At 42.7% G+C, this 207,421-nt stretch overlaps 2 protein-coding genes, 1 long non-coding RNA gene, 1 other non-coding gene and 2 pseudogenes across 10 annotated transcripts, besides 21 other annotated features; 2 read left to right on the top strand and 4 right to left on the bottom strand.

Moving 5' to 3' along the window:
• Positions 41,116–41,281: a silencer, noted in NCBI's record as "fragment chr3:5306534-5306699 (GRCh37/hg19 assembly coordinates)". NCBI's record gives its function as "represses an EF-1alpha promoter that drives an FKBP-Casp9 reporter gene in an ReSE screen in K562 erythroleukemia cells {active_cell/tissue: K562}" and the evidence as "EXISTENCE:reporter gene assay evidence [ECO:0000049][PMID:32094911]".
• On the top strand, positions 52,907–53,204 carry RN7SL553P (RNA, 7SL, cytoplasmic 553, pseudogene; annotated as a pseudogene).
• On the top strand, positions 55,875–55,953 carry MIR4790 (microRNA 4790). Its single transcript, NR_039953.1, has one exon. It is a non-coding gene; the product is annotated as a microRNA 4790 (primary transcript).
• Positions 73,147–73,656: an enhancer, noted in NCBI's record as "NANOG hESC enhancer chr3:5274159-5274668 (GRCh37/hg19 assembly coordinates)". NCBI's record gives its function as "activates a minimal SCP1, AML or CMV promoter by ChIP-STARR-seq in naive H9 embryonic stem cells {active_cell/tissue: H9 hESC(naive)}" and the evidence as "EXISTENCE:reporter gene assay evidence [ECO:0000049][PMID:30033119]".
• Positions 82,700–83,255: an enhancer, noted in NCBI's record as "H3K4me1 hESC enhancer chr3:5264560-5265115 (GRCh37/hg19 assembly coordinates)". NCBI's record gives its function as "activates a minimal SCP1, AML or CMV promoter by ChIP-STARR-seq in naive H9 embryonic stem cells {active_cell/tissue: H9 hESC(naive)}" and the evidence as "EXISTENCE:reporter gene assay evidence [ECO:0000049][PMID:30033119]".
• Positions 83,256–83,812: an enhancer, noted in NCBI's record as "H3K4me1 hESC enhancer chr3:5264003-5264559 (GRCh37/hg19 assembly coordinates)". NCBI's record gives its function as "activates a minimal SCP1, AML or CMV promoter by ChIP-STARR-seq in naive H9 embryonic stem cells {active_cell/tissue: H9 hESC(naive)}" and the evidence as "EXISTENCE:reporter gene assay evidence [ECO:0000049][PMID:30033119]".
• Positions 86,172–118,423, bottom strand: EDEM1 (ER degradation enhancing alpha-mannosidase like protein 1). Of its 7 annotated transcripts, XM_011534272.3 has the most exons (13): positions 117,816–118,423; positions 113,798–113,860; positions 110,849–110,921; positions 106,435–106,538; positions 104,206–104,377; positions 102,981–103,164; positions 100,889–101,063; positions 98,857–98,977; positions 97,867–98,037; positions 95,882–95,955; positions 94,914–95,010; positions 92,608–92,811; positions 86,172–90,301 (listed from the first exon to the last, which is right to left on the bottom strand). In XM_011534272.3, the coding sequence occupies exons 2-13, from the start codon at positions 113,824–113,826 to the stop codon at positions 90,212–90,214; spliced, it is 1,494 nt and encodes a 497-aa protein (XP_011532574.1). In that variant the 5' UTR covers positions 113,827–113,860; positions 117,816–118,423; the 3' UTR covers positions 86,172–90,211. The 7 variants fall into 7 exon arrangements, 6 of the variants coding, with proteins under 6 accessions (XP_011532574.1, NP_055489.1, XP_047305222.1 ...); NM_014674.3 differs by lacking the exon at positions 113,798–113,860; XM_047449266.1 differs by lacking the exon at positions 117,816–118,423 and having other exon boundaries at positions 113,773–117,809.
• Positions 92,245–92,746: an enhancer, noted in NCBI's record as "NANOG-H3K4me1 hESC enhancer chr3:5255069-5255570 (GRCh37/hg19 assembly coordinates)". NCBI's record gives its function as "activates a minimal SCP1, AML or CMV promoter by ChIP-STARR-seq in naive H9 embryonic stem cells {active_cell/tissue: H9 hESC(naive)}" and the evidence as "EXISTENCE:reporter gene assay evidence [ECO:0000049][PMID:30033119]".
• Positions 100,376–100,615: an enhancer, noted in NCBI's record as "active region_19384". NCBI's record gives its function as "activates an Ori minimal core promoter by ATAC-STARR-seq in GM12878 lymphoblastoid cells {active_cell/tissue: GM12878}" and the evidence as "EXISTENCE:reporter gene assay evidence [ECO:0000049][PMID:35858748]".
• Positions 108,299–108,478: an enhancer, noted in NCBI's record as "active region_19383". NCBI's record gives its function as "activates an Ori minimal core promoter by ATAC-STARR-seq in GM12878 lymphoblastoid cells {active_cell/tissue: GM12878}" and the evidence as "EXISTENCE:reporter gene assay evidence [ECO:0000049][PMID:35858748]".
• Positions 111,041–111,110: an enhancer, noted in NCBI's record as "active region_19382". NCBI's record gives its function as "activates an Ori minimal core promoter by ATAC-STARR-seq in GM12878 lymphoblastoid cells {active_cell/tissue: GM12878}" and the evidence as "EXISTENCE:reporter gene assay evidence [ECO:0000049][PMID:35858748]".
• Positions 111,511–111,580: an enhancer, noted in NCBI's record as "active region_19381". NCBI's record gives its function as "activates an Ori minimal core promoter by ATAC-STARR-seq in GM12878 lymphoblastoid cells {active_cell/tissue: GM12878}" and the evidence as "EXISTENCE:reporter gene assay evidence [ECO:0000049][PMID:35858748]".
• Positions 116,318–116,437: a silencer, noted in NCBI's record as "silent region_14027". NCBI's record gives its function as "represses an Ori minimal core promoter by ATAC-STARR-seq in GM12878 lymphoblastoid cells {active_cell/tissue: GM12878}" and the evidence as "EXISTENCE:reporter gene assay evidence [ECO:0000049][PMID:35858748]".
• Positions 117,435–117,484: an enhancer, noted in NCBI's record as "active region_19380". NCBI's record gives its function as "activates an Ori minimal core promoter by ATAC-STARR-seq in GM12878 lymphoblastoid cells {active_cell/tissue: GM12878}" and the evidence as "EXISTENCE:reporter gene assay evidence [ECO:0000049][PMID:35858748]".
• Positions 117,635–117,924: a silencer, noted in NCBI's record as "silent region_14026". NCBI's record gives its function as "represses an Ori minimal core promoter by ATAC-STARR-seq in GM12878 lymphoblastoid cells {active_cell/tissue: GM12878}" and the evidence as "EXISTENCE:reporter gene assay evidence [ECO:0000049][PMID:35858748]".
• Positions 117,975–118,144: a silencer, noted in NCBI's record as "silent region_14025". NCBI's record gives its function as "represses an Ori minimal core promoter by ATAC-STARR-seq in GM12878 lymphoblastoid cells {active_cell/tissue: GM12878}" and the evidence as "EXISTENCE:reporter gene assay evidence [ECO:0000049][PMID:35858748]".
• Positions 118,385–118,794: a silencer, noted in NCBI's record as "silent region_14024". NCBI's record gives its function as "represses an Ori minimal core promoter by ATAC-STARR-seq in GM12878 lymphoblastoid cells {active_cell/tissue: GM12878}" and the evidence as "EXISTENCE:reporter gene assay evidence [ECO:0000049][PMID:35858748]".
• Positions 119,906–119,965: an enhancer, noted in NCBI's record as "active region_19379". NCBI's record gives its function as "activates an Ori minimal core promoter by ATAC-STARR-seq in GM12878 lymphoblastoid cells {active_cell/tissue: GM12878}" and the evidence as "EXISTENCE:reporter gene assay evidence [ECO:0000049][PMID:35858748]".
• Positions 123,988–124,037: an enhancer, noted in NCBI's record as "active region_19378". NCBI's record gives its function as "activates an Ori minimal core promoter by ATAC-STARR-seq in GM12878 lymphoblastoid cells {active_cell/tissue: GM12878}" and the evidence as "EXISTENCE:reporter gene assay evidence [ECO:0000049][PMID:35858748]".
• Positions 125,219–183,838, bottom strand: ARL8B (ARF like GTPase 8B). The gene is made up of 7 exons (NM_018184.3): positions 183,542–183,838; positions 135,547–135,627; positions 133,907–133,980; positions 133,390–133,483; positions 132,046–132,113; positions 131,716–131,786; positions 125,219–127,466 (listed from the first exon to the last, which is right to left on the bottom strand). Exons 1-7 carry the CDS (start codon positions 183,662–183,664, stop codon positions 127,417–127,419), a joined length of 561 nt encoding a protein of 186 aa, NP_060654.1. The 5' UTR covers positions 183,665–183,838; the 3' UTR covers positions 125,219–127,416.
• Positions 165,138–165,277: an enhancer, noted in NCBI's record as "active region_19377". NCBI's record gives its function as "activates an Ori minimal core promoter by ATAC-STARR-seq in GM12878 lymphoblastoid cells {active_cell/tissue: GM12878}" and the evidence as "EXISTENCE:reporter gene assay evidence [ECO:0000049][PMID:35858748]".
• Positions 165,898–165,987: an enhancer, noted in NCBI's record as "active region_19376". NCBI's record gives its function as "activates an Ori minimal core promoter by ATAC-STARR-seq in GM12878 lymphoblastoid cells {active_cell/tissue: GM12878}" and the evidence as "EXISTENCE:reporter gene assay evidence [ECO:0000049][PMID:35858748]".
• Positions 169,212–169,506: a silencer, noted in NCBI's record as "tiled region #5493; K562 Repressive DNase matched - State 12:CtcfO". NCBI's record gives its function as "represses a minimal TATA promoter and a strong SV40 promoter by Sharpr-MPRA in K562 cells {active_cell/tissue: K562}" and the evidence as "EXISTENCE:reporter gene assay evidence [ECO:0000049][PMID:27701403]".
• Positions 177,315–183,071, bottom strand: LOC124906212 (uncharacterized). Its single transcript, XR_007095800.1, has 2 exons — positions 182,414–183,071; positions 177,315–177,670 (listed from the first exon to the last, which is right to left on the bottom strand). It is a non-coding gene; the product is annotated as an uncharacterized LOC124906212 (long non-coding RNA).
• Positions 180,092–180,386: a silencer, noted in NCBI's record as "tiled region #5688; HepG2 Repressive non-DNase unmatched - State 23:Low". NCBI's record gives its function as "represses a minimal TATA promoter and a strong SV40 promoter by Sharpr-MPRA in HepG2 cells {active_cell/tissue: HepG2}" and the evidence as "EXISTENCE:reporter gene assay evidence [ECO:0000049][PMID:27701403]".
• Positions 183,773–184,032: a silencer, noted in NCBI's record as "silent region_14023". NCBI's record gives its function as "represses an Ori minimal core promoter by ATAC-STARR-seq in GM12878 lymphoblastoid cells {active_cell/tissue: GM12878}" and the evidence as "EXISTENCE:reporter gene assay evidence [ECO:0000049][PMID:35858748]".
• CD24P5 (CD24 pseudogene 5) lies at positions 206,269–206,503 on the bottom strand (annotated as a pseudogene).

Raw genomic sequence — 207,421 nt, 5'->3', positions numbered from 1 at the left:
CATATGCCAGATTGTGACTCAACCCTGGCCAAACCTTCGCTCTAAACCATTAGGATAATTGTGGATATTGATTATATTGTAACATACAACAGTTTATTACTGATTTAAATAAAATGTCAACCTTCCCTTTTCATGAAAATTCGAATCAAATTCTAATGCCCAGGAACATTAGTGTATGCATCACTCTTAAGGAAGTTTGCTCCAGCTCAGAATAAATATGAATATCTTTCCCAATAACTGAAGCCCTAAACCAGAAGCAGAATCACAGTAGCAGGGAAGACACAATAGCCACAAGCACTGCCCCAGGCGAGTGACTGACTTCAGGCCCTATCCTCTTTGAGACGATGGCTGAGTCCTTCCTGTGGGACTCCCAACTTTCCTTGGTGTTTGCCTTTTATGCTCCAGTTGACATTTTGACTATTTCCTAAGACATTTGGTAAATACAGAAATAAACTGAAAGAGTACAGCACTTCCTCAGAGTAGCATCTGGATAGGTTTAAGCACCCAGAAAAATCCTGGGAGACCAAGCGTCTTTTCGTGTGACCATGTTGCCCTCTAGGGGCCGTTCTTTTCCAGACACTGTTGCTTCTCTGCCCAGTAAACTCTTCTGAAGTTCGAAGATGGGCAACCGCATACTCATGGGGCAGTGAGATTTGGGGGAGATCTGTCTGTTGAGAACAGGGAAAGAGAGACCAGAAGTGACCTGTATGACCCTCCACCACTTCCAAACCCCTTTTCCTACAGGAAGCCAAGAGTCCTAGAGTGTCTATCCTTGTCTAGTCTAATCATTGGGCCACACCTAGAAATCATGCTCAAGGACATGGCAGACAAAGGCAAATAGAGATGCATGAGACATGTGAAAAAGAATGATCAAGATGGTAAAAAAGACTCAAGACCAGGGAGCACATAGTTATAGGAATGGATAATATTTAGCCAGGAGAAGAGAAGACTTGGAACATTGCAAAGCCTCCAAATATCTCAGTGGTTGGCGGCATTTCCAAAATCCTGTTCTGCAAGAAGTGAACCAGTATTTTACGAAGAAGGTTCTGAGGACAAATACATTTAAGGAACACGGATTTCGTCAATGCACGACCTTTTAATACACTCTAAGCCTTGTCAGTCTCTAAGGGGACAAAGAGTACAGTGTGTTTGCCAAAGTTATTTGGCCAGAAATTCTTTTCCCCTAGGAATGCCTTGCAACTTGTCACGGGGCACTGGTTTTCATAGAAAACACTTGGGGGTCATTAACATCCACATTTGTCCAGGACAAAAGGAGGACGTTCGTTTTCCTAGATCCAAATTCAGACAGACTTGAAAATAACTGTGCTAAGGCTTGTTCTGCACAGCCCCAAGGTCTATAGTAATACTGTAAATTGGCATAACACTTTACAGGTTACAATGCACCCCTTTTACGTTCTCTCATTTCATCCTCACAGCAATTAGGAGAGCATGCCACCCTGCCACCCTGCATCCCTGGGTTTAATTGAACAAACTGAGGCTCAGATAAACTAAGTGACTTGTCAAAGGACATGTGACTAGTAAATAACAGACCTGAGCCTAGAATTAAAGTCATCTCACTCCCACTTGACTGGTTGTTTTTTTTTTGTTTGTTTTTTTTGTTTTTGTTTTTTTTGTTTTTGTTTTTTTTTGTTTTTGTCTCCTGAGCCAAAGGAAAGTTGAATCTAGCAAATTCCACATCCTGGAAATATTTAAGAACTGACCGAAGTCTACTTCATAGCCATAAAACCACTCCCTTTTTTAAGTTCTTAACTTCCTGTACTAAGTTCATCTCATTTATTTCTCCCAAAACAATTCTCTGAGGTATAAGTTATATTACACATGTTTTGGGATGGGGAAATTGAGGCTCAGGAAAGTCAAGTGACCTGCCCTAGGTCATATAGTCAGATCTCCTTGACTCTGAAGCTCTAAGTATCACAAGGAGATTCGTGATGTCTGAAGTGTAAGTGCTCTTGGAGAGTCTATATCTTACGATAGATTTTTCACTGCTGGTACCCCTGCCCCCATCCCCTCCTTCAGCCTTAACAGTAGGTTCATTTGTTCAAGCAAAATGCCGGCCAGAAACAAACAGTACCAATATCCCTAATTATTTCCCCAAGGTGGTTTGACAAGAGTGTGGTTTCCCATATAACTCTGTTTTTGTAATTTATGAACACATTAAGGATACTTTTTATTTTGGGGCTTGGATACAGAAGGAAGGACCTGCTTCTTCTAGGAAAATACTGACAGCAGCGAAACCCTTAATATTCATAGGTTTTGTTAAAAAGAGACATTCTGTCAACCCCTTCTCATTATAATCTGAGGTGTTAATTAGTTTTATAGTTTTGTTATTACCTATGCTTCTCACTTCTTCATCTGCTTTGTAAAAATTAAAATAAGGAGACCAAAAAACTTCCAAACATTTTAACAACAAAAGTTTGGGGAACAGGCAGAAAGACGTGATTAAAGATTACAGCCCGTTTGGATTTCGTCCTACAAAACAGAAGAAATTCTCATGACTTAAAGGTAACCTTGAAACAGTAACCACTGAAAATCATTTGAATGAGTAAGTCTTTATCCCTCATCTTTCCTTGTACAGGAATATCAAATGTGTCATTTCAAACAGCGGGTAGAGCTCCAAACTCAGAAACAGCACACCTAGCTAGGGATGCTTTGCTTAATCCCTGTGTTAGTTTTCCTAGGGCTACGATAACAAAATACCACAGACTGCGTGGCTTAAACAGAAGTGTATTTATTTCCTCACAATTCTGGAGGATAGATTGTCCAAGACCAAGGCGTCAGCAGGGTTAGTTTCTCCTGAGGTCTCTCTCCTTTGCTTGCAGATGGCCCTCTTCTCTTTGTCTTTCCAAGGTCTTACCTCTGTGGCTGTGTGCGAATCTTTTCTTATAAGGATACCAGTCATATTGCATTAGGGACCACCCATATTACTTCATTTCACCTTAATTATCTCTTCAAAGGCCCTAACTCCAAACACAGAAACATTCTGAGGCACCGGGGGTTAATACTTCAACATATGAATTTGGGGGAATATAATACAGCCCAAAAGAATCCCCAATATTTATTCAGCACCAACTATGTATGCGAGCCTGGAGATACAATGAAGAGCAAAATTGGCAAAGACCCTGCTCTCTTGGATCCTACATTTTGGTGGGTAATGTAACAAGAATCTCTGATAGGTACTTGGTGGGGGTAATAGTCCTAATCTTAGTCATAGACAAAGTTGTAGTCACAGTCAAAGCCATAGTTCAAGTCATGCGGGTAGTCTTTTATCAGTGTTATCTTTATTGGAAAGCCACGGCCCTGGGAGTGGGAGAGTTTCTCAGCTTTTCATTCACTACCAATGCCTAAAGGACAGGCTGATGATGACCTGGTTGTGCACCCAAGCTGGCACCTCTGAAAGCACACCTGGACCATGAAGATGTTTTCTATTTTGTTTCTTCTCTGAAGCAAGATGGACATTCCACCCTGACGCATGATTTCTGCTCTAAGGCTGTTTTTGCACGGGTGGGCTAGCGAGACCCTAGATATCAAGAAGTGTCTAAAATAGCAATGAATTGGGAGTCACTAATCCTACATCCAAATCCCACCTCTGATACTAATTTATTGACGTTGTGCAAGTTGCTTCACTTCAGGCCTGAATTTCCTTACTCATAAATAAGAAGATTAAATTATATCAATTGTTTCAAGCTGTGCTCTGAGACAAATGTATACACTGTCCATGTGCAGAAACTGCACAACGCCACACAGCAGTCCTGCTCTTCAGGAACCCAGGGGTTCCACAGATATAAGGTAGGGAAGGTGGAGGGATGGGAAGCCAATCTGCTGCCTCCACTTCAATCACAGCAGTTCTACTTTTTATCCTTCTATCTTGCCCTTCTGCATAACATTTTGTGAAGTCTTTGAAGCTCAAAGATTCTGAAAACCATTAATGACTCAAAGGCTGATTCCATTGCTAATATCCTGTGATGATGACTCTATGTCCTGTAAAAAGAACTCCCGGGGATGGGGCATTCCCAGCAGCCACTCTGGGTTTAGGGCCAGAGACTGTGCTTCCTTCTCACTAGACCCCACTCTCTCTGGGATGGGTGACCTGATTGTATTCAGGAGGTTAGAAAGTGTGTCACATTGCCCAGAGACGTCAGGGGTGGGGGCAGGGAATATCGCACTCCTGTCTAGGAAAATTTCATTCCATTTGGTGGCTTAGGCTTTTCAAGCAGTTATAGAATCCCCCCTCATTAAGCCTTCTAAATTTATTCCTCTTGTTCATCACTCAGAGCCGCATGACACTTGGTGCTGTCACAGCCTGTCGGAATTGAGGAATCCCACGTTGCTGTTTATTTTTAGCTTCACTTGCTTACATTTTAATTTCAGACTCTGCAGGGAGTTTTCTCTCCTTCACAGTCTTAAATTGGTAAGAAGATCCGGGTCTTTAGGCACAAGGTTTTAAGTCTACCAGTGTCTCTGAGTGAGACCCTGTGGTTGATACATGACAACACCTCTGTGTGATTCAGTAAATGTTTATTAAGCACATACTGTTTACTATGTGCAAGTCCTGTTCTAGAACTCTTAGAGATTTTGAGAATGAATCTGACATGGGTCCTGCCTTTAAGAGCTCAAAAGCAAAGATGGTCGGGTACAATGGCCCATGCCTGTAATCCCAACACTTTGGGAGGCTGAGGCAGGTGGATCACTTGAACTCAGGAGTTCAAGACCGGCCTGGGCAACATGGCAAAACCTGTCTCTACAAAAAATACAAAAATTAGCCAGATATGATGGTGCACGCCTGTAGTCCCAGCTACTTGGGAGGCTGAGGTGGGAAGATCGCATGAGCCTGAGAGGTTGAGGCTGCAGTGAGCCAAGATCACACTACTGCACTCCAGCCTGGGCGACAGAGCCGGACCTTGTCTCAAAAGAAAAAAAAAAAGAGCAAAGGTAGGAGTGTGCGGAGCAGGGAGTGATGGGGGAACTCAATGGTCCTCACCCCAGTGAAGTTGGAAAACTCTCCTCTATAGCCTGTAAGAATGTGGTCCATGGTAGACAATCTTCCTGGAGGATAATCAGTGACACCGAACAGAACAGCATGGCCTAGTACTCCAGGAAGACATGTAATCTGGGGCCACTACATTCAGAATCCCTGGGGTTCTCATTTATCAGGGAGCCTGAGGCAGAAATTATCTCCATGCCTTTTTCGCAAACACCCAAATTAAGATTCCCTCACCTCTGCCAGACTCTCGCTGTACACAAGAGGCAGCCATCCCAGGCTTTGACAGAATTATCACTTAGGTGACTGCGCAGAAGAGTTTAATATAGCAGCTCTGAGACTGCTCTCCTTAGGAAGACCCGCTTATAAAGTCAGCCCTTACCTAGTGTCTGTGTAGGAACTTGGATTTCAGGAAGGTTCCCACCATCCCCTACCTGATCAGAGTGGCTCATTGTGCCTAAATATAAATGGTGTGTACAAACAATGTGGTATATGCTGAACACCTCCTTTCCTTCTGGGAGCCTGGAATTTTGGTATGTTCTCAGCTACCCATGACCAGTCCCCTATAAAAAGCTCACCGAGTCTCTGGTGAGCTTCCCTGATAGACAATGTTTTACGTGCATTGTCACAATTCAGTACTGGAGAAATTAAGTATGGCCTGTAAGACTCCACTGGGAGAGGACTCTCGGCAGCTGATGCCTGGCCCCCTACAGCCCTCACTCCATGCATCTTTTCCTCACACTGATGCTGCTTCCTATCCTTTCACCAAAATAAATCTTAGCTGTGAGTACAATTGTATGCCAAGTCCTATGAGTCTTCCTAGCAAATCAACAAAACTGAGAGTGGTCTTGGGGACCTCCTGACACAGTAACCTTTCCCAAAAATCTCAAAATGCAATGATTGCTCTGAACCTGAAATGTTGCCTAGAAATAGTCTCATCCCCCACATTCTCTTTTGTGGCACAATCAGGATCTGCCTGGCTCCTGCCCTGGTATCCCAGACCTTCCCATGAATGGGGTCACTTATTCATCATGAGAAGCCTCAGTTTTCCTAGGGCTATGACAACAAAATACCACAGACTGCGTGGCTTAAACAACAGAAATGTATTTATTTCCTCACTATTCTGGAGGATAGATTGTCCAAGATCAAGGCATCAGCAGGGTTAGTTTCTCCTGGGGTCTCTCTCCTTGGCTTGCTTAGGCTTGGCTTAGGCTACTCCTAAAATCTGAAGCCCATTCTTTCTGAGACAGCCAAGTCTAAAGGGGTCCCCAGAGAAACTCCGACCAGCCTACACACCAGGAGAACAGGGTGGAGCCACAGAAGTTCACACCCTTTGCAGCGGGAAGGAGCCTGGCCTCTCTTGTTGGGGATGGAAACTGGGATTCAATCTGTCAGATGGAAACCAGCTAGCAGGACTCTTGCTTTGCTGAAAGTCCCTGTTTCCCTTTTTTTTTCCTTTTCACCAATAAATTCCATTTTTCTCACCCTTCAAATTGTCTGAGAGCCTAATCTCTCATGGCCATGTGACAAGAACCCGACTTTTAGCTGAACTAAGGAGAAAGTCCTACAACATTTCCTTGACCAGGGGAATTTTTTAATTCCTAGTTCAAGCCATCACAAGATTCAGCATGAAGCTCTTCTTTCTGCTAATCCCCCTCAGACCTTATAGGCCAGCCTTATTCCAAAAACCAAGGTTCTACCCTGTCAGGTTGATTTTATCACTGAACCTCTGCCGTGATAATATCCCTAATCCCTCTACAGACCTGCTTGCTTTGATCTTTCCGCTGATCAGCACCACCAGCTCACTCATCAGGCCTTTGATGTCTCTATATTGCAAACGCATTTCACTAGACTTGGAAGCAGAAAAGCAAAATCAGTAGAAACACAGAGTAACAAAGTTGTCAGGAACACATGTAACTTCACACATCTGCACTGGCCTTAAATTATTGATTTGGTTAGGTTATTATTCACACATTTTAGCTTGAGTACTTATGCTGTTCTTGCTGGGTTTTATGGCTCAGGGAATATATTTAGAATTAAAACATCCTGTCCCAGAACACTAAAATTCCTAAAACTAAAAATGTAGAAGTTAGCATATGATAAGAATCGTTGGGAATTGAGATGCAGTGAAGACCATAGACTTTGGTCTTCAGAGCTCCCTTTATTCTGTATTACATCAGAATTGTCAATCATCCATGGGGGGAAAAAGCCCAGCTGATTTATCTAGGACCTAACCAAAAAGTTGTGAAAATTCTATTTTCTTTATGCTCTATGATAAATGTGATAGAGAATAAAGGGAGAATAGGAATCATAAGAAAAGATAGAAAGGTAGGTACAGAGGTTGCAGTGTTGGCAGAATCGTGACCAGCCCTAAGCATATGATATGTATGAACTGATGGAGCTTGAGAGCTCTTTGAATGACAAAAGTGGCTTCTAAATAGCAAGAGAACAGAGATCGTTTCTTTTCACTTATGAATCATCACTACCTAGACTTCTACTTCCTCATTTTGAGTGTTCAGTTATAGCACTTGAGCGAGATTTTCTTTGTCTTTGCAACTAATCCTATAACTTAAATAGTCTATTACCAGGTAGTGGTAATCTACCACAGACATGACATCAAAGCTCACCTCTTATTTAGGACATGAGATTACATGTTAGCTCTTTGTTAAGTCCATCTGCTTTGACATGCAATTAAATGGATATAGATATATGTATATATATTCAAATGCATATTCAAATATACATTTCATACATGCATCAAATTTTGATGAAGCATCTATTCAACTACTATTTATAAAGCAACTCCAAAGTTAATATACTCTAACGTATATGTTGGTAAGTTTTCTTTATGCTCTTGCTCTTTCATTAAAACATTCCTTTTAACTCACCCTGATCCACAGCCCAGAGTGGGAACCTCAGACCCCTACACATCACTGGAGGCTTGAAGATAGCTTCAAGAACACGAGAGCTCCTTCTCTTTGCTCCTGGTTTGCACTACCAAGTCTCATTTACAAGTGAACTTTTCACCTTTCTAAGCAGTTTGAGTTCATCAAAGGAAAATCCCTACTTTGTAGTTCCAGCACACATCTGAGCAGCAGCCAGAAGGTTCTTCCCACTCCCTCCAGCTCTCTCCTATAATACACACTAGGGTTTTCCCTCTGGAGCTGAAATAAAACAGCTCTCTCTTTACTCCAGCTCTTCTTTATCCAAATCAGGAAGTAGTGTTGCTGCATCTTATTATTTTCATTGCAGCTAGCCCTTATTCCAGTCCCAGTATCTTCTCCATTTCCCTTCCTCAAAAGGTGGTTAAACTGGAACATAATACTGAAGTGAGTTATCAGCTCAGGGCCTTTGGTTTAATTTAAATCCTATTTTAAATACAAAATACTTCAATTAATGGTAACGAATCCCTTTAAAAAGAATCAAGGCTGGGCAGCATGGTGGCTGACACCTGTAATCCCAGCACTTTGGGAAGCCGAGGTGGGCACACATGTAATTCCAGCTACCCGGGAGGCTGAGACATGAGAATCCCTTGAACCTGGGGGATGGAGGTTGCAGTGAGCCAAGTTTACACCACTGCACTCCAGCCTGGGCGACAGAGCAAGACTATCTCAAAAAACAAAAAACAAAAATTGTTTTAATATAAATATTTCTAATGAATAAACTTGTAGTTGAACTTGAACTTTGGATTACACAGAGCTGGGCTTGAATGAGAGATATTCTTTCTGAGCTCTGTGGCTTTGGCAAGTCACTTCACATCTCTCAGCCTTGGTTTCCATGTCTATAAAATAGGGAGAGAATATTGACCTTGAACTGTGAGACTGAAATTAAAATAGCATGAAAAAAATGAGTAGCACATGACTGTGCCCATGATGAGCACATAAAACTGGTAGTTGCCAGTATTATTATCATCCCACACTGTGTCTAATGCATCAGAATTTTGGATAAAAGGAAATGGTTTCCAACGGGAACATCTGGGTTCCAGTTCTGCTTTATCCAAGCATCAATCACAGGGCCTCAAATAAATCTAGGATGATCAAACATCCCCATTTGCCATGGATAGTCCCATTGGGTACCTGTTGTCTGGGAGTAATTCTTTATAGCATCTTCTTTCACTCTCAAAAAGATCCTGTTTTGGCCATTACACTAGTAAAACACGGTTAATTTTTTAATTAGGTAATTAGTTATAGCTTTGTGCTCCAATATCCTGTAAAACGAGGAAAATACCCATCCAATCTATCTCACTGATTTATGAGGAAGAGCCTAAAAGTGTTATTTTTATCACAAGGTCTATCAAGGAAAGTTCACGTTTTATGATAACGAATGAGAATTTGCACTGTCACATAAAAGGATATAAGCTCCTTTTATCCAATTCATTTCTTACATTTTTTTCTTGTAGCTACAAAGTCTTCACACATTTTGTGATGAACACAACTGTAACTCAAAATCACAAAACTCTGTAGCCTTTCTTTTAAAAACCAACTATAAAGGACAGAATTTTCACACCCTAAGGCCTCTTAGCTCATAGCACACTCCCCACCACTTCCTGGTCTGTTCTCAGGTTAGACATTGCTAATCAATCACAAAGAATTTACTGCAGACTCTTTCTCTGGGTACTTTGAGCAACCATTATGAGTGAACTAGAGTTGGCATATGAAACAAATGTTTCCCTTTCTGATTTGCCTAACATGATCATTTTACAGTCAGGGTCACTGGGGACACTGAAAGAGAAATGAGCCACGACCCCGACAGGAGTGACTCTGAGAGTAATACCCAGGCTGGCTTTTTCCCTTGTATCATTTTATCATACCGACAAGTGACTGCCCTTAGAGGTCCTTGCAGATCAAATCAAAGCAGACAAATTTACATTTTGAGGCCAATAGCTAGTCTTCTAAGAGACTGCTAAATACTATCTCCTAAAAAATATGATAGTAAAATAATGAGTCCCCTTTACCTATTTATTCACTCACAGTCAAAATTGAGGTATTTACCATGGCCTTCAAGGAGCTATATAATGTGACCTCCATTCCTTCTCCAATATCATCTCCTCCTACTCTTTACTCTGGCCACACTGAGTTCCTTGGGAGCTTCTTCATACATGCTTGGCATGCTTCTATCTTAGGGCCTTTGCACTGGCTGTTCCCTCTGCCTGGAATGCTCCTCCCCAATTACCTGCATGATCCTCTCCCTTTCCTCCTTCAATAATAATTTCAAGATGACTCAAATGTCACCTCACTGGGGTCCATCCTGACCACCTTGTGTAAAATGGCAACCAACGCCCACCCCATTGGCACATCCAATCACCTTGGTCTGCCCCATGCTTCCCCAAATCCCTTATCACCTTCTAACCTCCTATATCGTTTACATACCATGTTTATATTATTGATTGCCTGTTTCCTGCAAATAGAATGTTAACTCTAGGAAGGTACATGCATGCATATGTACATGCACACTCACATGTGTGTGTGTTCTCACTACTGTACTCTCAGCATCTAGACTAGTAGTTGACATATTCTACCATTCAATACATTTTGAATGTCATAGTTACAAAGATGTAAGATGTACCTACAGAGATATGGAAGAGAATCTGTTTGTGATGGTTTAGTCATGCAAACCATCAAGTAATTTTCTAATGTATTTGCCTGGGGAGTTTCAGGAATTCCACAATACTGACTGTCAGTCAGGAACCCATCAGCAGAAAAGAAATCTCCGTGCATTTACCTTAAAAACAAAGCCTCAGGTAATTAGAAATAAATGGAAAGATATGTATGCATCTTTGTGGTCACATAAAGTCAAGGGTGAGAGTACCCAACAGACAGAGGCCATAAATAACCCACAATTTGTGAATTTAAGATAGGCAAGAAGCTGACTGGCCAGCTGTTTTGAGAGTATTTGTTTCTAGAATGTGATTGTGTCTATACTGGGTTTTTAAAGGTACATTAGAGTCACTTTAGAAAATAAGATGTCATCCTTAACTGTCTTTGATTCCTCTAAATGGCAAAACAGCTAAACTGCTTGTATCCACACAGCCTAATACTTGATTTTAATCTGTTTTTTTATAGATCTAAACTTACAACTCTAGCAAAGCTGAAAGAAGCTTAAGGGTAGGAACTTAAAGGGTTCTTACCTTTCCACAAACAGTAGAAGCTCAAGGGTAGTAAATCATCCAGCCCCACTCCTCGCTTGTCCTGTCCCCTCCAATACAGCCCCTTAGTCCTAGGCACACGTTAGATTATACCAAACATCAACACTGCTTACTGAAGACTTGTTTCCTCCCTGTTCATGTATCAAAGAGTCACAAATATTTCTAAAGGACTTTCTTTATTAGCAAACATAGATAAAAGAACTGTGCTAAGAGGGACACAAAATGAAAAGGCTAAGATCCCATTTGGGGGAAGCTCTTGATGAAGCTAGGAATTTAGACATGGGAGCAAGTAAGTATTCAACAATGCAATGCATGCCATGGCTATGAGATGCTCTAGCAACACCTGGAGTAGAGTAGCCCGGAGTTCCTGGGAAGGTTTCGGAAGGGAAAGGACAGAGGAGAAGGTGGGTAACAGAAATAAGGCTAAATTGGGTAACATCCTTGCAATTCCTAGACTGTTGCTCACTTCTAACCCAGAATGTCTCGTCATTTCTAACTGAATCATGGAGAGAAAATGTAGAGATCTAATAGCACTGCAAAGAGAACCTCCCTGCACTGGCTGACTCTCTCCCTCAGAAAAATGAGAATTTTCTGGGCTACCGAAGCATTTCCAAGATTTCCTTTTTTTTTTTTTTTTTTTTTTTTTTTCTCACTCAGTCGCCCAGTGCAGTGGTGCCATCTCAGCTCACTGCAACTTCCGCCTCCCGGGTTCAAGTGATCTCCTGCCTCAGAATCCCGAGTCGCTGGAATTACAGGCACCTGCCACCACGCCCAGGTAGTTTTTGTATTTTTAGTGGAGACGGTTTTCACCATTTTGGCCAGGCTGCTCTCGAACTCCTGACCTCAGGTGGTCCACCCACCTTCACCTCCCAAAGTGCTGGGATTACAGGCGTGAGCCACCGTGCCCGGCCAGTCCCAGGATTTCTTAACAGCCGTAACAGAGAGAAATTAATGGACTAAAATGAAAAGGAAAATAGGGAGACACCCAAGCCCTCCTTCTTCTTCCATAAGTCTATTGTACTGAATCATTTAGCCTTTTATTAAATTAACAAGTAGCAATGAAGCACCAACCAAGTGCCAGGTAGAAGAAACAGTGATAATCAAGACCCATGGGATCCTTAACATCAGAGAGCTTTCATTCAATTCCCAAAATAATCAAGAATTTGATAATTTGCCTTCACAGCCTATAAAGAGGCTTGAGTTTTTAAGAAGTGGTAATGTGTTACCTGGAAAATTCCCTCCAGCTGGGTGAATCTATTTAGATCTCAGCTCATGACTCCCCAAGATCCCCAATTGCTACTGTACATGGTACTGGAAAGTTCCATGCTCCCATGATCGAATGATATTCCACCTCATACCTATGCAAACCTAGCTTGGTAAAGCCAAACACCAGTCCCTGCCTTCACCTCCTCAATCTAAACACGATTCAAATAAAATGAGGACTGTCTTAGATAACTACTGAACAGAACACCTGACTATATATGGCCTTAGGAAGAAATAGCTTCAAATAAATTTAGAAATCATCCAGCCCCACTCCTTCATTTTACAGATGAGAAAACAGGGAGCCACAGTGGGAACATAAATGACTCAAGCTAAGGAAGCTGTTAAGAAAGCTCAGATTTCTTTTTTTTTTTTTTTTTTTTAACATTGGCAAGGTAGCTCGTTTTCACTTCTACCCCATCCTCCCTCAGGCTCCAATCCAACCTAACTACCTTTAAAAAGTTGTTTAACAAGTCAGAGCTACATCTGATATTCCTATTAAAGCCTCAAATAGAATAATTATTTCTAGCTTTGGTTGGCGCTTTGCTATACTTTCTGCAACAGAAATAATTGCATTTTGTCAAGCAAACCTCTACACCATCCCAAAAAGCAAAGACCAGCGACCTGCAGCGAGCCAGCACACTCACAGGAAGTCCCTCATCAAAGCCTAAGGCACACACAATGCATTTGAAGAATCCCAAATTGCAAATTAAACTGGCAAACTGAGTCCAACTTCCAACATCAATGAAACGTCCATACATTTTATCACCATGTAATTGCTTTTCAGGTGACTTTTCCTTAGTGCCTCTGGTTTCTGAGTAAAAATTTTAATTTCAAGGAAGTGCTATAATTTATTGTACCTGTTCTTTTTGTATTATAAAAGCCAGTGAAATCTCTCTCCAGGTAAACGAGCTCGTGTTTCAGTGATCTATTGTGCCCTCTGTATCGCGTTTACGCACTCGACCTTAATCAGTTCATAATTAGAAGGTAAAGAGAATGGTGGTGTTTATAAATAGAATTTGAAATGGAAGATGAAGTGGACACAAATAGATCTGTCTGGAACTTTCAGCCCTGGCCACTTTCATCTATCAGAAAAATAATGAAGGCACCAAAATAATCCATGCCTGTGGCAGAGAAGGAAAGCTTCTATTTAGATCGTGACAAGAAGAGGCACTATGTAATGTAGGACACAAAGAGATAGTTAATCCTAGGCTTGAAGGCAGGGAGTGGTCTACTAATAAAATCATCACATTCAGGGGAGAAAGATCACAGAAAGGTGATGATGGATGAATGCCTAAATTTTTTTAAGAGACAGAGTCTTGCCCAGACTGGAGTATATTGGTACAATCATAGCTCACTACAGCCTCAAACTCCTGGGCTTAAACAATCCTCCCGCCTTAGCCTCCCAAGTAGCTGGGACTGCAGGTGCACACCACAATGCCCAGCTACAAGTCTGTTTATTTTTTGTAGAGATGGGGACTCACTATGTTGTTCAGGCTTGTCTTGAACTCCTGGCCTCAAATGATCTGCCCACCTTGGTCTCCCAAAACATGAGGATTACAGGTGTGACCCACTGAGCCCAGCCTGAATGCCTAAATTCTAAAGTTCTGTTCTAGTCTGTGCTCCCTATCGCATGAACTTCTAGGTAAGCCAGAAGTTCACTGCTGTGTACAACACACAGACAAAATTAGTCATAGGGTATCTTCCATGCGTTTGGAACCATGCTGGGCATTGTGATATTAGAGGTGAAGAAAATAGACAAGGTCCCTGCCCTCATGAAGTTGACATTCTAGTGAGAGAGGCATCCAATGAATAAGTAGATAAGTAAGTAAATAAAGGGAATTACAGATTATGGTAAGTGTTATAAGAGGAAGAGTTAGAATGATGGGAGATAGAATAAGTGGGCAGGAAGTGAAGGGAAGCCGCCAATAAACAGGGACAACCTCTTGGAGGAGGTGGTATTTGAGCTAAGACCTGAAGGATGAGATAAGCTTGTGAGATAGGCCACAAGCACCATTCCTGTTAAATGTTAAAGGGGGTCCACTGTGCTTATTAAGTTCCTAGGACCATACTCAGTCTCAACTTCTAAAACTTTCCACCAGAGATCCTCTATGTTCACAGTTTCTCACATTGAGATGCACTGGTACAGATTTAGCTAAATGGCACTTATCATAAGCCAGGCACAGTTCCCAAACACTTAAGGTATATTCATACTTTGAATCCTCACCATAACACTTAGAGGTGGGTATGTCAATATCCCCACTTTATAGAAAAAAAAACTGAGGCACCCAGATCTAGACGACTTGCCCATGAACAGACATCTAATAAATAAGATACATTGCTGGAGTCTATCCTTTTAACACTGTACCATGCCACCTCTCAAGGCAATGTGTCAGCACAATTTAAAAGGCACAAGAGTAGGAGTTAGACAGACACCTCTTACAAGTTTACAATGTGATCTGGAGCAGGTCAGCCCATCTTGTGCTTAGATTTCTCATTCGTAAAGTAACCGTAATAGAAACTAGCTTCAAATACCTCAAACATGATCACCAGCTTGCAAGCTCCTTGACAAGCTGAAATCCCTTTTTGATTATAAGGTAGTACCAACACTGTTATTTTCAAGCTGGATACTAGCACAAGCCCTAAAGAGCCTCAAGGGGGCTTAATGGAGGATCACTGCAATGCCTGGTAAGAATAGCTGTTTCTTTTGACATCTCTATTCTCTGACCCTCAGAAAGCACAGAGAAACAGATGAAATACCTACTGACTCAATCGATCTTTCAAAATTTTGGACACAGGGAAACATCAAGGCCTAAAGCCTTTTCCACCCCCATGTAACCAGAAGTCCCAAATCTGTTCATTTTTATCTCACCCAGGCCTCTATATCCACATGGCCTCTTGCAAATAGCTGAGCTGTGGCCAGCTTTATGCAAAATAGTGACAAGAGGTAAATGTTTAGCATCTTTCCATCCTCCTGTCAAGAACCCTGATGTTCTCTCTTTTGCTTATTATCTGCTTCTACTCCTGTAACTTTCTGTACACTGCCTGCCTCCTTAGCAAAGACTTCAAGCATTTGCATTCTCTGTTATGAAAACTCATCTTCCTGTGTCCCATGCCTTCAAGCAAGGTCCACTGAGGTAATTAACAACTTTGTCTAATGAGAAGACACCATCATCTTATTATATCCATATAGACCTTTATAGTGTGCAAAGTCTGTACAGGCATGATCTAATTTAACCATCACGATGGTCATCTGCACTGAATATTGCCATTCCCATTTCACAACTGCAGAAATTGAAACTCATTGAGATGAAGCCATTTGCTTAAAATCACTCAGCTTGTTTGTAGCAAAGCTAGAGGTTGAACCAGGTCTTCATATTCCATATACAGAGTGCCTTCCATTCCATTACAACAACCACCAGCCACATTTGTATTAATAAGTGTTACTTCCCAAAGCAGGAGTTTCTAAGATAATATCTATGAACATCTGAAAGCATGACAAAACATTAAATGCTTTTTAATCAGACATTTTGGGAAGGAAAGGGCCAAGGCTTTAATACTCATCAGATTGTTAAAGCCACTCATACCCAAATAGTTAAGAAGCACTGCTAATATAAGTGATGAGTTGTTCACTCCTGTTTTTCCAGCCTAGGAAGGTAATTACTCTTATTAACATTCCAAAGAGGTCAATTTCCTCTAGTCATCTTTACCCATGTTCTATTGTACAATTCCATGCTTAAAATGGAAAAATAGGAGTACAATTACTTTTAATCCTATTTGAAAAATACTTTCCATTTATTAATCATCTTTTTTTTTTTACTGTATTCTAAGGTTAGGAGAAGGCAGGGATCAAATAGAACAAATCTAAGAGGGGTACCAGAGCTTCACTTATATTCCCAGTGGATGTTTCTTCCCTCTTATCACCAACCTCCTCTTGAGGCCTTAAGCTAGTGGTTTGTAATCTTGGCTATAAGGAATGTAGGGATGGTGCTCCCCATTGGAGTTAAATGGGGTAGAGGAGGCATAAAAAGTTTGTTAGAGTTCTCTAGACAAACAGAACCAATAAGATGTATATAAAGATAGAGGAAGAGAGAGAGAGAGAGGGAGAGAGAGAGACAGAGAGAGAGATTTAAGGAATTGGCCCACATGAATATAGAGGCTGGCAAGTCCAAAAACTGCAGGGAGGGACAGCAGGTTGGAAACCCAGAGAAGAGCCAGATTTGCAGTTTAAGTCAGAAGGCCGTCTACTACAAAATTCCTTCTTGCTCAGGGAATGTCAGTCAGTCTCTGTTCTGTTCAGGCCTCCAGCTAACTGGATGAAGCCTACCCACATTAAGGAGGCCAATCTGCTTTACTCAGTCTACCTACTTAAATGTTAATCTTACTCAAAAACAGAATAATGTTTGACCAAATATCTGGACATTGTGGCCCAGTCAAGTTGAGGAACAAAATTAATCATTGCAGATGAATTCTGTCCACTAACTCCCATCCCCACCTAAGCCAGGGCAGTACAATATTTATCATTTTTTATGAAGCTGAAGATTTTGTTTGCAATATAGGTTCTGCTACAGAATGGTAATAAAAGTTTTGATCTACTACCTTAATCCAAAGTAGCAATGAAAGTAGAAATTCTAGCTCTGCACACATGGGTGATATTTGGTGTCCTGATGCTTTTAGGTGCAAAGTAGCCTGCTTAAATAGTTGACCCACATCCTCTCTTAACTCCCTCCCATTAGATCTCTAGAGTTCAGATGGGGAAATATTTTCTACGCACAAATTTGATAATGTCTATCCCCCCTCTGGCCATGGCTTTTTCTTTGATCTAAAGATAGCAATAGTGTTTAATATTCTTTCATAAATAGATGAAAGGCACGGATGGCTTAACTTCTACCTCTTCCCAAAACCTCATCTCATGTACTAGCCAGAGCAATCAGATAAGAGAAAGAAAAAAAGGGTACCCAAATCAATGAAGAGTAAGTCAAACTGTAACTATTCACTGATGATATGATCATATACCTAGAAAACCCTAAAGACTCATCCAAAAAGCTCCTAGATTTGATACATGAATTCAGTAAAGTTTCAGGATACAAAATCAATGTACACAAATCAGTAGCGCTGCTATACACCAATAACAACCAAGCTGAAAAACAAATGAAGAACTCAATCCCTTTTAAAACAGCTGCAAAAAATACAATAAAATATACCTAACCAAGGAGGTGAAAGATTTCCACAAGGAAAACTACAAAATACTGCTGAAAGAAATCATGGATTACACAAACAAATGAAAACACAGTCCATGCTCATGGATGAGTAGAATCAACATTGTGAAAATGACCATACTGACAAAAGCAATCTATAGATTCAGTACAGTTCCCAACAAAATACCATCATCATTCTTCACAGAACTAGAAAAAAAACCCTAAAATTCATACGGCACCAAAAAACAGCCTTCATAGCCAAAGCAAGACTAAGCAAAACAACAAATCTGGAGGCATCACATTACTCAACTTTAAACTATATTACAAGGCTATAGTTACCAAAACAGCATGGCACTGGTATAAAATGGGCATGTAAAGCAATGGAACGGAATAGAAAACCTAGTACTAAAGCCAAATAGTTATACAGCCAACTGATCTTCAACAAAGTAAATAATAACATAAAGTGGGGAAAGGACATCCTATTCATCAAATGGTGCTGGGATAATTGGCAAGCCACATGTAGAAGAATGAAAACTGGATCCTCATCTCTCACCTTAAACAAAAATCAACTCAAGATGGATCAAAGACTTAAATCTAAGATCTGAAACCATACTAGAAGATAACATTGGAAAAAAACTCTTCTAGACACTGGCTCAGGCAAAGAGTTCATGAGCAGGAACCCAAAAGCAAATGCAACAAAAACAAAAATAAATAGATGGGACCTAATTAAACTAAAAAGCTTCTGCACAGGAAAAGAAATAACCAGCAGAGTAAACAGAAAACCCACAGAGTGGGAGAAAATATTTGCAAACTATGCATCTGTCAAAGGACTCATATCCAGAATCTACAAGGAACTCAAACAAATCAGCAAGAAAAAAAAATAATCCCATCAAAAAGTAAGCAAATGACATGAATGGATAATTCTCAAAATAAGATATACAAATGGCCAACAAACATAAAAAATGCTCAACATCATCAATTATCAGGGAAACGAAAAATTAAAGCCACAGTGAGATACCACCTTACTCCTGCAAGAATGGCTATAATTTAAAAATCAACAAATAACAGATGTTGACATGGATGTGGTGAAAAGAGAGCACTTTTACACTGCTGGGGGGAATGGAAACTGGTACGACCACTATGGAAAACAGTATGGAGATTCCTTAAAGAACTAAAAGCAGGCCGAGCACTGTGGCTCAAGCCTGTAATTCCAGCACTTTGGGAGGCCAAGGAGGGCAGATCACGAGGTCAAGAGATCGAGACCATCCTGGCTAACACGGTGAAACCCTGTCTCTACTAAAAATACAAAAAAATTAGCCAGGTGTGGTGGCAGACACCTGTAGTCCCAGCTACTTGGGAGGCTGAGGCAGGAGAATGGCGTGAACCCGGGAGGCAGAGCTTGCAGTGAGCTGAGATCGTGCCACTGCACTCCAGCCTGGGTGACAGAGCGAGACTCTGTCTCAAAGAAAAAAAAAAGAACTAAAAGCAGAACTACCATTCTAGCCAGCAATCCCATTACTGGGTATCTACCCAGGAAAATAAGTCATTATATGAAAAAGACACCTGCACATGCATGTTTATAGCAGCATATATTGCAAAATATGTGAAACCAGCCTAAATGCCCATTAACCAACGAGTGGATATCCCTCCCCAAGTTGATAATTTTAAATCCAAATTGTCATTAAAAAGGGCTTTTTCAGAAACTCCTCTTCTAAATTTAATCTCTGTTTCTCTGTTTAATCTACCACTTAAATATCTCAGTAAGCACTGCCCCATTTTCAAACAATCTTCAAATGTCATGCCCCATTTTCCCAGAGTTGCTTTTCTTTACTAATAATGGAGCAGATTCCACAATGACACAGAAGCAAAATGAATCTTTTGTCCTCACTTTGGAAAATAATCTCATTAATGAAATCTATAGTATTGAATTATGCACAAGCATATGATTTCAAGGCATCTACCATACTCACTCTCAGATTTAAAATATCTCCTCTTGAGAAGTAATGTTTCTCTATTTCCAAAATAAGAAGACAGTGTCTGGTAATAGCAGCAGTGACATCAGCAAGATGGTAGAGTAGGAGATCCCAGCCTTCATTCCCCACCCCACACACACACACACACACACAAAGCAAAACAAAATTAGATAGCTATCAATGAACAAAAATAGTTGAGAGAGCTCAAGTCTAGGTAAGAAGCTTCAGCAACACAGTGAAGCAAAATTCAAGAATAACTACACAGAAAGGATAGAAAGGACAGTTTTATTTTGCCTGCATCATCCTATCACCCAGGGTGGCACAGCTTAGTGCTGAGAGGGATATCCCCAGCCCCTGAGTTCCCCTTGTGGAAGAAAAGAAGAACAGAATGAGATTCCAGCTTCTCCAGCCTTTCACAGTGCTGCAAAAAGAACTCACTTTAGTTTCATCCACCCAGATCAGCAGGGAGACTGACACAGCTGAGACAGCTGGAAATGGCTAGGAGCAAAAAAGAAGGGTGGGGACTATGAGTATTAAATGCCCCCAGTGGCCTACTCTGCAGAGAACCCAGTAGCCTTCACCACTGAGGTTCTCAACATCTTCTGCCATCACCATGCAACCTCCACAGCTTTCATCATTAAGGACCCTGAAGTGATCACCATCATAGAACCCAGAAGACCCCTCCAAAGAGGACCCCAGCAGCTTTGCTACTGAGGAAACCAACAACTAGTACAGCTACTGCAGACCCTGTTGCAACTTTTGCCACTGAGGGCCCCATAGTTTTTTGCCTTCATGGAATACACCTGCCTGACCCACCACTTCCCCCACCCATTTCTCCTGTGAGACCTGTCCCAGCCAGTGCACCAAGGGCACTCTGACCCCAGAACCCAATGGAGCCACTAAACACCCATAAGCTGGCCTCAGCCCCCACCACCACATGCACACTGCCAGCCCTGACCCCTGGAGCCATGCACATGCACACAGTCAACCCCAACCCCTACCATCAGCCCCAACTGCCATGTGGACACAGACCACTGGCTCTTGCCCCCACCTACCCAAGCACACTTTCCACTGGACCCAGAGGTGCCTCTGAGGACCCCAACAGCCTTCACAACCACTGCAGACCACCCTTCATAGATGTTTGCTGCCAAGAGCCATCCAGTTGCCAATATCACAGACCCCAGGGGTCTGCAAACACTATTCCCACCTGAACTCGGAGCTGCCACACACCCCTGCACTTAGAGCCCCATTGATCTGATGCCACAGATTGGTGCTTCAAATTACAGGACCACAAGGTACTACACCCCCATTAGCACCATCTCACCTCTAGAGCTGAAGGCCTTTCCTTAGTGAAGCCAGTCCATAAAGTCTGGAAGAGGTGACCACTTCTTGAAGTCTGCAGTAATCAACATAAGGATGTAAAGAACACACCAAAATAATCAGAGAAACATGACACCACCAAAAGATTATAATAAACCTTCAGTAACCAGCCCCAAATAAATTGAGATCCACAAATTGCCTGACAGAGAACTCAAAATACTTGTTCTAAAGAAGCTCAGTGAGCTACAAGAGAATACTGATAAGCAATTTAATGAAATGAGGAAAATAATACAATAATAAAATAAGAAGTTGAACAAAGAGATTTAAAAACATAAAAAGAACCAAACAGAAATTTTGGAGTTGAAGAATACAATAAGTACACACACAAAAATAATAATAATAATATAATAAGTAAACTAATAAATGCAGTAGAGAGTTTCAATAGCAGACTTAAGTAGATGAAAGAATCAGCTCTCCCTCTCCCTCTCCCTCTCCCCACGGTCTCCCTCTCCCTCTCTTTCCACAGTCTCCCTCTGATACCGAGCCGAAGCTGGACTGTGCTGCTGCCATCTCGGCTCACTGCAGCCTCCCTGCCTGATTCTCCTGCCTCATCCTGCTGAGTGCCTGCCATTGGAGGCACGCACCGCCACGCCTGACTGGTTTTCCTATTTTTTTGGTGGAGACGGGGTTTCGCTGTGTTGGCTGGGCTGGTCTCCAGCTCCTAACCGCGAGTGATCCGCCAGCCTCAGCCTCCCGAGGTGCCGGGATTGCAGACGGAGTCTGGTTCACTCAGTGCTCGATGGTGCCCAGGCTGGAGTGCAGTGGCGTGATCTCGGCTCGCTACAACCTCCACCTCCCAGCCGCCTGCCTTGGCCTCCCAAAGTGCCGAGATTGCAGCCTCTGCCCGGCCGCCACCCCGTCTGGGAAGTGAGGAGCGTCTCCGCCTGGCCGCCCATCGTCTGGGATGTGAGGAGCCCTTCTACCTGGCTGCCCAGTCTGGAAAGTGAGGAGCGTCTCTGCCCGGCCGCCATCCCATCTAGGAAGTGAGGAGCGCCTCTTCCCGGCCGCCATCCCATCTAGGAAGTGAGGAGCATCTCTGCCCAGCCGCCCATCGTCTGAGATGTGGGAAGCGCCTCTGCCCCGCCACCCCGTCTGGGATGTGAGGAGCACCTCTACCCGGCCGCGACCCCGTCTGGGAGGTGAGGAGCGTCTCTGCCCGGCTGCCCCGTCTGAGAAGTGAGGAGACCATCTGCCTGGCAACCACCACGTCTGAGAAGTGAGGAGCGTCTCCGCCCGGCAGCCACCCCGTCTGGGAGGGAGGTGGGGGTCAACCCCCGCCAGGCCAGCCGCCCCGTCCAGGAGGGAGGCGGGGGGGGAGGTCAGCCCCCCGCCGGGCCAGCCGCCCTGTCCGGGAGGTGAGGGGCGCCTCTGCCCGGCCGCCCCTACTGGGAAGTGAGGAGCCCCTCTGCCCGGCCACCACCCCGTCTGGGAGGTGTACCCAACAGCTCATTGAGAACGGGCCATGATGACAATGGTGGTTTTGTGGAATAGAAAGGGGGGAAAGGTGGGGAAAAGATTGAGAAATCGGATGGTTGCCGTGTCTGTGTAGAAAGAAGTAGACATGGGAGACTTTTCATTTTGTTCTGTACTAAGAAAAATTCTTCTGCCTTGGGATCCTGTTGATCTGTGACCTTACCCCCAACCCTGTGCTCTCTGAAACATGTGCTGTGTCCACTCAGGGTTAAATGGATTAAGGGCGGTGCAAGATGTGCTTTGTTAAACAGATGCTTGAAGGCAGCATGCTCATTAAGAGTCATCACCACTCCCTAATCTCAAGTACCCAGGGACACAAACACTGTGGAAGGCCGCAGGGTCCTCTGCCTAGGAAAACCAGAGACCTTTGTTCACTTGTTTATCTGCTGACCTTCCCTCCACTATTGTCCTATGACCCTGCCAAATCCCCCTCTGCGAGAAACACCCAAGAATGATCAATAAAAAAATAAATAAATAAATGAAAATAAAATAAAAAATAAAATTAAATTAAAAAAAAAAAAGAAATAACCAAAAATTTTCCAAATCTGGGGGTGAAAATAGACAGCCAGATTCAGCAAGCCCATAGGACCCCAAGTAGATTGAACATAAAGAGGTCTACATGAAGACACATTATGATTAAACTCTCAAAAGTCAAAAACAGAATTTTGAAAGCAGCAAGATAAAAGTGAATTGTCACATTCTAGAGAACCATAAGACTATAAGTAGATTTTTCAACAGAAAACTTCCAGGCCAGGAGAGAGTGGGATGATATATTCAAAGTACTGAAAGAAAAAAATGCTGACTAAGAATACTACATCCTGCAAGGCTATACTTTAAAGATGAAGGGGAGATAAAGTCTTTCCCACACAAACAAAAACTGAGGAATTTGTCACCACTAGATATGCCTTATAGGAAATGCTTAAGGGAGCTCTTCGAAAGGAATTTAAGACACATTAAATATCAATTTTATATGTGAAAAGTATAAAAAAATACATCTCACAGATAAAAGTAAATATATAGCCAGGTACAGAATACTATAACCTTGCAATGATGGTACACAAATTACTTGTAACTCTAATATAAAAGTTAAAAGAAAAAAGCATTAAAAATAATGACCATAGAAATTTTGTAATGGATTCAAAAATATAAAAAGAAGTAAACTTTGACTTCAAGAACACAAAATAGGAAGGCAAAAATGTAGAATTTTTGTGTGCAATTGAACTAAATCATTATCAAATTAAAATACACAGTTATAACTACAAGAAGATTTATACATATCTCATGGTAACCATAAAGGAAAAACATAGTAAATACATAAAAGATAAAGAGAAAGGAATTGATCCAAACCACTACCAAAAAACTATCAAATAATCAAAGACAGCAAAGAGGAAGAGAAAAACAAAAATACTACACAGCAGACAGAAAAACAATTAACAAAATGGTAATGCAAGTCCTTACCTATCAATAATCACTTTATATGTAAATTAGTTAAACTGCATAACAAAAGGAATGAAATGGCTGAATGGATTAAAAAGGACGATCTTGAGATATGCTGTCTACAACAGACTCACATTTTATATAAAGATACATAGACTGAAAGTGAAGGGATGAACAAACATATTTAATGCAAATGGAGACAAAAGATTAGGGGGTAGCTATACTTATATCAGACAAAACATACTCTAAATCAAAAACTGTCATTGGAGACAAAGACTATTACATAAAAATGAAAGTATCAATTCAACAGGAAAATACATTAATTGTAAATATATATGCACTCAACACCAGAGCACCTAAACATATAAAACAAATGTTGACAGCTCTTAAGGGAGAAAAATTAATACCAATGCAATAATAGTAAGGGACTTCAATACCCCACTTTCAATAATGGATACAATATTCAGTCCAAAAATCAATAAGGAAACAGCTGACTTAAACAACACTACAGATCAAATGAATCGAACATGTACATAAAGAACTGTCCACCCAACAGGAGCAGAATACACATTCCTCCCAAGAGCACATGGAATATTCTTCAGGATAGATCACATGCTAGGTAACAAAACAAGTCTTAACAAATTTAAGAGATTAAAATCATTCCAAGAATCATCTCAGACCATGATGAATGAATCTAGAAATGAATAACAGAAAGAAAACAGAAAAAGTCACAAACATATGGAATCTAAATAACACACATTTGAACAATAATTGGGTATAAGAAGAAATCAAACGGGAATTTTTTTAATATCTTGAGACAATCAAAAATAAAAGTACAACTTACCTTGGGCATGGTGGCTCATGCCCGTAATCCCAGCACTTTGAGAAGGCAAGGTGACTGAATTGCTTGAGCCCAGGAGTTCAAGACCAGCCTGGGCAACACAGTGAAACCCTGTCTCTACAAAAAATACAAAAATTAGCTGGGCGTGGCGGCACACACCTGTAATCTCAGCTACTCGGGAGGCTGAAGTGGGAGGGTCACCTGAACCTAGGAGGTTGAGGCAGAAGTGAGTGAAGCCATACTCATGCCACTGCACTCCAGCCTGGTGGCAGAGTGAGATCCTGTCTCAAAAAAAAGTACAACTTACTAAAACTTATGGGATGCAGCAAAAGCAGTACTAACAAGGAAGTTTCTAATGTTAAATGCCTACATTTAAAAAGACAAAATATGTCAACTACATAATCTAACTTTACAACTCAAGGAACTATAAAAAGAAGAAACTAAACCTAAAGTTAGGGCTGGACATGGTGGCTCATCTGTAATCCCAGCACTTTTAGAGGCCAAGACAGAAGGATCACTTGATGCCAAAAGTTTGAGACCAGCATGGGTAACATAGCAAGACCCTGGCTCTATACACACACAAAAAATTATCTGGGTATGGTGGCTACTGAGGAGGCTGAGGTGGGAGGATCACTTTGGCCTGGGAGTTTGAGGTTGGAGTGAGCTATGATTACACCACAGCACTCCAGACTGGGTACACAAATTATTTATACCTCTAATATATAGAGTAGATATAGTACTAATATAGAGAGCAGGATATAGTATTCTTGGTCAGCATTTTTTTCTTTCAGTACTTTGAATATATCATCCCACTCTCTCTGCTCACTTCTGCCTCAGCAAGACCCTGTCTCTAAAGAAAAATGATTGTAGGGCCAAAGTTAGCAGAAGGAAGGAAATAATAAAGATTAGACTAGAAATAAAATAGGAAAATAATTTTAAAAATCAATGAAACCAAGAGTTTGTTTTTGGAAAAGGTAAACAAAATTGAAAAATCTTCAGCTAAACTAATCAAGACAAAAAGAAGATTCAAATAAAATTATAAATGAAAGAGGAGACATTACTGATACAACAGAAATACAAAGGACCATAAGAGGATACCATGAACAATTATATGCAAACAAATTGGATAATCTAGAGGAAACTGGTAAAGTGTTAGCGACATATAACCTTCAAGACTGTATCACAAAGAAATAGAAAAGCTGAACAGACCAATAATGAGTGAGGAGATTAAATCAGTAATCAAAAACCTCCCAACAAAGAAAAGCTTGGCACCAGATGGCTTCACAGGTAAATTCTACCAAGAATTTAAAGAAAAATTAATGCCAATTCTTCTCAACCTATTCCAAAAAATGTGGAGAGGAGAGAACACTTTCAAACTCATTTTATGAGGCCAGCATCATCCTGATTTCATTGCCAGACAAATACAGCACAAGAAAAGAAAACTACAGGCCAATATCTGAGATGAACATCGTTGCAAATATTCTCAGTAAAATACTGGCAAACCAAATTCAACAACACATTAACAGAATCATACACCATGATCAAGTGGGATCTATCCCTGGGATGCAAAGATGATTCAACATATGTAAATCAATAAACATGATACACCATATTAACAGAATGAAAGGCCAAAAAACCCGCATGATCATCTCAATAGATGCAGAAAAAGCATTTGACAAAATATAACACCATTTCATGTTAAATGATAACTCTCAGCAAAATAAGATAGAGTTTACCTCAATGCAGTAAAGCCATATATAAAAAACCCACACCTAACATTATATTGAATATGGAAAAACTGAAAGCGTTTTCTCTGAGATCCAGAACAAGGCATGGATGCCCTCTCTCACCACTGCTATTTAACATAGTACTGAAAGTCTTAGCCAGAGCAATCAGGCAAGAAAAATAAATTAAAGGCATACCAATCAAAATGAACAAAGTAAAATTATCTCTGCAGATGACATGATCAAATATGTAGAAAATCCTAATGACTCCATTAAAAAATTGCTAGAACTAATAAATTAACTCAACAAAGTAACAGGATAAAAAGTCAACATACAAAAATAAGTAGTGTTTCCATACTAACACTATACTATACTACATGTAAGGGGCTGGTACCTTGTATAAAGCTGCTTTATGGTTCACAGCTGAGACCAAGATCTGCAGGTCTGATTCTGGGGGCACAGATGGGTGTGCTGCTGGGTTTGCGGGTGGTCAAGACTGTCTCAGACTGCAGCTGAGAGGGGCTGGAGCCAAATTACAGGGCCACATAAGGGTCTACAGCTAAGACTGAGGGTGGTGAGTGTGTCACCTGAGGCATAGGTAGGCTTGATTCCTCCTCTGTCCCTCGATGAATGAATCTAGCAGCAGGACCAAAGCCAAAGGGGGTTGTAACTGACTCCCCAAGGGGTTGAGGCCATTTCTGGGTCTGCAGCCAGAACTATGGTCAGCAAGCCTACACCTGGGCACAGGTCTGCCCTCTCCAAACATCCTCAGTCTTCAATTCCAGCAGGGTTTTGAAAACCTCCCACCTAGATTCCAAAGCTTCCAGAAGGCACTCTCATCCATGGATGGCTGCCAAATTATTGTTGCTTTGAGGGGATGTGAGCAGGAACATCCTATTCCACCAATTTGCTGATACCACTTCTCTTTTTTCTTTCTTCTAATTAATTCTATAAATAAGTAACCATAATGGATGTGTATAAAATTCATATTTATGCTTTTGTTGGGTCTTTTATCAGAGTTATGTTAACTTGTCACAGTGAATACTGAATTCATTTTTTCTTTCTTATTTAGTTACACAGATACTTAAGTTTATGAATTTTCCACTCAGTTAAACTGTGGCCACATCCTAATACTTCTTATATGTGACTTTTTCTATATCTATATTTTCTAAATATTCAGCAAATGTTATTTTGATTTTTCTCTCTGACCCAGGAATTATCCAATAAAGATATTTATAATTTCCAATTAATAAAGCTTCTGCTTTGCTATTTGTGTTTTCATTTATCAATTATTTCTAAGTTTATCAGAAAGTGTGCCTCATTCTAGTTCTACTCTGGGGACTTTACTGAGAGTTTCTGTGTGGCTGGATATTTTGGATAATATTTATACATCTTTCTTAGGGTACTTGATTATTTCAGAGAGAATCTCAGTTGCAACTTTATATTTCTGGAGAGCATTCCATGGTGACGCAGAAGTCTATAAATGGCCTTGCTATTTAACCAGCACTTTTAAAATTTCTTTATAAGAAAACTTATGTGGATCCTAAAGTAAACTGGTAAGTGAAATTCACTCTAAGTGCTAAGAGCGACTTAGGCAATGCACCAAATGATATGAGATCTGGATCAAAACTCTCAACTCTACCACAAGCCAGCTGTGCGACCTTGGGCAAGCTCCTTGCCCTTTCAGAACCCCAGCTTCCTTACCTCCCTGTAAAAAAGGCTGAAGCATTTGTCTTTGCAAGCTCAGATCTGTCTAACTAAGCCTAGAGTTTTCAAGCCTAGAGTGAGAAGCAATATCTCCAGCTCCCATTGTGTAGATGAAGTAATACAATTCAGTGACCCTTAAGGTCCTGACCATCTTTTAAATTCCACAGTTGTAACAAATCATTTACCCATGGTCCTTGTTCTCAACTGCCTGAGCAACTGTGCTTGGATTTAAAGAACTCATGTTGTATAAAAGAAAGGAGGAGCTATTAGGTTCAAGTCCCCACTCTAGCATTAACTAGCTAGCTATGTCACCACAGATATTGTTATCTATTAGCTATTTAAGTACTCTGACCCTACACTTATCTCATTTTTAAAATGGATATAATACCACCCATCTCACAAAACTTAAATAGAATAATAAATAGAAAGTGCTTTGTAAACTGTGTAGTTCCATAAAGCATTATTTCCCATTATTAAACTCATGCAGCATTGATGCTGCCAATGACTTCCATGTTTTATAGGGTGTGAAATTTAATGGAATTGTTAAACTCACTGCCTTTCATTAAACAGGTAATCACCAGCCGGTCTAAACAGTGAACACAAGAGAATAGGTCTTTCGCCTGAATTACCTGGGTAATCAAAGTTAAATCACTTCAATGAGTTAAGAAGAGTAAGAGTTAAGCATATCTCAAGGCTGGGGAAGGGCTTAATAACCTCGCTACATCTTTTTCTTCACCACTATTTCATAAAATTGAGACTAAGAGAGAATTTCATTACACTACACACTGAAAAGAAAATGAAACCATAGATTCACACCAGATTCACATTAGCATGGGACAAACGCACGCCTGGTGACTAACGTGTCGAATGAGTTGTCACATGAGGTGCTAATTATTTCTTATTTCAGGAGGAAGGTATAAGCCAACTCTCTGGCGCTTTCATAACTCTAAAGCTAAATGAGGAGCTGTTTTGTGATTCCAAGCCCTCTGCCATTAACAGATTCACAAAATCTAAAATCTGAATTCCCCAGATGCAGGCGAGAGAAAATGGATTTGAACGATTGTTTCCTCCAGCAAAGAATGATCCGGTGTTTGTCTGAACAAGCCTGTATACTCATTGTCTTTTTTAGCTCCTGGGGAAAACATTCATGATCGGCAATGATAACAATTATAAACCATCAGCAGGGTGTGGTGGCGCTTGCCTGTAATCCCAGCTACTCTGGAGGCTGAGACAGGAGGATAGCTTGAACCCAGGAGGCAGAGATTGCAGTGAGCTAAGATCACACCACAGCACTCCAACCTGGGCGACAGAGCAAGATCTGTCTAAAAAAAAAAAAAAAACAAAACTATAAACCGACCACCTGACCAATGATTGAGAAGTTCAAAGTCATGCTTCCAGGAGCTGGGTTCTTAAAGCAAAATCAAACCAACTTTCACAGAGAGACCAACAGGAACACAACTCAATCGCTCACATATTAAGCCCGGATGAATTGCTGTCATGGTACATTCTAAGGGGAAACTTACCACCACACATTTGTCTTTAACAAAAGTCCTCATTATGGTGTCCAACTTTCTCTCCTTTTTTTTTATGGTAAAAATGGCCTTTATTGGCTGCAGGAGGAAGTAGCAAAGGGGATATGGCACCTGCAGACTAGATCCCCATCCTCCAAAAGCTGATTTTTCTCTTAAGAGCAAAGGACAAGGCTAAACAGCCTGACGTCACTGATTCAATCTGTGTCCAAGCCATTTAGCTTTTTTCTGGTCGTAAGGTCTTAATTAGCTGCCCATATTCCTATATCCTTGGCTGCCAAGAGTGTGAATCTATGCAATAGGAGCAATAATATGCTCACCACCTACCTGGCATAGGTTGAATGGTAGCCCCTAGAAAGATATGTCTATATCCTAACCCCTGGAAGCTGTTACATTATTTGGAAAAAAAAATATGTAATCTTTGTAGATATAATTAAGGATCTCAAAATAAGATTATCCTGGATTAGCTGGGTGTGCCCTGAATCCAATGACAAATGTCCTTACAACAGTCCTGTTGAAAAGGAGCCCTGTAAATCTAGAGGCAAAGATTGGAGTTATGCAGCCACAAGCCATGGAATGCCTAGAGCAAACAGAAGCTGGAAGAGTCGAGAAAGAATTCTCCCCTACGTACTTGGAGAGAGTCTGGTCCTGCCAACAACTTGATTTGGGGCTTCTGGTCACCAAAAGTATGTGAGAATAAATTTTTGTTGTTTTGAACTACCAAATCTGTGGTCATCTGTGACAGCATCCACAGGAAACTAACACCTCCCCTCCAAAGGATTGTTACTAATTGCAAGAAAACAGTTTACATCAGCCTGGGCTGACCCAGGCCTGCCTGGAAAAAATGAAAATCAGAGTCCTATTTCCTTGGAAACCATTACAGAGTTGAGATAAATGTGGAATGTTATGTTGTCCTTCTTTGCTGTGAAACCCTGATCTTGGAGCTGTGATTGGCATGCAGACTGTGGGCCTACATGGATAGAACTGATGGCAAACCAAGGCCTCAGATGCTGTCAAAGTGACCCACATGTATGAAGTTCTTGTTCTACATAAGCCCACACGATCTTGTGGTTGGGAGGGAAAGGGAAGTCGTGTCCTTGGGTAGCTGCTAGGCCCCTGATGAGATAAAGGTGCTATACAGAATGTATTTCCCATCCTGTATCTTTCTATAAAGCTGAGTAGAGATAGTGTTTGATTAATGAAAGCCTGTTTCATCCTATAAATCTGACAGCCAATTCTAAACTGCACCCACCCCTGTACCAGTAAAATAAAAATAATAGCTAACACATACTGATATACAAGGTATTATGTGCATTTTCATAATTAATCTTCGCATAGTTATGAAATTGGAATGATTATTCCCATTTTAGAGAAGACATTTAAATACTTAAATAACCATTCAGTAGTGATTCAGAACTTGCCTTGTGGTTTTTTAGTTATGAACTTCACATTACGCTTTCCCTATTGGCAGGGTCAAATAAGTTTAGGATATCTTGTCAAAAAGCCACAAACTGATATCCTTCAGGTTACATCTATTTCCCAACCATATTTTGTTTGTATTTATAAATTGCATTAGTTATAAATTGTCTAAAATAAAGAAATGTTTTAAATGCATTAAAACATTTGAATTAAATGCATTAAAATTTGAATTTCTAGCTTATCTTGAAGATCACATCTTGCAACACAGAGCTTACCTTACTATAATATGCTGGATCTTAGTAGGGATGATTTTCCTTAGATAAACTATGCACCCTCCAGTTCTCCACAGCCCCCACCATTCCCTCTTGCCTCCCCAAAGACTGAGGAAAAGGATCATCTACTGTTTATCATTTTACACCCAGCCTGAGCAATACACATGTATTCATTTATATTTCTTCTTGGCTAATGTAGGCTTATGAATATTTAACCCTGATGTTTTAGTTTCTTAATGCTGCCATCTAACAAATTACCACAATTTTAATGGCTTAAAACAACACTCATTAATTATCTCACAGTCTGTAATTCAGAAGTCTAGACACTGCATGGCTCAACTGGTTCTCTGCTCCAGGTTCCACAAGGTCAAAATCAAGGTGTTGGCAGGGTTGTATTCCTTTCCAGAGGCCCTAGGGATGGATTCACTTCCAAGCTCACTTAGTTGTTGGCAGAATTCAGTTCCATGTGGTTGTAAGACTGAGATCCTTATTTCCTGGCTGGTTGTCAGCCAGGAGCTGTTCTCAGCAACTAGGGGTGCTTGCATTTCCTGGTTGGCGGCCCTTTTCCTCCATCTGTAAAATCAGCAATGGCAGGTGAAGTCCTTCTCATTCCTAGAATCTCTCTGACCTCCCCTTCTGCCTCATCTCTCCTCTCCCTTCCTCTTCCACCACATCTTCTACCTTCCTCTTCTCTTGCTAAGGGCTTGTGGGATTACATTTGTATTAGTCAGGGTTCTCTAAAGGGACCTAATAGGATAGATGTGTATATAAAGGGGAGTTTATTAAGGAGCATTAACTTACACCATTACAAAGTGAGGTCCCACAATAGGCCATCTGCAAGCTGAGGAGAAAAGAAGCCAGCTCGAGTCCCAAAGCTGAAGAACTTGGAGTCCAATGTTCAAGGGCAGGAAGCATCCAGCGTGGGAGAAAGATGTAGGCTTAGAGATTAAACCAGTCTAGTTCTTCCTTGTTCTTCCACCAGCTTTTATTCTGGCCATGCTGGCAGCTGATTAGATGGTGCCCACCCAGATCGGGGGTGGGTCTGCCTTTCCCAGTCCACTGACTCAAAAATTTTAATCTCCTTCGGTAACACCCTCACAGACACACCCAAGAACCAATACTTTGCATCCTTCAATCCAATCAAGTTGACACTCAATATTAACCACCACGCTGTTACAAGGACAGGGATGAAAATGTCACACACATGCTGAATGAAGTAAGTCAGACGAAAAAGAACACATTCTGTAAGGTTTCATGTATATGAAGTTCAAGAATAGGAAAAACTAATTTCTGATGATAAAAATAAAAAAATGGTTGTTTCTGGGCAGGGGGATTGTTTGGAAGGGGACATAAGCAATTATGCTGCACTGTTAGAAATATTATCTGTCTTGATTAGGGCCATCATTACCTGGGCATGTCATTTATCAAAACTAATTAAACTGTGTACTTAAGATCTGTGAATTTACTGTATGTAAATTAAACCCTAGTAAAGATAAACATTTACTTACCCATTTATTTACTTATTTATTTATTTTTTAAAGGATGGAGAGGAAAAAAATAGATGTCATTTAAACCCTGTGATTTCTGACCGTGCGTGGTGGCTCACACCTGTAATCCCAGCACTTTAGGAGGCTGAGGCAGGAGGGTCACTTGAACCCAGGAGTTTAAGACCAGCCTGGGCAATGTAGGGAGACTCTGTCTCTACAAAAAAAATAAGAAGAAGAAAAACTTAGCTGAGCATAGTAGCATGTCTGTAATCCTAACTGCTTGGGAGGTTAACATAGGAGTGTCCTTTGAGCCCAGGAGTTCAAGGTTACAGTGAGCTATAATTATGCCATTGCACTCCAGGCTGGCTGACAGAGCAAGACCCCATCTCTTAAAAAAAAAAAAAACAAAAAAAAAAACCAGAAAAAAAACTCTGTAATTTCTATCTCTATGCTACTTTTATAGCAAACATGTTAAACTTAAAGCTTTGTTGGCTCTTTTTGTAAAGACTATTTTTACCTTAACATTACTCCCATACTTTCTTAACGCCGATTTGATTATTTTGTTTGTTTGTTTAGTGCTTAACAGTCTAGCTAGGCAGCTTCTTCTATGACATGCATTATGCAGGCACTGTACTGAATTAGAGAGTGAATATTCCTAACTCCCACGACATGGTGTAAAAATAAAGGCCTAGTTATTGACTCTGAGAACCATGTGAACAAATTAAACATGGCCATAATAGTGAAGGGGAAAGGTGGCAACAGTGAGATCTTAACACAGTGATCCATGGGGCTCATTAGCACGGAGTGGAGCTTATCAGAAGAGGTTTTCAGAACCTAATTAATTAGGCCCCCATCAAATAGATGTATTCAATTAATATGACTCCATTCTGAGTTTGAACATCAACATTAATTAACCCTATAATTGATACATTTCCCATCCATGTAAGAAACATTCATCACATTAATCAAAAAGGATCACAATATTAATGAAAATAAATTGAGTAGCAAATGTAGATGAGATGGCATGACGCTTTGGCCTATCCCGTTTTAAATTTATTTTTTTTAATGAAACTTAGAAAAAATGTTGGATGACAGTGTATTGCAGAGAAAAAAATTTTTTAATTGGGAAATATTCTCAAGTTTTGCCACTCACATAATGTATTACTTAAGCCAGTTACTTTGGCTATCTTGGCCCCTGTTTCCACATCTCTAAAGAGTAATACTTAAAAAATTATCTCCAATTTCTCTTACACCTCTGAAATTTTAATTAAGTGATATCCATTTTTCTTATACTGCTAAATTTTTAATTAAGTGATATGTATACATATATGTGGCATTTTCTCTATTTGTGCAGGAGTTTCCATATTTTTCTGCAAAGAACAAGATAATAAATGTTTCAGGCTTTTCAAGGCATGCAATCTCTGTTGCAACTACTCAACAATCATTGCAGCCATTGTAGTTGAAGAAAACAGCATAGAAAATATATAAATGAATGAGCATGGCTATGTTCAAATAAAACTTCATGGATACAGAAATTTGAATTTTATCTAATTTTCATGTGTCATGACATAGTGCTCTTCTGATTGCTTTTCAACCATTTAAAAATGTAAAAACCAGTCTCAACTTGAAACCTCTGCAAAAGCAAATAAGGGGTTGGGGAGAGGGGCTAGATCTGATCTATCACTTGCCAGTCCCTGTATTAGTATATGCCGGCGTGGTGAGCGACATGCCAGTACCCACCCCCACTACCCAACCACAACATGGACATACATCCGTTTATTCAAATAAGTAGCTCTGTTTCAAATAACTCATGGATTCAAAACAAGAAGTTCACTTGCAATGTGTGGATTGAGTCACAAGGCCACTCTCACCAAAACAATACTGTCTCTTCATGTTTTTGCACTGTTGTAAATTGAACTGTTGGGCCCAATTCTTCACCTTCCATGCATACACATGTTTTGCATACCTTCCACTAAAGAACAGCGTGCATTTCTCTACCCCTTAACTTTGGGCATAGCCATGTGACTTGTTTGGACAATGGGATATTAGTGAATGTGATGCAAGTAGATATCAGAAACACACGCATGTAGTTCAGCTTGCTGTCTTGTGCCTCTGCCAATACTGTGAGAAGCACATTCCCCACTAACCTGCGTACTCTGAGCAGGATGACAAATACACGGCACAGATCAAATCCTGCAGACTTTAAGGTAAAGCACAGCCTCTCAACCCCATCCACCCACAGCTATGTGAGACCAAATTATTACTGGTGGACAAACTCTAAAATGGCCCCCAATTACTCTCCCTCCTAGTGTTCTCACCCCTGTCTTATCCCCTACCCTGAGCATGGGCAGGCCTGTGACTTACTTCTAACCAATGGAATGCAGCAAAGATTACGTGATGTCACTTCCATAGTTGTGTTGCATAAACTGTCAATACCCATCTTGCTAACAGACTCTCTATTGCCTTCACAACTTGCACGTTTTGGTGACGCAGGCTGCCGTGTTAGGGCAGGAAATGAGGGCAGCCGCTGGTCAATACCCAGGAAGTAAATGAGGTCTCTAGTCCAACAGGCCACAAGAAACTGAATCCTGCCAATAATCAAATGAGCCTGAGAGTGAGTCTTTTCTGGTCAATCATTCATATGAGACTCCAGCCCCAGCCGACACCTTGATTCCACCTTCATGAAAGCCCTAAAGCAGAGGACCCATCCATGCAGTGCCCAAATTCCTGCCTTATAGAAGGGTATACAGTGAGCTGAAAGTAGGCTGCATTCCTAAGAATGGAGAAAAACCACTATGCTAGCTTGCACTGCCTAACTCTCGACTTTTATGGGAGAGAAATAAACTTATATCTTACATAAGTCACTTTAGTTTTGTATTTTGTCGTTTTGTTGCTGCTTACAACTAAATTTAATCCTAATTCATACAAAGAGTATCACATTTGTAGTTTTGTGTTTGTCCCTTTTCTGTTTCTTAAAATTAAAATAGCAATTAAAGCCTCACGCCTTGAGAAAGAATACCAGATATGTGTAATAAGGAACTCTTGTCTTCACCTGAGTTCCCTAGAAAACAAAGGCAAGGATTAGTGCTGATGATTATTTATAGGTCCAATTACAGGAAAGCGAGAGTGAGGTACATGGATGTGAGACAGAATGAGAACAATTCAAAATTATGATTACCACATTTCTGACTCTTTCACAATAAGCCATAAAGAGATACAGTAGGTTACTTATAATTCAGCCACGTGGGACATCTTCAGATAAGCTCTATAGGTCCGAAATGCTGGCTCTCGCCTGTAATCCCAGCACTTTGGGAGGCCAAGGTGGGTAGATCCCTTGAGGCCAGGAGCTTGAGACCAGCCTGGCCAACATGGTGAAACCCCTGTCTCTACAAAAAAAAAATACAAAATTAGCCAAGCTTGGTGGTGCACATGGGTAATCCCAGCTACTTGGGAAGCTGAGGCATGAGAACTGCTTGAACCTGAGAGGTGGAGGCTTCAGTGAGCCAGGATTCTGCCACTGTGCTCCAGCCTGGGCAGCACAGCAAGATTCTTGTCTCAAAAAAAAAAAAAAAAAAGATAAGCTCTATGGATAAACCATGCTTCAAGCAGTCCATGGGTAGAAGGAAGGAGAGAAAAATTATCTATGTTTCCCCCTCCTCAGATTGCCAACATTCTCCCCTTATAGAATTAACTCCCCCACAGAGCTAATACACTGTGGTGTCATGCTTCTTTCAATCTCAGAAGTGGAGAAAGGAGTTGGAAAGTCAAAGGTATGTGGCTACTGGGCCTGGCTTGTGGTAGCAGCCATGGAGGAGGACCCAGAAATTCCAAGCAAGGAATTATCTGACCTAAGCAAGAAGATGCCTCAAAATCAGACTTGGACCAATAAAGCCACCACACTTGCCACTCTATCAGTGCCTTCCAACTCAGACCTCATACGTGCTCAAACTCTTACTCTCTAACATCTCAAAGCTGACATTTGCAGTACCAACATGGACAGGTCCCTACATACGCGTACAATCCTACCTATGAATTTGGGCCTATTGGCTTTGCTTTCTGGGTATCCAACCCTATTGGTCCATATCCATTGCCCTTGCATGTCATGAATAGTACCCTCACTCTCTATAGAAGATGAGAACAGAAAAAAAGACGGGCAATCACTGATAACCTTAAGCCAATCAACACCTCAACGTTTGTGCAAAGAGGACATATTGAGTCATTTTTTTTTAACTTGTTGCGTGCAGAGACACTCATCTCTGATTCTCCTCTCTAAAGGGATATAAGTAAATTTTGCCAGTAGAGATGCAGTGTGCCTGCCTCTTGGAGCACAGCAATTTTGCTGTAAATTTAAATTCCAGGCTTGTTGGTGGCCAGAGTGGTACAATGAAGAGAAGACTAGACTAGTACTTTTTAAATTTATAAACAATTAGATAGGAAAAAAATTTTACTGCATATAATAAAGCCAGATATTTAAAAGAAAGGGACTCAGAATACAGAAAACAAGTGATACCTATTGTTTAACTTTCTACATGACATTTACAATTTGGATTAGATAATATGTGGATCAATTTTGACAGATACCAGGAGATTCTACCTTGTATAACAAAATACAAGCATCCCTGATTTTCACGGCTTGTTTCTGGAAACTGTTTAGAAGCTGCTGCCATTCCACGAGTCCAGTTGTTTATGGATGCCTCCATCATTCACGGCTACTATTGGAAAGTTCCTGATTCATTGTCTATCTTGAGATGCAAGACCTTTTAAAAATGCAAACCTTTCTCTACTAGAAATATAAAACTTTTCTTTTGGAAATGTTTCATTTTCCCAGGATGAGAAAAATTAATTGTTCCAGACAGTTCGGAGCTAGACTAAGGGCAAAATGGCAGATTGCTTTTTCTTCTTCTTCATGAGGAATCTGAAAACACGTTCTAGTTCCAGTTCAGCCATGTACTTGTCTAACTTGGGAAAATCCCGTAACCACTTGTAAACTCAGTTTTCTAATCTCTTGAGAGGGGAAAATACTACTGTTGCAGTATAATTTTCAAACAGTTATACTATGACACTGATAAATGTATGTTAAAAATTTTATTCAACTCATTAATTAATGAGATAGCTAGTAAGATGTATCACTGGTTCGAAGAGGAATATGAAGAACAGAAATATAGTCAGTTAAAGAAATGACAAAGCAAATTTGCTGACAGATGCAAAACTAGTTAATATCCTACAGGTCAACAAACTGTAATATTTGGCATTATCCATTTTTACCACATAGAAATCAATTGCATCTTGACTGGACAAAATTTACTTACATTCCTATAGAGAGGAGTTATTTACATTCCTCTCAGACAAGAATCATGTGCAATGTATTAGTTTTCACAAGTTAATGTCTATCCCTACAGAGTTATCAAATAGCCTAGTCCAAGAGATGGCAAGAAAAACTACTGCCCATGGGTCAAATCTAACCCACAGCCTGTTTTTGTACTGGTGGCAAAGTAAAAATGAGTTTTACATTTTTAAAGAAATGTTAAAATGAAAAAAGGACAAGAATGTTCAACAGATATTGTATATGTCCTGCAAAGCCTAAAATATTTACTATCTAGTAAAATATTGACTATCTAGCGTTTTACTGGAGATGTTTTCTGACCCCTGACCTAGTCAACAGTCTACCCCCCTGTAGACTTAGTGAATCCCTAGGGGATCGGCTGCACAACATTTGTACTGTAGTGAGGGGATAAAGCATCGTCTTGTTTGCCACTTCAAATCTGGGATATTTTTTCCTGACATCTTCCATGCTGCCCTAGAGGAACTGTTACAAGAATCAATTTTGCTGACAAAGCAGTTAGTAAACTCTAGTGTGCCATACATGAATAAAGGGGCACATTTGCCATAAGCAAAGAGTTGACAGTTTTCAGAGGTAAATCCTTCAGGGTCTGGCAAGATCATAATGCCATCTGCCCAAGGCTGATACTCCAAAGATATTTGGAATCCTGGAATAAGAAGCATTCACCTCCATAAATTCTGCTATTCTGTGTCATCTTCAATTCCACTAGGATTTATGAAAAAATTTACACTTTGTCCTTCAAAACTGGCTTACAAATCATTGAGAATTTTACTGAGTTTTGATTTTTTGTTATTGTTGTTTTTTGACTACTGAACTTCTTTCATAATGTCTTTCCTCACCCACAGCTCAGTGACAATGCCATCATAACCACCTTGGAATATTAAACTTTTTTCCATGCAGATGAAGATTTCCCAGAGCTATTAATGTGTTTTCTAAAAAATGAGGGTGATTAATAAAATTAAGCAACTTTTTCTGCTTTCCGGCTCTAAAATAAAAATCCTACTGATAATATATGAAAATCCATTCCGGCTTTATGAAATGTACCATTTATCTCCATTAGCTAGTTTACTAGTATCTATTGACCTCCCACTGGGTATGAAACATTCTGCCACATATTCTAGCAGATAGAAAAATAAGATCCCACCCATGTCCCTAAGAAGCTTAAAATCTATTTAGAGAAATGCAAAACATACAACATCAAGAGCAAACCCATGAAATATGAGGTCCAAAGTAGGATGAAATCAGCAGGGGTGATATCCTAACATTTGGAGTCAGAATAGTTCGTGTTTATAATTCCATGAAGTAGAGAGGTTTCCCATTTTATAAGTATTTCTGCAAACATTAGTTACTACCATTAAAAATCAAGGTAATTTATGTAAAACTGAGACTTACAAGTTTTCTTTAAAAATATGGTGAGCTGGTAAAACTGAATCCACATTTCTGCATGGCAACATCAACTAGATTCTTCCCTCAAAGTGTGGATCACAGAATTGGCATCACAACATCACCTAAGAGCTGGTTAAAAATGCAGAGTCAGCTGAGTGCAGTGGCTCATGCCTGTAATCCCAGCACTTTGAGAGGCTGAGGTGGGCAGCTCGTTTCAGGTCAGGAGTTCGAGGCAAGCCTGGCCAATATGGCAGAAACCCTGTCTCTACTAAAAATACAAAAATTAGCCGGGCGTGGTGTGCATGCCTGGAATCCCAGCTACTCAGGAGGCTGAGGCAGGAGAATCACTTGAACCCAGGAGGCAGAGGTTGCAGTGAGCTGAGATCATGCCACTGCACTCCAGTCTGGGTGACAGAGTAAGACTCTGTCTAAAAATAAAACAATTAAAAAATAAACCAGAATCTCGGGCTCTGCCAGAGACTAAAATCCCAGAGCCAAGATGCCCAAGTCACTCACTTACACACATTGAAGTCTAAGGAGCACTGAGCTAAACATGGACAAGCCCCTTAGAAGATGGGCATGTGCTGTCTAGACAGGTACAGTCCCTACCAGTCCATCTTTCTTCACGCCTGGTCCATGTACATATTCCAGTTTTCAACCCTAATCCAAAGCCCTTAGCCCGTAGGCTAAGGGCCTATCAGCTAAAGCTGCACAGAACTCTATTTCAAAACTTTCTCCCACTACACCTCAATGCAATCCTTCCATTCAACTTTCACCCAAAGCACGAGCACCTCTAACACACTTTTCCTGCCATTACTGCCCCAATCATTCCTCTCACCTCAAGCGCCTTTTCTTTAGGGCACCAGGCCTGACACACAGCAAGGATTTAGTAAGTGATTATTTCATTCATGCATTCCTTCATTCACGTGTAAAAGCATGTGTGTGGACACAATTTGCATTCCTTACAGGAATTATGGGACTTTCCAATGTCAGTCTTGCTCACATTGGTACTCCTAGCACCCAGCAGAGTGCACAGTGCATAGAAGGCATTCCAGAAGGAAAATATGAACGTAAGAAAAAAACCAACAAGTGAATAGAGGAATGTCCTATTAAATTAATGCCAGAACTTCAGTGGCAAATATTTATTACCTACCTAGTACTATGCTGGGCCCTGAGGTACAAGGTAAATAAGATACCATCTCCACGCTCAAGAATTTCCCAATATGTGTGGAGAATCTCATAGATAAGCCACCATAATTGCTATACAAGAGAATTAGAGCTATAATAGAAGTTTAACCACTACTGATCATTTTAATAAGCCTGCATAACAAACAACCATAAAACCTCAGTGGCATGCAACATTTATTTTTTATTGTTCACGTGTCTGGGGTGGTCAGCCAAGTGGCTTTGCTGTTCTTTGGTTGGACTTACATATCTGGAAGTCAACTGGAGGTCAGATATTCTAAAATTCTTGTGGCTGGAAAGACCAGCTCCCCTCCATGTGTCTCTCATCCTCCAGCTGACTATCCTGGGCATTTTCATGGTGATGGCAGGTACATAATATTTTTCTCTTGATAAGATGAAATCGGCCAGACGCAGTGGCTCATGCCTGTAATCCCAACACTTTGGGAGGCTGAGGCAGGCAGATCTCTTGAGGTCAGGAGCTCGAGACCAGCCTGGCCAACATGGTGAAACCCCGTCTCTACCAAAAAATATAAAAATTAGCTGGGCGTGGTGACGAGCACCTGTAATCCCAGCTACTCAGGAGGCTGAGACATGAGAATCATTTGAACCCAGAAGGTGGAGGTTACAGTGAGATCATGCCACTGCACTCCAGCTTGGGCGACAGAGTGAGACTCCGTCTCAAAAAAAGAAAAAAACAAACAAACAAAAAGATGAAATCATACCATTTGCACATTATTTTAAGGTCAGCAAAACTACATCTGTCTTGTGCTTTGGGTTTGTTTTACAATAGGTGGACTACTATCCCCACATCTTTACCTAGCAATACTTCTGGTTGAGGCCTTCGGTTTTGAATCGCAGAGCAGGCTTCAGACATGGCATAAGACTATTTCAAATAAGTGACTTACTGCTGTGCTGGGTTCCATGAGACTCACACCAACTGGAACTGTGCTTCAAAGAAATCCTACCAGGAATCTGGAGAATGCTTGGGATACTATTGTGCATGACTCAGAAGCAGTGAAAACTCTAACTTTTCAAGCCTTTCTTTACATTATGTCTGCTAACATCCATCAACCAAAGAAAGTCACATGATCAATTCAGAAACAAGAAGCAAGGAAATAGATCTCCTTCCTAATGGGAGGAACTTCAAAATCACATGGGCTAAGGGTGCGGATAGGGGAAATGAGGAAGAAGTGGGCCATTTTTGCAACCTGTCATAAGAGGTGTGAAAAAGCTGCTGTAGGCGGAAGCTTAAAATCAACAATCTAAACACAGGAAAGCTATTGAGGAAGCTTTCCCATTCCACAATTCCAAGATTACGTTTTCTCAATACTATCTAAACTAGAAAGACCACTGCCATTCAAAGCCATGATATAACATACAAAATAACAAAACTTACTGAGCCCTTTCAATGTATCCGGCCCTGTGCTAGGCACCCCATATGCACTAACTGATCTCCCCTTCTCCTAACAAACCTAAGACATGCATATTATTACTCCAGTTACAGGTGAAAAAACTAAGGATCAAAGAAGTTTGACAACTTGCTCAGGTCTGCAAAGCCAGGATCAGGTACTCCCTTGCTCTCTTCAGCCACACCACAGAAACTAAACTTATGCCCATTACCTTGTCTTCCTTTTCCTTACTGAGAGAGGGTATGTAATGGTTTTCACATACAGGTCATTTTTGGCCAAATGTAGAATTAAAATTTCAGTAAGTGAACCACCACAAGTCAATTACAGCACAGGTCAGCCATGAAATTGCAGTTGTGTATTTTTAGGGCCATTGTATACTAACAGACAAGGCCTATTTGTTTTCCTTTTCCTACAATATTGAATTTTGAAATTGAATCCTTGGTTCAAAAAGTTCTGATGCCATTTGTGTGATGTCAGTTGCAAACCAAATTCAAGGAATCCTGAAGAATCTAATAATCATGTGTCAACCAAAGATGAGGGTTGCATTTTTCATTCTGTGAATAATGCATTTTAATGAAACCAATTCACTCCTCAAGTTTGAAAGCCACAGCCTAAACCTTCCCTTCTATCACACCATTTTGTTCTGTGTGGTCATTTGCTGGCCTTTGCTGGCAACTTCAAGAGGCAAGGACAAGAAAAGTCAAACAAACAGACATGAACCTTCAGGGTCACTTGGCATTCACTTGCCATCAGAGAAAACTTTCCATCCCAAAAGATCAGATTCTCACATGGTGCAACCCATTTTCCTTCCCTGCTGAAATACACAATTTTCCATTTGTTCCAGGTGTTGGCTCCCATCGATGTCTGGCATAGGGTAAAAGGATCAAAAAATAAAATGAAGTCTTGCCTCAGCAATCCTGTCAGAATTCCCCAGTGGAACTTCTAAAGTGGCCCACTTTTCAAAGTGACATAACAAGCAATGAGCCATTTAGTGATTCAGCTGGAAATACAAAGCCCAGGCTGTTTATCCTTAAAAATTTCCATAAGGTTAAAAACAATAAAAAAAAAAGAAGAAGAAAACAAAACAGCAAGAAAAGAAGAGAAAGACAACGTTTTCTTATGATTTACGTTAGGGATGGCAAAAGATTTTGTCTTATGTAATAACTCCAGTCTAGGGTCTCCAAATAGTGTCTTCCTGGTATGCTAGATGGAGAAGAATGTTGAGGTCATATCTGCACATGATGGGAAAAGTGCAGCAATCAATTAGCAATGTCTGCTTCATTACACAACGGGAAGTGGTAGTCTGTGCGCTATCCTGGCTTCATTCTTCCAAAGTTGCAGTTGTTTGAAAGTTCATCTAGAGTTCTATCCAATATGTTTTATTGTATAGATGGAGAATTTTTTAAAGTATCTTTTAATGCCCAACATAACTGATGGCATTAAAGAATTACAATAGACTGGGCATGGTGGCTCAGACTTATAATCCCAGCACTTTGGAAGTCAAAGGTGAAAGAATCACTTGAGGCCAGGAGTTCAAGACCAGCCTGGGCAACATAGTAAGAACCCATCTCTACAAAAAATAATAAAATTAGTTGGGCATCTGTAGTCTTGCTACCCAGGAGGTTGAGGTAGGAGGATCCAGGTGTTCAAGGCAGAGCCCAGGCGTTCAAGGCTGCAGTGAGCTATCACACCACTGCACTCCAGCATGGGCAAAAAAGTAAGACTCTGCCTCTAAAAAAAAAAAAAAAAAAAAATTGCCACAATGGGCTATGCTGGGTGACTCATGCCTATAATCCCAACATTTTGGGAGGCCAAGGTAGGAGGATTGCTGAGGCCAGGAGTACAAAACAAGCCTGGGCAACATAATGAGACACCATCTCTACAAAAAATTTAAAAATTAGCTTGATATGGCAGTACGTGCCTATATTCCTAGCTACTTGGGAGCCTGAGGTGGGAGAATCACTTGAGCCCGGGAGTGTGAGGTTATGGTGAGCCATGATCTCACTAGCCTGGGTGACAGAACAAGACCCTGTCTTTAAAAAACAAAACAAAACAAAAAAATCCACCAGAAAAGTGATCTAAGGTGGTTATCAGACAACCATATAAAATGCCTACAACACACTTACATATTTATTGTTCGTACCCAAGCTGCATAAAATTGGCTTCACCCAACTGGATTTCTCTTTAAAAATAAATAGCTGTTCTTTCCCATTCTCACCTTATAGTATAGAAATTGAGTGCTATGAAATAACTATGTAACCATGTCTTTCCACAGCTCCAGAATCAAATCAGTGGCTTTTGGCTAAGCAAGAGGTGAGATAACACTGAGAGCCTTGTTCAATAAAAGCAATGCAGCCCCATAGCATGGCTTCATGGACTACATCAGATCATTAGGCAGAGATTAACTGCCTTTTGTGCCTGCTACCTCATTAAAGCTCACAAATAATAGTTGTTCCTACTAGTTAGTGCTTATTCTACCATCCCTCCTTACCACCTTGTAGTGCCCATCCCCTCATAGTGCCTTGGTAAGAGAAACAGCCTTATTGATTAATGTCAGAAGAGACCTGGGAGTAAATGGTGTTTTGTTCTTTATACAAAGGTAGGAGTGCACAATGAGATGCCTGCCGTTTGAATCCAACAGTTCTTTTTTTAACTCAAGTCTATAAACAGGAAGAAACTCAAAGCCTCCAATTCCTCTTTTCTCTCTCTTCCTTTTCTTGTCGTGTTTTCTTTCCTTTCCACTTTTCTTAACTTTCCCTGTTCTTTGCTCCTTCCAATCTTCTTTCCTTCCTTCCTTCCTTCCTTCCTTTCTCTTTCTCCTCTTTTCTTCACTTCTTTTTCTTTTTTTTTTTTTTTTTTTTGAGACAGGCTCTTGCTCTGTCTTCCAGGCTGGAGTACAGTGGTGCAATCATGGCTCACAGAACCCTCTACCTCCCAGCCTTAAGCATCCTCCCACCTCAGCCTCCCAAGTAGATGGAACTACAGGCATGCCCCACAGCTAATTTTTTACTTTTATAGAGATGGGGTTTCACTGTATTGCCCAGGTTGGTCTCAAACTCCTGAGCTCAAGGGATCTTCCCGACTCAGTCTCCCAAAGTGCTGGGATTATAGGTGTGATCCACCATACCCGGCCATTTCTTTACTTCTTTGCTTGGATTCTTTCCTTCCTCTTCTACTTCTCTTTTCGTTTTATCTTTCTTTCTCTTTCTATGACAAAACTACATCTTTCTAGCCATTTGAGACTCTGAGTTCAATACATATCAAGAGTCCTTTTTCACGCAGTCATACCTCATGCACAATACCGATATCAGATCCTTTTTTTGTTGCTAGTTACAGGAGAGATAAGGACAAGAGGAGAGAGTGGACTACCCAGCCTCACCCCTAAGCATGTGGTAACACCACCATTGAAGAAACTGAGTAAAACAAATGTCTGCTTTCGATGATCCTAAACATTTATCCAAAATGATATCACAGATTGGGCCTGGTTCTCAGGGGGTTTGAAGAGTACTTTGGTGGGCAGGGGCCTGGGGAACTGAAACAGTTGATTGGCTAAGGATGAAATCACAGGGGTCCCTAAACTGTCTTCATGCATCTGAGTCAGTTCCTGGGAGAGAGTTTCAGGACGGGGTGGTATCTCTTGATCTGCTGAAACGCTAAATCTGAAAAATATCTCAAAGACCAGTTATTTAGGTTTCACAATAATAAAGTTATCTTTAGGAGCAGTTGGGGAAGTTACAAATCTTGTAACCTCCAATTATGTGACTCTGGGCAATAAGCAACTTACAGAAACGCCAGCTAAACAAGTAATGGATGGTTATGGTTTAACCGTGCCTACTCTTCAGCAAAGTTCAGGCCCCTAGCATAATTCTAACCTTGTTACCTTCTGTTGGTCTTTACAAATATGGTTTTAACTTCTGAACAAGGAGGGGATCAGTTCAAGGAAAGAACTATTATGGCCTTCACACAAGAATGAGCAAAAGCAATCTAGCCTGGTAGAAGCAAGATGGGGTTAGGTGTGTTAAATTTCCCTTACTACTATAATTTTTGCAAAGGCGATTTCATCTGCAGGCAGAACTTGTATCGGCAAGTTCAATGAAACAAGCCATTGTTGGTACCCAATAAATAGCTACTAATAATACAAAAATCTTATTAAAATGTCTACATTTTGAAAGTTTGCGGCCGGATGCGATGGCTCACGCCCGTAATCCCAGCATGGGAGGCCGAGGCAGGTGGATCATGAGGTCAGGAGTTCAAGACCAGCCTGGCCAAGATGGTGACATCCCGTCTCTACTAAAAATACAAAAATTAGCCAGGCGTGGTGCTACATGCCTGTAACCCCAGCTACTCAGGAGGCTGAGGCAGGAGAATTGCTTGAACCCAGGAGGGGTAGGTTGCAGTGAGCCGAGATCGTGCCTCTGTACTCTAAGCGGGGCAACAGAGCGAGACTCCATCTCAAAAAAAAAAAAGAAAGAAAGAAAGAAAGAAAGAAAGAAAGAAAGAAAGAAAGAAAGAAAGAAAGAAAGAAAGAAAGAAAGATTGCCAATATATAATAAAGTCATACTAAACTCAAGAGTTAAATGAAGTTAAATTTGTTTTGACAGGTTGGGTGAAGTGGCTTATGCCTGTAATCACAGCACTTTGGGAAGCCAAGACAGGCAGATCACTTGAGGTCAGGAATTTGAGACCAGCCTGGCCAACATGGTAAAACCCTGTCTCTACAAAAAATACAAAAATTAGCCAGGCATGGTGGCATGTGCCTGTAATCCCAGCTACTCAGGAGGCTGAGGCGGGAGAATCACTTGAACCCAGGAGGCGGAGGTTGCAGTGACCGAAATCATGCCACTGCACTCCAGCCTGGGTGACAGAGCAAGACCCTGTCTCAAAAAAAAAAGAAAAAATGTTTTAACAAATACACTGAAGGTCAGAATCATTACTTTCAACACAGGCAGCTAGCACTTACTGCACATATTTTTCTCTCATAGTACACTCCTTCGTTCCTGTTGAAACTGGCTTGCCCATTGCACCAGGTTATCTCCTATAAGCCCAAGGAGCAGTAATCTCTACATTTCTGCTCAACTCCGAGGTGGCATTGCCTTTATAAAATGATCTGGTAGCTCATTCTCGAAATTTCTTTTGAGCTCTGCATTGTTTGAAAAGAAATTACCTCTGCTGCCTGGAACTCACTGGTGGGTGTAATTTGTGGCATTATGCCTCAGCCACCAGGAGGGTGAATGAAGGCAGGAACATTAATCAAATTTGGAAACAATGAAGAAATAGTGGGGTTGGCATGGATCCACACATGTTTAGCAGTCTACAAGATCAGATTTTAGAAGGTGAAAATGAGAGCCTTGTGGCAGAGCTACTACATACTTAATAGGTTAAGGTATCAACCCGCAAGCCATCCCTGAGCACTTTGAGAGCAAATACTTCCCTCCAATGCATCATGTCAATGTCATAACTTATCAGTTGTTTGCAATTTTTCTCTTTCTATTATGAACTGCAATTTTTCAGAAAATTATAAATTTATCAGTTTGGTATAGTCCCTAACATGGCACTAGGGGCATGAGGATGTAACAAGTGCTTCTGGCTGGGCATGGTGGCTCACACCTGTAATCCCAGCACTTTGGGAGGCCGAAGCAGGAGGATCACTTGAGCCCAGGAGTTCACGAACAAATGGGGCAACATAGTGAGATGCCAGCTCCACAGAAATATTTAAAAATTAGCTGGATTCAGTGGTGCACAACTGTAGTCTCAGCTACTCGGGAGGCTGAGGCAGGCGATCACTTGAGCCCAGGAGTTCAAGGTTGTAGTGAACCACTACACTCCAGCTTGGGCAACAACAGAGCAAGACTCTGTCACAAAAAAAAAAAAAAAAGCAAGCGCTTCTAGCCAGCAAAATGTCTGTTGAGCACCTACAACATGCAAAAGGCACCCCTGGAGAAGCATAGTTGGATGTTTCATCAAAATAAGTAATCGTTGGCCAGGCACGGTGGTTCACGCCTGTAATCCCAGCACTTTGGGAGGCCGAGGTGGGCAGATCACGAGGTCAGGAGATTGAGACCATCCTGGCTAACACGGTGAAACCCCGTCTCTACTGAAAATACAAAAAAATTAGCTGGGCGTAGTGGCGGGCGCCTGTAGTCCCAGCTACTCAGGAGGCTGAGGCAAGAGAATGGCATGAACCCGGGAGGCAGAGCTTGCAGTGAGACGAGATCACGCCACTGCATTCCAGCCTGGGCGACAGAGTGAGTCTCCGTCTCAAAATAAATAAATAAATAAATAAGTAATGTTGGCTGGGCTTGGTGGCTCATGCCTATAATCCCATCATTTTGGGAGTCCAAGGTGGGCAGATTGCTTAAGCCCAGGATCTTGAGACCAGCCTGGGCAATCCAGAGAAACCCTGTCTCTACAAAAAGTACCAAAAAAAAATTAGCTGGGCATGGTGGTATGTGCCTGTGGTCCCAGTTACTTGGAAGGCTGAGATGGGAGGATGACTTGAGCCTGGGAGGTCAAGACTGCAGTGAGCCATGATCGTGTCACTGCACTACAGCCTGGGGGACAGAGCAAGGCCCTGTGTCAAAAATAAAAATCAGTAATTGTTCTAAATGGTATTTTTTCCATTTCTGCTCTTCTTATACATGTCTCCCTGACAAAAATATTTTTCCCAATCTTTCAAAATTCAACTCCTCTTTAAAGGTACAGCTAAATCCCACCTCTTCCACACCATCCCTGACCTTCTAATATCTTTCTCCTTTGAAATTCCACAGTGCTTTGTAAACTTTGAGCATGCTCTTCATGAATATCTTTTTTTTTTTTTTGAGAGTCTTGCTCTGTCACCCAGGCTGGAGTGCAGTGGTGCAATCTTGGCTCAATGCAACCTCTGCCTCCTAGGTTCAAGCGATTCTCCTGCCTCAACCTCCCTAGTAGCTGATATTATAGGCGAACACCACCACATTTGTCCTCTCACAGTTCTAGAGGCTGGAGGTCCAAGATCAAGATGCCAGCAAGGCCAATGTCTGGTGAGGGCTCTCTACTTGGGTTGCAGATGGCCCCTTCTCTGTGTGCTCACGTGAGCTTTCTTCAGTGAATGTGCACCAAAGGGATTGCTCTCATAACAATCCTAAGCCTATGAGATCAGAATCCACCCTTATGAACTCATTTAACCTAAATTACTTCCTAAAGACCCTATCTCCAAATACAGTCATATTGGGAGTTGGAGCTGCAACATCTGAATGAGGGCGTACAGAATTCAATCTACAGCTACCTTCCTATGAACTGTACCCATCAAAGAATGCTACAGAAACTGTGGGATCTGAACGGCACCTTGAAGAGAAAGGATTATTCTTGGAAAGAAGAGGGAGGATGTCCCAGTTTAAAAGAGGCACTCATCAAATGGGAAGCTACAATCAAACATCTTCAAGGCATTTTCACCCATAAATATATAGGGGAATAGAGCTGGGAGTGCTTAAGGTATGGGCAGGGTGAAGGAGAGACAAATGTGTATGAGGTAAGAAAGACCAATGAACAGAAAAGAAACTTATGTTTTTAAACTCTGTTTCTTTAGATCAAGTAGGAAAGTAGAGATTTCTGGTTGTTTCCATTGCTCATGCATGTATTCAGTGAGGAATAAAGCATTTATAATAATCATTTTATGGAAATTCTAGTCTTGGTGGGAGAGAGAAAAAAGAGAAGGAGAAGGGTTGCAAAAGCTAAAGATTCATTTAGTCATTCATTTCTTTATATGTGTAGAGCATCTGCTATGTGCCAGGAGTTATTTTAGCTGCTGAGAACACAGCTATGAATAAAGCAGGCAAAGCCCTCATCTTCAGGGGGCCTCTATTCCAGTGAGGAAAGAGAGATAACAAACAAATAAACATGCAAATGCATGATGTCAGTTGTGCTGGGTGCTGTTAAGAAGAAACGCAGAATAAGGAGGATAGAGAATACAAAGGCTCTTCTTGATAAATGGTGAGCTTAGAAAGCAAAGACTTGAAGGAATCAGAGAGCAAGCCATATGGTCATGAGGAAAGGAGTTTCAGGCAGAGGGAACAGCAAATGCAAAGATCCTGGGGCAATACTTCTGGCAGCATGTTAGAGGAATATTGCTGGAGGCAGAATTCTTATTTTTCTCTCTCTCTCTGTCTTTTAGACAGGGTCTCCCTTCCGTTGCCAAGGCTGGGGCGTGGTGGTGCAATCTCCACTCACTGCAGCACTAACTTCCTGAGTTCAAGTGATCCTCCCACCTCAGGGGAGGTAGAATTCTCAGAGGGGCCCCATGATCTCCACTCCCAGATGTCACTCCCATGATTATGTAGGTTAAAGGAATTTTGCAGCTGTGAGTAAAATTACTAATCAAGTAACCTTTAGTTAGGAAGATTGCCCAGGTGGGTGTAACCTAATCACCTGAGTCCTTTAAAACAGGGAATTTTTTTCTGGCTAGCAGCAGAAGAGCAAGTGTAATAGATTCCAAGCATGAAAAGAAACCAATGAACCTTTTCTGGCTTGAAGATGGAGGGGATCACATGGTAAAGAATGTGAGTGGCCTTCAGGATCTGAGAGCGGGCCTCAGCTGACAGCCAGCAAGGGCCCCAGCTGACAGCCAGCAAGGGTTCCACAGTCCTACAGCGTCGGGAACTGAATTCTACCAATAACCTGAATGAATTTGGAAGTAGACTTTTCCCCACCAAGCCTCCAGATGAGACCATAGCCCAGTTAACACCTTGATTTCAGCCTTATCAAACCCTAAGCAGAGAACATTGCTGAGCCTGCCCATGCTTCCAACCTACAAAACTTTGAGGTAGTAATTCACAGATGTTGTTTTGAGATGCTGTGTTTGTAGCAATTTATCATGATGCAGCAACAGAAAACTAATAGAAATAACAGGGAGGCCAATATGGCAGGCATGAGGGAAGCCAATATGGCAGGCGTGCAGTAAGCAAGAGGGGTTGTTGAGGTGAAATCAGAGAGGGCTGGAGGCCAGATCATACAAGGCTCTACGTGCCATGGTAAGGCCATTGCATTTCCAGCTGAATAAGTGGGAAGCCGCTGGAGGGTTTGAGCAAAGAAAACAAGGATTTTACCTGCTCCTGAGAGCTCAGCACTGCTAGATGAGCTGATAGCCAGAGAAAACAACTCCACTGATGGAGTTCCTGATGACCTGCAGAGGCACTGGTAAATACTTGATTATAAAATATTCAGAAGGCACTGGCTAAACGAATGGAGAACAGCCAGAGAGGTTGAGAGACAGAGCATATAAAATACAGCACTAAAGCAACGCCAGCAGCTTAGAAAGAACAGTAAATGCATCGAGAGGTCGCATTAAGGCAGCCTGAAATGCCACCATGCTTCCCACTTTCTGCAGCTCCCGCATTCAATACAAAAAATGCTTTCCTTCGACATGTTTCTCTAACAAGTGTATCTGGGCTTTACAGAGTCAGCCTCGGGAATATGTGAAGCTTGCCCCAACACCATCTTGGCAAATGATTAACCTATGATTAAACCTGATGATTAGCCATGGCCAGGAATCAGATTGCTAATAGCCAGAGACTCAGTGGGCACCTTTCGTTGGCGGTTGAGTGCTTTGCCAGAAACTGCATCTCAGTGGGAGTTGGGAGATTGGAAAGTTGACTAAGGAGCCCCATGGTGGGAAGAATTAAGCTGTAGACCCATGAGATGATAACAGCAATAGAAGGAGAGGCAGAGCCTCCCACCCACACACCAATTCAGAAATACCTCAGGTATAATTAAATCCGACTCCAGAATTTAGCACCTTTTTGTAATAAGAATCTTTCCTTCCAGTCCTTAGCATTCTGTTGCCTTGGCAAAAACCCGGTCTCTTGACATTTGAAAGGTTTCTGTCCCATTTTCAAAGAACAGCCCTGGTGAAGATGCCTTTAAAAATGTGTTTTGTTTCTGCAGATGCCTTTACCGCGGAGTCCTACTCTGGCCGAGTAACATACTCTCTGACAGATTCTGTTCATATCCTCCACCTGCCTTCTCCATAATGGGTGCGCCCAGCTCTATTTTCACCACCAAACTTTAGGTGGAGCATGCCATGGCACACCATGCCGCACAGTGCTGACCCAATTGTAGGAGAGTGCCCCAGCAGGAAACAACCGAGATGGCCACATCAAATGGTGCTTTGGGAGGATGTCTTTGAGTGCCCACTGCTTGTCTTTGACCCTGGTGCCTGCACATGGCTGGGCTCCTGACTCAGGTTGACCCTCTTGGGCTTGAGATTGGTGACTTCTGCCTTTTTGACTGGTTTGTAATTGGTTTTGTCCCAACTACCAGTTTATGGGGACTCCCATACTCGATTCCTATCTTCCATTTTCCATGCTTGACAATATTTGCTTTCTCCTGGCTTCCCACTCTCTCTCCTTCTCTTCGGAATCCATGGTCATAGCCTAATTCCATTATCTATAAAACGAAAATTCTCATGATTCAATCTCAAAGAGTGAATCTCAAGACAATGTACATAAAGCACTGGGGAGGGTGCCTGGCAAATGGTAAGTGCTGGAAAAACGCTGGCCAGTTTTAATAGGAAAGCTGGTAGAAGGGTGGGTAAAGGATGAAGATTAAACTCAGAGAGAGCACGCTGGTAGGAGAGGAAACTTGGATATGGGAATAGAATTTCAGAATCCTATTTACAAGCAACAGGTACTGTACTGGGCCTTGGACGTCCATTTCATGAACCTGGATTCAACACTGTAGTCATGGAACCATAGAATCTGGCACTTCAGCCAGGCCTGGTGGCACGTGCCTGTAGTCCCAGCTGCTCAGGAAGCTGAGATAGGAGGATTGTTTAAGCCCAGGAGTTCTGGGCTGTAGTGTGCTGTGCCAATTGGGTGTACACACTAGGTTCAGCATCAACCCGGTGACCTCCTGGGAGTGGGGGACCACAAGTTTCCTAAGGAGGGGTAAGCCAGCCTGGGTGGAAAACAGAGCAGGTCAAATTTCCCGTGCTGATGAGTAATCAAATCATGCCTATGAATAGCTACTGCACTCCAGCCTGGGCAACACAGCAAGACCCTGTCTCTTAAAACAAAAAGAATCTGGTACTAGGGAGTTCGCTTAAAGCCACATACAGATAGTTATGCCATGTTTGAAAATTCTAGTGGTGGAAAATTCATTTTAGTCTGCCTTTAGCCTTCTCTATCAGAGTAAAGACAGTTATGATTTATTCAGTAAATATATATTGCAGGTGTGCTATGTGTTAGGCCCTAGGTATACCGCAGAAAGCAGCACCAAGTCCCCGCGATCATGCATCTTAAGAGTCTGATGGGAAAGACAGAATAAACATGTACATAACACAAATAAGTAATTACGCTCAAAATGGTCGTAAGAGTAATAGTAAGTAACAGATGGAGGGGTCAAAGAAGTCCTCCTTAAGAAGGCAACGTTTGAACTGAGATCTGAGGAATGAGAATAAACAAAGGAAGCAAAGAATGGGAGGGACCTAGAGGGGAAGATGATAGTCTTTCTGGCCATGTATTGAGCTGCTCCATGCCAGCTCCTTTACAGGCTGTCTTAATCCCACTACTTTGCAAGGAAGGCATAATTTTCCCAGGAGGCAGCCGGGGAACAGAGAACTGAAGGAAATCACCCAAGCAAGTGGCAATGCTAACTGACACTGAGTCACATCAGCACTTGCCTTGTTTTGATAACACAAGGTCAGAGCAAGGGAATAAACCAGAACCACTAAGAACCAAAAAGACAAGCCCTCCAGGCCAGGGAATAGGCAGGCAGCCTCAAGGACTGACTTCAAATGACGCTCTTAAAGGGAATTCTAATATTAGCCACCATGTTCTGAATGATGGTCTCGTGCCAGGCACTGGGCCAAGGCCTTCCCAAGCATTGTTCATGTCCTCCTCATGATACCCCAGAAGGTAGATACTACATTCCCTGCTTTGTAGATGAAGAAAGGGCTGTAGAGCCATCCTTCCGCACACCGCCGTATCCTCTCCTCCATGTCACACACAGACTCAAGCAGAAGTCAAAATTTCAATCTGGAGCATGGATTCCAAAGGAAAGTTATGAGGGTGATTGCAAGACTTTAAACCATGACAAGGGAGCTTTGGTTAAACCAAATTTGAGACTGAGTGCAGTGGCTCAAGCCCATAATCCCAGCACTTTGGGAGGCCGAGGTGGGCAGATTGCTTGAGGCTGGGAGGTGGAGACCAGCCTGGCCAACATAGAAAAACCCCGTCTCTACTAAAAATACAAAAATTAGCCGGGCACGGTGGTAGGCACCTGTAGTCCCAGCTACTGGGGAGGCTGAGGCACGAGAATTGCTTGAACTCAGGAGGCGGAGGTTGCAGTGAGCTGAGATCGCACCACTGCACTCCAGCCTGAGCAACAGAGCGAGATTCTGTCTCAAAAAAAATAATTTTTTTTTAACCTAAAGAAGAGATGAGTGCAGCCAAGAATGAGGATAAGACGCTGTCTTCAAGTATTTGGACACTGGGCTAGCTTTGTTTTGTGTGAACTCAGAAAACAGAACTGGAGTCAGTGGGTGTTAGAGGGAGTCGGGGCAGTCAGTGCCCTACCCAGATCTTGCCTTACCAGGTATTTTCAATCCCAAGTTGCTGTAAGGACTGGCTGCAAACTTCTCACAGCTGCACCCTTTTCTCGAGGATCTACAATTAGGGATGTACCATTGGGAAAGCAATGAAATGTTCGCCGTCTCCCAGCCACTTTATTCAGCCTGAATCTTGGCACATACAATGACTGTCTGAAAATACCAGCCCCTCCATATACAGCTCGCTTCAATAATAACCAAAGAACCAAAGAATACAGTTTGAAGAAAAAATGAATTCCATGGTATTCTGCTTGTCCCCAGGCAGGCAGGCAGGCAGGCAGGCACAAAACAAACCGAAAGAGGACACACCTCCTCCAGCACCAGGAAACAGTTGTGGAGCTTCTCCCTGCCAATATTCATACATTTCCTGGGGCTTTCTCTTTACTTGGATAAATTCCAGGTCACTTATTTCTATTCTCTTTGCGCACCTCATATTTGCCTCCTCTATTTAATCAAGGAAAGTTGGAGGCAAAGTCCGGCTGTAGCAAAAAGCAGTCGTCAAAAACGTTACTCCAAGATCAAATATTTATGCCGCAGCAAGCAAGCTAACTGATTGTGATATCAAAGGATAATAAATCATTTGAAAAAAGAAAGAAAAAGCGATCAATGTGAATAGTATAATTTGCCTTTCATCAGGTGCTGTTGAGATCCTGATTTTTTTTGTTCATCTAACAATGATCATTTCTGATTTTCTTTTCTTTCATTTAAAAATACATTTTTTTCCCTCCCCAAGCCACTCAGATGTGCAGTGCTATTTGATGAGTTTTTGTGGAGGAGGCATCAAATTCCATATTCTGCACCCTGTGAAAGAGAACATGTGTAGTTTTCTGTAGCCTGTGTCTGGTTTTCAAAGGCTCACGCTGTTGTTACATGATTAAGAAATTGATTGAATGGCGGAGTGGGTTAAAGAAAAAAAAGAAAGAAATTGATTGAACTCAGAAAGACTGGAACATTTCAAAGAACAGCCGTGTTCAAATTACAGATTTCGATAAATGAGACTTATGAAAAATTAACTGCAGCCAACTGGCCGATATTTCTCATCCCCAGACACCCCTGCCTCTTCTCCCAAGCTCAAATGGGCAGCAGGTAAAACATTAAATGTAGATTACAAAAGAAAAATGATAATGAACAATGTGACATCGCTTTACCATTCATGTTCACTGAAAGGTAGATTTTAAAAACATGAATGGTAAAGCGATGTCACATTGTTCATTGTCATTTTTAAAGAGTACTGTCCATCTTGTCGCATTTTTAAAATGTTTTATGTGCTTCTATTATGAAATATTCCTGGAAAAATGTGCAAACAAGATCATACTGCGAAGACAAATCGCCCAGGATTTATCATCAGTCTATTCATTTCCAGTGAAAATCACCTGATTTTTTTTTTTTTTTTTTTTTTTGTTGATTCGGAGTCTCGCTGTCGCCCAGGCTGGAGTGCAGTGGCACGACCTCGGCTCACTGCAAGCTCCGCCTCCCGGGTTCCCGCCATTCTCCTGCCTCAGCCTCCCGAGTAGCTGGGACTACAGGCGCCCGCCACCGCGCCCGGCTAATTTTTTGTATTTTTAGTAGAGACGGGGTTTCGCCGTGTTAGCCAGGATGGTCTCGATCTCCTGACCTCGTGATCCGCCCGCCTCGGCCTCCCAAAGTGCTGGGATTACAGGCGTGAGCCTCCGCGCTCGGCCAGAAATAACCTGATTTTTACGGAATGCTCAGCACATATGGAATTTGGTATTCTCATTTTAAAAATGTACTTAATACAGTTATTGGGATATAATTCACATTCCATAGAATCCACCTATTTATTTTTCTGCCTTTTTTTTTTTTTTTTTTTTTCCTGAGACACAGTCTTGCTCTGTTGTCCACACTGGAGTACAGTGGCATGATCTCAGCTCACTACAACCTCTGCCTCCCAAGTTTAAGCGATTCTCGTGCCACAGCCTCCTGAGTAGCTGGAATTACAGGCATGCATCACTACACCTAGCTAATTGTTGTATTTTTAGTAGAAACGGGGTTTCATCATGTTGACCAGACTGGTCTTGAACAAGTGCTGGGATTACAGGAGTGAGCCACTGTTCCTGGCCTTTTTTTTTATTTATTTAATAATTTCAACTTTTATTTTAGATTCAGTGGGTATATGTGCAGGTCTGTCACATGGGAACACTGCATGATGCTGAGGTTTAGGGTACAGATGATTCTGTCACCCAGGCAGTGAGCACAGCACCCAATAGGCAATCCCTCAGCCCCTTCCCTCCCTCCTGCCTCCAGCACTGCCCAGTGGCTATTGCTCCCATGTTTATGTCTATGTGTACTCAATGTTTAACTTCCACTTATAAGTGAGAACATGTGATATTTGGTGTTCTGTTCTTGTGGTAATTTGCTTAACATAATGGCCTCCGGGTACATCCATGTTGCTGCAAAGGACATGATTTCTTTTTATGGCTACAAAGTATTCCATGAATCCACCCATTTAAACTGTATAATTCAATGGTTTGTAGCGTATTCAGAATTGATTCTTTTGTAACCAGTTCTGTTACTTTAAATTGGTCTTCTTCGGAGGAAAGTCTTGGAGAAAAATAAAAAAGAACTTTTAACTTCATGAACACTGAACTCAGGAAATCAATTCTAGTTTTGTTCCACCCCGTGGCTTCTTTCTTTGTAAAATTTTCTCTTTGCTTTTGGAAGAATCCATTCCACCAACTGAAGTTTTCTATGCCTAATGTCAGCACGTAAGTAATTGCATTAGGTTAAAGCTACACTGTCACTCCAGGAAGCATAGTTGGAGCTTTGCTGCTAGAATATAAAAGCTTTATTTCCCTTGTTTATTCCTCACAGACATTTTGGGGCCACAGCTCATTGCAGACTGATCTTTATGACTTCACATTTGCTCAAAGCAAGTGATTTATTAGGAGCAGCACCGACATAAATTCAGAGGAAAATTCTTTATAAAATATCAGTGAATGAAGGTTCACTTTTCACACCTCATGCTGCCTGTGTGTGTTTGTGTATGTACACATGCAATGCCATGCATGCACAACACACGCACACACACACACACACACGTTCAGTCATTCATAGCATGGCTTATAGGTCGGACTCTGTTAAATTTTTTACCTTTAGGAGAGCAGATCATTAAAAGTGAACACTTTTGTCCATTCAACTCCTGTACATCATTCCCTCTCACCCCAGGAGTCTTGAACCTCTTGGAGGGTTGAGGCCCAGGAACCTGCATTTTAAACCAGATCTCCAGGTGTCTCTGATGTCCTGACATTGAAGAACCAAGGTTACTGTGTCGCATACTGAAGACTGGGTATTCAGTGAAGCAGGGATGGCTCCTCTGCTGAGAGTCAGGGAGTCGGACGCACTGGAATGAAATCCCTGCCACTCCAGATGTGTGGCAGCACTCAGATCCACATGTGAGTTGCAAGTCTACTGCGTGCCACATGCGGGGAATACAACACAGACAAAACTCAGCTCTTGACTTTCTCTGACTAGTGGGAATCTGGAAATGTAAACCAATAAATGACAATAAAGTGTTATAAGTACAAAAACAAGAAACTGTATGTTAATAGGCCAATTTGAAGAAAGTGTTTAAAACAATTCAAGTTTCCTATATCTCCTTTTTCCTTCTTCTGACAAACTCTCTTATCTACCCACCCAAACATATGCCTCACACAAGTACACACACCCCACACACCGTACACACACACACACACACACACAATGTCCATCCTACATATACCCCATAAGCACTCAATACCTGGGGCCCACATATCACCCCACATGTTCCCCACATACAGATCACCCAGACAAAGTTGCCAGATAAAGAAATAAAATACAGGACACTAAGTTAAATTAGAATTTCAAATAAACATATTTTGGACAGACACTAAAAATAAATGCATTATTTATGTAAAATTCTAATTTAACTAGGGGGGCTATATTGTATTTGACAAATGTAAAATATCTCACACACATCTTTCTATCACACACACACACGCACGCACACCCATTTCTCTACCTGACTTTCACAATGGCTGGAAATCTGACAAAGAGAGTTCTGAGTTTCTTTTTACCTTTTTATATTGTTTTGTTTAAATTTTATAACACATAGGCATTACATCTAAAATTAGAAATAAAAAATTGTTCCGAATTTTTTTTTTTTTTTTTTTTTTTTTTTTTTTTTTTTTTTTTGAGGCAGAGTCTCGCTCTGCTGCCCAGGCTGGAGTGCAATGGTTCAGTCTTGGCTCACTGCAACCTCTGCCTCCCGAGTTCAAACAATTCTCTTCCCTCAGCCCCCTGAGTAACTGGGATTACAGGAGCACATCCTCATGCCCAGCTAATTTTTGTATTTTTAGTAGAGACAGGGTTTTACCATATTGCCCACCTCAGCCTCCCAAAGTGCTGGGATTACAGGCATGAGCCACTGCGCCTGGCCATTGGGAAATATTTAAATAAATAAATTAAACCACTAGCACTCCTGGGAGAGTGCCCCCTCCTTGCCAGTTTGTGAACTGCCATGGAGAGTACCATGTATCTGGTGAAATGTGGTAGATGGAAGGAAAACAGGCAAGGACCAAGGCCCTGTGGAAAGAACAGCTGGAAATGGACACAGGAGAAGGCCACCAGGAGGTCCCTGGGCGTGGGGACTGCTAAATGCCTTGACTGTTTATTTTTAATGGTGAAACCAATTACAACAATAATAGTTGTCAGGACTGCCATGTTTGGTTATACTGTGTGTGCACTTCATAAGGGTCTCATGAAAGGGTGGCTGATGTACTCTGCCTCCCCCTTCCCCAATGTCCACAGAGCAACTTTTTCTAATTTCTGTACACTCCCCATAGAGGCTAACAACTGCCTCAATTAGCATTTAGGAATAGTTGTACGTGCTAGCTAGCATGCTAAGTGACTTATGATCCAACACTCCCTGTGGGGGTCTCCCTGTTATAGAAGCGACACCACTTCAGCAAATCAGGAGCACTATCAGGTAGCTTGTCTACCACACACAATGCAAGCTGTCCCAACTTGTTCAACCTGGACTCCCTCACGAGAGAGAGAGGTGGAGGATTGTATTTTCCATACATGACTGCAATCTACTCTTCTACCATGTGACACCTCATTAATAGGAAGAGTCTAACTTCTCAACCTTGAATCCAGGAAGGGTTGCAACTGCTTCAGCCAGTGGGGTAGAAGAGAGTTGTTGCAGATGGCTTAGGAGGCTGGGTCATAACAGGTGGAACAGCTTCTGCCTTGTTTCCTGGACTTCAAAGTTATTGTGCTGAGCCACCACACAGGAAGTCCAGCTACCCTGAAATTGCCATGCTGTGAGGAAGTCAAGCCACATGGAGAGGCCAGGTGAAAACTCTCTGAGTCACCCAGGTCCAGGCACACAATATGTGCAGGAATTAACCCTCAGGGGATTCCAGCCCCCTGAGGTTGTGTTACCACCAACTTTTGAGTCTTCCCAAATGAGGATCCCCAACCACCCAGAGCACAGACAAGCTGTCCCCAAATGGGTATACCCTATCTGATCTCCTGACCCACAGAATCCATGAGCACAAGTCACTAAGTGCTGGAGTAACTTAGTGCCCCGCCATTATACCTGGAACAAGAGGACAGAAAACCACCTGACCTAGGAACACGGTGAAGGCCAATAAATTCTATCAAATTCTATCAAAGCCCAGAGAACTCAGTGATATAAGCAAGGCCCACTGTCTTATCCTAAAATCTACCAGATTTGGACTCTCTCTCTGTCTGGCCTACACAGTACGTTGAGCCCATTTGATCTTATCAAACAGAAATTACAGAACAGAAAGAATCAGCAACCAGCAAAGATGGCCTTACTCTTATTATTGCCTATCAGAGATGATGCTAAGCTATACCAGACACTACTCCTACCCTCAGGGAAAGGTTGAGATTCTTCAATAGTCTGAACATTCCTGGGCCTCAGGGCTTGCATAGTGCACTTAGCAATGGGGACAGGAGAGAACTTCTTGCAGTACATCCCCCAAAGAGATGGGTAATCTGATAACTCTTAATGCTTTTCCCTGGGCAGAAATGCTGAGGCCATGGTGCTATCCCAGCACAATTTTCTTTTTTTTTTTTTTAATTTATTATACTTTAAGTTCTGGAATACATGTGCAGAATGTGCAGGTTTGTTACATAGGTATACACGTGCCATGGTGGTTTGCTGCACCCATCAACCTGTCATCTACATTAGGTGTTTCTCCTAATGCTATCCTTCCCCTGTCCCCTAACATCCCAACAGGCCCTGGTGTGTGATATTCCCCTCCCTGTGTCCATGTGTTCTCATTGTTCAACTCTCACTTATGAGTGAGAACATACAGTGTTTGGTTTTCTGTTCCTGTGTTAGTTTGCTGAGAATGATGGTTTCCAGCTTCATCCATGTCCCTGCAAAGGACATGAACTCATCCTTTTGTATGGCTGCATAGTATTCCATGGTGTATATGTGCCACATTTTCTTAATCCAGTCTATCATTGATGGATATTTGGGTTGGTTCCAAGTCTTTGCTATTGTGAATAGTGCCACAATAAACATATATGTGCATGTGTCTTTATAGTAGAACTATTTATAATCCTTTGGGTATATACCCAGTAATGGGATTGCTGGGTCAAATGGCATTTCTGGTTCTAGATCCTTGAGGAACTGCCACACTGTCTTCCACATGGTTAAACTAGTTTACACTCCCACCAACAGTGTAAAAGCATTCCTATTTCCCCACATCTTCTCCAGCATCTGTTGTTTCCTGACGTTCTAATGATTGCCATTCTAACTGTCATGAGATGGTATCTCATTGCTATTTTGATTTGCATTTCTCTAATGACCAGTGATGATGAGCTTTTTTTCATGTTTGTTGGCCACATAAATGCCTTCTTTTGAGAAGCGTCTGTTCATATCTTTTGCCCACTTTTTAATGGGGTTGTTTTTTTTTTTCTTGTGAATTTGTTTAAGTTCCTTGTAGATTCTGGATATTAGCCCTTTGTCAGATGGATAGATTGCAAAAATTTTCTCCCATTCTGCAGGTTGTCTGTTCACTCTAATGATAGTTTCTTTTGCTGTGCAGAAGTTCTTTAGTTTAATTAGATCCGATTTCTCAATTTTGGCTTTTGTTGCCATTGCTTTTGGTGTTTTAGTCATAAAGTCTTTGCCCATGCCTCTGTCCTGAATGGTATTGCCTAGGTTTTCTTCTAGGGTTTTTATGGTTTTAGGTGTTATGTTTAAGTCTTTCATCCATTTTGAGTTAATTTTTGTATAAGGTGTAAGGAAGTGGTCCAGTGTCAGTTTTCTACACATGGCTAACCAGTTTTCCCAACACCATTGATTAAATTGGGAATCCTTTCCCCACTGCTTATTTTTGTCAGGTTTGTCAAAGATCAGATGGTTGTAGATGTGTGGTGTTATTTCTGAGGCCTCTGTTCTGTTCCATTGGTCCATATATTTGTTTTGGTACCAGTACCATGCTGTTTTGGTTACTGTAGCTTTATAGTGTAGTTTGAAGGCAGGTAACGTGATGCCTTCAGCTTTGTTCTTTTTGCTTAGGATTGTCTTGGCTATATGTAGGCTAACACAACTTTCTTAAGCCTTATTTGGAATAGAAAAGATAAGCTCTCCCTACTATGTAGGAGAACATGTATCAGAAGCAAGTGTGATTTTTAAATCAAGAAGTGTTCAGTAGAGGGTTTGCAAACATTATGTATACTCTTCCTTTATACAGATAGATATGCAGCCCATCTCTGGGAAAGGACACAGAAACCTTTGGGAGACTCCATGAAAGGACTGTTAGAAAATGACCATAGTCGCTGTCGCTCTCGCTCTCGTTCTCGCTCTCGCTTTCCCTCTCCCTCTCCCCACGGTCTCCCTCTCCCTCTTCCCACGGTCTCCCTCTCCCTCTCTCTCCACAGTCTCCCTCTGATGCCGAGCCAAAGCTGGACTGTACTGCTGCCATCTCGGCTCACTGCAACCTCCCCGCCTGATTCTCCTGCCTCAGCCTGCCGAGTGCCTGCGATTGCAGGCACGCGCCGCCACGCCTGACTGGTTTTCGTATTTTTTTGGTGGAGACGGGGTTTCGCCGTGTTGGCCGGGCTGGTCTCCAGCTCCTAACCGCGAGTGATCCGCCAGCCTCGGCCTCCCGAGGTGCCGGGATTGCAGACGGAGTCTCCTTCACTCAGTGCTCAATGGTGCCCAGGCTGGAGTGCAGTGGCGTGATCTCGGCTCGCTGCAACCTCCACCTCCCAGCCGCCTGCCTTGGCCTCCCAAAGTGCCGAGATTGCAGCCTCTGCCCGGCCGCCACCCCGTCTAGGAAGTGCCACCTAGACGTCTAGCACCACCTCTGCCTGGCCGCCCATCGTCTGAGATGTGGGGAGCATCTCTGCCCTGCCGCGACCCCGTCTGGGAACTGAGGAGTGACTGTGCCCGACCACCGCCCCATCTGGGATGTGAGGAGCGTCTCTGCCCGACCGCCGCCCTGTCTGGGAGGTGTACCCAGCAGCTCATTGAGAACGGGCCATGATGACGATGGTGGTTTTGTCGAGTGGAAGGGGGGGAAGTGTGGGGAAAGGAAAGAGAATCAGATTGTTGCTGTGTCTGTGTAGAAAGAAGTAGACATAGGAGACTCCATTTTGTTCTGTACTAAGAAAAATTCTTCTGCCTTGGGATGCTGTTAATCTATAACCTTACCCCCAACCCCGTGCTCTCTGAAACATGTGTTGTGTCCACTCAGGGTTAAATGGATTAAGGGCGGTGCAAGATGTTCTTTGTTAAACAGATGCTTGAAGGCAGCATACTCGTTAAGAGTCATCACCACTCCCTAATCTCAAGTACCCAGGGACACAAACGCTGCGGAAGGCGGCAGGGCCCTCTGCCTAGGAAAACCAGAGACCCTTGTTCACATGTTTATCTGCTGACCTTCCCTCCACTATTGTCCTATGGCCCTGCCAAATCCCCCTCTCCAAGAAACACCCAAGAATGATCAATAAATACTAAAAAAAAAAAAAAAAAAAAAAAAAAAAATTGGTAAAAGTGAATTAAAAAAAAGAAGATGATTGCATTCACATCTACTTTCATTACTATTGTTAATCAAAAAAGAGCTTGCTCATTGAATTTGGTCCTGAAGTTTTCATGTCGTATTCTCTTATGACTTGTTTTGGTATTAGATTCCTGTTATCATTTTAAAGCAACTTTACAGTCTCCCGAAACAGACTGGTAAGAACTGGGACTAATCACAGTATATTTTGTTGTTTCTATCTGGGTTACTATTATGAACACTTTATCAAGTAGTTGTCTTTTAAAAATCATATAGTTAAAGGGTGAAAAGTTGCTTGTAGTTGTCTAGCCTCTCTGATCTAAGCCCTTTTTGTTAGGCAAAGGCATTGAATGTGGCACAGGAATATATAAAAATAAAATTAGCAATTGTTAAAAAAAAAAAAAAGAAAGAAAATGACCATAGTCCATTAATTCCATCAACTGCCCATGAAATGAAAAAGTAATTACATAGTCAGCCAGGTATGTTGGCTCATACCTGTAGTCCTAATTACTTGGAGGCTGAGAGGGGAGGATTGCTTGAGTCCAGTAGTTCAAATTCAGCATGGGCAACACAGCAAGACCCCATCTCTAAAAGTAATTTTTTTAATTGTAAATAATTCCATAATGTTGTCAGGGGTCTCAAGGTCTAGGTAAGGGGTTTTTCTGAGGGGAATCCCATGAAATTTGCAGAGTTTATATAAGCCCCTGATAGGATCCAAGAGGATGCCCAAAATCACCTCTATACCTTCATGGGACTCATAATTCAAGATGCCCATTGTAGTCAAAACTAGAATAGCCAGAATCAGTGAAAACATTCTAGATCAATGGAAGAGGCTGTGCACTACTATTCAGAAACAATGATAATGGCACCACTCACTTTTCATAGTGACATCAGTAAGGACAACAAAGACTTTTTACCTAGAGCCCTTGCTGGCAACAAAACATGAACTGGAAGGATCTGCTACAATGGTCCTGAGACTTCACATCAGCCAGTCCACTTATATTATCTGCCTGGAAGGGATGGTATTAACGCAAGGTCTCTTGTAAAAAGGAATGACATCCAAGGTACTTCCAAATTTCCAACCAATAATAAATGATACAATCTGCTGGCTCAAGCACTTGCTTCAGACAGCTTTGAATCCCAGCGTAACACTATCCTACAAGACCCTAAGAAAGTCATGTTGACCTCTTTGAAACTCATTTTTAATAATCTGTAAAACGAGGAGTTTGGACAAGCATAAAATGTATTTCTTAGAATACTAGAATCCCCTGAGAGTTAATTCCAGCACATACCTAATTTCTTATAAGACACTTCATAGGTCAGACCAGAAAAAGGGAAAAATCCTGTGATCAAATAAATTTGCAACATGCTACATATTGAATCACCCTTTAGAAGAAACACAAGATGTATTGACATATAAAGGTTCTGATAAGTCCTGCATTAAAGAAGCTTGTTTCATTTTGTTTAACTCAGCATTTCCAAAACAAGTTGATGAGAAAATTCATTAGTACTCCAGGAATGGTTCCATAAAACCCATCTTTGGAAATGCTGGGTTTTGTTCATTTATTCATTCACTAACACCTATTCTCTTAGTCTTACCAAATTCCAGAATTCTTTCATTCAACCTTAGTTAGTTTGCTTGTTTGAATGGAACATCTGCCAAGGGATTTAGAAGGGAACAAATGGAGTCAGAACCAGATCAGAGACACAACGTGCTTTCTGCTAAATTTCACTGTGGGACAGCCCCAGGTCTTATCAATAGGACTGTGGTTGCAAAAATATTAGCCAATGAGTTCTCCAGGAAAAAAAAAAAAAAGCCTGGGCCAGGCACGGTGGTTCACACTTGTAATCCCAGCACTTTGGGAGACTGAGGTGGGCAAATTACCTGAGGTCAGGAGTTTGAGACCAGCCTAGCCAACATGGTGAAACCCCGTCTCTACTGAAAATACAAAAATTAGCCGGGCATGGTCACGCCCACTTGTAATCCCAGCTACTCGGGAGGCTGAGGCAGGAGAATCACCTGAACCCGGGAAGCAGAGGTTGCAGTGAGCCAAGATCACACCATTGCACTCCAGCCTGGGCGACAGAGCAAGACTCTGTCTCAAAAAAAGAAAAAGAAAGGCTAACAGAAGCACTGAGAAATAGTTTTATCATCATGCTGATCATTCCTATCTTTCCTGTTATGATGTACTACCATGATTCAGTCACTGCCTGGTTCACCAAGGTAAACCATTCTTCCTTAATAGCCCCCCAAAATAGCAATAATGTTCTTCTCTTTCCCAGAAGTAGACAACTCTGAATAATTTTCTATTGCTTTCCTGTGAACTGAATATTTACCTTGCTGCACTCCAGATAAAATGACTAATCCAAAGACAGCAACTGGCTGTCAGACCTATTCTCTCAGTTTCTTGGACTTCAGGGGAGAGAAGGATGCGAGGCTACATCCAGAGTCATCAGCCAAGAGCACCGTGATTGATTAATGATGTCTGCCAAGGATCAGGAGGCAAAGACAAAAGCCTCTGATTTGTGGCCCTGGCTCTGAACTAAGATAAGGTGAAAGCCACCATCTGGAAACAAAAACAACAGTACGATTACAAAAATCACCACAAAACTTAGTCATATATTAGCAGGGGAAATTTAAACAGATGCTCTTTGTGTGTGTGCGTGTGTGTGTGTATGGTGTGTGTGTGTGTATGGTGTGTGTGTGTGTGTGTATGGTGTGTGTGTGTGTGTATGGTGTGTGTGTGTGTATGGTGTGTGTGTGTGTGTATGGTGTGTGTGTATGGTGTGTGTATGGTGTGTGTGTGTGTATGGTGTGTGTGTGTGTGGTGTGTGTGTGTATGTATGGTGTGTGTATGGTGTGTGTGTGTATGGTGTGTGTGTATGTATGGTGTGTGTGTATGGTGTGTGTGTGTGTGTGTGTATGGTGTGTGTGTGTGTGTATGGTGTGTGTGTGTGTGTATGGTGTGTGTGTGTATGGTGTGTGTGTGTGTATGGTGTGTGTGTATGGTGTGTGTGTGTGTATGGTGTGTGTGTGTGGTGTGTGTGTGTATGTATGGTGTGTGTGTATGGTGTGTGTGTGTATGGTGTGTGTGTGTATGTATGGTGTGTGTGTATGGTGTGTGTGTGTATGGTGTGTGTGTGTGTGTATGGTGTGTGTGTGTGTTTACTATTGCTCTCTTTACACCACTAGCACTCAAGAAAAAAATGTGTGAAAAACGAGTTCGTTTTATTACACTCCCAGATTCTGCTACTGATTCTAGTGGGACTGGAGTTAATAAACCTCTGAGATGGAAGATTGAATTGTAGTTGCTTCAATCCCCATTTTATTTCGTTACAGAAAATATGTACTCGCCAAAAGTAACTTTATTATTCTTCTGACATCTTTTATCTAATTCAGAAATGGGCAATTTCAGCCATGAAATGAGCATGCCACACGCCAACATTTTCAGAAGTTGGGCAAAGCCCTGAGAGCTGGTGTGTGTGGAAGAGCCATACTTGGCCCCACTGGATGGAAATATACTCCCAGTGGCTGTGAGATCAAGTTCACAGGAGTGTGTTAGTGACAGCTGCTTCCAGTGTTCAGTCACTACCTCGTGGTGTAGAGGGCAGGATTAATTGAGCTGCTCTGGTCCCTGCTTGATTTTATAGTGTTTGCGGAGCACCTTGAGATCAAGCAGTGTAGAGTTACTGACTTCTGCCCCTCAGTGCTCAGGATCTCCAAACTGAGTTATAGCATCAGGGAATCTGGCCATACGTAAGACAAGGAATTTCAGGAGACCTAGGTTCTAGACCAGCGCTGTCCAAGAGCTGTTTCTGCCACAGTGGAAATTATTCCCTAAACTGCAGTGTCCAGTATGGTAACCAAATGTGTCTACTAAACACTCCTAATGTGGCTGATGCCACTCAGAAGAGGGAATTTCTAATTTTATGTAGTCTTAATTAACATAAATTTAGATAGCCACTATGTGACTTTGGTCAATTTACTTAATTTCTCCAGCGTTCAGTTTTACTTGCTACAGACCTCCCAAATCCATCCACTTCTTTCCATGCTTCTGCTGGCACCCTCATTCTCCAATTCCAGCAACACAGGCTTTCTGTACCCAAGATAGCCAGAACGATCTCCTAATTAATTCTTTTTCCTGACTGTGAATGGTGAGCACTTCATAAAATTAAAATTGGATTTTAAAAGTCTGTCATTGGCTTCCCAGTGCTCTCCAGAGAAAGGCCACAATCGTTTACATGGCCCATTGATGAGGCTCCGTGTGAGTGGTCTGGTCCCTCCTCTCTCCCCAGCCTGAACTCTCACTGCGATGCCCCCACTGTCTGGGCTCCAACCTCTCTGGCGTTTCCCTGTTCCATGAAGCCCATGTTTCTTTCTTCCCCAGGATCTTTGTACGTTCTTCCTTTCCCGTTCTGTCCCCTCCCTTATCGTATTCTCTCCCTTTGCACATATTAACTCTTTTACAACCTTTAGAACTCAACTTGGCCGCAGCAGGTCACGGTGGCTCACGCCTGTAATCCCAGTACTTTGGGAGGCTGAGGCGGGCAGATCACAAGGTCAGGAGATCAAGACCGTCCTGGCTAACACGGTGAAACCCTGTCTCTACTAAAAAATACAAAAAATTAGCCGGGCGTGGTGGCGGGCGCCTGTAGTCCCAGCTACTCAGGAGGCTGAGGCAGGAGAATGGCGTGAACCCGGGAAGCGGAGCTTGCAGTGAGCCGAGATCGCACCACTGCACCCCAGCCTGGGAGACAGTGCGAGACTCCATCTCAAAAAAAAAAAAAAAAAAAGAACTCAACTTCGCCGGGCGCGGTGGCTCATGCCTGTAATCTCAGCACTTTGGGAGGCCGAGGCAGGTAGATCACCTGAGTTCAGGAGTTCAAGACCAGCCTGGCCAACATGGTGAAACCCCATCTGTACTAAAAATACAAAAATCAGCCAGGTGTGGTGGCACACGCCTGTAATCCCAGCTACTTGGGAGGCTGAGGCAGGAGAATTGCATGAACCCGGAGGCAGATGTTGCAGTAAGCTGAGATCATGCCACTGCACTCCAGCCTGGGTGATGGAGTGAGACTCCATCTCTAAATACATACATACATACATACATACATACATACATACATACATACATACATAGAACTCAGCTCAAGCATTCTTCCTCTCCAAGGAAACTTCCAGTTTTGGTCTCCACTGTCTGTCATACAATTTCTTAGAATTGAAGTCCACTCCTTCACAGATCATCATCTGCCAACTTTAAGTTCATTGCTCCAGTGATAAGAAAAAGCACAACCTTGTCAGAATCTTAGTAGCATCTCAGAGTGGAAGGGCAAAGTTGGAATATTTAGGAGATTCAGGGGACTGGTTTAAGGCACTTCCATCAACACAAGGTCTGATCGGGTTTGGGCAAAGTTCATAACATAATTGTTTCAAATTTGTGGACACAGCAAGGCAAGGCTCTTGAAGCTGTCTTGAAAAGTCATTTGATAAGCCTAGTTAAGGGAGCTGTTGCCTTGAGAAAGGGTTATTTACCCTAATGAGAGCTAGTTGAGAAGTCTCTAATATGGATACGTGGATTTTCTATATACCTATTTGCAACTTCAGCTTCCAGGACAAGAGTTTCTTGGAATGACAAGTCATGTTAATATGGACAGTCAACAGGAAAGTTTTGTTAAAGAAGAGATGGGTGTTTGTAGATGGCACTAGTTCTGAGTACCTATGAGAATTTGTAATTTTACAGTTTGGTGATTATTGTATTTGCAGTACATCTCTCTCTCTCTCTCTCTCTCTCTATCTCTCTCTCTCTCTCTGCTACAAAGTCCATGAGAGCAGGGACTCTCTGCTTTTTGAGTCACCATTGTATCCCAACACTTAATCCTAGCATGATGTCTGGCAATAAATATTTAACAACTAAGTAAATAAACAAACATAAGGAAGGAGCGGACCAGTGAGATTTTCCATAGGATAAGAAAGTTAATTAGAAAAAAAATGCTGGGAGGAGGAAGAGGTGATTATTTAAGGGGTAGAGGGAAGCGGCACAAAACAGAGACCATGCTGCTTGACTATCAAGTGTGTTTCTGGCTACAGAGACTCTCAAAACCCAGAGTTGCTTGGCCTTCTGTCTTCAGCATCCACAGCTGCCTATCTCTGTCCCTCGCTCTCTCTTCCTGGGTATCTACGCCCCCACAGTATCCCCCTCCCACCTCGCCCCTTCCTGTATCAAAACCTTAGATTGATTACATCCCATCCATCCCCATAAACCAATGTCACGATAGCCTTTCTCCCAGAGGCTTCTTCCTCTGCGGCTTCATTTCCTTTTGGAGAAGCAAAGGATTTTCCCCTAATAAAGGGACCTCAGGCTGCCTCTTTCCCCAGCCTCAAGTAAGCAGAGGATCATTCCATAGACCTGCACTAAACCTCTTCTGTGTGTACAAGTACTCCTTGAGCAAGCCTGAGGCAGAGAACTGGGCTGATGACACTTCTGGCCATCTGCAGAGACCTCTGCTGACAGGCATCCAAGTGGTGAAAGGCCTTGCAAGCAGTCTTGCAGTCCTTCCCGTGCTAGAGGGTTCGCTTGTTGGTCTCATCACCTGTGCTAGCAGATTATAGTTAGAATCCCCACGAGTTTATACAGAGACATCTATGAGTGCGTCGATGCTAATGTACATATTCGCATCCTCCAGGTCACAGGAATCCTGAATTAGGCCTATTCCCTTTGTAAAAGACAGAAACTCAACTCAAACGAGCTTAAGCAAAAGACGAGAGTCTTGGTGCCCATTTCTAGGAAGTCCATGGATGACTAGATCTGGGGCTGAAACTCGTCCAGAGGAGACTGTTTCTCCATTTCCCTGGCTTTGTTAACTTCGTTCTCAGCCAGTCTCTGGGCCTATTTGATCCTGTCTATTCTCAAGCTCCAAAGGGAAATTTTGTTTATCATTCTGTATCTACCTTAATCCCTCCAAATACACTCTGAATGTCCCTACCCAAGTTGTATGCTGACCTGTGCACCACTCACCGGTTTTCTGACCCACCTGAGATCTATTTCCACCGCTGTGCAGCAGTGTTTGGGCACCCTTGGTTGGCAGCCCCACCCAGACTACAGAGGGTGAGGAGGAGGCAGTGCTCCAAGAGAATGAAGAAGAAAAGACCAAAGAGTGGCAGATGTCCACTGCTCTGGTGCTTCCACAGTGTGGCCTAAAGACCAGCAGCAATGGCATCCTTAGGGTGCTCATTAGAAATGAAGACTCCCAGGCTCCACCCCAGATCTGCTGATTCTGAATCCCTGGGAATGGAGTCCAGAATCTGCATTTGAACAAGGCTCCCAGGTGATTCAGATGCATGCCGAGGTATGAGTCCACATTTCTACTCACTGTTCAGAAGTCACAGGCTGAAAAGGAGTAGTTGTCCAATGGGCAGTCGCTCCTGGAAGCACACATAAGAAGTCTTGAAACAAGGCCCATCCAGCATTTCCACAGGCTTTTCCATCATCTAGTAATCACTAAATGGGCACAACTACATGTCAGGCCCTGAGTTAGAGTCTGCAGATCCAGAGACAGATATGAACCCATCTTAGTGATCTAGAACCAAAGGTTTTCAGTCTAGAACGAGCTGTCTTTTGTTTTTTCTTTTTGAGATGGAGTCTCCCTCTGTCACCCAGGCTGGAGTGCAGTGGTATAATCTCAGCTCACTGCAACATCTGCCTCCTAGGCTCAAGTGAGTCTCCTGCCTCAGCCTCTTGAGTAGCTGGGATTACAGGCATGTGCCACCATGCCCGGCTAATTTTTATATTTTTAGTAGAGACACAGTTTCACCATATTAGCCAGGCTGATCTCAAATGCCTGACCTCAAGCCATCCACCTGCCTCAGCCACCCAAAGTGCTGGAATCACAGGCATGAGCCACCATGCCTGGCCTAGCATGAGCTTCCTTTATTAATTAATTTTTTTTTTTTTTTTTGAGACGGAGTCTCCCTCTGTCACCCAGGCTGGAGTGCAGTGGCATGATCACTGCTCACTGCAGCCTCCGCCTCCTGGGTTCACGCCATTCTCCTGCCTCAGCCTCCCAAGTAGCTGGGACTATAGGTGCTCACCACAACACCTGGCTAATTTTTTTTTTTTTTGAGACGGAGTCTCGCTCTGTCGCCCAGGCCGGACTGCGGACTGCAGTGGCGCAATCTCGGCTCACTGCAAGCTCCACCTCTCGGGTTCACGCCATTCTCCTGCCTCAGCCTCCCGAGTAGCTGGGACTACAGGCGCCTGCCACCGCGCCCGGCTAATTTTTTGTATTTTTAGTAGAGACGGGGTTTCACCTTGTTAGCCAGGATGGTCTCAATCTCCTGACCTCGTGATCTGCCCGCCTCGGCCTCCTAAAGTGCTGGGATTACAGGCGTGAGCCACCGTACCCGGCCTGGATCAGTTTATATACAAATCTTGGTAGCATTATTCATCACAGAAAATAAAGACGGCAATCAGGATAGCCAATCATAGGAGAATAGCTAAATAAATTATGATTCATTCATGAAAAATCATATTTATGACTAGTTTTTAATGGCCTGGGAAAATGATTTCCTTATAATAGTAAGTTTTATAGAAGCACAATACAGGCTTTGTCTGTTTCCACCTCCCAGAACTCTTCGTGCTAGTTATCCACTGCAGGGCAGCAAATTACCCACGAACTTCGCAGCTTAGAACAGCACCACTGATTATGTCACAGTTGCCGTGTGTTAGGAACTCAGGAGCAACTTGTTTGGATCCCCTGGCTGCGATTCTCTGACAAGCTTGCAATCATCTTAAGAATCAACTAGGCTGAGGTGGATGAATCACTTCAGGTCAGGAGTTTGAGAACAGCCTGGCCAACATGGTGAAATCCCGTCTTTACTAAAAATACAAAAATTAGCCAGCCATGGTGGCGTGTGCCTGTAGTCCCAGCTATTCAGGACACTGAGGCAGGAGAATCACTTGAGCCCAGAAAGCAGAGGCTGCAGTGAGCTGAGATCACACCACTGCACTCCAGCTCTGTCTCAAAAAAAAAAAAAAAAATCAACTAGGGCAGGATCAGCTTCCAGGCTCATGCTGGTGGTTGATGGCAGGATGCAGGTACTCACCAGAGGCCTCCTTCCATTCCTCACCACGTGGACCTCTCCACAGGACAGTTCACATCATGACAGCTTGCATCATCACAGCAAGCAAGCAAAAGGGCAAGCAAGAGTGTCAGCAAGACAGAAGTCACAGTCTTGGATCCTAAACTTGGAAGGGACGTGCCATCACTCCTGCCAAATTCTGTTCATCAGAAGCACCTGCTCATAAGGGTTCATCCTGTAAAAGTCCTTGCAGGCAGCGTCGTAGTTCCTTCCTGTGCTTCTGGGTTACCCATTGACCTCAGGAGTCACGCTACCAGTTTTGTACTTAGGGTCCACATGAGCTTACAGAGAGCCCCTGAAATCCAGCCCACACGCCAGAAGAGGGGATTCTACAAGGTCGTGAATACCAGTAAAAGGAATCGCTGGAGCTATTGCAGAAACAGCCTGCTTCACCTTCAACTGTCAGCCAGAGGCCGCCACCAGCAGGAAGCTCTCCTGGTCTTTCCCATGATCTTTGGTAATGCTTAGAGAACAAAGCAAGTTTTAAGCACCTGATGGTCTTCACTGAGCCAGAGGCCTGAGCACACGGAAGCAGCAGATGCAAACAGTGAGAAAAGAATTAAACATTTAGAAAGCTTGCCTCATGTAAACACAGACTGAAGCTCACCAATATTAGAGAAGCACTGGTTAAGCAGCTAGAGGAAATTCTGGTCCCTAACTTGAGATAAAACGTCCCCAGAACCAGGGGCTCAGCCAGGATCGAAAGTGACTTTTTCACAGATCGCCAAAAAGAAACAAAACAGATACTCAGAAAGGTGATGCTGGGAGGCTCTGAGCCTCACCCAGATCTCCTTTCCTGGTAGGGCACCCACGCTTCCCCATCCCCACACTGCCCACCAGGAGTGTTGGTCACTAATGGTGTACAGTGGCCCCTTGTCCTCAAATGTCAGAAGCCCACTCTCCCAGAAAGTTGCATGCACACCCCCACCTGCGGTGACACCCTGCCTGGCAAGGGGATGGTGCAGTGGTGCACACAAGTAGTTCCAGCTACTTGAGAGGCTGAGACGAGAGGATCACTTGAGCCTGGGAGTCCAAGGCCAACCTGAGCAGTACAGTGAGACTCAGTCTCTAAGAAAATTATCTTTTAATTTGGTGGGAGATTAGAAGGGATTAGGGGGAAAAAAAAACTATAAAAAAGGCTCCCAGAGGGCAGTCAATAAAAAAAAAAGATTAAAAAGCACGGTGCAAGATGGATGCTAACAGGGAAGATGGTCATGACAGATAGAGACCAACTGCTCCAAGTGGCTAAAATGCAGAAATGGGCTATTTCTGTTACTTGGGCAGATTCCCAGTCTAAGGACTGGTCAGTCCTGATTGCTTCTCCAGAGCCCTCACCCCACGGCACCCCCATCTCAGGCTGCCGGGGTTGCAATCTGGGTTGGGCTGTTCTCAGCTGGAGGAAATGCTGCCTGCCTCCTCCATCTGAAGCTCATTTATGCACAGCCAAGCCTGGCAGCTCTGCTCCCTCATCTCCACCCCTGTTTTGCATATTATTAAAAGCAAATCATTTGGATGTCTGCACTGAGAGAATTTTACTTCTGTCATCATATAAATCTGTTCTGAAATTGATGGATGTGGGGAAAAAAACCCACAAGCAATGTAAATTGGCCCCAGAATGACTGACTTTTCTGTAATTCTGAGATGAGAGAAAGTGCTGCCCTAAGAAGGTGTCATCTATCTGCACACAATTTAGTTTAGAAAGAGAAAATCCTTATCAGTACCTTATTATACATCTCTCAAGCCAGCCGCAGAAAACACAGTGATTTGAGACAATGAATATCATCAATGCTGTGAATTCGATGTAATTGTATTTCATTGAGAAAAAGAAAAATGTCTCTACTCGGCACACTTGTGCACTGTACCATCTGGAGTATCAGAATAGAGAGAAAAAATAGACCAGCCACTCATCCTGTCATTGGGAACTCAGTCACGTGTTTCCTAAACACAAAACATGAACACCATGAGGCTAAGGTAACAGAAATCAGCTTGACAGCTTATTATTTTCTGGAATCCAGCCACTGGTTACCGAACACCCACTGCTGGCCACGGGCTGAGAGCCTCACAGGTTCTCTCCCTTTCCTGCATCCTCTTAATCAGCCCTTCTTGCAGAGGAGGCAATTGACACCCTGAAAGAGGCAGACGCAGGTGTTGAATTGCGTGTTCCCTGGGTTTAGTATTATGACCCTTTGCGTTTCAAAGGACTGAAACACGTTCTGCCGAAAATGTAATGTATGGGCTCGTGAAACTAAAAAGTCCAGTGCTTCAGGTATGCCTGGATCTAGTGCAGCAGTCCCCAGCCTTTTTGGCACCAGGGCCAGTTCCGTGGAAGACAATTTTTCCACAGACCCAGGGGTTGGGGGTAGGCGGGTGTGGTTTTGAGATGATTCGAGCACATAACATCTATAGTGCACTTTATTTCTATTATTATTACATTGTAATATATAATGAAATAACTATACAACTTGCCATAATGTAGAATCAGTGGGAGCCCGGAACTTGTCTTCCTGCACTAGACAGTCCCATCTGGGGGTGGTGGGAGACAGTGACAGATCATCAGGCATTAGATTCTTATAAGGAGTGCACAATGTAGATCCCTCACGTGCATAATTCACAATAGGGTTTGTGCTCGGATGAGAATCTAATGCTGCCACTGATCTGAGAGGAGGCAGAGCTCAGGTGGGAATGCGAGCAAAGGGGAGGGGCTGTAAATATAGATGAAGCTTCACTTGCTCACCTGCTGCTCACCTCCTGCTGTGCAGCCCAGTTCCTAACAGACTAGGGACCATGACTTACCAGTCTGTGGCCCAGGAGTTGGGGACCCCTGATCTAGTGGGGTCTGTAATGAGGACTCTCTCTTCCTCTCAGCCTCACTTTCTCTAGGTAGGCATTGTTTTTCAGGGAGCTTCTTCCCTCTCCGTAGTCCCCAGAAACCCCAAGCCCCAAGCCTTGCAGCCCAGTGACATCAGCAGTTATGAAGAGAGGTTTTTCTTTTCTCTCTTTTCAGTAGTGTCTAGGAAAAGCCCCGGGATTGAATCTCCTTTAGGCAACTCGTGCCCAGTGCAGAAGCATTCACTGCTAGAGGCAGAGAGATGAATGCTTTGATTGGCCAGAAATGGGCCATGTGCCTATCCCTAAAACTGTAGGGGTAAGGAGGGTGGAAACTTTTGAATTGACGGGGTGGGAAGAAAATCAAGGTGCTTTTCTCAGAGCAAGCACTAAAGGGCAAACAGAGATTCATCCTTTATATCATCCAAGAAAAAGCAAGTGGCCCCCTCTTCTCTTTGCGCATTCCCCTCTCCCACACCGAACATTCTATCCTCTGGTTCTGCTTTGCCCTCAAAGCTATTGCCACTCTAGCATTATAGCAGGTATTTATTTTTTCATTCATTTCTTCATGTATTTTCATTCATTTATGCATGTACTCATTCATTCATTTCTGCATGCATTTATTCATTTATTTATTTCTGCATGTATTTATTTCTGTGAAGGCATAACTCATCACTATATCCCCAGTACCCAGAATACCTGGCACATAATACTGTTTAGTATTAGTTGAATAAAAGAATGAATGAATCAGAAACACTGCATTAGGTCATTCTGGGACTGCTATAAATAAATACCTGAGGCTGAGTAATTTATAAAGAAAAGAAGTTTAATTGGCTCACCGTTCCACAGGCTGCACAGGAAGCAAGGTGGCCTCTGCTCAGCTTCTAGGGAGGCCTCAGGAAACTTACAATCATGGCGGAAGGTGAAGGGGAAGCCAGCACTTCACATGACCTGAGCAGGAGGAAGGGAAAGAGAGGGGAGGTGCCACACACTTTCAAACAACCAGATCTCATTAGAACTCACTCATTATCACAATGATAGCACCAAGAGGGACGGTGTTAACCCATGAGAAACCACCCCATTATCCTTTCACCTCCCACGGCCCCTCCTCCAACACTAGGAATTACAATTCTACATGAGATGTGGGCGGGAACACAGATCCAAACCATATCAAACACCAATCTACCTCTCAACTATAAATATATGGTTTAGTTGACAGGGCAAGATAGATGCGACAATGAGTGATCAGCGGTCAGCACACCTAGTAGGTGCTTAATAAATGTTCACCGCCTGCACACTCAGAAGAGTGGAGCAGAACCCCCACACCCACCCTTACCCCTACCAGCCTAAGGTTGGAAGAGACTAGATTCCAAGATCTGTCAGGGTTAGGAGGGTGTCTGCCACTGGCCCGAGGAATCACCTGGAGTGCTTGTTACAGCGCAGGTTGCTGGGTCCCATCTCAGAGTTTCCCATTCAATGTTGGGTGGGGCCCAAGAGTTGCCACCACTGCTGCTGTAGCTCCAGGAACCATAGTTTGAGAACTGAGCCTTTCTGCTGTCAAAGACAGCATCTCCTAGTAGTTATTCCCAAGGTGATACAGCAGCTACTGAATGGCAGAGGGTCCTTAGGAAGGTGCAGCAGGGAGCCACCTAGAGGGGCCAGATTTGCAAATGAAATTAAATTGTGATTAAATCTATCCCCGAAGGTAAGCCTTTGGTGCAGGTTCCCCTAGCAAACTCCCAAGGCTGTGGTTCTCAAACTGTGATCCTTTGACCACTCACTTCAGAACCCCCATCCCTCACCCCCGGGAGACAGTTCAATGTAGATTCTGTCCAAGCCATCCAGCAATTGTTTAGCAATCATGCCAGCCACTGCCCCCAAGGACCATAGGGTTGTGCCAGAACCCGATAGGTCAGAAACAAGTGTTCTGTGAAGTGCTGTCAGAACTAGGAATAATGACCACAGAGGCAGCTGATCAGAGGGCGAAGGAGGAAGAAAGGGAAAAAGGATTTGCTCAGTAGACCCATCCACCACACGCGAGGCCCTTGATACACTTGGTTGCTTGAATCTCCCACAAAACCCTGTGAAATAGCTAGAATTAGCCCCATTTACAGATGAGGAAACTGAGACTCAGAGAGGTTTACTAATTCACCCAGCTAATGAGCACAGTCCAGATTTAAATCTAAAACATTGACTCCAAATCCTGCCTTCTCTCTGCCAAATGGGTTAATGGAAACTGCAGGCAGGGTGGGAACTAGTAGGAGGCTCTAGGAGATGAGGCTCCACCGGACCGGAAGCTGCCAACATCCAGGGTAGAAGCTAGTGATGAGAGGCTGCAGGGAGGAGAGGCTGCAGGAGCTTTCGTCTCGGGAAACTCCCAATTGTGCAACATTCTGTGAGTGCTGAGAGACGCTGGGCATCTTCCCAAGCTTTATCTTCAACCTGATTTCATATCAGGCTGAAAGCAGCTTCATGGGATGAAAATTAAACCACTCAATGCCGAGGAAGGTGCTCTTCCCAAATAATAGGTCTCCATTTCTCCCTCTCCTTACTCATCCTTGGTGCTGAAATATCACGACTCAACTATGCAATTGGTGGCATTTCCCTGAAGCTCAGTTTTATTCTCTGGAAAATGAGAATACTGAGACATCACAGAATTGTGAGTCTTTTTTTGTTTGCTTGTTGTTTTGTTTTAGAGACAGGGGCTGCCTCTATCTCCCAGGCTGGGGTGCAGTGGTATGATCGCAGCTCACTGCAGCCTCAAGCTCCTGGGCTCAATCCTCCTGCCTCAGCCTCCCAAAATGCTGGGATTACAGGTGTGAGCCACCATGCCTGGCCAATTGTGTTAACTGTGTAATACATATGAAAGAGCTATGATCTTGGGACTAAGCCCCTATAGAGATACACAATGTCATCATTGTGGTCATCACTATTACTCATGTTTCAATTAGCTGCACAAGCCAAGATTTAGAAACAAGATCCTGAGGACCATGAAATTACATTTCTACGCACTGTCTTTAAAACATACAACACGGCTGGGCATGGTGGCTCAAGCCTATAATCCCAGCACTTTGGGAGGTCAAGGTGGGCAGATTACCTGAAGTCAGGAGTTCAAGACCAGCCTGGCCAACATGGTGAAACCCCATCTCTACTAAAAATACAAAAATTAGCTGGGCATGGTGGCGGGTGCCTGTTATCTCAGCTATTCAGGAGGCTGAGGCAGGAGAATCACTTGAACCCAGGAGGCGGAAGTGGCAAGTGAGCTGAGATCACCGTTGCACTCCAGCCTGGACGACAAGAGTGAAACTCCATCTCAAAACAAAACATACAACACTATTTTCTTTTTCTGTACCACTGGGTTTTTCAAACTGCTTTTTTAAAAGGCATCTTTGGAAAAAGTGAAGCAATAGTGGTCTCTTGTGGAAGTGAGCAGTATTTGCAACCATTTTTTATAAACTAAATGGCAAAGGACTTTTTAAATTGACAATAATTGTACATATTCATGGGGTATATAATGACGTTTTGACGCACATAATGTATAGTAATCAGATCAGGGTAATCGGCATATCCATCATCTCAAACATTTACCATTTCTTTGTGTTGGGAAAGCTCAATAGCTTCCATCCAGCTATGTGATGCTATATATTATTGTTAACTGCAATCATCCCACGGGAATTTGATGCCCATTGGTGGAAAACGGCCCATTTTCAGAGTGGATGGCTTATGGAAATGCACGCATAAAATCTTAGCCTATATTTAGGAGCCTTTCCTTGGGAGCAGGAAAAGTTTTATTTTTCCTGTTGGCCGGCAGCTTCCTACTCTGTGCTCTCCAAGCCACCCAGGCGAGCCCGAGCAGGTGTTCAGGACGTAGTCTTTGAGATTCGGGGGTCCAGCAAGTCCCGCTGGCATTGTGTGGCGCACATCATTGTGTTTTCATTAAACACTACTGTTGGGGCTCTGAAAACAATACCCCAAAAATGAAGGCCTCAGAAGCAAAAGTTTTTCTCTGACCTTCTCTTGCCCTCCCTTCTCTCAGTTCCACTGCCCTTGCCAAGGCTAGCCGTAGAAACTAGAATCCCTCTTTTCCAAGGCAGGCCATAGAAACCAGAACCCTCTTTCCCCAAAGCCAGCCATAAAACTTAAAAATATTACTCTAACTTTCTCTCCGCCTTTCTATGTAAAAACTGGCCATAAAGAAATTATCTGGGCCAGGCGCAGTGGCTCATGCCTGTAATCCCAGCACTTTGGGAGGCTGAGGCAGCAGGATTGCTTGAGCCTAGGAGTTCAAGACCACCCTGGGCAACATAGTGAGATCCCATCTCTAAATAAACTTTTAAAATATAAATACTTTTAAAAAGAAATAAAAAAATTATCTGGCTGGCTGCAGTGGCTAACCCTGTAATCCCAGAGTTTTGGGAGGCCAAGATGGGAGGATTGCCTGAGGCCAAGAGTTTGAGATTAGCCTGGATGACATAGTGAGATCCTGTCTCTACAAAAAAAAAAAAAAAAAAAATAATAATAATAATAATAATAATAAATACATTTTAAAAAATTACCTGACCTACCTTCTTTGACTGCAGGTCCTAAGACCCCCATTCCAGAGAGGGTCCTGTCCCACACCCAGAAGGAAAGCAATGATGCATAGAGAAGTCAAGAAGAATCAAGACAGACAGGCCTTGCTGGGCTCCTCCGCTCAGTCTATTAGCATTAGATCAGACTTTTTTTATCTTTATTTCAACAAATAAGGCTGATAGGGTTGATTGGCTGGAAAACAAGGACTGGCTTAGCCAATTAAGTTATACGATGGATACACTCTCTAAATTGAATGAGCTAGAGCTACAGCTCTGAGCTTTTGTTGCAAATATAGTTAAAGGAGGTGACAAGATAAAGGCACTTTAAAAAACTACTCTCAGAGATGTGTTGAAGTTAATAGTACAGTAGACCCTTGTACAGCATGGGTTTGAACTGCGTGGGCCCACTTAATACACAGATCTTTTCAATAACTACACTGGAAAATTTGGGGGGGGATTTTTGACAAATTGAAAAAGACAAATCACGTAGGCTAGAAATATTGAAAACATTTAAGAAGAAGATATGTCATAAATGCATCAAATATATGTAGCTACTAGTCTATTTTATCATTTATTACCATAAAACACATGTGAATTTATTATAGTTAAAAGGTATTAAAACTTACATGAACACACTGTACATTTATGTAATTAAATGTAAAGATGCAGTATTAAACCATAACTGCATAAATTAACTGTAGTACATGCTGAACTACTGTAATAATTTTATAGCCACCTCCTATTGCTAATGTGGTGGGTTCAAGTGTTGCATATATCTGCTTAAAATACTGGTAGGCCGGGCGTGGTGGCTCACACCTGTAATTCCAGCAATTTTGGAGGCCAAGGCAGGAGGCTCACTTAAGCCCGGGAGGCAGAGGTTACCATGAGCCAAGATGGCACCATTGTACTCCAGCCTTGGGGACAGTGGGAGACCCTGGCTAAACACATCCATGCACACACACACACACACACACACACACACACAGACACACTGTGTGATCCCTTCCACCTCTGCCACTCCTGAGACAGCAAGGCCAACCCCTCCACTTCCTCCCCCTCCTCAGCCTACTCAACGTGAAGATGAGGATGAAGACCTCTATGATGATCCATTTCCACTTATGAATAGTACATATTCTTTCTCTTCCTTATGATTTTTAAAGTAACACTTTCTTTTCTCTAGCTTACTATATCATATAAATACAATATATAATATATATGACCTACAAAATATGTACTAGCTGACTGTTTTATTATTGGTAAGGCTTCCAGTCAACAGTAGGCTATTAGTGATTAAGTTGAGTCAAAAGTTAACACGAATTTTCCACTGAGCAGGGGTTGGCATCCCTAAGTGTTGCTCAAGGGTCAACTGTATTTTTAAATTTCCCAGCACTTTCTGAGTGTTTCAGGTTACCTGAGCCTCTCTAAATAAAACAACAGGTACAATGAATAATCATTTGGTATGTTTTGGAGGGGCTTTCTGGAATATGTTCCAGAAACTGCAAAAATGAATGACTCTAATAGCTGAATACCTACCTTTTTGCAAGTCAGTGTTTTCCAAGTCTGCTTACAACAAAATTGAAAGAGAGCCTAATTTATCAGCACAGAATTCTCAAAAACGAGTTCTTATGATAAAGTATTATGTAAATTTTGACATTATTCAGACATACAATTAAGACATTTATATCTATGTATAGATATCCATATGTAATATCTACAATAAAAACTCTATTTCCGTGCACTTATTTGTGTGAATACATTACATCCATAAAATAAAAAATAAGGGCCAGGCACAGTGGCTTATGCCTGTAATCCCAGTACTTTGGAGGGCTGAGGCAGGAGGATTGCTTGAGCCCAGGAGTTTGAGACCAGCCTGGGCAACATGGCAAGCCCCTATCCCTACAAAAAAATACAAAAATTAGCCGGGCATGGTGGTGCGCACCTGTAGTCCCAGCTACTTGGGAGGCTGAGGCAGAAGGACTGCTTGAGCCCAGGAGTTCAAGGCTGCAGTGAGCTATGGTTTCTCCACTGCACTCTAGCCTGGGCAACAAAGGAAGACCCTGTCTCAAAAAAAAAAAAAAAAAAAAAAAAAAAGGAATATAATTCATGCTGAAACCCATCTCATTCCAACAGTAAGCAGTATTCATCCACAGCCATACAATTCAATTAAAGAGGTGGAAAAACAAAACTGTCATTTAACAAAGGGAAACTTTTCTAATAAATTTTTGTTAATAACTATCAAAATATATATGTTGTTTATACAACTAATTGTAATGTCAGCTCAATTCCAAAGACTTTTTTAATACTTAGAAACTTATGAACACAGAAAATTGTTAAGGATTTTATAGAATTGAAATATATTAAATCGGTATAAAATTCTGTGGGGAGGAAGAAATGTAAATACTAATTCAAGCAGAAAAAGAGACAATCTAAAATTCCCAATAAATAAATTGGAATATATTCTTTAATAGATGATGGCGGGTAACAAATTATGACGGTTTACAGATTTCAATGGATATATTTAAAAGGGTTAAAGTTTTATTTTAAAATGTCAGTATTTACCCCCCAAAATCAGTTTAGGGTGGTCCAGATAGGTTTTCTAACGATGGCAACTGGCTCTTGTTCCTTTTTGGTGCCTTATTAAGCAGGCGTTAAGCTTTTCAAATGATCAGGTCATTTTCTTCGAGAATTTGACGAGCCCATCATTGAAGGGCACCCAGCCGTGCAGCAGAGCGTCTTCAAAGCTCCCCACGATGAGAGACTTTACCTTGAAAAGGTGGATGTTTGAGAAGCAAGCTCTTTAAAGAGGAGCTCTCTGTGGTGTGGGGCAGTGTAGGTCCCCAAAAGTAGCCTTCTTCCTACCCGCCGACACAGGCAGAGAGAATATTCTGAATTGTGGAGAAAGGGCATTCACAGTGTGCCTTCTGGGGTCTTCATCCCTGGCAGCTGCAGAGGACCTGGTGCTGGGCTCCTGGCAAGCCAGAAGCAGGCGCGCAGCCCAGTCCCAGCCTCGCCCCTCCAGCCCTGGGGAGGGTCTACTTGCGTCTCTGACCAAAGGTCGAGCTACTCCCTCTGGGGAGAGACAGCGACATCCCTTCTCTTCATACGGGGGCTAGAACCAAACCATTCACAATGGCACCGTGAAAATAAGTAATTCAAATTTAAGCTGTTGGAACTTTTAAATATTTCAAGCCTTAAGGAAATGTGATTATGGGACCTGAGTTCAGGCATCTGTAACCTTTATTTTTCTGACTATAGATTAGCCTTCTTCCTTACCTACATTGCTTTGTAAGAAGTGACTAAAGGGCACCAGGGAAGACTCCTTCCTTCTTCACTGTTGATCTTCACTATAGATTAACTTCCCTCTTCCCTTTCTCACACAAAGACCTCATGACTATCACACTGTCTCAAGAAGGAATGTTAAATGGACTCTTAAATTGGAAAGGACATGAAAACAAGCTGTACAGAAAATAAACAAAACTGTAACAAAACTGTTGTTAACTCGTAAACCATCCTCGTACGGAATATGTTTTAATCCTACTAGATATCTTTGTCTTCTACCTATGTAAGCAAGACCTTAACTTCTAACTTGGGAGCATTGACCCCATTTTTCTGGAGTCTGTGTTCCCTGGGTAACCGGTTATTCCCGGCTTTGGGATCTAATAAACTCTTAATCATATATCTAATATACTTCATCATATTTTCTGAATTTCATCATTTAAGGTTGACGGCATCTAAAAGAGAGCGTCAGGCTGTTGCTTCCAGTGGGTTCCGCTGTGACAGGAAGCAAGATTGTTTACTTTCCAGGGTTCTCTGCTGGAGAAATGGAATCATAGAATTTACCGCTCAGGACTTGGGTGAGGTTTGAATGTAACAGGCTTTTAAACCATACACACATGCACGTGAGTGCACACAAGCACATAGACAGACACACACACACACACACACACACACACACACACAGAGCCAGAGTGGGGAGGGACTGTTCATTCTTTAGGCCACTGACTAGCAGACTGGGCCAGACGCTTAAGCACAAAGACCAGGTGTGCTGGGGCACAGGTACCACCACACCCAACCACTCTGCACCTCCTGGTCTGGGTTTCTGAGTTAGGAAGACATTAGCATACTTCCTTGATTAAAGAAGGAAAAAAAAACTTTAAGGGACAAAGAGACATAACCTGTAAACATTTTAGCAGCTGCCGCCTCACACGCTGACAAATGTAGCTTCTAATTCATTTTGCCATCACGGGAACCCTAGGAGTTGATGTGCTATCATCTCTGATTTTAAAAGTGAGGACACCGTGTGAAGGTGAGTGCCTTGACCCAAGCCACACATCCAGGACAAAGCCAGGAGGCCAGCCCAGCCTCCCCATGGCCAGCCATGTTCTTACTCTTCCTCCAGCATCCCTGTTTAAGCCCTAGGTCTGATCCTGGATGTCAAATCCAGCTGGACCATAATTATAGGAAACACGTTAAGTGCCTTACACATATGAATCCACCCAGTCCTCACAACTATCCTGAGTATGGGCTATTATTATCAACCCATTTACTAGACAGGAAAACTGAGGCCATCAAGTCTGTAACTTGCCCAAGGCACACAGCTAAGTTAGGGGTAGAGTTGGAATTGTACCCAGCACCGTGTGGCCCAGAGTCCCCATACTCCACCCGACACTGACTACAGCGTTCATACAGGACTGCTGGGCTCCACTTGCTCCACAGATGGCAAAGGGCCTGGTGCTCCCACTACTGAGGCAGCCTGGAGTGGGAAAGGCAGGAAGGCAAGAACCCTGTGGCTCTTGATTTGGTCCCTTGGCCCACTGGACTTGCTTGGTTTTGTCAAGATCACAAACCCACAAGACTTGACAAACACAACCCCACCACCCCTCACAATAGTAGAGCTCAATGTGGGCAAGGTGTTTCCAGCCTTGAGAGTCTCTCCTTCGCCCTGTCATGCTTCGTGGCCTTTAAAAAGGCCCATCAGGCGTGGTGGCTCATGCCTGTAACCCCAGCACTTTGGGAGGCCAAGATGGGCAGATCACCTGAGGTGAGGTGTTTGACACCAGCCTGGCCAACATGGTGAAACCCCGTCGCTACTAAAAATACAAAAATGAGCCTGGTGTCGTGACACGTGCCTGTAGTCCCAGCTACTCAGGGAGGCTGAGACAGGAGAATCAGTTGAACCCAGGAGGCAGAGGTTGCAGTGAGCCGAGATCGTGCCACTGCACTCCAGCCTGGGTGACTGAGTGAGACTCTGTCTCAAATAAAAAAAAAAAAAAACCCGTATCAAAATTGTCTGTGACCAAAGCTGGGACACAGATGTCACAAAGCAGGAGCAGGTCCCTTCCTCAGGATCCCACCATGGTCCCCAGTGGCAACACACAGGGAGGGAGGCCAGCCCTCCAGAACCCTCTACCCACACGCTTCCCATGGGCCTCTGCACCCACACAGACCGTGAAGTGCCACTGCTCTCAGAGGTGAGGAGAAATGAAGCGCCTTGCTTAGATAACGCAGAGAACTGGTTTTAGATCCCAGATACACTCAGCTAATTGGCAATAAGAATAGACAATGAACTCAGTGGCCAAGAGAAAGGAGGCTGATGCAGAGGGGAAGGCCAGGGCTGGGACAAAAGTCATGAAAAGCAGTTCTGACCTGCATGTGAGGGGCATTTAATGGAAGAGTGTGACATACAAAAATGTAGTGGAATTCCATGGGGGAGGTATTACTTAGGGCTTAGCTATAAAAAGCAAGGTTTTATTCATCTAGATGGGCACTTCCTTTAGAGACTTTTCTCCCATTTGTCTTGCATGTAATGTAATGTACATGAGAATGTAAAAAAGAAACAAGATGACAACTCAAAAAAAGAAATCTTTTAATAAAAATTACTCATAAAAATCCTAATAAATTTTAAAGAGCAAGATATTCCTTATTACATTTATAAAAGAACATTTGGTCCTTTTACAAAAAGATCCCTTTTAATTTAAATACATTTCTTATTTACAGATTAAACATAAAATATCATCTACAGTTGCAAAGCATATTGCACATTACAGAGAAGCATTTGTGTATTTCCGTAAGTTTTCCCAGAGTTTCCAACTCTATACTTTTTTTTGTAAAAAGATTTACCTTTCTTATGCAAAATAAATAAAAATGCAGCTTGTGTTTTGCTATTTAAAACTAAAACAAAATAACCTTTAAAAATATTATTCCTCTGCCTTGCAGAAAGAAGGAAGAGGGTATAGAATCAGGGAGTTCCACAGGTACTTGATATTTTTACCAGATTCACGTCCAGATTCAAGCGGGAGCATAACCCTGAGCCCTGTGAAACCTGGGACACAGGGCCCAGCCCGTCCCACCTCCTCGATTTCCCAAGGGGTCCCTGCCCTGCAGGGAAGAGGCACTAGAATAGGAGCTGGATGCTGGGAATGGACAGGAAAGCTCAGGATTTTCTTCTAAAGTTCCTGCTCAGCCACCCTGTGGCTAAGGTAATCACTCAGCCCTACCTTTTCACCAGCACTACATTTGAAAAAAGATTTTTGTTTTTGTCAACAGACAAAAAAAATTTATCAAAGAGAAAGGCCCCTGGTGCCCTCCAGAAAGCAGAAAGGAATGTCTCATGTTGAGTCTACACAATCCAAAGAGGAATTACAGGTGGTAATCATTCAGTAAACTGAACTACGAAATCATTAAGAGGGATATTTTCCTTTGGTGGGGAGAAGGGGAAAGGGGAGGAGGAAACAAGGCCCTCAGATTGCACAACTGCACTGACCAAACCAGGTACTTCTACAGACGCTCCTCTAATAGTCACGTGCACAGACACCATCCTGGTGCATTTTTCTTTAAATACATAGAAAATTATTTAAGTGTCACGTGCACAGTCCATGATCTAAAACAAGAAAAGCCCTGAGGATTCAGTTACAATGAGTAAGTTCCAGCACAAGCGCTGCCAAAAAAAAAATTTAAAAAAATGAAGGAAAGATTTGAATACAGAAGCTGGTTTTTCACAATGGCCAGTGCAAATGGAGAGCTAGCAAACCCTCCCTTGCCACCTATGATTCTAGAAGGGATTCCTCGGTCACATCAACTAAAGTAGCTAAGCTACTGTAATGATTTGAAAGTTTGTTATGAGAGAATTATGCTTTGTCAAGCCAACTATAAGGCAGCTTTCTACAACAGTTCTGCAAAATGTTTCCACCACACTGAGCAAAGCTGACACTAGACACTAGCTACACGTGGGAATAGGAAGATGGGCCAGGCTCAGAGCCGCCGCAAAGGATGAAGTCCACTCAGATTTGAGGCAATCCTGGGGCAAAGCACTGAGCAAAGCAACTTCTCTGGTAATCTCCTCCTCAGCCATTCTCTACCCAGTATTTCAGAACACAGAACAGAAGAAACTGCAAAAGCCCTGCAGGATATATCACAGCTGTTAACATTCTGACTTTAAAAAAAAAAAAAAAAAACAAGTAACCTTTGAAACTGGCTCAAAGAACCTTCTGGCATCCAGCCCCACAAACCACTGACTACATAGCATCAAACTTTGGACGGGGTAGTCTGGAAGCTCAACAACCAGGATTAATATGTACTAACTCACTCACCCTCAGTCTCACCCACTGGTATTAATTCCAGTACCCAGAAGTCAAGTGGGTTTGTGACTTAACATAAAACACGTTTCCTGACAGCCTGTGGCCCCTGGGAAGCACCTGCAGCATTGTGTAGTTTGCAAGCATGAGATCCCTATTCCCTATTCCAGGAGCATGAGGAGGAAGGAACACCCAGGCTTGCTCGAGTGACAGGCAAAGTGCCTCATTAAGAGAACACTGGAGTGCTTACCCACCACTGCCGCCACAGAAGCCAGAGCGGGAGAGGAGGGGAGCGCCAAGAGAAATCACAGGCAGGAAGAACTCACCTCCTTCTCTGAGATGCTCTATTTTCCCAAATGGGTCACTAACAGTCCCACCTGTTTGCCCAGAGACAAAGGTACAAGTATGCTCGTGTGTGCATGCATGCATGTGTGTGTAATTAACATTTTCAATGAGTCAGTGAAAACATTTAAAATATATATATATATTATTCTCAAAGTTTTCTATTCAGTAGATGGGACACTGTTAATAAACAGAATAATGCTTCTGAAATGAAAAAAGGTAAAATAGAAGCATTTTATTTTTTCTATTTTAAAACAATTGTTGTAATAAATGTTTAAGAGATAGAGATGGCACGTTTATTACTGAAAATACTCTTTTCAAAAATCTCAAAGAACTGAACTATATAAAACCATAACACTTAAAATTTTCAAGAAGGAATAAGATTTCTCCCTTTTGACTAAAAATGCAACATAAACTTAGACAGTGCTTATTTCTAGCTTTGAAAAGATGTACATGAAATCCTTAGAGGTGGGAAAACAGTGACAGGTGAGAACCGTGCTATGTGAGGCTGGAAGTTTTAGGGATTTCCTACCTTTTTTACTAGAATGCGTTTCCACCCATGACGCTTCATGGAAGCCAGACTAAGAGTCAACCCTGCTGCACTGTGTAAGAGTAGCAGGTGTGTATCAGTGTGAGTTCAAAGAGAGATGTTCTGGCTAAGAAAATAATAACAAAAAAACAAAGGCATTTTAGCACAACTTCCTCCTTCTACATGCTTACTTTTACAGGATGAAAGGCAAAGACTGGCCAAGCAATTTCCATCCCCCTTTCACCACGGTCTCACCATGTGGCTAAACAGGCCTCCTGAAACCATAGCAGTAGCTGCGACATCCAGTGCCCCAAACCAAAACCAATATAAGGCACTAATCTAAAGCCTGTATTACACAGAGAAATGGCTCAAGGATGCTAAAAGTCATGTGATCATTTCTTTCTCCCTGATTTAGCTAATTGGCACTAGACACAGAAAACAGAAACAAAACAGAACTCTAACCCAAATATGGTCAGAAGTGAGAATCCTTGCTTAGGAAATATGAGAAAGATGGAAGCTCAGACAATCTTAGGTATTGTTCTCTCCCTAAAAGGCACCTGATTCTGGAACTATGGGAGTTCCTCAGGTAAGTTCATATTCAAAATGCAAAATACCACCCAAAAGATGTCAGTTAACCTCTTAGACCATAACATAATAACCTAAGAGACTATCTGTTAAGAATTCTGGTTAAGACCATTCTTCTTAAGCAAATAATTTGTAACACTGTAAAGATTACTTGAGGCAAACATGAAAAACTGGATGACTTTTTCTCCCATGTGATCCAAAATCACGGTTGGATATCAGGGGAAGACCCCAATTATCTAACAACAGAAAGGATGACATTTTCAATGCAATTAAATAGGGATACCAAATGAACCATGGGCCCTTTTGCAGAAATTTCATTCTCAATCCTCTAACAAAGAAGTAGCTAGCCAGGTACAGTGGTGCTCACCTGTAATCCCAGCTACTCGGGAGGCTGAGGCAGAAGGATCACTTGAGCCCAGGTAACCCTGTCCCAAAAAAATATCAAGACCCTGTCTCAAAAAAATAAAATATAATAAAAAAAATTTTTTAAAGACATAGCAATACTCCAGTATAGCAGGTGCCAGCAAAGTGAAGAGACTTAGGTTCTGAAGTATAAAGCTGTGAACATCAATCCAAAGATGCCCCATCTATTGTGCTTATAACATCAACATGTCATAAGAGGGCAATTTCCATGTATCTTCTCACTTCAAATTATATCCTTAACAGGGCATTTTATTGAACAGGAGAGAAACACTGAAGTGTGCAAGGATTAACCAGACGTGGTGAGGTGTTGCACAGAAATTCCTACACCACCATGGACAGCAAGACTTCTGTCCCCTTTCATTTCAGACTGGACTTTGGCATGGTCTGGGTTTGGTCGTTAAGGTCTGGTTCAAGATGAGGCCTCACAGAGAGCAGATCAAATCAAACCAACCATCTGGTCAATCTGTCGCATGTAGATGCTCTTTAAGGGCAGGGAGTACCTCCTCTCATCAGGTACACGATTGCACTAGAAAGACAAAAACGAGGGAAAATTAAAAACTCATATGTTGCTCTCTCAGGAAATGTGACTGGATGACTTAATCCAGGGTTTCTCAGCCTGTGAACTACTGACGTTTGGAAGTAACTGTTGTGGAAGCTGCCTGTACACTGCAGGACGGTCAGCAGCACCCCTTGCCTCTCCCACTAGGTGCCAGTGGCAACTCCTACGCCTCAGCTGTGAAAATCAAAAACGTCTCCAGACGCTGTTCCAATGTTCCCTGAGGAGCAAAATCACCCTCAGGTGAAGACCAGTGACATAATTTAACATCCTCACTCACTTTATAAAGAAATGGCAGATCCAGGGAAGCTAAAAGGCATCGCAGCAACTGCTTCGTGGCCAGGACTGAAAGCCACATCCCTGGGGTCCTTAGTCCGCCCAGAATTTCAGAAAACATTTCTGCTACTTGAAAATACTGTGTTTTTCTGAGCTATGTTTTTCTCATTCACAACTCACTAAACTCTAAATGCTTAAGACTATTTCTTTAATTAAAACCCCCCCACCCCCACCACTTTTTTTCCTCAAAGCAGATGCACATCTTGAGAACTAACCAACTGTGACATCCCTGGAAGCAGTTGTCTAAATACATTCATTATCTGCTTCATCTCCAAAGAAACATTTTCCCCACGCTTTGTAGTAAGTTGAACTTACTACACCCTGCTCCTCATCCCTGGCAAGATCAAGACTGGCCGGTCCTTCCATTGGTCCCGACTGCCCCCACCAGCCCACATCTCTGTGCTTTTGCAGGTGCTACTGCTTCTGCCTGAACACCCTTTCTGGGATACCCCTTTTCATCCTTCAAGGATCTCCAGCAAGTGACCTCCTCAGGGAATCCTGCCTTGATTTTCTCTGGAGATTACTCCCTACCCTCTGTGTTTCAACAGCACTACAGACAAACGCCTAGGATGGAAGTGGATTCCCCACTAGGCCATGCTCCTATCCAGAACCGGGAGCCCTTCTGAGGGCCTGAATCCCTGGTGCCTGGAATCATGGGATCAGATCTATTAGTGAGTATGGCAGGTCAGAGATGTCTCCTTCCTAAAAGAGAAGACACTGCCTGGGTCCAAATCCTGGCTCCACTGTGGGACCTGAACCTCTCTGTGCCTCCCTTTCTTCAGCTGTAAAATGGAGATGTTAAAAGTAACCACCCCTCACAGGGCTGTTGTTAGAAGTAAACAGATTAATGTACGTAAGCGTTTAGAATGGTGCAAAGGCTAACCCTGGTATGTGTTTGCAAATGCTGGCTGTTATTAACTCTTCCCCCTCTCACCCTCCTTCCCCTTCCTCCCGATTATGCTTTGTCCACTCAATCAGCGCTCCATGACTGATGGAAATGGGGGCGGGGGTGGTTATCTACACTCTGGCCTATCGATTTACTTCATAGACTGATGGTGAAGACCTTCACTGGGGCATTAACGGAAAAGCACTGAAGCACAGTCGGCGATGAGAGGGCACCCCTAATGCCAAGGCAACCCATCTGTGGGGAGGCTGCCGAACTCCTGACCACCAAGGCCCTGGGGGATAACAAGATTTGAAATTTTGACTGACCTACATTTCCCTATCCTCACTTCCAAATCATCCTATTTGATTCAAATCAACACAACTACCTGATACTTTCACTAGGGATGCAAGGACTTCCATTTCCAAATTTTTCCTGCTGCTTCTCAGGACAATCTAGGCATGTGGAGTAAAGCCCCACTTTAAATGAATGTGGGTGTTTGCTGCACTTCGAAGAGCATCTTCATTGGGACCATCGTGACCATCACTGCTTTTTTTCCCTTCTGCTGCTGGTAAATGATTTTGCTGAATGTCTTCCATTTGCCCCTCCAGGTCCACTGATGGATCATATCAACAGGCTCCCTCGGCCTCCAGCTTCTGCCCCAGGCAGCCAAGAAGATGCTCCAGCAGGCAACTGGGGGAGCGGGGAGGGGTCACATGTTGACTCTGCCGGCTCCCTCCAGGCAAGGCCTTGAAAGTCAGATCTGAGCCGTGGCTCCTGCTGAGTGCTCGCTCCTCCCACAAGGCTCCCCCCTTCCAGGATCCTGTAGCCACTCTCCCCACCAGCACCTGCAGCCAGCAGTGATGATGCCACCGCTGCTCCTGCGGTTTCCCTATACCCTGACAACAGCTATGTAAATGGTGTCTTTAGGAGGTGTTTTCAAATCTCCCAATCTGCATACACCATCAATTTTCTGTCAGGAAGTCTGAACAACTAAGCAATTCATAGTATCTTCTCTTCCTCTATATGCAAATCACCCCTGGAAAAAGCAACTCACGTTGGAGCTGGAGTTGATGACTTTTAACTCATGAGGTTTCGGCCTGTGCACAGACTTTCCCCCTTGGTCCTGCCCTCCCTCTTCAGAGAAGAATTCCTTCCATGGCAATTCCCGAAGATGCTCATCCACAGATACAATGTGTCCCTCTGTTGTGAACATGTATCTGGTTCCAGACTTGTGTACTGGATTGTCTTCATCAAACAGCTAGAGGGAACGGAGAAAAAGATACAACCAATAATTGTAGCACACTGGGAACTGAATCATGGGGGCGTGTCCCAGCTACTCAGGGAGTAGAATTTGCTTGGGCCTCATGCTTCTCAGTGACAACTGGGTGAAAAGGAATTGACTGACAACTGTGGTGCCCAACCCAGGCTGCAAGGCAGAATCACCTGCTTCATCTAAACTCAGATGCCCAGACCTGCCTCTCCCCTACACATACCCTGCCCAGACGCAGAGACTCAGAAATTCTGAAACTAAGGCCCAAGCACAGGTAGTCTATAAAAGTTCACTGGATGATTTCCATGTGCTACCTAAGAGTTCTCCTGCTGGAATTCTAGAACTACACCCAACCTCACACACACCTAGACCCTGAACTGTAAATGCTGACAGGGAGGGACCAAGTTTTATCCACCACCATTTCCCCAGGGCCTAGCACAGAGCCCAACACATCTGCCAACATTCACTTCACTTCTTGCACAACAAGGGTTGGGCTCTGAAGACGCAATGGACACAAGGCACAGTCCTTTCCCTCAATGGTGCATGTGACACGGAACGAAAGAGCATCTAGAAAGAACATCTAACCCAATATGGGATGCAACAGTGCAGGAGAAGGCAAGTGTTCTGTGAATGTTGAATGAATGAATACCTAGAAACTCTTTGAAACTTTATTGGTCACCTAAACTATTTCAAGATGAGGAAAAATGAGATTCAGTGCAGCTTGTCAATGTTTACACAGTAACAAGAGAAGAACAGGGTAGACCACAGGTTTTCCTCTCCCCAGACTCTAGGTTCTTTCAGCTAGCACACCCTCCAGGGTCACCTTCCTTTTACTCTAAAACTCGCCCTGTTAACGTCCTTCTGACACCAGTGGCTGCTGGATGGAAATATGTAGCTAGGCTCTGACCAGCCTGATTTAGCAGAACTGAGCCACCTGCAAGGAGAGCAAGAACCACTGCACACACAGGAATCGACAGCAGGACAGCTGTCTTCCCACTGGACAGATCACATGGGCTGCTGGTGGACATACCTCTGCAGTCATCTGTGAAAAGACCCCAGACAGAGAAGAGTATCGTCTTAATGGATTAGACCAGCAGCTCCAAAACCTGGCTCATGTGAAACCACTGGAGGCACTTGTCAAAATGACAGATTTCTGAGCCCGCTTATTCTGAAGATTCTGACTTAATATGGCTGTCATCTTAGCAAGGGCCCCAGGGTGATTTGGACCCAGCTAGCCCCAGGCCTAGGAACCACGGAACTAGATAAACACAATTTATCACAGCTGCTTCTATCTCTGACCCTCTGCCCAAGTTCTCAGTTGCCATGCTATCTTCTAACCTGGAAATCCTGCCCTCTGTTTCTATGTGGCCATACTGAGGAAAGTGGCAGGGGGCACGAGAGTGGCTGTATGCACGAGGCAGAGCGGTGAGATGGAAAGAGCACCAGACAGGGAGTCAGGACCACAGTTCACACCTCAGCTCTGCCACAGCCATCGCCATACTTTGAGCAAGTCGCCTGACCTCTGTGTAGGCTGTAGTTCTTGTGAGGGAAATGATGAACATATGAACATTAGGTAATACCAAAGGGTTCGTCCAGGTCCAGAAATTCTCTCTCTCTACACACACACACACACACACACACACACACACACACTCACTCACTCATGTGCCTGAGGATGTGTGTATGGACAGAGACAAGGCTGAGCTGCAGGTCTTGGCTAAGATCACATACATCAAGAGAAGTGAGAAGCCATTATGAACACAGCTCTCTTCCTCAGAGGCGTCTTCCCCGACCACCTGTAGTTAGATACAGAACTAACACTGGTTCTGTATCAATCGTTACCAGGATTTCCCACAGTTTGTAATCATAAGTTCAGTTCTTGGTTTACTTGACAAATGACTTTTCAACAAGGTTGGAAACCATGAAAGAAGATAGTAATATCCTTTGGTTCTGACAGCGTTTGCATCCTGGGAATGCACAATGTCCAGCACATAGCTTTAGCCAGTAAGTACCTGTCAGATGGAAGACTATGCGAATGCTTGCTCTAAGCAATACTAAATATTCCTGGGTTCATCTTGCAACACACATACCAGATACAAATATTTACAGGTCTCACTGAGAAAGAAGCTCTCCATCCGGTCTTCTGTGGACTTGTCAATGACGTGATGCAGCGTGGCGTACCCACACCTACAAAACAATCATCTGGTCAGTCCTGCCTCTCTTCCTTCCCACCTGCTGATTCACTTAAGAAGCAGAAACATTCTCTTATCAGAATAATCAACCAGTCATCCAACACCATATGAAACTATGTTTACATTGAGGGGCTCTCCTTTTTTATAGCCTGGGTTGTTTGCAAATTTACTTAGCAAGTGCTTTTGGCTGCTAAATTATCAGGTGAGTTAGAGGGTGTGGGCGTGGTGGCGGGGTGCTGGCCAGAAGCATAACGTGGCACCAGGAAAATGACCGGCAACAAATGTAAAAGGACTAATTTAAATTTCTAGTCCTAATACTTGTAGAATTGACTTATTATTGAGAATTGACTTATTATTTGAGTATTGACTTATTATTTAAGATAGTACTTAAAAAAAAAAACTTACAGCAGGTAAAAAAAAGCATGTCACAAAATTGAAATATAGAGTATGTTTCTTATATATACATATATACACACATCATATATAAAAATATTTAAAAGATTATAAGTACATACATTTCAATACTGACTACAGTTTTCTCTGTATGTGGAGATTACAGTGATAATATTCTACTGCTTTATATTTTCTGTACTCCCTAAACATTTTAGCGTATATGTTATTATATAACTAGGGGAAAGAAGTTAGAATGAACACCCATAATCTGCTAGAACCTCACGGAAAAGAAAGGGCAGTTCTCAGTACAATGGAAAGGTTCTACTACACCAAAAGGTAAGCAATTTCCCTGTAAATGTAACATTAATGACCTGGTTCTATAAATTAAAATGCAAACTAGGATATTTCCCCAAAACAATTTGAAATAAATTAAAAGTGGCTGACAGAAAAAGGTAGGAACTTAGAAAACTGACTTGACTTTTGTGTACTTTTCCAGACTCTGCAGAATATCCATTCCTACATGGAGGTAGAAGGGATTCTTGGTTGCCTAGAGAGAACACGAGAGAATGTGATCCAGCATGGGCTTGGAAGACATGCCATCGACAAACATCATGGTGACTGCGGGGCTTCCCCATGGAGACGAGTCGCCAGCCAAAGGAAGAAACAGGGCCCAGGTCATTTATCTTGCAGGGTCACAATGGTTAGAGGACTAAGGTACTCCGTCAGTTCACATCAAAGAGTACCTGTGATTTGGTTAACTTTAGCCAGGGGTAAGACCATCTGTTCCAGGGTAGAACAATAGTCTACTTTGGTTGCCATCATGATTAGAAACAAAACAATGCCCACGCTGACAGCACCATATCTGAGAACAAATCCAATTTCTATCTTGCCTCAGAACTCTCCAGAAACTTAAGACACAGGCACAGGAAAGAGGACCTTGCCGCCATTCCAGTTATGGCACCATGAGGAAAGGCTGATGGGAACAAGACTTTCCGAAGTATGAAAGGAGGCCGCCACCCTTTCCTTTCTAATCACCCTGAGAAATCAGTCCTCAGTTGCCTACTCTTCTCACACATACTCTTAGATGGTTTTACTAGAGAAAAACTTCTCTGGGAAGATAAGCCTTTATCCAACAAACAGTTTAAAAGTTGGGGATCTTTAATTCATGCCTAGTGCCAGATTGCAGCAACAAACAACAAGGTTAGCAGTCTCCAGATTAAAAGTGCACAGGGTGTGGCTTCGGAGGGTAAAGCTGAAGAGTGCAAGACATCTCTGTCAACGTGAAGGAGAAACGGAAAACATGAAAGAAGCAGTGACAGAAACAAAGAGGAGTAAGCTCACAGGCCACAGGACTAAGCTTAAGAGAAGAAATCAGCCAGTAACCGGCACGCCATCCTCCGTGTACAGTCTTTCTACTGGGCTCAGAAAGGCCAAACAGGTGGCTATTATCTTTTCCCTTTTTTGAGAGGTTACCTAAAACTCATGAAGTCCCTTTTTAGGCATGAGGACTACTACCAGTTTCACAGGATTTCTTTCCCCTTTTTTCATCTGAAGCAAACGGCAAGGATTTGGTATAAAAAAATTGTTGAATAAATAAATTCAAATCTTAGTGTTAGCTCCACTACCAGAGTTTCTAAAACTCCCCACTACCAGAGTTTCTAAAACTCAGGCCCTGCTTGCTAGGGCTGGCCCACGGTGGGCATCTGTTACCGGCCTACTGAATTTCACCAAGGCCAGTTTCTTGGTGAGTTAACCACTCGTGCTGCTGTGCATGTGGATGGAGGAGGACTCTCAGTGTGTATATATGTATGGCATACACAGAAGTATAAATACCTGGCTTCAACCGTCAGGAAGAAGACATTTCACAGTTAAAGTCACATTCCCTCTACCACTGAAGTAATTTCACAAAGGATGAACACTATTACATATATATGTGTGTGTGTGTGTGTGTATATATATATACACACACACACACACAAACACAAACATTAAACAAAAACAGGCATCCAGATGAATCCAAGATGATTTCCTTTACAACCAAGAAAATGAATTTTCTTTTTGTCTGAATAGTTGTTACACAGACCGGGGCTCCACAGTACACTGATGCAGAATTGCATCCTAAAAACGGGTCTTCTGGTCACATACATTTGGAAAACACCTTAGTACCAAATCTTCCTCATGAATACTTAAAGATGTGAGTTATAAGTCCTACGGTAAAAACATGATTCAGCTTTGTAGAATATTAGGTTAAAAACATATTTGACTGCAGATGCCTTCTCTGTCCTGTGAAGTTACGAATGACACTGAACACTAACAAGACTACGGATAGGGGGTAACTCAATCAGAGTCACTATGAAACAACATAACCCTAAATCACTCAGCAAATGTTCATTAAGAATGAACTGCTGGGGTCAGGGGAGGCAGTGAAAGGAAAAAAAAAAAAACACAACTCTAGTACCTGGTAGAGGAGATATGTGGATTCCACTAACTCTGGTCTCAGTGGGTAGAAGAGAACGTCAGGGGCCTGCAGCTGCCAGTTATATCTCTCAGGGAGGGCACCATATCGTTTCCATATGGCATAGTAGAAGGCATGAAGGCAGATGGCATCTTCCACATCTCCTATCAGCACCTAAGGAGAGGACACAGGTCATCAGGCTGAGATACCATTCCTAGAGTGACAAGACATGGCACAAAGGGCCTGCCTGGGCTCTCCTCTGCCCCCGAGTTCTTAGTTGACCTACACATACGGTTAAAGACAAAACCAACCCAAAAGTGACAACCCAGACAAATAAATGCCCTCCCTATCTGGCCACTAATGCCAAATTGATGTGAGCTGCACACAGAAAAAGAGATTACGTGTACTCATGAACAAGGAATAAACAACTGAGCGATGGATTATCCAAAAATCTCACACAGCCCAGCACAGTGCCTCATGCCAGTAATCCCAGCACTTTGAGAGGCTGAGGCGGGCAGATCACCTAAGGCCTGGAGTTCGAGACCAGCCTGGACAACACAGTGAAACCCCGTCTCTACTAAAAGTACAAAAAATTAGCCGGATGTGGTGGCAGGCGCCTGTAATCCCAGCTACCCTGGAGGCTGAGGCAGGAGAATCTCTTGAACCCAGGAGGCGGAGGTTGCAGTGAGCCAAGATTGCGCCACTGCACTCCAGCCTGAGCAACAGAGGAAGACTTCATCTCAAAACAAAAACAAACAAAAACAAAAATCACACACAGTCACTTCTCAAGCACGGTTTTGCACTTGTGTGGAATGGCTCTGTTCAATATTCTGGAGACTAATTTCTCAAACAGAGAGATGAAGACGTATAGTGTCAGTGACCTCCCAAATCCAAAGGAGACAGAGAATGCTCAGGGTATTAAAAAAGAAAGAAAAGGAGGGAGAAGCCCTTTCTGGTGATTGGTTATTCTTAGGAAATCTGATGGCAAAATACCTGCAGTCCAGGGAAAAAGGCCTGCAGAGAGTCAATCCAGGTGTTCATCAGCTGCCCACTGAACATGTTCACGTTGACATAGAGTGGAGGGTCTCCTTCTCCTTCATTGCAGGCTTCCCGCCTGCAAACCCAAGCAGCACATTCAGTGGTGAAAAGAAAGCTCACTGACAGATCTCTACCTCTCCAGCAGCTGCTGGTAGTTTCATTTAAACGGAATTAACATTAATTTTTTCTCCTAACTCATTCCTTAAACCTCTGCAGACAGACTGCCTTTAATTATCTACATTAGACTCTAGCAGAAGATAATATTTTCCACAGGATCAAAGTTCCTAACGCAGCCATTGTAATATGTCAGGATTTCACAGTATTCTGCAGAAAGCACTTTGAGCTTTGGGTTTAAGAGCCCTGCCACATAAGAGAATTCAGTATATAGTATGGGCCTATGCTGGATTTCACCTGAGCAGAAAAGCTTGGTTCTTTTGGTACAAAGAGTCTCTTCTCTAGTAATGTCCTACAGCATGGGCCTGGAGAAATGCATCAGAGCAAGACCCTTGGGGATTACTGCTCAATTTAGTTTGTGGCTTTGAAAAGCAAAAATAAATAAATTCCACTCAAAAGGCCCCTTACTTAAACATAGCACATACAAGTGGTTCCTACAACAGCAATGTAGAAATGGACCCAAGAAAATCCAAGCAGGAAGCTCAGTAGCTATAACTTGCACTGAAACTGGACACTTAACATAGAAATACATACAAAGAAAGATCTGGGGGCCAGGTGTGGTGGCTCACACCTGTAATCCCAGCACTTTGGGAGGCCGAGGCGGGTGGATCACGAGGTCAGGAGTTTGAGACCAGCCTGACCAACATGGTGAAACCCCATCTCTACTAAAAATACAAAAATCAGCCAGGCAAGGTGGTGCACGGCTGTGATCCCAGCTACTCAGGAGGCTGAGGCAGGAGAATCGCTTGAACGCAGGAGGCAGAGGTTGCAGTGAGCCAAGATCGTACCACTGTACTCCAGCCTGGGTGACAGAGCAAGACTCTGACTCAAAAAAAAAAAAAAAGAAAGATCTGGGAAAGAGAGTGACACTACGTAGAAGCCACTGTAGCTTCAAATGGCTCTCTCTCTCCTGTCATCCTGGAGGAACAACAGAAAATGGTGAATAATGTTTTAAACAAACTCAGAGAGAAAAAAAAATGTGGTAACTGTCCTTTCTATCACCAAGTATAAAAACCAATCCTAACAGTTCTTTGTAAAGTATTAGAACCAAAACATTGTCCTGCATTGCAGATCTATCTGCAATTAAAGCCACAGTTAAACACTGGGATGTGTCAGCCCCTGTAGTAGCAGCAAGTCTCTAAGACGGCCCCCGAGAACCTCCATCCGTGCGAGCCACACGCTTGCACAGCCCCCTCCCACACTGAATGTATCATTTTGATCTGGGTGACTAATGGTCTGGCAGAAGTATTGGTATATCATTCCCAGACTAGTCATGAAAGCACTGTGGTTGCCATTTTGGCCTCTTTCTTTTTCTCTCAGATCACTCACTCTGGGGGAAGCCAGTGGCCATAAGCTACCTACAAAGAGGCCCCTTGGCAAAGAACTGAGCCCTCCAGCCAACAGCCAAAGAGGAACTGAAGACTGCCAGCAACCAAAGTGAGCCTGGAAGGGGATCTCCCAGCACCATTGGGCCTTAGCATGGCTGTGGCCCTGGCCACCAGCTTGACAACAACCTCAGGAGAGATCCTGGGCCAGAATGACTGGCTCAGCTGCTCCTGGATTACTGTCCCTAAGAAACTTCATGAGATAATGCTTGTTGTTTTAAGCCACTAGGTTCTGGGGTACTATGCTATGCAGCGACAGAAAGATAACACAGCTCTTTGCCCCCAGATGACTGACAAACTAGGAGAGGTGGTAAGGTGAGGGCAGAGATAAACAGACCCTGTGATTGTGTGTTAAAAAAAATACAAACGCTTCAGAATGCATTCTATTTGCTTTACAAGGCAACAGAGGAGATGTTAGGGAGACATACCCTCTTCTTAAGTAGTTCTGAATACTCTGATATGCAGCATTAAACATTTCTAGGTCTTCTTTTTCTCCAAAGAGAATGTAAGATTTCAAGAGGTATTCATAGAAGGAGTCCAGCCCGGCACCCAGGCCACTCTGCTTTCCAACCCAGTGGCCCGTCTGAATGTTCACGACATTGCCTGCAAAAATAAACAAGGCACTTGAGGTCCCAGCTGTCTCATCGGGGAGGACATGAATGGAGACAGGCCTCCTACTCCAACCACACTGCTCCTCAGCACCTTTATCCTTGGCATACAGGAGAAGGAGGTGGTTGCTTGGACCTAACATTTTTATCAGTCTTATCACTAACTTAGCCTAGACATCTTCTAAATATATAGCATTTACTGACACAAACATGGGGATAAACATTTAATGCAAAATAAAAATAGGTTTCTCATTTTGCTTTTCCAGATTGACGATGCATTTCAAAACCCAAGAGTTTTTCACAGACTTTAACCCAGTACTGCCATTCCTGGGAATTTATCCAAAAAAAGATGATTTTAAAAAGAAAAAGTGGCCAGGCATGATGGCTCACACTTACAATCCCAGCACTTTGGGAAGCCGAGGCAGGTGGATCGCTTGAGCTCAGGAGTTCGAGACCAGCCTGGGCAACATGGTGAAACTCTGTCTCTACCAAAAATACAAAAAATTTGCTGGGTGCGATGGCAGGTGCCTGTAGTGCCAGCTACTCAGGAGGCTGAGATGGGGGGTTCACTTGATCCCAGGGATCACTTGAGCCTGGGAGGAAGAGGTTGCAGTGAGCAGAGACTGTGCCACTGCCGTCCAGCCTGGGTGATGGAGGGAGACCCTGTCTCAAAAGACAAAAAAAAAAAGAAAAGGGAAAAGATAATTTTTTTTAATAATAAAAACAACAACAAAAGTGGTCATTATGAATGCAAGGCAACAACCTGGAAACAAATGATCTGCCAAATGTCAGGCAGAATCAAAATATATGTTTATATTATAATGAAAAATATATAGAAGTTACACAGGCCAGGCTGAAAGGGTCTATGGAAACCTAAAAAGTTGACAATCGGGAGTGACACTGGTCAACTATTTGGTGATAGGCTGACAATTTGAGTGACTTCTTTATTTCTATTGCTGTTGTTAAATACAACAAATGTATACATAAATTTCAGAACTTAAGACAGTTACATGAGTTAAAATAACACCTAGGCTGGGCACAGTGGCTTACACCTGTAATTCCAGTACTTTGTGAGGCCAAGGTGGGAGAATTGCTTGCGCTCAGGAGTTTGAGACTAGTCAGGCAACATAGTGAGACCCTGTCTCTACATAAAATAAACAAAATTAGCTGGACATGGTGGCACAAGCCGGTCGTCTCAGCTACTTGGGAGGCTGAGGTGGGAGGATCACTGAACCCGGCAAGTGGAGGCCGCAGTGAGCCAAGATCACACCACTGAACTCCAGCCTAGGTGACACAGTGAGACCCTAACTCAAAATAAATAAATAAATAAAATAACACCTTGAGTTAGCAAAATACTGATAATTAGTGAAGACAAATGATGAGTACATAGGGGTCATTATTCATCATACTTTCTCTCTACTATATTATGAAATTTTCCATAATAATTTTTAAGTAACATCTTCACCAAACATTCTAAAGGGAAAAAACCCCACCTCACACAGGTTTAATCTGGACTTTCAATCTACTACCACAGGCCCAGATTTTTTAAAAGGAAAAAGCTGCTCCATCAGTAACTCTAAATTCCTATATTTAGAACCTTACATTGAAGCAATAAAATCTGCCTCAGAGGCAGTTCTTTTTACGGCATTTCCATTAACAATAATTTTCAAGTGGAATATGCCAGGGGATCCGAATCAGAAGGGAGCCCTCAAACACAAAAGCTTAATGCTTTTCCATCAGACCATGCAGCCTCTCTGCAAAGGGTCACATAAAGAAATTAGATAGAGCTGACACAATTCTTGCTGAGTTGTCAATTGAGTTGAAGAGTAAAAAGGGGGCAGAGCCCAGAGAAGATGAAAGGAAAAGGGGACCAAGCAGTGTGCAGTCCCAATGGCGAGGAAAGGTGCCACACCTAGTAATCCTGTATCATTGCTCCGGAGGTTCCAAAGGGCTTTCACTGCTCGTCTGGCCACCCACTCAAATGTGGAGTCCCCCAGGAGTCGACTCAGAATCCCAAATTCCACCAGGAGGGAACCGGCTCCCGCTGTGCATGTCTCATTATTGGTGTCAGGAGGAACTCCTGTCTTTAGATTCACCTGGGGATGGGAACAGACAAAGACTGTGACAAAACTCAAGGAATCCACAGAGCTGAAAAGCCGGGTCTCAGAGACTACACTCAGCTAATAAACCAAGCTTACCACGGTGAGAGTCTGCCCTCTGCCTTCCAAGATACATCTGAGGTGAATACGGGAATTAAATTTAAAAGACACAAACAAGACAATAAGAACAGCAGAGCCTTGCTTTATTAATAAGAGCAAGTCTTCAGGGAATGGCTATAACACTTCACTAAACCTTCTCTTTCCAGCAGGTTTTCTTCATGGTAACACAGGCACCAGGCTTTAGGGTTAGAGACAAAGGCAAACTATAGAATTTCTTCTAAATTTTAAATGAACCACTATGAACTCACTCCTGCTCAGCACCTAAACAAACCTCAAACTGGGCAAGAAAGGAGGCACTACCAGAATATGACAGCCAGTTTCATCATGAAGGCTCTGTGCTCTGGCAGTTCTCAGTCAGTTACCTAAAAGGCTGACTCAATTCCCAGAGGAGTTCTGGGCTTGGCAAATCAGATGTCACAAATATATAATCTAATTCCAGATCCTGGCATTTAAATCAGCAGCTAACTTGCTGGTCTGTGCAGCCTTTATTTGAAAGATCCACGTGAAGCATTGAAAAGAACACTCACTGAGCTCCCGCAATACCCATGTGAGGATCTCTGGGAAAACAGACCCAAGTCAGAGATGAAGACAAACTCCCCACACTGCTTTGTAGCAGAGAATATAAATCACACATGTAAATGGACTTAAGAATACTGAACTTCACAGAACATCTACTCTTTAAGGGGAAGGAATAAGTCAGATATATCACTGTTTGCCTTTCATACAGTGGATGTTCAGTAAATGCTGAATGAATTTTAAAATATTTACATCATATTTAAGGCCAAATTCTTCTAAGGACACTGCTTTTCTCATCTACCTCCATCCCATTCCTTCTCCCAAATAAATTAGTAAGCAAAGAATTTTAATTCAGGAAGATAGTGAATTGTCAAACACAAAGGGTCAAACCAGTCTACCCACCCGAGGATATGGAATCCCTGTCTTGGTGTTTTCAAAAGCAGGGAGGAGCCGCACCGCCAGGTCATGGGCCATGTATAACAACTCATTATCATAGTCCTTAATTGTCATGTCACCAAAGGGCTGCTTGGAGTCAGTTATTATTCTGTGAGCAGAAAGGAGGCTTCCCAGGACCCTAATGACAGGAAGAACAAAAAGATAATACAATCGTGTTGCTTGTAAATGCACATAATCCAATTCAGAAAGATAGAAGTATGTTCATATCCACATAGACTCAGAACTGCCTGACGTCAGAGAGACCTGACTTAATGGACTCTTGAATTCCTTTCTAGCTCTAAGAATACACGATTGATTTTTGTTAACCATATTACTAAAAGAGAGAAAGGGAATCATTTATTCGAGACTACCAAAAACAATGCTATTTAAAATAGTAACAATTTTGGTAATCTAAATCTTAGGGCATTAAGAAAAGGGAGTTGGCTGGGTGCGGTGGCTCACGCCTGTAGTCCCAGCACTTTGCCAAGAGAGATGCATCTCTTGAGGCCAGGAGTTCAAGACTAGCCTGGGCAACAAGGCAAGACCCTGTCTCTATTAAAAATAAAAAAAATTAGCCGCATGTAGTGGCACACACCAGTAGTCCTAGTAGCTACTTGGGAGGCTGAGGCAGGACGATCTCTTGAACCTAGAAATTGAAGACTGCTACAATCATGCCACTACACTTTAGCCTGTGTAACAGAGCAGGACCCTGTCTCTTAAAAAAAAAAATAAGAGTGTACTAACTGTTCTCAGAATAAATATTACCTATTAGTATTATTAAATTACTCCTGATTTATTTCACTTGGGGAAAACACTCATAAAAAAACAGAAGCTGGGCATGGTGACATTTGCCTGTAGTCCCAGCTATTTGGGAGGCTGAGGTGGGAGGATCGCTTGAGCCCAGGAGTTCAAGGCTGCAGTGAGCCGTGATAGCACCACTGCACTTCAGCCTGGGCAACAGAGCAAGACCCTGCTCTAAAATGAAAAAAAAAATTTAATTTAATTCAAATTAAAAAAAAAAAAACAGAGAAAGGTAAGACAACAAATACTAAGTAATTTTTGTTGTTTTGGCTGCCAAGCAACTTCCCTAACACCGTAACATCTGGTAAAGAGGCAAGGTGAAGAGGAGGAGGAAAAAATGACCTACTAAGAGGCAGCAGGCTACCAGCTTATACCTAAGTCCTTGTAGACCCATAAAGTCCCATTCTAAAGATCTGAAGTAGGCTGTGATATATGTCAGAACAAAGGTTTTCACCAATTTAATTTTAAATAAGTATTACATCTGTGAACTGGAATGTTATGCAGTTGATACAATTTTCAAAAGATGTAAACAGGAAAATAACCACAATGTATCAAAAAAAGCAATATACAATATACTAGGTATACAGCATGATCCCAATCCACTAAACAAATAGAGAAAAAGAGAGAGACAGAGAGAGAAATAGAAGTGAGAGATATACCTAACAAAGAAATATACTAAAATGGTAAGCAGTGATTTTCTGTGGGTGGTAAGATGGGAAACTCTCATTTCCTTCAGAAATATGTAGGGGTTGTCCTAGGACACGGTGAAAGAAGAAAATGAAATCAGACTATAAAGGGAAACCATGAAATTCTGTACTAGACAGACACCTATTTTACACCCCCGTTAAAACATAAATGTACCCAGGCATGGTGGCTCATGCCTGTTATCCCAGCACTTTGGGAGGCCAAGGCAGGCGGATCACTTGAGGTCAGGAGTTCGAGACCAGCCTGGCCAACATGGTGAAATCTCATCTCTACTGAAAATACAAAACTTAGGTGTGGTGGTGAGTGCCTGTAATCCCAGCTACTCTGGAGGCTGAGATATGAGAATGCCTTGAACCTGGGAGGTGGAGATTGCAGTGAGCCAAGATTGCACCACTGCCCTCCAGCCTAGGTGGCAGAGACTCCATTTCAAAAAAAAAAAAAAAAAGAGTTTAATCTATAAAAACAAAACAAAATACAAACGTGTCTTTCCCTTCAGTCCGGAATGTGATTACTTTGAAATAATTGTTCCAGTTTTGACAGATATGAACATGAAAAATGCACACTGCACCCATAAAGCCCATATGGACTCCCTGCCTGGATCATGTGGCAAAAAGACCCTCAAAGGTATTTTTTTCTTTAAACACATAAAAAGAAGTCTCCAATTCATTTTATGAATATTCATTATTTTACCTTATCGTGGCCTCAAAGACTTGGACGGTGGAATCTTTGTCAAATGAAACTGTGTTGATCACTAACTTGACGGCTTTCTGGAACTCGGATGAATTTCCCATTATCTTTAAAAAGAGGAACACAGGTCATTACAGCAACTTGAAATGAAACTGAGGCTGTATCATCACAGCAGCCCAGTCACGTCACCTAAATGTCTGTATGTGGTTTTGCTACCATAGGAGTAGAAACACAAGAGACAGAAAAGCAGTTATTTCTTAGCATATATTCCCAGCACATGGCTGGCCCATTTCCTCCAACTCAAGAGTCCTGTCTCCAAAGGACAAAACTGTGAAAATAATTCCTTGTAAAATCATTGGCACTCCTCATCTTCCCAACTCCACTCTCCAGCAAACTTCACTATGATCTTATTTAACATGCCAGGCATTGTGGTTTCTAAAACTTCTGGCAGGTATACAAATAAATCAGAAAACTGAAGAAACAAAAATATGTCTTTCTCTCTGCTCCTCAAATAAATCAGCAGCTTGGGTGCTTGGCTCCCAGGAGACCAAAACATGTGGAAAACTGAATGAACTTGTTGATTGTTATCCAGATGCCTAAACACTTTGAGAAATAGTGGTAATATCTTTTGGAGCACAGGATAAAACCAGTGACTGATTTAAAAGAAACAAAACATATGAATAATCAGCTCTATGTCCTTTTTAAAAAGTGATCTAGAATTATGATTCCTATTTTGGGTATGTAGATACGACGTCACACTAAGCCACTCTCTCCTATGTGAAGCACAGTTGGGCATCAAACTTTATAGATTAACCTGAATCAAAATTATTTCATTCCACTCTAAATTTTATGACAACCCTGAGACTATAATGACATCATAAGGACATACTGTGATAGAAAAATAAATTTCTGGGACCCCAAAATCACTAAGCCAAAGGGAAAAGTCAAGCTAGGAACTGCATCAGGCAAACCTGCCTCCCATTTTATTCCTAAATAAGATAGCTACAAAGATTCAAAAAAAAAAAAAAAAAAAAAAGCTATATACGTCCCTTACAATTTACCTACAAGGAAATTCCTTGTGGGCCTCAAGATCTTCCCCTCAAAACAATTCTGCTGAATTTCACCCAGGCAATGTAAATTGACAGTTTATCTTCACAGGTACAAACAAAGGACAGAACTCAGTCATCCCTCTGCTCACCTAAGAAAAATGCATATCTGATTGCTTCCTCTGCCCTACTGTTTATGTAAAACTGCAGATTCACTAAGCCAGACAAAGGCATAAGTGACTATTCCTCTACCTTTGTCACAGGTAAACTGTATATTCCGTGAAAGGCTAATCAGAGAGTCAACCGGCTGGACACGGTGGCTCAGGTCTGTAAGCCCATACTTAGGGAGGCCAAAGCGAGCGGATCACTTCAGGCCAAGAGTTCAAAACCAGCCTGGCCAACATGGCAAAACCTTGTCTCTACTAAAAATACAAAAAATTAGCCAGGCGTGGTGGCGCATGCCTGTAATCCCAGCTACTCGGGAGGCTGAGGCACAAGAACTGCTTGAACCCCTGGGAAGGTGGAGGGTGCAGTGAGCCGAGATCTCACCACTGCACTCCAGCCTGGGCAACACAGCAAGACTCTGTCTCAAAAAAAAAAGACAAAAAAAATGTAACCATTTGTCTTTTATCTGCCTGTGACTTGGAAGTGCCCCCTCACCCCACCCCCAGCACTTCAAGTTGTCTCACTTTTCTGGACTGAACCAATGTACATCTTACACATACTGATTGATGTCTCATGTCTCCCTACAATGTATAAAACCAAGCTGTGCCTAACTACATTTTTTCCACCTCATCGTTATTTTGCTGTAACCTACAGAGTAAGTACAGACATTTCTAGCTTTCAGTTCTTTCTTTTTAGAAGATGATGCAATAATGCTGCAAGTTGCATCCAATGGTCAGGGGACTGCTATCTTCACAGTGTTTCCCTAGCACATCTGTTAAAGCCTGTTTAAATGTTAGCAAAAGAAAAGGAAAACTTCAACAGAAGTAACACCTGAAAAATAAGCCTGAAGCACTAAAGGCCGGATATTCTACAATGAAAACCACAGAGATGAGTCTGTTTCCTTACAGATGTTTACCAGCAACAATATCTGGTGAAGCTGCAGGTGCTGACAGGAGCTCAAATCAAGTGAGGAAGGTGAAGGAAGTCAACAGCTCTTACTTATTGTAGTTTATCATTATGGTCAGATAGCTATAGAATCCTGAGTGACTATGTTCTGAAATCACACTAATGTTTGAAAATGGCTGAATGGGACAGAGGAGCTAAATGGGTTTGTTTGTTTGACTGTAGGACTTCTCAGAGTCTTTAAAATGCTGATGGGCACTGTGGCTCTCTAATAGTGGGACCAGACATACGGAATTTCTCAAGTTCATTTAGAAACAGAACTCTTCTTTCAGGGAGTAAGTATCTTTGGAATCTGTGTTGGGAAATGCTTCATTAGTCAGAATTCATTTTTTGAACAAACATTTGCACTGCTACTGTGCACCAGACACCATTAAGTGTGGGGGAGAGTATGGTGAACAACAGAATAGCAGGCAAGATGGAGGGATAAAAAAACAAAATGGGGAAAAAAAAAAAAAAAAAAGCCAGCTACTCGGGAGGCTGAGGCAGGCGAATCACTCGAACCCAGGAGCTGAAGGTTGAAGTGAGCCAAGATCACGCCACAGCACTCCAGCCTGGCGGCAGAGCGAGACTCTCTCAAAAAAAAAAAAAAGAAAAGAAAAGAAAAGAAAAGACGACGACGATGACAAAGCTCTCAGGGACAAGGAGTAGGCTTTCATGAGCTATACATTGAGTCTTAGGACGTTTCCTTTAAGCAACACTTGTAGGCTGAGTCAGCCTCTGGTATCATCAACAAATTAGCTCTAAGGTCGAACATACTTGTCTGGGCACATTTTGATCAGTGATGGTAAATGACTGAAACAGAGCAGCAATAACTTCAGAAGGAGATATTGGGAAACTAAGTTGCTTTGTAATTTAAATTATACTAAATCAGTACCCCAGATTTCCTATTAGACCAAGGGCCTAGTCCTATTTCTACTACTTATTTATAAAATGAGGACGTAGAATGATCTCTCAAGCTCTTTCCAAGTTCTGGTAATTCTACTACTAGCAAGATACTAGACAATCATAATGCAAACTTGGCTAGCACATTACCCAATTCTTGTGTGTGTGTGTGTGTGTGTGTCTCCAGAGATGGAGTCTCACTCTGTTGCCCAGGCTACAGTGCAGTGGCGCAATCTCAGCTGACTGCAACCTCTGACTCCTGGGTTCAAGCATTTCTCCTGCCTCAGCCTCTTGAAGAGCTGGGACCACAGGCGCCCGCCACCATGCCCAGCTAATTTTTGTACTTTTAGTAGAGAAGGGGTTTCACCATGTTGGTCAGGCTGGTCTCAAACTCCTGACCTCAGCTGATCCTCCCACCTCAACCGCCCTAAGTGCTGGGATTACAGGCGTGAGCCACTGCGCCCGGCCCCAATTCTATCTCCTAACAGACAGCTTTAAACTCTTCTATGGCATGTTAAAAGAAACAAGAATAAATAAAAGTACAACATTTGGGCTAGACTGCAATAAGATATTTCTCATGGTAAAGACTTGCTGGACAATGAAGGAAAGCAAAGAGGTTGTAAAAATCACCTTAACTAAGAAGATTTTAAAACAACACTATGCTGGAATACAGTCCCCTGGAAACTGCTTTAATGGCAAAAGGTGAAGCAGATGAAGCACACAGACATGGCACCATGTACTGAGTGCCACACTGCCTTCAAGGTGCTTCTGCATATCTGCTCAAAGGCCTCTAGTTCTCCAGAGTCAATGAGCAAAACCACAGGATGAGGCAGTAATGCCAGCACCCACGTTGGCAGCTCAGGCATGGAGTGTCCACAAAACAGGAAGTGGCAAATAAAAGAGAAGGGTTTCTAGGGAGCCCCACATAAGGATGGGCGCTAGGGCTCCAACTTGCTCCTGGGGGAGCCAGTGGCTAGATGACATTTCAGGGTACCTGCCAACCCTTAGATCTTCTCTCTTTTACTCCTGGAATAGCAACGACTATAATTATCAATATTAATGAGCTTCATTATGGGTTCTTTTAGGGAATAAGATAGAAACTGGTTAAAAAAAAATAGGTTCCCTAAAATCAATCGTACATTCCTTCTCCTTTTTTTAATGGAATCACATTTCCCCTCATTTAACCTTCAACACTTTTCTTGTTCTCCCCATTAAGGTCATTAAAATAAATAACAGTTATCAAAGCTAATGATACATTTTGACTTATCAGGCTCCCTGGAATTCCCACTGCTGGAGGGAACTAGGGATAATCAACTCTAAAACATCTTAATTCATTTTTTTAAAAAAAGGTGAACACTTACTGCAAGTGTATCCAATGCATCAACAAGAGTCAATGAGTAGTTCCCTAGTACATCATTGATGTTCAGATTTGAACTGAAAAAGAAAATTAAAATTCAACAAAAAGACTTTATTTCAAAAGAGAAGACAATAAAAGTAAACACCCATCAGAAACTATAATTGCCAGCAACTCTTATTTATTCAGGAACTAATTATGGGTGAATTAATACAGCAAAGGTCTTTCTACCCCCAAAGTAACACTTTCTATGGTGTCCATAAGTAGAATCAAGTCACAGAACTGTGGAGACACACTTGTACCAGAGTGGAAAGAATGCTCACAGGAAGTCAGGAGGCAGTGAGTCATCTCCTCTCTGAGATTCAGGTTTATCACCATAGACAATCTCCTTGGTCCTGTCCAACTTTAAAAAGCTCTGATTTCACAATCATTAGGAACTAAAGAAGAGCCCTTGTCATACGACCCACCTGTAATACTTTAATACAGAAATTAGACACCACAGCCTATATTACACACAAAAAGAAGTAAATACATTAATTGACAGTGTCAATATTACTCATCTGCCCTATGGTTGGGGGTATAAATTAACTTCTTTACACCATTTCTTCATTAATAACTCATCCAAAGGGTCTTGATTATTTCCGTTAATTCTGAGATATCATTTAACATGAACCTAGGCAGGAATTGAGGCCTTTCTCACTTCTTGACTGGAGCTACATAAACGTTTCTGCCACACACCTCTCACCCCATAATCTACACCAATTTTCCATTCTGAAACAACCTTAAGAAACCAACTTCAGGATGACAAGGGTGAAGCTCCTCAGGCACTGTGGTATGTCTTTGTAACACTTTACAAAAAAGTCAACAACAAAAAAACTAATACATCTGGGAGAATAGGGATGAAGAACTAGTAAAATAAAGGACAGTTTGAGAAATTCTGGGGACTTCATTTATTTATTTGTCCCATTCCCAAAAATCCAGAAAATAAGTGCAGAAGCTTGGAAAAAATGATAGTAAGAGAAGACATAAGACAACTGTTTAAAGATTTTATTAGCAACCAAAGCAAAAAAGCTCCAGTTTTATTTCCAGCAAGATGCATTGATATCTGCAGTCTTCCATCATATCCCAAAGCACTTCATCTGCTCCTCGGATCACCCTAATGGGTCCTTATCTCACCTTCCAGTCAGAGAAGCTTCTGGTGCACAGCACCTCTCGTGTTGTGATGGCTTGCTGTGGTCTCTGAAAGGCCTGTGCCTCAGCTGGGGAAAATGGGGCTTATGTGAAAGAGGCATAACAGCTCCAATGTCTCATTTTATTTGAACCCTCCAGTTGCCTTGTTTTATGCTGTTACACCATCTAATCTAAAGCAAAGAATTTATAGTAAAATTTTAGGCTGGGTGCGGTGGCTCACGCCTGTAATCCCAGCACTTTGGGAGGCCGAGGTGGGTGGATCATCCAAGGTCAGGAGTTCAAGACCAGCCTGGCCAACATGGCAAGACCCTGTCTCTACTAAAAATACAAAAATTAGCTGGGCGTGGTGGCAGGCGCCTGTAATCCCAGCTACTAGGGAGGCTGAGGCAGAAGAATTACTTGAACTCAGGAGGCGGAGGTTGCGGTGAGCCGAGATCATGCCATTGCACTCCAGCCTGGGCAACAAGAGCGAAACTCTGTCTCAAAAAAAAAAAAAATTTTAGATACTGTTTTTTTGAAACGAGATATATATGGGGGCTATAGTCTAGGAACTAGGGCTAGCTCATTTCCTATAAGCTGGGAAGTCAGAAAACTGCTTGGCTGGAAAATTGTACCTGTTTTTTCTATTTGTTGATTTTCTGGAAATAAACTTATACAATAGCAAAAGGTCCCCTCAAAGCAAGAGCTATGGATTCAAATATGCCTCTCAAGCGCAAGTGACAGCCAAAAAAGGTACAAAAAGTGCAAGGGTTGCAGGAGGGGCTCAAAGGAGACAGGGAGATCCTTACGCCCAATTCTGCCAACTCAAGAATGTTCTGCTCTGTGTAAATATTTCACTCTGTTGCTCTGCCGCTTAGAAACAGAGTGGGCTTCAACAGCCCACCTCATCAGAAAACAGCTCCCTCATCATGTAGCATCCAAGCTAGATGGTAATCAGGAGAACCACATGTAACTCCCCTCTCCTGAGTCACACCCAGATCTGCGGCATGTGTCATTCTATCCACCTGCACAGGCCCATGGAAGGAAGGTACTCACTGTGAGCACTGAACTCCTTTCTATGTTTTATTGTGCTTTGCCTTGTAATCTATAACTAAAATAGACCCAGTTTTAAAATATTTTTTACAATGCCCAGTCACTAAAAATTAATGAGCTGCCACAGTAAAAAAAAAAAAAAAAATTACTTGCAGTAACTGTGGGGTTTCTTCTCTCCACTCTAGTCAGACAAATCCTCTCTAAGATCTGGGGTATTTACTCATTAGAACACTTTTAATTCTTTCTTACCAAATAATTGCTACATCCTCTTTCAAAAGGTGCCAAAATAAGGGGGAAGTGGGAGTGAGGATGAAGGAAGAAAAAAAAACACCATAAAACTCTACTGGCCTAACAGCATGAAATTATTATGACTCCATTTATGCCAGCCCACTATGCAGCTCAGACTCTGGATTTGTTCTTTGTAGATATTCTTGTCAATCTCCAGCCTAACCTGATACCTTTAAGTTCATCCAGCAAGAACTCAATACCTTTCCCTGTAACCAGCTGGCTGAACCGCACAACTAAACGCTCCACTTACTTCACCAGGTACAAATGTTCATGGCATTCACCCCACTGTAAATTTTTAAAGTTCACCTCAAAACAGAAAAGATGGAGAAAACCATGGCCTTTGATAGAAAATTTTTGATTATGTAGCTAACAAAATCAAACATATGTGTTTTTAAATTTAAATTCCCATGTATACTTAACCTGTAACAGCTGTTCAGAAATCTACCTGGTGTGGTGTAGGCACAGAGATAACATAAGAAACAGTCCCTGCGTTCAAGGGATTGATAATCTGGAGAGACAAGACAAAGGGAAATGCAGGTGAATACACAACAGTACTCAATCCTCAAATAAGGTTAAAATGTAGAATCGCAGCTCAAAGGAAAGGAATCAAAAGAAGAACTGAGCAAATAAAGGAAAATCATCTTCAAACAGTTAGATGGTGTCACGGAAACAAGAGGAGCCTGACTCTGAAAGAGGGCAGGACTTTCCAAAGAAAGAGGAATGCAGAGGAGGCCATCTTGAGCTAGTAGTACCTAAGCATTTGAGGGGCCAATATTTGTTTGGCTTAATTTGAGATTTGTTTTGTTGTTTTAATAGCAATACAGTTGAGAAGAAATTGAGAATGGTCACATGCCCAAAAGCCAGAACTACAGTTAACCATTCACAGGATTACAAAAATATAATATCCACATTTACTCAAAGAAACTTTAAATTTGGATCCTCCAACCCAAATTAAGGATGTGAGAACTGACTTTGCATAGTTATCTTAGACAGATCTGCTCTTTTTAGAGTGTTCAGGTTTTATTCACTTCATGTTAACTCCTTACCTGATACCTCCCCAAGAACAAGTCACATGTACTTGAGGCAAGATAAGTTTGGAGCATATATGACTACAGAGAAACGGTAAGAGTGTTTAGCACCGAAATTTTCTATGTGTACTTTTTATATAATACTCTAATGGCAAATTCACTCTTGTTAAATGAGTCATTAGAATACATTTGATTTTTTAAAATCTGAAAGATTTTTGGCTGGGCTTGGTGGCTCACACCTATAATCTCAGCACTTTGGGAGGCCAAGGCGGGAAGACTGCTTGAGGCCAGGGGTTTGAGACCATCCTGGGCAACAAAGTAAGACCCCACTTCTACAGAAAAATTAAAAAAAAAAAAAATTAGCCGAGCATGGTGGGGCACACCTCTAGTCCCAGCTATTCGGGAGGCTGAGGCAGGAGGACTGCTTGAGCCCAGGAGTTCAAGGCTGCAGTGAGCAATGATTATGCCACTGCACTCCAGCCTGGGTGACAGAACAATACCCTGTCAATTAAACAAACAAACAAAAAATATGAAAAATTTTTATTACAGATTATTTAGTTTGGGGATGTGAAGTACCCTCCTGTTTCAAAGCCAGCATGACAATACTCTGGTTTTAAACTTTCCTCAAGGCCTAGTATTCGATAGCATAACAGGAGGACTACAGTCAATAATAATTTAACTGTACATTTTAAAATAACTAAAAGTATAATTGGATTGTTTGTAACACAAAAGAAAAATGCTTGAGGGGTTGGATACCCAATTTTCCATGATGTGATTATTACAAATTGCATGCCTGTGCCAAAATATCTCATGTACCCTATAAATATATACACCTACTGTGTATCCTCAAAAATTAAAAATAAATTTTTTTAAAAAATATTTAAAAAAAAGCAAAGCCTGAGAGGAGTTAAAGGAAGGAGAGTACAAAAAATTAAGTTTTCCACTGTTTGTAAGTGGCAAGTGTGAGGCGTCCATGCAAGGCTTCTTTGGCCTCCTCAAAGACAACAAAGGTTTACCAACCAACGGGCCTACCCAGCTCAGGGCACAACCCTTCCCTAATGCCATCCCCACCTCCTCAATACTTCTAAAACCCTCTTTCCAATAACACATCTGTCTCAAAGCAACCTGACCTTAACTTACGCATAACCAAACCAATGCATAACCAAACCAAAACACTCATCGGCAGCCTTCATCCTGAAATAAAGGCCAACAGCACACATGATACCACAAAGACCAGCAAGTTAAATCAACCACCACCTCACTTTGCTGGGAAGGGATTCTTAAGGTTCTCCAGAAGCGCTTTTAAGGTTCATTAAGAAAAACATTAAAATGTCATCAACTCACTCTCCAAACCGTCATATTCTCAAATGAAAGTGTTATCACAATTCCCCGTTAAACTGTTTTCAACTTCAGTCCACCTGATAAAAGGTAATCTGAGAAACAGTCTGTGAGCAGGAATAAAGGCACTTATTGGAAGTGCTCTCTCCCTTCTTGTAATACCAAGAGCACTAGTGGAAAAGCACAAATTAAGATCCAAAATATGTACACATACTATGATTGCAACTATGTAAAACATGCATAGACATATGGGTAGGAACTAGTGGCAAAAATAAATTTAAAATAGCTGGTGGGATTTTATGATATTTTTCAAACTTTAATGATGTTGATTTAAAAAGAAAAAACATCAAAGCATGATGTAGGCTGACAACAAAAAAAAGACCACAATTAAATGAAGTTTATCCCCCCCCCCAAAAAAAAAACTAAGAAAGAAAATACATTTATAGGTATAAAGTCCCCTCTAGTTAAGTGAGCCAAATAATTCATTCATTTCTTAAAATCTGGAAAGACCATGGCCGGGAGCGGTGGCTCACGCCTGTAATCCCAGCACTTTGGGAGGCCCAGGCGGGTGGATCACGAGGTCAGGAGATGAGACCATCCTGGCTAATACGGTGAAACCCCGTCTCTACTAAAAATACAAAAAATTAGCCGGGCGTGGTGGCACGAGTCTGTAGTCCCAGCTACTCGGGAGGCTGAGGCAGGAGAATCACTTTAACCACAGAGGCGGAGGTTGCAGTGAGCGGAGATCGCGCCACTGCACTCCAGCCTGGGCGACAAAGCGAGACTCCGTCTCAAAAAACAAACAAAAAATCTGGAAAGGCCAAATACTTTTTTTTCAAAATTTAATATTTTTTCTCAAAAAAATTGAGATAGAAAATACACTTATACGTATAAACGCTATGGTTAAGCAAGAAAAACTCATCGGTTTCCTAGAATTTTGAAAAGGCTCAGTCCTTTGAATTTAGCTTGGGATGTCCCCTTGCTTCGGTAGAAATCATGCTCTCAAACTGCAATTTAAAACATAAATGTGTAAATAACCACACCATTTTAAAAACCCAACTCCGTTTAGTCTATAGGCTTCCTTATCAGAACCTAAGGACTGGACTCCACTGCTTTCCTCCAGGTGAAGGAAAATGCTTGCCCCAGACGGTGCCAAGACACTGAGCAAACCAACTCCTCCACTCCCATCCAGGGGAGGGGAGTCAACTATTTGGACTAACAGGGTCTATGGCAATGCACATTCCTTCCCTACAGGTAAGAGGTCCTTAGCTGGGTGTACTGCCCTCTTGGACTTTGATGTCAACAGTGGTGACCCTTGGAGCTCAGCCTTTGCAAACAAGGCTGGTGAACAGGGAAGACTGCCTGACCTTCCCGGACAACCACGCCACCAGAGGCGGGGGATTTATAGACAGATCGTACAGGGCGATGACGTTGACAGTCAATCTGGCATCCAGTGAATTTCACCTCAAGTATCTGGACCCCAAAAGTGGGCCACATAGCTTCCCTCCCCACCACCTAACTATCCTCAGCCTAAGAAGCAGCCCCTGTGAAGGAGAGGCTGTAACCCCGTTCTGCCTCAAACTCAATGGACGGCTTTGGAGAAGTCAACTATAGGCTTTTTACATAGAAAAGACGTGGGTGTGGCAATGTGATAGAGGTGGGGGTGCGAGGTAAAGGCTTGTTCTGAGGCTGCGTTTACACGGGGGGCATGATGGAGATTTCATTTAGAGTTTATGCTCATCCGGAGGAAGGGGTCGGATGGAAGTGGAAAGCCCTCCAAGCCAGCCCTTGGCACTGCCACTGTCCCTTCTGGTCCTGGACCTCAGTATCCTCACGCGTAAGACACTGAGCTGGACAGCAGTTCTGAAGTTTGGAGATTCCGGGAGAATCAGGAGAGGAAGGCCACCGGCCCACCCCGCACCCTCAAGCTCGGGGGTCTTCACAGGGACTCACACGGGACAGGGCGCGGGAGCGCTGCCCGGGACCCTAACGGCCCTGGCGCCCTCGGGGGCCCCGGAGGACAGAGGGCTGCACCCCGGCGCGGAGGGCGGAAGGAAGCGCGTGGGCGCGCGGCCCCGGGCGGCGGGGGCTACTCACGGGTCCCCGCGGTCGGGCCCACGGCCGCGGCAGTGGATGGGGTTGAGCTCGTCCTGGGGGAAGGCGTGAGCCATGTAGTTGTCGTAGCCAAAGACGAACATGCCCCGTGCCAGGTCGCGCATCTGGGCACGCAGCTGCGGAGGGAAGGCGCCGCTGTAGCGCTTCTCGTACTCGTCCGGGCCGCGGCCCCGGCCGCCCAGCACGTAGCCCCAGTTGGCTGGGCCGCACATCCCCGGCCCAGGACGCCGCGGAGCCTTGCGCGGGCTCTGCGCTGCCCCGGTCCCCGGCGGCTGCAGCCACGACGGCCCGGATACCCCCCCAGGCCGGCCCACGGGCCCCGAGGTGGGCGACGCGGGGCCGTCGGGGCTCCTCAGACGCTGGAAGCCGAAGCTGAGCGGAAAGCGCTGGTAGAAGCCCATGCTGGGCCCCAGCCCGAAGACGAGCCACAATACTCCATGGAGGCCAAGCCGGAGGAGCACCAGCCCCAGGACGAGCGCTCGCCATTGCATGGTCGCGCGGGCGCCGCGGGCATTATTTTAAAGCGCGGGGGCCTCCCCGCCGACCACCGCACCCCGCGCTCGCCCCGTAGCCCGGCTCGCTTCCCCTTTAAGGAACTCCCCCGTGACGCACCAGGAACTAGCCCATCGTCCCCAACCCCCAGGCTCTCCGGCGGGCCGGCCAGGCCCCACGGTCGCCCGCCCAGTGGCCCGGGATTGGCCCGGCCTGGGCCCGGCCTCGCGGGGCGCGGCCCAGGACTCCCTCCCACGCAGTAGGCCGCCAGGACGTCCGCGACGCCCCGAGGCCCCGCCCCTCACCCGGGCCCCGCCCCAACTCCCAAGCCCCGCCCCCCTGGGCGGTCCGTAGCCCGATGGGCTGGCGTGGCGAGCAGGAGCCGCGCCGGCCCGCGAGGGAACTTCCAGCCAATGGGAGAGCGGCACGGCAGCGCCCGCCGGACGCTGGACACAGACGTGACCCCAGACCGCCTGGCCTTGGGTGGATCGGGTCTCTGGGCAGAGCGTGTGTCCGGCAGAGCTAGGACCGGAAAAAGCCACTCTAGGTCTAGGTTAGGAGTGATGACAGTTAAAAGATATATAAGGAAAAGAAGGAAAGGATCGTTTCTGTATAAAACGAGCTATTTTTGCATATCGAGCGCATAAGTTTTATAACTTAGGTGTCTGTTTATGGAGAGGGTGGGATACTACCTTTTAGCTCAAGGAGTGCACAAAACGGTATCATGAATTCTGCTCTTTTGATTCAAACACCCAACTTTGAAGAATCGCTCATGGTGCTTGTAAAACACGTATCCCCAGATCCCTCCCTAGACCTATCGAACAACTCCAACGGTCTCGGGAATGTGCGTGTAAGTACTCTTGGACAGTTCTTAGAAACTGGAAGTTTCAGGAAATACAAAGTTATGTTATATTGCTTTTGTCTCGGAAATAGGATTTTTTTAAAAGGGGGGGGCGGGTTGGGGGTGGGAATGAAGGCTCCCACCACCACCAAATTATTTACCAGATATATCTAAACATGTCTTCTCCTGTCCCTCCCATCCTACCATCTCTCCTGTGCACCCGCAATTAGTGACCTAACCTTTGAGGTGTGGGGTAGATTCCCAGTTAAATAACTTTACCCCTCTGTATCTACTTCCTATAATTAAGAAGATTGCAAATGTTAGCTCTAAAGGGCTATGGCTTTCACATAAAGATTCAATGGTTTAGGCGCTTATTTATTTTGCTTGCTGCATTTGGAGTTGGCTGTAAGTTTTGCCCTCCCTAAGTTTAGACCCTATGCCTGTTTCATCAGGGTTTCTGAAAAGCTTGGGAAGCAAGACCTGACTAGACCCCCAAATCTGATATTGGCTGAATGGCCGACCAATGGAGTGCATAAGAAGGTAAGTTGTCATGTGGCACTCTCATCACATTTTCAGGGTAGAGGACTTTCTGAAATACAGAGGAGGTGTAAGGGGAACTAAGAAAACACTTGATTACAGCACATGGTAGCTGGCACATAGGAAGGTCCTTACTGTTGGCTGAGCCTTGTTCTTTCCCAACATTGAGACATCGAGAGCAGCCCAAGCAGCAAAAAGATTACGAAGACAGCTTGAGCCAGGGTCTTTAGACTACACAGCTTCTGCTTTTTCCCCTCTGTGAAGGATGCCTAGGGACTGTGCTGGCAGCCCAGCTCCAGCCCTTGATCCTGAACTTCTGCCTTCCTGGAACTTGCAAACTGAATGTGAATATTCAGTTGCATGTTGCATGTTTCCTTCCGGGGCTACTTTATTGCAAATTTTAACTTAAATTTGACCTGGTTAACTGCAGGCCACATTGAGGACAGCTTCTGTCTTGATGTTAGAGAAAAACTCTTATAAAAATAAATCTTTTAATAACCAGAGAAAACCATCCAACTCCTGAAAGATGCTTTTCATAGTAAAACTGATGGTTTTCAAAACACTTTGACATGTGTGCTTATTTAATCTTCATAGAAAACTGTAAAGCTTATTCCACAAGCCATAATGGAAGAAATCAGGTTGGGGGCTCAATTCTCAGAGCCTGTTGGCTCTAGGCAGAAAGGGAGTTACTACACTTTAGGGCAATTTGCACTTCAAATAGCTGGCCCTTGAGCAGACAGGTCCCTCTGCTCTTTCCAAGCCACCCAAAAGCAATAGTTTTGACATTAGTGCCCTGCAAGGCATAGCCTAGGCATTAGGGTCTAGGTTCAGAAAGTGTTTCCTTCTGGAATGAAACTGAAATGAAAGAAATGGGTTATTTTGTGCTAGTCCTTTCGATTAGGACTCTCCTTAAGCTAAATGTACTGATAAGATTGGGACAACACCCATACCCAATCAGAAAACTCCAGTCTTGAAAATCAACTCTTTAAGATAAACAGTTTGATTTGTGACAGGTTTTCCGGTAATCTCACAAGCGCATCAGGGACTGATAAAAAAGGAAAGGAGGCACTTTTTCAGTGTAAAAATGGCTTTACTCTGGGGAATGCAAAGAGATGACAACTAAGAACTCACATTCAGAAGTCAGGTGTTCAAATCGTAGCTCTGCCCTAAGAGTGACCTTGGGAAGTTACTTTTCTAGGACTTGTTTCCTCATCCATAAAATGGGTGAGTGATGAGGACAATGTTTATCACAGTTGTGATTACATCATATATATATATAAAGTACTTACAACCGTGCTACATAGTGAGACCTATTAATACTTTTCAACTCTGAAACTTTTAAAACTAGCACCCGGCTGGGCGTGGTGGCTCACACCTGTAATCCCAGAACTTTGGGAGGCCAAGGCAGGCAGATCACTTAAGGTCCGGAGTTCAAGACCAACCTGGCCAAAATGATGAAACCCCATCTCTACTAAAAATACAACTACCCGGGCGTGGTGGTGGGCGTCTGTAATCCCAGATACTCAGGAGGCTGAGGCACGAGAATCACTTGAATCCAGGAGGCAGAGGTTGCAGTGAGCTGAGATAGCGCCACCACACTCCATTCTGGGCAAGAGAGTGAGACTGCGTCTCAAAAAAAAAAAAGTATTTCAAAAGCAGAGGTTTTGCAAAGCTGAAGGCCTAAAAAAAAGTATATAATTACAGTTCAAACTTATTTGATGGGCACAAATCCAAGTTTGTCAACATGCTCTGTTAGCAAGATACAGGATACTCGAGAGGCTGAGGCAGGAAGATCCCCTGAGCCAGTAGTTTGAAGCTGCGTTTCCTATGATCGTGGCTGTAAATAGCCAATGCAATTACCTGGGTAACAGTGAGACTTCATCTCTTTTTTAAAAAGGCATAGGGGACTGGGACTGGTAAAAACAAAAACTAGTACTTCCCGTGTGAAGGGTCATTTGGCAATTCCTAGTGTCAGAAAAAAATTACAACAAATTTACTTACAGATCTAACTGGCGTTTATTCATAACTTATGAATGGGGCAGCCTCCATTCTACAAAACAGAATGAAAGCTCCCAATGAGAAACAGCAGAATAGTGGGTTTTGTAAGATGAGAGCAAGGAAACAAAACAATGAAAAATAACTGATTGGTTAACATCGGGTTACTTTTTTTTTAAGGGTTAAAGAAGAAGGGACTTCCTTATTATTCTGATTCAGACAGACTGGGATTTTCTGTTTTCAGGAAAAACTGGTCTGTAAAGTTTCCATGTAACTGTGTGGCACTTAATATATGTAACTACTTTGGTCTGCTAGGACCTAGTGCAGAAACTCAGTCCACAAACAATGACCCCCCATAATTTTGGTTTAACGTTAGCACAAGTCGCCAGGCGCGGTGGCTCACGCCGGTAATCCCAGCACTTTGGGAGGCTGAGGCGGGTGGATCACTTGAGGTCAGAGTTCAAGACTAGCCTGGCCAACATGGTGAAACCCCATCTGCACTAAAACTACAAAAATCAGCTTGGCATAGTGGCACATGCCCGTAGTCCCAGCTACTTGGGAGGCTGAGGTAGGAGAATTGCTTGAACCCAGGAGGCGGACGTTGCAGTGAGTCGAGATTGCGCCACTGAACTCCAGCCTGATGACAGAGCAAGACTATCTCAAAAAGGAAGAAAAGATAGTGAGATTCCCTTCTAGCAGTTCTAACACCAAACCACTGAAACAAATATATGAACTATACATCAAAAATATTCATCATGCACATGCCCATACCATGCTCTAGCCTTTAGGTTACTGATGCTTCCAGAGAATATAGGAATTCTATAAATCCTTAACCCTTCTTTGAATGAGGGCTAGCGCTTATAAATTAGCTAATAGTATGACAAATAAGAGCAATTTGAATTTTTCTTACAGAATAAAATATACAAATGGAAGAGTTATCTAATTCACCTATTGGGTAGTAGATAGAAATGGTGAATTCTCTTAAGCCACAGAAACAAGCTAGCACATTGTGTGATACACATTGTACAACACTGAGGGTAAGTCACAATTGTAGATAAGAATTGGTTAAGGGAGATGCTATAATTAGCAAGTGGTTAATGTTCTACTTCCCAAGTCCAAAAGGGGATACAATGGTTTTGTTGGTCCTCCAGCCCCTTTACTTTTAAGAGTAGTATTTTCTAACCATTCCAGGTTTCTCCAAAGCTCTGGATAAATTCTAGCAGAACCTAGCTGGCCGGGCATGGTGGCTCATACCTGTAATCCCAGCACTCTGGGAAGCTGAGGTGGGCGGATCACAAGGTCAGGAGATCGAGACCATGGTGAAACCCCGTCCCTACTAAAAATATTAAAAAATTAGCCAGGCGTGGCGGCGGGCGCCTACAGTCCCAGCTACTCGGGAGGCTGAGGCAGGAGAATGGCGGGAACCCGAGAGGCGGAGCTTGCAGTGAGCTGAGATGGCGCCACTGCACTCCAGCCTGGGCAACAGAGTGAGACTCCATCTCAAAACAAACAAACAAAAAAACCCCCAAAAACCCAGCAACACAGCAGTTATAAAGGATTAAACCTTAGCTCTAAACCACCTACCCTCAAATTGGTAGTAGGTATATACACTTTTCTGGAGTGCATACCAAACATTTTCTGCAGTCTGGGGAAAATGTTCTAAAATTTGTAAATGCCTTTCAAAATATAAGCCGGTATATTTACAGAATTTCCTTCAAACAAAATAAATTTACTGTATCATTCTGTAAAATGTCTGCAATCTCCAGCTTTTGTGCTAAAATTTAAAGTTGTAACATGTAAATATTTCTGTATTTTTGAATTACCTTCTATTGAAGGAACATGTAATATTAACATATTCACTAGGCCAAATCGGTGTTTTTGTATCTCTTTTTAACCACCAAGCAAATTTCTAGGCTGCTAGAATCAGCCTGTCAGTGGCAGAAGTTATGGTTAGAAATCCTCTCCTGTTCATTTTATAGATGGGAAAACTTAAGGAGCCATGAGGGGGTTCTGCAACTCACCAGTCACACAGTCAGTTAATGGCCAAGGAAAGAACCCATTCTCCCAAATGCCAACCCAGTACTCTCCACAGAATTAAGCTATATTAGCATCGTAAGCTAACAACTCTTTTCCTACATCCCTACTGTAAGCCCCAGTAAAATGAAGCTAAAGTATCTTTTCCCCCTCCTGATTATTGGGAAATCTGCATTACCTAAATGCCAGATGCCTTGGGATTTCAAAATAGAATTATCTTACTGAAGAGAGGGCTGGTTAATAGAATGGAATAATAAATGACTACTGCTGTGGCTTAGATTTTTAAGAGAGTCCTATTGCAGTCTGTCTACCATGACAATGACCTGCTTTGGTTTCCCTAAGAACACCCAAGAGGAGCAATGACAAAAGTACACATTTTTATTAATAGCTGAATTTTAAACAGCCAATGTGTGGAGGTTATTTACTAACCAACAGGAAACACCTGCAGCAGGCTGCATACTTATAGAGCAGCAAACTTAAGGGAAGTCTGTAAGGCTTTACTGTCTTCCTTTTCAAGTCTCTTCACTGCTATGCACAGTTGAGGGCATAACCTTAAAAGTCTGTAACATAACAAAAACATTTTAAACATCAAACATCGTGCTTTCCCCACTGTGGCACATTTTTAGAGTAAAGCATTTGGCCAACTGGATGTTACAGCATGATGCCCACTACATTATGTTTAAGCTTCCATTCCAGTTCTGAACCCACCAGACCCTTGGAGCAGCTGGAATTACCAAATCAACAGGGTATCAGTGTAACTCAATCCTACATGGAGCAAACAGACAAAGCAGTTAGTTCCTCAAACACCCAATTTACTTGACAGAATCAAAGACCAACTTTATAAGTTTAGAAGTTTTTAAAAGCAGATACACATTTAGAATTAAGCTAAATGTATATCCTCCGTGTTCCCCCATCCTCACCCTCAACTCTCACACACTCACCCCCTTGGTAGGAGAATGGTGAGAAGTGGATGAAACTTGATGCTTGACTACATGGCTCCAGTAATGCAGTGAAAAGACAAAAACACATCAACGTGACGTTCCAGGGAAATAAACGCGAAATCATGCATCCAACTGGCCACTAAGGGTTGGCTGTACAGAATTGTAGTATGCGTATGGAGAAAATGCTAACTGAACCTTTCTAAACAAATAAAAATATACACAATTATTTTTCCAATAGCTCAAGTATTGACTTATTTTATGGGCAGATGATACCAAACTAGCAAAAAGCTTTATGCTAAAAATGTGCCTTTGTGGGAAAACCAGCATGTTCGGTACTTAAAATATTTCCATTCTGAACTGAAGTCAGTGAATAGGCATGTCTTGCAACTTCATTTGCTTAGCAGGGTCTTGGTTTGATTTGTAAAAACTGGGACATAAAATGTTTTACTAGCACTTGCCACTTAAAGTCCTAAATTTGGTGTATTGTGACCGTTGACAAGTAGTAGCATTTCCCCCGCCCCCAAAAAATCACAATATCAATTCTGTGGATATTTTAAAAGTTTATTTCTATTTTAACTAGCCCACAGACCCCATTCTTTGAGGGCTGATCTGATTTCTGACAAATGGTCTATAGACCCTCCTCTCGGAAACTTCCAAAAAAGTCTGCACCTTCCATCATGATGCACATTTTAAGTTAAAATTGCCAATACAACCCTTAAAATGCAAGTTTATTGAATAAAGCTGAGAAGAGCAGTAAACAGACAAAAAATGCATCCACCTAAATAAAAAAATTCACATATTTACATAGTTCAGTAACTGTTAAAAGTTTTCACATGCAGAGGTTAATGCACAGGAAAATGTTGGTAATAGCGTCTGGATGTCTTGAAATGCGGAAAGCAATGTATAGACACACAAACACATTAAGGTTTAGCTATAGGTCAATTAACAAACCTATGCAGTCCCCACAGAGTCACACATTCTAGTTCCAATTCCTCCTTTTAGGCACAAGCAAGTTGCCACATTCTTTGTAATGGTTCACACTGACCATTAATGGTGTTGAACAACAGTAGCAAGTTTAAATATCCCTTCATTTACAGAACCATCCATCCCACCAGGGTAGTATGCAACATGCTTCAAAGAATAAGAAGAGAAATTTAAAAGCCCAGATTCTACTCATAAAAATATGAATGGAGAAAAGCAAGTAGTGTCTGTGCAACACAGTGCAGTATATTGTACAGAATATTTTTAAGGCCATGGCAGTCTATAAATTAAAACTGATATTCATTAAAAGAACTTACTGTTGACTACACTCTGAGTGCTCAACACATTTGGAAATGCAGTCTACATAAGTGCTGCTTAACAAAAGAAACAAAATCACACACAGTGTGAGGCAACACATAAGCAGGTGTACCATAGAGTTTTATCTACTACAGTGGTCTATATGAATAATAATTTACAAATGAACCAGTATTAATATGTCCCTTTATGTATACGGAAGTCGCTAAACTACAAAACATGTCCATTTGAAGTTTTTAGACATCTCTGTATCATAGAAGCAAACAAACAGCATCAGTTCCTCAGTTCTCTGTGTGACTGATTATTAAACAACCTGTAGACATTGAGCATGATTACATTAGATAAAGCAGGCAGGTCTAGAGTTGTCACAATAATCAAGATGTCTAATGGCACCAGTCAAAAGAGTGCCAAAGCTTACATCAGTAAGAGAGAAAAATAAAAATTTTTTATTTGTTTATAAGTATCTTTTGTGCTGAAAGTCAACTTTATGACTGGATATAAAAAGTCAGGAGTTAAGAGTGTCATGCAGCAGCACTGATTTAATGACTGGAGATAGAACAAACAGATGTTTGAACAAAGACTGACATTCTTAACAGGTTTTATTATATTGGGTGGAATGCTCTAAATTCATGAACGCTTTTGGAAAATCTTCAATTCTCAACCCCTTAAAAAAGTATCCTGAACCAGGAAGAAAAAACAAGAGACAGAAATAATGATCTGGACAGATACAAAACAGGATGCTTTAGTTCCTCCCATATCCCAACTGCCATCTGGTGATAGAGTTCTCAGAAAGCAGGATATCTTTAATATTCATCAGGCAGAATCTCACCAGTGCAAAGAACCAACATTGATCTGGTGCCTCCGCTCACTCTCTGCAGACCATTTTGGATTCCTAAGATGTAATTATACATTTCACATGCATTTGTGAGATAAAATAAACATTATGTTTACATATATCCCACATGAGTCATTCACGCCTAAAGGTTTTCTAAATACTGTGTGTGGCACTAGAAACTTCATGCTGTATCAAGTCAGTGTCAGTATTAAGCTACTGGACTCTATAATGAAATATTATAGATAGACATTTACTGAAAACCAATATAAAAATCTGGCCCAGAAAGACCAGAATGGAAATATGCAATTTTCTTGATTTAAGATGGTCATAAGTATATGGGGTTTTTTTTCTGTTTTTAAAGCTCTACACATGGTTTAAGACAGGTATGTGTAAGAAGCCTTTTTGTGTGTGCTGACTTTATCATGACAACTCTAGCTGATTCTTTATGAAGGATTAGGGATATTCATCTTCAGCAGTGCACATGAGAAATAAACTCTGAAAAAGGCAATTTCTGGGGTTTAGGAAGGACCGTATTCTGGGAATTACTTCAGAGGAACGGACAATAATTCTAGGATTATAGCCAAGAAGGACTGGAAGACTTCAGGAGATGCTTCAGCTTCTTCTAGATTTTGAATGCTGAATAAGCCACTGAAGTGTGATATCTAAAGATAGAGGGGAAAAGTGAAGACATTAAAGTTAAAAAACTAAACATCAAACAGAGACAATATTTAAAAGGCAGCTAATTCAAGGCACACACTATGCCTGACCTCTGCTGCTTTTCTGCATCTGCATTACCATACTCCATTACCCGAACTTCAAGAGAATATGAGGAATTATCAGAGACTGAAGCGTTTTCTGATTTAAAAATTAAGTTGTGTATAGGACGGCTGGTGCCACCTTTTATGTGTTGCCCACACAATCAATCAGGTGTTGCATGCAAATTGCCAGGAAGGCAAAAAAAAAAAAAAAAAAAAAGGAATAACCCCTGTTTGCCCTCAAGGCGCTTTTAAGTATAATACACAGAAAAGATGCAGTAATTCCCGGGGCTTGGGGGCCACCCCACAGAACTCCAGGTTAAAAAAAAAAAACAGCAAAAGAATGTTAAAAGGCATGAAACATTGTGGAGCTCTGGATGGATTGTGAGTGATACAATGTGACTAAAGCACAGGGATGGGAGAGGAGGCTGTCACTGCCAAGGCTGGTGCAGGGTTCACACCATGCCCTTTTGACATCTGGGGCTGGGTAATTCTTGTCCTCACTTCTTCAGAAGGGTACATGAGAGTCTATCAGAAGCACCACTCTATTCTCCAAGCCTGAAAGATGAGGGTAAATTCACTACCAGTTTCCCAGCTAACATGCATTAACGAAACACCACAGGGCTGAGCTATAACAAACATGAACTGTTCACCATTGTGGAAGCAATGATTTAACCCAACTACTGAAGAAGCACCTCTGCACCTTAAAATGGGGACAACAGTGCACAATACGAGCAAAGCCACACTCATTGGAACTGAATGGGAGAAAGGTAAATCTGAAGTGAAATAACCAAATTTAAATATTTAAGAAATTCATGGCCGGGCACGGTGGCTCACACCTGTAATCCCACACTTTGGGAGGCCGAGGCAGGTGATCACCTGAGGTCAGCAGTTTGAGACCAGCCTGGCCAACATGGTGAAACCCCATCTCTACTAAAAATACAAAAATTAGCCGAGCACGGCAGCGGGCGCCTGTAATCCCAGCTACTCGGGAGGCTGAGGCAGGAGATCACTTGAACCCAGGAGGCGGAGGTTGCAGTGAGCCAAAATTGCGCCACTGCACTCCAGCTGGGCCACAAGAGTGAAACTCCATCTCAAAAAAAAAAAAAAAGAAATTCACTAAAAAATTACACAAAGCCTCTGTGGATACTGATAGAAGTTCATATCCTAAAGACAAATGGATCTTTATGAATAGGCAAAAAGACAACAGAAATAAGATACTCAGATGAACTGATCTACAAAATACTTATTTCGAATTTTATTAGAGTGGATCTTATTAGACTGGATCAGATTCCTTGGGCTTGACAACCTTTTAAGTGAGCCAGGAGTTCTAAAATTACTACTGAGCTATTTAGCCAACTATAAAGATCAGCCTCAAATAGCGAAAGAAGTCCTCACAGCTCTACTGCACTTCCATATATGAGCCCAAGAGATTTTGTTTTTTTTTCAGGAAGTATCCAACTAGTTTGTAACAATGGAAAAACAGAAAACATGTAGGGAGTAATGGATTTACAAAATAGCACAATGGACTAAAAATTACGGTTAGTGTAGAACAGGATTTCTCAACCTTGCCACAACTGACATTTTATGCTGGATAATTCTTTGCTGTGGAGGTTATAGTATGTTTAGCTACATTTCTGGTATCTACCCACTAAATGCCAGCATCACCCTCCTAGTTATGACAACCAAAAATGTCTCCAGACATTGTCAAGTCTCCTGGGGGAAAAGCTCCCCATTGAGAACCACTGATGTAGAAATAAATGCTCTCATGGGGCATATCTTAAATTTTAAAAAGAGTTTTCCCCGCCACATAGAGAAAAAACTTTTAAATAAAGTCTAAGTAACCACAAGTGCTTGAGGAGTCTGTTCTCAAATAAATGCTCCCAATGTAACAAGTGAATTATTCTATCCATTTATAAAGGAAAATTTGTGTCTATCCGCTGTTACTAAGGCTGAGACTGCCCTGGATGGTCTTTAAAGGAAGCCCAAAATTAGCCAGAACGACTATCCACACTTTAAACTGAATAAAGCATATTTGTGGCTGGGCGTGGTGGCTCATGCCTGTCAATCTAAGCACTTTGGGAGGCTGAGGCAGGTGCATCACCTGAGGTCAGGAGTTCAAGACCAGCATGGCCAACATGATGAAACCCTGTCTCTACTAAAAATACAAAAATTAGCCAGGCGTGGTAGTGGGCAACTGTAATCCCAGCTACTCAGGAGGCTGAGGCACAAGAATCACTTGAACCCGGGAAGTGGAGGTTGCTGTGAGCTAAGATCTTGCCACTGCACTCCAGCCACGGCGACAGAGTGAGACTCCATCTTAAAAAAATAAAAATAAATAAAGCCATGTTTGCAGGCGGGGTGGAAGGTGAGTTAGGGAAGGATAGACTGGAATACAAAAGCTAAAGAAAAAATATCAGCATAAACTTTATAGATATACTATTCTGGTACTATTTATTACATTTTGTTCCAATACATTCATTTATCAAATCATCTCAAACCAAATTAGTTAAGAAACTAAAGTTGAGCCATACATACTTATTCTGTAACCATACTATGCTAGAATGTTTAATGTCCCCCTAAAAAGTCATGTCCATCCAGAACCTCAGAATGTGACTTTTACTGGAAATAGGGTCTCTGCAAGTTATTAGTTAAGATAAGGTCATACTGGATTAGGTGGGCCCTACCTAATCCAGTGACTTGCGTCCTTAGGAAAACATAATACACTGACACAGAGACAACTACAGGGGAGAAGCATGAATGTGAGGCAGAGACTGGAGTGGTATATCTACAAGTGAAGGAATGCCAAGGATTGCTGGCAACCACCACAAGCTAGAGAGAGGCAAGGAGGGATCTTCTACAGCCTTCAGAGAGAACACGACCCTGCTGACAACTTGATTTTGGACTTCCAGCCTCTAGAATTTTGAATGACTTAAGTTTCTGCTGTTCTAAGCCACCTTGTTTGTGGTACTTTGTTATGGCAGTTCTAAGAAGTTAATATGGGCATTGAGTAAATGAAGGGTATTTTGGGCATATAATTCCAATAGAGTGCTAACATATTGCAGTAATATACTGGTTCAATAACTGAAAAATTGTTGTAGTGCCTGTAGACTAATTTTTGTAAAGTCTTATTTCAAAAATGCCATTTTGTTATAAAGCACAGCGGGATACTAGCTCTGCAAAAATTAACACAATAAATTGGTATCACATAATCTTAACCTCACGACTTTATTGCATTTTCTTCTTTAAATAGCACAAAGAAGATTCAGGATGTTATACATTCAGTCCTCACTTAACATCACTGATAGGTTCTTGGAAACTGCCACTTTAAGTGAAATGGTGTATAACAAAACTATTTTTTTCTCATTAACATTGTAACGCTGAACGAAATGAGGGCCTACTGTATGTCATTTCGCTTAAAAGTGCAATTTCCTCTTTTTAAAAAATTTTTTGCTGTTCAAGAGTTTGATAACATATAGGCCGGGCTCACACCTGTAATCCCAACACTTTGGGGGGCCGAGGCAGTTGGATCATTTGAGGTCAGGAGTTCAAGACCAGCTTGGGCAACATGGAAACCCTGTCGCTACTGAAAATACAAAAATTAGCCGGGCGTGGTGGTGCACGTCTGTAGTCCCAGCTACTCAGGAGGCTGAGGCACAAGAATCGCTTTAACCCAGGAGGCAGAGGTTGCAGTAAGTCGAGATCACGCCACTGCACTCAAGCCTGGGTGAAGGAGTGACACTGTCTCAAAAAATACATATACATATAATATTATTTATATATATATATTTATGTTATATATAATATATATTTATATATATTATATATTACATATATATTACATATAATATATAATACATATTACATATATATTACATATAATATATAATACATATTACATATATTATATTATATATATATTTGTATGAGAGAGAGAGAGATAACATTGCAATTTCAAAGAAGCCATCAATGATGTTAAGTGAAGGTTCACTATATTTGTTGTCAAAAGGTATGTCTATTCTTTTTTCTCAGGCAAAAGCAACAGTATTCTGAAAAGGAAGTCACTTAATGAGAAATCGAGACAATAAGCTGTAAGAAGCATAGACATTCCTTCCAATGATACCCATTTCTTCCAAAATTACCAGTCATTTCTTACCTATATTATCCTTTTCTTTGCAAGAAATTGAATAGCAGCAAATTTCTCTATCCTGAATAGCAGACAGATTCCTATGAGAAGAATTAAAAGGATAAGTCTGTGCTTAGAACAGCTGTCATACTTATCACTTTGTTCAATTTTACTCATTAGTTTTATTACTATACTGAAGAAATCATCGTAGCAATCCTAAAATGTTAGGATTCACTTCTCTGATAGGCCAACTTTTATCTACCTAAAAAAAATGGCTATGATCATTAGGAATAACATAACAAGTGGGCAAAATATGGTAATTTAGAAGCAAATTATTAAAATAGCATATTCAAGACATACATTTTTTCAATTAGCTGTTTCTCATCCAAGGCATTAGGAAGATCTCTCTTGTTTCCAAGCACTAGCACCTTTAAAAAGAAAAGATATTAAGAGCACACGTTTATGCAAGAAAAAGTCACAGAAGTTTATCATCTTGATATGTGAAGACACAAAGTTAAGATGTTAACACATTCCACAATGTTAAGGCCTATTTGTGTAACTGGTGGCTTGTCTCATTCATTTCATTGCTCACACTTGTATTCACTCAACTCCCACCATGCAGGTGCTCTTAATTCAGTATGTGGCTGCCAACTGCTATGTAAAATAGTCTGAGTCTATGATACACATTCTGCTATTCTTTTTGTTTGTTTGTTTGTTTGTTTGTTTGTTTGAGACAGAGTCTCGCTCTGTCACCCAGGCTGGAGTGCAGCAGCCACTGGGCTCACTGCAAGCTCTGCCTCCCGGGTTCACGCCATTCTCCTGCCGTAGCTGGGACTACAGGCGCCCACCACCACGCCCAGCTGATTTTTTGTAGTAGAGACGGGGTTTCACCGCGTTAGCCAGGATGGTCTCGATCTCCTGACCTGGTGATCCGCCCATCTCGGCCTCCCAAAGTGCTGGGATTACAGGCATGAGCCACCGCGCCCGGCGGCATTCTGCTATTCTTAGTACAGGTTTACTATCCCTTATCCAAAATACCTGGGACCAGAAGTGTTTCGAATTTTGGAAATTTTTTGGATTTGCATTATATACTTACTGGTTGAGCATTCCTAATCCAAATGCAAATTCCTAAATGTATTCTAGAGACTGGCCTCTTCTCAGTTTCCCACTTCCTCCCACCCAAAGGCCTTTGCCTGGAACTCTCTTCCCCTCCAACTGTCATATACCTCACATTTGTATGTATCCCTTGGATCTCAGCTCAACCATTACTTCCTCGTGAATCCCTCCTTCTTCCCTCAAACTAGATCACATCTCCCCTCTAAATTACAACTCTCATATCCCCTTGCACCTTTCTTCCTAGCACTTAAAGCTGCATTATTCAAGTGTTTTCAGAGTATCTACCTTTCCCACTAAACCATAAGGTCCATGATGGCAAGGAGTATGTTTCTACTGATTTCCATTCATCACTATATCCCTGGGCCTACGCACTGCTCCTGCTGCATAGTAGTTTAGTAGATACGTGGTTATGAGATTCATATTTAGCACAATGCCCAGTATATGGCAGATACATGGTAAGCAAGTTTTCCAGATTTTAAAAATGAAGACATGTTACTGATTTCAAACATAATTAATATCACTGCATAATTACCATAATTAATATCATTATATAATTACAATGTAAAATAACAAGTATTCCATACTTACTGGAATTCCTTGTAACTGTGGTTTATCTAGAAGATTATGTAGCTCATTTCGGGAAGCTTCTATCTTTTCACGATCTGCAGCATCTATCATGTAACTTAAAAAAATGAAGTGATCTCAACATACCTTCTCTGTATGCCTTGATGATGACAACTAGTATTATTGATTTTTAATTTTTGTAAGATTTACATTATTGAAATTATTAACCAAAATAAACTATGTCATAAGAAAAGGCTCAGCACCCTTTAATACTTTTTAACTAGACTGTTTTTAGAGACTAATACATGATAGTAAAACATGTACACCCCTTAGCTCTTAGCTCCATAAACAAAAAACATAAAGATCTTATTCTATGATTAATTTTTTTTAAATCCCATGTTGGGAATTACACTAGGATATTAGCTAAGAAAGATTTTCACTGCCTGAGATAAAAATTGAGCCTCTGGAAATACTAAAATAAACTTTCTTCTTTGATGCCTACATTGATTTAAAAGCAAACAAACAAAAAAAAACCACTTACACAATAGCATTGACTCCTCTGCAATACCGCTCCCACATGCTTCGAAATCGGGGTTGTCCTCCTATGTCCCAGATCTTTAAATCAAAACAAGGCAATTCTTAATAAAGATATTTTAATTAAATGATTGCAAGAGGAAGTAACAGAAAAAAAGAAAGATCGGGAAGATATATTTATTTCTACAATGTTAGAGGCAAAGTGCTCCTGAAAGACTTGACCTCAAACAAGCTCTTAATATGGGAATTCTTGGGGCCACTTCTAAACTTGAAGTCCGTATTTAATACATTTACAATACATCTAAAATTTTGCTTAAGCAAAGATTTGGTTTATGTGCAATAGTTTGCCTGTTAACTAATATACTTCTATTATTGAAAACATATGTCTTTATGATAACAATTTAAAAGCTACAGGACCATGCACCATCCAGATTTGAATGCCAAGACAGAAAACAACAATTCAGAATCTATTAAGTCTTAATCGTCTGATTTGTTCTACATTAATGCCTAACCTTTTGAAATTATCCTGTAAATAAGTAGCCAACATTTCCACATAGGTGTTTTTCTTGTATAAAATTATTTTGGTCAGGCATGGTGGCTCACACCTATAATCCCAGCACTTTGGGAGGCCGAGGCGGGTGGATCACTTGGGGTCAGGAGTTCGAGACCAGCCTGGCCAACACAGTGAAACCTCATCTCTACTAAAAATACAAAAAATTAGCCAGGTGTGGTGGCAGGTGCCTGTAATATACTCGGGAGGCTGAGGCAGGAGAACCACTTGAACCTGGGAGTCGGAGGTTGCAGTGAGCCGAGATCACACCATTGCACTCCAAGCCTGGGCAACAAGAGTGAAACTCCATCTCAAAAAAATAAAATAAAATAAAATTATTTTATGCACATGAAAGCCACATCCATAATCATTTTATTATTGTGTCTACTCCGTAGGGCATCACACTAGACACTGGGCTACATTAAAGTCTCAAGTCACAGTATTAATCTTCAAGAGGCTTCCGGTTTAACTAAAGCACTGGTAACAAGCATAAAGAAACCTGCACTTGACTAAATCTGGAACTTCATTAGATGAGCCACAGAGAAAGTGAACAGCTTCTGTAAACCACAATAATTGGGCAAAATGGACATTAAGGCTCAGGCCATAGATTTGATTTTTGAAAAACAAAATAGATTAAAAATCTATTCTTGGCCAGGCGTGGTGGCTCACGCCTGGAATCCCAGCACTTTGGGGAGGCCGTAGCAGGCAGATCATTTGAGGTTAGGAGTTGAGACGAGCCTAACCAACATGGTGAAACCCTGTCTCTACTAAAAGTACAAAAAATTAGCTGGGTGTGGTGGCACAAGCCTGTCATCTTAGCTATTTTGGAGGCTGAGGCAGGAGAATCACTTGAACCGGGAGGTAGAGGTTGCAGTGAGTGGAGATCGCGACACTGCACTCCAGCCTGGGTGAAAGAGCAAAACTCTGTTTCCAAAAAAAAAACAAAAAAACAACAACAAAAAAACCTATTCTTTTGAAACATGCACATTCATTACTGAAAAACTGCAAATTTTCAGTAAAAACACAGAAATTTAACAGAAAAATTTCTAGGGGTCTGTGCTAACAATTTAAATTGCGTACGGCAAGAAATAACTTACCTTTATTGTGACGTTACCTTTAGTTACCTTCCTCATGTTGAAGCCCACTGTGGGTATCATATCTTCACTGAATTGACCTGACTGAACAAAATAAAACATTTGAAGTTAGGCTACTCACTTATAATGACACTGCATAAACTTCTAATATCAACATTGCATTTGTAACCATTTTAGTAAATATTTTTTTACCATTGGTAACAATCTACTTTAAGAACATGTTCCTTATGGCCATAATTCTTGAAGAGATGCATTATTTTGTCCCAACAAAGATATATTCTTCCATCTAAAAAAGATATTTTTGAAACTAATGTAATTTTTTACATATTTCCTTATGCTAAAAGAATTTTATATGACAAATACATACGAAAATTTTTAAATGTGTTCACCTAGATGTACATTTCCACAAAGTAGATGAGATCAGAAATAAAACTTTCAGCATTTAAATTATTCTGACAGTAACTATTAAAATTCACTGCTAAACAGCATTTCCAAGTCTGTCTTTTAATAAGGCTTATAAAATATTTTGTCATACAGAAGTTTTTCCTTTTATGTAATCAATTTTGTTCTCTTTTTGGTTACTTATCTCAATGTCATGAGTATTGTCTGCTATGGCCTTATGCTAGCCACATACACATGTATTCCAAAATTGTCTTAAATCTTGAGCACAACGAATTCCAACTGTACAAATAACTTCCTATACAGAACTCGAATTGTGCCTCTTTTAACTGTTCAGTGGAGTTTTATTAACTTCAGAAAAAATGTTAACACAGCCATAGTCACTACTTTCACTTATATAAGACATTATAATTCTCAGGACTTTCACATATGTGATTATATGTGAAAATCTAGTCATTCTATCTAAACTAGTTATATCAAAAGTAAGCCATGATAAAAGATAAATGGCCAATGAACTCATGAAAAGACGTTCGACTCACTAATCATTAGGGAAATGCAAATCAAACCCACAAAGAGATACCACCTAACATCCAGTAGGATGGCTACTATTAAGAGGAAAAGAAAAAAAACAGAAAGCACTGGAAAGAATGCAGAGAAATAGGAACTCTTGTATACTGCTGGCAGGAAGGCAAAATGGTATAGCTGCTATGAAAAATGGTATAGCAGTTCCTGAAAAACCTAAAAATAGAATTATCATATGATCCAGCAATTCAACTTCTGAATATACACTCAAAAGAAATGAAGACATTTTGCTAAATGAAATGAGCCAGAAGTCTCACACACTCACACACACACACACACACACACACACACACACACACAAACACTGTATTTCACTTTATGAGGTACCTAAAATAGTCAAATTCATAAAGACAGAAGATATTAATTTGCTTAATGGGTATGGAGTTTCAGTTTGAAAAGATAACAAATTTCTAGAAGTGGACAGTGGTGATGGTTACACAATGTGAATGTACTTAACACTACTGAATTGCACACTTAAAAATGACTAAGATGATACTTTGTGTTTTATGTATTTTACCAAAATTTTTAAAAAACTAGTCATCATACAGGGAGGGACAATTATCATTATCATTTCATAGAACAGGTAGTAGAGTCCCAAGGTCACATGGCTAAATCGTGATTATATTTTTCTTAAATATTTTCATTGTAATTATATTTATTGTGATAGGCTTTAATCTCTGAGGAGAGATCTACGTGAGATAATGCTCATTTATTTCATATCATTAAGTGTTTTACATAATGAAGAGGCAGGAAAAATAGTAGCTAAAATTTTTAGGTACCAAACTTTACAACTAGCTTGCATGGAAAGCTTTCTAAAAGGCAATATACACTTGGCTAACTTCCCACAAACAACCTATAGAACATGATTTAATGTGTTCTCAATGTTTCTGGGTCAGTTTATCTATTGCAAAACAAGAAAACTAAATTAGATAACACTCAAGGGCCCTCCCTATTGGAGGTAAAGTTTTATGATTATGAACATCAACTACAGCACTTCATAATAAAATAATGTAGGGGGCTGCAGTATACTGGGGTACCCCCGAGCTTTCTCAGGGGTTCATTTATCTCTTTTCTTTACCTTGGCCAACCCTAACAACTTTCCTGTAACTCAGCTGCTACTGCTAACATGCAAAAACCGAAAATTAGCTAATCAAGTCCTTGAGTTTTTACTCCAAAATTCTTGAGTAGAGCAAGATATTCAATAAATATTTGTTGAACAAACTAAGAGTTATTAGGGCCAGGCATAGTGGCTCAAGCTTGTAATTCCAGCACTTTGGGAGGCTGAGACAGGCAGGTTGCTGCGGCCCAGGAGTTCAAGACTAGCCTGGGTGACACGGCAAAACCTTCTCTCTACAAATACAAAAATTAGCCAGGCATGGTTATATGCACCTGTAGTCCCAGCTACTAGGGAGGCTGAGGTGGGAGGATTGCTTGAGCCTGGGAGGTGGAGGTTGAGATCTTAAGAACGATATGACTTTAAGACAAGATTGTGCCACTGTACTCCAGCCTAGACAATAGAGTGAGAGCATGTCTCAAAAAAAACATAGGCCATGAAGGAGGAAAATGCTGGAACTCTTCTGCCAATAAAGTGCTTAACTTTGATGCATGAATTTTGTGCAATAATTACTTTATGGACCTGGAAGTATTTTCTACTTCTTTCCTAGTGTCCAATCTTAATCATCACTTTTCAAAGCTTGTGTTGAACAACTATAACCACTCAGTTGGCAACTGGGCACTAGATACCTGAGAATTTATGTCTGAGCTGTCAAGAAGCTGCTTAATTAAGACTACAGGTTTGGGAAACAGATGTTTAGAAAATACTACTTAGTAGTATATCATTCTACTTATTTTAACAAATTTAACAAACACGTAATACTAAGCACTTAACATTCATCAGCATAGTTTAATCCTTATAACAACCCAATGAAATGAGTAGCATTATCTTCATTTCTCAGATGAGAAAAACAAGGCAAAGTCAGCTTAAGTCACTTGCCTAAAGTCACATTGTTCTTAAGATCTGGATAATTATGAGTTAATCTGACTTGGGGGGGAAAGAGTAGAAAAATAAAAGTAAGTAGTCCCTCCTTATCCTTGGGGGATACGTTCCAAGAACCCCAGTGGATGCCTGACATCACAGATAGAACCTAACCCTATGTACACTATGTTTTTCCCAATACATACATACCTATGATAAAGCTTAATTTATAAATTAGGCACAGTACTCTTCTGCTTTAGAGTCATTATTATTTCAGAGGTTGATCATAGGTAACTGAAACTGGAAAGCAAAACCATGGATAAGAGGGACTACTGTATGCTTTCATGCCTGCCTTCTTAAATGCCATGATCACACGTGGCACTCGCTGTGATTCTGTGATGGCAGATGGAGCTGTCACTGTCATAATGCTTACCCTCCTATAAGCCAAAGTTGCAAGGCAGTGTACCTGGAACTTGGTTGAACAAAATAAATCTGAAGCAAAATAAGATGGTGAAAAGAAGATTATTCTCAAAGTCAGGGAATCTTATTAACAATTATGCTACTTACTAACTAGATGCAAGTCATGTGACCTTGGGATTCAGCTTCCTTATCTAGAAAAAGGAAATTGGAAGAGTATCTCCAGTCACTTCCAGCCCTAACGTTTATGGTTTTATGTTCTATTCATAGGCCGTTCATTTAAAATACAGGTAAGCAAGGAGATGAATGCTACAACAGCAGAAAAATGTGGCTTTTCCCAAATTCATTAGCATACCAAAGGCTAAAGCAGACCTTGTCCTAGAAAGTTCTATCAGTGCCAACACTCCACTTTGCAGCACTTACCTACATTTTCTACTAGAGATCTCAGAAATGAGACAAATGGAAAATGGTGAAGAACGTACAGACAGCAACCAAAGTTAACAGCAGGAAGACTGAAGACATGAGGCGGTGAACCTCCAGTAATGAAAGGACACTTTACTAAAGATATCTTAAGACAGCTGGGCGCGGTGGCTCACACCTGTAATCCCAGCACTTTGGGAGGCCAAGGCAGGTGGATTGCCTGAGCTCAGGAGTTCAAGACCAGTCTGGGCAACATGGTGAAACCCTGCCTCTACTAAAATATAAAAAATTAGCCAGGCATGGTGGGGCTTGCCTGTAGTCCCAGCTACTCCGGAAGCTGATGCAATCGCTTGAACCCAGGAGGCGGAGGTTGCAGTGAGCTGAGATGGCACCACTGCACTCCAGCCTGGGCCACAGAGCATTACCAAAAAAAAAAAAAAAAAAACGAAAGATACCAGCCAGGCGCAGCAGCTCACACCTGTACTCCCAGCACTTTGGGAGGCCGAGGTGGGTGGATCACGAGGTCAAGAAATCAAGACCACCTGGGCCAACATAGTGAAACCCCGTCTGTACTAAAAATACAAAAATTAGCTGGGGGTGGTGGCGCGTGCCTGTAATCCCAACTACTTGGGAGGCTGAGGCAGGAGAATTGCTTGAACCCGGGAAGCGGAGGTTGCAGCGAGCCAAGATCACGCCACTGCACTCCAGTCTGGTGATAAAGCAAGACTCCGTCTCAAAAAAAAAAAAAAAAGATATCTTAAGACAATAGAAACGGGTGAGGGGGCGGGTGCAACTATTCTTTGTAAACAGGTTAATATACCAGAGATGTACTGTGCACTGACTACTTGTAAACAGTGATATCTGACACTGGAAAGAACACAGTGAAATCCTCTTCATATGTTCTAGTGCTTTCAAAGTAGAGTAGTACTAAATGGATTAGGTTAGATTTCACAATTGTTCTTTTAAATGAAGACATGCAGAAAGCAAGCTATTAACAACAGCATGGGAAATGAAGTTTCTCTTTGCTTGACCTGTCCATCTATAGCAGCGGTCCAATACAATACAATAAACTTGAAAAGACAAATAGAAAAATACCTACTTTAACAAATGTCTCATGGTTTTTTTCCTCTAAGAATCATTTTTTAAGGGTGTAGTTATCAAGCCACTTTGTGAAGACAGAATGAAATATGGAGCATGACAAAGCCTCATACTAGATTTTTTCCTTTGGTACAGTACAGAAGAAGCTACTTTTCACATGCTAAACAGAGTGGTCTTTTCTTTCTTTTTAAAACAAAACACACTAGGACTCAATTGTTTAATTCCAAAATTCACACACTGGGCAAACGAGAGGATATGACCAACTAAATACCCAAATTAGTCATTTTTCCTTCTAAGAACTTTTAATTCCTATATGAAGTCACTATAATTACCAATACTCATTTTTCAAATTAGTATTATGCTTTCTGTATTTCTGTAGTAAGTAGAATTTTTTATTTCAATTTACATTAGTAAGAAAAAGAATTACAAACAATTTTTTTTTTGCTAGCAAAGTACTTAAAAGGAAGGTAATAAGATACTCGTCTAGGGGGAAATTTTGATGAAGAGCAAGAAGTTTCACAGTCTGAAAGTGTATCCCCACAAACTGATCATTAGCTGCAAGATGGGGAAAACTAGTATTATACAATGGAGAAATCAGGCAACACTTTGTGTGATTAAAATTAGTATCTCAATGATGCTCAGATTAACATCATGTGCCTACAGACACCATACCATTAGAAGGACACAATATCCCCTATGTAGTATTCCAGCTGAGAATATATAACAGAATCTAATCATCAGACAAACCCAAAACGAGGAACACTCTATTTAAAAGAAGGGTTATGTGTGAATTTTTCAAAAATGTCAATGCCAGAAAAAGAAAAGCTGTAGAAATGTTTCAGACTAACAGAGGCTAAAGAGACATGACAATTAAAAGCAGTACATGATCCTAGACTGCATCCAAAAGGTACCTGATCCTAGTTGGATCCAGTACTGAAGGACAAAAATGGCAACAAATGATATTATTGGGTCAACTGACAAAAATGGAATAGGTAAAATCTATGATGTATCAACTTTTAAATGTACTAAAGTTGGTAACTTAACTATACTCATGTAAAAGAACATCCCTAATCTTAGAAACTACATACTTAGAAAACAAGGGCCTCACCCTCCGATGTTTCAGAAAATTGAATGCTGTAAGGTGATACAAATACACATCAGAAAGCAAATGAGGTAAAATGTTAACCACAGTTTGATCCTAGAAAGGGGTATGAGTGCTGTTTGCAATGCATTTATTTCTGCAACTTTTCTATAAATTTTAAATAATTTCCAAATAAAACAAATTTTAAATAGAAATAATCAAATACTACCTCATTCTTTATTATATCAAGTGCATCTCAAAACAGAAGACAAATCAGTCATGCCACTACCACCTATTACCTACTACAGTAATAATAATAGTAAAATTCATGAACAGAATCAATCATAAAGAATTCTGACAATTAGTTCAGGAAAAAGTAGAAGAGTTATAACTAAAGTTAACCCTTGAACTACACAGGTTTGAAGTGCATATGGGTCCACTTACACATGGATTTTTTCCAAACAAATGCAGATCAAAAATACAGTATTCATGGAATTCAAACACCTAATATATAGGGGGTGGGGAACAACTTTTCATATGTGCAGGGCCGACTGCGGGACTTGAATACGTACAGATTTTGATATACAGAGGGGGTCCTGGAACCAATCCCCCGCATCTACCGAGGGACAAAGTATAATAATATTCTATTCTTTATCTTCCTCTTCTTTACAATATTTATTGCAAACACATACATGATATTCAAATATGATATTCCCTTTACAGCACTCTCTCTTTTTTTCTCCCAAGACGGAGTTTTGCTCCTGTCGCCCAGGATGAAGTGCAATGGCACGATCTCGGCTCACTGCAACCTCTGCCTCCCGGGTTCAAGCAATTCTCCTGCCTCAGCCTCCCGAGTAGCTGGGATTACACGCGCGTGCCACCATGCAGAGCTAATTTTTGTATTTTTAGTAGAGACGGGGTTTCGCCATGTTGGCCAGGCTGGTCTTGAACTCCTGACCTCAGGTGATCCACCCACCTCGGCCTCCCCAAAGTGCTGGGGTTACAGGCATGAGCCATGGCACCCAGCAGCAGTCTTTTTAAAGTGCTAGAAAATATGTTCATAATCATTCACTACAGTAACATTTCAAGAATCATATATACAATGTTCATTTTCTCCCAATTTCAGAACACTATGGACAATCCTTAAATAATTTTGCAAAGATCAATAATTTGATCTGTTTTATATGCAAATTTGGATTTACTTCCAACCACAGACATAATTCCTTCCCAAAGGATTTTAGTTAAAAAGTACATGTTAAAAGATTCAGCGATATTAATACAGAAGCAGAAAACCAAAAACTGCATATTCTTACTTATAAGTGGGAGCTGGTCAGGCGTGGTGGCTCACACCTGTAATCACAGCACTTTTCGAGGCTGAGGCGGGCGGATCACCTGAGGTCAAGAGTTCGAGACCAGCCTGGCCAACATAGCGAAACCTTGTCTTTACTAAAAATAAAAAATTAGCTGGGTGTGGTGGCACACACCTGTAGTCACAGCTACTTCAGAGGTGGAGGTAGGAGAATCACTTCAACCAGGGAAGCGGAGGTTGCAGTGAGCTGAAATCACGCCACTGCACTCCAGCCTGGGTGACACAGCAAGACTCCGTCTCAAAAAAAAAAAAAAAAAAGTGGGAGCTAAACACTGAGTACACACAGACATAAAGATAGGCCCAACAAACATGGGAGACTCCAAAAAGTGGGGAGAGAGTAAGGACTGAAAAACTATCTATTGGGTACTGTGCTCACTATTTGGGTGACAAGATCAGTAGAAGCCCAAACCTCAGCATCACAAAATATACCCATGGAACAGACCCGCCCATGTTCCACTGAATCCATAGTAAAAATAAAAGATTCATTTGGGCAGTTAAGTCTTATTACTAAAGAATAAAGTTTCTCAAAACTTCAATGGATTTATTTTTGTTTCTAAAGAAAGTGCTCTTCTGTAATTATCACAGTGAATTAAGTAGCGTGCAAAAATTTTAAACTAATACTTCAAAATTCCTTAGTGATATAATTAATTAAGGCTTCTTTTACCTGATGGCCCAAATTCTCCCCATGGGCCAACATCCCAGATAAACAAAAAACTCAGAAATTATTTTTCTGAAGCAAATCAAATAAAACCTTCTACAAAGTCATAACATTCCAAGATTATCATTTCAAAACTGACACAATGTACAACAATACAGACTCAAACAAATCTAACTCTTCCAAAAACACTAGCCAGAAAGATAAAGGCAACCCTAGATTCTTCTAAGAACAGGCACCCTGCGTAGACTGTGGCCTGCATGCCAACATTTCATCTAGCTTACTAATCCAAATGGACTGACTGTGGCTCCAACCTGAGGTCAATGAGTGACATTCTCTTTCATCTGTGGCATCTGCATAGATGAAGAAGTGGCTATAGCTCTCATACTATGCATTTATGAACTCTGGCTCTAGTTATTCTAAGGCAGACAGGCCAATTGTAAAAGACTGCTACACAAATGATCCAGTCCAGTGATGAGCAGCTGATTTACACAGATGCATTTTGTGTGCCTTGACAGCATACACAGATAACGAATCTATAGCAAACTGATTTACAAACACCTATTGCTGTTCACTTTTTCCTGCGGTCTTATAAACCCTTAAAGCTACTTGTCTCTGCCTCTATGTACTCACTTAGCCATCAGTCAGTAATTCAACAATAAAAAGAAGAGAAACTAGGAAACAAACATACAAATATCACCCAATAAATATATGCTATGCAAAACAGAGGAGACTGTATGAGGTGATTGAGTATCCAAGAAGGCCTTTCTTGAAGTAGTGACATTTAAGCCCCTAAGGACTAACTTAAATCAACACATAACAATAGGAATGTTTCTGCAGAGTGCCTACCCACTGTGCTACTTGAAAATGAGTCAAGAAATCTAAATTTCAGTCCTAGCTATGTCACTTTTGATTATATTAGATACAGAGAACTCTAAACCCTCTTACTCAATCAGAATGCAGAGGTGTTGTCTCCTTTCTCCTTACTGCCACTTCTCCTAAGTGCCTATACTAGCTCAAACCTCAAGTGTTTACTGCTGGCTTTGCTTCTTTTCTTCTTTCCTGCTCCCGAACAGCTAGCCTTTAGATGAGGCAAACAAACAGACCCACTCAAACCCTTAAGATGAAATATTTAACTCTTAACTGCTGTGCTGTTTTTTGCAAACCACTCAAACATTGCCTCTCTGATGTCAGTGGGGCTCTTGATACACTTCAGACTGAGGACCACACCTTAAGGCAAGACTGCAAGTTTCAGTGTTAATATTGCTGGGTTTTTGTTTTGTCTTTTTTTGATGTTGCTGAGTTTATGGTAATCTGGCAAACAATCAGATTTGCCTTATGGGACAGGGGCTGAATCATTTATTTTTTCAAGATAACTAGTGGTAAAGGCTGGTACAGTGCCTCACCCCTGTAATCCCCGGCCGTGGGAGGCCAAAGTGGGTGGATTGCTTGAAACCAGCCTGGATAACAAAGCAAGACCCCATCTCTACAAAAAATACAAACATTTGCCAGGTGTGATGGGGCATGCCTGCGGTCCCAAGCTACTTGGAAGGCTGAGGTGGGAAGATGGCTTGAGCCTGGAAGGCAGAGGTTAGAGTGAGCTGAGATGGTGCCACTGCACTCTACCCTGGAGGACAGACACCTGGGGGACAAAGCCAGACTCTGTCTCAAAAAAACACTAGTGGCAAGTTTTATTTATCCTGTCAGGATCTATAACATCCCAAATAGTAGCAACATGGATTTTTAAATAGTTCTTTTTGAATGGGAACAACGAAACTCAGTGAAAAACTCATTACATTTTCTTCAGCATTATGCTATGAAAATTGAATACAGCAGATAAAAATTCTCTAGAAAATTAATTGTTTTTATTACAGGGGATCAACTGGTCATATCACATCTAGATAACTTTTTATAAAGCGTAATGGCATAGGAACTCTCCAACTAATTACATGCTGTCGTTCCAATTCTAAAATTCTAACTCACTTGAAACAACTAACTCTACTGCCTGTTAATACAAAGGGAGCTACTCTGCAGCAACTTCCTTTACAAAGACAACCCTAGAGGATTAAAATGTTCTCCAAACCACAATTTCAATTAGGAGCCTGAAAACTCATTCTTGCTTACCTCTACTCCTGAAAAATAGTCATTTTAAAAGGTCTCTAAAGATTATTTCATATGATCACTCTACCTTTCATTAACAGCATTCTAATAACGGTGCTACTAAATCCATATCCAAAAAACTGCTGAATAAAAATTCAACTTGCTTGTCTGTGATTAGTTTGCTAGTGAGTATCCCTTGTCAACCAACCAGCAGTTTCACTCAAATATTCAGAAACATTGATGAGCCAACAGCAACATAAAAAGGGACACTAAAAGAAATCTTAGTGCTAGAGAGCTCAAGCAAATAACACTTTTTGTCAACTTGTGAAGTCACTAAAGTTATCTGGATATATTTCCCATGAAAATCAAAGGTCGGCCATAATCCTTAATAAACACCTGCATTTTTATATAAAAAGATGATTACCGTTCACATGCAGGCTGTGTGGGGTTCTTAAGTAGGGAGCATGAGTGTTGAGGTTATTAGTATACCAGTCACATTTTCAGGCCTTGATACTATTGTCCTGGTTGGTCTCTAAACATCTGTACTACTTTTTGAATGTTTGCGTTTCTAACATAAAAACTTTTTAAAATTAAGAAAATAACTTTATTTAGAAGTTTATTTTCTTCTTTCTTGGGAAAACTGGGTATTTTGGGAACTAAAATGAGAAAAAGACTTGTCATTGTGTGCCCTTCTATGAGTACAAATGCTGCTTGTTCATAAAAAAAAACTGTAAAAAAGTTTCTTTCTAAATCTATTTCTAGGTTTCTATTACTGAACTTAAAAAGGGGGATTTCTAGAGCTACCCAAATGATCTTAGTAAGATATGTATGTAACAAAAATCCTTCAGTCTTTTTTCTTTTTCTCTTTTTTTTTTTTTTTTTTTTTTTGAGACGGAGTTTCATTCTTGTTGCCCAGGCTAGAGTGCAATGGCGCGATCTCAGCTCACCCCAAACTCCACCTCCCAGGTTCAAGGGATTCTCCTGCCTCAGCCTCCCAAGTAGCTGGAATTACAGGCATGCACCACCACACCCAGCTAATTTTGTATTTTCAGTAGAGACAGGGTTTCTCCATATTGGTCAGGCTGGTCTTGAACTCCCAACCTCAGGTGATCCACCCACCTCGGCCTCCCAAAGTGCTGGGATTACAGGCATGAGCCACCGCACCTGGCATTTTTTTTTTTTTTTTTTTTTTTGAGACAGAGTCACTCTGTCACCCAAGCTGGAGTACACTGATGCGATCGTGGCTCACCGCAGCCTCAACCTCCCGGGCTCGGGGGATCCTCCCTCCTCAGCCTCCCAAGTAACTGGGACTACAGGCACACACTACCACGTCTGGCTCACTTTTGTATTTTGTACCAAAAATACAAAATTTGAGCCAGGCGTGGTGGTGCATGCCCGCATGTAGGGTTTTGCCATGTTGCCCAGGCTGGTCTCGAACTCCTGCGCTCAAGTGATCCTCCAACCTTGGCCTCCCAAAGTGCTGGGGTTACAGGCATGAGCCACCATGCATTGCTGTCCTTCAGTTTTAGAAAAACAAATAAATCCCTTACGGAGGAAGACTTCAGCATATACTACAAATTTGTAAGCCATAAACAACAGAATGAATTTCATATTCATTAAAATTTAAAAAGCCTAATCTTTATCAAGACCTATTAAAGTAAGACAGAATCAAGGGACTAATAAAATGAAATTTTAAATGTCATTTATAAAGCCTACTAAAACAGTAGTCACATAACTGATAAACAACCATTTCGGTATAACATAAAGAGTTTCAGTGGCTCTCGAATTACTCTAAGAGACCCTGTTCATTTTTTCAGGTAATAAATGTTAAAACAATGATATACAGGCAGTGTTATTCTGGTGGTTATAACGGACCCTGGAGACAGTCACACTAGGTAACAACTCTGACGTTACCTCTTGCCTATCAGTGTGCCCTTCTTACACATTCCTTAACTTTGTAATGCCTTACTTTGCCCAAATATAAAATGGAGATAACCACAGTCTCTACCTCACAGAGCTGTTTAAAAGTAAAATGAATTAAAACACATACAGCATTTTGAACAGTGCTTGGTACAGGGAAAGCATTCAATGTTTGCTACCATCACCCACGGTCCATGAAACGTGACATTACCTGTTCCTTCCACTGAATACCATTACCTGTTCCTTCCACTGAATACAACTAAAACCCTGGACAGAATGCATGCCCCAGGCTGGGCGCGTGGCTCACACGTGTAATCCCAGTACTTTGGGAGGCCAAGGTGGGAAGATTACTTGAGGTCATAATTTCAAGACCAGCCTGGCCAACATAGTGAAACCCTACCTCTACTAAAAATACAGAAATGAGCCGGGAGTGGTGGCAAAGTGGTGAGCACCTGTGATCCTAGCTACTTTGGAGGCTGAGGCAGGACAATCATTTGAACCCAGGAGGCGGAGGCTGCAGTGAGCTGAGATCGCTCCATTGCACTCCAGCCTGGGCAACAGAGCAAGATTCCATCTCAAAATACATTAAAAAAAAAAACCTATCTGAGGACTCTGAAAAGTAAATGGTAGCAGATAGATTTGAGAAGGGAACTAGAACTTGAAGCACAATCTATCTGGTGCTCTTTCTTACTTTTGCTTGTTTTCTCCCAATCTTCCAGTCTGGATACAAAGGCAGCCCAATTTCTAGAAATGTATACCAGCCATGAAGAGATAAAGCTCCAAGAGGAGATTTCTCTTTCTGGTATAAGGTATGTGTGTGTATATGGGGGGCGATAAGGTTGGGAGTGTGAGGAATACAGAGTGGGAGAAATCCATTATTTCCACCCTCTCTCTTGCCATTGCAACCAGACAAAACCAAGCCTGGAAGCTGTGCACACTTAAGGCAGCTATGGACCAGCTGTACTTACGGAGAAGAAAATCCTCTCTGACCAGAAAACTGTGGTCTAACTTAAGTGCTTTGGGGAGGGGAGGGAGTAGAGTGGTATGGAGAAAGAACCTGTGTTGCTTTGGGGGTTTTTTTGTTTTGTTTGTTTTTTTGCGATTCCTTCTCCTACCTTGTGGCCCCTGAGACAGATTCAACTGAGGGAAAGGCAGGAGCCTCAAGCTTTCCAGGCTCAGGACCAGGAAGTGGGAGATGGGAGACTAAGACAGTATCAAGGAAACTCAGAAGGGAACGAACTGGAGTAATACATCTGATAAAGTTGTGTATGAACTCCTGGGCTCACCCCCAAGCTGTGACATATGGATCTGATCCCAACAGCACAAAGGCTTTGAGAACTAAACTATAAGGTAGACCACCACCCAAGTGCCTGGTTGACCCCTGTGTGGCACATAGCCAGAAATGACCCAAATAGCACCAGCAAGGCTTTGAAAACTAACATCATATTAGAACCAAAGCCCATAGAAGGTGGGTTGGATCTTGTGGCCTAAACTGAGTTAACTGTCTGCTATAACAAAACAAAATAACAAATCAATATTCTCCACAGGATTTAAACAAAACCTAGAATGTCGCAGTACTCGAAGTATCCAAAACAACTGAAAAATGAAGAAGAATAAAAGAAGAATCCAAAAGTATCCAAAATAACTGAACATATGAAGAATCATGGCTGGGCACAGTGACTGGCTCATGTCCGTAATCCTAGCATTTTGGGAGGCTGGGGGCGGGGAGGCAGGGACAGGGATCACTTGAGGTCAGGATTTCAAGACCAGCCTGGCCAACATGGTGAAATCCCATCTCTACTAAAAACACAAAAATTAGCTGGGTGTGGTGGCGCATGCCTGAAATCCCATTTGAGGCCGGGCATGGTGGCTCAGGCCTATAATACCAGCACTTTGGGAGGCCAAGGCGGGTGGATCACTTGAGGTCAGGAGTTGGAGACCAGCATGGCCAACATGGCAAAACCCCATCTCTACTGAAAATACAAAAATTCACTGGGCATGGTGGTGTGTGCCTGTAATCCCAGCTACTTGGAGGCTGAGGCAAGAGTATCGCTTGAACTTGGGAGGCAGAGGTTGCAGTGAGACAGGATCGTGCCACTGCACTCCAACCTGGGTGACAATGTGAGACTCCGTCTCAAAAAACAAAACCAAACAAACGAACAACTGAAAAAAAAAAAAAGGCAGTAAACTCTGGGGAAGGGGGAGAGTCTGATTTCCAGGGTTACAACATTATTAGATTCAAATTTCCAGTTTTCAACAAAAAAAAATCACAAAGCATAAAAGAGACAGGGAAGTATGGTCCATTCAAAGGAAAAAAAATTAACCAACAGAAACTGACCCTGAGGAAGACCAGTAAACAATTATCTTAGGCCAAGTGCGGGGGCTGACGCCTATAATCCCAGCACTTTGGGAGGCTGAGGCAGGCAGATCACTTGAGGTCAGCAGTTTGAGACCAGCCTGGCTAACATAGTGTAACGCCATCTCTAACAAAAATACAAAAATTAGATGGGCATGGTGGTGCGCACCTGTAGTCTTGGCTACTAGGGGTGCTGAGGCTCAAGAATCACTTGAACCTAGGAGGCGGAGGTTGCCGTGAGCTGAGATCGCGCCACTGCACTCCAGCCTAGGTGACAGAGCAAGACCCTGTCTCAAAAACAAAAACAACACACACACACACACAAAAATTATCTTAAAGGTACTCAAAGAACAACAACAACAAAAAAAAAACACTGAGAAAAATGCAAGAAAACTATGTACGAACAAAATAGAAATACCAATAAAGAGGTAGAAAACCGAAAAAGATGCCAAAAAGAAAGTGTTCAGAGTTGAAAAGTACAATAAAGCAAATGCAAAATTTACTAGAGGAACACGAAGGCTGATTTGACCAGGCGGGGGTGGGGGGGCACGGGGAATCAACAAACCTGAGGATAGGACAAATGGAATTAATTATTCAGTCTGAGTCAGAGAAAGAAAAAAAAAATGAAGAAAAGTGAACAGAGCCCAGGGGACCTATGGGACACCATCAAGAAAGCCAACATGCACACTGTGGAAGTCCTAAAAGAAGACAGATAATAGGAGGCAGAGACATAATTTGAAGAAATAATGACCCAAAACTCCCCAAATTTGGTGAAAGACATGAACATAAACATCCAAGAAGCTCATCAAACTCCAAGTAGGATGAACTTAAAGAGATCTATACCAAGACAAATTATAAACATGCTATTAAAAGACAAAGACAGATATAATCTTGAAAGCAGCAAGAGGCAACTCATCAAATATAAATAATCAATAGTAGCAGCAGATTTATCAGAAACTTCAGAATTCAGAAGGCAATGGGCTAATATATTCAAAGTGCTAAATGAAAAAACAAAAACTGTTAACCGAGAATCCTATTTTCAGCTAAAACGTCCTTCAGAAGTTGGAGAAAAATTAAAACATTCCCAGATAAACAAAAGCTGAGGAAATTACTACTAGACCTGACCTGTAAGATAAAATAAAGGGAATTCTGCAGGTTGAAATGAAAGGATAGTAACTTGGGCCAAGCCCAGGAGCTCAGGCCTGTAATCCCAGCACTTTGGGAGGCTGAAGTGGGAGGATCACTTGAGGTCAGGAGTTCGAGACCAGCCTGGCCAACATAGTGAAAACACAAGTCTACTTTAAAAACAAACAAACAAACAAAAACAACCACAAAAATCCACCGGGCATGGTGGCATGCCCCTGTAATCCCAGCTACTCAGAAGGCTGAGACAGGAGAATCACATGAACCCCGGAGGCAGAGGTTGCAGTGAGCCAAGATCGTGCCACTGCACTCCAGCCCGGGCAACAGAGCAAGACTAATCATAGACAGAATGTAGAATAGTGGTTGCTAGGGTGGTGCTGGGGTGAATGAGGAGTTACTGTTTAATGGGTACAGAGTTTCAGTTCTACAAGATAAAAAGAGTTCCTGGAGATGGATAGCAGTAATGGTTGCATTCAATATGAAGGTACTTAACATCACTGAACACTTAAAAATCTTGAAGACACAACCTGGCCAACATAGTGAAGCCCCATCTCTACAAAAAAACAAAAATTAGCTGGGCATGGTAGTGGATGCCTATAGTCCCAGCTACTCGGGAGGCTGAGGCATGAGAATCACTTGAACCTGGAAGGCAGAGGTTGCACTGAGCCAAGATCGTACCAGTGCACTCCACCCTCGGGCAACACAGCGAGACCCTGTCTCAAAAAAAAAAAAAAGTTATTTTACCACAATAAAATTTTTTTTTAAAAAATGAACAAAACTGTGAAATGAACAGGATCTGTGGGACAATATAAAAAGGACTAACAGTCATGTCAAAGTCCTGGAATAAGAGAGAGAGTAATTCAGGAAAAAATACTTGAAAAAAATGACTGAAAATTTCCAAAATTTCCAAAGACAAAATTACAGTCAAGAAGTACAACAAACACTAAGCAGGGTAAGCAGAAAGAAATCCACATCCAGATATATCACAATTAAACTGCTATAACCAAAGACAAGAAAATATCTTAAAAGCAGCCAAAGAGAAATGATGCATGACATTAGAGAATAACAATTGAAATTACTACAAATTTCCCATCAGAAACAATCAAAGCATCTTCCGAAGTGCTGGAGGGGGAAAAAAAAAAAGACTATCAGTCTGAAATTCTATATTCAGCAAAAATATCTTTTAGGAATTAAGGTCATAAAGACATTCTCAGATGCAGGAAAACTAAACTAAACTAAAATCTGTAGCCAGCAGACGTGCTCTAAAAGAAATGTTAAAGGAAGTTCTCCAGGCATAAGAGAAACTACCAGAGGGAAAGGTGGGACTTCAAAAATGAAGAGAAATCAAAAGAAATGATAAATACCTGGGTAAATATAATAAACTCTTCTCCCCTTAAATACTTTAAAATGTTTGATGGCTGAAAGGAAAAAATTTTTTTTTCAAAGAATAGGTAAAATTCGACATTGGTGTCGTTTTCCATTTAGGTAGGTGTACGTATTAGTCCATTTTCACGCTACTGATAAACACATATCCAAGAGTGGGCAATTTACAAAAGAAAGAGGTTTAATGGATTTAACAGTTCCATGTGGCTGGGGAAGCCTCACAATCACGGTGGAAGGCAAGCAGGAGCAAGTCACTCTTACATGGATGGCAGCAGGCAAAGAGAGAGCTTGTGTAGAGAAACTCCCTTGTTTAAAACCATCAGATCTCATAAGATTAATTCACTATCAGGAAAACAGCGTGGGAAAGATCTGCCCCATAATTTAATCACCTCCCACCAGGTTCCTCCCATGACACATGGGAATTGTGGGACTTCAAAGAGGAGATTTGGGTGGGGACACTGCCAAGTCCTATCAGTATATTACCGATAATGACTACAATATAAAGGGGGGAAGGTAAAGGGGCCTCTACGTTGCTAAGGTTTCTACATTCTACATTAAGTGATATACATTAATTCTAAGTGGACTGGGAAATGCATACTTGTAAACTCTAGAAGAACCACTGCAAGGAACAGTCAAAACCCCAATAGAGAAATTAAAATTAATATAAAAACACTCCGCTGAAATCAGCAAAGGTAAAATAAGAACAAAACCAAAGGCACTGAACAGAAAACAAATAATTAAATGATTATTTGAACTAAATACTATGTTTAAACTAAGTCTTAAATATCAATAATTACATTAAAAGGCAATGGTCTAAACACATCAATGAAAAGACAGAAACTGTCAAAATGTATTTTTTTAAAAAGACCCAACCATATGTTGTCTTCAATAAACCCAGATTTTGTCTAGGCACAGTGGCTCATGCCTGTAATTCCAGCACTTTCAGAGGCCTAGGAAGGAGGATCACTTGAGGCTAGCAGTTCGAGACCAGCCTGAGCAACCTAGCAAGACTCTATCTCTACAAAAAATTTAAAAATTAGCTAGGTGTGGCGGCACGCGCCCTTAGTCCCAAGCTACTCAAATGGCTGAGGTGGGAGGATTGTTTAAGTCCAGGAGTTGGAGGTGGCAGTGAGCCTTGATCACATCACTGAATTCCAGCCTGGCAACAGAGCAAGAAGAAAGAAAAGAGGAAAGAAGAGAAACCCACTTTAATATAATTTAGGGAGAGGTAAGTTAGAAGTAAAAAGATAGAAAGACAAACACCATGCAACCACTTATCACAGAAAGCTGAAATAATTATTTTAATATCAGAAGAAAAAGCCGACTTCAAAGCAAGAAAATATACCAAGGATAAAGAGGGACATTACATAATAAAAGGATGAATTCACCAAGAAGAAGGTATAACATCCTAAATGAGTATGCACCTAACAAAACTTCAAAACACATAAAGCAAAAATTGATAGAATTGAAATAAACCCACAATTATAATTAGAGATTTCAACATTCCTCTCATGTTAATTGATAGGGAGAAAACCAGCAAGGATGTAGAACTTACCACAACAACCAACTGGATCTACCTCACAGTTACAGAACATTTCATTAAAAAAGAATACACATTCTTTTCAAATGCACATGGGAACATTCACTCAACCATATTCTGAGCCACAAATCAAAGCTTTGCCTGGGCACAATGGCTCATGCCTACAGTCTCGATACTTTGGGAGGCCAAGGTGGGAGGATTCAAGACTGGCCTAAGTTACATGGCAAGACTCGGTCTCTACAAAAAAATTATAAAAATTAGCCAGACGTGGTCGTGTGAGCCTGTGGTCCCAGGTACTCAAGAGGCTGAGGCTGACGTGGGTGGACTGCTTGAGCCTGGGAGGTTGAGGGTGCAGCCAGCCGTGATCACACACCACTGCAGCCCAGCCTGGAGGAAGACAGCAAGATCCTATCTCCAAGGGGGGGGGTGGGGGGAGAAAAGCTTCACAAATGTAAAAGGATTCAAGTCATACAAAAATCATACAAAGTATGTTCTTTCACCATAATGGAATTAAACTAGAAATAATTAATATAAAGCTATCTGGAAACAACCAAATACTTGGCTATATAATCTATTGGTCACAGAAGGAAGCCTCAAGGGAAAATAAAAACATGTTGAACTAAATGAGAAACATGTCAGAATTTGTATAATGCAGCTAATCAGTGCTCAGAAGAAAATTTATAGACTCAAATGCTTATATATTTTAGAGACAGGGTCTTGCTCTGTCGCCCAGGCTGGAGGGCAGTGACATAATCATAGCTCACTGCAGCCTCAGACTCCTGAGTTCAAGCAATTCTTCTACCTCATCCTCCCAAGTAGCTGGGACTACAGGCACACTTCACTATGCCCAGCTTCAAATGCTTATATTAGAAAAGAAGAAATGTCTCAAATTAACAATCTAAGCCCCCCATTTAAGAAATTAGAAAAAGAGCAAAATAAATCCAAAACAAGCAGAGGGCAATGGTAAGAGCAGTAAATAATACTGAACACAGAAAAACTTTGAAGCAAATCAATGAAACCAAAAGATCCTGATTCTCTAAAAAGATAATTAAAATTGATAAACAAAGGAAAATAAATAAAAATCACCAATATCAGTAAGGACATCACTACAGACTCCACCGACATTAAAAAAGATAAATAAGAGAATACTATAAACACGCTATGCTCATAAATTCAACAACTTTGATGAAATGAACCTATTTCTTGAAAATCACAAACTACCAAACACACTGGAAGAAAAAACGGCCCTCTCTCTACTGAAGAAATTGAATCACTAACTTCAAAGCTTCTTAAAAAGAAATCCCGGGACTAGAATTATTTTCCTGCTGAATTCTACCAACTATTTTATTTTATTTTATTTTATTTTGAGACAGAGTCTCACTCTATCACCCATGGTGGAGTGCAGTGGAGCAATCCTGGCTCACTGCAAGCTTCCCCTCCCGGGTTCAAGTGATTCTCCTGCCTCAGCCTCCTGAGTAGCTGGGATTACAGGCATGTGCCACCACGCCCAGCTAAGTTTTGTATTTTTAGTAGAGACAGGGTTTCACCATGTTGGCCAGGCTGGTCTTGAACTCCTGACCTCAAGTGATCTGCCCACCTTGGCCTACCAAAGTGCTGGGATTACAGATGTGAGCCACCATGCCTGGCTCCAAACTTTATTTATTTATTTATTTATTTATTTATTTTGACATGGATTCTCGCTCTGTCACCAAGGCTGGAGTGCAGTGGCAAGATCTCGGCTCACTGCAACCTCTGCCTCCTGGGTTCAAGCAATTCTCCTACCTCAGCCTCCTGAGTAGCTGGGATTACAGGCGTGTGCCACCACGCCTGGCTAATTTTTGTATTTTTAGTAGAGATGGGGTTTCACCATGTTAGTCAGGCTGGTCTTGAACTCTCAACCTCAGGTGATCCCCCTGCCTCAGCCTCCCGAAGTGCTGGGATTACAAGCGTAAGCCACCGTGCCCAGCCCTAATTCTACCAAACATTAAAGAATAACACGAATTCTACATAATCTCCAAAAACAGAAGAGGCACGAACACTTCCAAACTCATTTTATGAGCCCTGCATTACCCTCATAACAAAAAGTAGCTCACAATATTCAAAAGGACTGACACACTGTCCTAAAACAAGTACAATGATATAAGATACTTAACAGCAAGCAAGAGGGATATATCACTGCAGCTAGAATATTCATGCCAATCCACAGCAAAGTTCTACAAACTAAAGGATTTGTGCAATTGGGGTCAAGACCTTGACTAAAACATCTATCATGTGCTGAATGGTCTAAATTGTCAAGTTTGTCCAACCAAATGTGGTAGGGATTAGGGGTGTGAGAAAACATTTTAAATGGTCCATTTTCAAGTCATAATAAACCTAAGGACTGGCAGCCAGCCTGCGGATGTAACAAACTGCACAGCTCATGCACCTAGAAGGTCATGATAAGTGAACAGACTGTAGAAGAGGGGTCAGCCCATAAAAGGAAAGAAAGTTTCGTTATTGGGAAATCGAAACTTAAGTGGGGAAGGGGACGAGGATATAACCTTCTAAGGGTGATAATAAAACTTACACATCTGGGAAGATTGTAACTCCACAGTACTCAACCAATGAAGAACTGGGGGAGGGACTTGTGTGCTAGGAGATAAATTGCCTGTCGTAACTGCCCCAGGTGTGCCTGCCTACCACACACGGGATGGTGTCTCCAAGTCCATTTTTTGGGTTTGCATGGGTGAATGTGTGTTTCTCACAAACCTGGGGGCCCAACCAGGATCTCTGTGCCTGCATGGAGTGGAACTCCGGTCAAGGGGGAGACACATCCCATCAATTTAGGTGGCCTGCTCTGTCTGGGTATTCCAGCACCCGGCAGAGGCCATAGACAAACCCAAGACTGTTATTCCAGAGGCAGCAGAGACAACACAGGGAGAAAAGCACACACTGCAGCAACCAGGCAACCTTGTGCAGGAGCCCAGGTAGGAAAATTAGACTGTAAGTACTGCCTTAGTGGTTGGGCATTTTCAGAGGTCAAGTGTGTGCAACTGAGATGTATCTTAGATATGAAGCAAGTGCGGAGTCCCAATCCACGGTTCCGTTCTCCTGCGACGCAAACAGCCAGAGACGGACAAACCGATGCTCAGGGTGTGCAAGAAACCTCTAGTAGCGCGGGTCGAGTACACAGGGAAGAAAGCTCAGACATAGAGGCTGATCAAAAATGGGAAACAGAAATCCTAAACCTAGGGTACAAAGCAAAGAGGGAGCCAAAGAGACTCCCTCTGACATTCCCCCAGATAGTCCTTTGGGGAGAATGCTGAAGGTTTGAAGGGACAACCCTTGAACCAGGCAAAAGGAAAAGCAAAAGATAAGGCATCGCTGTTTTATCTGGCCCAAAGACCCTATTCATAAGCCTTCGATCTTTTTTGGCCTAAGTTTGGCTCAGATGAGGATTGGGTGTGCCAAGCTTTAATTCTCTATGTAAATGATAAAACTCCATCCTCACAAGAAGAGGTAGGTTACACTCTGCTGGATCAAAAAATTAGCTCCCATGTTCCCCCTCAAAGAAGAAGAAAAAGAACCTAATAAAAAGCCCTCACCCAGTGAAAGGCCCTGGAACCACCTATCACGCATGCCCCCTCCATACATCTCACAAAATAGTGGACAGGAAAATCAAGGGGCAGCAGGAGGGTTAGAGGAAGATAGACCTGGAGACCACAGGAGAGCCAAACCAACTGCTCCTTTAAATCCTTATCCAAATTTAAGAAAAGAATTAGAACAGTGTAAGAGGGATACTGAGAACTTCCCTATCCCTTCCACACAGCAGGCATCTAGCAATGTTCCCTCTTAGGGAAGCTCCCATGGGACACAGAGATATTGGCTTTGTAAATGCTCCTCTTACAAGTACTGAAGTTAAGAATTTCAAGAAGGAAATGAAATCACTCCTAGAGGATGCCCTCAGTTTAGCAGTCCAGCTGGACCAATTCGTAGGACCCAGCTTTTACACCTGGGCTGAAATGATATCTATCATGAATAGCCTATTCACAGGAGAAGAAAGGGGAATGATTAAGAGAGCAGCCATGACCATCTGGGAGAGGCAACACCCTCCTGGGCAAGAAGTCTTGCCAGCTGAACAAAAATCTCCAAACGTTGACCCCAAATGGGATAATAATAATCCCAGGGACCAAGCCCAAATGCAGGACCTCAGAGAATAATTAAAGGGATCAAAGAGTCCACTCCTAGGACACAAAATGTCTTAAAGGCATTCGAGATTCAACAAGAAAAAGAGAAAATTCCCTCCGCATTCCTGTAGAGGCTCAAAAATCACATGAGAAAATTAGATCCGGAGGACCCAGTAGGGCAAGGCCTTTTGAAGGCTAACTTTGTAACATAGAGCTGGCCTGACATTACAAAAAAATTAGACAAGATTGATGGATAGAATAAAAAACTGATTAAGGAATTATTCAGGGAAGCTCAGAAGGTCTTTGTAAGGACAGAGGAAGAGAAGCAAAAACAAAAAGCAAAAATCATGGTTTCCACTGTGGAAGAGGTAGTCAGAAAAACGTTAAATCAAAATCCCCCTCAAAGGAGAGAAGGGAATGATAGATTCTGACATAGAGAAAGAAGGGAAACGCAGGAAAAAGCTCCTAAGAGTGGATGTTACGAGTGTGGAAAGCCAGGGCATTTTAAGAGAATGTCCTGAATAGAAAAAAGAAGACCCCAATAGCAAAGACTTGGAACCAACCCAAATGTCCAACAATGATAGAATGGATTAAGAACACCATGGAATACTATGCAGCCATAAAAAAGGATGAGTTCATGTCCTTTGCAGGGACATGGATGAAGCTGGAAACCATCATTCTGAGCAAACTATCGCCAAGGACAGAAAACTAAACACTGCATGTTCTCACTCATAGGTGGGAACTGAACAATGAGAACACCTGGACACAGGGTGGGGAACATCACATACCAGGGCCTGTCGTGGGGTAGGAGGAGGCGGGGGATAGCATTAGGAGATATCCTAATGTAAATGACCGGTTAGTGGGTGCAGCACACCAACATGGCACATGTATACATATGTAACAAACCTGCATGTTGTGCACATGTACCCTAGAACTTAAAGTATAAATCAAAAAAAAAAAGAGGAAGAAAAGGTAATCCCCCTCATGACCATTAATGAAGACTATTGGGGTCAGAGGTTCCTTCTGAGTAGGTCCCACTAGGAACCCTTGATAAATTTGAAGGTGGGACCTGAGGAAAAAGAAGGGACATTTTTGGTTGATACTGGGGCGGCTTGCTCCTCCCTAATTCACCAAGGGGTACTGAACCAAGGAAAAATTGACAGTATCAGGGATTAAAAGGGAGAGATTTCAGGTTCCAATATTCAAGAAAATGTTAATTAGATTGGGACCAGAACGAACTGAGAGGTCACTCTTATATGTTCCCAAAGCAGAAACTAACCTCCTGGGTGGAGACCTGATTGTGAGATTGGGTTTAGAATTAGGAATACAGGCAGAACAATTAAAAGTCATAATGGGCCTCCTAATAAAGGAGGAAGAAAGACAAAATAATCCCTATGTGTCGATTAGAAAAAGGCAACAGCAGAGGGTTAAAAATCACACCCTTACAGACTGAACTAAAACAACCAGGAGAACTAGTTTGCAGAAAACAATATCCCATTTCTACTGAAGGGAGAAAAAGGCTCCAACCAGTAATAGAGGAATTAATTAAAGATGGACTATTAGAACCCTGCATGTCACCATACAATACTCCAATTCTCCCAGTCAAAAAGCCTGATGGGTCGTATAGATTGGTGCAAAATCTAAGGACTATAAATCAAATTGTCCAGACCTGCCACCCTGTGGTGCCCAACCCCTACACCCTCCTTAGTAAGATACCCTATGAACATAAGTGGTTCAGTGTGGTAGATCTAAAAGATGCATTCTGGGCATGTCCCCTAGACCTTAGGAGCAGGGACCTCTTTGCCTTTGAATGGGAAAATCCTACAACTGGGAGAAAACAACAATACCACTGTACTGTGCTGCAAGAAGGCTTCACGGAAGCCCCAAACTTATTTGGTCAAGTCTTAGAAAAAGTCCTGGAGGAATTCCAACCTTCCAGGGAAACCCAGTTGTTACAATATGTAAATGATCTTTTAATTTCTGGGGAGAGGAGAGCCAAGGTATCAGAAACCACTATAATAATTTCCTAGGAGAGAGGGGATTGCAAGTCTCTAAAAACAAACTGCAGTCTGTAGAAAAAGAAGTTAAATATTTAGGACACCTGATTAGTGAAGGAAAGAGAATAAACCCAGAGAGAATATCAGGAATAGAGGGGTCTACCTTTTCCTAAGACCAAGAGAGAACTCTGAAAATTTTTAGGTTTAACTGGCTGTTGTAGGTTATAGATTAAGTCATATGCTCAAAAGACAAAGATTGTGTATCTGAAACTACTAGAGGAGGAACCTGATTCCTTGCAATGGTCCCCAGAAGAAATTCAGGCAGTGAAAGAACTAAAACAGGCCCTCATTACAGCCCCGGCCCTAGTCCTCCCATCTTTAGAGAAACCATTCCATCTGTTTGTAACAGTAGACCAGGGCATGCCCCTTGCGGTGCTCACTCAAACCTGGGGAGGGAAGAGGCAACATATTGCTTTTGTCTCCAAGCTTCTTGATCCTGTCTCTCTCGGGTGGCCCGAATGTGTACAAGCAGTAGCTGCCACAGCCCTGCTGGTAGAGGAGAGTCGAAAGCTATCCTTTGGTGGGGCCCTAATAGTAAGCACCCCACACCAGGTCAGGAATATATTAAATCAAAAAGCCGGGAGATGGTTACTGGATTCTCAGATTCTAAAATATGAAGCCATATTACTAGAAAAAAAAGATTTGGTCGTAACAACAAATACTTGCCTGAATCCAGCCAGTTTCCTATACAAAGGAGAGAACAAAGAGCCATCAGACCATAACTGCTTAGATATCACTGAATACAAAATCAAAGCTAAACCTGACCTTAGGGAAGCTCCACAACATGATGGGATAAGGCTGTTTGTGGATGGGTTGTCCCAAGTGGATAGATGGCAAAGAGAGATAATGGTTATGCTATCACTGATGGAAATAAACACTCCTTATGTGAGAAAGGTAGATTACCTAATGGTTGGTTGGCCCAAACCTGTGAATTATATGCTTTTAACCAGGCGCTAAAGCTCCTTGAAGGCCAAGAAGGCACTATATTCACTAATTCTAAATATGCCTATGGGGTGGTACACACTTTTGGAAAAATCTGGACAGTGCAGGGCCTAATAAATAGCAGGGGAAAAGAATTGGTACATGGGGAACTGGTCAAACAGGTTTTAGAAAGCCTCCAGCTTCCAGCAGAGGTTGCCATAGTTCGCATAAATGGTCATCAGAAAGGTAACACTATAGAAGCTGTAGGAAACAAGCTTGCAGATAAAGCTGCTATGCAAGCCTCCCTGGAGGAAGAAATTAGACTATTTAGCCTGATCCCAGACATCCCTAAGGTAGTATTAAGGCCCCAGTTTACCAGAAAGGAGAAGGAAGAATTAGGATAGGGGTCACACAAACTGAAAACGGGAAGTGGGTACTTCCTGATGGGAGAGAAATAAGTAAACCCCTGATGAGAGAACTAACGTCTGTATTACACAAAGGGAGTCAATGGGGACCCCAGGCTCTGTGTAATACAATACATAGGAATGATGAGTGTATAGGGAGTTACACTTTTGCTAAACAAGTACGTGGAAGCTGTGTAACTTGTCAAAGGATAAACAAAAAGGTGATTAGAAAACAGGCCACAGGAGGAAGACCTCCCAGACTAAGACCATTTCAAAGCATTCAAATAAATTTCACAGAAATGCCCAAAGTAGGAAAACTAAAGTATTTACTGGTGATCAGAGATCACCTTTCTGGCTAGGTGGAAGTCTTTCCACTCCCAACAGCCACTGCTGGGAATGTGGTCAAAATAAAATTAGAACAGAATGTACCTAGATTTGGCCTGGTGGAAAATATTAATTCAGACAATGGGAGCCACTTTACCTCAAGGGTATTAAGGGGAATTATGGAAGGTTTACAAATTAGATGGGATTATCACACTCCTTGGTATCCCCCTTCCTCTAGAAAAGTAGAAAGAATGAATCAAACTCTCAAAAAGCATATCACCAAACTAATCTTAGAAACTAAAATGCCTTGAATGAAATGTCTCCCAATAGCACTCCTCAGAATTAGGACAGCCCCAAGAAAAGACTTGGGATTGTCCCCCTACGAGTTATTATATGGGCTCCCATATTTGGGCAGAGCTACAGATCTTCCTACTTTGGAAACCAAGGATCAATTCTTAAGAAATTATATACTGGCCATATCCTCTACCCTGTCATCCCTTAGGTTAAAAGGACTTCTGACTCAAACTCTTCCTCTTGAGTTCACAGTTCACCATTTCCACCCTGGTGACTTGGTGCTGATTAAGACTTGTTAAGAAGACAAGCTCCACCCAACCTGAGAAGGTCCCTATGAAGTGCTCCTGACCACTAAGATGGCCGTGCAAACGGCTGAACAGGGGTGGACTCACTGTACTCAAGTCAAGGGACTGGTAAAAGAGACCTCGGAAGGGAAGGAACAAGACCAGTGGAAAGTGCATGGATCACCTGTGCTACGGGAGGACCTCAGGCACAGGTGGTTCCATTTCCCCTAGGATGGGATACTGATCCTGAAGAAGTGGATTGCACGTTGGCTCTATACCAGGACAAGGATGCATGGGGAAACAAGACTTATAAGAGTCTGTCACTGCTCTTTCCCACATTGCAGAGGTTAACTTTAAGTAACCCTTAAAGTTAACTCTGAGAAAAATCTAAAAAGAAAACATGGGCTGGCCCCATTTCTGGAAGTTAATATGGCTGAGATGGCCTACTACGCAAAGAGCAGAAGGTCAAAATGGAAACTTGCAGGCAACTCCTCCCTACCCAATCAGGTTTGTAATCTATGTAACCAAGATGGTAGCACCCCAGACTATAAGATTCGATGCCTGCCAGGTCTCACCTTGTGGGAATTTTGAAACTCAGAGATAGTTCTCACAAGTGAATAAACATCTTTGCCCTGAACCAGATACAGATTACAGTATGGCATTACCATGCCCCAGCTGGGATGATGTATGGTGAACCACCCAATTCAGGGTTGGACAGTAAACACGGGGTGGGTAACTCCGAGCTGAAGACACTTAAAGAATAAACTACATCTGTCCAAGGGCTCCTTGCCAAATAACTGCCAAAATTTAGAACGCAACCCTATACTCATTGCCATTAGCAATCCAGCCACTCTAGGCCAAGAACCAAAAGTAGTGTCTCAGGTATATACGTGAGGGGCAGACATCACAGGGAAAGACCCCATAGGGTGATTTGTTCTCAAACTAATAAAAAACTCAACCTCTCATTTGCCTGGAACTACTCCAACTCCAGACCCTAATAAACACTTTAGTCTGCCAAATAATAACCCTAAAAGGTAAAAATAATTGAGGTAAAGGATTTAAGGCAAACCTTAGAAATTGAGACAGGGTGCAGGGATGTAAACGCCTGGGTCAAATGGATCAAATTTTCGGTACAAGCCTTCAACAAGAGTGACTGCTATGCGTGTGCTACGGGAGGACCTCAGGCACAGGTGGTTCCATTTCCCCTAGGATGGGATACTGATCCTGAAGAAATGGATTGCATGTTGGCTCTATACCAGGACAAGGACGCATGGGGAAACAAGACTTGTAAAGAGTCTGTCACTGCTCTTTCCCACATTGCAGAGGTCAGATCCCAAAGCAATCCCCTCATTCTCTCTAGGGAATATGAACCACTCCTCTTGCCTCTCTAGATAGGGGGCAGAGTTCAATAAGCCCGTGGGAAAACTCTCAACTTGTACGCACATCCTAAACATCACTGGTAAGTCAGGCGATGGCAATCACTCGGCTCTCCATATACCCCAGGCTAACGTCTGGTGGTACTATGGGAAAAGGAACCTCCCCAACTTGTTACCATCCAACTGGACCGGGACTTGTGCTTTAGTCTAATTGGCCATTCCCTTCACCCTGGCATTCCATAAGATACCTGAAAACACACACGGCCACTGAAAGCAGAGAGATTTGACAAACTCTTTTAATGTCAATATATATGTTGACTCAATAGGAGTCCCTAGGGGAGTGCCGAATAAATTTAAGGCCCAAAACCAAATAGCTGCTGGGTTTGAGTCAGCACTCTTCTGTGGTCAACTATTAATAAGAATGTGAACTAGATTAACTACATCTATTATAATCAACAAAGATTCATCAATTATACTCAGGACACCCTCAAAGGGATGGCTAGCCAGTTAGATGCCACCAGCCCAATGGCCTGGAAAAACAGGCTTGCACTAGACGTAATACCAGAAAAAGGGGGTGTAAGTGTTATGCTGGGTGGGAAACGTTATACTTTCATTCCCAACAATACTGCCCCAGATGGGACCATCACAAAAGCTTTACAAGGACTGACAACTCTAGCCAACGAACAGGCAGAAAATGCTGGAATTAACAACCCATTTACGGGTTGGCTAAATGGTTGGTTTGGAAAATGGAAAGGCATGGTGGCTTCAATCCTTACATCTCTCATAATTGTAGCAGGAGTCTTAGCAGTGGGATGTAGTATTACTTGTGTGTGAGGGGACTAGCACAGAGATTAATTAAAACAGCTATTAATAAACAATGCCAATAAGTTACCAGCAAAATAACCTGCTACTATTAGAAACCAAAATAAACTCACTCTCCTATAAGGAAGAAAGTAAATGACTTCTAAAGCAATTTGAGGACCAAAAGGGTTTAGATGAAAATGAGACCAAAGGAAGTAAATAGAAAAGGAAGGAAATTTGTGAGAAAACATTTTAAGTGGTCCATTTTCGAGGCATAATAAATCTAAGTACTGGAAGCCAGCCTGTGGATGTAATAAACCACACAGCTCATGCACCCAGAAGGTCATGATAAGTGAACAGAATGTAGAGGAGGGGTCAGCCCCTAAAAGGGGAGAAAGTTTCATTATTGGGAAATCGAAACTGAAGTGGGGAAAGGGACCACGGTATAACCTTATAAGGGGGATAATAAAACTTAGGCAATGTCCAGGAAGATTGTAACCCCATAGTACTCAACCAATGAGGAGCTGGGGGAGGGACTTGCGTGCTAGGAGATAAATTACCTGTTGTAACTGTCCCCGGTGTGACTGCCTACCAGACACCAGATCTTGCAAGACCGCCAATAAAAGTCTTGCTTCCGCTGTTCTTCATGTCTCCAAGTCCATTCTTTGGGTTTGGATGAGTAAATGAGTGTTTCTCACAGGCGTGAACCAACATCCCACCAGAATGTTATTGGTAGTAACCCGTCATGGTTTCTTTGAGCCCCAGGAACAATTATTATAGCCTAGAATTTCAGATGACAACAAATCACAGCTCCATACATACGGCTGCACACATACAGCCCCTCAGGGCATATTTTCCTTATGGACTGTACCCCTAGTTCAGTTTTAAGCAATCTGGAGACTGCTCCAACATTCACTAGAGAGTTAAAGACTAACGTGTTGAAATTTTGCCAAAAAAAAAAAACCAAGAAGGTGTATGAGTCTGTTCTCATGCTGCTAATAAAGACATACCCAAGACTGGTAATTTACAAAGGAAAGAGGTTTAATTGACTCACAGTTCCACATGGCTGGGGAGGCCTCACAATCACGGCACAAGATGAAGAAAGAGTAAAGGGGCTTCTTACATGGTGGTGGGCTAGAGAGAAGTGAGAGCCATGCAAAAGGGGTTTCCCCTTACCACAAAACCAACAGATCTTGTGAGACTTATTCACTACCTCAAAAAACAGTATGGGGAAAATCGTCCCCATGATTCAGTTATCTCCCACCGGGTCCCTCCCACAACATGTGGGAATTATGGGAGCTACAATTCAAGATGAGATTTGGGTGAGGACCCAGCAAAACCATACCAGAAGACTTTGTTCCCTAAGAACCAACAGGAGAGCATTATTTTTAAACACTGCCACACACGCTCCCCAAAGTGAGGAACAAAAACTAATCACATCTTGGAGGCAGAGCTTACAGTGAGCAGAGATGGTGCCACTGCACTCCAGCCTGGGCGACACAGCAAGACTCCGTCTCAAAAAAAAAAAAAAAAACAAAACTAATCACATCTTGTGTAGTGAGAAGCTATCCTGACCATTGCTACCCCTGAAAGAACATAACAGAAAGACCTATGAGCCCTGCAAGCCTTGCACTGCATACTGCCCTAATTTCTTTCAGACAGGATACCCTGCAGGAATTGAACTGACTCATTCAGAATTCCCAGGTCCAACATCATCCAGTAACTACTTCTGCTTCCCGTTCAGTTTCATTTCTCTAAGGGAAGTTACATAGGAGTTTTTCTGGGCCATGAAGAAATACAGCTGATGACAAGCACTCTACAATATTCTGGGTCTGCCTCATTCTACTTCCAGGGAAATAAACTCCACTGCTTACTGAAACTGCAGTATCCATCAGTGGCCATTTAGGTCTGCAACTAAACAAATGTCAAAGATGTTACTGAGAAGTTACCCAGAAACACTTGTCTGCAAGGCTCCTAATGACACTCAGATCCATTGTATTAGAATAAAAAAACTTATAAATGTGACCAAGGATTATAGCATATAATGCCAGGTGACAACATCTCCATAACCCCTTATCAGCTCTTTTCTACCTGGAAGATAAATGAAGCCCCTAAAATTCTGTTCCACAGGTACATCATAAGATAAATAGGCAATCCTCCCATTAAAGACTATCTTTAAAGACTGCTAGCCTAGGCATAGTAGAGGCAAGAAAATGTTTACAAATACTATTTTGCCTGTTAGACTCTGGAGGAAGCAAACCATGGCACCTGTCATTGGATACATTAAAGCCAAGATTGTAACTTCTTAGTCCTTTAGTGCCTACTTTTAACATTTTTCTGCCTCACAATTTTGCAACTTCATCTCCCAAACTAATAGTATCATATGGATTGTCTCATGTTCCCTTCTACTGTAAAAAAATTCAGTAACAATTTTTTAAAATATTATTAATAATTCCCTAAAATCATTTTAAACTACAGTGTATGGAATCTTTTAGCTGTCTGCTTATATATCAGTAGAGACATCTGTTTCTCAAGTGATCCTGGCAGTACAGTGGTGTGGCTGCAGAGAATGCCATGGGCTGAATACATTCTTTCACCGGCTCCTCCACACTGCAGCTCTCTCTGGGTATTACTGAAGAAACAGTAAGCACTGTAAAGCCACTCCATTAGTCCAGTCAGTGCTTTCGACATTGTTTCACAGTGAAACTCAACTCTTAAAATGATGGACAGTCATAAAATACTAAGTCACTGTACATTTCTCAGGTTCCAAACTGCAGTGCCTTCTAGATAGTAAAATCATTATTTATTCAGTAGCTGCCTAAAATTCCACTTACTATCATCAGGGTGGGGAGTGTGGCAGGTGCAGTAAGCGCAGTAAGAAGTTGGAGTGACAGGAATGCTTTTCAATCACATGTGATGACTGCATCAACAACACATCCTTATTAGCTAAGCCATATGTAATTGGCTTATACTATTTAAAAATAATAATGATAATAGCTCAGCATTACTCATTTTACTCTGGCCTCGTATTACAGAAAAGAAAACTTGAGGTCAAGGTCACAAGGTCACATACACACAGCTAAATAGTGGCAAAACTGGAATTTGAACCTAAGTTTAAACTTAAAAGCCCTAAAAGTGATTTTCCACTTTAGTGTAATGCCTCAGGCATTTGGCAGTTATTTGTTGGCAAATGAACGAGAGTCATTATTTGTACAAAAGCTTGAAGTCAATGTTAGACTGCTGAACAACAAAATACAAACTCCATGATAAATTGAGAGGTTGTAAATAGATGCTCTGCTAGTCTTCTACTCTGGTGAAAAAAAAAAAAAAACTTAGAGCAATCACCATCTCTTCCACCAAGCCAAAACTATTAACTACAACCAAATTTATCAGCAGAAGAAAAACCCAAATAAACCAGTAAATTTTTCACCAAGTTGCCCCTAACATCCTAGCACATCTAGGATGGGTTATGGCACCGAAAAAAAAAAAAATCCCCAACAACAACAACAAAAACCTCTCATTTTAGTTTCTCTCTCAAAATGACAGAAAACCTTCAAGAATCAGAAACCATTAAAATATAATAATAGTGAGCAAAGAAAGAAGATTTAAAAAGAAGAATCAGAATCAGAAACCAGGCTAGGCACAGTGGCTCGTGCCTGTAATCCTAGCACTTTGGGAGGCTGAGGTGGGAGATTACTTGAGGCCGGGAGTTTGAACCAGCCTGGGCAACACAGTGAGATCCTGTCGCCACAAAAAATAAAAAGTTTTTAAAAATTAAAAAAAGGGCTGGGCATGGTGGCTCACGCCTGTAATCCCAACACTTTGGGAGGCCAAGGCGGGTGGATCATTTGAGATCAGGAGTTGAGACCAGCCTGATCAACATGGTGAAACCCTGTCTCTACTAAAAATACAAAAATTACCCAGGCATGGTGGTGCATGCCTGTAGTCCCAGCTACTTGGGAGGCTGAGGCAGGAGAATTGCTTGAACCCAGGAAGCAGAGGTTTGCAGTGAGCCAAGATCAAACTACTGAACTCCAGCCTGGGTGATAGAGTGAGACTCCATCTCAAAAAAAAAAAAAAAAAAGAGAAAATTAAAAACTGGTCCCTTGTGCCCAGTACACTTCTACTCTGAAACTCAGGAACTTTCATTACCTTCTGAAATTGAATTCCCACTCAGTGCTCACGTGAAAGGTGAGGGGGTTCCACTTCATCTAGCATCTAGTAGAGCACATGATCCTGCCCTAACCCCCGAATATCACATCAACCTACCACCTAAGGAGTACTCATTCTATGCCAGTCACTGTGCCAACTGTCTTACCTCACCATGAGCTCATGGGGCAAGTATTCTCATGCCCAAATCCCCAATGAGGAAACTGAAGCTTTGAGGAGGTCACAGAATTCTGGCATATCCAGAATTTAAATTTAGGCCTGCCTGATCCCACATACTTAAACATTACCCTATACTGTTTTACTCTATTTAAGTCAACAATTACAGAGCAGTAGGCACACTGCTTCATTTAAAGGCCATAAATATTGAAAGGTTGTTGTCTGAAGGTAGAGACCAATGAACAGATAATTTGCACAGATAAATATAATTTTGATCAAGTGCTGTGAGGAGACGAGTTAGGGCAAAGTTTTACAGACCTGGGACCTGAACGATGAGTAAGACAGTGCCATCTAGGGGGAAAGGAGTACCAGCGGACAAAAACAAGCATCACAGGCAAAGAAAATCAATTGGTATCTTGGGCGTCTCAGTCTCTCCATCATTACCACAATCTAACATTTACTTCAAAGGCCTACTTCCTCTATCCTTCTGCCCACAGCCATTCTGCTGTAATTTCACTAGCTAATTTAAATCCCCTTTCCAAATCCTGCCAGAATAAATACTAAAATTTGTAAGTGTTCCTAGGAAAGATAACATAGGGTAGTACTAACAGCTAGTAGAGTAGACTTAAAACACTTGGCACAAAGAGCCAAAGAAAGCAAAAAATGCACATGGAACACTATAAAGTCATGCCCAGCTTCCAAACTAATTTCAGTGACAGGAGGCGGAAGAATTAGATTTATCAGGAGTCAAAGCAAGACCCTAAAGGATGTGTAAAAATGGAACCCAGATTCCTCATAACTCATCTATTTTATGGAACAGTACACTTCAGACTGAATTGGAATTGAATTTCAGACCCAAATGACAATTAACTGTGTCACTTAATCTTTGTTTATCTTACATAAATCAGTAAATGTCTACTTAAAGCAAGAGGGCCAAAAGAATAATATAATGCCTTACGTGAAAACATTTTATAAAATAATCAAGTTCACTTGAACCCAGGAGGCAGAGGCTGCGGTGAGCCAAGATCACGCCACTACACTCCAGCCTGCAACAGAACAAGACCCCATCTCAAAAATATACATAATAATAAAAATAATAATAATAATAGGCCAGGCGTGATGGCTCACGCCTATAATCCCAGCACTTTGGGAGGCCGAGGCGGGTGGACTGCCTGAGCTCAGGAGTTCGACATCAGCCTGGGCAACATGGTGAAACCCCGTCTCTACTAAAATACAAAAAAATTAGCCACGCGGGGCAGCATGTGCCTGTAATCCCAGCTACTCGAGAGGCTGAGACAGGAGAATCGCGTGAACCTGGGAGGTGGAGGTTGCAGTGAGCCAACATCGCGCCACTGCACTCCAGCCTGGGCGACAGAGTGAGACCCTGTCTCAAAATAATAATAATAATAATAATAATAATAATAATAATAATAATAATAGGCCAGGTGCGGTGGCTCACGCCTGTAATCCTAGCACTTTAGGAGGCCGAGGCAGGCAGATCACAACGTCAGGAGTTTGAGACCAGCCTGGACAATATGGTGAAACTCCGTCTCTACCAAAAATACAAAAAGTAGCTGAGCATGGTGGCGTGCACCTGTAATCTCAGCTACTTGGGAGGCTGAGGCAGGAGAATCGTTTGAACCTGGGAGGTGGAGGTTGCAGTAAGCCGAGATGGCACCACTGCACTCCAGCCTGGGCGACAGAGCGAGAATCCATCTCAAAAAAATAATAATAATAGTAATAATTAAGTGAGCCAGGAACAATGGCTCACACCTGCAATCTCAGCACTTAGGGAGGCTGAGGCAGAGAATTATTTGAACCCAGAAGGCAGAGGTTGCAGTGAGCCAAGACTGCACTCCAGTCTGGGCAACAGAATGAGACTGTCTCAAAAAAAAATAAATAAATAAAAAGATCAGATGTGTTTCATTAATTAAATGAAATAATTTTTACTGAACGTTCTTTGTATTGGAAATGGGAGGAAAGGATGATTACATAAAATAGGATGTCTAGGAACTATATGTTAACTAGCCTAAAGAATAACATAGTAGGCCAGGCGCAGTGGCTCATGGCTGTAATCCCAACACTTTGGGAGGCTGAGGTGGGCAGATCAGCTGAGGTCAAGAGTTTGAAACCAGCCTGGCCAACATGGCGAAACCCTGTGTCTACCAAAAACACAAAGATTAGCCAAGCGTGGTGGTGTGTGCCGGCAGTCCCAGCTACTCTGGGAGGTGAAGGCACAAGAATCGCATGAACCTGGGAGGCGGAGGTTGCAGTGAGCTGAGATCATGCCACTGTACTCCAGCCTGGGAGACAGAGCGAGACTCCATCTCAACAAAAAGAATGACATAGTGAAGGTGGAACAGCCATTTCCTAACTTGTTTTATGGTAATGTCCGCATGTTCCAAAATGAACTGCTATCTGTGAGCACTATAAATCCATTATTAGACTGCTCTAAATGAGTCTCTAAGCAGATATCAAAGAACCTAACTGGGCTATGAGGACCAAGGATCACACTTTGTCTTTTCAACCACACAGTAAAATGATCAGTAATGTAATCTGAGTAGAAGAAAAATGATACTCTAACACTATCTACGTGTTTACCTGGCACCAAAGAAAAATCCCAACTTAAATGTCAAGAAATCAAATATCCTTTAGATTTAAAGCACACAAATCACACCTAGAAAATTTTCTCTTCAGTAGAAAGTCACTATACAAACCTAAGCCAGGCACTTTCCAGAAACAGAAAAATTACTCTTCGAATTCGACAGCAAAGGCTTCCCAGCCTGCAAACGAATCTGACCCACTCTGAATATACAGCCTTCATCCCAGCTATTAAAGACCTCTTCTGGGCAGACTGCATTCTGGCCACAGATTCATGTACATAAATACACAAATAAATCAAGATAGCCCAACAGCAATCCTGAGGAGTGGAGAACATTCTGCCTAGTCCTTGTGTCCGAAACATTGGCAAAACGAGTCATCAGCAGGGTACGGTAAGTGACAGCAATCAGTAGAAATAAAAGATCCTACAACCCACTCTTTTGAAGAGAAACTAGGAATGGATCTCAACTACTTCCTGTATCTCTTATACTCCTGAAGACAAAATTAGGAATTGGATGAAATGTTAATTCTCAGTTTTTGTGCCACTGAACTTAAATATAGCATTCATAGCCTGTCATTTCCAACCAGCCATCCCTTTATATCATTAATTATGTAACACTTTTTTTTCCAGGGGTGTGGGGTGTGCTGTGCAGTGCAGGGGAGACCTGGTCTCACTCTGTCGCCCAGGCTGGAATGCAGTGGCACCATCATGGCTCACTGCAGCCTCCTGGACTCAAGCCATCCCCTTACCACCTATGCCTCCCCGGCAGCTAGGACCACAGACACGCAGCAGCACATCCAGCTAATTTTTTTTATTTTTTTATTTTTTGTAGAGACCAGAGTTTCACTATGTTGCCTAAGCTGGCCTTGAACTCCTGAGCTCAAAGGATCCACACCCTTCTCAGCCTCCCAAAGTGCTGGGGTTACTGGCATGAGCCACCACGCCCCAGCCTGTAATACAATTTATACTCAAATCATCCCTTTTTCTTCTAAACCCATTCTTTCTTCCCCACCCTGTAACTGCTGTTTGCTGATGGTACAACCATATTCCCCACCATTCAATCAAATCTTTAAAAGGGTCTTTGCAAATTCCCCTTTGTCCTGTACCTCTGACTTAATTGCTAAATTGTACTCATCCTATTTCCATAATAATGCGTACCTTTCCCCTCCTCCCCAACTGTCTCCCTCAATGTCTCTCAACCAGACCTCTGTAATAACCTTGTAACCAATTTCCTTGCGGATGGTCTCTATATTGCTGCTAAATTAATCCTTCGGAAACACAGGTCTTATCTTATTCCTCTGAATTAAAACCTTCAGTGGCCCTCCATGCCTAATGTCACACTCAGTCAAGGCCCTGTGGGAGCTGACTGATCTACTTTTCCAGCCTTTGTTTCTTTTTCCTTCACTAAGGTTATGCCTAAACCAACAAAAAAATTTCTTTCCCTCAGCTGTGCCTTTGCTTTTCCCACTGTTCCTGCTTGAATATCTTTTTTCCCCACATGATATCGGCAGTTCCACAAGGGCAAGAACATTGTCTGCTTTGCTCCCCATTATATTTATGCTGCCCAAAACACTGCTTGACATATTTGTTGAATAAATGAAATTCCTCTACTCTTATAACCCAGCTCAAAAGCCATTCCTGCCACTGTCCAACCAAAACTCAGCAAACAGCCTTACTAAATAAAACTCCTCCAATGTCTTAATGGGGTGGGTCAGGGGAGAATTCCAATAGCATTTTGTATCTTAAGGCACTTAATATTCCTCTCCTATACATGGCACATACCCGACCATAAATGACCTTGTCTGGTACATTTATAAGTTATCTATCACAATGCCTTGCACCTAGTTTAAACATGCATGGAGTAGGTATACTTTGCTGTTATTATTCATTCATTCATTCATTCAGTATTTAAAGAGCTTGTCATGTGGCAGGGACTGTTCTTAGCAATGGGGTACAGCATTGTAAAATATGATAAAGTCTTGGCTCTGTGAAAAGGGACAGACTATTAGAAACAAGAGAACAAGATAATTTCTGATGGTTAAAAATAATGAGAGGAGCCGGGCGCAGTGGCTCACGCCTGTAATCCCAGCACTTTGGGAGGCCGAAGCAGGTGGATCACCTAAGGTGAGGAGTTCAAGGCCAGCCTGGCCAACATAGTGAAACCCTATCTCTACTAAAAATACAAAAAAATTAGCAGGGCATGGTGGGGAGAGCCTGAGGCTGAGGCAGGAGAATCACTTGAACCAGGGAGGCGGAGGTTGTAGTGAGCCGAGATCGCGCCACTGCACTCCAGCCTGGGAGACAGAGTGAGACTCTGCCTCAAAAAAAAAAATAATAATGATGATCATAGGGAATATGATCAATCCTAACTTAGGGCAATACCTACTACAGAAAGGATGGGAGGACTTAGGCACAGTACAGGCTCATGCCTGTACTCCCAACACTGGGAGGCCAAGGAAGGAGGACAGCTTGAGCCCAGTAGTTCAAGATCAGCCTGAGCAATACAGCAAGATTCCACCTCTACAAAAAAACAAATTTTTTTAATTAGCTGGGCATGACGGCACATGCCTGTAGCCCCAGCTACTCAGGAAGCTGAGGCAGAGGACTGCTTGAACCCAAGAGGTTGAGGCAGCAGTGAGCCATGATTATGCCACTTTACTCCAGTTTGGGTGACAGGGTGAGACCCTGTCTCAAAAAAAGGAAAGAATGACAGAAAAATTCAAAGGATAAAACTAGTCAAATCATTTCATTTCTGAAATTACCGGAACTCTGAAAAAAAGACAAAAACCAAAGTTAAACATTTCAGTCACTTAAGAGTAGAAAATAATGGCAGTAACCAAAATATTCATATAAGGGTTAATGAAAACCTGTAACGTCAATTTAATATTTTTAAGAAACGGGTAGGCTGGGTGCAGTGGCTCACACCTGTAATCCCAGCACTTTGGGAGGCCGAGGTGGGTGGATCACTTGAGGTCAGGAGTTCAAGACCAGTGTGGCCAACATCGTGAAACCCTGTCTCTACTAAAAATACAAAAATTATCTGGCCATGGTGGCGTGCGCCTGTAACCCTAGCTACTCAGGAGGCTGAGGCAGGAGAATCGCTTGAACTCGGGAGGCGGAGGTTGCAGTGAGCCGAGATCGCGCCACTGCACTCCAGCCTGGGTGACAGAGTGAGACTCTGTCTCAAAAAAAAAAAAAATTTTTTAATTTTTTTATTGAAATAAGATTGCCAAAAGCTAGAAACGAAATAGCTAAATTATGAAGGAGAGAAATGTAGGTTTCCTTTCTTTTCCTAGATTTTCCTCTGATAAGAACTATTTACAAATGATGAAGTCCATGTATTGGCATTAAAACATTCTCCGGACAAAATGAGCTTTCAAGAAAATGGTGGCCGGGCACGGTGGCTCACACCTGTAATCCCAGTACTTTGGGAGGCTAAGGCGGACAGATCACAGGAGTTTGACACCAGCCTGGCCCACATGGTGAAACCTCGTCTCTACTAAAAATACAAAAATTAGCTGGGCGTGGTGGCGGGTGCCTGTAGTCCTAGCTATTCGGGAGGCTGAGGCAGGAGAATCACTTGAATCCCCGTGCCACTGCACTCCCAGCATGGATGACAGAGTGAGACTCCATCTCAAAAACAAAAAAAGAAAAAGAAAAAAAAGAAAAGAGCGAAGAAAAGGCAGGCCTAACTATGTGTGTAGCCTAGATTTTAAGCAACCTCATTCTTAACATTATGCTACATTTTGCATACTGAAGTAAGAATATAGGTTCATAGGCTGGGCGTGGTGGCTCATGCCTGGGCCGAGGCGGGCGGATCACTTGACGTCAGAAGTTCAAGACTCGCCTGGCCAACGTAGCGAAACCCCATCTCTACTAAAAATACAAAAAATAGCCAGGCGTAGTGGCGCAAGCCTGTAATCCCAGCTACTGGGGAGAGGCTGAGGCAGGAGAATCATCTGAACCCAGGAGGCAGAGGTTACAGTCAACCGAGATCATGCCACTGCCCTTCAGCCTGGACAACAAAGCAAGATTCCATCCCCCCGCCAAAAAAAAAAACACACACACACACAAGCAAGCAAGCAGCATCCCACTATAATAGGTCCAAGATTAGGTAAGGATTATACTGAAATATATCAGGGTTATGGAATATGCAATCTACCAATACTTCTAAAACAAAATAGCAGCATGATAAGTAAAGGGGATGAGCTGTATTTATATTTACATGGCTTGCCTGGGAAGCTCAACAAAAAAGAACTATGTTCTCAGGGGCAGGCGTGGTGGCTCCTGCCTGTAATCTCAGCACTTTGGGAGGCTGAGGCAGGAGAATCTCTTGAGCCCAGGAGTTCCGGGACCAGGCTGAGCAACACAGTGAGATGAAGTCTCTACAAAAAAAAAATATATATTTTTTTTTAAGAGAATATGACCTTGGTCAGGTGCAGTGGCTCACGCCTGTAATCCCAGTACTTTGGGAGGCCAAGGCAGGCAGATCACCTGAGGTCAGGAGTTCGAGGTCAGCCTTGCCAACATGGTGAAACCCTGTCTCTACTAAAAATACAAAAACTAGCTGTGTGTGGTGGCACGTGCCTGTAGTCCCACCTACTTGGGAGGCTGAGGCAGGAGAATCACTTGAACCCAGGAGGCAGAGGTTGCAGTGAGCCAAGATCATGCCACTATACTACAGCCTGGGTGATAGAGCAAGACTCTGTCTGAAAAACAAAAAAGAGAGAGAGAGAATGTGGAGAATGTGGCCTCACTATGTTGCCCAGGCTGGTCTTCAACTCCTGGCTTCAAGTAATCCTCCTGTCTCTGCCTCCCTAAATGCTGAGATTACAAGCGTGAGCCACCACACCCAGCAGCAAAAATCTTGTTTAAAAAAATTAGCCAGGCGTAGTGACATACGCCTGTGGTCCCTACTACTTGGGAGGCTATGGTGGGGGGATCTCTTGAGCCAGGGCCCAGGAGGTGGAGGCTGCAATAAGCCATGATCATGCCACTACACTCCAGCATGGGCAACAGAGCAAGAACTTGTCTCAGAAAGAATTATGTTCTCTATAGTTATCAGTCTTGGCAGTTGCTGAAATATAAAAAGGAACTTCTTAAAATATATTAAACACAAACAGAGCAGTATCTAATAGGATAATTTTAAAATACCGTTCTACTTCATCAACAAAACTATGTTTGTCCTAAAAAATACCAGAGGACAAAGTGCTTAACCAAAGTCCAACTTTATATATGAAATCTGCTCAGTATTAGCTGGGCGAGGTGGCAAACACCTGTAATCCCAGCTACTTGGGAAGCTGAGGCAGGAGAATTGCTTGAACCCGAGAGGTGGAGGTTGCAGTGTGCCAAGATCACACCACTGCACTCCAGCCTGGGCAACAAGAGCGAGACTCTATCTGGAAAAACAAAAAACAAAAAACAAAAACTGTTCAGACCTTCTCAGTGGGAGTGTACACTTTCTGGAAAGCAATTTGGCCATATGACATAAAATGCGTTTTTGACCCAGAAATACCAACTCTGGAACACATCCTCAGGAAGTGCAGATCAAATTGAGTACAATAGGAAAACATAGGAAAAATCCCTCAAATGTCCAATAAGGGAATTACCAAATATGTTATGGCATATCCACAAGACATACCACAATGGAATAAACTATGAAGACATGAAAAATGTTTTAGATAGAAAAATGCATACACTGTAACAATTAAACCAGAATATAAAGCATTATAAGTAATATTATCTCAGAACTTTTTAAAAGACATCTGGATATACACATTAAGAAGACAAAAACGAAATGCTTTTAATGTTGACAGTAGTTAATCTTGGATGGTAGAAATAAGTGGCTTCTTCTACCTTATACTATTCTTTTCACATCTCCGCTAATGAGCCTGTATTGTTTTGATAACACAAAAAAAATTTCAGAAAAAAAATTTTTTAATAATATTTGAGTAACTTTTTTATAGGTTCAATGTATTTTGTATCCATGTTCAGTAACCATCCACTTACTATATCTTTGAAAAACTTAAAAAATCCATTAACTTGTGAAATATCTTCTAAGACAGGCATTTAGAATGCATTATTGCACTCTAACAGCTTCTTAATGAGAACATTTGGCTTTCAAGATTCTTGGTCTGCAAGGAAAAACAAATAATTGGAGCGGGGATGAAGGGTAGAAAACTTTATGGAAGGTAGAGATGTTCCTTTGTAAGATGCCTCATTTTCCACAACTCAGAATCTATACTTGAAGACCACCTTATTGGAAGACTAGCTTCTCCAGTCAAGTTTCAGATGTGTAAAACATCTAGACTTGAACCACAGCCCATTTTCTTTAAAAATGGTTTTTGCCATTCTTACCTCCAAAGAAATTAAATAATAAGCAATACAATCAAATACAAAATTATTTCTGCTTTTTTTTTTTTTTTTTTTTTGAGACGGATTTTCACTCTGTTGCCCAGGCTGGAGTGCAGTCGCTCAATTTCGGCTCAACGCAACCTCCGCCTCCCAGGTTCAAGCAATTCTCCTGCCTCAGCCTCCTGAGTAACGCCAGGCTAATTTTTGTATTTTTAGTACAGATGGGGTTTCATCATGTTGGTCAGGCTGGTCTCAAACTCCTGACCTCATGATCCGGCCGCCTTGGCCTCCCAAAGTGCTGGGATTACAGGCGTAAGCCATTGCGCCTGGCCCTCCGCTTTTTTTTTTTTTTTTTTTTTTTTTTTTTGAGACGGAGTCTCGCTCTGTTGCCCAGGCTGGAGTGCAGTGGCGCAATCTTGGCTCACTGCAAGCTCTGCCTCCAAGGTTCACGCCATTCTCCTACCTCAGCCTCCCGAGTAGCTGGGACTACAGGTGCCCACCACCACACCCAGCTAATTATTTGTATTTTTAGTAGAGACGGGGTTTCACCGCATTAGCCAGGATGGTCTTGATCTCCCTCTGCTTTTTAAAGATACTAAAAGTAGTTCAACAACTCAGTAATGCCTGTTAGCCAGTTATTTAAATATCCAAACATAATATTCCACTCTTACTTTCCACAGATTATCATTCCTTCTCCTAATTCATGTTCATAGATAAATATATAGTCCTCAAATGTTAGTCAGTATGCTTAAGATGCCTGGATTTAAAATGCTCTCTCTAGAGAGACACACAGTACTCATTACGTCTGTATTTCTTATTCTATAAAGCAAACATTTCATATACGATACAAAAACTGCAGCTGATTTTTTAAATTAAATTAAATACAAAAAAGATGTTTAATGGATTAAGATCTCCCAATCCACAGTTCTATGGTTCTAACCTCAGCTGGATCTAAAGAGGTGGGAAAAGTAGAAAGTACACTGGCCCCAGATTCTAATTCTATCTCTGCTACGAATTAGCTTTGTTGCCTTGGAATTCCACTTAACCTCACTGGATCTGCTAGCCACATCTAAAAAATGAGGGGAAAATTAGACTACTTAATCAAGGTTTCTACAAACTCTTTAAAAAATGATTCTAGGTTCATATTTCTACAGTCTTCCCAAATATCTTCTTTTCCTAATTCTCAGCAGTAATAAACTTTCCCTTGGATTAACCTTTCAGGTATCAACAATGTGCAAAAGTGTAGACAAATTTTTATACTTCCATTTAAAAAATACATAATGTCCATAAGATTTATCCTATATTATTTTGGCAAATCCTATTAGATATTTTTTAATAACTATAACATATCTAAAAGCCCCAGTTAAAAATAAAGATTACTCAATATACATTACACATATAGGCACATGACTTATTGTGCAATAACTGCCAGAACAGTTAGCAATGGAAAAAATACTTCATTCCTTGACACTAATCAGAAAAGACAAGACTAGGGTGTTTCTTTTTTATAATGTTCAAAACAAAAGAGAACACTACATATATCAAGTGTCTCTACATAAAACTGGATTAAATTAGGTATCATTTCAGTTTTAAAATCCTAAGGAAAGGCATTCTAAGTCTGAGCATTCTGTAACTAAGCTGCATTATCTTTTAGACTCAAACCAAACCCTACATATAATAGTAATTCAGTCTCATGAACCTTTTGAGTAAGTTAAATGACATCTATTAAATCTTCCTTAATGTTTAAGGCACATGTAGTGACATTTTAATGTTTACAAAATGTTGATTTTTACAAAAAGAAAATTGGCTTCAGCTGAAGCTTTTCATACCTGAGAAGTCGCTTCTTAAATGTGAATAAGTAAATGGTCACCTTTCTAGAGTGACACATAGTACTCAATACATCTGTATTTCTGATTCTATAAAGCAACTATTTTATATACAATACAAAAAGTGCAGCTGATTTTTTAAAAGGCTAAACTTACTATTTTGGACACATTGTTTCTACCTAAAAATCTCTAAAATCATCTTTAATCACTAACTTGGATTTTAATCACTACATCCTCAACATATTCTATAAGAATCAGGGGTTAGGTTAGAGCCTTGAGGTTAAAAAAAAAAAAAAGTATGAAATTCACTGAGGGGGTCCCTTTCAGCATCTTAAAAGCCACAGCCAATTACAGCCCAGATGTCTTTTTTCTTTTTTAAATTAATATTACTTTTAATTGACAAATCATAATTGTATACATTTATGGAGTACAATGAGATGTTCTGATACATGTTTACAGTGTGGAATGACTAATTCAAGCCAATTACACATCCATCACCTTATCTTTGTGACTTTTTTTTTCTTAACTGAAGCTACCCACACCATTACAATTTTAAAAAGAATAGTCTAATGATAACAGTGGGCTGGGCACAGTGGCTCACGCCTGTAATCCCAGCATTTTGGGAGACCAAGGCAGGCATATTACTTGAGACCAGGAGTTCGAGAACAGCCTGCCCAACATGGTGAAACCCCGTCTCTACTAAAAATACAAAAATTAGCTGGGCATGGTGGCAGTCGCCTGTAGTCCCAGCTACTCGGGAGGCTGAGGCACGAGAATAGCTTGAACCCAGGAGGCAGAGGTTGCAGTGAGCCAAGATCATGCCACTGCACTCCAGCCTGGGCAACACAGCGGGACTCCGTCTCAAAAAAAAAAAAAAGATAATGGTGGAGCCACTGGTTCACTTTGACTTCAACAGCTTTGCAGAAGTTTTGTTGTTGTTAAATATAATAATCTAATGGTGGGGGCGGGGCAGGGGGGAACACATGATGCGATTACTTTCCCCAATCCATAAATCCACTACTGCAGCCCACATCTGGATAGATACAGTGATTCAAAGTAGAAAATGATACCAGTTGAGTCCCTTCTCAGTATTTTTCAAGCCATCGTTCCTGCATTAAACAGGTACGCCCAATTACAAATAACAACAGTTACCATCTACCTATCCCCTTCTGTGGGCCAGTATGAGTGCTAGCCACTTAACATCTTTCATGTCATTTAATCCCTAGAGCAACTCTGTAAGAAACATATCATTACCTCCATTTAATAGATGGGAAAGTAAGGACTCAAAGAGGATGTAAGGCTGCTAAGCGGCAGAGCCAGATTTCAAATCCAGGGCTGTCTGACTTCAAAGGTCATGCTCATTAAGCTACACTGTCTACTGAAAACAGAAGCATAAAAATCACCAAGAAGTTTCTCAAAGATTTGCTCAACTTTTTAGAGTTCCCAAGCATAACAACTCAACTGCAACAAATACAACTGGCTGTATTAATACACCTATCCACATGAAACATTAATTCCATGTTGTCAAAGAGCAAGTTTTACAAGATGACTCCAATTCTCATCTCAAGGGGATATGAGAAAATTTACAGTTAACTGAGCTCAACTTCACTCAAGCTTATGCCTCATCTTTTCCATATTATATAAAAGCTCTAGCAGGCTTATAATCCCAGTATGCTGGGAGGCCAAGGCAGGAAGACTGCTTGAGGCCAGGAGCTCAAGACCAGCCCTGGCAACATAGCAAGAGCCCGTCTTTATAAAAAATAAAAATTAAAAATAAATAGCGAGCCATGGTGGTAGCACATGCCTGTAGTCCCAGCTACTTGGGAGGCTGAGACAGGGAAGATCACATAAGCCCAGGAGTTGGAGGCTGCAGTGAGCTACGACTGCACCACTGCACTCCAGTCTGGGTGAAAGCTCAAGACCCTGTCTCCAAAAAAGAAAAGAAAAAAATTCTAATATAAATATGTAACCCGAAGTTCATGTTTCCTCATTAATTTTAGTGGTATTAGGCCAGGAACGGTGGCTCATGCCTGTAATGCCAGCACTTTGGGAGGCCGAGGCAGGAGGCTCGCTTGAGCCCAGGAGTTCAAGGCTGGCCTGGCAACATAGGAAGATCTTGTCTCTACCAGAAAAAAAAAAAAAAAAAAAAAAAAAAAATTAGTGGTATTAGATACACATTCCACTCTTCTATTCCTGCGGAAAGATAGTCATTCCAAGCGCAAAAAATCATAATATTACAATAGGAGGCCAGGCGCGGTGGCTCACACCTGCAATCCCAGCATTTTAAGAGGCCGAGTCGGGCGGATCACATGAGGTCAGGAGTTTTGAGACTAGCCTGAGCAACAAAGCAAAACCCATCTCTACTAAAAGTAATTAGCCGGGCGTGGTGGAGGACGTCTGTAATCCCAGCTACGCAGGAGGTGGAGGCAGGAAAATCGCTTGAACCTGGGAGGTGGAGGTTGCAGTGAGCTGAGATCTCGCCACTGCACTCCAGCCTGGGGGACAAAGCGAGACTCCGTCTCAAGAAAAAAAATTAATAATAATACTACTAGAAAAGGAGCCGAACAACAAGCAGGTAAATCTTCCTTATATACATCATTCTTCAAAGGACTTTGGGGTTTCTGCTAATCTCTTTTTCTCCAAGACTTACTCATTCCTGTTGCTTTATTAGTGCAAGGACTAAGAATCACAAGTTACCTATTTTCTCAAACATGAAAGCTGTGTTTGAATCATCTTGTGTAACCTAACCAGTCGGACAGCTAATCTTCAGGATTTCAACAGTCATCGAAAAGGTGGAAGAACTGCTGCCATCTCTCTTCAGAACAGTTCTAAAACTCCCCTGGCGTGTACAAGCCACTACCAGCTAAAACTGAGTCACAACAACTCTTGGGCTCTAAATAAAGATCGAGGCGAAATCTTTCACTCCTATTTATTTCCCAACCAACCAAACAAGCAAAACGAAACAATCACCTTTCTACTCAATCATTGCTGAACAAACACCACATTCTATGTAAGTCCTCAGTGCAATTTTCCTTCCACCCATTCCCTAGGCCTGCTAAGCTATGTTCCTGCCCAGTACCTTCTTTTCTCTTCAAGTGAAAAACACCATTTAAAGACCAACTCCTCTTTCGCAGGGTAGTTAACTTTATGCTAACTGCAGATCCATCTTATCTAGTCGCTTAAGACAATTAACTCTTAGCTTAATAAATACTATGTATTGTGGGCTAGCTGGAGCTCAGCAATGAGCTTGGTCTCCGCGCCTGGGGGACGGGTGAAAACAAGTAACTGAATTAGATGGGACCAGCGGCCCACAGAATTCAGGAAGGCGCTCACACTGGTCTCCCGCTTTCACAATGGGTCTATTGGTCCAAAGTGGCAACTTAAGAGAGGCTCTTAATGCTTACGCTTTCTCGTACGGCTGACGGATTTGCCAAATCCCACCCTTTGGGAAAGTGACAGACTGGACTTAACTCTTTGGCTGCCCCTACTGGGCAAACCCAAGGGAAACCCCAATCCCCAAGCGCTTTAAAAATGTGACGAGTTCAATTTAACTCTTTCCGAGCCCCCGCGGCGTTGAGGACACAGCCCTTGGAAAATGTCTACACTGACTTAACCCTTCCGCTGCCGATCTCAGTGCTACTCCCCGCGCCGCCAACACGCGGGAAATTCCAAATGCTGGCCCTCGGGAGATGACAGGCCCAGCTTCGCACGCCCCCCGCCATCAGTCCCATCGCGCCGAGGGGGGCCCCAACTCAGGCCTTGGAGAAGCGCCGGGCCGGACTCCTGGCTGCGGAGCCCCGGGCGAGTGAGTGGGCGGGCGCTCACCGCGATGACATTGACGAAGGTGGTCTTGCCCGAGTACTGCAGCCCCACGAGCGTCAGCTCCATCTCTTCCTTCCAGAAGAGCGAACGGAACCAGTCCAGCAGGCGGGAGATGAGCGCCAGCATGATGGCGGCCGGGAGCGAGAACGGACGGGAGGACGGACGAGCGGCGGCGTCGACGACTTCCACACGAGCGGGCCTCCGCCCGGACCCTCCAACGGCTCCTTGGTGCCCCGGCGCGACACGGGCGGACACCGGCGGGCGGCAGCAGCCAGACCCAGGAAGCCGAGCGGATCATATGACTCGCCCTACCCCCCACGCCCGTCCCGGCGCCGCCGTCGGCACCCACGGCAAGAGCGGCGCGGCCAATCCGGCCAGGCCCGCCCGCCGCTGGCATCGCCACCTGGTGGGCATGCTCCGCAGCACAGCGTACCCTCGGGCCCCCTTGAGGCTTTCTCTACATTCATTCATTGTTGGTTCATTCGTCATTCATCCACTTATACATTCGTTAATTCATTCATTCATTTTTTGCTATAATTGTTCATTAACAATCTGCAGGAAGACTTCAAGACTCTGGAAGAGTTGGCGTGGAATAAAAATTCCTGTCCTACATTTTTGGTAGTAGCAAAAGATAGTGTTAACTTAAAAATGACACCGTTTATAAATTTAGAAAGGAGAGCATTATTTCTTAAGAAGGGGATTATAAGCTGTAGGCAGGACGTGCAGCCTCGGGCCAAAAAAAACAAAAGTAAGCACTTTGAGAGAGGGAAGGGTGCAACAAGAATTTATATTGAGGAGTTGGCCAAGTAAACATATTTAACTTATGGAAGGAGCTATTAATATGTATGAAGGTGGTCTTACACACATAGTGAACAAATCTGTATGTTGCATATGACCTATGTTCATTTGGGGTGGCGACTTAACATTTAAATGTATTATAATCAGGCAGGGCGCGGTGGCTCATGCCTGTAATCCCAGCACTTTGGGAGGCAAAGGTGGGCAGATCACCTGAGGTCAGGAGTTTGAGACCAGCCTGACCAACATGGTGAAGCCCCATCTCTACTAAAAATACAAAATTAGCCGAACGTGGTGGCATGCACCTGTAGCCTCAGCTGCTTGGGAAGCCGAGGTGGGAGAATTGTGTGAACCCAGGAGGCGAAGGTTGCAGTGAGCTGAGATCATGCCACTGCACTTCAGCCTGGGTGATAGAGTGAGACCCTCGTCTCAAAAAACAACAATTAAAAAATAAATAAAGTAAAAGTATTATAATCAGGCCCTCCACATCAGAAAGTGAATCAGGGACGGGAAAGGTATTGAAGTGCTTGGCCTCTGTAAAACCAGCCAGAACTGGGCTGGGCGCGGTGGCTCACAGCCTGTAATCCAAACACTTTGAGAGGCTGAGGCAGGTGGATCAGGAGGTCAGGAGTTTGAGACCAGCCTGGCCAACAAGGTGAAACCCCGTCTCTACTAAAGATACAAAAAATTAGCCCAGGCCGGGTGCAGTGGCTCATGCCTGTAATCCCAGCACTTTGGGAGGTCAAGGCGGGCAGATCACCTCAGGTTGGGAGTTCAAGACCAGCCCGACCAACATGGTGAAACCCCGTCTCTACTAAAAATACAAAAATTAGCGGGACATGGTGGCACGCGCCTGTAATCCCAGCTATGCTGGAGGCTGAGGCAGGAGAATCGCTTGACTCCGGGAGGCAGAGGTTGCAGTGACCGAGGTCATGCCACTGCACGCCAGCCTGGGTGACAGAGCGAGACTTCATCTCAAAAAAAAAAAAAAGAAAGAAAGAAAAGAAAAAGCCAGCCAGAACCAATGCATGGATGCATGGTTAGTTGTCTCTTAACAGGAGAAAGTTACAGAAATCAGTCTCTTGTCTAATCAAAGCCATAGTTAGGCTTGTGGAACAGGTCAGTTAGCCTGCATCTGGCAGAGAGTTGTAACTGTTTTAATTGTGTTTATCTCCAGGCCAGTGCTGGTTTAGCTGGTAGAGAAAAAGAGAAACCTTGCACTTAGTCATTTAACTCTTGCCTAGTATGGCCTTAGGTCCTGTTTATAATTTGGTATCTAATTGTCACAAAGAGTCTGTTCTGTCAGTCTTGTGATCTCTATTTTAACGTTAATGTTGGTCGTTTGTTGTTTCTTTCTTTTTTTTTTTTTTTTTTTTGAGACGGAGTCTCGCTCTGTCGCCCAGGCTGGAGTGCAGTGATGCGATCTCGGCTCACTGCAAGCTCCGCCTCCCGGGTTCACACCATTCTCCTGCCTCAGCCTCCCGAGTAGTTGGGACTACAGGCGTCCGCCACCACGCCCGGCTAATTTTTTGTATTTTTAGTAGAGACGGGGTTTCACCCTGCTAGCCAGGATGGTCTCGATCTCCTGACCTCGTGATCCGCTCGCCTACGGCCTCCCAAAGTGCTGGGATTACAGGCTTGAGCCACCGCGCCCGGCCGGTCGTTTGTTGTTTCTAAACGACATAAGGGAGGAGGTATAACCAGGTGTGACTGACTTCCCATCTTGTGGAGGGAAGGAACTCAGTTTTTAAGACTTTCCTAGGATAGGCCGGGCGCGGTGGCTCACGCCTGTAATCCCAGCACTTTGGGAGGCCGAGGTGGGCGGATCACAAGGTCAGGAGATCGAGACCATCCTGGCTAACACGGTGAAACCCCATCTGTACTAAAAATACATAAAATTAGCCGGGCACGGTGGCGGGCGCCTGTAGTCCCAGCTACTCGGGAGGCTGAGGCAGGAGAATGGCGGGAACCCGGGAGGCAGAGCTTGCAGTGAGCCGAGATGGCGCCACCGCACTCCAGCCTGGGCGACAGCGAGACTCCGTCTCAAGAAAAAAAAAAAAGATTTTCCTAGGATCTCTTTGTCCAGGAAGGATCTGTTTAGTCAGTTGAGGGGACTTAGTTTGTTTGTTTATTTGATTTTGAGACAGAGTCGAGCACAGTTGCCCAGGCTGGAGTGCAATGGCAGATCATAGCTCATTGCAGCCTTGAATTCTTGGGCTGAAGTGATCCTCCTGCTTCAGTCTCTCAAAGTATTGGGATTACAGGCGTGAGCCACCATGCCCACACCCAGCCCAGGAATTTTTTTTTTTTTTTTGAGACAAGTCTCGCTCTGTTGCCAGGCTGGAGTGCAGTGGTGCAATCTCGGCTCACCGCAACCTCTGCCTCCCGGGTTCAAGCAACTCTCCTCCCTCAGCCTCCCGAGTAGTTGGGACTACAGGCGAGCCACCAAGCCCAGCTAATTTTTGTATTTTTAGTAGAGATGGGGTTTCACCATGTTGGCCAGGATGGTCTCGATCTCTTGACCTCATTATCCACCCACCTTAGCCTCCCAAAGTACTGGGATTACAGGCGTGACCCACCGGGTCCAGCCCAGGATTTTATTTTTAGTTTACAATGGGAAGCAATTAGTGTCTATCAATAGGGAACTGATTAACCAGGATGTGTCCCCAAAAAGGAATACTATGCAGCTGTAAAAAAAAATACAAGAAGAAGAAAGTTATCTGTCAACTGATAAGGAATGATGATCAGGAAATATTTTCAAGAAACAAAAAAAAATCAAGGTTCATGGCTGTGTACGGTGGCTCATACCTGTAGTCCCAGGACTTTGGGGGGGGGGGGGGCAGATCACTTGAGGCCGGGAGTTCGAGACCAGCCTAACCAACATGGCAAAACCCCATCTCTACTAAAATTACAAAAATTAGCCAAGCGTGATGGTGCATGCCTGTAATCCCACCTACTCATGAGGCTGAGGCAGGAGAATCCCTTGAACCCAAGAAGCAGAGGTTGCAATGAGCTGAGATTGCACCACTGCATTCCAGCCTGGGTGACAGATTAAGACTGTCTCAAGGCTGGGCGAGGTGGCTCATGCCTGTAATCCCAGCACTTTGGGAGGCTGAGGCGGGTGGATCACGAGGACAGGAGATCGAGACCATCCTGGCTAACATGGTGAAAACCCATCTCTACTAAAAATACAAAAAATTAGCCGGGAGTGGTGGCGGACGCCTGTAGTCCCAGCTACTTGGGAGGCTGAGGCAGGAGAATGGCATGAACCCGAGAGGCAGAGCTTGCAGTGAGCTGGGATCATGCCACTGCACCCCAGCCTGGGCAACAGAGCAAGACTCCCTCTCCCAGAAAAAAAAGACTGTCTCAAAAAAACAAAAAAACCAGGGTTCAGACTGTGTACGTAATGATATTTGGAATGTAAGGTGAGAAAATAATAACACATATGCTTATACATATATATACATATATAAGCATATGCTTATACATATATATACATATATAAGCATATGCTTATACATATATATACATATATAAGCATATGCTTATACATATATATACATATATAAGCATATGTGTATGGTATCTGCATAAAGAAATACTGGGAAACTAATAAAAATGGTTTCCTATGGGGGTAGGAAAAACTGGATGTCCGGTGGCAGAAATGGAAATGAGACTTGTCTAGATAACTTTTAGACCACTTTGACTTTTCTCTTTTTCTTTTATTTATTTATTTATCCTATTTTATTTTACTGTTTTTTTTTTTTTTTTGGAGACAGAGTCTCATTCTGTTGCCCAGACTGGAGTGCAGTGGTACAATCTCAGCTCACTGCAACATCCACCTCCCAGGTTCAAGTGATTCTCTTGCCTCAGCCTCCCAGGTAGCTGGGATTACAGGCGTGTGCCACCACATCTGGCTAATTTTTTTGTATTTTTATTAGAGATGGGGTTTCACCATGTTGGCCAGTCTGGTCTCCAACTCCTGACCTCAAGTGATCCACCCACCTGGGCCTCCCAAAGTGCTGGGAATACAGGCGTGAGCCACTGTGCCCAGCCTATCTTAGTTATTCTACAACATACCCCTAGAGGCAAACTTTGACTTTTCAAACATGTAAATGGGTTGTCTGTTCAAAATACAATTTACTTTTTGTTTTTTTGAGATAGAATCTTGCTCTGTCGCCCAGGCTGGAGTGCAGTGGTGCGATCTCAGCTCACTGCAACCTCTGCCTCCCAGGTTCAAGTGATTCTCCTGCCTGAGCCCACTGAGTAGCTGGAAGTATAGGCACATGCCACCACACCCAGCTAATTTTTGTATTTTTAGTAGAGATGGGGTTTCACCATGTTGGCCAGGCTGGTCTCGAACTCCTGGCCTCAAGTGATCTGCCTGCCTCGGCCTCCCAAAGTGCTGGGATTACAGGCATGAGCCACCATGCCTGGCCACAATATAATTTACTTTAACAGTAATTAAAAATATCTTCAAGGCTTTAAAATTTAAAAAAAATTCCTTCCCTCATGGAGCCTACAATCCAGTGGGGGAGACATATGCTATAATAAACAAATTAAGAAATGAGGCCTGGTGGCTCACTCCTATAATCCCAGCCCTTTGGGAGGCTGAGGCAGGGAGATCACCTGAGCCCAGGAGTTCAAGACCAGCCTGGACAAGATAATGAGACCCTGTCTCTACAAAAAAATTTAAAAACTTAGCCAGGCGTGCTGCGCATGCCTGTAGTCCCAGCTTCTTGGGAAGCTGAGGCAGGAGGATCACCTGAGCCAAGGGATCAGAGGCTTCAGTGAGCCATGATTGTGCTCCAGCCTGGGTAACAAAGTGAGGCCCTGTCTCAAAAAAATAAAATAAACAAATAAATCTGAGACATAATAGCATGTAGTACTGAACATTATAAAGAAAGCTGAACAAGAGAAGGAACAGGAGAGGACTCTGTTCTACTTCAGGTCAGGTGGCCCTGGGTGAGAAGACTTAGAGGAAGTGAGAAAGAGATCCAGGCAGACATCTGGTGGAAGCACATTCCAGGCAGAAGGAACAGCAAACACCCAGTTTGGGAGAAGGAGTTCAGAATGCTCTGGGCAGAGAAAGACAGTCGGCGTGGCTGGCACAGATTAGTAAAGCAGGGAGTTGGAACAGATGTGGATGGAGAAGGAGGAAGGGAGCAGATTGAAAGTTGGCATGGTGGGCCTACCTTGGATTTTACTCTCAGTGTGATGGGAAGCCAGGAGAGTGATCCAAATGATATTTTTAGTTCGTTTTTCTGTGTCTATTGATTATTTAAAAAGAAAAAAGAAGCAGCAGCAGCTCACTATGGCACAACTGTGGCAAATTGACTGTAAGGGGGTTTTAGGGGTTGAATTGTGCCCCCTCCCTCCTTAAAAAAAAGACATATTGAAGGCCGGATGTGGTAGCTCATGCCTGTAATCCTTGCAGGATTTGGGAGACCGAGGTGGGAGATTGCTTGCACTCAAGAGTTCAAGACCAGTCAGGGCAACAAAGTGAGACCCTGTCTCTAATTAAAAAATACAAAGGGAAGGGAAGGGGAAGGGGAAGGGGAAGAGGAAGGCGAGGGAGAGGAGGAGGGGGAGGGGGAGGGAGAGGGGAAAGACGGGTGTGTGGTGGCTCATGTCTATAATCCCAGCACTTTGGGAGGCCAAGGCAAGTGGATCACCAGAGGTCAGGAGAGAGAGGGAGAGGGAGAGGGAAAGGGAGAGAAAGAGAGAGGGAAGGAGGGAGGGAGGGAGGAAGGAAGGAAGGAAGGAAGGAAGGAAGGAAGGAAGGAAGGAAGGAAGGAAAAGAAAGAGAGAAAGGCAGAAGGGGAGGGGAGGGAAGGGGAGATATTAAAGTCGTAACTCCCAGTACTTCAGCATGTGACCTTGTTTGAAACAGGGTCACTACAGATGTAATTGGTTAAGATGAGATCATACTGGAATAGGGTGTGTCCTCCATCCACTATGATTGGCATCCTTTTAAGAAGAGGAGAAGAAATACCGACACATGACACACGAGAGAGAATACCATGGATGACCGAGGCAGAGATTGAGTTGTTACAGCTGCAAGTCAGAGAACAACGAGGATTGCCAGCAAACCACCAGAAGCCAGAAGAGGAGAGGAAGGATTTTCCCCAAGAGCTTCAGAAAGAGCATGGCTCTGGGGCACTGTGATTTTAGACTTCTAACCCTCAGAACTGAGAGACAATAAGTTTCTGTGGTTTTAAAGCACCCAATTAGTGGTACTTCATTACAGCAGCCCTCGCAAACAGATACAAAGGGGTAAAGAGTTTTTTGGTTCTTTTTGTTTTGTTTTGTTTTTGTTTTTGTGACAGGGTCTTGCTCTGTCACCCCATGCTGGAGTGCAGTGGTATCATCACAGCTCACTGCAGCCTTGACCTCCTGGGCCCATGTCATCCTCCCCTCTCAGCCTCCTGAGTAGCCGGGACCACAGGTGTGCACCACCACACCCAGCTAATTTCTTAATTTTGTGTAGGGAGAGCTTCTTGGTATGTTGCCCAGGCTTCTAATTCTTTATGATTTTTTTTTTTTTTTGAGACAAAGTCTCACTCTGTCACCCAGGCTGGAGTGCAGTGGTAGGATCTCAGCTCACTGCAACTCCTGCCTCCAGGGTTCAGGCAATTCTTGTGCCTCAGCCTCCTGAGTACCTGGGATTACAGGCACCCGCCACCACGCCCAGCTAATTTTTGTATTTTTAGTAGAGACGGGGTTTCACCACGTTGGCCAGGCTGGTCTTGAACTCCTGACCTCATGATCTGCCTGCATTGGCCTCCCAAAGTACTGGGATTATAGACGTGAGCCACCGCGCCTGGGCCTTGTTTCTTTATGATTTTGTTTAAAGACTGGGTCTATATTAGGCTATATTGCCTAAACTGCACTAAAACTCCTGGACTTAAGGGATTCTCCTACCTAAGTCTCCCAGGTTACTGGGACCTACCACCATGCCCAGGGAGAGTCTCTTATTTACAAAAATGAGAACATGTAAGCATTACTCAATAGCTCCCTTTATTCACTTAACGTACAGTTAAATACATTTTATTAAAAATAAAGGCAGGCCCTCTCCCCTCTCCCCTCTCCCCTCTCCCCTCTCCGCTCTCCACTCTCCCCTCTCCCCTCTCTCCTCTCTCCTCCCCTTTCCACGGTCTCCCTCTCATGCCGAGCCAAAGCTGGACTGTGCTGCTGCCATCTCGGCTCACTGCAACCTCCCTGCCTGATTCTCCTGCCTCAGCCTGCCGAGTGCCTGCGATTGCAGGCGCGCGCCGCCACGCCTGACTGGTTTTCGTATTTTTTTGGTGGAGACGGGGGTTTCGCTGTGTTGGCCGGGCTGGTCTCCAGCTCCTAACCGCGAGTGATCCGCCAGCCTCGGCCTCCCGAGGTGCCGGGATTGCAGACGGAGTCTGGTTCACTCAGTGCTCAATGGTGCCCAGGCTGGAGTGCAGTGGCGTGATCTCCACTCGCTACAACCTCCATCTCCCAGCCGCCTGCCTTGGCCTCCCAAAGTGCGGAGATTGCAGCCTCTGCCCGGCCGCCACCCCGTCTGGGAAGTGAGGAGCGTCTCTGCCTGGCCGCCCATCGTCTGGGATGTGAGGAGCCCCTCTGCCTGGCTGCCCAGTCTGGAAAGTGAGGAGCGTCTCTGCCCGGCCGCCATCCCGTCTAGGAATTGAGGAGCGCCTCTTCCCAGCCCCATCACATCTAGGAAGTTAGGAGCGTCTCTGCCCGGCCGCCGTCCCACCTGGGAAGTGAGGAGCGCCTCTTCCCGGCCACCATCCTATCTAGGAATTGAGGAGCGTCTCTGCCCGGCCGCCCATCGTCTGAGATGTGGGGAGCGCCTCTGCCCCGCCGCCCCGTCTGGGAGGTGAGGAACACCTCGGCCCGGCCGCAGCCCCGTCTGGGAGGTGAGGAGCGTCTCTGCCCGGCCGCCCCGTCTGAGAAGTGAGGAGACCCTCCGCCCGGCAGCCGCCCTGTCCGGGAGGTGAGGGGCGCCTCTGCCCGGCCGCCCCTACTGGGAAGTGAGGAGCCCCTCTGCCTGGACACCACCCAGTCTGGGAGGAGGTACCCAACAGCTCATTGAGAACGGGCCATGATGACAATGGCGGTTTTGTGGAATAGAAAAGGGGGCAAGGTGGGGAAAAGATTGAGAAATCGGATGGTTGCTGTGTCTGTGTAGAAAGTAGTAGACATGGGAGACTTTTCATTTTGTTCTGTACTAAGAAAAATTCTTCTGCCTTGGGATCCTGTTGATCTATGACCTTACCCCCAACCCTGTGCTCTCTAAAACATGTGCTGTGTCCACTCAGGGTTAAATGGATTAAGGGCGGTGCAAGATGTGCTTTGTTAAACAGATGCTTGAAGGCAGCATGCTCCTTAAGAGTCATCACCACTCCCCAATCTCAAGTACCCAGGGACACAAACACTCTGCCTAGGAAAACCAGAGACCTTTGTTCACTTGTTTGTCTGCTGACCTTCCCTCCACTATTGTCCTATGACCCTGCCAAATCCCCCTCTGCGAGAAACACCCAAGAATGATCAATAAAAAAAAATAAATAAATAAAATAAAAAAAATTTAAAAAAAAATAAAAATAAAGGCAGGTCAGGCACAGTGGCTCACACCTGTATTCCCAGCACTTTGGAAGGTGGAGGCAGGCGGATCACCCGAGGTCAGGAGTTCGAGATTAGCCTGGACAACATGGCGAAATCCCATCTCTACTAAAAGTACAAAAATTAGCTGGGCATAGGGGCCGGCGCATGTAATTCCAGCTACTCAGGAGGCTGAGGCAGGAGAATCGCTTGAACCCAGGAGGCAGAGGTTGCAGTGAGCCAAGACCACTGCCATTGCACTCCAGTTTGGGTGACGAGAGCAAAGCTCTGTCTCAAAAAATAATAATAATAATAAATAAAAATAGGCTGGGCGCGGTGGCTCACGCTTGTAATCCCAGCACTTTGGGAGGCCGAGGTGAGCAGATCACCTAAGGTCAGGAGTTGGAGACCAGCCTGGCCAATATGGTAAAACCCCATCTCTACTAAAAATACAAAAATTAGCGGGGTGTGGCGGTGGGTGCCTGCAAACCCAGCTACTCAGGAGGCTGAGGCAGGAGAATTGCTTGACCCCAGGAGGCGGAGGTTGCAGTGAGCCGAGATCATGCCACTGCATTCCAACCTGAGTGACAGAGCAAGACTCTGTCTCAAAAAATAAATAGATAAATAAAAATAAAATAAAAAATAAAAATAAAGGCAGCCAGGAGCAGTGGCTCACGCCTGTAATCCCAGCACTTTGGGAGGCCAAGTCGGGAGGATTGCTTGAGCCAGGAGTTCAAGACCAGCCTGGGCAACATAGGGAGACCAGTCTCTAAAATAAATAAGTATATACAGGCAATAAATACTAAAAACTCATCATTTCCTAGTTATTTTGCTGTAGCTTGCTATTATCTATGTTCCTGTAGCTATTTATGGGTAGTGCATCTGTATAATGGAAATGTCATGTAATGGAGAGCTACTGAACATCTCAACTCTGTGTTCACTGATGTCACATTGGTAGCTTGAAATTGGCCACAGTGGAAATATTTACACCACAGAAATTGGCAAACACTACAAATCAGTATTTCCTGTCCCCTAGAGAGTTGATTGTTAGATATTTACCACCCCACTACTGATAATACCTAACGTACTGTTAGAATGAGGAGTAAATAAAATAAAATTATAATTCCAGCCATGCCAGCGGTTTTTTAAAAATTACATTAAATAAAGCAATAAAAAGCAGGATGATAAAGTTATCCTGAATATGGTCTACATAGTTAAAATGACTGATTTTCATACCAGCTTTTCCTTTCTTTCTTCTTCTTCTTTTTTTTTTCTTTTTTGAGACAGAGTCTTGCTCCTCTTTCCTGGCTGGAGTTCAGTGGCATGATCTCAGCTCACTACAACCTCTGCCTCCCTGGTTCAAGCAATTCTCGTGCCTCAGTGTCCAAAGTAGCTGGGACTACAGAGGCACGTGCCACCATGTCTGGCTAATTTTTTGTATTTTTAGTAGAGACCGGGTTTTGCTATTTTGGCCAGGCTGGTCTTGAACTCCTGGCCTCGAGTAATCCCCCTGCCTCAGCATCCCAAAGTGCTGGGATTACAGTCATGAGCCACTGCACCCGGCCTTCTACCAGCTTTTCTACCTAGCAGCTGTATGAACTGTGCAAGTTGCTTAACCTCTCTGTGCCTCCATTTACTATAAAGGGAGAAAACGTTGTTATCTGCCTCATAGGATTATTGTGAAGAGTAAATGAATGAGTTCATATCAAGCTCTTAGAACATAGCCTAGCACAGTCCGGGCTTGGTGGCTCATGCCTGTAATCTCAGCACTTTCGGAGGCCCAGGTGGGTGGATCACTTGAGGTCAGTAGTTCAAGACCCCCCTGGCCAACATGGTGAAACCTCATCTCTACTAAAAATACAAAAATTAATAGCTGGGCATGGTGGCACATACCTGTAGTCCTAGCTACCTTGGGAGACTAAGGCAGAAGAATCGCTTGAACCTGGGAGGTTGAGGTTGCAGTGGGCCAACAGTGCACCACTGCACTCCAGACTGGGCTACAGTGAGACTCCATCTTTTTTTTTTTTTTTTTTTTCAGGGTGAGTCTCACTCTATTGTCCAGGCTGGAGTGCAGTGGTGCAATGTTGGCTCACTGCAACCTCAACCTCCCAGGTTCAAGCGATTCTCCTGCCTCAGCCTCCCGAGTAGCTGGGATTACTGGTGCCCACCCCCATGTCTGGCTAATTTTTGTATTTTTGGTAGAGACAGGGTTTCGTCATGTTGGCCAGGCTGGTCTCGAACTCCTGACCTCAAGTAATCCACCCGCCTCAGCCTCCCAAAGTGCTGGGATTACAGGTGTGAGCCACTGTTCTCGGCCAAGACTCTATCTAAACAAACAAACAACAACAACAAAAAAAAAACAGCCTAGCACAGCGTTAATATTCTCTAAATCCTAGTCATTATTTCTGGAACATAGTGACTTAGGACATATGATCAACAATTCAGGGGCTTAGTTTCTCATCTGTAAAATATGGGTAAGGTTACCACCCTTATCTGATGTTTTAGCTGAGGAAGTATTTTCTGCTGAAGTCGCTGGAATAGTGTACAAAGTCATGTGGGTGGCTATTCCCTTTGAACTTTGCCTAGATTTAAGTTACAGGAATGGGAACTGAGGATCATGTGCTGAGACACACGGACCCATTGATGCATCCTTTATAGGGTCAGGAATCCCAGAGCCCTGGGAATGTAGATGGGGAAGGACAAGGGTGAGAGATAAGATTGACTCATGTATTTGCTTTGTGTCTGTTATGTAAGAAAGGTAGAATTCTGTGGCATCACAGCTGAATGACTCCAAGACCATTCTAGTTTTACTTAGTGAAAAGCTGAGGCACAGAGAAGGGATATGTTACAGTTAGAGATGCGAGTTTAAGTCATAATCTTTATTTATTTATTTATTTAGCGACAGAGTCTCGCTCTGTCACCCAGGCTGGAGTGCAGTGGCACGATCTTGGCTCGCTGCAACCTCCACCTCCCAGATTCAAGCGATTCTCCTGCCTCAGCCTCCCAAGTAGCTGGGATTACAGGCGCGTGCCACCACACCCAGCTAATTTTTTGTGTTTTTAGTAGAGACAGGGTTTCACCGTGTCAGCCAGGATGGTCTCAATCTCCTGACCTCGTGATCCACCCACCTCGGCCTCCCAAAGTGCTGGGATTACAGGTGTGAGCCACCACACCCAGCTAAGTCATAATCTTCTTAAGGACAGTAACCATTTCTACTTAAATTACTAAAATCATTTTAAATGAGTGAGCCAGCCTGGGGTACCTGAAATCTCATCTCTCAGGCATTTGTTTTATTATTACCTTTGCATTTGTCTAAGGTGATCATTGTTTTGGCTCCAAAGAATGAAATAAATGTGACACATTGCATAGGTTCTCACTGGCCTGATTACCAACCTAGTAGCATCTGAAACTGACAGCACCTGAGCCTTATCTACAGGACATTTCTGCTTTGGGCCAAGTCGATTAGAGAGCCAGAGTTTTTCATTAGCTGTGGATGTCACTACAGGTGCTCCCCAAAATCTGCAAGGAGCAGAATGTCAGTTCCATCTTTTAAAGGAAGAGTTTTGGCCTTCAGGAAAAGGGAAGCAAGACTCAATTAGGACATTCTCTTTAGAAGGAACATTCATCATTCTTTCTTTCTTTTTTATTTTGAGACAGAGTCTCACTCACCCAGACTGGAGTGCAGTGGTGCGATCTCAGCTCACTGCAACCTCCACCTCCCGGGTTCAAGTGATTCACATGCCTCAGCCTCCCAAGTAGCTAGGATTATGAGACACACACCACCAGTCCCAGATAATTTTTGTATTTTTAGTAGAGACATGTTAGTCAGGCTGGTCTTGAACTCCTGGCCTCAAGTGATCTGCCCACCTTGGCCTCCCAAAGTGCTGGGATTACAGGCATGAGAAACTGTGCCCGGCCCATTATTTTATTTTTATTTATTTTATTTTGCTTTTCAGAAACAGGATCTTGCTCTGTTGCCCAGGCTTGAGTGCAGTGGTATAATCACAGCTTACTGCAACCTCAAACCCCTGGGCTCAAGTGATCCCAGGCATGAGTCACGAGGCCCCGCCTCTTCTTCATTATTTAAAAATTGAGCTAGTCACCCCCATTTTAAGAACAACCAATCATATGAGAATTCCATAGGTGGAAAACAGATACTCAGTGCAAAGTAGAGTGGTGTGAAGAGTCCTGTGCAGGAAATAAAAAGACCACACTGCTGGAAGAAAAGCCGTGTCTTGAATTAAAGAGTTCTCAGGTTGGGTGCAATGATTCACGCCTGTAATCCCAGCACTTTTGGAGGCTGAGGTGGGTGGATCACCTGAGGTCAGGGGGTCAGGAGTTTGAGACCAGCCTGGCCAACATGGTGAAACCCCGTCTCTCCAAAAAAACAAAACTTAACCAGGCATGGTGGCATGCGCCTGTAATCCCAGCTACTCAAGAGGCTGAGGCAGGAGAATCGCTTGTGCTCAGGACGCAGAGTTTGCAGTGAGCCAGGATCGCACCACTGCACTCCAGCCTGGGTGACAGGGCAAGACTTTGTCTCAAAAAAAATTCTTGGCTTTGAAAACTAAATGGCTGTGTGACTTTCAGCAAGTCACTTCCTTTCTCTGGGCTTCAGTTTATTTATGAACTGAAGAGTTTGGATAAGATAAAATTAAAGAACCTTTTATCTCTAAAACCTTCCCATTTCATAGCAACCTGACTGAAATGAGATAAGAGGAAGGGATTCCTGCATGGTAGAGATAAGAATTCTCTCTTTATAATAGCCATTATAGGCTGGGCATGGTGGCTCATGCCTGTAATTCTAGTACTTTGGGGGCTGAGGCGGATGGATTACCTGAGGTCAGGAGTTCAAGATCAGCCTGGCCAACATGTCAAAACTCCATTTCTACCAAAAATACAAAAATTAGCTTGGTGTTGTGGCATGTGCATATAATCCCAGCTATTCAAGAGGCTAAAAAAAAAAAAAAAAAAAAACAGGAGAATCTCTTGAACCCAGAAGGAGGCTGCAGTGAGCCGAGATTGTGCCACTGCACTTCAGCCTGGGTGACAGAGAAAGACCCTGTCTCAAAAAATAAAAATAAAAAATAAATACCCTGTGTAAGTCGGGCATGGTGGTTCACGCCTGTAATACCAGCACTTTGGGAGGCTGAGGTGTGCAGATCACCTGAGGTCAGGAGTTCAAGATCAGCTTGGGCAACATGGTGAAACCCCGTCTCTACTAAAAATATAAAAATTAGCCAGGCATGGTGGCACATGCCTATAATCCCAGCTACTCGGGAGGCTGAGGCAGGAGAATTGCTTGAACCTGGGAGGCAGAAGTTGCAGCGAGCCAAGATCGTGCCACCGCACTCCAGCCTGGGTGAGAGAGTGAGACTCAATCTCAAAAAAAAAAAAAAAAAAAAAAAAATTAGCTGGGCATGTGTTGATGAATGCCTGTAATCCCAGCTACTCAGGAGGCTGAGGCAGGAGAATCGCTTGAAGCCAGGAGGCAGAGGTTACTAGGAGCCAAGATTGTGTCACTGCACTCCAGCCTGGGCAACAGAGTGAGACTCCATCTCAAAAATAAAATAAAATAAAATAAAATAGGCTTTATATTTTTTAGAGAAGTTTCAGGTTTACAGAAAATTGAGCAGATAGTACTGATGGTTCCAATGTACTCTTCCTCTAGCCCCATAGCTTCCCAAATTACCTTTGTTTTAACTGAGGAACCAATATTGCTACCTTATTATTAACTAAAGTCTATAGTTTACAATGGGGTTCAGCCTCAGCATTGTATATTCGATGGGTTTGGACGAATGTAGAATGTTATGTATCAACAATTACAGTGTCATAAAGAATTGTTTCATCTAAAAATTCCCTGTATTCCACCTACTCATCTCTGTTATTTTTAATTTAATTTAATTGTTTTAGTGATGACGTGGGTGGATCACTTGAGGACAGAAGTTCAAAATCAGACAGGGTCTTGCTGTGTCACCCAGGCTGCAGTGCAGTGACATGACCACAGCTCACTGCAGCCTTGACTTCCCAGGCTCAAGCAATCCTCCCACCTCAGCTTCCTAAGTAGCTGGGACTGCAGGTGCGTGCCATGACACCCAGCTCCTTTTTTGACTTTTTTGTAGAGATAAGGTCTCATTATGTTGCCCAGGCTGGTCTTAAACTCCTGGGCTCAAATGATCCTCCCACCTCAGTTTCTCAAAGTGCTGGGATTATAGGGTGAACCACTGTGCCTGGCTGCACCCACACATCTCTGACATAATTCTCTTTCCATTTTGACAGTCTATGGTTTTGAATATTTATAGGAAACAAAGGAACATCAAGTGGCATAAACACTAAGACAAGGGTCATCATTGTAACTAGAAACACCTACGCGACCATTTAGCAGAGGAGAAAGTTTTCTGGTGTTATTTTGGTGGAGCACCCTGACTGATCTGGACCTGAAGCTGTTCTGAATTTTTCATTTAAATGACTCCACTGGCTGGGCGCAGTGGCTCACGCCTATAATCCCAGCACTTTGGGAGGCCGAGGTGGGTGATCGCTTGAGGACAGGAGTTCAAAATCAGCCTGGCCAACACGGTGAAACCCCGTCTCCATGCAAAATACAAAAATCAGTCGGGCATGTTGGCGCATGCCTGTAATCCCAGCTACTCAGGAGGCAGGAGAATCGCTTGAACCCTGCAGGGGGTGGAGGTTGCAGTGAGCCAAGATTGTGCCACTGCACTCCAGTCTGGATGACAGAGGGATACTCCATCTCAAAAAAAAAAAAAAAAAAGATACCATCAATCTCTCTCTCTAGTTAGTTGGATCTGGGTTCCTGTCAAGTGCACTGGTAAGGATCTTATCTAAAATAGATCTAAGTAATCAAAACACAAACAAGTCTATCTATGAAAGAAACAAAGTTAGGAAAGTGAAAGAAAATGCAACAAAGTACAGAGAACAATAGAAAAAAGGAACATAGAAGTACAGGATAGAAACTTTTTTTTCAAGTGGGCAGGTTGGTCAAGGTCATAGTTGCTTCTTGCTGGATCTGATTACTGGTCAGTTGTGTAGGGTTTTTTTGTTTATTTGTTTTGTTTTTGTTTGTTTGTTTTTTTGTTTGAGACAGGGTCTCACTCTGTCACCCAAGCTGGAGTGCAGTGGTGTGATCTTGGCTCTCTGCAGCCTCCACCTCCCAGGCTCAAGAGATGTCCCACCTCAGCCTCCCAAGTAGCTGGGACTACAGGTGAGAGCCACCATACCTACTAATACATACATACTAAAATTAGTACATACAAAATTAGTACACACATACTAATATGTTTATTTTTTGTAGAGTCGGGGGATCTCACTATGTTGCCCAGGCTAGTCTTGAACTCCTGGGCTCAAGCAATCCTCCCACCTCACCCTCGCAGACTACTGGGATTACAGGTAGGAGCGGCTGCACCCAGCCATCAGTGGTGTAGTTTGATGGGTAAAAGCAAGCAAGCGTGCATTTTTGACATCAAGCAGGTGAGCGTTTGCATCTCAATTCTCCCACTTCTGACCTTTGATATATTGCTTCACCTCCCTGAGCCTAAAATGGGAATACCAATAGGTACCTCTCAGGGTTATCAGGAGAGTCGAATGCAGCAACAAACAAAATCTCCCAGCACAGTGCTCTGCCCACAGAAGGGGCTGTGTAAATGATACTGTTCTTTCCCCTCGCAGCTGAGATTCCAATGCCTAGTGCATAAGCTTCCTTTCTGTGTTCCCTTGACAGGCGTGCTACCCAGAAAATGACCTACATAATCCCCTCCTTCTGAGAGTTTACAGTCTACAACAACAGGCCCTGGGAATCCACCCTAGGCCTTTGTCACCCAAAGTTAAAGAGTGCTTCCTGCGCATCCTGTGATTAAAATGTCAAGATCAGGTTTTCTGGACCTGGCACTATTGGCGTTTGGGGCCGGACAATTATGCATGGCTGGGAGCCATCCTATGCGCTGCAGGATGCTGAGCAACATCCCTGGCTTGTATCCACTAGGTGCTGGTAGCACCTCGTCCCGCTTCTAGTTGGGACAAATAAAAATATATCCAGACATTGCTAGATACCCCCAGGAGGGGGAGGGGGATGGTAGGTTGGGCAAAATAACCACCAGTTGAAAACCGCTAGATCAGACAATAGTTTTTTTATCTTTTTCTATTTTCCACTGCCATGTACTTTAAACCCTCTCTGGGGCAATGGTATACCAAAGAGGTAGGGAGTGGTGGGAGCAGCACCCCAGGCAAAGAGGAATGTGTTATCACTGACAGTGTTCAATATTGCCAGCATAGTGGTGATAAAAAGTAGACCTGGAGGCTGGGCACAGTGGCTCACGCCAGTAATACCAGAACATTGGGAGGCGGAGGCGGGAGGATAGCTTGAGGTCAGGAGTTTAAGACCAGCCTGGCCAACATGGTGAAACCCCATCTCTACTAAAAATACAAAAATTAGGGCTGTGGGGCTCACACCTGTAATCCTAGCACTTTGGGAGGCTGAGGTGGGTGGATCACGAGGTCAGGAGTTCGAGACCAGCCTGGCCAACATAGTGAAACCCCGTCTCTACTAAAAATACAAAAATTAGCTGGGCATCGTGGCGCGTGCCTGAAATCCCAGCTACTCGAGAGGCTGAGGCAGGAGAATCGCTTGAACCCGGGAGGTGGAGGTTGGAGTGAGCCGACATTGCATTCCAGCCTGGACAACAGGGCGAGACTCTGTCTCAAAAAAAAAATAAAAAAGAAAAAAATACAAAATTTAACATCGCATGGTGGCTCGTGCCTGTAATATCAGCTACTAGGGAGGTTGAAGCAGGAGAATTGTTTGAACCCAGGAGGCAGAGGTTGCAGTGAGTCGAGATCGCACCACTGCACTCCAGACTGGGCCATAGGGCTAGACTCTGTCTCAAAAAAAAAGTAGACCTGGCTGGGTGCAGCAGCTCATGCCTGTAATCCTAGCACTTTAGGAGGCTGAGGTGGGAGGATCCTTGAGGCCAGGAGTTCAAAACCAGCCTGGTCAACATAGTGAGACCCCCATCGAAGGAGGAAGAGGACTGGGGGAGGAGGGGGGAGGAGGAGGTTAGGGGGAAGAGGAGGGGAGGAAGTCAGGGGGGAGGAAGAAGGAAGAGGAGGCAGAAGGAGGGGGAAGGAGGGGGGAGGAGGGGGAGGAGGGAGGAGGAGGAGGAGAAGGAGAAAGAGAAGAGAACCCAAGGTTAGAGGATGGAGGAAAAAATGCAGACTAACTTGTATTGGTTTATTGCTGTGTTTAGCTTCTCTACGGACAATACACTTACTTATTGCTGCACCCAGATTCCACTGCTCTCTGCGCACTGGTTCTTTCCTTCCTGCTGTCACTTTTTTTTTCTTTTTTTTTTCTCTTTCAGTCATTTATTTGTTTTTATTTACAATTTGTGTTTAATGCAAATCAATTCGATAATATGCAAAGTTACTTTGAATCAAAGCATAAACATACAAACTGGCTGGGTAAGGTGGTTCATGCCCATAATCCCAGCATTTTGGGAGGCTGAGGCAGATGTATCATTGAGGCCAGGAATTCAAGACCAGCCTGGGCAACATGGCAAGACCCCATCTCTAAAAAATAGAAAAAGAAAAACCACGATATACAACCCAAAATAGATGGACGACATTGTGAAAGTGGTCAGAATCAAAATGGTGTCAGCCAGGTGCAGTGGCTCATGCCTGTAATTACAGCACTTTGGGAGGCCAAGGTGGGCAGATCATCTGAGGTCAGGAGTTTGAGACTAGCCTGGCCAACATGGTGAAACCCCATCCCTACTAAAAATACAAAAATTAGCCAGGTTTGGTGGCAGGTGCCTGTAGTCTCAGCTACTCAGGAGGCTGAAGCAGGAGAATCAGCTGAACCAGGGAGGTGGAGGTTGCAGTGAGCCGAGATCGCACCACTTCACTCCAGCCTGGGTGATAGAGCAATGTTAAGAAAACACTGACAAATAGAGCCAGTAAAGACCATGAAGAGAGGGTTCTTATTCTTTTATGCCTGATAATAAAAGAGACTCTACAAAAACTACAATCTCACACAAAGGCCATGTCAACCTGACACAAAAAATACTCCTGCAAGGACATCTGCCCAGTAACTGCCTGTCCAACCTCAGACTGGCATCACCCTTGCTATTGATCTTTGTAGCCAAGGATGGTTCTTTCAAAACAATTATGTAATCCTCTTCATTTCTTTCCTTTAAAAACCTTTTTCTTCCTTTACTTCTCTAAATACACACACAGTTTACTATGGTATGTATATTTCCATCCCAGTGCTCTATTCCCAAATATCTTTTTTCCTTTAGAGAGCCTCTCTCTGTTAGTTAGGTTGACAGCATTCAGGTATGAAGCAAAAGGAGTATTCATTCACATACGCAGTAGCTTCAGATCTGTTTGATCTCGTCTCCATGTAGGTTCTGGAGATGGGAAAAAATGACATTGGTTATCAATACTACTGTGGCCATATTTGTTACTGCAACGTCTAAGCTTCTATGCATGACCCTGCACTCAAGACTTCAGAAATGTCTGTTTTTTAAGAGATTTCTGTGTGTAGAGGCAATTGTAAAATATTTACTGCAGAAACAAGCTCACTTTTAGGCTTGGGACCAGGTTCTTTGTAAAAATATTGCCTGATAACCAAACAATATGTTTTCAGTGTGGCTGTTCTGATCCATTTTTAAAAGATATTTACAGAGTGAATATTAATTTCTTTCTGAATTTAATGCAAGACAGCTTCCAGTTTTCACCTCCCAAATACTTGATTTACAGTTTTGTCTCCTTCACATTTTTCATTTTTGCCCTTTCTTTCTCTTTCCTTTCTTTCTTCATTTCTTTCTTTTTCTTTCTTTCTTAGACAGAGTCTTGCTCTGTCACCCAGGCTGGAGTGCAGTGGCACCATCTCAGCTCACTGCAAACTCCACCTCCCAGGCTCAAGTGATTCTCCTCCCTCAGCCTCCCGAGTAGCTGGGATTGCAGGCACGCGCCACCATGCCCAGCTAATTTTTGTATTTTTAGTAGATACAGGGTTTTGCTGTGTTGGCCAGGCTGGTCTTGAACTCTTAAGTGATCCACCTGCCTCGGCCTCCCAAAGTGCTGAGATTACAGGCGTGACCCACTGTGCCTGGCCTTCATTTTTGTCTCTTTAATGTCAAGATTGGTTATTTTATCTTCAAAACAGATGATTTTTTTTTTTTTAGATTGAGTTTTGTTCTTGTCACCCAGGCTGGAGTGCGATGGTGCTATCTCGGCTCACCAAAACCTCCGCCTCCCAAGTTGAAGTGATTCTCCTGCCTCAGCCTCCCGAATAGTTGGGATTACAGGTGCATGTCACCACGCCTGGCTTTTTTTTTTTTTTTTTTTTTTTTTTTGTATTTTTAGTAGAGATGGGGTTTTGCCATGTTGGCCAGGCTGGTCTCGAACTCCTGACCTCAGGTGACCCACCTGCCTCGGCCTCTGAAGTGCTGGAATTACAGGCATGAGCCACCATGCCTGGCCAAAGCAGATGATTTTTTAAATTATAAAACGTATTCAACATATGCAGAAATACAAAGAAGCATTTTGAAATTATTTGAGGTCAACAAAATTCTACTCTTTGGATGCAGCTTAGCTAAATAAATTGGGTGCTCTTGTTGAATGAAAATAGATGATGGGAAATGCCTACCATTTGACTTTATGAGGATAAGCAAGAGTTACTCATGATGCTTGAAGCTGGGGGTAAATTCTATTAATAATCCATGACTGCCCTGGCACATGTCAATTACTACATAAAAGGTCACATGCAATGTCAAATCCAAAGATTTGGAGAAAAAAAAAGTGTTTAGTTCCCAAGAGAACAGTGATAGCTTAACAACGTAAAACATCTAGGTATAAAAGCATTAAATTAGTACTGTGAAAACAATACATTGAGGACTTACAGTAATACCTGGAAGTTCCTTCTGAGGTACATATAAACAGAATCACGGAAGAAGCTTTTCATTTTACCTGTTTTATGGCCTTATAGATTTCATGAACCAAATGGAAATTGAATCTCTATTCCACATCCCATCCTTTATCTCTAGATAAGACAAAATCAATACCTGCTTTTTTTTTTTTTTTGAGACTCTCATTCTGTCACCCAGGCTGGAGTGGAGTGGCATGAGCTCAGCTCACTGCAACCTCTGCCTCCCAGGTTCAAACAATTCTCCTTCCTCAGCCTCCTGAGTAGCTGGGATTACAGACATTCACCACCACACCCAGCTAATTTTGGTATTTTTAGTAGAGAGGGGATTTCACCGTGTTGGTCAGGCTGGTCTCCAACTCCTGGCCTCAAGTGATCTGCCCACCTCGGCCTCCCAAAGTGCTGGGATTACAGGCATGAGCCACCATGGCTGGCCTCAATTCTTTTTTTCTTTCTTTTTGAGACAGAGTTTCTCTCTTGTTGCCCAGGCTGGAGTGCAATGGAGTGATCCCAGCTCACTGCAACCTCCACCTCCTGACTTCCAGCGATTCTCCTACCTCAGCCTCCTGAGTAGCTGAGATTACAGGTGCATGCCACCACGCCCAGCTAATTTTGTATTTTTTTAGTAAGGATGGGGTTGCACGACGTTGGTCAGGCTGTTCTTGAACTCCTGACCTCAAGTGATCCACCTGCCTCAGCCTCCCAAGGTGCTGGGATTACAGGCATGAGCCACCGCACCCTGCCTCAATTCTTATTTTTAAGGCAGAGTTTTAGTGTCCACATTTGTTAAGCCACATACAAGGAAATCATGTCTCAACTAATTTTGGATGTTGCCTGTCTTCATCTTGTACATGAAACTCCAGCAGATACACTATTGGCATTCATCATCTTGTCAAACCCTTCACACATTCTTCGAGCCAATCAAATTTAGGGTTTTTTGTTGTTGTTGTTACTGTTGTTTTGAGACAGAGTCTCACTCTGTTGCCCAGGCTGGAGTGCAGTGACACCATCTCGACTCACTGCAACCTCCGCCTCCTGGGTTTGAGTGATTCTCCTGCCTCAACCTCCCGAGTAGCTGGAATTACAGGCATGTGCCACCATGCCCGGCTAATTTTTATATTTTAAGTAGAGACAGAGTTTCATCATGTTGGCCAGGCTAGTCTTGAACTCCTGACCTCAGGTGATCTGCCCGCCTCTGCCTCCCAAAGTGTTAGGATTACAGGTGTGAGCCACCACTCCTGGCCTCTCAACAGTTTTTATGTCAATAAAAGAAGGTGTGGGATTAGTAGATTTGACGACGATTTGTTTTTTCCTTGTCACATTGGACTTCTAGATGCCATTTAAAATGGGTTTAGAAGATGGGGACATATAGATGTTTCTTGGCCTGAGTCTCCTAACATTAGAGGTGGGCGAGAGAAAGCAAGACTAGGAGGAGACTGGCTGTTGACTCCAAGGCACTGCCAACCACCTTGGTAGTGGCATTAGCTGGATTTGTGGCTGCTGAAGTATTCCGGGAGGAGTTATCTGAAAAATGTTATGATTTGAAAAATTGTATGATTTGAATGAATCTATGTGTGTAGGAGCAGTGCCAGAAGCGGTAGCCCCAGCCTGCGCCTGTCCACCATTGCTCTGCTGATGTCCCCTCCTTCAGTGTGGTGGCTTGTCTCACCGGATGCTAGGTGTGTGGAGAACTACTGGCTCCTAACAGATGTCCCCTGGTCACTCTTAGGTAACAAAACATCCTGCTGTCACTTTAAATCACTACACACATTTCAGGTTCAGTAACAAATAGTCTAGTCTTCTGAAATTAAAATGCAGGCTGGGCACGGTGGGTCACACCTGTAATCCCAGCACTTTGGGAGGCTGAGGTGGGCAGATCACCTGAGGTCAGGAGTTTGAGACCAGCCTGGCCAACATGGTGAAAACTGGTCTCTACTAAAAACACAAAAATCCAGGTGTGCCGGCAGGTGCCTGTAGTCCCAGCTACTCGGGAGGCTAAGGCAGAAGAATCGCTTGAACCCAGGAGGTGGAGGTTGCAGTGAGCCAAGATTGTGCCACTGTACTCCAGCCTGGATGACAAGTGCAAAACTTCATCTAAAAAAAAAAAAAAAAATTACAACGCAGCCATAAAAAAGGACACAATCATATCCTTTGCAGCAACATGGATGCAGCTGGAGGCCATTATACTAACCAAATTAATGCAGGAACAGAAAACCAAACACCATGTGTTCTCAGTTGTAAGTGGGAGCTAAACTGGGTACTCATGGACATAAAGATGGGAACAATACACACTGGGGACTACCAGTCAGGGAGGGAGGAAGGCAAGAGTTGAAAAACTAACTGTTGAGTGCTGTGCTCACCACTTGGGTGATGGAATGAATTGTAACCCAAATCTCAGCATCACGCACATACCCATGTAACAAACCTGCACATGTACCCCCTTGAATCCAAAATAAAAGTTGAAATCATTTAAAAAAAGACATTTAAAAAATCAAAAATCGCATTTCACGTAAAATGTTTCCCATAGCCCTCAGTTGGAGCCAGCTGCAGATTGG

Source organism: Homo sapiens, chromosome 3, assembly GCF_000001405.40.
Source record: "Homo sapiens chromosome 3, GRCh38.p14 Primary Assembly".
In the NCBI taxonomy this organism is placed as follows: domain Eukaryota; kingdom Metazoa; phylum Chordata; class Mammalia; order Primates; family Hominidae; genus Homo; species Homo sapiens.
Note: the sequence above shows the minus strand (reverse complement) of the source record. Positions and strands in the feature narration are given on the sequence as shown.

Excerpts from the sequence above, each read along its gene's own strand:
- EDEM1 (NM_014674.3), bottom strand. The coding sequence starts at position 118,324 with ATGCAATGGCGAGCGCTCGTCCTGGGGCTGGTGCTCCTCCGGCTTGGC. Across the intron at positions 104,378-106,434 it reads GTCTTTGAGGCCACGATAAG|GGTCCTGGGAAGCCTCCTTT; the intron begins GTAAAATAATGA and ends TCCTGTCATTAG. Across the intron at positions 98,038-98,856 it reads CCTTTTTCCCTGGACTGCAG|GTGCTGATAGGAGATGTGGA; the intron begins GTATTTTGCCAT and ends TCCTCTCCTTAG.
- ARL8B (NM_018184.3), bottom strand. The coding sequence starts at position 183,664 with ATGCTGGCGCTCATCTCCCGCCTGCTGGACTGGTTCCGTTCGCTCTTC. Across the intron at positions 135,628-183,541 it reads CCTTCGTCAATGTCATCGCG|TCAGGTCAATTCAGTGAAGA; the intron begins GTGAGCGCCCGC and ends TATTTTGTTCAG. Across the intron at positions 132,114-133,389 it reads CACAGTTACAAGGAATTCCA|GTGCTAGTGCTTGGAAACAA; the intron begins GTAAGTATGGAA and ends TTCTTTTTAAAG.